General features: G+C 63.1%; 13 protein-coding genes and 1 non-coding gene across 26 annotated transcripts in view; 7 read left to right on the top strand and 7 right to left on the bottom strand.

Annotated features, from left to right (window-relative positions):
* Positions 1 to 7,665, bottom strand: part of NADSYN1 (NAD synthetase 1) — a 25,364-nt gene extending 17,699 nt beyond the window's left edge. Inside the window, exons 1-6 of the mRNA XM_060177268.1 lie at positions 7,516 to 7,665; positions 5,981 to 6,041; positions 3,531 to 3,647; positions 3,398 to 3,451; positions 3,093 to 3,182; positions 791 to 842 (exon numbers count right to left, since the gene is read on the bottom strand). Coding sequence (XP_060033251.1) covers positions 791 to 842; positions 3,093 to 3,182; positions 3,398 to 3,451; positions 3,531 to 3,647; positions 5,981 to 6,041; positions 7,516 to 7,600 — 459 coding nt within the window. The 5' untranslated portion in view covers positions 7,601 to 7,665. The remainder of the gene's footprint in view (positions 1 to 790; positions 843 to 3,092; positions 3,183 to 3,397; positions 3,452 to 3,530; positions 3,648 to 5,980; positions 6,042 to 7,515) is intronic.
* Positions 7,666 to 13,232: 5,567 nt separating this feature from the next.
* Positions 13,233 to 14,211, bottom strand: LOC132533938 (keratin-associated protein 5-2-like). Its single transcript, XM_060177317.1, has one exon. It carries the CDS (start codon positions 14,145 to 14,147, stop codon positions 13,431 to 13,433), a length of 717 nt encoding a protein of 238 aa, XP_060033300.1. The 5' UTR covers positions 14,148 to 14,211; the 3' UTR covers positions 13,233 to 13,430.
* Positions 14,212 to 21,635: 7,424 nt separating this feature from the next.
* Positions 21,636 to 22,731, bottom strand: LOC132533939 (keratin-associated protein 5-4-like). Its single transcript, XM_060177319.1, has one exon. It carries the CDS (start codon positions 22,662 to 22,664, stop codon positions 21,960 to 21,962), a length of 705 nt encoding a protein of 234 aa, XP_060033302.1. The 5' UTR covers positions 22,665 to 22,731; the 3' UTR covers positions 21,636 to 21,959.
* Positions 22,732 to 25,686: 2,955 nt separating this feature from the next.
* Positions 25,687 to 33,937, top strand: LOC132533937 (keratin-associated protein 5-5-like). Of its 2 annotated transcripts, none has more exons than XM_060177303.1 (2): positions 25,687 to 25,779; positions 32,757 to 33,937. In XM_060177303.1, the coding sequence occupies exons 1-2, from the start codon at positions 25,734 to 25,736 to the stop codon at positions 33,560 to 33,562; spliced, it is 852 nt and encodes a 283-aa protein (XP_060033286.1). In that variant the 5' UTR covers positions 25,687 to 25,733; the 3' UTR covers positions 33,563 to 33,937. The 2 variants fall into 2 exon arrangements, with proteins under 2 accessions (XP_060033286.1, XP_060033287.1); XM_060177304.1 differs by having other exon boundaries at positions 25,719 to 25,807; positions 32,737 to 33,937.
* A 5,190-nt stretch (positions 33,938 to 39,127) lies between these two features.
* LOC132533969 (keratin-associated protein 10-4-like) lies at positions 39,128 to 47,354 on the bottom strand. The gene is made up of 4 exons (XM_060177352.1): positions 47,037 to 47,354; positions 46,531 to 46,820; positions 40,704 to 40,795; positions 39,128 to 40,511 (listed from the first exon to the last, which is right to left on the bottom strand). Exons 1-4 carry the CDS (start codon positions 47,294 to 47,296, stop codon positions 39,612 to 39,614), a joined length of 1,542 nt encoding a protein of 513 aa, XP_060033335.1. The 5' UTR covers positions 47,297 to 47,354; the 3' UTR covers positions 39,128 to 39,611.
* Positions 47,355 to 64,934: 17,580 nt separating this feature from the next.
* On the bottom strand, positions 64,935 to 66,184 carry LOC132533942 (keratin-associated protein 5-2-like). Its single transcript, XM_060177324.1, has one exon. It carries the CDS (start codon positions 66,144 to 66,146, stop codon positions 65,454 to 65,456), a length of 693 nt encoding a protein of 230 aa, XP_060033307.1. The 5' UTR covers positions 66,147 to 66,184; the 3' UTR covers positions 64,935 to 65,453.
* Positions 66,185 to 72,120: 5,936 nt separating this feature from the next.
* Positions 72,121 to 73,136, top strand: LOC132533940 (keratin-associated protein 5-4-like). The gene has a single exon (XM_060177320.1). The coding sequence runs from the start codon at positions 72,136 to 72,138 to the stop codon at positions 72,835 to 72,837; it is 702 nt and encodes a 233-aa protein (XP_060033303.1). The 5' UTR covers positions 72,121 to 72,135; the 3' UTR covers positions 72,838 to 73,136.
* A 4,709-nt stretch (positions 73,137 to 77,845) lies between these two features.
* Positions 77,846 to 94,254, top strand: DUSP8 (dual specificity phosphatase 8). 3 transcript variants are annotated; one of them, XM_060177277.1, is made up of 7 exons: positions 77,846 to 77,945; positions 85,734 to 85,998; positions 87,783 to 87,921; positions 89,223 to 89,389; positions 89,632 to 89,791; positions 90,282 to 90,405; positions 91,676 to 94,254. In XM_060177277.1, exons 2-7 carry the CDS (start codon positions 85,810 to 85,812, stop codon positions 92,607 to 92,609), a joined length of 1,713 nt encoding a protein of 570 aa, XP_060033260.1. In that variant the 5' UTR covers positions 77,846 to 77,945; positions 85,734 to 85,809; the 3' UTR covers positions 92,610 to 94,254. The 3 variants fall into 3 exon arrangements, with proteins under 3 accessions (XP_060033260.1, XP_060033257.1, XP_060033259.1); XM_060177274.1 differs by having other exon boundaries at positions 85,734 to 86,040; XM_060177276.1 differs by lacking the exon at positions 77,846 to 77,945 and having other exon boundaries at positions 85,117 to 86,040.
* A 6,016-nt stretch (positions 94,255 to 100,270) lies between these two features.
* Positions 100,271 to 101,629, top strand: LOC132533968 (uncharacterized). Its single transcript, XM_060177351.1, has one exon. The coding sequence runs from the start codon at positions 100,271 to 100,273 to the stop codon at positions 101,627 to 101,629; it is 1,359 nt and encodes a 452-aa protein (XP_060033334.1).
* Positions 101,552 to 115,194, top strand: MOB2 (MOB kinase activator 2). Its single transcript, XM_007538820.3, has 5 exons — positions 101,552 to 101,679; positions 113,451 to 113,611; positions 113,703 to 113,796; positions 114,051 to 114,175; positions 114,555 to 115,194. The coding sequence occupies exons 1-5, from the start codon at positions 101,663 to 101,665 to the stop codon at positions 114,821 to 114,823; spliced, it is 666 nt and encodes a 221-aa protein (XP_007538882.2). The 5' UTR covers positions 101,552 to 101,662; the 3' UTR covers positions 114,824 to 115,194.
* A 2,066-nt stretch (positions 115,195 to 117,260) lies between these two features.
* BRSK2 (BR serine/threonine kinase 2) lies at positions 117,261 to 160,236 on the bottom strand. 10 transcript variants are annotated; one of them, XR_009545696.1, is made up of 22 exons: positions 159,977 to 160,218; positions 141,615 to 141,709; positions 141,369 to 141,454; positions 139,798 to 139,938; positions 139,112 to 139,228; positions 134,810 to 134,843; positions 134,650 to 134,718; positions 134,094 to 134,240; positions 132,615 to 132,646; positions 132,318 to 132,482; positions 131,609 to 131,706; positions 131,392 to 131,542; positions 128,748 to 128,813; positions 127,585 to 127,645; positions 126,759 to 126,966; positions 122,858 to 122,906; positions 121,897 to 122,020; positions 121,237 to 121,417; positions 121,068 to 121,157; positions 120,895 to 120,989; positions 118,752 to 118,799; positions 117,261 to 117,697 (listed from the first exon to the last, which is right to left on the bottom strand). XR_009545696.1 is itself a non-coding variant. In XM_060177262.1 (21 exons), exons 1-21 carry the CDS (start codon positions 160,068 to 160,070, stop codon positions 117,678 to 117,680), a joined length of 2,076 nt encoding a protein of 691 aa, XP_060033245.1. In that variant the 5' UTR covers positions 160,071 to 160,217; the 3' UTR covers positions 117,261 to 117,677. The 10 variants fall into 10 exon arrangements, 7 of the variants coding, with proteins under 7 accessions (XP_060033245.1, XP_060033241.1, XP_060033242.1 ...); XR_009545697.1 differs by lacking the exon at positions 117,261 to 117,697 and adding an exon at positions 118,004 to 118,036; XR_009545698.1 differs by lacking the exon at positions 128,748 to 128,813 and having other exon boundaries at positions 159,977 to 160,221.
* Positions 160,237 to 177,179: 16,943 nt separating this feature from the next.
* Positions 177,180 to 181,393, top strand: TOLLIP (toll interacting protein). Its single transcript, XM_060177305.1, has 6 exons — positions 177,180 to 177,336; positions 179,156 to 179,308; positions 179,402 to 179,584; positions 179,690 to 179,842; positions 180,281 to 180,371; positions 181,075 to 181,393. The coding sequence occupies exons 1-6, from the start codon at positions 177,304 to 177,306 to the stop codon at positions 181,284 to 181,286; spliced, it is 825 nt and encodes a 274-aa protein (XP_060033288.1). The 5' UTR covers positions 177,180 to 177,303; the 3' UTR covers positions 181,287 to 181,393.
* An 829-nt stretch (positions 181,394 to 182,222) lies between these two features.
* LOC103127947 (mucin-5B) lies at positions 182,223 to 211,283 on the bottom strand. Its single transcript, XM_060177350.1, has 49 exons — positions 211,181 to 211,283; positions 209,982 to 210,041; positions 209,332 to 209,382; positions 208,937 to 209,198; positions 208,709 to 208,823; positions 208,536 to 208,626; positions 205,652 to 205,758; positions 205,323 to 205,524; positions 204,910 to 205,035; positions 204,583 to 204,700; positions 204,133 to 204,271; positions 203,931 to 204,041; positions 202,242 to 202,311; positions 201,885 to 202,022; positions 201,626 to 201,790; positions 201,443 to 201,537; positions 200,824 to 200,950; positions 199,866 to 200,121; positions 199,533 to 199,585; positions 199,340 to 199,440; positions 198,778 to 198,929; positions 198,416 to 198,554; positions 197,704 to 197,817; positions 196,575 to 196,754; positions 195,427 to 195,666; positions 194,717 to 194,873; positions 194,210 to 194,338; positions 193,972 to 194,116; positions 193,814 to 193,857; positions 193,537 to 193,734; positions 188,088 to 193,430; positions 187,704 to 187,927; positions 187,436 to 187,607; positions 186,427 to 186,680; positions 186,129 to 186,315; positions 185,854 to 186,049; positions 185,465 to 185,643; positions 185,328 to 185,397; positions 185,128 to 185,228; positions 184,664 to 184,695; positions 184,364 to 184,544; positions 183,992 to 184,096; positions 183,875 to 183,912; positions 183,506 to 183,619; positions 183,342 to 183,428; positions 183,133 to 183,255; positions 182,959 to 183,007; positions 182,715 to 182,823; positions 182,223 to 182,538 (listed from the first exon to the last, which is right to left on the bottom strand). The coding sequence occupies exons 1-49, from the start codon at positions 211,245 to 211,247 to the stop codon at positions 182,340 to 182,342; spliced, it is 11,715 nt and encodes a 3,904-aa protein (XP_060033333.1). The 5' UTR covers positions 211,248 to 211,283; the 3' UTR covers positions 182,223 to 182,339.
* Positions 211,284 to 217,075: 5,792 nt separating this feature from the next.
* Positions 217,076 to 217,137, top strand: LOC132534146 (U7 small nuclear RNA). The gene has a single exon (XR_009545821.1). It is a non-coding gene; the product is annotated as a U7 small nuclear RNA (small nuclear RNA).
* The last annotated feature ends 363 nt before the right edge of the window (positions 217,138 to 217,500 follow it).

Below are 217,500 nucleotides of genomic sequence, written 5' to 3'. Positions count from 1 at the left end.
CTTGGCCCTGAGCCTGCCGCGCTCTGAAGCCTTCCCTCTGCGCCCCGCTGCCAGGCCCCGGTGGCAGGGAGCGGGGATCCGTCCCAGAGCCACGGCCCTAATCAGGAGAGAGGGAGCTCCCAGCCGCGGCTGAGGCTGCACCGCTGTGCCCTCCCAGGGTGGGGTGACCTCCACACAGGGGGGCTGAGGCTCCCCTCCCCGGAGCAAAGGGCCCTCCTCCCCTCCCGGCCTCCTCCCCTCCCAACCTCCTCCTCCTCCTCGAAGCCCAAGCTCCAGTGGCCTCAGTTCAGGGCTGCTGTCTCCCACAATCCACCTGGAGGCCAGGCTTCCAGCCAGGCATGTGAGTGAGGGCCCCCAACCTGTGTGTCACATTGGAGGACGGGGGTGGTCAGACCCGAGGAGCCGGCCCTCGCTCCTGTGGTGGCCGGGGAGCCCTTTGCAGCCAGGACGGCCTCCCTGGGGGCCCCGGGAGAGGGCCTGCACCCCCAACCCCGAGGCAGGCCTGGACAGGGCTCAGAGCGGCAGGGAGGGGCTCAGGAGCGCAGGGGCTGCCGTCAGCAGGGCGTCTGTCTGTCCCGGTGTGCAAAGGCCCCTCAGCTTCAGTCCTGTCCTCGTCCCCATCCTCACCCCCAGGGCCCCGTCCCCAGCACCCCTGCACCCAGCGGGCCAGGCAGGGCCCTTCAACCTGCAGATTCTCTGACGCCACGGCCTCGGCCACCGCAGACACAGAATCCCCCCACCGTGACCTGGGCCGTGAGGGTGGGCTGGTGGTGCTGTGTGCCCCACGCACCTGCTGGGTGAGGGCCTGGATCATCCGCGGGAGGAAGTAGTCCTCCGTCTGCCTGGAAAAGGGAGGCGGGGTGGGGTCGGCAGAGCAGCTCGCCTGGGCGGTGTGGGCTGTGCCAACACGATGCCAGGCTCAGCTCGGCTTCAGGGCTGGCGCCTCTTTCGCACCCTCTGATCCTTGTCTCTCTCTTAAATATATATTTTAAATATTTATTATTTATTTATTCCCTTTTGTTGCCCTTGTTGTTTTATTGTTATAGTTATTATTGTCGTCGTTGTTGGCTAGGACAGAGAGAAATGGAGAGAGGAAGGGAAGACAGAGAGGAGGAGAGAAAGACAGACACCTGCAGACCTGCTTCACTGCCTGTGAAGCGACTCCCCTGCAGGTGAGGAGCCGGGGGCTCGAACCAGGATCTTTATGTCAGTCCTTGCGCCTTGTGCCACCTGCGCTTAACCTGCTGTGCTACTGCCCCACTCCCAGTTTTTATTATTTTTTTTAATTTTATTTATTTTATTATTTTTAGAGAGATGCAGAGAGAGAGAGAGAGAAACACCAGAGCACTGCTCAGCTCTGGCTTATGATGGTGCGGGGATTGAACCTGGGATTTTGGAGCCTCAGGCATGAGAGTCTGTCTGCATAACCATTATGCTGTGTCCCCTGCCCTGTTATAGTTACTATTGTTGTCATCATTGTTGGATAGGACAGAGAGACATGGAGAGAGGAGGGGAAGACAGAGGGGGGAGAGAAAGACAGACACCTGCAGACCTGCTTCACCGCCTGTGAAGCGACTCCCCTGCAGGTGGGGAGCCGGGGGCTCGAACTGGGATCCTTACGCCGGTCCTTGCGTTTTGCACCATGTGTGCTTAACCCGCTGCGATACAGCCTGACTCCCAATATTTTTTATTATCTTTATATATTTATTGGATAGGACAGAGAGAAGTTGAGGGGGGAGGGGGAGATAGAGAGGGAGAGAGACAGAGAGACACCTGCAGACCTGCTTCACCACTCATGAAGCTTCCCCCTGCAGGTGGGGACTGCAGCTTGAACCCGGGTCCTTTCACATTGTAGCATGTGCCCTCAACCAGGTGCACCATCTCCTGGCCCCTCTGCCTCTGTCTAAACACACACACACACGCACACACACACACACGCGCGCGCGCACACACACACACACACAAACACAGAGACACACAGAGACACCGACACACACACAGAGACACAGACACACACACAGACACAGACACTCAGACACACACACAGAGACACAGACACACAGACACACACACAGAGACACACACAGACACAGACACACACACACAGACACAGACACACAGAGACACAGACACACACACACACACACAGAGACACACCGACACACACAGACACACGCAGACACACACGCACCAGGCCTTGGACTGGTGTGAAAGGGGTGAGGAGATAGCATGACAGTTTGGCAAAAGGACTTTCATGCTTGAGATTCTACCATCCCAGGTTCAGTTCCCCGCGCCACCAGAAGCCAGAGCAGAGCTCCAGCAAACAAAACATAAAATATAAAATATATATTAAAAAGGCAGGGAGGGGGGAGAGAGAGGAGAGGGAGGGCAGAAGGAAGAACGGACAGGTGCTGGGGCAGCCCTGCGTAGACAGAGCTGCCGGTGTCTGGGTCAGGGCGGTGCCCGCATGCAGCTAGGCGCTCCCGCCCCGCCCCGCCTCACCCTGCCCCGCCCCGCCTCACCCTGCCCCGCCCCGCCTCACCCTGCCCCGCCCCACCCCGTCCCGCCTCACCCTGCCCTGCCCCATCCTGCCCCGCCCCACCCCGTCCCGCCTCACCCTGCCCTGCCCAACCCCCCATCCTGCCCCGCCCCGCCCTGCCTCACCCTGCCCTGCCCCACCCCGCCCCGCTCCGCCTCACCCCGCCCCGCCCCATCCTGCTCTGTCCCACCCCGTCCTGCCTCACCCTGCCCAACCCCCCCATCCTGCCCCACCCCCCCACCCTGCCCCGCCCCGCCCCGTCCTGCCCCGCCCCGCCCCATCCTGCCCCGCCCCGCCCCATCCTGCCCTGCCCCGCCTCACCCTGCCCTGACCCGCCCAACCCCCATCCTGCCCCGCCCCACCTCACCCTGCCCTGCCCAACCCCCCATCCTGCCCCGCCCCGTCTTACCCCGCCCCGTCTCAACCCGCCCCACCCCTCCCTGCCCCTTCCTGCCCCACTCTGGCCCGCCCCGCCCCGTCCCGTCCCGCCCCGTCCCGCCCCGCCCCCCCCCCCGCCCCGTCCCGCCCTCCCTGGGGCTCCGCGGGGACTCACCGGCTGCGGGCCCAGGGCGTGAACCAGCGCAGCTCCTGGTAGTTGCCCTCGTTGGCCAGGGCCATCTTGGGCCTGATGAGCAGGATCTTCCTGCGGGCGAGCGGGGACAGCTGTGTGACCGGCCACGCGCAGGGGTGGGGCCGGGGGCTGAGGGCAGGGGCTCGCCCAGACGTCTGGGGACCCTGCAGCCGCCTGCCCGCCTCCCCGTGGCCCGAAGGACCCAGCGTCCAGGACGGCAGGGCCCAGAGAGCCGTCGCCGCCACCTGCCGCCCGCCAGGCCTCACCCCCGCCTGGGCCCAGCCTACCTGTTGAGGAAGATGACCCTGCAGTTGTAGCGGACATTCCTGTGCATGACGGGCCTGCAGAGACAGGCGCCACGTGTGAGGAGCACGGTGGCGCTGCTGCTGCCCGGTGCGCCCCTGCCCGGCCCGCACTCACATGCCCACATCGCACACGATGTCCTGGGTGGCCGGGGCCTCCAGCAGGGCCGCCAGCACCTGCAGCGAGTGCAGGAGGGTGTCGGGCTCGTAGAAATGGTCCCAGCAGCCGTAACCGCTGTGAGGGAGGGACGGGCAGGTGAGCCCCGGCCGGGCCGCCGGCCAGAGGGGTGCGAGAGTGCAGGGGTGCGGCCCAGCCGGGGCGTCGTCTCCTGCCCCTCAGGTGCCCGCGCCCTGCAGCCCAGGCAGGACACCAGAAGTGGCACGGTGTGCCCTGGGGCGAGGCCCTCAGAAGCCACCTTTAGATGTACTCTCTCCTATCACGAGGATGAAACTGGAGGGAGAATGCATCTTCTATGAGAGGATGGGATGGAGGGGGAGAGGCCGGGTGCCGCAGCACCGCTCAGCTCTGGTACCAGATGGTGCTGGGGTTGAACCTGCAGCCTCGGGGGCCTCAGACCAGCAAGCTGGTGCTCTGTCTCCCCTGTTTCTTCTCTCCTATCCAAAGAAGTGTTGTTTCTGGGGTTGGGTGGCGCACCTGGTTGAGCACACGCTTTACAGGACACAAGAACCAGGGTTCAAACCCCCAGTCCCCACCTGCAGTGGGGAAGCTTCCCAAGTGGTGAAGCAGGTCTGCAGGTGTCTCTCTGTCTCTCTCCTCTCTCTTCAACTTTATTTTTTCAAATTTTATTTACTTATTTTCCCTTTTGTTGCCCTTGTTGTCTTTTTATTGTTGTAGTTATTATTGTTGATGTCGTCGTTGTTGGATAGGACAGAGAGAAATGGAGAGAGGAGGGGAAGGAAGACAGAGAGGAGGAGAGAAAGACAGACACCTGCAGACCTGCTTCACCGCCTGTGAAGCGACTCCCCTGCAGGTGGGGAGCCAGGGGCTCGAACCGGGATCCTTCCATCGGTCCTTGCGCTTCGCGCCACCTGCGCTTAACCCGCTGCGCTACCGCCCGACTCCCCTCTCTTAAACTTTATTATCTTTACTTATTGGATAGAGACAGTCAGAAATTGAGAGGGGAGAGGGTGGTAGAGGGAGAGAGACAGAGAGACACCTGCTACCCTGCTTCACCACTCACATAGCTCTGTTCCTGCAGGTGGGGACCGGGGGCTCGAACCCAGATCCTTGTGCCCTGTAACATGTGTGCTCAACCAGGTGTGCCACCACCTGGCCCCTGTCTCTTTCCCTCTCTATCTCCCCCTCCCCTCTCAATTTCTCTGTCTCTATCCAATAATAAATAAATAAAGTATCAAAAAAAGGTTTTTCTCCTATCAAAAGCCTCTTAGCCTTTGACTGGACCGAAGCCATGGTGATGGGCTCGCAGCAGAGCGGCCACAATGGTTCAGCGGATAAAGCACTGGGCCCTCGAGCACGAGGTCACACGTGTGATGTCCGACCACAGTGCCACAGCTCCGGGTCTCTCCCTCCACCGTTCCCTCGCTCTTACTGCTGAGTTAATCACTCTGTAAGGAAGAAACGCAGCCGGGAGTAGGGGCGAGATGTCAGGCCAGGCAACGCGCCCAGCCTCCCCGAAGGCCCCGCTGGCGTGGGCCGGGTGCTGGCCCAAGAAAGGTCTGTGCTCATCCTCATCCTCACCCCCAGGACCTGGCACAGTTCAGGGAAGGCCCTCAGAGGCGGCCCACCAGACCAAGGCCAGAGTCCTTAAGGAGACAGAAGTGGGCGGGGGTAGGTAGCATAACGGTTATGCAAACAGACTCTCATGTCTGAGGCTCCTCAAGCCCCAGGCTCAATGCCCTGCACCACCATAAGCCAGAGCTGAACAGTGCTCTACTAAAAGAAGACAGAAGAGGGACCGACCACTCAGGAAGACGGATGGAAGTGGGGACTAGAAGGACACGAGCACAAGACAAGGACATGGCAGGTGCGGGAGGAGGCCGGCAGGACCCCGGCACCACCCCCGGGCCTTCAGAGGAAGCAGGCCATTTGGGACCTCCGACTTCCATGCGGGGACAGAAGCCCAGCGCGTGGCGCTCTGTGTGAGATGTGCCGGGGAGCGGCGGCGGGGAGGCAGCTCACGGTGAAGCACCCCCCTCACAAGCATGACCCCCCCGTGTGGCCCCAGCACTGCACAGAAACCAGCTGGCAGGTCCTCCGGGTTCTCTTTCAACTCGAAAAAATGTTTTACGTAGACACGTTTTAAGTCTTAAACAAACGAGGAGCTGAGCAGGGGCAGGGACACTAGGTGGTGGCCCCGGGTTCTGGTGGTCCCCTAGATGGGCACGTCTGTGGCCAGAGCCCCCAACCCTGGCAGGGCAGGGCAGGGAGGGGAAAGGTAGGGAGGAGCAGGGCAGGGCAGGGAGGGGAGGGGAGGGGCAGGGCAGGGAGGGGAGGGGCAGGGCAGGGCAGGGAGGGGAAAGGTAGGGAGGGGTGGGGCAGGGAGGGGTGGGGCAGGGAGGGGTGGGGCAGGACGGGCTTGTTCTCACCATATCTCCAGCTCTGGCCCAAGCCTGTATCTTGCTCCTTTCTGCTTGGCGATTTCAATACCTGCGTGAGCAGAGGGAGAGGGTGGGGGTCCCAGAGCCTGCGGCGTGGCCAGAGAAGGAGGTGGGAGCCGGGCACACACTCTGCAAGCGTGAGGACCCAGGCTCGGCCCTGCTTCCCACCAGCAGGGAGAAGCTTCACAGGCAGGGCTGCAGGCATCTCTCTCTCTCTCTCTCTCTTTATGCCCCTTTCCTCTCAATTTCTCTCTGTCCTATCTAATAAAGAAAGGAAACAAGTGGCCGCCAGGAGCGATGGGTGGGTGGATTCGTAGCTCTGGTGCCCAACCCCAGGGATAAATAGCCCCGATGGCAACAACAAAAAAGTGTAGTAAGGGGGTCGGGCAGTAGCGCAGCGGGTTGAGCGCAGGTGGCGCAAAGCACAAGGGGTTCAAGCCCCGGCTCCCCACCTGCAGGGGAGTCGCTTCACAGGCGGTGAAGCAGGTCTGCGGGTGTCTGTCTTTCTCTCCCCCTCTCCATTTGTCTCTGTCCTATCCAACAACGACAGTAATGACAGCAGTAACAACTACAACAAGCACAACAAGGGCAACAAAATGGGAAAAAGAGCCTCCAGGAGCAGTGGATGCGTAGTGCAGGCACCGAGCCCCGCAGTAATCCTGGAGGCAAAAAACAAAAACAAAACTGTAGTAAAAATCAGTCAATCAGCACCCACAAACCGGCACGGAGCGGTTCCGGGCCTGCTCCAGTCTGCAGGCTGCACCTTGCTCACCGGTGGGGGTGGGAGTGACCCCTGGCCCCGCAGAGGCATGGAGGCAGGGTGGGGCCGGCAGCCAGGGGACTCTGGGCATGGACCCTGCACCCAGCTTTTGCTCTGAGGAGGTGGTGCACAAGGAAGGGGAGGCGGGTCGGCGGGGCTGACGGGTCACTCACCCGGGTCCTGCTCTGGGCACCCAGACAAGCTGGGGCCTCCCTCTGCAGCCCACACCCGGGGACAGCCTGCAGCCGCGAGGCGCCCAGTGTCCACTCCCCGGGCTGGCAGGCTCACCCTTTCTCCCGGTATGCACCCACTGCGTGCACCCACCGAATGCACCCACCCGAATGCACCCACCCGCATGCACCCACTGCGTGCACCCACCCGAATGCACCAACCCGCATGCACCCACAGCGTGCACCCACCGAATGCACCCACCCGCATGCACCCACCGCATGCACCCACTGCATGCACCCACCCCCGTGCACCCACCCACACACTGCGGCTCCAGAGACCATGCTGGAGGGCGCTGCATCTCTTCCTGCCAAGGCCACCCGGGGGTGGGGGCAACAGTAGAGGGCTGGCCCCTCCTCCCCGTCCTCCGCAGCCCCGCCTTCCCTCACCCCTGCACGCACGTGTCCAAGCACCGTGACCCCTCCGCCCCTGCACGGGGCCCTGGACCCGAGTCACTTCCGCGATCCCACTGTCCCCAACCCAGCGCCCCCGCACCCCGGCCCGGCCCGGCCCCCGCCCGGGCCCCCACTCTCACTCCTCAGAATCCTCTGAAGATTGCCCTCGAAGTCCAGGGCCCACTGGTTGAGCGCGCAAGTGGCCACGGTCACCTTGCGGCCCATCCCGCCGTTGTCGCCCGAGGAGCTCGCAGAGACCTGGGTGCAGGCGGGGCTGACGTTGGCCCCGCCCCCGGGCCGGGCCCGCGCGCTGATTGGACCTCAACTTGTACTCCCGGCCACGCCCACCCACGTGGACACGCCCACCCCACCTACACCCGCCCCTTCCCGCGGCTCCGAGCGTCGGGTCGCGCCTGCGCAGCACGGAGACCCGCCCAGTTGCCCTCAGGACCACGCCCCCTGTGGCTCCGCCCTCTCGGTGGCCCCGCCCCCTGGTTCCTGCCCGCGCTTGCGCACCAGGAAGCCTGGCCCCGGGTGTCACCTGCCCCACCCCGACCTCTGGCCTCTGACCCTTGCGGTGCAAGCGTGGCGGGCTCGCCTGCTTCTGTCACCGCGACCTGGGACCACGAGCTGCACCTGCGCAGCTCCTGCAGCCGCTCCCCCTGCAGATCGGGCTCCCGCACGCAGCGCCCGCTGCCCCGGGGGTGGCGCCCTCCGCCCGTGGGCTCTGCGCTGCCCACCTGCACGCGGCGTCCCCGTCTCTCCTCCCCATAGGCGGTTCCGAGTTGTCCTGCTCGCTCTTCATTTGCCTGGCTTTGTTTCAAACTTTCTTTTTAATATGTCCTATCATTATTTATTTATTGGACAGAGACCGCCAGAAACCGAGGGGGGGAGATGGAAAGGGAGAGGCAGAGAGACCTGCAGCCCTGCTTCACCTCTCGCAAAGCTTTGCCCTGCAGGTGGGGACCAGGGGCTTGAACCCGGGACCGTGTGCATTGAGTGTCCGGCTCAGCCAGGTGCGCCCTGCAGGTGGGCACCAGGGGCTTGAACCCGGGGCCGTGCGCGCTGAGTGCCTGCGCTCAGCCAGGTGCGCCCTGCAGGTGGGGGCCAGGGGATTGAACCCGGGACCGTGTGCATTGAGTGCCTGCGCTCAGCCAGGTGCGCCCTGCAGGTGGGGGCCAGGGGCTTGAACCCGGGACCGTGTGCATTGAGTGTCCGGCTCAGCCAGGTGCGCCCTGCAGGTGGGGGCCAGGGGCTTGAACCCGGGGCCGTGCGCGCTGAGTGCCTGCGCTTAGCCAGGTGCGCCCTGCAGGTGGGGGCCAGGGGCTTGAACCCGGGACCGTGTGCATTGAGTGCCTGCGCTCAGCCAGGTGCGCCCTGCAGGTGGGGGCCAGGGGCTTGAACCCGGGACCGTGTGCATTGAGTGCCTGCGCTCAGCCAGGTGCACCCTGCAGGTGGGGGCCAGGGGATTGAACCCGGGACCGTGCGCGCTGAGTGCCTGCGCTCAGCCAGGTGCGCCCTGCAGGTGGGGGCCAGGGGATTGAACCCGGGGCCGTGTGCGCTGAGTGCCTGCGCTCAGCCAGGTGTGCCCTGCAGGTGGGGGCCAGGGGATTAAACCCGGGACCGTGTGCATTGAGTGCCTGTGCTCAGCCAGGTGCGCCCTGCAGGTGGGGGCCAGGGGATTGAACCAGGGACCGTGTGCATTGAGTGCCTGCGCTCAGCCAGGTGTGCCCTGCAGGTGGGGGCCAGGGGCTTGAACCCGGGACCGTGCACGCTGAGTGCCTGCGCTCAGCCAGGTGTGCCCTGCAGGTGGGGGCCAGGGGATTGAACCAGGGACCGTGTGCATTGAGTGTCCGGCTCAGCCAGGTGTGCCCTGCAGGTGGGGGCCAGGGGATTGAACCAGGGACCGTGTGCATTGAGTGCCTGCGCTCAGCCAGGTGCGCCCTGCAGGTGGGGGCCAGGGGATTGAACCCGGGGCCGTGCGCGCTGAGTGCCTGCGCTCAGCCAGGTGCGCCCTGCAGGTGGGGGCCAGGGGATTGAACCCGGGGCCGTGCGCGCTGAGTGCCTGCGCTCAGCCAGGTGTGCCCTGCAGGTGGGGGCCAGGGGATTGAACCAGGGACCGTGTGCATTGAGTGCCTGCGCTCAGCCAGGTGCGCCCTGCAGGTGGGGGCCAGGGGCTTGAACCCGGGACCGTGCACGCTGAGTGCCTGTGCTCAGCCAGGTGCGCCCTGCAGGTGGGGGCCAGGGGCTTGAACCCGGGGCCGTGCGCGCTGAGTGCCTGCGCTCAGCCAGGTGCGCCCTGCAGGTGGGGGCCAGGGGATTAAACCCGGGACCGTGTGCATTGAGTGCCTGTGCTCAGCCAGGTGCGCCCTGCAGGTGGGGGCCAGGGGATTGAACCAGGGACCGTGTGCATTGAGTGCCTGCGCTCAGCCAGGTGTGCCCTGCAGGTGGGGGCCAGGGGCTTGAACCCGGGACCGTGCACGCTGAGTGCCTGCGCTCAGCCAGGTGCGCCCTGCAGGTGGGGGCCAGGGGCTTGAACCCGGGGCCGTGCGCGCTGAGTGCCTGCGCTCAGCCAGGTGCGCCCTGCAGGTGGGGGCCAGGGGATTGAACCCGGGGCCGTGCGCGCTGAGTGCCTGCGCTCAGCCAGGTGCGCCCTGCAGGTGGGGGCCAGGGGCTTGAACCCCGGGGCCGTGCGCATTGAGTGCCTGCGCTCAGCCAGGTGCGCCCTGCAGGTGGGGGCCAGGGGATTAAACCCGGGACCGTGTGTATTGAGTGCCTGCGCTCAGCCAGGTGCGCCCTGCAGGTGGGGACCAGGGGATTGAACCAGGGACCGTGTGCATTGAGTGCCTGCGCTCAGCCAGGTGCGCCCTGCAGGTGGGGGCCAGGGGCTTGAACCCGGGACCGTGCACGCTGAGTGCCTGCGCTCAGCCAGGTGCGCCCTGCAGGTGGGGGCCAGGGGCTTGAACCCGGGGCCGTGCGCGCTGAGTGCCTGCGCTCAGCCAGGTGTGCCCTGCAGGTGGGGGCCAGGGGATTAAACCCGGGACCGTGTGCATTGAGTGCCTGTGCTCAGCCAGGTGCGCCCTGCAGGTGGGGGCCAGGGGATTGAACCAGGGACCGTGTGCATTGAGTGCCTGCGCTCAGCCAGGTGCGCCCTGCAGGTGGGGGCCAGGGGCTTGAACCCGGGACCGTGCACGCTGAGTGCCTGCGCTCAGCCAGGTGCGCCCTGCAGGTGGGGGCCAGGGGCTTGAACCCGGGGCCGTGCGCGCTGAGTGCCTGCGCTCAGCCAGGTGCGCCCTGCAGGTGGGGGCCAGGGGATTAAACCCGGGACCGTGTGTATTGAGTGCCTGCGCTCAGCCAGGTGCGCCCTGCAGGTGGGGACCAGGGGATTGAACCAGGGACCGTGTGCATTGAGTGCCTGCGCTCAGCCAGGTGTGCCCTGCAGGTGGGGGCCAGGGGCTTGAACCCGGGACCGTGTGCATTGAGTGTCCGGCTCAGCCAGGTGCGCCCTGCAGGTGGGGACCAGGGGCTTGAACCCTGGACCATGTGCATTGAGTGCCCACGCTCAGCCAGGTGCGCCCTGCAGGTGGAGGCCAGGGGATTGAACCCGGGACCGTGTGCATTGAGTGCCTGTGCTCAGCCAGGTGCGCCACCTGCGGCCCCTCATTTTCCACCTGTGGCTGCGACTGCGCTTGAAACTCAGGTTGAAGGCTCCACGCTGGGCCCTCAGCTCCCTACGTTGTCACAGGAAGCCCCACCATGACCGTCACTACTGGCTTGCCCGAGCTTTGCCTTTCTTTTCTCCCCCTCCTTATTGGGGGCATTAATGGTTCACAGTCGGCAGGAGGACACAGTAGTCGATCCATGTGTCACATTTCCCAGTTTCCCCATCACACTCTAACCCCCCCTCCCGGGTCCTCGTCTGCCATCCTGTCTGGGACCTGGACCCACCGCCTGCTCCAGAGTCCTTTACTTTGGTGCAGTCCACCACCCCGTGCTATTCCCACTTAGCTATGGCCACTAGAAAGAAATGCTCCCCCCCCCATGGCTGACACTATGGCCCATTTACATAATCACTGTTTTGCCTGAAAGGTTCCCCACCCATTCCTTTTTTTTTTTAAATTTATTTCTTTATTGGGGAATTAATGTTTTACATTCAACAGTAAACACAATAGTTTGTACCTGCATAACATCCCCCAGTTTCCCATCTAACAGTACAGCCCCACTAGGTCATTCATCGTCCTTCACGGACCTGTATGCTCCCCATCCATTCCTTTCATCTATCTTCTTTCTACCTCCGGAACTGCCCTGACAGTTAAAACGCCAGCCACTGCTGCTCCGGAAGCTTTCTACCTTCCCACTCTTTGTATTCTCCACCCCCTTTCCCGGCATCTCCTTCCTGACTTGCCTCTTCTGGGTTCACCCTATAAAGCCCACTTCTGTTTCTGGTTTCGCTCTCTTCCTCGCCCTGACCTAGAGGAGCCCGGCAGTTTGTATCCTTATTTGTTTTCTTCAATTTCTTTTCCTAAATTAGTGATTTAAAAATGATTAGCAACATTGTAGGATAAGAGGGTACAGTTCCATGTAATTCCCACCACCAGAGGTCCCTCTCCCCTCCCTCCACTGGGAGCGCCTCTATTTTCACCTTCTGGAAGTGTGGACCCAGATTCTTCACAGGGAGCAGGCATGCAGAGGTCACACAGGCCTCTGTGCTAAGTAGGAGTAGGTCTGGACCCTGGGTCACACTGGTGGGGTCTAGAGTTAACGGTGTTGATACACTTTTCCCGTATCTGGGAGCTACTCTGCCCTGACCCGGCTCTCTAGTCCTAGTCCCAACTCTGACACCGTCTCCCCAGACAAGACCTTTAGCCCACCTGCATTTGCGCTGTCAGGCTCAGGCAGAAACTACTAAAGTCATAGGCCACGTGGAACATACCTAAAATAGACTTCTTAACTTCTGCTCTATTCCCACCTTTGGGTTCCTGTTTTTTAAACAATTTGTCCTGCTTCTTACTGCTTTTCAGCCACAAAATGCAGACACTACCAGGAATCCATTCTGACTTCCCTGGGCAGACGCCCTCACCCCATGTGTCCTGGAGCCTCCCCTCCCCAGAGCCCTGCCCCACTAGGGACAGACAGACACAGGCTGGGGGTGTGGGTCCACCTGCCAACACCCATGGCCAGCGGAGAAGCAATTACAGAAGCCAGAACTCGACCTTCTGCTCCCCAGTAAGAATTTTGGTCCATGCTGCCAGAGGGATAAAGAATATTAATTTATTTAAATGAGAAATGAGAGAGGAGGGAGGGAGAGACGGAAAAAGAGAGACACACAGAGAGATGAGACAGAGGGAGAGAGAGAGAGAGGCAGGCCACGGCACAGCTCAGCTCTGGCTTATGGCGGTGCTGGAGATTGAACCAGGGACCTCAGAGGAAAGGCAGGAAACCTTGCTGCTGGCTGCCCAGCCCTCACAAGTGGAAATGGTTCATCTTCTAAGTGTGAGGGGTGGAAGACAGACACAAGCTATGTTAGAACCCCCCTCCCAGCAGGGCAAGGAGCAGGACGTGGGCTCAGCAGACAAGCTCACAGCTTAGGGACCCACAGCCATAGGCTCCTGACCCGGCCCCAGCGCCCCCTTAGCTGTGACGGTGAGCGAGGTCACTGCAGAGACTGTGATGCAGGACAGGGCTCCGGCCTTGAAGGGGAGAATCCCCTTCCCCGTGGACCCCTGTGTCCTGTCTGCGGAGACGGGCAGCTCAGGTCTGCATCAGGACACAGGCCGGGAGGACCCCCTGCCCCCAGCATGCTCTGCTGGCTTCTGCTGCGGCCCCGTCCTCTGCACAGAAGTCAAACATCTGGATGCTGGTGAAAGCTTAGGACATTTATTTATTTATTTATTTATTTAGTAACAGGACAGAGAGAAACTAGCGCACAAGATGGAGACAGATACACAGGTGAACGGAGAGATGGAGGGATGATGCCTAGATAAGGAGAGGCAGCTACAGCCCGGATTCACCACTCAGGAAACATCCCCTGAGAGCTGACGGGGCTGAACAAGGCTCAGATCTTGCACTGGCAGCACACGGGGACGCAGCAGGGTTGGCAGCAGCTGGACTCACAGCAGCAGGGCTGGCAGCAGCTGGACTGACAGCAGCAGGGCTTACAGCAGCTGGACTCACAGCAGCAGGGCTTACAGCAGCTGGACTGACAGCAGCAGGGCTTACAGCAGCTGGACTGACAGCTGCAGGGATGACAGCAGCTGGACTGACAGCAGCAGGGCTTACAGCAGCTGGACTGACAGCTGCAGGGATGACAGCAGCTGGACTGACAGCAGCAGGGCTTACAGCAGCTGGACTGACAGCAGCCACAAGAGCCACAGCCCCCCTTGCAGCCCCCACAGGAGCCCTTGCATCCCCCCTTGCAACCCCCACAGGACCCACAGGACCCACAGGAGCCCTTGCAGCCCCCACAGGACCCACAGGATCCACAGGAGCCCTTGCAGCCCCCACAGGACCCACAGGAGCCCTTGCAGCCCCCCTTGCAGCCCCCACAGGACCCACAGGAGCCCCCGCAGGACCCACAGGACCCACAGGAGCCCTTGCAGCCCCCCTTGCAGCCCCCACAGGAGCCCTTGCAGCCCCCCTTGCAGCCCCCACAGCTGGAGCCACACCTGGAGCAGGAGCAGGCTGGCACACAGCAGCACACGGGCACACAGCAGCTGGAGCCACAGCCCCCACAGCTGGAGCCACAGCCTCCGGAACAGCCAGAGCAGCTCATGGTCGTGGTGGGTTGAGGTGAGGAGGTGAGAGGAGCAGGTGAGAGGGCGGTGGGTGTGGAGCTGGGGGTCGGGCGGGGCCTCTATATACCTGGCAGGGCAGCCGGGCACGTGCCCGCTTCCTGCTTCCTCTAATTCTGTCCCTTCAGGTGCCTCCGCTTTTTCTGGATCCCAAGCACGTGCTGGCTGCCCTCAAGGCTGCTTCCTGCTGCATTTTCCCGGCAGATGGGTGACTCCTAGTGACATCCTGTGTGTCCTGGGGCCTCTGTGAAATCTGCCCCTGATTCTCTGCAGTTTCTGCATTAAAAGGTTCTATCAACTTCAACTGTTTCGAGATTGAAAGGAAACCAAACCAAAAATAATCAGAGGAGTCGCCTTCCTGCAGAAGGCTTCTGCCTGGCAAAGGAAACGCCTCCATATGGAAGACCCCCAGTGATGGAGGAGAGGCCATGGGGGACAAGCTCCGTAGCTCCTGCCTCCCGGCTCTGGCTTACGGTGGCTCTGGGCGTTGAAACCGAGACTCGGAGCCTGGGGATGTGCTTGTGCGATCAACCTGCCCCACATCAGAGATGGGTTAGAGCCCGTGAGACCCGACACAGAACTGAACAGGCACCACGGGCTGGGCGGTAGGCGGTGGGCGGTGGGCGGTGGGCAGAGGCTCTGGCAGTGTCCTCCTCCAGCCGGAACAAGCTGGCCGGCCCTGTGGGTGCTTGTCTCCCATCCCTTGTGCAGACAAGGTGCACCCGCTGCCTGGGGTGGGGGAGTCCCTGGGTCAGGGTTGGGGGTGCTGGGCGACCATGTGGGACCCATGTGGGAAGGGCAGCTGCCTTGCCCAGCGGTGTGGCCGGGCCTCAGAGAAGGACCGTGTGGCACAAGGGGCCAGAGCTGTCACTCGCTGTCTGCAAGGCACAGGGGCTTAGACTCCAGGGGGCACAGCGGAGCCCCTGGCCACAGGTGGGAGAGCAGGTGTATTGACGGGGCTGGGCCTGGCCACACTTGGGCAGAGGGACGGGCACTCTCTGTGGTGTCCCCAGCCTCCCAGAGGAGTGATTGCTGGCCTGTGGTGCTATTCTCTCTTTTATTAGTGATTTAATATTGATTTACAAAATTAGGGTGTTGGGTGGTAGCACGGTGGGTTAAGCGCACGTGGCGCAAAGCACAAGGACCGGCTTAAGGATCCCAGCTGGAGCCCCCGGCTCCCCACCTGCAGGGGAGTCACTTCATAGGCGGTGAAGCAGGTCTGCAGGTGTCTGTCTTTCTCTCCCCCTCTCTGTCTTCCCCTCCTCCCTCCATTTCTCTCTGTCCTATCCAACAACAACAACAGCAATGACAACAATAGTAATAACAACAACAACAACAAGGGCAACAAATGGGAAAAATGGCCTCCAGGAGCAGTGGATTTGGAGTGCAGGCACCGAGCCCCAGCAATAATCTTGGGGGCAAAAATAAGTAGATAGATAGATAGATAGATAGATAGATAGATATAACGAGTTAACCTCACACCATTCCCACCACCAGGGTTCTGTGTCCCCAGTCCCTCTGTTGGAAGCTACAGCAGTTCTCTCACGGTCACAGATATGGGTTGACTGCTATTTCTACAACTGTCTGCCTATATTTCTATATAATTCCCCCCTTTTAGGTCCCATCTTCTCTTCCTCTCTAGGTCACCCCTACACCTGTTACTACTTCCAAATGTCCCTCCCTCTTCCCTCTTCTCTCTCCGGGTCCTGATGGAGTTGGAGCTCAGAGCCCTCTGGGCATCTTCCCCTGACATGTCTCCCCCTCTGGGAGTCTGGACCCAAATTCTTTTTTTTTCTTTTTATTAACAAAACCATAGGATAGGAGGGGTACAACTCCACACAATTCCCACCGCCCAATCTCCATATCCCACCCCCTCCCCCGATAGCTTTCCCATTCTCTATCCCTCTGGGAGCATGGACCCAGGGTCATTGTGGGATGCAGAAGGTAGACGGTCTGGCTTCTGTAATTGCTTCCCCGCTGAACATGGGCGTTGACTGGTCGGATGGACCCAAATTCTTTCTGGGGAGCAGAAGGTGGGAGTTCTGGCTTCTGTCTCTGCTTCTCCACTGGACATGGGTGTTGGCAGGTGGACCCACACCCCCAGCCTGTGTCTGTCTGTCCCTAGTGGGGCAGGGCTCTGGGGAGGGGAGGGTCTAGGACACACGGGTGAGGGCGTCTGCCCAGGGGAGTCAGGCTGGTGTCATGGTAGCATCTGCAGCTTGGTGGCTGAAAGGTGGTAGATATAAAGCAGGACAAACTGTTTAATAAACAGGAACCCAAAGGTAGGAACAGAGCAGATGAAACGAGGGGTCTTCATGTGGGGAGAATCTGGGAGGTCTATTTTAGGTCTGTTCCAAGGGGCTCATGACTTTAGTAGTTTTTTGCCTGAGTCTGACAGCTCACATGCAGGTGGACTAAAGTCTTGTCTGGGGAGATGGTGTCGGAGTTGGGACTAGGACTAGAGAGCTGGGTCAGGGCAGAGAGTAGCTCCCAGACATTAACTCTTCACCCCTTTGACCTGACCCTGGGCCCATATATATTCACGTTTAGCACAGGAGCCTTTGTGACTTGAGTCCCTGTCGGTCAGAGCTCACAGTTCATGAGCATGGCTCCAGCAGGTTTCCTGTCATGAAATCAATAACGGCATTTATTATAACTGCAATTAAAGTAATCACCACTGAATATACATCCATTATTGAACCCATCAATTTTTTGTGTTAAAATGATCGTTAACTATTGACTTCAAGCACATTTTGTGTTGGAAGAAGAAGGTGTGTTGTAACATACAGTTGTGACTACAACTGATGTTTGAAACGTATTTAACTGGTTCACTTATGGGAAGAGAGACAGGAGAGACACTGAGCTGCTCAGCACCCTCAGCTGCCCCTGCCGTCTCCGTGCTCCTGTGTCTGTGGGGCTGGGCTTGAACCCGGGTCAGGAGCTCAGTGAGACCGCACGTCCTCAGGGGAGACCCACCCAGCCTGGGAAACCCTGGGTGCCCGCTAGCTCTGAGGCCTGGGCAGCCTGCAGGGACGGCTGGGAGGGGCATCTCATGGACGGTGGGCCCTGCTCCTTCTGAGCCCCAGGCCGGCAGGGTGGGGGCGCCACCGTCTGATGCTCCACAGGAGAGGGCGCGAGGGGATGTGGCAGCGTGGCTCCTCTGCCTCTTTACCGGCCCCGAAGGTGGTTTCCTGCCCACGTGTCCTCGGGAAATGTGGCTTGGCCCGGTGGCTATCCCACGGAAGAGTGTGGTTCTAGAAACGTCCCTGGCCTTCCCCACTCAGCAGTCTCCCCCCACGGCTCAGGGAAGCGGAGCCCAATCTCTGGAGATGCGGAAACTGCTCTTCAGTGTCTGCGCAGCACGCTATCAAGCCGCACTGCAAGGTGCATGATGGCAGCTTGTAACGTGCCGAACGCAGACACGGCCACGCAGAGGGGCAGGCCTGCCCGCGCTGTCCCAGCCCACCGCCCTCACGGGCCACGGCTCCTCTCCATCAGCTCAGACCCAGGCGTAGCTGAGTGACACGTGACTGACCTCCAGTCATGACCTTTGTTCTCAGGCACCTTGTGCTGCTGTCGGCAAAGCCGTCACTGGCGCCCGGTTGCCCCGAGAGACCCTGATGGTGGCCTGGTGGCTTTGCTACTTCCTTGTTCACAGAGACCCTGTCGGTAAACAGAAACTGCATGGCCCTCTCCCCAGGTGGACACCTCTGGCCTCTTCTCTGGCATAGCGGCCGGCACCATGTAAGACGCAAGACGCAAGTGGAGAGTCCCACCTCCTCCACCCTGACCTCAGAGGGAGCCGTCCCGGCCCTGATGCTGGGCACATGTCACCCTGCTGGGGGACACTCTTCAAAAAGGGACTCGGCCCCTCCTCACCCACCCTGCCATGAGGGGGCTGAGCCTTAGTCCCCGGCGCTGAGCCCGCACCCTCCCCGGCCACGAGTCACAGTTCTGGACCCGGGGCCGCAAGGCTCCCTTTCACGTCCTGCAGGAAGTGCCCGGGACACGGCGTCTCTTCCCCTCTCCTCTCTGGGATTCGCCCGGCACCTGCATGGGGGAGACAGTCCTTCCAGGACGCTGGGGGCAAAGGCTGCAGGCAGCTGGCCAGAGGACAGAGAGCACCCACCACACCCCAGGGGCCATTGGCCAGTGCGGAGCCCTTTGTCCTGCTGGGACACCCCTCCATCCACTACCCTTCTTCTGCATGTCATCTGCCCACCCAGCACTTACTCATCATCCCTCAACCCACCCACTCACCACCCCTTCACCTGTCCGCCACCCGTCATCCATCCATCATCCACCATCCGTCCATCCATCCATCCATCCATCCATTTATCCCCTGATCACCCATCAACCCATCATCTATGCATCCATCCTTCCATCATCCTTCACTGCCAATTCATCCATCCACCCATCCATCGTCCATCTATGCATCCATCCATCCACTATCAATTCATCCATCCACCTGTCTTCCATCCACCATCCATCCATCCATCCATCCTCCATTCATCATCAACCCATCCATCCACTATCAATTCCTCCATCCACCTGTCCTCCATCCAACATCCACCCATCCATACACTATCAATTCATCCACCCACCATCCATCCATTTACCCCTTGATCATTCATTAACCCATAACCCATCCATCCATCTGCACTTCTTCATTTCTACACTCATGTCTTCTTTTTTTATATACTTTTTCTTGTCTTTATTTATTTGATAGAGACAGAAATCAAGGAGGAAAGGGAGATAGAGAGGGAGAGAGACAGAGACACCTGCAGCCCTGCTTCACTACTCACAAAGCTTTCACCTTTCAGATGGGGACCGAGGGCTTGAACCCAAGCCCTTGCACATTGTAATGTGCGCTCAACCAGGTGCACCACCGCCCAGGCCCTTACACTCATGTCTTCATTAGCTAATTCCATTCAGCTGTGCTCATGAAACACCCATCCATCCATCCATCCGTCTTCAGTATATCATCTACCTATTTACCCATCATCCATCCATCCATCCATCCATCCATCCATCCATCCCAAGCATTAATGATAATCCACCCACCCATCCACCCACCCATCCATCATCCATCGGCCATCCATTGTGGGACTATGTGAGAGCTTGGTAGAGCTTAGGGAAGCTCCCCCCATCCTTGGATGGAGGTCTGGAAAAACACCCCACTTGTTAGCCTCTCTCCTGATAGAGATGAGCCAAGAGGGAAAAGTCTCCCAGACTCAGTTTCTCCTTGTTAGTCTCTCAAGCTCACAGAAAGCCTACAGGCCTCTCACACTCAGTTTCCCCTGCTAGCAGGCCACATGGCTGCCTGCTTTAAGTTCACACATCCGCTTCACCTTTTGATGACAAAGGAGAACACACCCTATCACACACTCCTAACACCAGGCAGTGAAAGGCCCCCCAAATCTTATTTCCTGGTGCCCTTTGATGTCCTTAATTTACATCAATCCTTGTTCTTCCTTCTCTATCTCACCTTACTGGTTTAACCAGTAAGTGATCATCCCACTTCCGGTTATCTTGTCCATCTCCAAAAATCTCTCCCTTTACTCTGTCTGAACTGGAAGACGCTTTGAAGACGGTTAAACCGGGAACAGCTGCTGGCTATGATAACATCACCCCAGAACTCATTCTTAACCTGGGCCCGGCGGCAAAGAAGTGGCTTGCTTCATTCCTGTCCCACATCTTGGAATCTGAGTCTATGCCCAAAGTTTGGTGTCGTGCGAAGATTATAGCGGTTTTAAAACCAAAGAAAGACCCAACACTGGCCGCCAGCTGTAAACCAATTTCTCTCCTCTCTGTGTGTTACAAACTCCTTGAGAGACTGCTTCTGTCACGTATTTCTCATCTTACAGAGAAATTCCTATCACCCGCCAAGGCTGGTTTCCACCCAGGAAGATCTACCTGCGAACAACCCCTGGCCCTCTCAACTTACATTGAAAATGGATTCCAGAAGAATTTAAAGACGGGTGCTATCTTTGTTGATCTCACAGCAGCCTATGACACGGTCTGGCATCGTGGTCTCCTAGTCAAGATCTCAAGATGCCTGCCCCCATGGGTGGCCAACACTATATCGTTTCTTCTCCAAAACAGAAGATTCCGGGTACATCTGGGTGACAAGTCTAGCAGATGGAGACTTGTCTCAAGTGGCCTCCCCCAGGGCTCTGTTCTGGCTCCTACGCTATTTAATATTTACATCAATGACCTCCCAGAAACTTCTTCAAGGAAGTTCATCTACGCCGATGACATCTGCTGTGCAACTCAGGCATCCAAGTTCGACATCCTCGAGGAAACACTCACGAAAGTCATGTCTCTGATATCTGATGACTGTAAAAAATGGCGACTAATCCCTAGCACTGCAAAAACGGTATCATCTGTTTTCCATCTACACCATGCCTCGGCCTCGCGTGAGCTTAACGTGCAGCTTGACGATACGAGAATCCGGCATGAAGCCCAGCCAGTCTATCTTGGCGTTACTCTCGATCGCACCCTGTCATTTCACGAACATCTCATAAAAACTGCAGCAAAGGTGGGCGCGAGGAATAACATCATTGCAAGACTGGCCAGCTCCTCATGGGGCGCGAGCGATTCCACACTACGATCATCATCTCTGGCATTATGCTATTCCTCTGCAGAATACTGTGCCCCAGGATGGTTCCGTAGCCCCCATGTCCACTCGGTTGATTCCAAATTATATTCCTCCATGAGGATAATTTCTGGAACCATCCGTTCCACCCCGGTTCCATGGCTGCCAGTTCTTAGCAACATCGCCCCACCAGATATTCGTCGGGATGCGGCATCAACTAAGTTCATTTCCCACGTCTACGCTCGACCGGACCTGCCAATATACGCGGATATCTTTGCCCACCCTGTCCAACGCTTGACGTCTCGTCACCCAATCTGGTCCCCTACGCCTACACTGAACTTCTCTGTTCCAGACTCTTGGAAACAGAGCTGGCAGTCAGCTGAGGTAAAGAACAAACACCTCATCACAGACCCCTGCAAGCGTCAACCCGGCTTTGACCTAGCACGTTATGATTGGGCCCTCCTCCATCGCTATACAACAGGCCATGGCCAGTGCGCCGCTATGCTCCATCGCTGGGGAGCCAGAGATGACCCGAACTGCCCCTGCGGCTACAGACAGACTATGATCCACATAGTCAATGACTGCCACCTCTCCGGATTCAAAGGAGGTCTCGAAACTTTACATCAGGCTCAACCTGACGCTGTTGACTGGCTACGGAAGAAGGGCAAACGCTAGAAGAAAAGGTTTAACCCCTATGCTTCTCTCAAATGCCTTTGGATAATTAAATGCCTGTATTTTGTTCCTTGTTTAACTTTCTATATTAACCCAAACCCACCTTCCAATAAATGAGTGTTTGTACCAGAATACTCCCCGAGTCCTCTTTTCAGTTTGCTGATGAGACAGAGCTGGAAGGAAAGTCGGACACACAGGATGAGAGTGGAGAATTTATTTTGTACCCAGATGCTCCTGGGACCTACACATTTGGTTCTAATCACACAGGTGGCCTGCGACACCTGACTGCTCAGCACAAAGCTCCTTGGGGGGGTGGGCAGTGAAGGCAGCAGCTCTGAAAAGCAGCAGGGCTGAGGGGTACAGGAGGGGCCAGGCCTAGTGCCAGTCTTTTGGGTGGCAAGGGTGGGGGGAGAATGCCACCCAGGGGTTGGGGGAAGGGCTCCACAGGATACTCAGCCCTGGAGAGGAGCTAGAGAAGGTGTCAACATCATACCAACCAGGAGGAGTTCACATCTTCAGAAGCTCAGATCTTGCACTGGCAGCAAACAGGGACACAGCAGCTGGACTGACAGCAGCAGGGCTTACAGCAGCTGGACTGACAGCAGCAGGGCTTACAGCAGCTGGACTGACAGCAGCAGGGCTTACAGCAGCTGGACTCACAGCAGCAGGGCTTACAGCAGCTGGACTGACAGCAGCAGGGCTGACAGCAGCTGGACTGACAGCAGCAGGGTTTACAGCAGCTGGACTGACAGCTGCAGGGCTTACAGCAGCTGGACTGACAGCTGCAGGGCTTACAGCAGCTGGACTGACAGCTGCAGGGCTGACAGCAGCTGGACTGACAGCAGCCACAAGAGCCACAGCCCCCCTTGCAGCCCCCACAGGACCCACAGGACCCACAGGAGCCCTTGCAGCCCCCCTTGCAGCCCCCACAGGACCCACAGGAGCCCTTGCAGCCCCCCTTGCAACCCCCACAGGACCCACAGGACCCACAGGAGCCCTTGCAGCCCCCCTTGCAGCCCCCACAGGACCCACAGGAGCCCTTGCAGCCCCCGTTGCAGCCCCCACAGGACCCACAGGAGCCCTTGCAGCCCCCCTTGCAGCCCCCACAGCTGGAGCCACAGCTGGAGCAGGAGCAGGCTGGCACACAGCAGCACACGGGCACACAGCAGCTGGAGCCACAGCCCCCACAGCTGGAGCCACAGCCTCCGGAACAGCCAGAGCAGCTCATGGTCGTGGTGGGTTGAGGTGAGGAGGTGAGAGGAGCAGGTGAGAGGGCGGTGGGTGTGGAGCTGGGGGGCGGGCGGGGCCTCTATATACCTGGCAGGGCAGCCGGGCTCACTTCCCTGTTGCTATTTCTGTTGTATCCTAAGGGAAGTCTTCTGTGTCACCTCCAGTCACCTGGTCCCACCTTCAGCACCCGTGCTCTGTCCTGCAGCAGTGCTCCCCACTGAGCCCCCTGAGGGGGAGTCCTGTGCCCGCTGACCCCGCACACTGACGAGACTTTAGTGCCAGCGCACGTGCTGTCCACGTCTCCAGGGTGGCACCAGCTGCTGTGTCTCCTCAGAGCCAGATGCTCCTTGGCTTTGGTCCTCTCCCCCAAGATGGTGTCGCCGGTCCAGTGGTTGTGATGTCTGTCTGGTGACTTCCCCGCACCTTGGGCACCTGAGGACCCTGGTACCTGACCCTCAGCACGCCCAGGCGTATCTCCAAGACACTGCATGGAGCACACAGGTCCCTCTGACCCCTGGGGATACCTGGGCCAGTCCCCACCTGGCGGCCATGACAGTGGCCACATGAGTGAGTCTCCCAGCCCCCAGCCTCACTCCACGGGGAGGAATTGCGGTGGGCTTTGGCTGTCACTGCGCCCCCAGGTGGACAGGCTTCTCGTCCATTAAGGAAGACACTTAGGAATGGAGTCCATGGGGCATACAGAAGATTTTATTTATTTACTTATTTTGCCTCCAGGGTTATTGCTGGAGCTCTGTGCCTGCACTACGAATCCACCACTCCTGGAGGCCATTTTCCCCAATTTTTGTTGCCCTTGTTGTTATTGCTGTTTTCATGTTGTTGGGTAGGAGAGACATGGAGAGAGGAGGGGAAGATAGAGGAGTGAAAGACAGACACCTGCAGACCTGCTTCACCACCTGTGAAGGGACTCCTCTGTAGGTGGGGAGCCTGGGGCTAGAACTGGGATCCTTATGCCGGTCCTTACACCAGTCTTTACACTTTGCGCCACGTGTGCTTAACCTGGTGTGCTACGGCCCAGCTGGGCAGTGTGCACCTGGCGGAGCGCTCACATTCCAGGGCTCAAGGACCCGGGTTTGAGCCCCTGGTCCCCACCTGCAGGGGGAACTTCACAAGTGGTGAGGCAGGGCTGCCAGTGGTGTTGTTCTATCTCTCTCCTTTATTTCCTCCTTTCCTTTCGATTTCTCTCTGTCTCTGTCCAGGAGCAAATAAATAAAACATTTTTTTAAAAGATTAAAAAGGGGGCAGCCTGCCACCCCACACATGGGAGGGTCTGGAGGCCCACATGTGACCCCAGTGCTCCAGCCTGCATCCCCTCACCGACCAGGGGTCCTTTTTATAAAGAAGTCACAAAACAAAGAAAAAGAACAGCCCAGTAAGAAGTGGGCAGAAGATGTAAATAGACGGTTCTCCAAAGAAGAGAGACGCACGGCCCACAAACGTGTAGAAATGCTCCATCCCCTCATCACCCGAGAACGCGGATTAAACCACGCTGTACTCTACCCCACACCTGCGAGAACGGGCTCCATCAGTAAGACGAGAGAAGGTCAGCGTCGGAGAGGATGTTGAGAGAGAGGAGCTCCCCCACCCTGCTGGAGGGGTGCAGACCGGGGCAGCCACTCTGGAGAACAGCCTGGAGAGTCCTTCAACAGACGCAGACGGAAATGCCACGGGCTCAGCAATCCCACCGCCAGGCACCTACCCAGAAGCTGGAGGAACACGGACAGGGAGGGACTCGGTGCCCAGGTCCATAGCGGCACATGGCAAAGACCTGCGAGCAGCCAGAGCGCCCCTGCAGATGACTGCACACCGAGCCGTGGGACACCCAGTCAGCGGAGTGCTACTCAGCAGTAAGAAGGGAGGACACCGTGTCCTTTGGGAGAAAGTGACGGAGGTGGAGAAGGGGAAGCAAGGCAGGAGGGAAGGGCAGCTGCAGAGAGGCTTCACTCATGCGGAATACGGAGAAGCGAAGCGGACATACAAATATGAAAGATAGACAAAATATCAACCCGTCCCCGAATGTGAGAGAGCCAAAGTGTCTATCTATGGGGGTGGGGTGCGGCACAGACCTTTGGTGACAGGAGTGGTAGAATAAAAATATTGATGAAAATCGATATAAAAATAAAATTTATCAAGCCCTCGGCTCCCCACCTGCAGGGGAGTCGCTTCCCAGGCGGTGAAGCAGGTCTGCAGGTGTCTGTCTTTCTCTCCCCCTCTCTGGCTTCCCCTCCTCTCTCCATGTCTCTCTGTCCTGCCCAACAACGATGACAGCAATAACAACCACAATAATAACTACAACAATAAAACAACAAGGGCAACAAAAGGGAATAAATAAAAATAAATAAATAAAAATTAAAAAGAAAGAGAGAAATCAGAAAGAAAGAAAGAGACAGAGAGAGAGAGAGAGAGAGACAGTCACCCAACAACTCTGAACTACTGACAAGCACAGTCCCCAGCAGTGTGGGAGGCTGGGAGAGTCTCACTCCCTGAGCAGCGTTGGAGGCCTGGCGAGGAGCCCCACGCCCAGCCCCAGCAGAGCACAAGGCCAGGCCCCGAGGCTAGGAGAGTAGGCCCTGGGAGTGGGGCAGGCAGACCCTCAGGCTGGGCATCTGGAGTGTGGGGTTCGAGCCTTCACTGCGTTCTGTGCCCAGCTGAGTGCAGAACAGGGCTGAACATGGTCGCTGGCCAGGCTGCCCCACTCTTCCCCGAAGAGAACACTGCATCGCCTCTGAGAGGAAGGTTGTGGGTGTGGGGCCAGGATGGAAGTCTGGGGTGGCAGAAGAGGCCCCACACTCAGTGAGGCCCCCTGGGTGCAGCCAACCAGAATCTCAGGTCCAGAGGGCACCGCTGGAGGAGGGAGCACAGGTCCTGAAGGTGGGACCAGGTGACTGGAGGTGACACAGGACTTCCCTTAGGATACAACAGAAATAGCAACAGGGAAGTGAGCCCGGCTGCCCTGCCAGGTATATAGAGGCCCCGCCCGCCCCCCAGCTCCACACCCACCGCCCTCTCACCTGCTCCTCTCACCTCCTCACCTCAACCCACCACGACCATGAGCTGCTCTGGCTGTTCCGGAGGCTGTGGCTCCAGCTGTGGGGGCTGTGGCTCCAGCTGCTGTGTGCCCGTGTGCTGCTGTGTGCCAGCCTGCTCCTGCTCCAGCTGTGGCTCCAGCTGTGGGGGCTGCAAGGGGGGCTGCAAGGGCTCCTGCGGGTCCTGTGGGTCCTGTGGGGGCTCCTGTGGGTCCTGTGGGGGCTGCAAGGGCTCCTGTGGGTCCTGTGGGGGATCCTGTGGGGGCTGCAAGGGCTCCTGTGGGTCCTGTGGGGGCTGCAAGGGGGGATGTAAGGGCTCCTGTGGGTCCTGTGGGTCTTGTGGGGGATCCTGTGGGGGCTGCAAGGGCTCCTGTGGGTCCTGTGGGTCCTGTGGGGGATCCTGTGGGGGCTGTAAGCGCTCCTGTGGCTCTTGTGGCTGCTGTCAGTCCAGCTGCTGTCAGCCCTGCTGCTGTCAGTCCAGCTGCTGTAAGCCCTGCAGCTGTCAGTCCAGCTGCTGTAAGCCCTGCAGTTGTCAGTCCAGCTGCTGTAAGCCCTGCTGCTGTGAGTCCAGCTGCTGTAAACCCTGCTGCTGTCAGTCCAGCTGCTGTAAGCCCTGCAGCTGTCAGTCCAGCTGCTGTAAGCCCTGCTGCTGTGAGTCCAGCTGCTGTAAGCCCTGCTGCTGTCAGTCCAGCTGCTGTAAGCCCTGCTGCTGTGAGTCCAGCTGCTGTCAGCCCTGCTGCTGTCAGTCCAGCTGCTGTAAGCCCTGCTGCGTCCCCGTGTGCTGCCAGTGCAAGATCTGAGCCTTGTTCAGCCCCGTCAGCTCTCAGGGGATGTTTCCTGAGTGGTGAATCCGGGCTGTAGCTGCCTCTCCTTATCTAGGCATCATCCCTCCATCTCTCCGTTCACCTGTGTATCTGTCTCCATCTTGTGCGCTAGTTTCTCTCTGTCCTGTTACTAAATAAATAAATAAATAAATAAATGTCCTAAGCTTTCACCAGCATCCAGATGTTTGACTTCTGTGCAGAGGACGGGGCCGCAGCAGAAGCCAGCAGAGCATGCTCGGGGCAGGGGGTTCTCCCGGCCTGTGTCCTGATGCAGACCTGAGCTGCCCGTCTCCGCAGACAGGACACAGGGGTCCACGGGGAAGGGGATTCTCCCCTTCAAGGCCGGAGCCCTGTCCTGCAGCACAGTCTCTGCAGTGACCTCGCTCACCGTCACAGCTAAGGGGGCGCCGGGGTCAGGAGCCTGTGGCTGTGGGTCCCTAAGCTGTGAGCTTGTCTGCTGAGCCCACGTCCTGCTCCGTGCCCTGCTGGGAGGTGGGGTTCTAAGATAGCTTGTGTCTGTCTTCCACCCCTCACACTTAGAAGATGAACCATTTCCACTTGTGAGGGCTGGGCAGCCAGCAGCAAGGTTTCCTGCCTTTCCTCTGAGGTCCCTGGTTCAATCCCCAGCACCGCCATAAGCCAGAGCTAAGCTGTGCCGTGGCCTGCCTCTCTCTCTCTCTCTCCCTCTGTCTCATCTCTCTGTGTGTCTCTCTTTTTCCATCTCTCCCTCCCTCCTCTCTCATTTCTCATCAAAAATTAATTAATATTCTTTATCCCCCGGCATGGACCAGAATTCTTTCTGGGGAGCAGAAGGTGGGAGTTCTGGCTTCTGTCATTGCTTCTCCGCTGGCCATGGGCATGGGTGTTGGCAGATGGATCCACACCCCCAGCCTGTGTCTGTCTGTCCCTAGTGGGGCAGAGCTCTGGGGAGGGGAGGCTCCAGGACACATGGGGTGAGGGCGTCTGCCCAGGGAAGTCAGGATGGCGTCCTGGCAGCATCTGCAGCCTGGTGGCTGAAAGGCAGTAAGATATACAGAAGGACAAATTGTTTAATGATCAGGATCCTAGAGGCAAGAACATAGCAGGTGAGAAATGGGGTCTTTGTGTGGGAAGAATCTGGCAAGTCTATTTTAGGTGTTGTCCAAGGAGACAGTGATTCACTAGTTTCTGCCTGAGCCTGATAGCTCACATGCAGGTGGGCTAAAGGTCTTGTCTGGGGAGACGGTGTCAGAGTTGGGACTAGGACTAGAGAGCCGGGTCAGGGCAGAGTAGCTCCCAGATACGGGAAAAGTGTATCAACACCGTTAACTCTAGACCCCACCAGTGTGACCCAGGGTCCAGACCTACTCCTACTTAGCACAGAGGCCTGTGTGACCTCTGCATCCCTGCTCCCTGTGAAGAATCTGGGTCCACACTCCCAGAAGGTGAAAATAGGGGCGCTCCCAGTGGAGGGAGGGGAGAGGGACCTCTGGTGGTGGGAATTATATGGAACTCTACCCTCTTATCCTACAATGTTGCTAATCATTGTTAAATCACTAATTTAGGGAAAAAATTGAAGAAAACAAATAAGGATAAAACAGAGCTCCATCAAAAGAATATAATTTTCAAAGCCTGTGTGAGCGCTGCAGGTGCCACAGGACCGGCTCCTCACAGGCTGGCTGCAGGGTGGGCCCGGGGAGCAGCGGCCGGTCAGACGCACAGCAGCCCAGCCCCGCAGTCAGGACGGGAGCCGAGCCGAGCTGCGCGGCACAGGGAGGACTGGAGGCTGCAGGTGGACTGGCCCCATCCAGAATGTGGGCAGAGGCTGAATGATCAGAGGACATCCATGTACTTCATGTGCTGACAACAATTAGAATATTCAACTAAAATCAAAATGACTGAGCTTCCAAATCACACACCTAGAAAAATAAACCACGTAAGGTACACCAAGACTATCAAGTTGGGGCCGGCTGGTGGCGCACCTGTTCCCATACAAGGACCCTGGTTCGAGCCCCCATCCCCCCACCTATAGGGGAAAGTCTACAAGTGGTGAAGCAGGGCTGCAGGCGCCCCTCTCTCCCTTTCTCTTGACTTTTGGCTGTTTCTATCCAATAAATAAATGCAATAAATAACTATAATTAAACTATGAAGTTCTAAAATTATTAGTAGAGCCCACTCCATCAAGGTATTTTATCCTTTTCAGTATATATGCATTCAGGTTTGTTCATAATTTTTCCCTTTTTAATCATACATGATTTTTTTGTTGTTTTTTCACCAGGATTATCACTGGGGCCTGCTGCAAGCACTAGGAATCCACTGTGCCTGGCAGCCTGTTATCTTTTTCTTTTTAATTTTTTTCCCACTCAACAGTAAATACAATAGTTTCTTATATTTAAGGTTTTATTTATTTATTTATTTATTGGAGAATTAATGTTTTACATTAGACAGTAAATACAATAGTTTGTACATGCATAACATTCCCAGTTTTCCAAATAACAATACAACCCCCACTAGGTCCTCTGTCATCCTTCATGGACCTGTATTCTCCCCACCCACCCACCCCAGAGTCTTTTACTTTGATGCAATACGCCAATTCCAGTTCAGGTTCTCCTTGTGTTTGCTCTTCTGATCTTGTTTTTCAACTTCTGCCTGAAAGTGAGATCATCCCATATTCATCCTTCTGTTTCTGACTTCTTTCACTTAACATAATTTTTTCAAGGTCCATCCAAGATCGGCTGAAAACAGTGAAGTCACCATTTTTTGTAGCTGAGTAGTATTCCATTGTGTATCTAGACCACAACTTGCTCAGCCACTCATCTGTTGTTGGACACCTGGGCTGCTTCCAGGTTTTGGCTATTACAGATTGTGCTGCCAAGAACATAGGTGTACACAGATCTTTTTGGATGGGTGTGTTGGGTTCCTTCGGATCTACCCCAGGAGAGGAATTGCAGGGCCACAGGGTGGGTCCATTTCTAGCCTTCTGAGAGTCTCCAGACTGCTCTCCACAGAGGTTGGACCCACTGACATTCCCACCGGCAGTGCAGGACCCCCCACCCTCTCCAGCATTTGCTGCTGTTATCTTTTCTGATGTGTGACATCCTCACAGGAGTGAAGGGGTCTCTCGTTGTTGTCTTTATTTGCATTTCTCTGACAGTCAGAGACTCGGAGCAACTTTTCTCCTTTATTTTTTCTTTATTTTTAAAAAATTTTTATTAATATTTATTTATGTATTCTCTTTTATTGCCCTCGTTTCATTGTTGTAGTTATTATTGTGGTTGTTACTGATGTCGTCATTGTTGGACAGGACAGAGAGAAATGGAGAGAGGAGGGGAAGATAGAGAGCGGGAGAGAAAGACAGACACCTGCAGACCTGCTTCACCGCCTGTGAAGCGACTCCCCTGCAGGTGGGGAGCCAGGGGCTCGAACCGGGATCCTTAGGCTGGTCCTTGTGCTTTGTGCCACCTGCGCTTAACCCTCTGCGCCACCGCCCGACTGCCCTTCTTTTTTCTTTCTATTTGATTTGATAGGACAGAGAGAAATTAAGGTAGGGAAGCTGACAGAGAGAGGCAGAGACACCGCAGAGCTGCTTCACCACTCACGATGCTTCCCCTCTGCTGATGGAGAGCAAGGCTGTGAGCCCCAGTCCTTTCACATGGTAGCATGTGTGCTCAACCAGGTGCACCTCCACCCAGCCCCCAGAGAGACAGGTGGGGTCCCGAGACTCCCCCTCTTGTGACTTTCACAGTGGGCTCAGGGAGGCTGAGGGGGGCCGGGAAGGGGGGTGTGCCGCGGCCATTGTCCCCAGCTGCTCACGCCTGGCCTGTGAGCCCAGCAGACAGGACCAGGGATTCAGAGCAGGTGTGGACAGCACAGTGGCCGGCTCCCTCCAGCAACAGGGAGCTCTGTCCTTCCCCCTGAGAACCTGTCCCTTCGGAGGCCCTGACAGCGGCCAGGTGGGTAAGCCCTGCGGACACTGGCTGACAGGCAGCGCCGACTCAGGCCGGGGTGGGCTGGACGTCAACCCGCAGCCCATGGGGACAGCCGCAGCGGGGGCTGGGAGCCAGGCGCTCAGCAGATCAGCAGGGCGGACTCCCTGCCTGTGGCAGACAGGCGTGTCCTCAGCTCCAAGGAGGAGAAAGACACAGAGAAGGTGGCAGCTAATAGTGGAAATGAAAGGGACAGAGCAAACACAGGGTCACAGAGGCCGGTCTGAACCCACGCCGTGCGCGTCCTGAAGACATGCTGCCAACAGACCAGTCAACCAATTCAAGTAAATGAATAAACAGTCAAGAAGCAAGGAGACGGCACAGGGTCTGCAGAGACTCTCCTGCCTGAGGCCCCGAGGTCCCAGGTTCAATCCCCAGCACCACCAGCAGCCAGAGCTGAGCAGGGCTCTGGTAAAGTTAATTTATTTATTTATTTATACCCTGGGCTAGGGAGACAGTATAATGATTACACAAAGTAACTCTCCTGCCTAGGGATCTGAGGTCCCAGGTTCAATCCCCAGCACCACCACCAGCCAGAGCTGAGCAGGGCTCTGGTAAAAAATAATAATAGGGGAGCCAGGTGGTGGCGCAGCAGGTTAAGCGCACGTGGAGCAAAGCCCAAGGACCGGCGTAAGGATCCCGGTTCGAGCCCCCAGCTCCCCACTTGCAGGGGAGTCACTTCACAAGCAGTGAAGCAGGTCTGCAGGTGTCTGTCTTTCTCTCCCCCTCTCTGTCTTCCCCTCCTCTCTCCATGTCTCTCTGTCCTACCCAACAACAATGACCGCAATAACAACAATAATAATAACTACAACAATGAAACAACAAGGGCAACAAAAGGGAGAAAATAGCCTCTGGGAGCAGTGGAATCTTAGTGCAGGCACCGAGCCCCAGCAATAACCCTGGAGGCCAAAGAAAATAGCAGTCGTAGTAGTATAAAAGAGAAAGAAAGGACAGTGCAGGACTCCTGAGCCGGGTTCTACGGTGGCCCCAGTGTGGTGTCTGCGTACGAAGACCCCGTTGGGGCCGAGAGGGAGCTGGCACTACGGTTCCACCAGAAGACTTTCTTGTTGTGACCCCGAAGGCCCCAGGTTCAATCCCCCAACCCCAGCATAAGACAGGTCTCAGTTGTGGGGAGAGCAAACAAGTCAACAGCCCAGTCTCCTGAGAGCAGGAGGCTACTCGTGGCTCCTCTCCGCTTCTCCTCTGGCTCAGAGCCTCCGACCCCTTCTCTGCTGGCGCTGCTCTGTCAGCAGGAGAATCGCTCACAGACTCCGCTGAGGCTTCGGCAGAAAGACCCAGTTCAGAGGCAAATGTTGACAGGACCCATTTTACAAACCTGACCTGCTGCCAAGAAGCATCTCCTCAAAATCAGGATAGAGAAGATTGAAAGAAAGAACGAACGAACGAGAAAAACTAGTCAGCATGAGGGGCCAGACGGTGGCTCACCTGGTTGAGCTCACAAGTTACAGTGGGCAGCGACCCGGGTTCAAGCCCCCGGTCCCCACTCGCAGGGGGGAAGCTTCCCGAGTGGTGAAGCAGGGCTGCGGGTGTCTCTCTGTCTCTCTCCCTCTCTGTCTCCCCCTTCCCTCTTGATATCTGGCTGTCTCTATGCAATAAATAAAGATAATAAAAAATAACAAAGAAAGGAAATAGACGATGAAGTCAGAGACTGGGTAGCAGAGAGGTCCTGAACAGGACAGGGAGCGCGGGAGACCGGAAGCCCCTCGGCCAGGAGACCTGTGCGTGGAGCGGCCGCTGCCAGAGGCCACGCGGGACAGAGAAGGCGTCCGAGCCCCGTGGCAGCCGCTGGCCGGCTTCCCAGGGCACGTGCGTCAGGGGCCCACAGGACACTGAGGAGCCCTCGGGGCAGAGGAGAGGGGGGCAGGCACCGCGGAGGGGGTCTGAGTGGACACGTGGTGGGTCCCCGCCCCGGGGACACCTTTCCAGTGCGGGAAGTCAGGGCCGCAGGTGTGAGACAGGGGGGTGGGCAGGAGTTTCTAATTAGAGAGTCCTCAAAAGGGAGAGCCACATTTAGAGGCCGACAGAGTGGCTCTTCCCTCAGCCAGGGGGCATGAGGAAACAGAGGCACAAACACCTGCCAGGGGAAGCAGGAAGCGGGCACGTGCCCGGCTGCCCTGCCAGGTATATAGAGGCCCCGCCCGCCCCCCCAGCTCCACACCCACCGCCCTCTCACCTGCTCCTCTCACCTCCTCACCTCAACCCACCACGACCATGAGCTGCTCTGGCTGTTCCGGAGGCTGTGGCTCCAGCTGTGGGGGCTGTGGCTCCAGCTGCTGTGTGCCCGTGTGCTGCTGTGTGCCAGCCTGCTCCTGCTCCAGCTGTGGCTCCAGCTGTGGGGGCTGCAAGGGGGGCTGCAAGGGCTCCTGTGGGTCCTGTGGGGGCTGCAAGGGGGGCTGCAAGGGCTCCTGTGGATCCTGTGGGGGCTGCAAGGGGGGCTGCAAGGGCTCCTGTGGGTCATGTGGGGGCTGCAAGAGCTCCTGTGGGTCCTGTGGGGGCTGCAAGGGGGGCTGCAAGGGCTCCTGTGGGTCCTGTGGGGGCTGCAAGGGGGGCTGCAAGGGGAGCTGTGGATCCTGTGGGGGCTGCAAGGGGGGCTGCAAGGGCTCCTGTGGGTCCTGTGGGGGCTGCAAGGGCGGCTGTGGCTCTTGTGGCTGCTGTCAGTCCAGCTGCTGCCAGCCCTGCTGCTGTCAGTCCAGCTGCTGTCAGCCCTGCTGCTGTCAGTCCAGCTGCTGTAAGCCCTGCTGCTGTGAGTCCAGCTGCTGTAAGCCCTGCTGCTGTCAGTCCAGCTGCTGTAAGCCCTGCTGCTGTCAGTCCAGCTGCTGTAAGCCCTGCTGCTGTCAGTCCAGCTGCTGTAAGCCCTGCTGCTGTGAGTCCAGCTGCTGTAAGCCCTGCTGCTGTGAGTCCAGCTGCTGTAAGCCCTGCTGCTGTCAGTCCAGCTGCTGTAAGCTCTGCTGCTGTCAGTCCAGCTGCTGTAAGCCCTGCTATTGTGAGTCCAGCTGCTGCCAGCCCTGCTGCGTCCCCGTGTGCTGCCAGTGCAAGATCTGAGTTGGAGCCCTGCCTCTATCTGCCCAGCCACCCTGTTCCCTGTGCATAGTGGTGACTCGTCCCCCTTTGTGTCCCTCCTCTAGGCAGTTATGTGGAGCAGTTTCAGCCAGGAGTCTTCGCAGGCACAGACAAAAGATTCCTGCTGGCCTCCCCCAGGTCACTCCTGAATCTTGTCACCATTCCGGTTTCCGGCCCTGACCTGATGTCCCACAGGCCCCTGCGAGGTGGATAGATAGCCATTGCTGGTTAGTCCCACGTCTCCAGCCTGCTTCCCCGACACCCCTGCCCCCACCTGTCTGTCCACACTGGGTTCTGACTCCAGTCCCCCCAGCCACCCAGACATTGCGGAAGTAAATAAATAGCCCACACACCACATGCCATGTCTGACTCTTTCTCTCTGACACTTCAGAACCTGGAGCCCTGAGCTCCCAGACGGGCTGCCCGTGACGCCGTATTCCCACCACATGGGTCCACGCGACCCACCCCACCTAGAGAGCAGCTCCCACACCTGCAGGTGTGATGTCAGCCACTTGGATAACCGCTTGAGGGGGGATCTGTCTTGGGTGACCCCTTGGGGACTCCTGCCTCCTCCGAGTGCAGCGCTGGCCCCAGCTGACAGACAGGACACACTGCCACCGGCAAACTTTCCATCTTAAAAATGAATATTCTTGGCCGGGGGTAGACAGCATAATGGCTCTGCAGAGACTCTCATGCCTGAGGCTCCAAAGTCCCAGGTTCAACACCCCCACACCACCATAAGCCAGAGCTGAGCAGGACTCTGGTAGTAATAATAACGATTTTCTGAAGCTGGGGAGGCAGCTCAGTGGTTCTGCAAAGGCTTCTGCCTGAGGCTCTGAGGTCCCAGGTTCAAATCCAGCTCCACCATCAGCCAGAACTCAGCAGGCCTCTGGGGAAAATAACAATGATAATTATTATTACTATGATTATTGTTATTATGATGATTATGTTGGGGAAACAGTATGATGGTTCTTCAAAAGACTCTCCTTCCTGAGGCTCTGAAGTCCCAGGTTCAGTCCCCAGCACCACCATCAGCCAGAGCTCATCAGGGCTCTGGATAAAATGATAATAGTAGTAATAATAATAAAGAAGAAGAAGAAGAAGAAGGAAGAAGAGAAACAGCATGTTGGTTTTGCAAAAAACTCCTGCTTGAGGTTCTGAGGTCCCGGGTTCAAGTCCCAGCACAGCCATCAGGCAGAGCTGATCAGTGCTCTGGGTAAAATTCGTAGTAATAACAGTAGTAGCAATAGTGGTGGTGTTGGTGGTGGTGGTGGTGATGATGACGGTAGTAGTAATAGTAATAATAATCATCATCCTAATGAGGTTGGGGTTGTAGCATGATGGTTTTGCAAAAAGACTCTCCTGCCTGAAGCTATCAGGTCATGGGCTCAACTCCCAGCACCACCATCAGCCAGAGCTCAGCAAGGCTCTGGGTAAAATGATAACAGTAATAATAATAAGAAGGAGGAGAAGGAGGAGAAGAAACAGCATGCTGGTTCTGCAAACGGACTCTCCTGCCTGAGGCTCTGAGGTCCCAGGTTCAATTCCCAGCACCACCAGCAGGCAGAGCTGAGCAGGGCTCTGGAGAAAAATATAATAATGTCCGGGTCCAGGAAAGGGCTCACCCAAGAGCACCAGGACCCAGGCATGGGCCCCACACGGGAGCACCGTGCACAGCACGAGGGTGGAGAGGGGCTGTGATGTCTCTGCTTCTCTCTTCACCCCTCTATCTGAAATTGAAAAGAAAAAAGTTCCTCTCTGAGCAGTGGGACTGCACATGTGTGAGGTCCAGTGCAGCCCCAAAGCACATCAGTGAAAACCCACAAAGCTGTCGTGAGAAAACCAGCTGTGGACAGGCTCCCTTACACGTAGACAGACCGCGCACACGGGTGGGCGGGTGTCGGCGGGAGGTGGGGACAGGGCTTCAGCTCCCCGCTGTGGACTCATCACACTCGGGGTATGAGGGGTGCAGGGCTTGGAGTACCTAGCTAACAGTACTGTCGTGCTTTTGCACAGAGAGCCTCCCACCTCCCCAGCCCAATTTCCATTTATTTTTTCAAAGAGAAAGGAGAAAGAGGGGGAAACAGGGAGGGAAGGAATGAGGAAGGGAGGGATGGAGGGAGGGAAGGAGACATCACAGCACTGCCCCTCCAATCACGGAGCTCCCCCCGGTGTCATGCATGGTGCTGCCATGTGGTGCTGGGGCTTGGTCCAGGGCCCATTCTCTCTCCACTCTATGGAGTGATTGGTGATTCCACTCTATGGAGTGACACGGACAGAGAGAGGGAGAGGAGAGACAGGACAGCTCCACCACCCACTGGTCACTCCTGTGGGACTGGGTGCAGTGGACCTGGGTTCGAGGAGTCCCGGAAGCAGGGAGCTGGTGTGGAGGGGAGGGGCAGGGGGAGGCTTCTGTGGGGCCTGAGGGAGGAAGCTGAGGTGGGGGGCAGACACAGCCCCTCTGAGTATTAGCAGAAAGAGAAATAAAACTAGGGGTTGGGTGGTGGCAATGCACCCTGTCAAGCAGACATATCACCAGGCACAAGGACCCAGGTTCAAGCCTCCACTCTCCATCCTCAGGGGGAAGCTTCATGAGCAGTGAGCAAGTCTGCAGGTGTGTCCTCTCTCTGCCTCTCTCTCTTCTCTCTCCTCCTCCTCCCCTCTCAATTTCTCTCAGCCCTGTCCAAAAAAATTGAAAATAAATAAATAAGGAAGGAAGAAATGCCCCCTGGGAATGGTAGATTTGCAGTGCTGGCAATGAGCCCCAGAGATAACCCTGGTAGCAATAAAAAAGAAATAAAGAAATTAAGAAAGGAAGGAAGGGCAAGTCGGGAAGTAGTGCAATGGGTTAAGTGCACGTGGTGCAAAGTGCAAGGACCGGGCATAAGAATCCTGGTTCGAGCCCCTGGCTCCCTACCTGCAGGGGAGTCACTTCACAGGCGGTGAAGCAGGTCTGCAGGTGTCTGTCTTTCTCTCCCCCTCTCTGTCTTCCCCTCCTCTCTCCATTTCTCTCTGTCCTGTCTTGCCCCTGCCAGCGGGGCGGTGAACAGGGGCTAGGAACCCATGAAACCTGGAATGAAAGGGACAGGAGACACAAGAAATGACAGCAAGACAGGACTCTGATCAAGCTGCAAAATTTTATTGTGTTCACAGGCATTTTAAGGCTTTGGGGAAGGGGAAGGCAGAGATCGCGGTGGAGGGTCCCTTGCAACTATTTCTGTTAAACTATAACTATATGGTATGTCACTATAACTATATGGTATGTCACTTAGTTTCTGGCAAACATCCTTCCTACGGGAATTAGAAACTTATCTCGAGGGCTTCTGTTGTTTCAAGGCTTAGCTTCTATCAAGCAGAGAAATGGCTCCTGGCACTGTCTAACAATGACGACATCAATAACAACAAGAACTACAACAACAATAAAAACAACAAGGGCGGGTGGCGAGGTGGGGAGAATACAGGTCCAAGAAGGTTGACAGAGGACCTAGTGGGCGTTGTATTGTTATATGGAAAAGTGGGAAATGTTCTGCATGTACACACTATTATATTTACCGTTAAATGTAAAACATTAATTGCCCAATAAAGAAATTAAAAAAAAACACAAGGGCAACAAAGAGAAAATAAATATAAACACATTTAAAAAGAAAAGGAAGGAAGGAAGGGATAGAGAGAAAGAGATAGAAAGGAAAAAAAAAGTAAAACTAGCCCCAAATTATTAAATGGGGGAGGGAATGTCATGTCTCTTCAATAAATGGTGCTGGGAAAACTGGGTTGAAACATGCAGGAGAATGAAACTGAACCACTTCATCTCACCAGACACACAAGTCAACTCCAAATGGATCGAGGACCTGGAGGTTGGACCAGAAACTATCAAATACTTAGAGGAAAATATTGGCGGAACACTTTCCCATCTACACCTCAAGGGCATCTTTGATGACAGAAAACCTAATTGCAAGGAGACTAAATCAAAACAGATCAATGGGACGACATCACAGTGAAAAGCTTCTGCACAGCCAAAGAAACCATCACACCAACAAAGAGACCCCTCACAGAATGGGAGAAGATCTTCACGTGCCAGACACCAGACAAGAGACTGGTCACCAGAACGTCAAGAGAGGTTACAGAGAAAAGGACAGGATGCAGACGGGGCAGCCCCTGTGGAGACTGTGTGGCGGTCCCCACACAAATAAACACGGAATCACTTTGTGACCCAGCAACCCCACTCTGAGGCATCTACCCCGTGGACATAAAAACACCGACTCAAAGGGACACGAGCAGCCCTGTGCTCACAGCTGTGTTATCCACAACATCTAGAGAGTGGACGCAGCCTCGACGCCCATCCGCAGAGGACTGGGTAGAGAATCTACGGGACATAGACTCCATGGAGTACCACTCTGCCATCAAAAAGAGGAGATTGTATTCTTTGGATGGGAAGTGGATGGAGCTGGAGGTGAGGATGCTTAGTGAAGTCTGAGAGGAAAGAGAGCTGCCAGATGGTGTCACTGATACGTGGAATCAGAGATCTGATTCACATGGAGTTGACAAAACAAACAAAAACAGAGGCAGGCGGACTGTAAGACTTGTAAGAACTCTGGTGGTGACCTTTGGGAGGGTGCGGACACAGGGCTCTGTGGTGGCTGTGGTGTGGGAGTAGACACTGAAATCTTACAGTCTTGTAACAAACTATTAGTCACAAATGAAAACTGAAATAAATAAATATTATCAGAAGGGTGGCGTGACCAAGCACTCCCATGGTGAGGGGTGGTCCAGAGACCCCAAGGCCCCAGCTGGGAGCGGCCCTGTCCTCACGCCTCACGTGCCCTTGGCCAAGCCCAAGCTGGAGCCAGTGGGAGCGGGTGGGCAGAGCAGGCTCAGCGGGGTCCCGGCGGGGTCCCGGCGGCAGGGAGGCCGTGTTCTGGTGACGGCAATGAGAGCAGACAAAGACTACATGTGGAGGCTTGTGCAGTGAGATGGTTTTATTGACAGGAAAGTTTTGCACAGAGCTCAGCTTGGAGCAGAGCTGGGGGAGGTGGGCTCAAGTGTGGGCAGGGCAGGGCAGGGCAGGGCAGGGTGGGGCAGGGCAGATGCAGGGCAGGGCGGGACGGGACAGGGCGGGGCAGGGCAGGGGCAGGGCGGATTCAGGGCAGGGCAGGGCAGGGGCGGGGCGGCACGGGGCGGGGTAAATGCAGGGCAGGGCAGGGGTGGGGCAGGGCAGTGCAGGGCAGGGCAGATTCAGGGCAGGGCAGATTCAGGGCAGTGCAGATTCAGGGCAGGGCAGATTCAGGGCAGGGCAGTGCAGGGCAGGGCAGATTCAGGGCAGTGCAGGGCAGGGCAGATTCAGGGCAGATTCAGGGCAGTGCAGATTCAGGGCAGGGCAGGGCAGGGCAGGGCAGATTCAGGGCAGGGCAGGGCAGATTCAGGGCAGGGCAGATTCAGGGCAGGGCAGATTCAGGGCAGGGCAGGGCAGATTCAGGGCAGGGCAGGGCAGATTCAGGGCAGTGCAGATTCAGGGCAGGGCAGATTCAGGGCAGGGCAGATTCAGGGCAGGGCAGGGCAGATTCAGGGCAGGGCAGGGCAGGGCAGATTCAGGGCAGTGCAGGGCAGGGCAGATTCAGGGCAGTGCAGGGCAGGGCAGATTCAGGGCAGGGCAGATTCAGGGCAGGGCAGGGGTGGGGCAGGGCAGGGCAGGGCAGAGCAGGGCAGGGCAGGGCGCCTTCTGAGCCCAGCAGAAACCAGCTCACCCTCAAGGCCACCGTGGACGCAGACAGGGGCCAGGCCCGCACTCGGCAGAGACAGGCCCTCAGAGCCACAGGCCAGCTGTGCTCGTTCATCTGAGGACTGTGGGGCACTGGGCGGCATCATGGGTAACCATCTCAGAGCCTCAGGTAGGAGGGTGGCACACAGCTGAGCTGTGTGTCCTGGACACTGTGAGACAAAAGGGGACAGGAAGACAGGAAACCGGAAGAGGCAAGAGGAGCAGGGCAGACTGGCACAGGGTGCAGCTGGGAGAGCTGACGGGGCTGAACAAGGCTCAGATCTTGCACTGGCAGCACACGGGGACGCAGCAGGGCTTACAGCAGCTGGACTCACAGCAGCAGGGCTGGCAGCAGCTGGACTGACAGCAGCAGGGCTTACAACAGCTGGACTGACAGCAGCAGGGCTTACAGCAGCTGGACTGACAGCAGCAGGGCTTACAGCAGCTGGACTCACAGCAGCAGGGCTTACAGCAGCTGGACTCACAGCTGCAGGGCTTACAGCAGCTGGACTCACAGCAGCAGGGCTGGCAGCAGCTGGACTGACAGCAGCAGGGCTTACAGCAGCTGGACTCACAGCAGCAGGGCTTACAGCAGCTGGACTCACAACAGCCACAAGAGCTACAGCCCCCCTTGCAGCCCCCACAGGACCCACAGGAGCCCTTGCAGCCCCCCTTGCAGCCCCCACAGGACCCACAGGAGCTCTTGCAGCCCCCATATGACCCACAGGAGCCCTTGCAGCCCCCCTTGCAGCCCCCACAGGATCCACAGGAGCCCTTGCAGCCCCCCTTGCAGCCCCCACAGGACCCACAGGAGCCCTTGCAGCCCCCCTTGCAGCCCCCACAGCTGGAGCCACAGCTGGAGCAGGAGCAGGCTGGCACACAGCAGCACACGGGCACACAGCAGCTGGAGCCACAGCCCCCACAGCTGGAGCCACAGCCTCCGGAACAGCCAGAGCAGCTCATGGTCGTGGTGGGTTGAGGTGAGGAGGTGAGAGGAGCAGGTGAGAGGGCGGTGGGTGTGGAGCTGGGGGGGCGGGCGGGGCCTCTATATACCTGGCAGGGCAGCCGGGCACGTGCCCGCTTCCTGCTTCCCCTGGCAGGTGTTTGTGCCTCTGTTTCCTCATGCCCCCTGGCTGAGGGAAGAGCCACTCTGTCGGCCTCTAAATGTGGCTCTCCCTTTTGAGGACTCTCTAATTAGAAACTCCTGCCCACCCCCCTGTCTCACACCTGCGGCCCTGACTTCCCGCACTGGAAAGGTGTCCCCGGGGCGGGGACCCACCACGTGTCCACTCAGACCCCCTCCGCGGTGCCTGCCCCCCTCTCCTCTGCCCCGAGGGCTCCTCAGTGTCCTGTGGGCCCCTGACGCACGTGCCCTGGGAAGCCGGCCAGCGGCTGCCACGGGGCTCGGACGCCTTCTCTGTCCCGCGTGGCCTCTGGCAGCGGCCGCTCCACGCACAGGTCTCCTGGCCGAGGGGCTTCCGGTCTCCCGCGCTCCCTGTCCTGTTCAGGACCTCTCTGCTACCCAGTCTCTGACTTCATCGTCTATTTCCTTTCTTTGTTATTTTTTATTATCTTTATTTATTGCATAGAGACAGCCAGATATCAAGAGGGAAGGGGGAGACAGAGAGGGAGAGAGACAGAGAGACACCCGCAGCCCTGCTTCACCACTCGGGAAGCTTCCCCCCTGCGAGTGGGGACCGGGGGCTTGAACCCGGGTCGCTGCCCACTGTAACTTGTGAGCTCAACCAGGTGAGCCACCGTCTGGCCCCTCATGCTGACTAGTTTTTCTCGTTCGTTCGTTCTTTCTTTCAATCTTCTCTATCCTGATTTTGAGGAGATGCTTCTTGGCAGCAGGTCAGGTTTGTAAAATGGGTCCTGTCAACATTTGCCTCTGAACTGGGTCTTTCTGCCGAAGCCTCAGCGGAGTCTGTGAGCGATTCTCCTGCTGACAGAGCAGCGCCAGCAGAGAAGGGGTCGGAGGCTCTGAGCCAGAGGAGAAGCGGAGAGGAGCCACGAGTAGCCTCCTGCTCTCAGGAGACTGGGCTGTTGACTTGTTTGCTCTCCCCACAACTGAGACCTGTCTTATGCTGGGGTTGGGGGATTGAACCTGGGGCCTTCGGGGTCACAACAAGAAAGTCTTCTGGTGGAACCGTAGTGCCAGCTCCCTCTCGGCCCCAACGGGGTCTTCGTACGCAGACACCACACTGGGGCCACCGTAGAACCCGGCTCAGGAGTCCTGCACTGTCCTTTCTTTCTCTTTTATACTACTACGACTACTATTTTCTTTGGCCTCCAGGGTTATTGCTGGGGCTCGGTGCCTGCACTAAGATTCCACTGCTCCCAGAGGCTATTTTCTCCCTTTTGTTGCCCTTGTTGTTTCATTGTTGTAGTTATTATTATTGTTGTTATTGCGGTCATTGTTGTTGGGTAGGACAGAGAGACATGGAGAGAGGAGGGGAAGACAGAGAGGGGGAGAGAAAGACAGACACCTGCAGACCTGCTTCACTGCTTGTGAAGTGACTCCCCTGCAAGTGGGGAGCTGGGGGCTCGAACCGGGATCCTTACGCCGGTCCTTGGGCTTTGCTCCACGTGCGCTTAACCTGCTGCGCCACCACCTGGCTCCCCTATTATTATTTTTTACCAGAGCCCTGCTCAGCTCTGGCTGGTGGTGGTGCTGGGGATTGAACCTGGGACCTCAGATCCCTAGGCAGGAGAGTTACTTTGTGTAATCATTATACTGTCTCCCTAGCCCAGGGTATAAATAAATAAATAAATTAACTTTACCAGAGCCCTGCTCAGCTCTGGCTGCTGGTGGTGCTGGGGATTGAACCTGGGACCTCGGGGCCTCAGGCAGGAGAGTCTCTGCAGACCCTGTGCCGTCTCCTTGCTTCTTGACTGTTTATTCATTTACTTGAATTGGTTGACTGGTCTGTTGGCAGCATGTCTTCAGGACGCGCACGGCGTGGGTTCAGACCGGCCTCTGTGACCCTGTGTTTGCTCTGTCCCTTTCATTTCCACTATTAGCTGCCACCTTCTCTGTGTCTTTCTCCTCCTTGGAGCTGAGGACACGCCTGTCTGCCACAGGCAGGGAGTCCGCCCTGCTGATCTGCTGAGCGCCTGGCTCCCAGCCCCCGCTGCGGCTGTCCCCATGGGCTGCGGGTTGACGTCCAGCCCACCCCGGCCTGAGTCGGCGCTGCCTGTCAGCCAGTGTCCGCAGGGCTTACCCACCTGGCCGCTGTCAGGGCCTCCGAAGGGACAGGTTCTCAGGGGGAAGGACAGAGCTCCCTGTTGCTGGAGGGAGCCGGCCACTGTGCTGTCCACACCTGCTCTGAATCCCTGGTCCTGTCTGCTGGGCTCACAGGCCAGGCGTGAGCAGCTGGGGACAATGGCCGCGGCACACCCCCCTTCCCGGCCCCCCTCAGCCTCCCTGAGCCCACTGTGAAAGTCACAAGAGGGGGAGTCTCGGGACCCCACCTGTCTCTCTGGGGGCTGGGTGGAGGTGCACCTGGTTGAGCACACATGCTACCATGTGAAAGGACTGGGGCTCACAGCCTTGCTCTCCATCAGCAGAGGGGAAGCATCGTGAGTGGTGAAGCAGCTCTGCGGTGTCTCTGCCTCTCTCTGTCAGCTTCCCTACCTTAATTTCTCTCTGTCCTATCAAATCAAATAGAAAGAAAAAAGAAGGGCAGTCGGGCGGTGGCGCAGCGGGTTAAGCGCAGGTGGCACAAAGCACAAGGACCAGCCTAAGGATCCCGGTTCGAGCCCCTGGCTCCCCACCTGCAGGGGAGTCGCTTCACAGGCGGTGAAGCAGGTCTGCAGGTGTCTGTCTTTCTCTCCCGCTCTCTATCTTCCCCTCCTCTCTCCATTTCTCTCTGTCCTGTCCAACAATGACGACATCAGTAACAACCACAATAATAACTACAACAATGAAACGAGGGCAATAAAAGAGAATACATAAATAAATATTAATAAAAATTTTTTAAAAATAAAGAAAAAATAAAGGAGAAAAGTTGCTCCGAGTCTCTGACTGTCAGAGAAATGCAAATAAAGACAACAACGAGAGACCCCTTCACTCCTGTGAGGATGTCACACATCAGAAAAGATAACAGCAGCAAATGCTGGAGAGGGTGGGGGGTCCTGCACTGCCGGTGGGAATGTCAGTGGGTCCAACCTCTGTGGAGAGCAGTCTGGAGACTCTCAGAAGGCTAGAAATGGACCCACCCTGTGGCCCTGCAATTCCTCTCCTGGGGTAGATCCGAAGGAACCCAACACACCCATCCAAAAAGATCTGTGTACACCTATGTTCTTGGCAGCACAATCTGTAATAGCCAAAACCTGGAAGCAGCCCAGGTGTCCAACAACAGATGAGTGGCTGAGCAAGTTGTGGTCTAGATACACAATGGAATACTACTCAGCTACAAAAAATGGTGACTTCACTGTTTTCAGCCGATCTTGGATGGACCTTGAAAAAATTATGTTAAGTGAAAGAAGTCAGAAACAGAAGGATGAATATGGGATGATCTCACTTTCAGGCAGAAGTTGAAAAACAAGATCAGAAGAGCAAACACAAGGAGAACCTGAACTGGAATTGGCGTATTGCATCAAAGTAAAAGACTCTGGGGTGGGTGGGTGGGGAGAATACAGGTCCATGAAGGATGACAGAGGACCTAGTGGGGGTTGTATTGTTATTTGGAAAACTGGGAATGTTATGCATGTACAAACTATTGTATTTACTGTCTAATGTAAAACATTAATTCTCCAATAAATAAATAAATAAATAAAACCTTAAATATAAGAAACTATTGTATTTACTGTTGAGTGGGAAAAAAATTAAAAAGAAAAAGATAACAGGCTGCCAGGCACAGTGGATTCCTAGTGCTTGCAGCAGGCCCCAGTGATAATCCTGGTGAAAAAACAACAAAAAAATCATGTATGATTAAAAAGGGAAAAATTATGAACAAACCTGAATGCATATATACTGAAAAGGATAAAATACCTTGATGGAGTGGGCTCTACTAATAATTTTAGAACTTCATAGTTTAATTATAGTTATTTATTGCATTTATTTATTGGATAGAAACAGCCAAAAGTCAAGAGAAAGGGAGAGAGGGGCGCCTGCAGCCCTGCTTCACCACTTGTAGACTTTCCCCTATAGGTGGGGGGATGGGGGCTCGAACCAGGGTCCTTGTGTGGGAACAGGTGCGCCACCAGCCGGCCCCAACTTGATAGTCTTGGTGTACCTTACGTGGTTTATTTTTCTAGGTGTGTGATTTGGAAGCTCAGTCATTTTGATTTTAGTTGAATATTCTAATTGTTGTCAGCACATGAAGTACATGGATGTCCTCTGATCATTCAGCCTCTGCCCACATTCTGGATGGGGCCAGTCCACCTGCAGCCTCCAGTCCTCCCTGTGCCGCGCAGCTCGGCTCGGCTCCCGTCCTGACTGCGGGGCTGGGCTGCTGTGCGTCTGACCGGCCGCTGCTCCCCGGGCCCACCCTGCAGCCAGCCTGTGAGGAGCCGGTCCTGTGGCACCTGCAGCGCTCACACAGGCTTTGAAAATTATATTCTTTTGATGGAGCTCTGTTTTATCCTTATTTGTTTTCTTCAATTTTTTCCCTAAATTAGTGATTTAACAATGATTAGCAACATTGTAGGATAAGAGGGTAGAGTTCCATATAATTCCCACCACCAGAGGTCCCTCTCCCCTCCCTCCACTGGGAGCGCCCCTATTTTCACCTTCTGGGAGTGTGGACCCAGATTCTTCACAGGGAGCAGGGATGCAGAGGTCACACAGGCCTCTGTGCTAAGTAGGAGTAGGTCTGGACCCTGGGTCACACTGGTGGGGTCTAGAGTTAACGGTGTTGATACACTTTTCCCGTATCTGGGAGCTACTCTGCCCTGACCCGGCTCTCTAGTCCTAGTCCCAACTCTGACACCGTCTCCCCAGACAAGACCTTTAGCCCACCTGCATGTGAGCTATCAGGCTCAGGCAGAAACTAGTGAATCACTGTCTCCTTGGACAACACCTAAAATAGACTTGCCAGATTCTTCCCACACAAAGACCCCATTTCTCACCTGCTATGTTCTTGCCTCTAGGATCCTGATCATTAAACAATTTGTCCTTCTGTATATCTTACTGCCTTTCAGCCACCAGGCTGCAGATGCTGCCAGGACGCCATCCTGACTTCCCTGGGCAGACGCCCTCACCCCATGTGTCCTGGAGCCTCCCCTCCCCAGAGCTCTGCCCCACTAGGGACAGACAGACACAGGCTGGGGGTGTGGATCCATCTGCCAACACCCATGCCCATGGCCAGCGGAGAAGCAATGACAGAAGCCAGAACTCCCACCTTCTGCTCCCCAGAAAGAATTCTGGTCCATGCCGGGGGATAAAGAATATTAATTAATTTTTGATGAGAAATGAGAGAGGAGGGAGGGAGAGATGGAAAAAGAGAGACACACAGAGAGATGAGACAGAGGGAGAGAGAGAGAGAGAGGCAGGCCACGGCACAGCTTAGCTCTGGCTTATGGCGGTGCTGGGGATTGAACCAGGGACCTCAGAGGAAAGGCAGGAAACCTTGCTGCTGGCTGCCCAGCCCTCACAAGTGGAAATGGTTCATCTTCTAAGTGTGAGGGGTGGAAGACAGACACAAGCTATCTTAGAACCCCACCTCCCAGCAGGGCACGGAGCAGGACGTGGGCTCAGCAGACAAGCTCACAGCTTAGGGACCCACAGCCACAGGCTCCTGACCCCGGCGCCCCCTTAGCTGTGACGGTGAGCGAGGTCACTGCAGAGACTGTGCTGCAGGACAGGGCTCCGGCCTTGAAGGGGAGAATCCCCTTCCCCGTGGACCCCTGTGTCCTGTCTGCGGAGACGGGCAGCTCAGGTCTGCATCAGGACACAGGCCGGGAGAACCCCCTGCCCCGAGCATGCTCTGCTGGCTTCTGCTGCGGCCCCGTCCTCTGCACAGAAGTCAAACATCTGGATGCTGGTGAAAGCTTAGGACATTTATTTATTTATTTATTTATTTAGTAACAGGACAGAGAGAAACTAGCGCACAAGATGGAGACAGATACACAGGTGAACGGAGAGATGGAGGGATGATGCCTAGATAAGGAGAGGCAGCTACAGCCCGGATTCACCACTCAGGAAACATCCCCTGAGAGCTGACGGGGCTGAACAAGGCTCAGATCTTGCACTGGCAGCACACGGGGACGCAGCAGGGCTTACAGCAGCTGGACTCACAGCAGCAGGGCTGACAGCAGCTGGACTGACAGCAGCAGGGCTTACAGCAGCTGGACTGACAGCAGCAGGGCTTACAGCAGCTGGACTCACAGCAGCAGGGCTTACAGCAGCTGGACTGACAGCTGCAGGGCTTACAGCAGCTGGACTGACAGCAGCAGGGTTTACAGCAGCTGGACTCACAGCAGCAGGGCTTACAGCAGCTGGACTGACAACTGCAGGGCTTACAGCAGCTGGACTGACAGCTGCAGGGCTTACAGCAGCTGGACTGACAGCAGCAGGGCTGACAGCAGCTGGACTGACAGCAGCCACAAGAGCCACAGGAGCGCTTACAGCCCCCACAGGATCCCCCACAGGACCCACAGGACCCACAGGAGCCCTTGCAGCCCCCACAGGATCCCCCACAAGACCCACAGGACCCACAGGAGCCCTTACATCCCCCCTTGCAGCCCCCACAGGACCCACAGGAGCCCTTGCAGCCCCCACAGGATCCCCCACAGGACCCACAGGAGCCCTTGCAGCCCCCACAGGACCCACAGGAGCCCCCACAGGACCCACAGGACCCGCAGGAGCCCTTGCAGCCCCCCTTGCAGCCCCCACAGCTGGAGCCACAGCTGGAGCAGGAGCAGGCTGGCACACAGCAGCACACGGGCACACAGCAGCTGGAGCCACAGCCCCCACAGCTGGAGCCACAGCCTCCGGAACAGCCAGAGCAGCTCATGGTCGTGGTGGGTTGAGGTGAGGAGGTGAGAGGAGCAGGTGAGAGGGCGGTGGGTGTGGAGCTGGGGGGCGGGCGGGGCCTCTATATACCTGGCAGGGCAGCCGGGCTCACTTCCCTGTTGCTATTTCTGTTGTATCCTAAGGGAAGTCCTGTGTCACCTCCAGTCACCTGGTCCCACCTTCAGGACCTGTGCTCCCTCCTCCAGCGGTGCCCTCTGGACCTGAGATTCTGGTTGGCTGCACCCAGGGGGCCTCACTGAGTGTGGGGCCTCTTCTGCCACCCCAGACTTCCATCCTGGCCCCACACCCACAACCTTCCTCTCAGAGGCGATGCAGTGTTCTCTTCGGGGAAGAGTGGGGCAGCCTGGCCAGCGACCATGTTCAGCCCTGTTCTGCACTCAGCTGGGCACAGAACGCAGTGAAGGCTCGAACCCCACACTCCAGATGCCCAGCCTGAGGGTCTGCCTGCCCCACTCCCAGGGCCTACTCTCCTAGCCTCGGGGCCTGGCCTTGTGCTCTGCTGGGGCTGGGCGTGGGGCTCCTCGCCAGGCCTCCAACGCTGCTCAGGGAGTGAGACTCTCCCAGCCTCCCACACTGCTGGGGACTGTGCTTGTCAGTAGTTCAGAGTTGTTGGGTGACTGTCTCTCTCTCTCTCTCTCTCTGTCTCTTTCTTTCTTTCTGATTTCTCTCTTTCTTTTTAATTTTTATTTATTTATTTTTATTTATTCCCTTTTGTTGCCCTTGTTGTTTTATTGTTGTAGTTATTATTGTGGTTGTTATTGCTGTCATCGTTGTTGGGCAGGACAGAGAGACATGGAGAGAGGAGGGGAAGCCAGAGAGGGGGAGAGAAAGACAGACACCTGCAGACCTGCTTCACCGCCTGGGAAGCGACTCCCCTGCAGGTGGGGAGCCGAGGGCTTGATAAATTTTATTTTTATATCGATTTTCATCAATATTTTTATTCTACCACTCCTGTCACCAAAGGTCTGTGCCGCACCCCACCCCCATAGATAGACACTTTGGCTCTCTCACATTCGGGGACGGGTTGATATTTTGTCTATCTTTCATATTTGTATGTCCGCTTCGCTTCTCCGTATTCCGCATGAGTGAAGCCTCTCTGCAGCTGCCCTTCCCTCCTGCCTTGCTTCCCCTTCTCCACCTCCGTCACTTTCTCCCAAAGGACACGGTGTCCTCCCTTCTTACTGCTGAGTAGCACTCCGCTGACTGGGTGTCCCACGGCTCGGTGTGCAGTCATCTGCAGGGGCGCTCTGGCTGCTCGCAGGTCTTTGCCATGTGCCGCTATGGACCTGGGCACCGAGTCCCTCCCTGTCCGTGTTCCTCCAGCTTCTGGGTAGGTGCCTGGCGGTGGGATTGCTGAGCCCGTGGCATTTCCGTCTGCGTCTGTTGAAGGACTCTCCAGGCTGTTCTCCAGAGTGGCTGTCCCGGTCTGCACCCCTCCAGCAGGGTGGGGGAGCTCCTCTCTCTCAACATCCTCTCCGACGCTGACCTTCTCTCGTCTTACTGATGGAGCCCGTTCTCGCAGGTGTGGGGTAGAGTACAGCGTGGTTTAATCCGCGTTCTCGGGTGATGAGGGGATGGAGCATTTCTACACGTTTGTGGGCCGTGCGTCTCTCTTCTTTGGAGAACCGTCTATTTACATCTTCTGCCCACTTCTTACTGGGCTGTTCTTTTTCTTTGTTTTGTGACTTCTTTATAAAAAGGACCCCTGGTCGGTGAGGGGATGCAGGCTGGAGCACTGGGGTCACATGTGGGCCTCCAGACCCTCCCATGTGTGGGGTGGCAGGCTGCCCCCTTTTTAATCTTTTAAAAAAATGTTTTATTTATTTGCTCCTGGACAGAGACAGAGAGAAATCGAAAGGAAAGGAGGAAATAAAGGAGAGAGATAGAACAACACCACTGGCAGCCCTGCCTCACCACTTGTGAAGTTCCCCCTGCAGGTGGGGACCAGGGGCTCAAACCCGGGTCCTTGAGCCCTGGAATGTGAGCGCTCCGCCAGGTGCACACTGCCCAGCTGGGCCGTAGCACACCAGGTTAAGCACACGTGGCGCAAAGTGTAAAGACTGGTGTAAGGACCGGCATAAGGATCCCAGTTCTAGCCCCAGGCTCCCCACCTACAGAGGAGTCCCTTCACAGGTGGTGAAGCAGGTCTGCAGGTGTCTGTCTTTCACTCCTCTATCTTCCCCTCCTCTCTCCATGTCTCTCCTACCCAACAACATGAAAACAGCAATAACAACAAGGGCAACAAAAATTGGGGAAAATGGCCTCCAGGAGTGGTGGATTCGTAGTGCAGGCACAGAGCTCCAGCAATAACCCTGGAGGCAAAATAAGTAAATAAATAAAATCTTCTGTATGCCCCATGGACTCCATTCCTAAGTGTCTTCCTTAATGGACGAGAAGCCTGTCCACCTGGGGGCGCAGTGACAGCCAAAGCCCACCGCAATTCCTCCCCGTGGAGTGAGGCTGGGGGCTGGGAGACTCACTCATGTGGCCACTGTCATGGCCGCCAGGTGGGGACTGGCCCAGGTATCCCCAGGGGTCAGAGGGACCTGTGTGCTCCATGCAGTGTCTTGGAGATACGCCTGGGCGTGCTGAGGGTCAGGTACCAGGGTCCTCAGGTGCCCAAGGTGCGGGGAAGTCACCAGACAGACATCACAACCACTGGACCGGCGACACCATCTTGGGGGAGAGGACCAAAGCCAAGGAGCATCTGGCTCTGAGGAGACACAGCAGCTGGTGCCACCCTGGAGACGTGGACAGCACGTGCGCTGGCACTAAAGTCTCGTCAGTGTGCGGGGTCAGCGGGCACAGGACTCCCCCTCAGGGGGCTCAGTGGGGAGCACTGCTGCAGGACAGAGCACGGGTGCTGAAGGTGGGACCAGGTGACTGGAGGTGACACAGAAGACTTCCCTTAGGATACAACAGAAATAGCAACAGGGAAGTGAGCCCGGCTGCCCTGCCAGGTATATAGAGGCCCCGCCCGCCCCCCAGCTCCACACCCACCGCCCTCTCACCTGCTCCTCTCACCTCCTCACCTCAACCCACCACGACCATGAGCTGCTCTGGCTGTTCCGGAGGCTGTGGCTCCAGCTGTGGGGGCTGTGGCTCCAGCTGCTGTGTGCCCGTGTGCTGCTGTGTGCCAGCCTGCTCCTGCTCCAGCTGTGGCTCCAGCTGTGGGGGCTGCAAGGGGGGCTGCAAGGGCTCCTGTGGGTCCTGTGGGGGCTGCAACGGGGGCTGCAAGGGCTCCTGTGGGTCCTGTGGGGGCTGCAAGGGGGGCTGCAAGGGCTCCTGTGGGTCCTGTGGGTCCTGTGGGGGTTGCAAGGGGGGCTGCAAGGGCTCCTGTGGGTCCTGTGGGGGCTGCAAGGGGGGCTGCAAGGGCTCCTGTGGGTCCTGTGGGTCCTGTGGGGGCTGCAAGGGGGGCTGTGGCTCTTGTGGCTGCTGTCAGTCCAGCTGCTGTCAGCCCTGCAGCTGTCAGTCCAGCTGCTGTAAGCCCTGCAGCTGTCAGTCCAGCTGCTGTAAGCCCTGCAGCTGTCAGTCCAGCTGCTGTAAACCCTGCTGCTGTCAGTCCAGCTGCTGTCAGCCCTGCTGCTGTCAGTCCAGCTGCTGTAAGCCCTGCTGCTGTGAGTCCAGCTGCTGTAAGCCCTGCTGCTGTCAGTCCAGCTGCTGTAAGCCCTGCTGCTGTCAGTCCAGCTGCTGTAAGCCCTGCTGCTGTCAGTCCAGCTGCTGTGTCCCTGTTTGCTGCCAGTGCAAGATCTGAGCTTCTGAAGATGTGAACTCCTCCTGGTTGGTATGATGTTGACACCTTCTCTAGCTCCTCTCCAGGGCTGAGTATCCTGTGGAGCCCTTCCCCCAACCCCTGGGTGGCATTCTCCCCCCACCCTTGCCACCCAAAAGACTGGCACTAGGCCTGGCCCCTCCTGTACCCCTCAGCCCTGCTGCTTTTCAGAGCTGCTGCCTTCACTGCCCACCCCCCCAAGGAGCTTTGTGCTGAGCAGTCAGGTGTCGCAGGCCACCTGTGTGATTAGAACCAAATGTGTAGGTCCCAGGAGCATCTGGGTACAAAATAAATTCTCCACTCTCATCCTGTGTGTCCGACTTTCCTTCCAGCTCTGTCTCATCAGCAAACTGAAAAGAGGACTCGGGGAGTATTCTGGTACAAACACTCATTTATTGGAAGGTGGGTTTGGGTTAATATAGAAAGTTAAACAAGGAACAAAATACAGGCATTTAATTATCCAAAGGCATTTGAGAGAAGCATAGGGGTTAAACCTTTTCTTCTAGCGTTTGCCCTTCTTCCGTAGCCAGTCAACAGCGTCAGGTTGAGCCTGATGTAAAGTTTCGAGACCTCCTTTGAATCCGGAGAGGTGGCAGTCATTGACTATGTGGATCATAGTCTGTCTGTAGCCGCAGGGGCAGTTCGGGTCATCTCTGGCTCCCCAGCGATGGAGCATAGCGGCGCACTGGCCATGGCCTGTTGTATAGCGATGGAGGAGGGCCCAATCATAACGTGCTAGGTCAAAGCCGGGTTGACGCTTGCAGGGGTCTGTGATGAGGTGTTTGTTCTTTACCTCAGCTGACTGCCAGCTCTGTTTCCAAGAGTCTGGAACAGAGAAGTTCAGTGTAGGCGTAGGGGACCAGATTGGGTGACGAGACGTCAAGCGTTGGACAGGGTGGGCAAAGATATCCGCGTATATTGGCAGGTCCAGTCAAGCGTAGACGTGGGAAATGAACTTAGTTGATGCCGCATCCCGACGAATATCTGGTGGGGCGATGTTGCTAAGAACTGGCAGCCATGGAACCGGGGTGGAACGGATGGTTCCAGAAATTATCCTCATGGAGGAATATAATTTGGAATCAACCGAGTGGACATGGGGGCTACGGAACCATCCTGGGGCACAGTATTCTGCAGAGGAATAGCATAATGCCAGAGATGATGATCGTAGTGTGGAATCGCTCGCGCCCCATGAGGAGCTGGCCAGTCTTGCAATGATGTTATTCCTCGCGCCCACCTTTGCTGCAGTTTTTATGAGATGTTCGTGAAATGACAGGGTGCGATCGAGAGTAACGCCAAGATAGACTGGCTGGGCTTCATGCCGGATTCTCGTATCGTCAAGCTGCACGTTAAGCTCACGCGAGGCCGAGGCATGGTGTAGATGGAAAACAGATGATACCGTTTTTGCAGTGCTAGGGATTAGTCGCCATTTTTTACAGTCATCAGATATCAGAGACATGACTTTCGTGAGTGTTTCCTCGAGGATGTCGAACTTGGATGCCTGAGTTGCACAGCAGATGTCATCGGCGTAGATGAACTTCCTTGAAGAAGTTTCTGGGAGGTCATTGATGTAAATATTAAATAGCGTAGGAGCCAGAACAGAGCCCTGGGGGAGGCCACTTGAGACAAGTCTCCATCTGCTAGACTTGTCACCCAGATGTACCCGGAATCTTCTGTTTTGGAGAAGAAACGATATAGTGTTGGCCACCCATGGGGGCAGGCATCTTGAGATCTTGACTAGGAGACCACGATGCCAGACCGTGTCATAGGCTGCTGTGAGATCAACAAAGATAGCACCCGTCTTTAAATTCTTCTGGAATCCATTTTCAATGTAAGTTGAGAGGGCCAGGGGTTGTTCGCAGGTAGATCTTCCTGGGTGGAAACCAGCCTTGGCGGGTGATAGGAATTTCTCTGTAAGATGAGAAATACGTGACAGAAGCAGTCTCTCAAGGAGTTTGTAACACACAGAGAGGAGAGAAATTGGTTTACAGCTGGCGGCCAGTGTTGGGTCTTTCTTTGGTTTTAAAACTGCTATAATCTTCGCACGACACCAAACTTTGGGCATAGACTCAGATTCCAAGATGTGGGACAGGAATGAAGCAAGCCACTTCTTTGCCGCCGGGCCCAGGTTAAGAATGAGTTCTGGGGTGATGTTATCATAGCCAGCAGCTGTTCCCGGTTTAACCGTCTTCAAAGCGTCTTCCAGTTCAGACAGAGTAAAGGGAGAGATTTTTGGAGATGGACAAGATAACCGGAAGTGGGATGATCACTTACTGGTTAAACCAGTAAGGTGAGATAGAGAAGGAAGAACAAGGATTGATGTAAATTAAGGACATCAAAGGGCACCAGGAAATAAGATTTGGGGGGCCTTTCACTGCCTGGTGTTAGGAGTGTGTGATAGGGTGTGTTCTCCTTTGTCATCAAAAGGTGAAGCGGATGTGTGAACTTAAAGCAGGCAGCCATGTGGCCTGCTAGCAGGGGAAACTGAGTGTGAGAGGCCTGTAGGCTTTCTGTGAGCTTGAGAGACTAACAAGGAGAAACTGAGTCTGGGAGACTTTTCCCTCTTGGCTCATCTCTATCAGGAGAGAGGCTAACAAGTGGGGTGTTTTTCCAGACCTCCATCCAAGGATGGGGGGAGCTTCCCTAAGCTCTACCAAGCTCTCACATAGTCCCACAATGGATGGCCGATGGATGATGGATGGGTGGGTGGATGGGTGGGTGGATTATCATTAATGCTTGGGATGGATGGATGGATGGATGGATGGATGGATGGATGATGGGTAAATAGGTAGATGATATACTGAAGACGGATGGATGGATGGATGGGTGTTTCATGAGCACAGCTGAATGGAATTAGCTAATGAAGACATGAGTGTAAGGGCCTGGGCGGTGGTGCACCTGGTTGAGCGCACATTACAATGTGCAAGGGCTTGGGTTCAAGCCCTCGGTCCCCATCTGAAAGGTGAAAGCTTTGTGAGTAGTGAAGCAGGGCTGCAGGTGTCTCTGTCTCTCTCCCTCTCTATCTCCCTTTCCTCCTTGATTTCTGTCTCTATCAAATAAATAAAGACAAGAAAAAGTATATAAAAAAAGAAGACATGAGTGTAGAAATGAAGAAGTACAGATGGATGGATGGGTTATGGGTTAATGAATGATCAAGGGGTAAATGGATGGATGGTGGGTGGATGAATTGATAGTGTATGGATGGGTGGATGTTGGATGGAGGACAGGTGGATGGAGGAATTGATAGTGGATGGATGGGTTGATGATGAATGGAGGATGGATGGATGGATGGATGGTGGATGGAAGACAGGTGGATGGATGAATTGATAGTGGATGGATGGATGCATAGATGGACGATGGATGGGTGGATGGATGAATTGGCAGTGAAGGATGATGGAAGGATGGATGCATAGATGATGGGTTGATGGGTGATCAGGGGATAAATGGATGGATGGATGGATGGATGGACGGATGGTGGATGATGGATGGATGACGGGTGGCGGACAGGTGAAGGGGTGGTGAGTGGGTGGGTTGAGGGATGATGAGTAAGTGCTGGGTGGGCAGATGACATGCAGAAGAAGGGTAGTGGATGGAGGGGTGTCCCAGCAGGACAAAGGGCTCCGCACTGGCCAATGGCCCCTGGGGTGTGGTGGGTGCTCTCTGTCCTCTGGCCAGCTGCCTGCAGCCTTTGCCCCCAGCGTCCTGGAAGGACTGTCTCCCCCATGCAGGTGCCGGGCGAATCCCAGAGAGGAGAGGGGAAGAGACGCCGTGTCCCGGGCACTTCCTGCAGGACGTGAAAGGGAGCCTTGCGGCCCCGGGTCCAGAACTGTGACTCGTGGCCGGGGAGGGTGCGGGCTCAGCGCCGGGGACTAAGGCTCAGCCCCCTCATGGCAGGGTGGGTGAGGAGGGGCCGAGTCCCTTTTTGAAGAGTGTCCCCCAGCAGGGTGACATGTGCCCAGCATCAGGGCCGGGACGGCTCCCTCTGAGGTCAGGGTGGAGGAGGTGGGACTCTCCACTTGCGTCTTGCGTCTTACATGGTGCCGGCCGCTATGCCAGAGAAGAGGCCAGAGGTGTCCACCTGGGGAGAGGGCCATGCAGTTTCTGTTTACCGACAGGGTCTCTGTGAACAAGGAAGTAGCAAAGCCACCAGGCCACCATCAGGGTCTCTCGGGGCAACCGGGCGCCAGTGACGGCTTTGCCGACAGCAGCACAAGGTGCCTGAGAACAAAGGTCATGACTGGAGGTCAGTCACGTGTCACTCAGCTACGCCTGGGTCTGAGCTGATGGAGAGGAGCCGTGGCCCGTGAGGGCGGTGGGCTGGGACAGCGCGGGCAGGCCTGCCCCTCTGCGTGGCCGTGTCTGCGTTCGGCACGTTACAAGCTGCCATCATGCACCTTGCAGTGCGGCTTGATAGCGTGCTGCGCAGACACTGAAGAGCAGTTTCCGCATCTCCAGAGATTGGGCTCCGCTTCCCTGAGCCGTGGGGGGAGACTGCTGAGTGGGGAAGGCCAGGGACGTTTCTAGAACCACACTCTTCCGTGGGATAGCCACCGGGCCAAGCCACATTTCCCGAGGACACGTGGGCAGGAAACCACCTTCGGGGCCGGTAAAGAGGCAGAGGAGCCACGCTGCCACATCCCCTCGCGCCCTCTCCTGTGGAGCATCAGACGGTGGCGCCCCCACCCTGCCGGCCTGGGGCTCAGAAGGAGCAGGGCCCACCGTCCATGAGATGCCCCTCCCAGCCGTCCCTGCAGGCTGCCCAGGCCTCAGAGCTAGCGGGCACCCAGGGTTTCCCAGGCTGGGTGGGTCTCCCCTGAGGACGTGCGGTCTCACTGAGCTCCTGACCCGGGTTCAAGCCCAGCCCCACAGACACAGGAGCACGGAGACGGCAGGGGCAGCTGAGGGTGCTGAGCAGCTCAGTGTCTCTCCTGTCTCTCTTCCCATAAGTGAACCAGTTAAATACGTTTCAAACATCAGTTGTAGTCACAACTGTATGTTACAACACACCTTCTTCTTCCAACACAAAATGTGCTTGAAGTCAATAGTTAACGATCATTTTAACACAAAAAATTGATGGGTTCAATAATGGATGTATATTCAGTGGTGATTACTTTAATTGCAGTTATAATAAATGCCGTTATTGATTTCATGACAGGAAACCTGCTGGAGCCATGCTCATGAACTGTGAGCTCTGACCGACAGGGACTCAAGTCACAAAGGCTCCTGTGCTAAACGTGAATATATATGGGCCCAGGGTCAGGTCAAAGGGGTGAAGAGTTAATGTCTGGGAGCTACTCTCTGCCCTGACCCAGCTCTCTAGTCCTAGTCCCAACTCCGACACCATCTCCCCAGACAAGACTTTAGTCCACCTGCATGTGAGCTGTCAGACTCAGGCAAAAAACTACTAAAGTCATGAGCCCCTTGGAACAGACCTAAAATAGACCTCCCAGATTCTCCCCACATGAAGACCCCTCGTTTCATCTGCTCTGTTCCTACCTTTGGGTTCCTGTTTATTAAACAGTTTGTCCTGCTTTATATCTACCACCTTTCAGCCACCAAGCTGCAGATGCTACCATGACACCAGCCTGACTCCCCTGGGCAGACGCCCTCACCCGTGTGTCCTAGACCCTCCCCTCCCCAGAGCCCTGCCCCACTAGGGACAGACAGACACAGGCTGGGGGTGTGGGTCCACCTGCCAACACCCATGTCCAGTGGAGAAGCAGTGACAGAAGCCAGAACTCCCACCTTCTGCTCCCCAGAAAGAATTTGGGTCCATCCGACCAGTCAACGCCCATGTTCAGCGGGGAAGCAATTACAGAAGCCAGACCTTCTACCTTCTGCATCCCACAATGACCCTGGGTCCATGCTCCCAGAGGGATAGAGAATGGGAAAGCTATCGGGGGAGGGGGTGGGATACGGAGATTGGGCGGTGGGAATTGTGTGGAGTTGTACCCCTCCTATCCTATGGTTTTGTTAATAAAAAGAAAAAAAAAGAATTTGGGTCCAGACTCCCAGAGGGGGAGACATGTCAGGGGAAGATGCCCAGAGGGCTCTGAGCTCCAACTCCATCAGGACCCGGAGAGAGAAGAGGGAAGAGGGAGGGACATTTGGAAGTAGTAACAGGTGTAGGGGTGACCTAGAGAGGAAGAGAAGATGGGACCTAAAAGGGGGGAATTATATAGAAATATAGGCAGACAGTTGTAGAAATAGCAGTCAACCCATATCTGTGACCGTGAGAGAACTGCTGTAGCTTCCAACAGAGGGACTGGGGACACAGAACCCTGGTGGTGGGAATGGTGTGAGGTTAACTCGTTATATCTATCTATCTATCTATCTATCTATCATCTATCTATCTATCTATCTATCTACTTATTTTTGCCCCCAAGATTATTGCTGGGGCTCGGTGCCTGCACTCCAAATCCACTGCTCCTGGAGGCCATTTTTCCCATTTGTTGCCCTTGTTGTTGTTGTTGTTATTACTATTGTTGTCATTGCTGTTGTTGTTGTTGGATAGGACAGAGAGAAATGGAGGGAGGAGGGGAAGACAGAGAAGGGGAGAGAAAGACAGACACCTGCAGACCTGCTTCACCGCCTATGAAGTGACTCCCCTGCAGGTGGGGAGCCGGGGGCTCCAGCTGGGATCCTTAAGCCGGTCCTTGTGCTTTGCGCCACGTGCGCTTAACCCACCGTGCTACCACCCAACACCCTAATTTTGTAAATCAATATTAAATCACTAATAAAAGAGAGAATAGCACCACAGGCCAGCAGTCACTCCTCTGGGAGGCTGGGGACACCACAGAGAGTGCCCGTCCCTCTGCCCAAGTGTGGCCAGGCCCAGCCCCGTCAATACACCTGCTCTCCCACCTGTGGCCAGGGGCTCTGCTGTGCCCCCTGGAGTCTAAGCCCCTGTGCCTTGCAGACAGCGAGTGACAGCTCTGGCCCCTTGTGCCACACGGTCCTTCTCTGAGGCCCGGCCACACCGCTGGGCAAGGCAGCTGCCCTTCCCACATGGGTCCCACATGGTCGCCCAGCACCCCCAACCCTGACCCAGGGACTCCCCCACCCCAGGCAGCGGGTGCACCTTGTCTGCACAAGGGATGGGAGACAAGCACCCACAGGGCCGGCCAGCTTGTTCCGGCTGGAGGAGGACACTGCCAGAGCCTCTGCCTACCGCCCACCGCCTACCGCCCAGCCCGTGGTGCCTGTTCAGTTCTGTGTCGGGTCTCACGGGCTCTAACCCATCTCTGATGTGGGGCAGGTTGATCGCACAAGCACATCCCCAGGCTCCGAGTCTCGGTTTCAACGCCCAGAGCCACCGTAAGCCAGAGCCGGGAGGCAGGAGCTACGGAGCTTGTCCCCCATGGCCTCTCCTCCATCACTGGGGGTCTTCCATATGGAGGCGTTTCCTTTGCCAGGCAGAAGCCTTCTGCAGGAAGGCGACTCCTCTGATTATTTTTGGTTTTGTTTCCTTTCAATCTCGAAACAGTTGAAGTTGATAGAACCTTTTAATGCAGAAACTGCAGAGAATCAGGGGCAGATTTCACAGAGGCCCCAGGACACACAGGATGTCACTAGGAGTCACCCGTCTGCCGGGAAAATGCAGCAGGAAGCAGCCTTGAGGGCAGCCAGCACGTGCTTGGGATCCAGAAAAAGCGGAGGCACCTGAAGGGACAGAATTAGAGGAAGCAGGAAGCGGGCACGTGCCCGGCTGCCCTGCCAGGTATATAGAGGCCCCGCCCGCCCCCCAGCTCCACACCCACCGCCCTCTCACCTGCTCCTCTCACCTCCTCACCTCAACCCACCACGACCATGAGCTGCTCTGGCTGTTCCGGAGGCTGTGGCTCCAGCTGTGGGGGCTGTGGCTCCAGCTGCTGTGTGCCCGTGTGCTGCTGTGTGCCAGCCTGCTCCTGCTCCAGCTGTGGCTCCAGCTGTGGGGGCTGCAAGGGGGGCTGCAAGGGCTCCTGCGGGTCCTGTGGGGGCTGCAAGGGCTCCTGTGGGTCCTGTGGGGGCTGCAAGGGGGGCTGCAAGGGCTCCTGTGGGTCCTGTGGGGGATCCTGTGGGGGCTGCAAGGGCTCCTGTGGGTCCTGTGGGTCCTGTGGGTCCTGCGGGGGCTCCTGTGGGTCCTGTGGGGGCTGCAAGGGGGGCTGCAAGGGCTCCTGTGGGTCCTGTGGGGGCTGCAAGGGCTCCTGTGGATCCTGTGGGTCCTGTGGGGGCTGCAAGGGCTCCTGTGGGTCCTGTGGGTCCTGTGGGGGTTGCAAGGGGGGATGCAAGGGCTCCTGTGGGGGCTGCAAGGGGGGCTGTGGCTCTTGTGGCTGCTGTCAGTCCAGCTGCTGTAAGCCCTGCTGCTGTCAGTCCAGCTGCTGTCATCCCTGCAGCTGTCAGTCCAGCTGCTGTAAGCCCTGCTGCTGTCAGTCCAGCTGCTGTCAGCCCTGCTGCTGTCAGTCCAGCTGCTGTAAGCCCTGCTGCTGTCAGTCCAGCTGCTGTAAGCCCTGCTGCTGTGAGTCCAGCTGCTGTAAGCCCTGCTGCTGTGAGTCCAGCTGCTGCCAGCCCTGCTGCTGTGAGTCCAGCTGCTGCCAACCCTGCTGCGTCCCCGTGTGCTGTCAGTGCAAGATCTGAGCCTGTCTTGTGCCCCCCAGTGCCTGTGTCCACACCCACAGCTGCAGGAGCCCTGACTTTCCCCCTCCCCCACCTGGATCTCCACCTGCAGGTGTGGACAGACTCCCCCCTCTGTCCTGTCCTTGGAGTCATGCTCCCCCTCCTGCCATGCACGCCACTGGTGCCGCTGCTCCTCGCCTGGCCCAGGCTCCTCAAAGGGGCTCCCTCCAGAATTCACCTTCTCTCCTGCCCCTCTATTCTGTGACTCCTCAGACATGAGGACTCAAGTTCAAACACTGTGCCAGAGTGATGCTCTGCTTCTCTCTCCCCTCTCCCCTCCCTCAGAAATAAACAAACCTTAGGAAAAAAAAAAAAAAAACACCCAACGCAGTCAATACCCTGGCTCTCGCTCGTCTGTGGGGTGTGGGTGGGTGTCACTCTGGCCGGCTCCGGGCACAGCACCTGGAGGCCAGAGGTCAGAGTCCGGTGTCCTGTGTCTGGGGAATATGGGTGAATTTGCCCTCTCCAGCTTCCAGCCTCAGGTGGCTCCTGTGCTCTCGAGGGCACCCCGGGAGGGTGGGCACACGGCTCTTCCTCTTACTCTGTGTCTGCTGAGACGCCCTCGTCAGTCCAGCTCACCCTGCCCCGCCCCAGACCCTTCACGGAGCTGCATCTGCAAGGCACACCCCTGTGCGGCGGACAGTCACAGGCCCTGTGTCAGGCAGGAACAGACCCTTAGATCCTGAGCCCCAGTTCCACTCAGGACAACAGGAGACTCGCTGGTTTTTGGTTTTTTTTCCTTTTTTTTTTTCTCTGTTTTTCTTACCTGTTTGCTCTATGAAAAGAGTTTTGAGGGATCCCCAGAGAAATAATGGGAATAAGGTGGCACCTTCTGTGAATAAGAGAGAATCAGAGGCCAGGTGGTGGCTCACCGATCACACATGTTGCAGTGCTCAAGGACCCAGGTTCGAGTCCCCACCTGCAGGGGGACAGCTTTGTGAGTGGTGAAGCAGGGCTGCAGGTGTCTCTCTGCCTCTCTCCCTCTCTATCACCTTCTTTCCTCTTGATTTCTGGCGGTCTCTATCCAATGAATAAAGACAAAAACAATTAGAAAGAGAGAACCTTTCTGGCCACACCCTCGGCCCCGTGGGTCTATGCTGGCTGCATCCCCCTGTCTGTCCGCACTTGTTGGAAATAACGTCTGTGCCTGGCTCGAGTTCTCAGCGGCTCTGGTACCGGGCTGGCATTTTGCTGTATTGATGCCACGTTACCCTTTGACTCGACGCTCGCCAGTGTGACGGACAAGACTGTGCACAGCGGGACAAGAGGAAGCCAGCAAGTGGGGACGGACACAGGCCAAGCAGGCATTCCTGCGGCCTTCCCCGCTCTGCCTCCGCGTGCTGCTGGCCCAGCCTTGCCCAGCCCACCCCGCCTGCCCTTCCACCTGGCCCTTGGCCCTCTGACACTCACTGAATCCACGGAGTCTTGCGACTCTTCCAAAAAGAATGGTTATCTTGTAATTTTTTTTTTAACCAGAGCCCAGCTCAGCTCCAGTTTACAGTGGTGCTGGGGATAGAACCTGGGACTTTGGAGCCTCAGGCATGAGAGTCTCTTTGCATAACCATTATGCTGTCTACTCACTGGTAATTTCGTAAATCAACATCAACCAGGTAGAACTCTTAAAGGGGCCTCAGCAGACTCTGGCTGTCAAAGCGGGTGAGTCCTGTGCCTGCATTCACCTCAGGTGCCAAGTGGGCTGTGGCCTGGAGTCCTGGGGTCTGGAGCGTTGACCCTCGACACCTGCGAGTGTGTGAGGAGTGCAGACCCTTGCTGGCCATGCAGAGTCGGGAGGAGGGCTGCTCAGACCCGTGGCCGGCTTGAGCCCAGTGTGCTGAAACCCCTTTCCTGGACATCTCCCCGCTGAGTGCTGTCGCTTCATTGAGGGGTGGGGAAAGGGGTCTTTTGAGGTTCAGAAGCAGAGCACTGTTCTTGTAGGAGGTACCAGGTGCAAGTCCTGCGCTCTGGCCCTGAGCCGTCTCCCCGCCTCTGTTACCTGCTGAGCTCTCTCTCGGTGACACTCCTGCTCCGCTGGACCTTGGGGACTCAGCCCGGACCGCTCCAGGCCATCTCAGCATTTCTCTGTGCCGATTCAGAGGCCGGGACAGGGTGGCCCAGGGCAGCAGGCCGGCTGACTCACTCCCCAGACACCAGGCCTAGGGAAGCCCCCAGGCTGCCTCCCCACAGATCTGGGGGGTCTGCTCTCCCTCCGCCGGCTCAGAGGCTGGGGGCTGCGTGGCATCCCCTCCAGTGTTTTTCCTTGCCTGTCTGCGACGAGATGCAGGCACCCGGGACCCAGTCAGCACCCGTGTGTGCCCTTCCCTCTCCCTGGTTCCACAGCCCAGCCTCCTCTGCTCAGACCCCTTTCCAAGGTGACCGACGGTCCCTGGCTATGTGGACATGTCGGTGGACGTCTTGTGGGGTTTGTCTGTCCCTCCCATACCACTCAGCACCACCAGGGGGTGCTCTGTGGGATGCGGCTGGCTCCCCAGGCTGGTACCGGGTGTCCAGTGACACCTCCCAGTTGGGGTGGGCACAGGAGGTGGACGAGCTTCAAGGGAAAGAGGTGAGAGCTCACAGCCCCCCACACACCTCCATGGACAGGCGGCAGCGGCCAGAGGCTGTTCAGGACAACACTCCTGAGCCACGACCCTGCCAGCTTCCTCACTTCGGCAGGAAGGCCCCTGGGCCCACGGTCCAGCCGGCAGGTGTGGGCATGGGTGTGGGCTGTGGCCCACCGGGGAAGCTTCTACTTGGGACCCCCTCCCTGTGGGCGCCAGGGGGAACTGCTCAGCCAGGCTGCAAACGTGTGCGTGCTGATTCAGGCAGTAAATCCAGAGGGGGCCCATGTTCCGCGGGGAAGCAATGACAGAAGCCAGACCTCCCACCTTCTGCATCCCACAATGACCCTGGGTCCATGCTCCCAGAGGGATAAAGAATAGGAAAGCTGTCAGGGGAGGGGATGGGATACGGAGTTCTGGTGGTGGGAACTGTGTGGCATTGTACCCCTTTTATCCTATGTTTTTGTCAGTGTTTCCTTTTTAAAATATTTTTTATGTTTTTTATTTATTTATTCATTCATTTATTCCCTTTTGTTGCCCTTGTTGTTTTACTGTTGTTGTTGTTGTTGTTGTTGTTGTTATCGTTGTTGGATAGGACAGAGAGAAATGGAGAGAGGAGGGGAAGACAGAGAGGGGGAGAGAAAGACAGACACCTGCAGACCTGCTTCACCGCCTGTGAAGTGACTCCCCTGCAGGTGGGGAGCCGGGGGCTTGAACCGGGATCCTTCTGCCGGTCCTTGTGCTTTGCGCCACCTGCGCTTAACCCGCTGCACTACCGCCCAATTCCCAAGTGTTTCCTTTTTATAAATAAAAAGCTTTTAAATAAAATAAAATAAATCCACAAGTAGTTGATGACTGATGGATAGACAGACAGATTGATGGATAGACAGACAGAGTTAAAAAGTAGTTGCAGGTTGGAGAGACAGCACAGTGGTTCTACAAAAGATTTTCATTCCTGAGGCTCTGAGGTCCAAGGTTCTATCCCCAGCACCACCAGCAGCCAGAGCTCAGCAGGACTGTGGGGGGAAATAACAACGATAATGATAGCAGTAATAGGAGTAAATCTAATAGGACAAGAGAGACAGCTTCAAGACTCTGCAAACGACTTTCATGCCTGAGGCCCCACTCCCCCACCACACACGCATCTGCCGCCCTGCTGTGGTTCATGGGCTGTTGTCTTCTTAGCCTTCTGTCAAGTGAAGTTTATCATCTAAACATAAACATAGCTTTGTCTGCTCTGCGTCGCCGTGGCCTGGCCCAGCGCGCCGAGGGAGGCTTTGGTGTCTGCCTCTGTCTCGACCTACATGCTGTGTCCATTAAGTCAGAGAAATGTTCACTTGCCGTGGCGTGGAGTGAGAAGCAGAGCGCCAGCCTCTGACCTGTCCCTCACAAAGTCTCCACAGAGGTTCCTCCCTTCCTCCCTCCCTCCCTTCCTCCCTCCCTCCCTTCCTCCCTCCCTCCCTTCCTTCCCTCCACAGAGATTCCTCCCTTCCTCCCTCCCTCCCTTTCTCCCTCCCTTCCTCCCTCCCTCCCTTCCTCCCTCCCTTCCTCCCTCCCTCCCTTCCTCCCTCCCTCCCTTCCTCCCTCCCTCCCTTCCTCCCTTCCACCCTTCCTTCCCTCCTTTTTTTTTCTTTACTGGGGGATGAATAGTTTACAGCTGACAGTAAACACAGTTGTGGATCCATGGGTCACATTTCTCAGTTTTCCACATAACCCCCACCTAGGTCCTCCTGTGCATCTTGTTCCAGGACTCGAACCCTCCCCTCCAAGTCCTTGCCTTTGGTGCAATACACCAACTCCAGTCCAAGTTGGTGTTTCCCCTTTGTGCTTCCCCCTTCTGTTCTGATTTCTCCACTTCTGTCCATGAGAGATCATCCTATCCTCATCCTTCTCTTTCTGGCTGATCTCACGTCACAGGATTGCTTCAAGCTCCATCCAAGATGAGCTGAAGAAGTGACTTCACCATTCTTCACAGCTGAATAGTATTAATTGTGTATCTAGACCAGTTTTCTCAGCCACTCATCTGTTGTTGAATGCCCAGGCTGCTGCCAGGTCTGGGCTCTTAACCAGGTGCACACAGATCTCTTTGGATGGGTGTTCTGCAGAGATTTCAAAGCCTTTGTGTGCTGACCCCAAGGTTCTCATGGCCCCTCTGGGGCATGGAGTCCAGCTCTTAGAGCTACCTGCCCTGCGGCCAAGGCACTGCCTGGACTCAGTACAACTGCCTGGTCTCACTGGCTTCTTAGGAAAATGATCATATGCCCTGGAAGCTCAGTTCTGGGCTGGTCCCCACTGCCCAGTGGCTTTTCATGCTCCGAGTGGAGGGAGACCCTGCCGGGCCAAAGATGACTGAACATGCCACTGTGAAGCTTCACTTAGCAGGGAATACTCTTCTCAGAGAGGTAGAGACAGAGAGAGATGGAAGGACACAGACCATACAGTGTCCCCAGATATGCTGTGTGGCCCATGGAGGGAGGACCTTGAACCTGGGGCCCTTCCTGGTCCAGGGATGTCTGGGCTCCCAACACTAAGGGTGACTCTGAGAGCATGCAGAGGTGAAGGCCTGCGAGTGCCACCCTGCCCTGTTTCCCCTGTGCTCAGACCCTCTTGAGACCCCCAGCAGGTGGAGCCTCCTTCCCTCCCTGCAGCAATGCCCACAGGTGCCCGGCCGGGCTGCTGGAGGGGCAGAGCACCCAGGCGGGGGCAGCAGGCAGCTGACCAGACACTGACCAGACTCTAGGAAGACTCATTGACACAGACTGTGGGTGGGTAGGGTTTTTTATTAGGGAGTCACAAGGGGTCCCAGCACTGGGCCTGGGGGTAGCTGGGAACTGGCCATGGGGTGACACAGGCTGGCCAGCTCTCTTGGCAACCGGCACACAGTATCCTTAGGCTCAGGGTCTCTTCCATCTGGCGGTATCCCGGGGGCAGGAAAGAGGGTGAGTTCTGGAGGGAGCCCCTTTGAGGAGCCTGGGCCAGGCCCAGGAGCAGCGGCACCAGTGGCGTGCAGGGCAGGAGGGGGAGCATGACTCCAAGGACAGGACAGAGGGGGAGTCTGTCCACACCTGCAGGTGGAGATCCAGGGGGGACGGGGGAACGTCAGGGCTCCTGAAGCTGTGGGTGTGGACACAGGCACTGGGGGGCACAAGACAGGCTCAGATCTTGCACTGACAGCACACGGGGACGCAGCAGGGTTGGCAGCAGCTGGACTGACAGCAGCAGGGCTTACAGCAGCTGGACTCACAGCAGCAGGGCTTACAGCAGCTGGACTGACAGCAGCAGGGCTTACAGCAGCTGGACTGACAGCAGCAGGGCTTACAGCAGCTGGACTGACAGCAGCAGGGCTTACAGCAGCTGGACTGACAGCAGCAGGGCTTACAGCAGCTGGACTCACAGCTGCAGGGCTTACAGCAGCTGGACTCACAGCAGCAGGGCTTACAGCAGCTGGACTCACAGCAGCAGGGCTTACAGCAGCTGGACTGACAGCAACCACAAGAGCTACAGCCCCCCTTGCAGCCCCCACAGGATCCACAGGAGCCCTTGCAGCCCCCACAGGACCCACAGGGCCCACAGGAGCCCTTGCAGCCCCCCTTGCAGCCCCCACAGGACCCACAGGAGCCCTTGCAGCCCCCACAGGACCCACAGGGCCCACAGGAGCCCTTGCAGCCCCCCTTGCAGCCCCCACAGGACCCACAGGAGCCCTTGCAGCCCCCCTTGCAGCCCCCACAGCTGGAGCCACAGCTGGAGCAGGAGCAGGCTGGCACACAGCAGCACACGGGCACACAGCAGCTGGAGCCACAGCCCCCACAGTTGGAGCCACAGCCTCCGGAACAGCCAGAGCAGCTCATGGTCGTGGTGGGTTGAGGTGAGGAGGTGAGAGGAGCAGGTGAGAGGGCGGTGGGTGTGGAGCTGGGGGGCGGGCGGGGCCTCTATATACCTGGCAGGGCAGCGGGGCGCGTGCCCACTGCCATGTGATGTCTCTATTGGCCCCAGCTTCCTTCTTCACTTCCTCTTGCTGTCGGGAGGAGAGCAACCACTCGCTTTGCTCTGTCAGCTTTCTCCTCGCTGTGGACGTCCCTGTACAGTCGTCCGGGCCTCAGGTCTGTCTGCCTTTGTTTCCTGTTCCCAGGGCCGTGTCACCTGCTCTGTGTTGACACAGGTGACTGGATGACACCATCCACCTGGACTCCCAGCTCCTCAGCCCTGGCAGCTTCCTGGCAGTGTTACGTTCACGTTCTGATCAGGTTTTGTGTTATTATTATTATTTATTATTCTTTGTTGCCATGGTCCGTGGTGTAGTGTGAGAAGATGACTCAGAATCCAGAGGGATCCCACCAAGGTATGTTCACATGCCTCCTCCCTCCCTTCCTTCTTTTCTTTTTAATATTTTTATTAACTTTATTTATTTTTTGGATAGAGACAGCCAGAAATCAAAAGGGAAGGGAATGGTAGAGAGGGAGAGAGACAGACACCTGCAGCCCTGCTTCACCACTTGCAAAGCTTTCCCCCGGCAGGTGGGAACTGGGGGCTCGAACCCGGGTCCTTGCGCATCGTAACACGTGCGCTCCACCAGGTGCGCCAGCACCGGCCCCTCTTTCTCTTTATTGGGGGATTAATGGTTTCTAGTTGACAGTAAACACAGTAGTTGGTCCATGGGTCACACTTCTCAGTTTCCCACATGATCTCTGAGCCCCACCTGGGTCCTCCCGTGCGTCTTGTTCCAGGACTCGAACCCTCCCCTCCAAGTCCTTGACTCCGGTGCAACACATCAGCTCCAGTCCGAGCCCTGCTTTGTTTGCCCTTCTGATCTTGCTTCTCCACTTCCGTCCATGTGAGATCCTTCTCTTTCTGGCTGATCTCACTTCACAGGAGTCCTTCAAGCTTCGTCCAAGAGGAGGGGAAGAAGGTGACTTCATCCTTCTTCACAGCTGAGTAGCATTCCATCGTGCATACAGACCACAGCTTGCTCAGCCACTCAGCTGTTGTTGGACACCTGGGCTGCTTCCAGGTTGTGGCTGTTACACATGGAGCTGCTGTGAACACAGGTGCACACAGATCTTTCTGGATGGGTGTGTTGGGTTCCTTAGGATCTGTCCCCAGGAGGGGAATTGCAGGGTCACAGGGCAGGTCCACTTCCAGACTTCTGAGAGTCTCCAGGCTGCTCTCCACAGGGGCTGGACCCGCTGACATTCCCACCAGCAGTGCAGGAGGATTTTTTTTTGTCCCCACAGCCTCTCCAGCATCTGTTGCTGACACCTTTTCTGATGCCTGACATTCTCACAGGGGTGAAGTGGTATCTCACTGTTGTCTTTGTTTGCAGTGTTCACACGTTCAAAATCCTAGTTTTAAAAAGGCTTTTCAAGGACAGAGAACAGGGAAGAGAAGCAACAGTCTTCTAGTGGCGAGCGGTGAGTAGGGCCCTGCACGTCCCAGGTCTGATCTCAGCATCCTGAGCCTCAGTGCTCAGCAAGTCCCCGCTCCCTCCCAGGTCAGGAGTTACCCAGTGGTTGCCTGCATTTGCGGGCAATATGGGAGGCTGTTACCCCATGTCGCTGTTTGAAGAGACACAGATAATTCACTGAGCACACACATTTTAGGTCTTGGGTTTGTTTGTCAAGCCTGATGTTTCCAGATCTCCTGTCTAGATGGTCTTCCCCAAGTATCCCTCGCTCTTTTGTTGTTGTTTAAGCAATGAAAAAACATTCGGGTTATGTCTGCTGGGTTGATTCTGGCAAAAGAGGACAGGTGATATTTGTTGTAGGATTGTGAGCTTGGATTCATTCTTATTTACTACGGGAAAAAGACAGAGAGAAATCAGAAGAAGGGGGAGATGGAGAGGGAGAGAGACAGAGAGACCCCTGCAGCCCTGCTTCACCTCTCATGAAGCTTCCCCCCTGCAGATGGGGACTGGGGGCTTGAACCCGGGTCCTTGTGCGCTGTAGTGTGTGCACTGACCAGGTGCGCCACAGTGTGTGGTTTCCTTGTTGGCATCTTGTTGCTGTCATGTGAGAACGCCAGCTAATGACGCTGACTCCAAGGGACCTACGTTCCCATGTTCATAGTGGCTTTCTTCACAAGAGCAAAAACCTGAAAACAATCGAAATGGCCTTCGACAGATGACGGGATACAAAGTTACGAAATGTATATGCAGTGGAGTATTATTCAACAAGAAAAAAGATGATATTGTGTCCTTGGGGATAAAGTGGATGGAACTGCAGGGCCAGGCAGTATCACACCTGGTTAGCGCTCACATCACAGTGCTCAAGGACCTGGGTTCAAGCCCCCAGTCCCTACCTGCAGGGGGAAAGCTTTACAAGGTGGTGAAGCAGGGCTGCAGGGGTCTCTCTGTCTCTCTCCCTCTCTATCTTCCCCTCCCCTCAATATTTCTTTTTTTTGCCACCAAGGTTATTGCTGGGGCTCGGTGCCTGCGCTAAGAATCCACTGCTCCTGAAGGCCGCCCTTTTGATTTTTGTTGCCCTTGTTGTTTATCATTGTTGTTGTTATTGTTGTTGTTGCTGTTACTGTTGGATAGGGCAGAGAGAAATGGAGAGAGGAGGGGAAGACAGACGGGGGAGAGACAGACAGACACCTGCAGACCTGCTTCACCGCCTGGGAAGCGACTCCCCTGCAGATGGGGAGCCGGGGGCTCGAACCGGGATCCTTATGCCGGTCCCTGCGCTTTGCGCCACCTGCGTTTAACCCGCTGCACTACCGCCCGGCTCCCTCCCCTCTCAATTTCTTTCTATCTCTACCCAATAATAACCAACTAACTAGCTAAATAAATAAATGTGAAATGTGGATAGACCCGGAGAAGATGATGCTTAATGAAGCAAGTATGGAGGTGAGGGACAACTGCAGGACGGCTTCAGTCACCTGAATGTGAAAACAGTCACCTCTGGGAAGACCAAGAAAATTCTATATATAATCATAGGTAATCATACAGAGGCACACCCTCCCAGGCATTTCATTGACGCGCTGTCTGTGAGCCCAGATGCTGATGTCCGGCCCGCAGGTGAGAGGGCAGCAGGGCTGCGGAGGCAGCTCACGGAGGGGGCGCCTGCCTGGCCTCTCCCATGGCTCAGGGTCTGGGGTCAGGGCAGCAGACACAGCTCTGCTCTCAGGTGGGTAGGCAGCAAGGAGCCTGGGCGCACCCCACCCAGTGGACAGACGGTGCCAGTGGTGACCAACAGGAAGGAAAACAAGACAGGAGCTGTGTTTCTCTGTGGCGGGAGGGCTGCGTGGTGGAGCCGGGGCGGGGGTGTCTCCATGGCATCGTCACACTGTGTGCCTTTGTCCAGACCTGTGGAGGGGGCGGTGTATGCTGACCCAGTTGGCTGACTGGACTCTGGTTGGGGTGACATGCTGTGAGCTCACAAGCAGTGACCAGAGTCCCCACAGTGGTGGGTGTGATGTGGGGGTGTTGCGGGGGGTTTGTGGCCAGGGCCAGACGTCCAGGGGAAGCTCTACCCTGTCTCCCCATTTTTCTGTGAACCCCAGTGGCTCTGACTATAGAAATAACATACCAGATCAGATCAGTGGGGTTTACAGTTAACAATATTTATACATTTTCCCCGTATTTGGGAGCTACTCTCTTCCCTGATCCAACTTTCCAGTCCTTTTCCCAACTATGACACCATCCCCCCAGACAACAGCTTAGGTCACCTGCATACTGGATGTCAGGCTCAGGCAAAAACTGGTGAAGTCATGGGCCCCTTGGAATAGACCTAAAATAGACCTACCAGCTTTTTCCAAAACGGAAACCCCAAATCTCCACCCACAATATTCCTGCCTTTAGGTTCGTGATTAGTCAACAATTTGCTCTGCTTTCTATCGTAACTCTTTTCAGCCACCAGGTTCCAGATGCTACTATGACACCAACCTGACTTCCCTGGACAGGCAACCCCACCCATGTGTCCTGGAGCCCCGCTTCCCCAGAGCCCTGCCCCACTAGGGAAAGAGAGAGACAGGCTGGGAGTATGGATCCACCTGCCAACACCCATGTTCATCGGGAAGCAATTCCAGAAGCCAGACCTCCCACCTTCTGCATCCCACAGTGACCCGGGTCCATGCTCCCAGAGGGATAAAGAATAGGGAAGTTGGGGAGTTGGGTGGTAGTGCAGCGGGTTCGGAAGGACCAGCACCCAGAATGCCTGCCCCCAGAAAGGGCAGCAGTGACCGAGGCCGCAGACAGTGTCAGGGGGTCTGTGGGGGAGGGAGCGGGACTGAGGTGCCCCCACCCCAGGATACAGAATGAAGGAGGAGGGAGGGACAACAGGCAAACAGAGAGGAAGAGACAGTCCCGGACAGCGAGTGGGCCTGTGGGCCGGTCAGAGTCAGAACCAACGACTCCGGCATCTTGGGAGGCCCCGGGCGCATTTTATAAGAAGCCCAGGGCACAGCTGGTAGAGCGCACACGTTGCCATGTGTGAGGACCTGGGTTCAAGGCCTGGTCTATGGAGCAGTGCAGCAGGTCTCTCTACCACACCCATATCTCACCATCTACTGGGCAGGGGCTGGGCAGCGGTGCATCTGTGAAGCACATGGTACTAAAGCTCAAGGACGCCAGCGAGGATCTGGGCCCAAGCCCCCTGCTCCCCACCTGCAGGGGAGAAGCTTCACTAGTGGTGAAGCAGGGCTGCAGGTGTCTCTCGGTCTCTCTCCCTCTCCATCTCCCCTCACCTCTCAATTTCTCTCTGTTCTATCCAAAAAGAAAGAAAGAAAGAAAGAAAGAAAGAAAGAAAGAAAGAAAGAAAGGAAGAAAGAAAGAAAAAAAAGGCTGTCAGGAGCAGTGCAGGTACTGAGCTTCAGCGATAACCCTGGAGGGGAAAAAGAAAAAAAAGAAATAGACAAAGGCCACAAGGAATAGTGGGGTCACTTATCCCTACACCCCAACAGTAATTCTGGTGGTTGAAAAAAAAAAGTCAGGAACCTGTGTGTTCCAGCCTGCCTGGCAGCTGAGCTGCAGAGAGTGACAGAAATACAAGGAGAGGAGCTGAAGGTGGAACACCCAGTGGGGCGCACACCTGGCTCTCGAGTTGGGCCCTGGCACCACATGGGAGAAGCATGAAGGCTGGCAAGCCCCATGGACCGCGGAGCTCTTCCTCTGCCTCTGTCTCTCCCTTGCTCCTCTCTCCTGTTCTCTAAATAAAATAAAATATTATTTTTAAAGATTATATTCTTTTAAGATTTTATCTATTTATTAATCAGAAAGATAGGAGGAGAGAGAAAAGAAAGAACCACACATCACTCTGGCACATGTGCTGCCGGGGATCAAACTCAGGACCTCATGCTTGAGAGTCCAAAGCCCTATCACTGCGCCACCTCCCAGACCACAGATAAATACATTTATATTATTAATTTAAATTTATAATATATATTTATATTATTACACTGCTCAGCTCTGGTTGATGCTGGTGTGGGGATGGAAACTGGGACTTTGGAGCCTCAGGTATGAGAGACTTACTGCAGAAGTATGATGCTGTCTCCCCTGCCCACAAATCAGATCCGACAGAGACAGCAAAGGTGAGAAGAGATCTCATGCCTTGACAATTCCAGAGAAGCTGAAAATCCTGGAAGTGGGATTAATATTGACAAGAAAATGGGAAGAGTTCGAACTTAGAAAGAGGAAGGGGGATGTCAGACTTCCAGAGGTGAAGTGAGGAGCAGGGGCACCAACGCCACCACTCTCGCCCTCGGTGGGTGGGTGGAGGACGCAGCACAAACAGGAAGCAGGAAGCTGCCCTGCCAGGTATATAGAGGCCCCGCCCGCCCCCCAGCTCCACACCCACCGCCCTCTCACCTGCTCCTCTCACCTCCTCACCTCAACCCACCACGACCATGAGCTGCTCTGGCTGTTCCAGAGGCTGTGGCTCCAGCTGTGGGGGCTGTGGCTCCAGCTGCTGTGTGCCCGTGTGCTGCTGTGTGCCAGCCTGCTCCTGCTCCAGCTGTGGCTCCAGCTGTGGGGGCTGCAAGGGGGGCTGCAAGGGCTCCTGTGGGTCCTGTGGGGGCTGCAAGGGGGGCTGCAAGGGCTCCTGTGGGTCCTGTGGGGGCTGCAAGGGCTCCTGTGGGTCCTGTGGGTCCTGTGGGGGCTGCAAAGGAAGCTGTAGCTCTTGTGGCTGCTGTCAGTCCAGCTGCTGTAAGCCCTGCAGCTGTCAGTCCAGCTGCTGTAAGCCCTGCTGCTGTCAGTCCAGCTGCTGTAAGCCCTGCTGCTGTCAGTCCAGCTGCTGTCAGCCCTGCTGCTGTGAGTCCAGCTGCTGTAAGCCCTGCAGCTGTCAGTCCAGCTGCTGTAAGCCCTGCAGCTGTCAGTCCAGCTGCTGTAAGCCCTGCTGCTGTCAGTCCAGCTGCTGTAAGCCCTGCTGCTGTCAGTCCAGCTGCTGTCAGCCCTGCTGCTGTCAGTCCAGCTGCTGTAAGCCCTGCAGCTGTCAGTCCAGCTGCTGTCAGCCCTGCTGCTGTCAGTCCAGCTGCTGTAAGCCCTGCTGCTGTCAGTCCAGCTGCTGCCAGCCCTGCTGCGTCCCCGTGTGCTGCCAGTGCAAGATCTGAGCTGGGACCCAGCGCTGTTGTCTGGTGACACCTGCTCTCTGCTCATTCCCAGCACCTGCCCCTCTGTGCATGTGTCCCCTGAGGCTCCTGAAGCTTTTTCCTCTAAGCCCCTTCCTGCCTACCTGCCTGCCCACCTGCCCACCCTCCTGCTTTCCTCCCTCCCTCATCCTTCCTTCCTCTCCCCCTGCTCCCTCCACCCCTCCCTCACGCCCTGTTCAGAGTGCCTGAGATGTCCCCAGGGCAGTGTCCCATGTCCCCTAGAAGCTGCATGGCCCAGGGCTTCATCCCTCCCATGTGGGCAGGTGCCAGGGACGGTGGGGGAGAGACAGGGACCTGGCCACCCCTCCTCCCAGCCTACCCTGGACAGACTCCTAGTTAGAATGCGGGTGGCAGCCCGGTGCCACAGGGGCTCAGCCCCCAGGTCAGGGGGCTCCTGTGGGGAGTCTGAGGGGACATGGATGCCCCGTGCTGCCAACCTCTGGCTGGGCCACCTAGGGACAGGGAAGGCTTCAGGAGCAGTGGAGCAGGACTGCGGCTTCTCTCCACCAACCCTCCTCCCCTCCCTCTCCCCTCCCTTCCCCTCTACACTTTCCTTCTCCCTCTGCCTCCCCTCCCCTACTCCTCCCCCTCCCCCTCAGTACACCTCCACCTTCCACTCTGCCTCCCCCTTCCTCTCCCCCTCCTCTCCCACTCTCCCTCCTCCCCCTCCTCCTCATCCCTTTCCCTCCCCCTCTCCCTCCCCCTCTCCCTCTTTTCCTCTCTCTCCTTCTCTTCTCCCCCTCCCTCCTCCCCCTTTCCCTCCCCCCCTCTCCCAATTACCCCCCCCCCGTCTGCTCCTCCCTCTCCCTCTCCCTCTCCCTCTCAGTTTTTCTCTGTTTGAAAGAAAGAGAAGAAAAAAAGGCATTAGGAGCAGTGGGTTCATTGTGCAGGCACTAAACCCCAGCTATAAGCCTGGTGGTAAGATAAATAAATAAATAAATAAATAAATATCCCTTTTGTTCCCTTTACTGGGGGGTCATGGTTTGCAGTGCCCTTTTATAACAAAGCTCTGGGGGGGGGGTCCAGGGTGAGCACCCAGACATCACCACGGGCAAGTGTGGCACAGGGCTCCCGACTAGAAGGCCCTGTGGCAGAGGGACCCGGGGTCAGGCCCTGGGAACTGAGGGGAGAGGCCTCCGCGGTGAGGTTGAAAGAGACAATGTGTGAGACACAGTGGTCCTGGTGTGAACTGTTAAAGTCTCACTCTGAGGGGCAGACAGCACAGCGGTTCCACAAAGAGACTCTGCTCCAAAAGTCCCAGGTTCAATCCCCAGCACCACCATCAGCCAGAGCTGAGCAGGGCTTGGGGGCGGGGGGGGGGGGACATTAAATTTAAATTAAATTGGCTGATTGATTGATTGACTTTGACCAGAGCACTGTTCAGCTCTGGCTGATGGTGGTACAGGGGATTGAACCTGGGACTTTGGAGTCTCAGGCATGAGACTCTATTTGCATAACCATTATGCTATCTACCCTCACCCAAGTTAAATTTAATTAAGTCTTACCCTCAAGGCCAAGAGACAGCTCAGCAAGTGATGGGCATGCCTTGCCCTCTTGAAGTGTCTCGGGTTTGAGCCCGGGGGGGGGGGGCGGGGACACCATGGCTGGTGGAGGGGTGCTGGGCCGTCTCTCCGTCTCACTCTCTGTCTCCCGGTGTTTGAAAGAGTAAAACAACCGGGCCAGGGAGGCCCTCAGCTCACACGGGAACCACAGGAGATGTTAAAATGCCTCCCCCATAAGAAACAGCGAGGAGACCGGAGAGCCGCTGGCCGGAAGGGACCCAGCAGCGAGTCAGCCCAGAGACGCCCCCAAGCCCCTGGCTGCGGCCCAGCCACAGGACCCCTGACCAGCCTGCTGCCCCCTGTGCTCCAGTCAGGACCCTCCCCACAGCTTCCCCAGAACATTCTTTGCTTCATTTTTGTCCTCACTGGGACCTCACGTCTCTGGCTCAATTTCTTCATTTATCTGTTTTATTTATCTTATTGTCACCAGGGTGACAGCACAGTAACTCCATCATTCCTGGTGGCCATTTTCTCCCTTCCTCTAGTGTGCAGGACAGAGAGAAGTGAGAGGGGAGACAGAGAGGGAGAGAGACACAGAGACACCTGTAGCTCTCTTTGCCACTTGTGAACCTTCCTCCCTGCAGGTGAGGAGCCGGGGGCTGGAATGCGGGCCCTTGTGCTTGGCAGCATGTGCGCTCTACTGGGTGCACCACCACCCAGCACCCTCTGAGTGGACGCTTTTGTTTTTGTGTTTTTTTGTTTTTAACCAGAGCACTGTTCAGCTCTGGCTTATGGTGGTGCGGACTGAACCTGGGACTTTGGAGCCTCAGGCTGAGTCTATTTGCACAACCATTATGCTGTCTACCCTCCGCCCTGACTTTTTAAGACAGAAGCTGGGGGAGGGGACAGCAGCTACAGCACCAGAGCCCCTCAGTGCCAGGGGCCCGGACGCAGCTTGGAGGGCACTCCTGGCGAAGCAGGAACCCCACCCCTCAGGCCAGGAGCCCCTCCTGTCCCCACTTGTCCCCACCTGGGCCCACAGCCCCTTCCCCAGCCAGACACCCCACCCCACCCCCTGCTCCCTGCTCCCAGGTGAGCACGCCCCTCTCCAGGGGCAAGAAGCCCTGAGGCCTTCTGGGACAGAGCAGCAGGAAGCCGCATCCAGGAGCCCCTCTGTGGGCCTGCCACTGGCCCCCTAAACCCCTCAGGGAGGCCCTGGCGACAGCTTCCACACGGGCGTAGGCAGAGCCGGGGCAAAGGGCAGCACTGCCTCTGCCTCCCCCACCCCTGCCACCAGCGCCCAGGCCCATGGCTGTGCTTGGGGTCTCTGCTTAGAAGTCTGATCCTGAGTCCCTTTTAGAAGGGGGTGCAGGCCAGGCAGGGAGCACCCAGTTGAACACACGTTACCATGCTCAGCCCCCCCCCCACACCAGATTCAAGCCCCAGTCCCCACCTGCAGGGGTGAAGCTTCACAAGCAGTGAAGCAGGGCTGGAGGTCTCTCTCCCTCTCTCTCTCTCTTTCTGTCTCTTCCTCCTCTCTCAATTTCTCTCTGTCTCTACTCAATAAATTAAAAGGGGGGCAGTGGGTAGATAGCATAACAGTTATGCAAGATTCTCTCGTGCCTGAGGCTCGCAAGCCCCAGGTTCAATGTCCCACACCACCATCAGCCAGAGCTGATCAGTGCTCTGGTAGAGGGAGAGAGGGAGACAAAGAGAGAGAGAGAGAGAGAAGAGACAGAGGGCAAAGAAACGGCTCACCTGCTGGGTGCCTCCTGGCCACATACACAGGTAGATGTAAGCCCAGGCAACACATGGGAGATGCCACAGTACCTGAGGAGGCTCTCTCTCCCTCTGTCTCTCTATCTCTCCATGTGTGTCTACCCGAATGAAACAGACAGACAAGGGGCAGTGAAATCGTGCATGTGCAAGGCCCTGATCTCAAGAAAGAAAAGAACAGAAAGGAAAGTCAGAGAAGTTCGGTGGTTTTTTGGTGACCAGAAATATGTGTAGAAATGTAACTCGCCCCAATGGGAGAAAGAAAGTCTATTTTAGCAAACGGTGTGGGATGAACTGGACAATCACATGCAGAAAAATGAAGATAAGCCTCCTGAACACCGTGCGCCAAAATTAACTCAACATGGGCCAAAGATCTGGGAGTCAGACCTGAAACCAGAAACCACAGAGAAGCCGCTGGTGGGCCATGCCGGGACCCCCACATTAAGGACACAGGACTCCGCGTCATGTGCAAGGGAGACAGACAAAAACCAGCACGTGGGACTGCACCAGACTGAGAAGCTGCTCACATCAAAGCAAAGACTCCCGGGATAAGCAGGAAAGCAGCGCACTACACTTCAGACAAGCAGTTTCTACGGAACATCTATAAAGACCCCAGACAGGGCAGGGTAGATAGCACAATGGTTATGCAGAGACTCACAGGCCTGAGGCTCCAAAGTCACTGTCCCCAGCAGCAGGAGGGGACCCTGCTCCCTCCCGCCCCCATTAATGCCCATGAACACCTCAGGGTGTGTCACAGGCTGGGGTCCCCAGGCCCCAGGGCCTGCAGGGGCAGGTGACAGCGGTGCTGCATCCTCTCCGCGAGGGTCCCGCCCCCAGCGCCGCCTGTCACCTGCAGCGACGACCCCCCTCCAGCCCAGCCCCGCCAGGTGACCCCCATGCTGGTGGCCGCTGGCGGGCGGGACTGGGGGGTGTGGGGGTGAGGAGGGCGGCTCGCTGGCCTGGGTGGGGGTGGGGGCGGTCTCTGGCAGTGCCAGGGCGATGTCCCCGGCCAGGCTGGGGGTCCGGAGCTGCGCGTGGCGCGCCCCCCAGCGGGGCCCCCGGATGCGCCGCCCCTGGCCGCCCGCGTGGCCTCGGACCCGCGCACGCCCCCCACCCCCCGCAGGCGGAGCCCGGGCCGCACCCGGTAAGCGGAGACGCGGTCGCGCCGCACCCCGAGAACAAAGGGGGGGGGTCTTTGTTCCAGCGCCGGCCCTCGGAGGGTAGGGGGCAGACCTGCGACCCGGGACACCGGACCCCGAACCCGAACCCCAGACCCCGGACCTCGCACCTTGGACCCCGAACCCCGGGCCCCAGTCTCTGTACCCAGGATCCAGGACCCCAGACCCCGGATTCCGGACCCCGAGGCCGAGCCCGGCGTGTGCCCAGGCTGCCCGGTCCCCAAAGTGGAGCGTCCCGGGCTGGAGGGGTCCCCCTCGGGACTCGCGGCGCCTTTAAGAGCCGGCCCCAGGGTGCGGGGCGCAGGGCGCCCCCCCCCCGCACCCGGAGCCGGCTACGCTGACGTCACCTGCCCCCGAGCCGCGCGCGCTGATTGGCTGCAGGTGACGTCAGGGCCTTTTTCCCGGCATGACCTCATCCCCGCGCCCCGCCCCCGCCCCGGCCTGTCACCGCGGCCGCGCTGTCCCCGCGCCCCCCCCCACCCGGAGGTGCGCCCTGAGCGCGTGCCCGCCGCCCGCCGCGCGCGCCCCCGCCCCGCCCCGGCTGCGGGCCCCCTGCGGGCCCAGGGGCGGCGATTCGAGCGCGGGGTCCCCGGAGCGCCCCCAGCCCAGCCAGGTGAGTGGGGGTGGGTGCCGGCCCGGGGCCCCGGCCCTGGGCCTAGCACGGAGGGAGTCCTGGAGGAGGCGGCGGGACGGGGCCGCTGTGACCGCACGCCGGCGGGCAGGGGCGACACGGCGGACCGAAGCCCCCCACACACACCCATCGCCTCGCGGGCCCGGAGACCCCGGCCTCTCCGCCCCCTTCCTCCCGGCAATGGGGGGTGACGGCCGGGTGGGCGCGGCCTGGGACCTGCGGGGGCTGCGGCGACTTGCGGGGCTGCGGGGGCTGCGGGGGTGCGGGGGACCTGCGGGGATGCGACGCTGCGGGGATTGCGGGGCTGCGGGGATGTGGGGGACCTGCGGGAATGCGACGCTGCGGGGATTGCGGGGCTGCGGGGGTGCGGGGGACCTGCGGGAATGCGGGGCTGCGGGGATTGCGGGGCTGTGGGGGCTGCGGGGCTGCGGGGATGTGGGGGACCTGCGGGAATGCGGGGCTGCGGGGGCTGCGGGGATGCGGGGGACCTGCGGGGATGCGGGGGACCTGCGGGGATGCGGGGGACCTGCGGGAATGCGACGCTGCGGGAATCGGGGCTACGGGGGCTGCGGGGATGCGGGGGACCTGCGGGGATGCGAGGCTGCGGAGATTGTGGGGCTGCGGGGCTGCAGCGGCTGCGAGGGACCTGCGGGGATGCGGGGGACCTGAGGGAATGCGGGGCTGCAGCGGCTGCGAGGGACCTGCGGGGATGCGGGGGACCTGAGGGAATGCGGGGCTGCGGGGCTGCAAGGGACCTGCGGGAATGCGAGGCTGCGGAGATTGCAGGGATGCGGGGGGGATGCGGGCCCAGGCCTGCCCGACAGAATGGTGGCCGCCGCGCCCGCAGATGCAGGGCTGGACCCTGGCAGGGAGCTGGGGCCGCCAACACCCCCAAGTCCCCTTACCCCCCCTCCGTCCCCCTCAACCCCAACTGACCCCCCATCCACTGACTGCCCCCCTCATCCCCTGCCCCCTGCCCCTGCCCCCACCAGGCACCAGAGAGGGGACCCTCCAAAGAGGCAGTGGGCACTGGGGGAGGGGTTGGCACTGCCAGGGGGGGCTCAGTCCACCTCCTTCACCAGCCCACATGCTGCCCACCGGGTGACAGCTGACAGCATGACGACCACTCCCTTGCTTCTGGGAGAATCTCCTGGGCTGGAGGGAGGGGGGAGTGTGGTCTGCATTGGAGACAGGAATGGGGCCTGCCAGAGGCACTGCCAGGTGGGGGTCACGCCGGCAGGGGACTGTGGCCCAGCAGCCGACCACCACCCCCCCTCTGTCCCCTGCACCAGCTGTGAGCACCCAGACACGGGCAGTCGTGTGAGCAGGTCCTTGGGGACCACCTGTGCCGCCTGGTGGCGGCGGCTCTGTGCCCCACACCCCCAGTGAGTCCAGGATTGGGGGTCTGTCCCTCAACTTAAGATGATCAGATGCTGAGCTGCCTTCCCGCCCCCGCCTGAGGACCTGAGCCCAGGAGTCCTGACTGCATACAGGGGCCAAGGGGCAGGAGGCAGAGGACAGGGGGCAAGGGGCAGAGGGCAAGGGGCAGGAGGGCAGGAGGCAGGGGGACAGGGCCAGGGAGCAAAGACCAGGTGCTGGGGCTGCCCCCAGGGGGAGGGCACTGGGGCAGGGTGTGGGCAGTGGGGCCCTGGGCCCTGTGCTGGACCGAGGAGTGTGTGGATCCGAGTCCAGGACTGGGGGCCGGCCAGCAGAGAGAAGGCCCTGAGATCATGTGTGTGCATAGCCTGTGCTGTGAGTTATTTCTGGGGCGAGGTGAAAGGGTGCTGGGGGAGGGGTGAAGGGTGCTGGAGGAGGGGTGAAGGGTCCTGGGGGAGGGGTGAAGGGTGCTGGGGCAGGGGTGAAAGGTTACTGGGGGAGGGTTGAAAATGTGCTGGAGGAGGGGTGAAGGGGTACTGGGGGAGGGGTGAAAATGTGCTGGAGGAGGGGTGAAGGGGTGCTGGAGGAGGAGTGAAGGGTCCTGGGGGAGGGATGAAGGGTTACTGGGAGAGGGGTGAATGGGTGCTGGGGGAGGGGTGAAGTGTGCTTGGGTGGTGGTAAGGGGTGCTACAGGAGGGGTGAAAATGTGCTGGGGAAGGGGTGATGGGGTGCTGGTGGAGGGGTGAAGGGTCTTGGGGAGAGGAGAAAGGGTGCTGGGAGAGTTGTGAAGGGTTGCTGGGGATTGAGTGAAGGGGTTCCAGGGGAGGTATGAAGGGGTGCTAGATAGCAGACAAGGACCTGGGGTGCAGGCAGGGACCTGGGGTGCAGGCAGGGATCAGGGTGCAGTCAGGATCTGGGGTGCAGGCGGGATCTGTGGTGCAGGCAGGATCTGGGGATGCTGGCAGGGATCTGGGGTGCAGGCAGGGATCTGGGGTGCAAGCAGGATCTGGGGTGCAGGCAGGGATCTTGGGTGCAGGTAGGACCTGGGGTGCAGGCAGGATCTGGGGTGCAAGCAGGGATCTAGGGTGCAGGCAGGGACCTGGGTTGCAATCAGGATCGGAGTGCAGGCTGGGATCTGAGGTGCAGACAGGATCTGGGGTGCAGTCAGGATCTGAGGTGCACGCAGGATCTGGGGTGCAGGCAGGGATCTTGGGTGCAGGTAGGATCTGGGGTGCAGGCAGGATCTGGGGTGCAAACAGGGACCTGCGGTGGGGTGCAGGCAGGATCTGGGGTGCAAGCAGGGATCTGGGGTGCAGTCAGGATCTGGGGTAAAGGCAGGGATCTGGGGTGCAGTCAGGATCGCGGTGCAGGCTGGGATCTGAGGTGCAGGCAGGATCTGGGGTGCAGGCAGGATCTGGGGTGCAGGCAGAGATCTTGGGGGCAGGCAGGGATCTGGGGTGCAGGCAGGATCTGGGGTGCAGGCAGGGATCTGTCTATCTGGCTGGGATCTGGGGTTCGACAGGAGCAGCTGTGCAGGGAGGGAACTGGGGTTAGGCAGGAGCAGCTGTGCAGGGAGAGACCTGGGGTTAGGCAGGAGCAGCTGTGCAGGGAGAGACCTGGGTTTAGGCAGGAGCAGCTGTGCAGGGAGAGACCTGGGTTTAGGCAGGAGCAGCTGTGCAGGGAGAGACCTGGGGTTAGGCAGGAGCAGCTGTGCAGGGAGGGACCTGGGGTTAGGCAGGAGCAGCTGTGCAGGGAGGGACCTGGGGTTAGGCAGGAGCAGCTGTGCAGGGAGGGACCTGGGTTTAGGCAGGAGCAGCTTTGCAGGGAGAGCCCTGTGGTTAGGCAGGAGCAGCTGTGCAGGGAGAGCCCTGGGGTTAGGCAGGAGCAGCTGTGCAGGGAGAGACCTGGGTTTAGGCAGGAGCAGCTGTGCAGGGAGGGACCTGGGTTTAGGCAGGAGCAGCTGTGCAGGGAGGGACCTGGGTTTAGGCAGGAGCAGCTGTGCAGGGAGGGACCTGGGTTTAGGCAGGAGCAGCTGTGCAGGGAGGGACCTGGGGTTAGGCAGGAGCAGCTGTGCAGGGAGGGACCTGGGTTTAGGCAGGAGCAGCTGTGCAGGGAGAGACCTGGGGTTTAGGCAGGAGCAGCTGTGCAGGGAGGGACCTGGGGTTAGGCAGGAGCAGCTGTGCAGGGAGAGACCTGGGGTTAGGCAGGAGCAGCTGTGCAGGGGGAGACCTGGGGTTTAGGCAGGAGCAGCTGTGCAGGGAGAGACCTGGGGTTAGGCAGGAGCAGCTGTGCAGGGAGGGACCTGGGGTTAGGCAGGAGCAGCTGTGCAGGGAGGGACCTGGGGTTAGGCAGGAGCAGCTGTGCAGGGAGGGACCTGGGTTTAGGCAGGAGCAGCTTTGCAGGGAGAGCCCTGTGGTTAGGCAGGAGCAGCTGTGCAGGGAGAGCCCTGGGGTTAGGCAGGAGCAGCTGTGCAGGGAGAGACCTGGGTTTAGGCAGGAGCAGCTGTGCAGGGAGGGACCTGGGTTTAGGCAGGAGCAGCTGTGCAGGGAGGGACCTGGGTTTAGGCAGGAGCAGCTGTGCAGGGAGGGACCTGGGTTTAGGCAGGAGCAGCTGTGCAGGGAGAGACCTGGGGTTAGGCAGGAGCAGCTGTGCAGGGAGGGACCTGGGTTTAGGCAGGAGCAGCTGTGCAGGGAGGGACCTGGGGTTAGGCAGGAGCAGCTGTGCAGGGAGGGACCTGGGTTTAGGCAGGAGCAGCTGTGCAGGGAGAGACCTGGGGTTTAGGCAGGAGCAGCTGTGCAGGGAGGGACCTGGGGTTAGGCAGGAGCAGCTGTGCAGGGAGGGACCTGGGGTTAGGCAGGAACAGCTGTGCAGGGAGAGACCTGGGGTTAGGCAGGAGCAGCTTTGCAGGGAGAGACCTGGGGTTTAGGCAGGAGCAGCTGTGCAGGGAGAGACCTGGGGTTTAGGCAGGAGCAGCTGTGCAGGGAGGGACCTGGGGTTAGGCAGGAGCAGCTGTGCAAGGAGAGACCTGGGGTTAGGCAGGAGCAGCTGTGCAGGGAGAGACCTGGGGTTTAGGCAGGAGCAGCTGTGCAGGGAGAGACCTGGGTTTAGGCAGGAGCAGCTGTGCAGGGAGAGACCTGGGGTTAGGCAGGAGCAGCTGTGCAGGGAGAGCCCTGTGGTTAGGCAGGAGCAGCTGTGCAGGGAGAGCCCTGGGGTTAGGCAGGAGCAGCTGTGCAGGGAGAGACCTGGGGTTAGGCAGGAGCAGCTGTGCAGGGAGGGACCTGGGTTTAGGCAGGAGCAGCTGTGCAGGGAGAGCCCTGGGTTTAGGCAGGAGCAGCTGTGCAGGGAGAGACCTGGGTTTAGGCAGGAGCAGCTGTGCAGGGAGAGCCCTGGGGTTAGGCAGGAGCAGCTGTGCAGGGAGAGACCTGGGGTTTAGGCAGGAGCAGCTGTGCAGGGAGAGACCTGGGGTTAGGCAGGAGCAGCTGTGCAGGGAGAGACCTGGGGTTTAGGCAGGAGCAGCTGTGCAGGGAGAGACCTGGGGTTTAGGCAGGAGCAGCTGTGCAGGGAGAGACCTGGGGTTTAGGCAGGAGCAGCTGTGCAGGGAGAGCCCTGGGGTTAGGCAGGAGCAGCTGTGCAGGGAGAGACCTGGGTTTAGGCAGGAGCAGCTGTGCAGGGAGAGCCCTGGGGTTAGGCAGGAGCAGCTGTGCAGGGAGAGACCTGGGGTTAGGCAGGAGCAGCTGTGCAGGGAGAGACCTGGGGTTAGGCAGGAGCAGCTGTGCAGGGAGAGACCTGGGGTTAGGCAGGAGCAGCTGTGCAGGGAGAGACCTGGGGTTAGGCAGGAGCAGCTGTGCAGGGAGAGACCTGGGGTTTAGGCAGGAGCAGCTGTGCAGGGAGAGACCTGGGGTTAGGCAGGAGCAGCTGTGCAGGGAGAGACCTGGGGTTAGGCAGGAGCAGCTGTGCAGGGAGGGACCTGGGGTTAGGCAGGAGCAGCTGTGCAGGGAGGGACCTGGGGTTAGGCAGGAGCAGCTGTGCAGGGAGGGACCTGGGGTTAGGCAGGAGCAGCTGTGCAGGGAGGGACCTGGGGTTAGGCAGGAGCAGCTGTGCAGGGAGGGACCTGGGGTTAGGCAGGAGCAGCTGTGCAGGGAGGGACCTGGGGTTAGGCAGGAGCAGCTGTGCAGGGAGAGACCTGGGGTTAGGCAGGAGCAGCTGTGCAGGGAGGGACCTGGGGTTAGGCAGGAGCAGCTTTGCATGGAGGGATCTTGATGAGGACAAGGTGCATTTGTGGAGTCACTGGCTTTGCAGCAGCTCAGTGGTTGCCTGGTGTCTACACTGTTGCCATGGTGACCATGGAGGTGTTACCTTGCTAATGAGTCCCACTGGGCAGCACCTCCTTGGCTGGGGTGGTTTATGGGTGAGCCAGAAGGCTCCCGGCAGGGAGGCAGGTACAGTGCCAGGGAGTCCCCCTGCCAGTCCCCGAGGCCTGGCTTGCTGCCCAGCCGCCCCTCATGCAGTCCTCCTCCAGCTTCTGTCTGGGTCATGGTCCCCGGGGGCAGGACACGCATCAGGGCTGTAGAGTGGGGCCTCTCCTGCCAACTGCCCCACACTGCCCTTCCAGTTACATCTGTGGTTTCCCTCAGGTGATCTCCCACCCCCCAACCTGAGGACCCTGGGTTCAGACACATGCACCCCACCTCCATGCAACCCACCTGTTCTTGCCTCTGGTCTCAAGTCCAGGGTCTGGGGGCTCCGCCCAGCCGTGGTCACTGTGGGAATGAGCCAGAGGCAGGTCTGAGGTCAGGATGAGTTTACGGACACCAGAGAGGGGCGTCCTGGGAGGCACCCTCAGCAGAAGGGCCTGCTCAGCAGGCAGGAGCCCCCTTGGCAGAGAGTTGTGAGGTCTTTCAGCAGGTGCATTCTGTTGGACATCCTTGGTGTGGCCAACTGAAGGTGGGGACAGCTGCTCTGGACGCCCCCCCCCACGCCAGTGGGGCATCTCTGGTTGGATCCTGATACTGCCACACACTCACCTCACACCTGACACCCAGGAGCTGGGGGTGGGCATGGGGGCTGGGGCACCTGTCCTGTCCCCACTGCTCTCTTTATTGGGGGCTGGCTGGGGATCTGCTGTGGGAACCTGGGCCACCACATAGTGTAAGAAAAAGCTGCTGTGTCTGAGAGGCCCCTCATCTGCCCAGTGACCTTGGGGTAACCTTGGGGTGAGCAGAGGGCATGTGAGCTGGACACAGGAAAATAGTGGAGGGGGTCTAAAAACTGGGCTGTGAGCGGGGCCAGGGGCTTGTCCTCTTCCTGGCCATGCTCCAGCCCTCAGACACCCCTCCCCCAGGGCCCTTGGGGCCCCTGCAATGATCAGGCAGCCAGAGAGGCCGAGACCAGGGCCCCAGCTTCGCCTTCACCTTGGCTGCCCCAGGGTCACCCTGGGCCCCAGGCTGCTCTGTGCTTCAAGGACCCTGCCACCCTGGCCGCCCGCCTGCTCACCTGCGTGCCAGGGAGACCCTCCCTGCCCTGCCCTGAGTCTGCAGAACTGGGACAGTCACCCTGCCACTCCTGAGCCCTCTCCTCAACTTCCAGGAGTCTGTGACCTGGTGGTGGCTGCCCTGGCCACTCAGCTGGCCACAGGGGACAGATGATCGGCTTAGCAGTGGGGGTTAGGGATTGAGGGCAGGTCAGCTGAGAAGACAAGCAAGTGGGCAGACAGGTGTGGGGGGTCAGCATGGGGGGATGGAAGCAGCGGAGGTGAGGGTTCTGGAGTGAGACAGGGTGTCTGGGGCTCAGACCAGGAGCCCCCTGACTTCTGCATCTTGCAGCCTTCCTTGCCCAGCCCTGCTGTGAGGTGTGCTGGTGACCAGGATGGTGACTGTCCTTTGTCTGGGGCAGGGGGAAGGGGATTCTGCTCACACACTGGGGTGTCAGGCTTTAGTGAACCCTGAGGGACCCGGATTCTCCCGGAGAAGTGGGTCAGGCTCTGACCTGGCCTGAAGAGATCTGCCTTGGCCCTGCCTAGGGTTTGCCGCTTACCCCTGGGGGCCTCAGTGACCTCTGAGGTTTCCGCCTCTGACCCCTGGGACCCCCAGTGACCTCTAAGGTTCCCCCTCTGACCCCTGGGGCCCACAATGACCTCTGAGGTTCCCCTCTGACCCCTGGGGCCCCCAGTGACCTTTGAGGTTCCCCTCTGACCCCTGGGGCCCCCAATGACCTCTGAGGTTCCCCCTCTGACCCCTGGGGCCCCCAATGACCTCTGAGGTTCCCGCTGACTCCTGCACACAGGCTGACCTCTGAGTGTCCTGCTATCTTTATGTACCTCACTGGTCTCTGGGTTCCCCTGGCCCCTGCGCTTTTGCCGCCCCCAGGCCCTCGCTGACCCCGACTCTCCTGCAGGTTTGGCGCCATGACGCCCCTCCCAGCGCTCTAGACCACAGGCTGGCGGCCGGCAGGGCGCACTCTCCCACCCGCCATGGCTGGGGACCGGCTGCCCCGGAAGGTGATGGACGCCCGCAAGCTGGCCAGCCTGCTGCGAGGCGGCCCCGGGGGCCCACTGGTCATCGACAGCCGCTCCTTCGTGGAGTACAACAGGGGCCACGTGCTCAGCTCCGTCAACATCTGCTGCTCCAAGCTGGTGAAGCGCAGGCTGCGACAAGGCAAGGTGACCATCGCCGAGCTCATCCAGCCGGCCGCCAGCACCCAGGTACCGTCCCGCCCGGCCCTGACCCGCTCCCGACTCCGCCCGACGTGACCCACACCATAACCCAGCTAGTCTGCGGCCTGGCCCCGCCCCGTGAGGCTGGCCCCGCCCCCGCCCTCGACTGGCCATCACCTTAACCCAGTTACAGGCTGCAGCCTGGCCACGCCCACTGAATCTGGCCCCGCCCCCGAGTCGCCCACGCCATAACCCAATTACAGGCTGCAGCCTGGCCCCGCCCCGTGAGGCTGGCCCCGCCCCCGCCCTCGACTGGCCATCACCTTAACCCAGTTACAGGCTGCAGCCTAGCCCCGCCCCCTGAGGCTGGCCCCGCCCCCGAGTCGCCCACGCCATAACCCAATTATACAGGCTGCAGCCCGCCCCCGCCCCAGACACTAGCCCCGCCCTGCTTAGCCTACCCCCCCACCCCCCACCCCCACACAAACACTTCACCCTAAGCTTCAGCCCAGTGCGGGCCCCAGCCTGGCCCCTCGCCTAACGTGATCCTAACCCAAGTGTACCCCCAGCCTGGCCTCACCCTGAGCCTGGTCTTCGCTTGTCCTTGACCCCAACCCTGACCCTGACCCTAATCCTAGCCCCAACCACACCCAGATACCTGCCCTTCTGACCCCACCCCCAGTGTCCAGTTCTGCCCGTGTCCTGCCCACACCCCAATCCAGGGTCTCATCCTGCCCCTCCATAGGGCTGCCCTTCTGGCCCTCCGACTCCCGGGGTCTTCAGGGGCTCCTTTACCTCAAACCCAAACTCCCTCCTGGGGTCAGAGGGTCTGGAGCCCATTCCCTCCTCTCTTTACTATAGGAGGCACAGGGACACCCCTCTCCTGCTGACCCTCCCCCCTAGGAGGAACCCTCCTCCCTCCTCCAGGTCTCTGACCTGGAACCCCCCTCCCTCCCCTACACACAGGGGCCTGGGCTGGTGGGACTGGGGAAGGGGGGAGGTCGGGCCAGGCCACACACAGGGGCTCCCCAGCACCCACTCCTGGGAGAGCAGGGAGGGGCCCTCAGAGCTCACACAGGGTCTGTGCTTCCTCCCAGCTCTGCCCCCTCCCCTGGAGTCTCCAGTGTCGCGGGATGTCCTGAGGACAATCCCCCCAAAGCTATCAGGGACAACCATGTCCACCCACTGGGAGCACCAGTCCAGCTGGGGGGGAAGCTGCCAGTGATGGGGAGAGGGAGGGAAGTGTCCCTGGGAGGAGCTCCAGAATGGGGGTCTCTATCACCACATGCCCCCCCGCCCCCACCCACACACACACACAGGCGCAGGGAGGGGAGGCCCCTCCACAGCCCCGAGCTCCCTCAGCCCGAGGCGGGAATGAGTGATTAATCTCCAGGCTCAGCCGCGCGTCCCATTGGCTGCCGGTGACATCACCGCTGGCTGCGCCTCAGCTGGCTTGGGGCTGAGTGCTGGGGGGCAGGGCTCTGAATTCAGGGAGCCCTTGAATCTGGACCCCAGTGAGGAGCTGGGGGGCACCTCCTCTCAGTTTCCTTGTCACTGGGGGAGAGGGAAGGAGAGCCAAAGCCAGAGGCACCCCGTCTTTAGATACCCCCAAATAGGGCTTTCCTCCGGAGCCCCACCCCCTTCCCCACCACCTGTCCCCTGCCTGTGGGCACACATGCCTCCCTGTCACCGCCAGGGCAGGGCCACGTGGGCATAGGACTGCCGGGCAGTGGGGGGCTCGGCACCCCTCCTTCCGGACCCCCTGACCTGCACCCACCACCCGCCCACAGGTGGAGGCCACGGCCCTGCAGGACGTGGTGGTGTATGACCAGAGCACGTGGGACGCCAGCGTGCTGGCCGCCGACAGCTTCCTCTCCATCCTGCTCAGCAGGCTGGACACCTGCTTCCACAATGTGGCCATCCTCACCGGTGAGCGGGCCCACGGTCCACCCAGCATGCGCACGCAGGGGCCACGGGACACGCACGTAGGGAGGTTCCTTCCTGAGACCCCCAAGGTTGGAGCATCCCGTGTGCCTTAGGGAAGAAGCGCTCTCAGCCCGGGCCAAACTCTGGGTGCCACAGCCAAGCAGGGGACTCCTGCCCTGTCAGGTGGCTGGCCACATGGTGACCCATAGGGGACCCTGCAGGCCTCCCCCGCTCCCCAACACAGCCCTAAAGCCTGCAGGCAGGGAACAGCCCCCCCCCCCAAGCCTCATGCAGAGCCTGTCCTGGGAGGGACCCTGACTGTGGGCTGTGGACCTTGCTGGGTGACCCATCTCTTCTACACCTGCCCACACACCTGCCTCCCAGGGGCTGCTGGGGCAGGCTTCCTGGAGGAGGGAGCCCCCCCCAGCTGCCGCACGTACAAGGTGCATGCTGTCTGTGCACACGGGCAGGGTGCCATCCAGTCCGTGTGGCCAGATGCAGCGTGGTGTGTGAAGCTCTGTGACAAGTCTGTGTGCCTGCTCTGAGTCTTAGCATGTCTGTGTGTGTGGTTGCATGTATGTACGTGTGAATGCACACATGCACTATGTAGGGGGCATCAGCGTGTGTGAGAATGGTCTGTGTGTGTCCGAGTGCCCACGGGTGCCACATGACAAACAGGGTGGGGAAACTGAGGCAGGAGGCAAGACAGTCTCAGTCTAGGGGTACTGACGTGGAGATGTACTAGGGAGCTCCTGTAGATGCCCAGGCTGGTGAGGGGGGCTCACACCCCACCCATGGGCATACCATCCCCTCTGGGAAGCAAGTCCCAGCACCGTGACCCCTGCCCTGTCCAGCTTCTGCACTGCTGTGTCCTCTGGTGCTGTACTGGGCTGGGCGTGCCTGGGCCCTGCGGGCTGTGCCAATTCCAGAGGGTGATGTCATACAGTGGGGGGTAGGAGGGGGCTGTGCCTCCCGGGCCTGGCACCCCTGCCCTGGCCTGAGGTCTGGCCAGCAGGCAGCAGGAAGGCTGAGCCCTAGCTGTGGCTGTGGACCTCTGCGTGGGGCCAGGGAGGGCCTGACCCGCCTTTTCCCTGCCCCTGGAGCCCTTTCTGGGCCACCTCACCCCCCCCCCCCCCCCCCCGTGGATGGGAGTCCTGGGCCAGCCCCTAATTAGCGCGGGAGGAATGTGGGCGTCACCACCTGGGGGTCAGGCACGTGCCCTGGGCTGGCCAGAACGCCCGCGTCCCCAGCTGGCAGCGTGCCGTCTGTCCACCACCTCCCTCCTGACCGCCACCCGTCTGCAGGCGGCTTTGCCACCTTCTCCTCCTGCTTCCCTGGCCTGTGTGAGGGCAAGCCGGCCGCCCTGCTGCCCATGAGCCTGTCTCAGCCCTGCCTGCCGGTGCCCAGCGTGGGCCTCACCCGCATCCTGCCACATCTCTACCTGGGCTCGCAGAAAGATGTCTTGAACGAGGTGGGCACTGGCAGCAGCTCCAGGACCCCAGGGCCCCAGAAGGGCAGGGGAGGGTGGTGGCGAAGCAGCTGGGCATCCATGTGCCACCTTGCCCATGTCACTAGACAGCTGGTGCTGAGAGCCACATGCTCAAGAATGGAGGCGCCCCGCAGCCCTGAGGTATCCGGGCGCACAGGTCCCAGCCCCCAGCCCCCTGCCCCCAGCCCCCAGCCAGACCTCTCCAGCCTGCACCTCCCCCACAGGACCTGATGACCCAGAACGGGATCAGCTACGTGCTCAACGCCAGCAGCTCCTGCCCCAAGCCTGACTTCATCTGTGAGAGTCGCTTCCTGCGCATCCCCATAAACGACAGCTACTGCGAGCGGCTGTTGCCCTGGTTGGACAAGTCCATCGAGTTCATCGGTGGGGCCCTGGGGCTGGGGGAGCATGGGCGGCCTGAGGATGTGGGCCTCTGTCCATCGAGTCCATCGGTGGGGCCCTGGGGGCCGGGGGAGCATGGGCGGCCTGAGGATGTGGGCCTCTGTCCATCGAGTCCATCGGTGGGGCCCTGGGGGCCGGGGGAGCATGGGCGGCCTGAGGATGTGGGCCTCTGTCCATCGAGTCCATCGGTGGGGCCCTGGGGGCTGGGGGAGCATGGGCGGCCTGAGGATGTGGGCCTCTGTCCTGGGGAGTCCATTGGTGGGGCTCAGGGGTCCTGGGGGCAGGTGGGAGGCACCGGGGCCCCAGGAGGAGGAGAGGTGGGGAGCATCAGATGCTGGGGGCCACTGTGGTGCTGGGAGGGGAAGTAGGGGCACCATGGCTCGAGGGCCAGACTCAGCATGGAAGGAGCTAGCACTCGCCCCCCCACCCCGCCCCGCCCCGCCCTCACCTGGCCCCCACTCGCCTCCTGCAGATAAAGCCAAGCTGTCCAGCTGTCAAGTTATCGTCCACTGTCTGGCAGGCATCTCCCGCTCGGCCACCATAGCCATCGCCTACATCATGAAGACCATGGACATGTCCTCCGAGGACGCCTACAGGTAGGATGGCCTGAGCAGGGTGCCACCTCCCCCTCTGCCCCACCCCATCTTTGCTCACCTTGGCTGGGAGAGGGGGCAGGGAGGGTCCGGTGCCTGCAGCCCAGCTCAGCCCTGGGCAGGCAGGGGTCCTGGCAGGAGCAGGGCCAGGCAGGGGTGGGGGTGGGGGCAGGGCAGAGGTTGGGGAAGGGAGCGGTGGGCAGGGCCTGGAAGGGTGGGGCAGGAAGCGGCCTTGTGGGGGCAGGTGGGGGGCCAGTAGAGGAGCTGTGGACAGACCAGATGGGGTGTGGGAATGGAGTGCTGGCTGGCCCTGCATGGTTGGTGGACAGGACCAGTGGAGCTGTAAGCCCGGCGGGAGTTGGTGGGCGGGGCCGGGCTGGAGTTGTGGGCGGAACCAGACAGTGGAGTTGGTGGGCGGGGCCAGGCTGCTGTTGTGGGCGGGACTGAGCCTGGGTTGATGGGCGGGGCCAGGTAGTGGAGTTGGGCGGGGCCAGGCTGGTGTTGACTGGGCCAGGTAGTGGAGTCGGTGGGCGGGGCCGGGCTGGAGTTATGGGCGGGGCAGAACGCGTTGTGGGCAGGGCCACACAGTGGGCGGGACCGAGCCTGGGTTGGTGGGCGGGGCCAGGTAGCGGAGTTGGTGGGCGGGGCCGGGCTGGAGTTGTGGGCGGAACCAGACAGTGGAGTTGGTGGGCGGGGCCAGGCTGCTGTTGTGGGCGGGACTGAGCCTGGGTTGATGGGCGGGGCCAGGTAGTGGAGTTGGGCGGGGCCAGGCTGGTGTTGACTGGGCCAGGTAGTGGAGTCGGTGGGCGGGGCCGGGCTGGAGTTATGGGCGGGGCAGAACGCGTTGTGGGCAGGGCCACACAGTGGGCGGGACTGAGCCTGGGTTGGCGGGCGGGGCCAGGTAGTGGAGTTGGTGGGCGGGGCCAGGTAGTGGAGTCGGTGGGCGGGGCCGGGCTGGAGTTATGGGCGGGGCAGAACGCGTTGTGGGCAGGGCCACACAGTGGGCGGGACCGAGCCTGGGTTGGTGGGCGGGGCCAGGTAGCGGAGTTGGTGGGCGGGGTCGAGCTGGTGTTGTGGGCGGGGCCAGACAGTGCTGTTGGTGGGGTGGACGGGCCTGGATTTGTGGGCGGGGCCAGACAGTGGGCGGGACCGAGCCCGGTTGGTGGGCGGGGCCAGACTGGGGTGCAGGGAGAGGCCGGGCAGGGGTGCGGGCGGGGCGACCAGGGCGAGGAGCGGCGGGCAGGACCCCCATCCCACCAACTGCCCCCCCCAGGTTCGTGAAGGACCGGCGCCCGTCCATCTCGCCCAACTTCAACTTTCTGGGCCAGCTGCTTGAGTACGAGCGCAGCCTGCAGCTGCTGGCCGCCCCCGGGGCCCCCGCGCCCCTGCCCGGCCCCGCCGCGCCCCCGCCACCCACCGCCCCCGGGGCCGCCCCTCACCCGCCCGCCGCCGAGCCCCCGGGCCCGGGCACCTGCGCGCTGCAGCGGGGCCTGCGCGGCCTGCACCTGTCGGCCGAGCGTCTGCAGGACGCCAACCGCCTCAAGCGCTCCTTCTCGCTGGACATCCGGTCAGCCTACGCGCCCAGCCGGCGGACCGCGCCCCCCGCAGCCCCCGCGCCCGCCGACGCCCCCAAGCTGGTCCGGCTGGACGGCCCGGCGGGCGGCGCACTCGGCCTGCCCTCACCCGGCGCCCCCGGCCCCGACGGCGCGCCCGACCCGCCGCGCCCACGGCCGCGCCGTCGGCCCCGGCCCCCGGTGCCCGGCCCGGGCCTGGACTGCGGCGACGGTCCCCGGCAGACTCCGCGCCACGGGCTCTCGGCCCACTCGGCGCCCTCGCCGCCCGGGCCCGGCCAGCCCCCCGCGCCCGCTGGCTGGGCCCCGCTGGACTCGCCGGGCACGCCATCCCCGGACGGGCCCTGGAGCCGGAGCCCCGAGGGCGCGCAGAGCCCGGGCTGGGCCGTGTGCGGGGAGCCGGGCCCCGAGGGCCCCTGGAGCCGCAGCCGGAGCCCCGAGGGCGCGCAGAGCCCGGGCTGGGCCGTGTGCGGGGAGCCCGGCCCCGACCCGCTCCAGGTGCAGCGGCGCCGCTGTCAGATGCAGTTCGAGGAGGGCAGGGCCGAGGCCCAGGCCCGGGGGCGCAGCGACGCTCTGGGCGCCCTGGGCGCGCAGCCCAGCTTTCCCGGCAGCGTGGAGGTCATCCAGGTGTCCTGACCCGGCCGCAGGGAGGCCTTGGGCTGCTGGCTCGCCGCCCTGCCCTCGGCCGGTCTAGACCGAGACACGTTTCGAAGCAATATGAGGCCACCTGCAGCCTGAGCAGCGAACACTGCTGAGGGCCCTTGAGGCCGCAGGCTGCCCTGCACTTTTACATAAGAAAAAGGGGAAAAAGGAAAAGGAAAAAAAAAACAAAAAACACAAAACTTTGCCACAAACTGAGCCGCAGACCCACCTGCCCTTCTTCGCTCTGTCCTCACCCTCTGCCTCACCCTCTGCCTCACCCCTTTCCTCTGTTTTTCCGGTACCTGCACCACTGGGAGCTGGGCTAGAGCCATTTGGGCTCTGCCAGCCACCACAAGGCGCCCCATGTCTCTCTAGGCAGGGAAGGTCTTGATTAGGAGGCCCCGGGGGGGGGGGTCTTGATTAGGAGGCCCCGGTCTTGATTAGGAGGCCCCTGCAGGAACCCCCAAGCCGGCCCGAGCGAGCCCCTGGCCCATTCCGGATTCAGCGGGGCACAGCGTCTCCCCTCCACTGCGTCTCCGTCTCCGGGGTTTCCTGCTGAGTGGGGGCCCCAGGAAGGAAGACAGCTGGCCTGAGCGGTGTGGGCAGGGGGATCCCTGCAGGGGTGTGTGTGTGTGTGTGAGGGGAGGGGCCCAGGTGCTGATGCGGGAGGCCCCGAAGGGGCAGGGAGGCTGTTCAGGAGCCGTCTAGAGCAGCTAAGGACCCCCCAGGCCGGCACGTCGAGCACGGCTGTCCTTCCCCACAGGGCTCACGGCAGACAGGGAGCTTAGGCCTCCTGCCTCCCTCCCCCAGTCTGCTGGAGGCAACATGTCTGCCCTCTGCCCCTTCCAGCCCAGGTGGCTTGGTTTGGGGGACTCAGAGAAAGCCCCTCCCCCAGAGGGAGGACCAGAGCTTTTACAGGCAGGATCCCAGGTCCCCGAGTTGAGGAGTGGGGGCCCCAGGCTGGCGGGGGGACCTGCCCCCTCCACCCATGTTTCTTCTGTTTCCTTTTGATCTCAGCTCTGTCCCTGTCACGCCCTTCTGCACAAGTCCTGTCCCCACCCACCCCTCCTGTCCCTGAGAACATAAGCTATCATTGTTGTACTTGCAATCCCTGGAGTAGAAGCCTGAGTATTTATTATTATTGGTTAATTATTATTATTATTATTATTATTAATGATTATGTAAATTTGCCTCCTGTCTGTCTGTTGTATTAGATTGCTACGGGACCCGGCGTGTGGAGGGTGCACGGGTCCCCTCTTCCACGCCCCCTACCCCATGCTGTCCAGGAGACAGTGGTCTGGGGCCGCTGGTTGGGCCCCAAACTCTGGAGGCAGGTCCCGGTCCGCCCCCCACCCCCAGGCTCGGAGTCAGTAAGCTGTGGTGGTCCTCCATGCTGGGGGCCACGCCTGAGCCCTCCTACCGGGCCCGTCTGCAGGCCCTCCTGCCAAGCCCGTACCCGGTGAGGGGGTTCCCCCAGACTGGACTGACCCCTTTTTTCTGGGAAGTCCAGCAGAGGAGACACCCAGCTCCTGTCCTGTCTCTCGGGCCTGGGCCTCAGGCCCCCTCATGGCCACGGCGCCAGCCCCCCTCTTTTGTATCTGGAAGCAATGTGTTGTAATAAATCCCCCACAGACGTTTTCTCCTGCCTCTGTGCCTCATTCTTCAGGCTGCGGTGGGGGTTGGTGAGGCTTGGGGGGGGTCAGTCCTAGGAAGCCACTGGCCCTGACTCACTGCCCCAAAGAGGGGCCCTGGGACACAGGGACACGGCTGTGGCCGTGTGCATGTCCATGTGCCCCAGGTGCAGAAGCGAAAAGACAGACCACTTAGAACCCCCCGCAGGAAGAGCCAGGGCGACCCCTCTCTGACCCACCTGGGGCCCAGTCCCCCGGGAGAGACCCCAAGCTCACAGCGGAACTCCCGTCTGTCCTCAAGCCTGAGTGCATGTGAGTGCACGTGGGTAAGCGCAAACCAGAGCGCGGGGTTCATGTGCGTATGTGTCTGTGCACGCATGCGTGTGTGTGTGTGTGTGTGTGTGTGTGTGTGTGTGTGTGTGTGACTGAGTGCACACGCTGCCCACCTAGTAGCTTGTCATCCCCACAGCCAGGTGTAAAACCCTCTTTTCTCCAGCCAGCCCACCACATCCCCCGCAGCCCCCACAGCCCACATTAGCTCCCACAACTCCCTTCAGCCCCTCAACCCTCCACCTACCCTCAGCCCCCACGGCTCCCTCAGCTCCCACAGCCCCCTCAGACCCCCCAGCCCCCCATAGCCTCCCACAGCCCCCCTCAGCCCCCCGTAGCCCCCCCACACTCCCCAGTCTCCCCAGCCCCTCTCAGCCCCCCTCAGCCCTCAGGCCCCAGGGCTGGTTTGCTCATCCTGGGGACCTTGCCCAAACTCTGCCAGTGATGCTGGCTGGAGGTATGTGTGAGCGTGTGAGCGTGTGAGTGTGTGTGAGTGTGCATGTGAGTGTGCGTGAGTGTGTGTGTGTGTGTGTGTGTGTGTGTGCATGTGAGTGTGTGTGAGTGTGTGTGCATGAGTGTGCGTGAGTGTGTGTGTGCGCATGTGAGTGTGCGTATGTGTGAGTGTGTGTGTGCATGAGTGTGCATGTGTGTGTGCATGTGAGTGTGCATGTGTGTGTGCATGAGTGTGCGTGAGTGTGTGTGTGCGCATGTGAGTGTGCGCATGTGTGAGTGTGTGTGTGCATGAGTGTGCATGTGAGTGTGCGTGTGTGTGTGTGTGTGCATGAGTGTGCATGTGTGTGTGCGTGAGTGTGTGAGCATGTGAGTGTGTGTGAGTGTGTGTGAGAGCATGTGAGTGTGTGTGAGTGTGTGTGAGAGCATGTGAGTGTGTGTGAGTGTATATGTGTGTGAGTGTGTGAGCATGAGTGTGAGTGTGAGTGAGAGTGTGTGTGTGACTATGTGTGAGTGAGTGAGTCTGTGAGTGTGTGTGTGACTGTGAGTACGTGAGTGTGTATGCGTGTGTGTGTGTGTGTCAGGGCCCCGGGGGAGGAGGGAGCCAGGGTGGCAGGCCAGGTGGCCGGCCGGAGGAGGCAGACTACAGCCCAGCTACAGTGTCTATTTTTAGCCAGAACATCTATTTCTGGCTCTGGCTGCAGTCGGAGGGGCTGGAGGAGCCGGTGGTTGTCTGGTGGCTGGGTGGGGCGGCCTGGGGTGTCAATCAGGCGCCCACAGCCCACCTGCCCCACTGGCCACTGCATCCAACCCCGCCAGACACTCCAGGACCTTGGGCCCTTCCCACGGGAGCCCTGCAGAGTTTCCCACCCCCACCCGCAGCCCCCAAGGCCCCCACTGGCGGCAGCAAGAGGGGCACCACTCTGCCGCTTCTGTGTTTGTTTTTATTTTATGAGAGAGAGAGAGAGAAAGACTGGAGCCAGCGCAGGCTTCTGAGGAGCCCAGGATCAAACCCAGGGCCTCCCCCCCACCCCAGCTCGAGGGGGGAGGCAACTAGGCCCTGGCTTCCCACCGGCATCCCGGGTGTCTGGGCTTCCCAGGGCCACTTGAAACTAGCGAATGTCACCGGCCAGAAAGGCCACGTACGTAGCTAGGACCCCCAGGGCTGGGTGGGGGCATGCATGGGTGCCCGGTTGCTATCTCGCCATGGACACTGAGCACCCACAGCACACTGAGGTATGGGCGGCTGTGTAGACAGACAGATGGGGGCTGCAGGGCTGAAAACAGCTGGCTGGCCAGACAGATAAGCAGTGGGGGCAGGGAGGGTGGCCAGGAGGAGGGCCAGGTGGACAGAGGTTGGAATGAACGGGTGGGAGAGTGTGTAGTGGGCAGCTGGAAGTATGGGTGAATGGGTGGGTGAATGGATGGATGGGTGTGAAAGGGATGATGGTGGAGGGTGGGCGGACAGTGGATGGATAGTGACCTCAGAGGAGTGTTCTCTGGATTGACAGACAGGTGGACAGAGGTGGCCAGGGATGGCTAGTGGAGACACAGAGAGGCTGGCAGACAGGTGTGTGGGCAGGAGGGAGGTGAGGAGGGAGGTTGTGGGGCCGGCAAGAAGCTGGGTGAGGAGTGGCCCTGTCGCCCCCGCACGCACACCCCCCCACTCAGAGGCCCCGGGCAAGGCAGCCGGCCAGAGCAGATTTCCTAAGAGAGGGCCCCAGGCCCCAGGCCCAGCCACACTGACAGGTGTGGAAAGCCCCCAGAGGAGACAGAAGGAGCGTCTGGGACCCTGACCCCCTGCCCTCTGTCTGGGGTCCCTCACAGCTCAGCCCAGCGTCCACAGATGGGTGCTCTCACGGTGGCAGGAGGAGGCACCAGGCTCTGAGGGCCCTACACTCGAGACTAGGGGGGTGGGTGGGCACAGCTCTACAAGACAGGTGAGCTGGTCTTTCTGCAGGAAACATCCTCTCCATACATCGAGCGGCCCTGCCACGGGGCGCAGGGGAGCCTAGGGAGGTGCTCTGTGCAGAAGACAGTGCCAGGGCCTCTGGGCGGGGGGCCAGGGGTCTCCAGACAAGGCTGGGTGTGGAGACTATGAAGCAAGGTTCCCACTGAGCAAGGACTTGCCTCTGTACTTTCAAATACCCCTTCCTGCAGAGCAGAAGGCGGCTGGGGGGGTTCCATGAGAGTGGGGGTGGGGAGAAGCCCCTACGTGGGCAGGGTCTCTGTTCTGGGACACAAGGAGGCCAGGGAGCCGGTCCCAGATTTGCACACAGACCATGAAACAGGACGCTGCAGGCCTTGGTAGGAGAGCCACCCCATTCCCGGTGGGGGGATAGGGGAAGCCCGTGTTCTCTCTCTTCCCAGGAACCCAGGCCTGCTGGCTCACACATCTGGCACACCCAGGCCCTGCAGGGAGGGGCCCAGCTGGTGGCATCGCTGGTAGGAAGGCCCAGCTCACACAGTACTCAAGGGTCGGGGAGGGGAGAGGGGGCTGCCCTGGAACAGGTCAGGAGCAGAAAGAAGGGCCCAACTCCTGCTATCAGATGAGAACAGAGCCCCCTGCCAGGGGCTCCCAGCCCGTAAGGTGTGGCACCCCAAGATACCTTGAGGGGGGCGCTCAGCTCTCTGCCAGCCTGGCTGGGGGTGGGCACAGGGTGTGGGCACCACCAGACTCCTCCTGCCCTGCTGGCCCTCCTCCCTGACAAGCCCCTGGGACCCCTACCTGGGTGGGGCTCCCCACTAGGAGGAAAGCCCTGGGTCCCCGTGTGTCACCCCAACAGGAGCTCCAGGACGGGCAGGGTTTGGCAGGAGGACGCTCGGCCTGACCTCCCGGGGTGGATGGCCCCCAGACCTGCCGGGGACCTTGGACTCAGCCCCACCGGATAGACGATGATGTCACCCCAGAGCTCTCTGGCTGGGGTGAGGCCTGGGCACCGGGAAGTGTGCCCACACCCGCTCCTGAGGGCGCCCGTGGGTCACCTGACTGGCAGACAGCGCCGTCCACAGTGGGACTCAGAAGCTCCTCCCTTGCAGGCCTCTCCAGGGCCTCAGCCCCCCACATCCCAACACCACCCTGCACCCGAGGCCCTGGTGGGGAGCAGGCAGGGTGTGAAGAACACCTGCCCACCCAGGTGGGTGGGCACCAGGGGGTAAGGGCGGCAGCCTGGGCACCGTGCCTGCTTGGTCCCCCTGCGTCGCCATTGGGCAGTCCAAGCCTTGCGGCCGTTTCTGGATCCCGGCCCCCCGCAGGCAGCCTCTGCCACCCACTGGCTCCACCCCCCCCCCCCCCCCCCCCGCACCCAGTGGCCACGCCTGAGCCCCAGGGACACTCGCTCATCAGCGCCCAGCCGCCCCTGCAGTTGGATTCCTTGTCTGACCTTTAGACCCAGAAATGCCAGGCAGTCTCCCCACCATGGCCAGCACGGTGCCCAGTGCCCACTGCTCCTCGCAGGCCTGGCTCCCTGCAGCCCCCGCCCTCAGCCCTACTCACATACCTCCCTGCTCAGGGTGAGCATGGGAGGCAGACAGTTCAAGCCCTGGCAGGTGCAGACTCCACAGCCTCCGGCTCTGAGCCCAGCACCTTCCACACCTGAAAGGCGGGGACAGCAGGTGCCTGTGGACAGCTGGCAGGAAGGGACAGGGAGGGGCTTCCTGAGCCCCAGGGACACTCTGTATGTCGGGACAGGAAGCCGCCCGACAAACTCCCCTCACGTCAGCCTGCCGCACTGTCGCCTGGGCACCCAGAGGGAAAGGAGAAAGACTGTGGGGACACGGGCTCCCCGAGGCCACGCCTGGCCCCAGCATGGAGTGTGCCCATGAGAGCTGGAGGTGGCCAGCACGCACTTGCAGGCACACGCCATGCCCGACACCCGGCTTCCCTCAGAGGGGACGTTAGATGGGGCGGTCACATGCCCGTCCTGGTGGGTCACCTGGGCCCATGGGTGGTGCAGGGAGGGCAGTGACCTGCAGCCTGGGTAGTGGACACAGGGGTCCCCAGAGGTTCGGCCCCACCCCGAGACTCCCATGGCACAAGAAGTCACAGCAAGTGATGTGGCGGCTGGTGTGAGTCATTCGGTCAGGACCAGAAGGAGCGAGGGTCCCACGGCCGGGGCACGGGCAGGGCCGCCAAGGACCATGCGGGCAGCATACCCAGGAGGGGTGGGCACCCCTCTCCCAGGGCTGACTCCTCTCTACATTGCTCCCTGGGAAGGGAGACCTGCTGAGGTCCCCAGCCACCCCAACCTGGGCCGCCTGCAGGAATGACCCCGGGAAGGCTACAGGCACTGTTGACAGAGCAGTCCTGTCAGGGGTCAGTGGCCCCAGCTCGGTGGCCGGGGCTGCCGTGGCCCCCACCTCGCCCAGGGAGCCCTCAGTCACCCTGGGGGGGCAGCCCCTCAGCCAGGGGCAGGGCTCCCTGCAGGCTGGGCCCCACACCAGCCTCTGCTCCCACCCAGGAGGCCGTGGGACACAAGGGGCTTTGGGCAGGGGCCAGGCAACTGTGGGCAGACAGGCGCTCAGGCCCCATCCCAGGGTGGTGAGCCCCCACGAGAAGGCCCTGCGGCCCACAGGGAGCCCCCACGGGAGACCCCGACCTGAGAAGACCCCGACCCACAGGGAGCCCCCACGAGAAGGCCCTGCGTCCCACAGGGAGCCCCCAGGAGAAGACCCCGACCCACAGGGAAACCCCACGAGAAGGCCATGCGTCACACAGGGAGCCCCCAGGAGAAGACCCCGACCCACAGGGAGCCCCCACGGGAGACCCCGACCCACAGGGAGCCCCCACGGGAGACCCCGACCCACAGGGAGCCCCCACGGGAGACCCCGACGCACAGGGAAACCCCATGAGAAGACCCCGAACCACAGGGAGCCCCCATGAGAAGACCCCGACCCACAGGGAGCCCCCAGGAGAAGACCCCGACCCACAGGGAGCCCCCACGGGAGACCCCGACCCACAGGGAGCCCCCACGGGAGACCCCGACCCACAGGGAAACCCCATGAGAAGACCCCGAACCACAGGGAGCCCCCATGAGAAGACCCCGACCCACAGGGAGCCCCCAGGAGAAGACCCCGACCCACAGGGAGCCCCCACGGGAGACCCCGACCCACAGGGAGCCCCCACGGGAGACCCCGACCCACAAGGAGCCCCCACGGGAGACCCCGACCCACAGGGAGCCCCCACGGGAGACCCCGACCCACAGGGAAACCCCATGAGAAGACCCCGAACCACAGGGAGCCCCCATGAGAAGACCCCGACCCACAGGGAAACCCCACGAGAAGGCCATGCGTCCCACAGGGAGCCCCCAGGAGAAGACCCCGACCCACAGGGAGCCCCCACGGGAGACCCCGACCCACAGGGAGCCCCCAGGAGAAGACCCCGACCCACAGGGAGCCCCCAGGAGAAGACCCCGACCCACAGGGAGCCCCCACGGGAGACCCCGACCCACAGGGAAACCCCATGAGAAGACCCCGACCCACAGGGAGCCCCCACGGGAGACCCCGACCCACAAGGAGCCCCCACGGGAGACCCCGACCCACAAGGAGCCCCCACGGGAGACCCCGACCCACAGGGAGCCCTCAAGGGAAGACCCCGACCCACAGGGAGCCCCCAGGAGAAGACCCAGACCCACAGGGAGCCCCCAGGAGAAGACCCCGACCCACAGGGAGCCCCACGAGAAGACCCCGACCCACAGGGAGCCCCCACGGGAGACCCCGACCCACAAGGAGCCCCCACGGGAGACCCCGACCCACAGGGAGCCCTCAAGGGAAGACCCCGACCCACAGGGGGCCTCCGAGAGAAGACCCCGACCCACAGGGAGCCCCCAGGAGAAGACCCCGACCCACAGGGAGCCCCCAGGAGAAGACCCCGACCCACAGGGAGCCCCACGAGAAGACCCCGACCCACAGGGAGCCCCCACGGGAGACCCCGACCCACAAGGAGCCCCCACGGGAGACCCCGACCCACAGGGAGCCCTCAAGGGAAGACCCCGACCCACAGGGGGCCTCCGAGAGAAGACCCCGACCCACAGGGAAACCCCACGGGAGACCCCGACCCACAGGGAAACCCCACGGGAGACCCCGACCCACAGGGAGCCCCACGGGAAGACCCCGACCCACGCGGCCCGGGGACCCCGGGCGGGCTGCCAGGAGGAGGCAGCTGGCAGGGCGGAGGGGCTGCTTCCTGTGCCCTCAGGGCCCCAGGCCCCTCGGCGCGGGGTCGGGGGTCGGCGAGGGGACACTGTGGGACAGCTCGGCGGGACAGCGACATCGGAGGCCCCTGTGCGGGTCCCGGCCGACAGGACGGCGGGGACGGAGCCGGGGCGGCGGCGGGCTCAGGCCGGTGCGGGCGGGGACGGGGGCAGCGGGGCTCCGGGGACGGACGGGCACCCGGGGCACAGGCACCGCGGACGCGGGGACGCGGCGGCACAGCCCGAGACCGCCCGACTACGGTTCCCGGCGTGCACTGCGCGGCGAGCCCCGCCCAGCCCCGCGGCCGGACTACATTTCCCGGCGTGCACGGCGCGACGCGCGACGCCACTTCCGTCCGCGAGCGTGTGGGAGCGAGCGGCCGAGTGTTTACTTCCGGCCGCCGCGGGCTGAGGGCCGAGCGGGAGGCGGCGGGCCCGCGCAGCCATGGACTGGCTCATGGGGTGAGTGGGCCGGGCCGGGCCGGGCCGGGGCAGGACGGGGGCGGCCGAGTCGGGCCGGGGGCCGCGGGGCGGCTCGGAGGCGACGGGCTTCCGGGAGCGAGTGGGAGCCGGGGCGGGGGGTCGGGTGCGGACCCGGTGCGAGAGGCGGGGACCCGCCGGGGACCGGGACGCGGCGCGCAGAAGCGGGAAGCCGAGGAGGCTCTGCCAACGCCGGCGCCCTCGGGCCGGGCATCCGCCGCCCTGCGACCCCTGACCTGACCCCGAGCTGCCCCATGACCTGACCCCGAGCTGCCCCCTGCACTCCGACCCCTGACCTGACCCCGTGCTGACCCCTGCACGCCGACCCCTGATCTGACCCCGGGCTGCCCCTGCACTCCGACCCCTGACCTGACCCCGAGCTGCCCCCTGCACTCCGACCCCTGATCTGACCCCCGTACTACCCCCAGTCCCTCTGTCCCCATGCTGCCCTCAGTCCCTCTGTCCCCATGCTGCCCCCAGTCCCTCTGTCCCCATGCTGCCCTCAGTCCCTCTGTCCCCATGCTGCCCCCAGTCCCTCTGTCCCCATGCTGCCCCCAGTCCCTCTGTCCCCATGCTGCCCCCAGTCCCTCTGTCCCCATGCTGCCCCCAGTCCCTCTGTCCCCATGCTGCCCTCAGTCCCTCTGTCCCCATGCTGCCCCCAGTCCCTCTGTCCCCATGCTGCCCCCAGTCCCTCTGTCCCCATGCTGCCCTCAGTCCCTCTGTCCCCATGCTGCCCCCAGTCCCTCTGTCCCCATGCTGCCCTCAGTCCCTCTGTCCCCATGCTGCCCTCAGTCCCTCTGTCCCCATGCTGCCCTCAGTCCCTCTGTCCCCATGCTGCCCTCAGTCCCTCTGTCCCCATGCTGCCCTCAGTCCCTCTGTCCCCATGCTGCCCCCAGTCCCTCTGTCCCCATGCTGCCCTCAGTCCCTCTGTCCCCATGCTGCCCTCAGTCCCTCTGTCCCCATGCTGCCCTCAGTCCCTCTGTCCCCATGCTGCCCCCAGTCCCTCTGTCCCCATGCTGCCCTCAGTCCCTCTGTCCCCATGCTGCCCCCAGTCCCTCTGTCCCCATGCTGCCCTCAGTCCCTCTGTCCCCATGCCGCCCCCAGTCCCTCTGTCCCCATGCTGCCCTCAGTCCTCTGTCCCCATGCTGCCCCCAGTCCCTCTGTCCCCATGCTGCCCTCAGTCCCTCTGTCCCCATGCTGCCCTCAGTCCCTCTGTCCCCATGCTGCCCCCAGTCCCTCTGTCCCCATGCTGCCCTCAGTCCTCTGTCCCCATGCTGCCCCCAGTCCCTCTGTCCCCATGCTGCCCTCAGTCCTCTGTCCCCATGCTGCCCCCAGTCCCTCTGTCCCCATGCTGCCCTCAGTCCCTCTGTCCCCATGCTGCCCCCAGTCCCTCTGTCCCCATGCTGCCCCCAGTCCCTCTGTCCCCATGCTGCCCTCAGTCCCTCTGTCCCCATGCTGCCCTCAGTCCTCTGTCCCCATGCTGCCCTCAGTCCCTCTGTCCCCATGCTGCCCTCAGTCCTCTGTCCCCATGCTGCCCCCAGTCCCTCTGTCCCCATGCTGCCCCCAGTCCCTCTGTCCCCATGCTGCCCTCAGTCCTCTGTCCCCATGCTGCCCCCAGTCCCTCTGTCCCCATGCTGCCCTCAGTCCCTCTGTCCCCATGCTGCCCTCAGTCCCTCTGTCCCCATGCTGCCCTCAGTCCTCTGTCCCCATGCTGCCCCCAGTCCCTCTGTCCCCATGCTGCCCCCAGTCCCTCTGTCCCCATGCTGCCCTCAGTCCTCTGTCCCCATGCTGCCCCCAGTCCCTCTGTCCCCATGCTGCCCTCAGTCCCTCTGTCCCCATGCTGCCCTCAGTCCCTCTGTCCCCATGCTGCCCCCAGTCCCTCTGTCCCCATGCTGCCCCCAGTCCCTCTGTCCCCATGCTGCCCTCAGTCCTCTGTCCCCATGCTGCCCCCAGTCCCTCTGTCCCCATGCTGCCCTCAGTCCCTCTGTCCCCATGCTGCCCTCAGTCCCTCTGTCCCCATGCTGCCCCCTGCCCCTCTGTCCCCATGCCGCCCCCAGCCCCTCATCCCCTACTGTCCAGCCCCTGTGTCCCTGACTGTGCCCGTTTGCGTGTGTAGAGGGTGAGTGAGGGCGGCCGTGCGGGGCCCCGTAGACCGCGTAGTGTCAGCTCTGGCCTTTGGGTCAGCGGGGTTTTCCGGTGTGCGGGTCAGACCCTCCACGTCCCGGCTCCTGGGCGTCACCCTGCTTCCCGGGCGGCTGGTGGCTAGGCCCCACGACTCGAGCTGTGGGCCCCCCAGACCCCCGGCCTCAGGCTGCCTGTTGCGCCCGTGCGGGGCAGTGAGGGGCATGGGGCCTGAGAGGGCGTCTGTCTGGGATTGTCGGCCGAATGGCCCAATGTTGACGGCCACTTAGCAGAGGGCGTCCCGAGCCCAACCTCCTGAGACGGTGCCGGCCCAGCCCGGCCCAAAGGACCGCTCGGACTCTGCTCCGGACTCCGCCCGGGCGCGGCTCTGGCCGTGGGGACCCCGGTGCCCCAGTTGATGGTTTCAGCTGCGGTTTCCAGGCCTGATCAGCCGCGTGAGGTGCTGAGCCCGGGTGGACGGCAGCCTCCGATCCGCGGCGGTGGAGACGCTCGATCGGCCCGGTGTCTCTGTCCCCGGCTGGGTACTGGCCGTCCTGGTGTCCCGGAAGGCCCTGCGGGACTGAGTGAGTCCCCACCGCCCGCCGTCACCGTCACCGTCACCGTCACGGTCACTGAGGGAGCAGGCCCTGCAGGAAGCCCCGGCCGCCAGGCAGCCATGTGTCCTGACTCGCCCCACGTCTCCGCGGGGACTCTGGGCACCGGGCGCCACCCGGCTCTCCCCCTCTGCTGGCCTCTCAGCCCTGGCCGGCGCCGGGCAGGTGCGGTCCGGAACTCTGGCCCTCGGGTGACACGTGCCGGGGATGCGCAGGGACGCCAGGACCCCTGCCCCCAGGACCGTCGGGTTGGTGGCCTCCCTGGCTCCCTCAGCAGCTTCTAGGGGGTGGCTGCACGGATCCCCCCAGCGGCAGTCCAAACCTCGCTGCCGCCTCCTCCGTGCAGCCACCCAGTCCCTGTCCCCTCGCCAGGCACTCCTCCTGGGCCCAGCCGTGAGCGTGAGCGGCGGCGCTGCGAGGGGCCTTCTGGGGCAGAGCTCCCACTCCCCTGGTCTGGGCAGGAGGGGTGAGTCCAGGCCCGGCATCCGGGGTTCCCCGCCCTCCCCCACTCTGCTCTGGGTGGTGGCTCCTGGGACCCTGTCACAAGGGCACCCGACCCGGCTTCCCTTCTGCTGGCACTCCCTGACCGGCGGTGGCCCCGGAATGCGGATGCCCGCCCCCCGGGCCCCTCGTGGGCCGTGAGGGAAGCACCGAGCTTGCGCCCAGCCCTGCCCCGTCCGGGCCCTTGCGTTCTGCTCCGATTGTTTGCTTTCCTCCCTGACTCCACACGCCCCGGGAGCTGCCTGGGAACAGGGAAGTGGGAACAGTGGGAGCGGCGGCGGCCGCCTTTCCTGTGGGCGTCCTCGCCGGGTGGGGGTGGCGGCGGAGGCACTGGCTGGCAGGGGCGGGTCTGGCGGTGCGGTGAGCCTGTCCTCTGGGCGTCTGGCCCCGGGAGCAGACGCTGCCTCCCCTCACACCCCGGGGGCTCTGGGCCGGGGTGCGTGACCGAGGCCACAGGCACAGCCCGGCCCACTGTGCGCGGGCACCAGGCGTGGCTCCAGGAAGCAGCTGGTGGAGCGGGTCCCGTGTGCACACTCTGTGCGCATGTCCCTGCGGCCACTGGCTCCAGGGTTCGAGCCGTGCTGAGTTACTGTGGTTGAGACGCCCCCGCCCCGGCTGCTGAGGGCCAGACCCGGGCTGTGGGGGTGGGGCCCTGGTGCTGGCACCGGCGTTTAGCCCATGAGCGCGTCTGGGAGGCCTGGGGGTGAGCAGGGGCCGGGCTCTACAGGGGCTCAGACGCGTCTGAGAGCAGCGCGGAGCTGTGTGCGGGTGGAGCGGGCTTGGGGCAGCGGGGGAGGAGAAACCGGCAACCGTGTTCACAGTGACCGGACTCACTAGCCAGGCCTTGGGCACCACAGTGTGTGTGCAGTGGAATACTATTCAGCCCTCAAAAAGAAGGGGGTTCTGTCTCGTGGACCCAGCAGGACCTCGTAGGCATTATGCCCACCGACGTGAGCCGGGGAAGTCGGTCGGCCCCCTAGGGACACCCAGGAGCCACATGGGCGAGCTTGCAGGGGTGCGGAGTGCAGCGGGGAGAGGAGGGGTGGGGCAGAGGCTCAGGCAAGAGCTCGGCTGCTCACCCCAGCTGTGCTCTTGGGTTCCTGCCGCCTGGGGTTCCGCCTGGGGTTCCGCACGGTCCCCCGAACCTCCTGACCCCAGGAGCAGAGCCTCCAAGCCCGGTCCTGGGACGGTCCCCAACTGAGCAAGGGCCTGGTGACCCAAAGGGCCGGAGAGCCACCCTGCAGCCCTCCCCTGCCTTCACCTCTGCCCTGGGGGCAGGGCCGTCCTGGGGGGGGGGGCACGGGCAGGGGAGGGACCTCCCTCTGAATGGCCACAGGAGAGTGATTTTAGCTGTGGGATAAAAGCCCGTCTCCCTCCATCCTCCATCCTTCAGCCGAGTCAGCGGGCAGGGGTGGGGCGGGGCCCTGGAAGCTGGGGGGCCTCCTGCATGGCGATGGGGGCGTCATGGGGCATCTTCGCCCCTGGCCCGGGAGAGCGGAGGGGCCGCACAGCCCTGCCCCGCGCCCACTGTGCTCCTCCCTCCCCCGGTGCCCGGTGCTGGGCCAGGAGGCTCAGTCCTGGGGCTGGGGCCCACGTCACCTGGAGTCTCTCCGCACCTCCACAGGTGACGCCCCGTCACTTCACCCCTGCCTGAAGCTGCCGGTCACGCCCCCACGTGCATTCCGCGGCCAAGGGTCAGGGTCCCAGGACCCCGCACCTCACTCTGGGCCCTGGGGGGGAGGTCGGCGCGGGGCCCCGGCCCCCCATCACAGCCCCCCTGCCCCTCCGTGCCTGCGCCGGGCGTCTCCCGTCCCGGGCTCCGTGGGTGGGGCCTCCTCCCAGTCCCGGGGCTCCCCACGCCCCCAGCTGTCTGGGCGCCGTGTCCATGCCCCCCGCCCACCCGCCTCTGCTCTGCCACCTGGTCTCATCGCCCACGTGCGGGAAGGGCGGAGGCCTCCGTCCGTCACCAAGGTGCAGGGAGGACTCAAGGCCGGGTGGCCCCGGGGCCCCGGATGGCCCGTCTTCAGCAGGGGTGGGGTGGGAGGCCAGGGCCTCCAAGCTCTCTGGGCAGCAGCCTGGCAGAGAGGCCGGGGAGCGGTGCCGCCTCTGCTCCAGATCCAAGCCGGTGCCCGCTGGGCTGAGTCCTTCCTCCAGGTGCCTGCTTGGGGGGGCGGGGCAGGGGGGCCCCCGTGGGCCAGTGGTCCAGGACTGCTCACCGGCACAGGCGTCCTGCTGCTCCAACCCTGGAGAGTTTGCCCTCTCTGGGGAGCTGGCCTGGCTCTGAGACCGGTGACTCCCCCCCCCTGAGTCTGAGGACCCCTCCCATCCTGACTCAGGACCCGCTCCCACCCCCCTGCCCGGACTCTTGAGGACCCCCCACCCCGTGACTCTAAGGACCCCCCACCCCCTGACTCTGAGGACCCCCACCCCATCCTGACTCAGGACCCCCCATCCCCCCACTCTGAGGACCCCCTGCCCCCTGACTCTGAGGACCCCCACCCCATCTTGACTCAGGACCCCATCTCCCCATTCTGAGGACCCCCTGTGTTGTTAAAATTCGGAGGCTCTAGCCGGCCGGTTTGCTTCACGGGCGGGTAACAGAGACGCAGAGACAACGGCTGGGCAGGGCAGCTGTATTTCTTTATTCAGGACCAACGATTCATAGACTAAGACAAACTAATCACCAAACAGGACTCGGCTGTCTCTTTGCGGAGGCGCAAGCACTCCCTCTTACTCTGGAACTCAGGAACCCAGGAACTCTGCCCTCTGGAACTCTCGTACTGGGGAACCCTCTGAAACTCTCCCACTGTGGAACTCTCTCTTACTCTGTAACCCTGAAACTCTCCAACTCTGGAACCCTCTGGCCCTCTCTCTCTTCCTCTCCAACTCTGGAACCCTCTGGCCCTCTCTCTCTTCCTCTCCAACTCAGGAACTCAGCAACTCTGGCGGGGTTCCTCCGGGGCGGGGCCAAGCGGGCCGCGAAGTTTAACTGGACTGATCTAATTCTCTCGGTGGGGGAGAACTAGAACCCAATGTAAAGCATACAACACCCCTGCCCCCAGACTCTGAGGACCCCCACCCCATCTTGACTCAGGACCCCCATCTCCCCACTCTGAGGACCCCCACCCCATCCTGACTCAGGACCCCCATCCCCCCACTCTGAGGACCCCCTGCCCGACTCTGAGGACCCCCACCCCATCTTGACTCAGGACCCCCATCCCCCCACTCTGAGGACCCCCTACCCCTGACTCTGAGGACCCCCACCCCATCTTGACTCAGGACCCGCTCCCTCCCCCCACTCTGAGGACCCCCACCCCATCCTGACTCAGGACCCCCCATCCCCCCACTCTGAGGACCCCCCATCCCCTGACTCTGAGGACCCCCCACCCCGTGACTCTGAGGACCCCCCACCCCATCTTGACTCAGGACCCCCATCCCCCCACTCTGAGGACCCCCACCCCATCTTGACTCAGGACCCCCATCCCCCCACTCTGAGGACCCCCTGACTCTGAGGACCCCCCATCCCCTGACTCTGAGGACCCCCCCATCCCCTGACTCTGAGGACCCCCCCACCCCATGACTCTGAGGACCCCCCACCCCATCTTGACTCAGGACCCCCATCCCCCCACTCTGAGGACCCCCACCCCATCTTGACTCAGGACCTGCTCCCTCCCCCACTCTGAGGACCGTCTCAGCTCTCCCGCCCTGGCTCCGGGATCCCATTCAAGGCGCCGTCCTCTGGGTGGCCGACCCCTCCCCAGGCCCGCGGCTGCCGACCCTCTGCGGCATGCCACCCCTCAGCCTCAGGACAGCAGGGCCGGGGGGCTTCCGCAGCCAGGACATGTGACCAGACCAGGCGCTGGCCGACCCCCCACTCCGCGCCGGGTGGCGGCCCAGACCTCACGAGAGGCCGGCAGTGGGCACTGTGGCCGCGCAGGAGCGGCCGGTGCCAGGGAGCAGGCGGCCGGGCACCCCACGCGGCCTTGCCCGCGGCCCCGAGGCCGGGCGCACTTCTGCGGGGACAGGGCCCTTGTCTGAGCCAGGGTGCGGGAACGCCTGCCTGCCGCGCCCGCCCTCCCCCCCCCGTCCGCCAGTGCCCCGCGGCCCTCCCCTTGGAGAGAAACGTCCACGGGCCGGAGGTGGGAGATCCTGGCGGCCTGGGGGGCTGGGGCTGGGGGCCGCCTCCTAGGTCCCGCCGGTCGGGCGCCCGGTCTGCGGGTTCTGCTGCGGCCGCCAGGTGGCGTCCTTCCCGCTGGAGAAGCAGGGCTGCTCTCTGGAGCCCTGGAGCGGCCTGGCCCCTGCCTGCGGGCCCCGGCACAGCGCCCCCTCCGGGAAGCCCTCGGGCCTGAGCCCCAGGTCGGCGGCGCTCCCACTCTGGGTCCAGCTGCGGCCGAGAGCTGTTAGTGGCTCCTGCAGGTGGCTCTTCAGGGCAGGGCCTTCGCCCGCGCGTCCTGGAATATTCTGCCAGTCCCCTTTGGCCTCCCGCGGCGCCTTGCCCTCTGCTGCTGATGGGGGGCTGCCTTCGCCCTTTGCTGTGACCGGGACTCGCTTCTGTGGGGACGCACCTCGCACGGCTGCGGGCTCGAACCCGGGGCCGAGCTGACCTAGGGCTCCCCGCTTTCTGGCCGTCTGTGGGCTCAGGGTCCGGGCGGACCGGGGAGTGAGGGTGGGGCCCAGATTCCGTGTGACGCCCGTGCTCAAGCTTCTGAGAGCCGGGCATGGCGGGAGGTGGGCAGGTCCCCTTCGCAGGCAGCCCCCCGGAATCCAGAGCAGGGGCCGCGGCGGCCGGCTCTCCTCACCGTCCCCCCCGCCTGCCCCGTCCGGAGAATCCTGGGCTCGCGGGGCGGGTCCCTCTCCCGGTGCCCCTCGGGGCGGGGCAGCTCCGGGGTTCGGGGTTCCGGAGACCGGGGGCCCAGACGGTGCTCCCCCCGCTCCCCGCTGACCGCGGCCTGCAGAGGGCCTGGGGCCTCGATGCCGGTGCCTGAGGAAGGGCCGGGGGTCCGGGGAGGCCCCTCCCTGGGCGCAGCCTCCTCCTGAGGACCGAGCAGCGGGCGGCATGCTGGAGGGGCGGGCGGGACAGGGGGCGCTGGCACCGGAAGCCCTGCTGACCCCGCCCCGCAGGGACAGGGCATCGGTCATTCGAAAAGGAGCTTCGGCAGCAGGCACGCCAAGGCGGCATGAGGCGGCATCCCCGAGCTGCCGACCCGCCTCTCCCCGCCCCTTCCTCCAGGTGGCCACCAGCCTAGCACCTGTCACTCCCCCCTCTGTGGCCGCGGCTCCCTTAGGCCTAGAAGGTGGGAGAGATGGACAGAGAGACGGACAGACTTTGGGCCCTTCTGCCCATCCAGGCAGATCCCAGTCCGTCCGTGGGGGGCCACAGGCCACGGGACCTGACCGTCTTCTGCGTGTGGCGGGCGTCGGCGGCGTGCCCAAGGCTCCTCCCTGGCCTCCCCCTGCGGACACTTGACCTCTCCCCGCCGCCTGCCCAGCCCCTGCCCTGCGGATGCCGCTCGGCCGCTGCTCTCACCCCAGTCCTCCTGCGTCCTTCGACTTCTCTGACCAGAGACTCTGAAAGGCACACTCAGCCCTCAGCACACCCACCTCAGCACACCTAGCCCTCAGCACACAAATCTGCTCAGTCTACTCACACCTGCCCACGCACACCTGTACACTCACACCTGCCCACGCACACATGTACACACCTGTACCCACTCACCTGCCCACACACACCTGTACACACCCACACCTGCCCACACACACCTGTACATGCTCACACCTGTATACTCACACCTTCCCACACACACTTGTACACACACCTGCCCACGCACACCTGTACACTCACCTGCCCACGCACTCCTGTACACTCACACCTGTGCGCACACCTGTACACACCTGTACCCACTCACCTGCCCACACACACCTGTACACACCCACACCTGCCTACACACACCTGTACCTGCTCACACCTGTACACACACCTGTACCCGCTCACACCTGTACCCACTCACACCTGCCCACACACACCTGTACACACACCTGCCCACACACACCTGTACCCACTCACACCTGTACACACACCTGCCCACACACCTGTACACACGCACACCTGTACTCACACCTGCCCACACGCCTGCGCACACACCTGCCCTCACACTCCCCTCTTCTCACACACTGGGCAGGGCCGGCCGGCTGTGCTGTGAGGACGGAGGCCTCCTGCCTGTCCCTCTGCCTGAGCGGGTCCTGGCAGCCGTGCTGACCTGCCCTTGGTGGCTGCAGTGTTGTCACTGCACAGCCAGGGTGGACCTGAGTGGGCGACAAGGCCACCGGGGCAGGTGGGCACAGGGTCCTGACAAGCCGGGCTGGCTGAGGGGCACAGCCAGGCGCCACCGTGCCGAGGGCCGAGCGAGGACTTGTCCACGGGCACCCCAGGGTCGCCACACCTGGGGGGCGTCATGGGGTGCCTTGGTCCCCACGCCTGAAGGGTCATGTGGCCCTGTGCCACCTGGGGGTGTGCAGTGAGGGCCGGGCCCCTGGGCTGCACTTCCAGGCCCCGGGGGCATCCCCGAGGCGCTGAGGACTCACAGCAGGGCCCGGGTCCATCCCCAGCTCCTGGCCGAGCCTCGTGCGTGGAGCCAGGTGGCCGGTGGTCCCTGAGGTGAGGGTCGGTGACTGGACAAAGGCTCTGTCCCCGGGGCTGCGGGCGGGGTCTCAGCCGACCCCTTGCAGGGCCTCCAGGGAGCCTGGGGTGTGGGGACGGCCTCTGGCCCAGTGCAGCCAGACCCGGAGGTCACGGGTGTGGGGCGCCGCTGTCTCCCAGGCCTGTGCGGGGAGGGGGCTTGCCCTCTGCCCCCCGTGGCCCCAGCAGTGAGGTGATACAGCTGCCTGAGTCCAGGCATTTGGGGAGCCCATGGGGTGGGTGTCCTGAGGTGGCGGGTGCTGTCCTCCGGGGAGCCCTGCAGGTGCGGTGCTGCCCTTGGGAGCAATGAGAGGAGCTCAGGGACGGGTCCCAGAGGCCAGCTCCGTGTGTGTGTGTGTGTGTGTGTGTGTGTGTGTGTGTGTGTGTGCGCGCGCGCGCGCGCGCGCGCGCGCGTGTGAGCACGTGTGTGTTGGGGTGGGGGGAGGAGCTGCTCTGAACGCGGGAGAGCCTGGTGGGGACTGCCCTCTTTCCCCAGCTGGGTAGGAGGCCAGTGGGCACAGCCCAGTGTCCTGGATGCCCACCGGGCCTCTCAGAACTGGGGACATGCAAGTGGCCCTCTGCCCAGAGAGACAGGCTGACTGGCAGAGGACGCCCATCCTCCAGAGGCAGTTCAGGGTCCTGCAGGCCACAGCCCCATCTGCTGCCCCCCTGCCTACAGAGACAGTGACTAGCCGGACCTGAGGCTGTGGGGCCCCTGGGCACAGGGGACCCTCGGAGTCTGTGGGGCTGAGCGGCTGAGCATCAGGCACTTGGAGAGGGCCAGGCGGGGAGTGACCAGCTGCACATCTGGCTCCCAGACTCGGGCAGAGCCCCCTGACAGCCCCGCCCCTCTGTGGACAGGAGTCTCTGTGCCAGCCCAGATCCCATAAGACGCCTGTGGCAGGGTCAGAGTGGGTCAGGGTACCCCTCCACTGCCCTGAGGCGCAGCTCACGGCGTCTTGTAAGGCAGAGACGGAGTGACAGAAGCACTCCTGAGAGTCCTCACCCAGCCCTGCGCCCTGGCAGGACAGGCCTGCTGCTCCCCAGGGTGTGGCCCTGTGGGCTGGCCTCCCTATGCTGCCCCGAGGCCTGTAACCCTACTGGGCAGAGCTGCGGGGGCTGCCAGAGGGAGCGGTGGCCCACAGGCCCTTGGACCTCGCTTCTGGAGAGAGACCACAGTGGCCTTGGTAGGCCTTGGGGCTATCGCCTCAGCTCACAGGAGCCCCTAGACTCCCGAACTCTCCTGAGGGTCCCAGGCCCAAATAGATGGCACATGGCTTCAGACTTGGGCTGGGTTGTGCCCACTCTCTGCAGCCCCTGGCACAGTGCCCACTGTCCACACCCCAGCCTGGACCCTTCCCGGCCTGCCCACAGGTGGTACCTACTCCCTGCAGCCCCCTGGCAGAGTGCCCCTGTCCACACCCCAGCCCAGCCTGGACCGTCCCCGGCCGGCCCACAGCACTGCAGAGCTGTTCCCGGGTGGTGGCTCCTGGTGTCAGAATCTGCAGGGCTGAGTTCACGCATGGGTGTGTGTCTGTCTTGCCCCTCAAGTCCGTTCTCCCCGGATCAGAGGCCAGCGAGACGTGGCTGTCCAGGCGACTATGCACCGGCTCACGCCCGCTCCAAGCCCAAGGAGTGCCAGCGTGGGGACACGGTCGAGTGGATGTGGTGCCATCTGGGGACTCTGCCTGGGGCAGACTGGCCAGCTCAGCCACATTTGGGCCTGCGGCCACCGGCCCCTCATGAGACGGCTTGTGGGCTCGGGGCCCTGGCTATGCTGGAGCGAGGATGGGGTGTGGGAACCCCTCGTCCTGGGCACCAAGTGTCTCACCACCCTGCAGGAAGTCCAAGGCCAAGCCCAACGGGAAGAAGCCGGCGGCCGAGGAGAAGAAGGTATACCTGGAGCCCGAGTACACCGAGTCCAGGATCACCGACTTCCAGTTCAAGGAGCTGGTGGCACTGCCGCGGGAGATCGACCTCAACGAGTGGCTGGCCAGCAACAGTGAGTGGGGGCGGGCGGGCCGCAGAGGGTCACAGGCCCGGGCGCCGCGGCGGGTCCAGGTGCCGGACAGTCACGCCCGCCTTCCCCTCAGCCACGACGTTCTTCCACCACGTCAACCTGCAGTACAGCACCATCTCTGAGTTCTGCACCGGGGAGGCGTGCCAGACCATGGCCGTGTGTAACACGTGAGTGCCCGCGACTCCAGCAGACCGGACGGGGGAGGCGGGCACCTGAGGGCCGGTCGCCCCGGGCCCGGGGGCGTCCGGGGCTCGTGGAGTCCGGGGTCTCTGCGCTGCCCCGTGGGGACAGCCGGGCTGGCCGGTCCCAGCTGGCTTGCTGGCAGACACGGCGGGGGGGGGGGCACAGACTGGAGCCCTGGCCGGAGGCACAAGGCCCCGGGTCCGTGCGTCCCCCACCGTGACCCGCCCTGCGCCCACAGACAGTACTACTGGCACGATGAGCGGGGCAAGAAGGTCAAGTGCACGGCGCCGCAGTACGTGGACTTCGTGATGAGCTCCGTGCAGAAGCTGGTGACGGACGAGGACGTGTTCCCCACCAAGTACGGTAGGTCGGGGCATCGCGGCCCGGTCCTGCTGGCCGAGGAGGCCAGGTGGCCGCGTGAGCAGTGACAGAGGCCGCCAGGGCCACTGGGAGGCGGGCTGGCTCCTGGGTCGGGCCCGGGGTCGACGGGGGACACCTAGGGGCGCTGCGGGAGCTTCTGGGCAGGGGGCCCTGGGGCGCTCAGGCCTCTCCCTCTGGCGGCTCTGCCCTCGGGGCACCTCCCTGCTTGGCGCTGGTGACTGGGTGCCAGACTGGGTGCCGCGGCCCGGGCGCAGTGACTCCCCGCCTAGGGGACGCAGCCGGGTGCCGGACGCCGCCTCCTAGTTGTGGGGCCCCGTGGGTGCTGTCCCCCGGCCACGGGCACTGACGGGCACCCCCGCAGGCCGCAACTTCCCCAGCTCCTTCGAGTCCCTGGTGAAGCGCATCTGCCGCCTGCTGTTCCACGTGCTGGCGCACATCTACTGGGCCCACTTCAAGGAGACGCTGGCGCTGGAGCTGCACCCGCACCTCAACACGCTCTACGCCCACTTCATCCTCTTCGCGCGTGAGTTCCACCTGCTGGACCCCAAAGAGACCGCGGTCATGGACGACCTCACGGAGGTGCTGTGCGGGGGGCCCGCGGGCGCACAGAACCACGTGAAGGAGAGGTGAGCGCCGACGGGCGAGCTCATGTGCCGCGGCGGCCTGGTGCTCGGGGTCGGCAGGGGGCCCGGAGAGCGGCCGGGAGCTTTGGACTGCGGGCCGCCCGCCCCCGGTGCCCTGGACATCCAGCGGCAGGGACGCGCTTGCTGGGTTGTCGGGACGCGGCCGGTGGAGACGCTGCCGCCTCTCTGCCCTTCTTGGGCTCTGCTGAACTGCGGCTGGGGGTGAGGCGGGCCGCCCCGGGGCCCGGCTGCTGCCCCCACCCCCGGAACGGGTCCGGACGCTCCAGGTTCAGATCTGGTGGCCCTGCGTGGTGGAACGCAGGGACATCGCTTGCTCAGCTCACCTGCTCGGCCGTAATAAACAGAATTCTCTCAGGACCGTGTGTGGCCAGCGTCTTGGGGGCTGTGCGGGCGGGTGCCGGGCCTCGGGCAGTAGGAGCCTGACCACGGCCTGATGAGCGATCTCTGGCCGGTGCCGCCCCCACCAGCTGGGGCCGAGGCCCAGGGTCTGGCTGTGCCCCGGGCTCCTCCAAGGCTGGCGGGGGTCCCCTGCAGGTGGGAGGGAGCAGCCTGGGGGCCTGTGGTCTACACCGGGGATCCACAGATCCAGCTGGGCGGCATCCTGCTTGGCAGAGGCTCTGGGGTGTTGCTGGGCTGGCCACGCCCCAGCTCCCTGGACAGTGGGAGCCTGCCCCCCTCCCCCAGCTCCCTGTTTCCACGGCTGTGGCCCTGGCCTGTCTCTGGCACAGCCACTGCAGACAGCTGGACCGGTGTCCACTCTGCGTCACCTCCCACACCAGCCGGCCCCCCGAGAGCACCGGGCAACCCCAGGATGGAGCAGAGGGGCTGCCTCCCACTCTCCCCTGAATAGGCTGGGCGTCCTGCCCTGCAAAGTGAAGGGAGCAGCCAGGAGGTGGCATGTCAGGGGCACACTTCAGGGCACCAGGACCTGGGTTCCAGTACCAGCCAGCACACGGGGCCCCCAGGATCCACACGGAGAGGAAGCTGTACTGTCCTCTGGGGTGCCGCAGAGGGACAGATCCAGAAGTGACCTTCCTCTAGCCTAGGGCCTCGCCTGAGCGATAGTCTGAGACCTGCCGCCCCCAGCCAGCTGCTGCAAATGCCCCCCTCAGCTGAGGGGAGTGGACAGCCGAGTCCGTGATGACCATGGCGCTGCCCCCGGCCCAGCTTGGGCAGAGCACACCCACAGGCCCAGCCCGGGACCCAGGCTGCTGGCCGACCAGCAGGGACTGTCCGAGGGCAGGTAGGCGGCGGGTGCACCTGGCATGCTGCCCCACGAGGCGTGCTGGCGGCTACGGGCAAACTCGGGCCAAGGGTGGGCTGGCTACTGCCCAGCCTCCTGTCCTGGGGTGGCCCGTCCCCGGGTGCCCAGTCCCCGGGTGCCCAAGCCCAGGCCAGCCGAATGGCAGGGTGGGGCCTCCTTCCCGAGAGCCGGCCTCCAGGCACAAGGTTGTGGTGCGGGCACCCTTCAGGTAGCTCTGGCCGTGATCCCTAGGGTTGGGTTGTCCTCTTCCGCCCAAGGTGGCACGTCTGTTCCTGCAGCCCCACCCCTGCCCGCCGGCCCATCTGCAGGAGACACGTGTGGAGTCTGGACTGAAGAAGTTTATTGTTCCGGAACTAAAGTCGCTCAGTTATCTGACAGGGTACATGGGGGGAGGGCTGGTCCAGTCGGGGCTGCCGGCGTGCGACCCGGGCACAGCACGGGGGCTAGTGAGAGGTATTGCTTGTGGGGCCCCACGGAGTGGCCCCTCCCGCCCGCCACGGCCCGGCGTCCTGTGTCCTGTGGGAGCACCCAGCCACGGGGGCCGGCGGAATGAGTGGGGAGTCTGCCGACAGGCCGAAGCGAGCAGACTCTTACAGCAAAGGCATGCGGTCAGGCTGCAGCCGGCCCGGGCCCGCACCCCACCCAGGGCACGGGTCCCCACCGCCCGGCACCCGCGCCGGTTTGCTTTGATTCTTTTGTCAATTTTTTTTCAATTTTTTTGTCATTTTCATTAAAAAAAAAAAAAAAAAAAACCTGCAATGCCAATGTAGGTGGGGGCCGGCCTGGGACCTCCTGCCCTCCCTGGGCCACTCTGGGCCACAGAGCAGAGCTGGCAGAGCTTTCTGCGCTGTTCTGTAAATAAATGTGTGTGTGTGTGTGCACGTGTGTGTGTGTGTATGCGGGTGTGTGTGCGGGTGTGTACGCGTGTGTGCGCGTGTGTGCGTGTATGTGTGCATACGTGTGTGTATGCATGTGTGTATGCGGGTGTGTGTGCGGGTGTGTACGTGTGTGTGTATGTGTGCGTGTGCGTACGTGTGTGTGCGTATGCGTGCTCGCGTAGAAGTGACCAAGAGCAAGGAACTCAAACACCAAACTAGCTGGGCCCCCGCACCCCCCCCACGCCCTTTCCAAAAACAACCAAGAAAAAAGTTTATAAAAATATCTTGCAGGAATTCTTTTAAGTTTACAGTAGCTCGTCGCCTTGCCGCCCCCACCTGCCACCGTGCCCCAGAGCCCCCCGCCGAGGACGCACGGACGGACGGACGGATGGATGGATGGCAGCGGAGCCCGCTGCTGCCCTTCCCTGAACAGAGAAGTGAAGAAACTCAATAAGTTAAACGGCAAATAAATAACACTGATGTGGGCGCCCGCAGAGTCCGCGGTGCCCGGCGGTGTGGGGCGGGCGGGCGGGCCGCGGGGAGGGGCGGGCAGCGCCGGTCCACAGCTGCTTCGCCGCATCCCCGGACGGGGCTGGCTTCCTGGAGGGGTCCCCGGGCATGCGGGCGGGGGGCGTCCACACAGCTGCCGTCCAGCGCCGGGTCCGCAGAGCCCAGAGGCGCCTCGTGGAGGGGCCGTGTTAACTTTTCGGGGCAGTTCCTGGTGTCAGAGCGGAAACAGTGGTGGTGTCAGACACGGCAGGGCAGAGACGGCAAGAGGGAGAGAGAGTGGGCACGGGCGGCCTGCAGGAGCCGGCCCCCGGTGCCCCCTCTCCCTCCTCCCCGGCTTCGCCACGGTCACGGTCCGAGGGCTGGGCGGGCCGCGGGGAGGGGCTATGTGGCTAAGGCTGCCCAGGGCGGGCGGCGGCTGGCCCTGTCTCAGTCGGGTGCTCGGCGTCCCCTGCAGGGCGGGCGGCGGCCACGGAGTCGCCCAGCGGACCGTGGGCACTCCGCCTGGCGGGCGTGCTGGGGGCCGGGGCCGCCTGCCCGTTCTTCTCGTCTGAAAAAAGTTGTTTAATTACGTCAAAGAAGTTACTCAATGGGCTGCCTGGGTACACAGAACAGAAGACAAAAGGAAAAAAGGGGAGAGAAAGAGGGAGGGAGGGAGGGAGAGAAAGAAGTAATGAACGGAGGAGGCCTGGAGGAGGGAGCCCAGAGAGAGGTGAGTGAGGGCTGAGATGGGAGTGGGCAGGCGGCAGCCAGCGGCCAGCGGGAGGGCGGGCAGAGGGCACTGAGGCCAGGCGCCCCCACGGCCAGGCAGCCCGACTCCGGAGTGCTCACTCGGCACAGCGGCCGCCCCAGGGTGGCCACGGCCCCTCTGGCACCCAGCTAGCCCCGGCCACACGGCGGCGTGGACACAGCAGCAGACAGACAGATGGACGATGGGTGGCCAGGCATGGAGTGCTTGCGTGGGGAGCTGGGGGCAGGCAGCCGGTGCGGCCCGGGGACGGGCGCGTGGGCAGGAATGGTGGCGCCCCGGGGCCTGCGCTCCCCGCTGGGAGCCTGGGGCCTCTCCCTGAAGGTGCAGTGCCCAGGGGCACGTGGACAGGACCCCCGGGACCCCGGCCAGAGCCGCGCTGGGGCCCCGCTGGCCCTCGCCCCGCCCCGTGGGCCTCGGGCCCGCAGGCCAGCAGCTGGGGAGGGACGTCCTGGGGCTGAGCAGCGGTGGCAGGTGGGGTGCCAGGCGGGGCCCCGTGAGCGGGAGGGGTTCTTACCACATTTGGAAAGCCTCCCCGTCATCATCTCCATACAGTTAGTGGTGTCTGGAGCACAGAACCAAGAAAGGGGAGACATGAGAATGGCGGCCCAGAACCTCGGGCAGGGCCGGGGCCTGCGGGGCTGGGGGGGCACCGGGCCTGGGCCTGAGGACGGGGCGAGCCAGGGCCAGGCCAGAGCAGGAAAGGGGCAGCTGGTGGGCGGTGGGCCGTGGGCCCCAGGGGCTGGAGCTGAGTGAACCCTGACAGCCCGGCAGAGGCCGCGCAGGGGCCTAGGCGCAGGGGTGCGGCTCTGCTAGTGCGAGTCCCGGGCTGGACCGTGGTGGGCGGGGCCACACTGTAGGCGGAGCTTCTGGTACCTGCTGTGCAGCTCCGGAAATGGCTACAGCTGATGGGAGAGGGGTGGGGCCCGGGGCTGAGTGGGCGGAGCTGCGGGGGTGGTGGGTGGGGCTACTGGGGATGGTGGGTGGGGCTCAGTGCTGTGGGCGGGGCTACTGGGGATGGTGGGTGGTGCTGCTTGGAGTGGCCGGTGGGGTCAGGAGTGGGTGGTGGTGTGGGCGTGTTCGGGGGGGGGGGGGGGGAGGGGGGTTGGTGGGCGGGAATCCAGAAACAGGTGTTAGCCGGGCCTCTGGGGAGTGGGTGGGGCTGTCTGCCTGGTGGGCAGTGCCATCTGCCTGGTGGGCGGGGCTCCACTGAGTGGGTGGGGCTCTGGTGTGGCTGCCTTCTTGTGGGCGGGGCTCTTGCGAGTGGGTGGGACTGCCTTCTTGTGGGCGGGACTCCAGCGAGTGGGCGGGGCTGCCTTCTGTGGGTGGGGCTCCAACGAGTGGGCGGGGCTGCCTTCTGTGGGCGGGGCTCCAGCGAGTGGGCGGGGCTGCCTTCTGTGGGCGGGGCTCGTGAGGCTGTGCAGCAGGGCCTCTCTGGCAGTGCTACACATCACATCAGCCAAGCAGGGCTGGAGCGCAGCCCCAGGCCAAGCCCCTGCTCCTGGTCCCTGGATGCCTGGCCTCCCTCACCTGCTCTGTGCGGGAAGCTTGGAGCACAGCTGTGCTGGCGTCCCTGTGGCTGCCTCTGCTCCCCCACCCACACTGGCAACCCTTTCTGGTAGAGTCTGGCCGGGCTGGGGGGTGGGAGGACGCCAGGGGCCTCCATGGGCCTGAGCTGGGTGAGGGTGTCCTCAGACCCCCTCTGGCCGGGCACCACCAGGTGGCACCGGGGGTGGCACACATTTCTTGCAGACAGTCAAGCCTGCCTTCCCACAGTGCCTCTGGGACCAAGTGTGCAGCTCCAGGTGGGGAGCCGGGCATGGGGGGTGCACAGGGGACCCCGCAGCTCCTGGAGGAGAGGGGGTGCACCCAGGGTCTCCAGGAGGGACGTGGGGGTGAGTGCAGGGGTAACTGGGCCAGAGCCAGGGCCTTTGGGGGGCAGGACAGGGTCCCCACAGACAGAACCACAGTGGCCCCAGGAGCTGCGTCCACATGCAGGGCAGAGGGCTGCCAGTCGGGCATCCGGCTGCTGCGTCTCCCCAGCTTCGGGCTCCCTGCCAGCACCACCCTGCCTGACCAACAGCCTTGAAGGCCGGGGCTGGAGCTGCCCCCCCGCCCGCCTGCCCCACGCCAGCCTCTGGGCCATGGTACAGCGGTGAGGTGCCAAGTACAGTGTGTGAGACAGGCGATGAAATGAGCACGGGGAAACCCCACACAGAAGCACAGAACGTGACCCCAGAAGACTGGGACAGGGCCCAGCGCGGGGGCTGGGAGGCCGCTGGCCAGACCCCCGGCTCCAGGGCTCTGCCTGGCTACACACTCCACGGTGCCCGCCCACCGCCGGCACGTCCACGCCCAGGGCCTCCGGGCCCAGGCTGCCCCTCAGACAAGCCCCCCAGGCCCCGCGGAAGCTCCCCCACTTCACGGGCCCTGAGGCCGGACAGCCGTGCGCGGCAGGAGGGTGGCTGGGAGCGCCTGACCACGGCCGCCTCGAGGCTCACGGGGATCCCCGAGAAGGGCCGGGCTCCCAGCCTGACCTCAGCCGGTGCCGACTGCCTGTGTCCAGCTGCGTAGCTGGGTGCCGGCCAGGGCCGGGGCTGCCTGCTGTCTGAGGCCCTGCCGGAGCCCCTCCCGCCCGGCGGCGGGGCCGGACACCTTACCTGCCCGAGTCACAGGCTACTCTCGTAGCTGGTGGCCACCTTCTGGCCCTTAAGCCCAGCACCCCAGCTTAGTCCTGGCGCTGGCGGGGGGGGTTCTATGTGGACAAGAGGCACCTTTCAGTGCTGCGCTGGGCCCTACCTCCCGGAGCAGCGCGAGGCCGAGCCCGGCTCACCTGACAGGTGCGGGGCGGCCGGCGGGTCGTGGGAGCTGAGCAGCTGCGCCTGGATGGTCTCCACCACCCTCTTGAAGCGGCGGCTGGGGCCTGGGGGAGAGGGGTGCTCAGCTGACGGTGGAGGCCACTGCGGCGCCCACACCACCTCCGGCAGGGCCGCCGTCCTCACCCGACAACAGCGTGAAGGTGACGGAGTAGATGCCGTTCTCCTTCTGCGCCTGTGTGCCCTCCGTGTAGGTGATGTCCACCTGGAACTTGACCGGCTTCTGGAACACGGCCGGGCCGCCCGGTGCCTTGTACTCTGCGCGGAAGCTCGTCTGCGAGATGACGCTGTGGCCCAGGCTGGGGATCTGCAAGCAGGATGCAGTGAGACGGACCTCTACCCGAACGGGGCCGGCCGGCGGGGACCCTGAGCGGACCCCCACCCCGGCCGACCGGCGCGGACCCTGAGCTGGACCCCCACCCGGGCCGGCCGGCGGGGACCCTGAGTGGACCCCCACCCCACCTGGGCCGACCAGCGGGGACCCTGAGCGGACCCCCACCCCACCCGGGCCGGCCGGCGGGGACCCTGAGCTGGACCCCCACCCCACCCGGGCCGACCGGCGGGGACCCTGAGTGGACCCCCACCCCCACCCCACCCGGGCCGGCCGGCGGAGACCCTGAGCGGACCCCCACCCCACTGACCGGCCAGCGGGGACCCTGAGTGGACCCCCACCCCACCCGGGCTGGCCAGCGGGGAGCCTGAGCTGGACCCCCACCCTCCACCCCAGGCTGGCAGGGCCTGGGGGGAAACGGGGGGAGGGGTTGAGGGGCACCAGGGGCGGCTCACCGACAGGAAGGCATGCACGATGTCAGCCTTGATGGAGCTCAGAGGCTTGTCCCTCATCACCAGGAAGATCTGCTCCTCCTTCTCCAGGTTGATGAAGTTCCCAAACCATGACTTCTTGGCCAGCCTGGGGGCGGGGGCCTGATCAGGGACGCCCCCACCGGACACCAGCCAGGCCCTGATACAGCGTCTCCTGCCGCCTGCCCCCCCATGTCCGCCCACTGCCCACAGGCCACTGTGCGCATACAGTGGGGCAGCTGTGCCCCTGCCCCTCCGCAGTGGTCACCCTGCCACCGGGGTCATTGACGACTGGCCCCCAGACTTAAGGACAGGCCCATGGCCCATTGCCCCCACCCCTGAGCTGGGCTGGCCGCCAGCATCAAGGAGAAAGCCCACCGGTCCTGGGCGGGTCCCGGCTCTGGTCAGTGCTGGTGGCGATGCCCTCTGCACACCGCTGGGCTGGGTGGTGGGTGACAGCCTGGAGGGGCCCTCCCCGCTCCCAGAGCTGGAGCCCCTCCCGTCCCCACGAGTGTGGGGCACCACCAGCAGCCACGGAGACCCTCTTGGTCCTCCCTCCGTGAGATCCGCTGACCTCCGGTGGTCCAAACAGACCCGAGGTGCCAACATCCCCCACCCGCCAACCAGGGCCCTGGCGTGCGGTGCCAGTGCCAAGGGTGCCTGGTCTGGCACAGGGCAGCTCTGGCCCAGCACTGGGCTCTGCCACCTCCGATCTCTTGGCACAAAAGAGCGACTGCAAGCCGGGTCCCGCACACACGGCTGAGAGGAGGCCACAGGCCGCACAGGCGCTGCAGGGAGGAGCCTCGTCTACCACTGGCCGAAGCCCCCGGGGGCAGCAGCGTGACCTGGGGGGACCCTGCCTCTGAGGCCTGGGCCCCACCTGCCTCTCCTTCATGGATGTGTGACCCCCCCACCCTGAGCCAGCCCCCCACCCAACGTCACTTACTCTGGAGATGACTCTGGGGTCAGGTTGGACATTTCCTCAGGCGTGGGAACTGTTCACAGTGGGAAGAAGGCAGGGTGACTGCCTGACTCTTCCCTGCGACTCCCCTGCCCGCCCCCGGGGGCCTTCAGGGCCCCACCCAACCCAATCCCCAGACATCGGTCGGCGGCCGGCTGCCGCAGGAGCAGTCCCCAGTTCTGCTGCTCAAGCCGGAACTCAACAGCCCAGTCCAGGGCCTGAGGGACAGACCTCCACGGCCAGGGGCTGCTGGCCAGGGCTGCTGCCCACTTCTGCCTGGACCCCACGGCCTCCTGGGGTGGGGGGGCAGGCATAGGGCTTCAGGGAGAATTGATGGAGACCCCCTGATTTCTTTCCATTTGTTTTTAAACTTAAAAAAAATCTTTATTATTACTGGACAGAGACACAGAGAAATTGAGAGAGGAGGGGAAACAGAGAGGGAGAGAGACAGAGAGACGCCTGCAGCCCTGCTTCACCGCTCGGGAAGCTTCCCTCCTGCAGGTGGGGACCGGGGGCTTGAGCCTGGGTCCTGGCACACTGTGATGTGAGCGTTCAGCCAGGTGCGCCACCTGCCCCCCCATTTCTTTTTAATATATTTTATTTATTGGATATAGAGACCGAAATTGAGAGGGGAGAGAGAGAGAGAGACACTCGCAGCCCTGTGTCACCGCTCGTGACAATTCTCCCTGCAGGTGGGGACTAGGGGCTTGAACCCCGGTCCTTGTGCGCTGTAATGTGTGCATTCAAGTGGGCGCACCACCACCTGGTCCCGAGACCCTTGACTTCTGACCGCCTGTCTCTCGGTGTTGCTGTGATAACTGTGACTTACTGACACACGGTGAATTCAGTGTTTTCTCCATTACTGTGAAGCCCACAGACAGCAAGAGGGCCAAGCAGCAGCACACCCGGTCAAGTGCACAGAATGCAAGCTCAAAGAACCGCACAAGGACCCGGTTCGGGCCCCCGCCCCCCACCTGCAGTGAGGACACTTCACAGGCGGTGAAGCAGGGCTGCAGGCATCTGTCTTTCTCCCTTTCTGCTTATTCCTCCCTTCTCAATTTCCTGCTGTCCTATCAAATAAAAAAATGGAAAGAGGGGAGTCGGGTGGTAGCGCAGTGGGTTAAGCGCACGTGGCACAAAGCGCAAGGACCGGCGTAAGGATCCCGGTTCGAGCCCCCGGCTCCCCACCTGCAGGGGAGTCACTTCCCAGGCGGTGAAGCAGGTCTGCAGGTGTCTGTCTTTCTCTCCCCTGTCCCCATCTTCCCCTCCTCTCTCCATCTCTCTGTCCTAGCCAACAACGACGACACCAATAACAACAACAATAAAACAACAAGGGCAACAAAAGGGAATAAATAAAATAAATATTAAAAAAAGAGAAAAGTTTAAAAAAAATAGAAAAGAAAAAAGGGGCCGGGTGGTGGTTCGCCTGGTTGAGCGCACATGTTACAGTGCGAAAGGACCCGGGTTCAAGCCCTCAGTTCCCACCTGCAGGGGGAAGGCTTTGCCAGTGGTGAAGCAGGGCTGCAGGTGTCTATGAAATAAATAAAGATAATAAAAAAATTTTAATAAAATAAACTTTGTTAAGAAAGAATCCCACCACTGCACCAAAAAAATGAATGAAAGAAAGAGAGATAGGAAGAGAAACTGGCTACCGGGAGCGGTGGGTTGCCGGCACCAAGCCCCAGTGACTGGCCCAAAGGCAGGCTGACTCCGGCAGACTCTCCTGTTCTCCTCTGGCTACGAATCCTGCTCTTTGCCAGGACTCGGGTGGAATCTGAAGCAAAGGGGCAGTTTGGGCCAACAGCCCCAAAGGCAAAGGCCTCGAGCTGCATGGATGACACTTTGCCGCCCTCAGGGGCCATGGATGCTCGGTGAGGACAGACAAGCACCTGAGCTGTGGCCAGAGGTGACGTGGCAGAGCCCGGGGGTCTGACGTAACTGTGACCTGTGCCCCTGTATCGGGGCTCTGACGCCATGCCGACGTCCGACCGGGACCGCTCACCTAGCACAGCCCCCCGCGGCAGGCAGGGGTGTCCTGTCCTGCCTCCTGGCCTTTTTGTTTTTTCTTTTTTAATATTTACTTATTTATTTATTTATTCCCTTTTGCCACCCTTGGTGTTTTATTGAAGTTATTGTTGTGGCTATTGATGTTATTGTTGGATAGGACAGAAAGAAATGGAGAGAAAGACAGACACCTGCAGACCTGCTTCACCGCCTGGGAAGCGACCCCCCTGCAGGTGGGGAGCCGGGGGCTCGAACCGGGGTCCTTACGCCGGTCCCTGCGCTTTGTGCCGCCTGCGCTGAACCCGCTGCGCCACTGCCCGGCTCCCTATTTGTTTTTTCTTTGGTTTATTGGATAGAAACAGAGACACCAAGGTTGGGGGTTGAGAGGGAGAGATGAATGAATGAATGTGAAAATAAGAAAAGTCTACTTATATCTAAGACTGCAGAAGAACTTTAGTGGTTACATACAAGGGTGAGGGCAGGGACACTGACCTTAGGTGATGGGACTCGTGAGAGAGAAAAAAGGACATATAGGGAGTCGGGCGGTAGCACACTGAGTTAAGTGCAGGTGGCACAAAGCACAGGGACCGGCATAAGGATCCCGGTTCAAGCCCCCGGCTCCCCACCTGCAGGGGAGTCGCTTCCCGGGCGATGAAGCAGGTCTGCAGGTGTCTGTCTTTCTCTCCCCCTCTCTGTCTTCCCCTCCTCTCTCCACTTCTCTCTGTCCTATCCAACAATGCCAACAACAATAATAACTACAGCAATAAAACAACAAGGGCAACAAAAGGGAATAAATAAATATTTTAAAAAGGACATATAGTGATATTAACCACAATATTCTTCAGTGTTGATTATATTCTAGCAGCGATCTTTGTCACTTACATTTTTTATTATCTTTACTTTTTTATTGGATAGAGACAGCCAGAAATTGAGAGGGAAGGGGGAGATAGAGAGGGAGAGAGACAGGGAGACACCTGCAGCCCTGCTTCACTGCTTCTGAAGCTTTCTCTCTGCAGGTGGGGACCAGGGGTTTGAACCCAGGTCCTTGTGCATGGTGACATGTGCGCTCAGCCAGGGGCACCACCACCCAGCTCCTCTGGTTTTGCTTTTTTATTATTATTTCAAGAGTATCTTTTACTCATAGATTTTATGTTTCAAAAGTCACTTCTAAGGGGGCGGATGGCAGTGCCCCTGGCTGAGCGCACATGTCACCATGCACAAGGACCTGGGTTCAAACCCCTGGTCCCCACCTGCAGAGAGAAAGCTTCAGAAGCAGTGAAGCAGGGCTGTCGCTTCGCTTCCCCTTCCCTCTCGATTTCCCTCTGTCCTACTGAATTGAAGTTAAACGAGAACAGAGTTGAATGCAGCATCTTCCTCTGTAGAGACTGTGGGAACCTGGCTTGGTGCTGTAGTCGTGACATTGGGGACAGGCAAACGCCGATGTCGGCTTTCAGCTGCTGCCGCTTTGCTACTGAGGTGGCGTCACAGCACTACGGGGTCTAGGTGTGCAGCTTCCGGAAGTCATACCTGTCTGTGTCACACTAAGGCCCCCCCAAAGCCTGGTCCTGTCATTGGCCTTTAGTGAGCTCTGCCTCCAGCGTCACGGGGGACACCTGGACCAGGAGTGAGTGACCTCTTGTCAGCTTGGCGTGCCAGAAAGAGACAGAGAGACACCTGCAGCCCTGCTCCACCCTCGTGACGTTTCCCCTCTGCAGGTGGGGACGGGGCCTGAACTCAGGTCCCTGCGAACCGTAACGTGCGCTCGGCCAGGTGCGCCCCCACCTGGCACCCCCCTGCAGACCTCATTTCACCGCCAAGGGAACCACCCGCCTCTGCAAGGCCCCGCCCCAGCCACCTCCCAGCACCCGGCCTGGGCACCCACCTTGCAGTTTCCGGCGGTGGAAGCGGGGCGACCCCAGGAAGCTGTTCTTGATGGAGTTGAGCCGCGTCCTCCAGGGCACACCCCCCACGCTGGGGCTGGACGGCGGCGTGGGGTTGGGTGTGCCGGCGGGGCTGTCCTTTGGCGTGTGCACGGGTGTCCCCTTGGGGGTGGGGAGGGGACTGCCCCTTGGAGAGGGGTGGGGGGTCACCTGTATGGTGGGCACAGATTTGGGGCCAGGGTCAGCGCCAGCCAGTGGGGTGGGCGGGGGGCCCCCGGGGGGTCCAGGGGGTCCGGGGGGTCCGGGGGCCCGGGCCCGGGCGGCGGGGAGTGGGTGGGACTTGGCGGCCTGCAGAGGCTTGTTGGTCAGCTTGGCCTTGCTCGGCAAGGTCTGGGTCCTGGGGTGGGGCCACGGGGTGGAGAGGGCCGGCGGGACGAGTCTGAGCCGAGAGGCGTTCCCACCAGCTGTGGGCTCCACGGGGGCGGCCTGGGGGCCAGCCGTGCAGGGGGGCTCGGGAGGCAGGGGCGGGAGGACGAACTTTCTAATGGGCTGGGGTCCACCAGAGCCAAGCGCCACAGGCGCACATGCACACACACCGGATGGGGTGGGGGTTGGGGTCAGGACAGGGAGGGCAGAGGGTGCAGGCGGGATGGGGGCGTGGGGGGCAGGCGGGACGGGGGGGCAGGCGGGATGGGGGTGTGGGGGGCAGGCAGGATGGGGCAGGCCGCAGAAGAAAATGACAAGCAGAACAAAACGTGCAGTTAGCCACGGCAGCACCAGCTGGGAGCAACGGGCCCTCCCTCCAGGGCTGGGGGCTGGGGCACTCACCCGGGGGCTGCTGAGCGGGCTGGTGGACAGGCCGGAGGAGGCGCCACTGATGGACCTAGACCTGGGGAAGGCGGCGTGGTCAGCCCAGGGCTGCGGGCTCAGCTCCTCCCGGGGCCCCTGGGGAGGCCGGAGACGGGCCCCCGCGCACCAGCTGCACTGCAGAGCCCTGCGCCCCGCCCCCGTGGTCACCGCGGCCTCTCCACTCCCTGCCAGCAGTGTCGGGCTGGGGGGAGGCTCACGGAACCCAGCCCCATGCTGGGCCCACGCATCACACCCAGCTGCTGCCCAAGGGGGGAGGGCTCTCGGACCCAGGGCCGTGTGGTCCCAGGCTGCCCCTCGGTCCCAGTGCCTCACCCACAGCAAAGGGTCAGTAGCTGGCACTGGTCAGTGTCCGCCCAGCCTACAACTAAGCACACTAGGCGGGGCCTGGGCCATGACAGACACCGAGGGACGAGGCCTGTCCCCTGCATGCCGGCCACCAGCACACTGGGCACCTCCAGGCAGGCCATCTTCCTCCCCACACGCGCCCAGCCTCTGCCTTCCTAAGGAGGCAGACTGAGGACCGAGGCCTGACCATGTCTACAGTGGTCAGTTCACACATTCAGCCCCTGGGCCGTCTCCACACAGTGGCGCCACCCTGCCCGTATCAGCTCAGGCGGTGCCCACCCGCCCCGGCCCTCGGCCAGGATGTCACCCAGAGCAGGCTCGGCCCAAGGCTCGGACAGTGGGCCCCGCTGGTGACCCAGGAGCCACAGCCACGAGGACAGGTGCCAGGAGCATGGGACAGCAGAGGAGAAGGGGCGGAGGGCGGTGGCCGCGTCCAAGCCCGGTCACCAGGCGGCCGAGACTAACTACAGCTTGGGGGGGGGGGAGGTAAACAGGGCCAGGATGTGGGCGCAGGAGGCCGAGCCCCACCCAGCGCAGAGACAGGCCTGTGGTGGGCAGGGGCTAGGGGAGGCTGGGACTGGCTGGAGCAGCCGTGACCATCTGGAGAGTGGATTTGGGACATCAGCACCCACCAAAGGTGGGGGTGTTCCCGGGGCCTCCAGCCGCTGCAGCCATGTGGATGTCCCCCTGACCCTGCCATCCCTGGGGGAGGACAGAGCCTCCCAGCCCTGCCACCCAGCCCGGGGTGGGGGCGGGCGGGGTGGGCGGGTGTGTACCTGTCGTCTTTGCTGAATTGGGGGTGGGCTTCAGCGATATCCAGGCTTTTACTGAACAACGCTTTACTACAGCGGGAACAAAGCGAGAGAACACAGTTACCCACGGCGCCTCGGACCGCAAGAGACCTGTCAAGGCCTGGCCAGGCTGCGGGGAAAACGGCCCTCCCAGCACCCCACCTGCAGCTCCTTGGGGGGCAGGGGTGCAGGCTACAGGGAGGGAGGGAGGGGCTGGGCTGGCCGGAGATGAGGGCAGCAGCTGGGGCCGTGTGTCCCAAGCAGGGTGGGATTGCAGGCAGGGGCGGTGCGGAGGGGCTCACCCCTGCTCCCCACCCCGGCGAGGCCCGCAGGATCTGTGTCTCAGCAGCAGAACGTGCAGGCCAGGGTGCCAGGACCGGGCCAGGCTGGCTGGGTCTCCAGTTGGAAGCCAAGGAGGCCAAGTCCCCTCCCTGCTGATTCTCCAGATGTGACCCCCTTGTTCCCCCACTTTACCCTTGGGAGGCCCAGCCAACTGGGTCACGGAGGCAGCCCCAGAAGAGCCCCACCGGCAGGGGGACACTGGACCTCACCCCAAAAGCCCACAATGCATCAGACGCCCCCGGCACTTAAGGGACACAGAGCCCAGACCTGGGTGCACTGAAGCCCCATGGGGTACTGCCTCCTTCCTCAGGACGAAAGAATGGCCAGTAATCCCCCCCCCCCCCGCCAACTCTCCACAGGGGACCCAGACACAGACCCAAGCTAGTGGGGCCAGGCCTGGTGGATCTGACCCTCCCAGCCCAGTCCAGTCCTTGCCCACGGAGCAGAGCCCAGCCCAGCCGAGCTGCCCACGGAGCCGCCAGCACAGCCCTGCACCACTGGGCTCTACGAGGCTGCGTCTAGTCCTGTTCATCCCAGGCCAGCAAAGCAGTGCTGAGTCCAGCCTCAGCTAGTTTATGCAGCCCAGCCCAGCCCAGTGCAGCGCACACAGCCCAGTGCAGCGCACACAGCCCAGTGCACACAGCCCAGTGCAGCGCACACAGCCCAGTGCAGTGCCACCCAGCCCAGTGCACACAGCCCAGTGCAGTGCCACCCAGCCGAGGGCACACAGCCCAGTGCAGTGCCACCCAGCTGAGGGCACACAGCCCAGTCCAACGCAGTGCAGCCCAGCCCAGTGCACACAGTTCAGTGCAGTGTGACCCAGCCCAGCAGTGCACACAGTTCAGTCCAGTACAGCCCAGCCCAGCGCACACAGTCCAGTGCAGTGCCACCCAGCCCAGCACACACAGTCCAATCTAGCCCAGCCCAGTCCTGACCAAGCCAGCCCAGTGCCGTCCAGACCTGTCCAGACCAGTTCATACAGCTCAGCTCAGCCTCCCTGGCACAGCCTGTCTGGTGCATGTCTGTCCCTGTAGCTCAGCCCAGCCCCGCCCAGCCTAGTGGCCCTGCCCAGGGCAGCCCAAGGCATCCCCGCAGCCATCCTGGCTCAGGAGGCAACTCGATCAGCCAGCGAGTCCAGTCCAAGCCAGTCAGTCCAGTCCACTTGAGTTCAGCCCCGCAGTGCTGACCAGGTCAGTCTGGCCTGTCCAGCTGAGCTCAGTGTAGCCCTGCCGGTCCAGCCCATTCGGACTCCGTTGACCCAGTCCAGCTAATCCAGTCCAACCTAATTTAGCACAGTCCAGCCCCGCCAGTTCAGCACTTGCAACCATTACAGAACCCGCCCCCATGCCCGCAGAGCCCCGCCCGGGGAAGCCACGCCCCCACAGCCCGCCCCCGCGAAGACACACCCAGTGCGCCACACCCCAGCAGAGCCCCGCCCCGAGACTGCCTGGCCACGCCCCCAGAGCCCTGCCCCAGCAGAGCCCCGCCCAGAGCCTGCCTGGCCACGCCCCCACAGAGCCCTGCCCCAGCAGAGCCCCGCCCAGAGCCTTCTGGCCACGCCCCCACAGAGCCATGCCCCAGCGGAGCCCCGCCCAGAGCCTGCCTGGCCACGCCCCCACAGAGCCATGCCCCAGCAGAGCCCCGCCCAGAGCCTGCCTGGCCACGCCCCCACAGAGCCATGCCCCAGCAGAGCCCCGCCCAGAGCCTGTCTGGCCACGCCCCCACAGAGCCCTGCCCCAGCAGAGCCCCGCCCAGAGCCTGTCTGGCCACGCCCCCACAGAGCCATGCCCCAGCGGAGCCCCGCCCAGAGCCTGTCTGGCCACGCCCCCACAGAGCCATGCCCCAGCGGAGCCCCGCCCAGAGCCTGCCTGGCCACGCCCCCACAGAGCCATGCCCCAGCAGAGCCCCGCCCAGAGCCTGCCTGGCCACGCCCCCACAGAGCCCCACCCCGAGCCTGCCTGGCCACGCCCCCACAGAGCCATGCCCCAGCAGAGCCCCGCCCAGAGCCTGCCTGGCCACGCCCCCACAGAGCCCCACCCCGAGCCTGCCTGGCCACGCCCCACAGAGCCATGCCCCAGCAGAGCCCCGCCCAGAGCCTGTCTGGCCACGCCCACAGAACCACACCCCGACACACTGGACACGCCCAAGACTGACGAACCACGCCTCCAGAGCCATGTCCGAGGCCCGCCCCTGCCTGGCCACGCCCACAGAGCCCCGCCCTGTCTGGCCACGCCCCGCGGAGCCACGCCCCCGGCAGAGCGCGGGAGGCCAGGGCCCCATCACGCACCTCTGGCCATGCTGGGCCATCTCGATGGCGCGCCGCGCGGGTACCGGGGAGCCGCCGTCCGTCACGCTCAGCACCTCCATGGACTTGCGCTCCGGCCGCCTCTTCCCGTGCCGGTTCAGCATGGGGGAGTCCACTCGCTTCCGGGGAGGGTCTGCGCAAGACCGGGGTCAGGGGGAGTGGGAGCTCGGGGGTGCGGGGCGGGGCCGGGCTCCCCTACCTATCTCATTCCGGGGAGGCAGGTCCTCGTCCTCGTGGCTGGGGTACCGCTCCTTCCGGTCCAGCAGCAGGAAGTAGATCATCTTCTCTTGGTTCTCCCTGGGGAAAAGGGCGAGTCCCGGGGGCGCTGCAGCAGCCCATCCCCTGCCCGCAAGCACCCGAGGGCAGCAGGCCCTGCACCCACACCCAGGACAGAAACCACTGCACCCACACCCAGGACAGCAGCCCCTGCACCCACACCCAGGGCAGCAGGCCCTGCACCCACACCCAGGACAGCAGGCCCTGCACCCACACCCAGGACAGCAGGCCCTGCACCCACACCCAGGACAGCAGGCCCTGCACCCACACCCAGGGCAGCAGCCCCTGCACCCACACCCAGGACAGAAACCACTGCACCCACACCCAGGGCAGCAGCCCCTGCACCCACACCCAGGGCAGCAGGCCCTGCACCCACACCCAGGGCAGCAGGCCCAGCACCCACACCCAGGGCAGCAGCCCCTGCACCCACACCCAGGGCAGCAGCCCCTGCACCCACACCCAGGACAGCAGGCCCTGCACCCACACCCAGGACAGCAGGCCCTGCACCCACACCCAGGACAGCAGGCCCTGCACCCACACCCAGGACAGCAGGCCCTGCACCCACGCCCAGGACGCCCCACGCACTCCTCTGACTGTAGCCCCTGCACCCACGCCCAGGACGCCCCACGCACTCCTCTGACAGCAGGTCCTGTAACAGCTTGTTACGGTCTCGGAAACAGCCAAGGGAGTGCATGCTGTCCAGGACGTCGGGGTCCAGGTCCTCCAGGCTGGGCAGCGAGCGCAACTGCACCTTGCGTGGGACGGGCTGCTCGGGCTCGGGCTCGTTCTTGCCCCCGCTGCGGACAATGGCGCGGTCAGCCGGGCCCGCCGCCCTGCTCCCCATGGGGCCTGTCTGCAGGCGGGGCGGTGTCACCCCTCTGGGCCGCAGGACAGGGCGGCCAGGCGTTGGTGGGAGGGTGGGTACTCACATGTACCAAGTGTGTTTCTGAATGTGCTCTAGCTGGAGAACAAGAGAGACATCAGTTAGTGCCAGCCTGTGGCGAGGCGAGTCAGCGTGGAGATGGGAGCCTGGGGGACAGGCGTGCAGGTGGGGCGTGGGGGGTGTGGGGCACACGCAAGAGGATGGAATCGGGGACTAAAGCAGGTGAGGGCTACACTCCTGTGGCCTCCAGCTGGCCTGGTCCCGCTCGCCCTCGCCAGGAGAAAGGGGTCCAGAGGAGGTCGGGTCGGGGGCTGCAGGGCACAGCTGGTGTAAAACTCAATGGGGGGCTGGGGACGGGCCGGACCCTCTCCCAAGCTGACAGGTGTACGCCCAGGCCTTCCAGGACCGCCCCCCACGCCCTGGGGACCTAGCAGCCAAGACAGCCTGGTCCCAGGGGGCATTCCTTCTGACCGTGGGCCCCACCCACCATGAGACACACCAGGCTACAGACAGCCCACCCACCCTGGGGACACACGGACACACATGCGCACACACGTGCACATGGTCACATCTGCTCTCTGCACGTGCACATGGTTGCCTGAACACACACAGGGCCCTGCTCAGCCTTCCCTGGTCAGCAGAGGGTGCTGGAGGGCTGGGCCTGCAGGGCACTGAGGGGGTTTGGGGCTGGGGCGGGCCTGGGGGCTAGGGAATGAAGGAGACTGAGAGGTTTAGGGCTGGGGGCTCTGGGGACTAGAGCCTGGGGGCCCTAGGGACTGGGGGTCCTGGGGGCTGGAGCTTGGGGGCCCTGGCGGTCCTGAAGGCTCAGGATGCAAGGACTGTGGGCTGGAGCAGGGAGCCCTGGGGACTGGAGCCGGGGATCCTGGGGACTGGGGGTCCTGGAGCGTGGGGACTGGGGGTCCTGGAGCGTGGGGACTGGGGGTCCTGGGGACTGGGGGTCCTGGGGACTGGGGGTCCTGGGGACTGGGGGTCCTGGGGACTGGGAGTCCTGGGGACTGGGGACTGGGAGTCCTGGGTCCTGGGGACTGGGAGTCCTGGGGACTGGGGGTCCTGGGGACTGGGAGTCCTGGGGACTGGGGACTGGGGGTCCTGGGGACTGGGGGTCCTGGGGACTGGGAGTCCTGGGTCCTGGGGACTGGGGGTCCTGGGGACTGGGGGTCCTGGAGCATGGGGACTGGGGGTCCTGGGGACTGGGGGTCCTGGGGACTGGGGGGTCCTGGGGACTGGGGGTCCTGGAGCATGGGGACTGGGGGTCCTGGAGCATGGGGACTGGGGGTCCTGGGGGTCCTGGGGACTGGGGGTCCTGGAGCATGGGGATTGGGGGTCCTGGGGACTGGGGGTCCTGGAGCCTGGGGGTCCTGGGGACTGGGGGTCCTGGAGCCTGGAGGTCCTGGGGACTGGGGGTCCTGAGGTCTCAGGATGCAGGGGCTGGGCGCTGGAGCCCCGGGGGCTTGGGAGCTGGCGGCAGGGGCTCTGGGCCTGGTCTCAGGTCTGAGGCACCCACCGTGAGGCGCCTGGTGGCGTCCACTTCGATCATGCCACGCAGCAGGCTCTGGCAGTCGGGCGGGATGAAGTGCGGCATGTGGAACACGCCCCGCTTCACCTTCTCCAGCAGCTGCCGCAGGTTGTCATCGTCGAAGGGCAGCGCCCCCTGGCGGCGGGAGCGGTCAGCGTGGGGCGGGCGGGGCGGCCAGCGGGGGGTGGTCAGCGGGGGCGGTCAGCGCGGGGGCGGCCAGCGGGGGGTGGTCAGCGGGGGGGGGGGGGCGGTCAGCGAGGGGGCGGTCAGCGGGGGCGGTCAGCGAGGGGGCGGTCAGCGGGGGGGGGGTGGTCAGCGGGGGGTGGTCAGCGGGGGGCGGTCAGCGCGGGGGCGGCCAGCGGGGGGGTGGTCAGCGGGGGCGGTCAGCGGGGGGTGGTCAGCGGGGGGGGGGCGGTCAGCGGGTGGGCGGTCAGTGGGGGGCGGTCAAGAGGGGGCCCCTGGGGGGACGGTGGGGAGGGGCAAGGGGACTCGGGCCCAAGTTGGGGCAGGGGGCCGCGGGGCGTCAGCAGGGCGGGGCGCTCACCACCAGCAAGGCGAACAGGATGACCCCGCAGCTCCACACGTCCGCCTTGCGGCCGTCGTACTTCTCCCCCTGGACAGGACAGGACAGGCCAGGACAGGCGTCGGGGGGCGTCCGGAGGGAGGGGGGGGCTGGGTGGATGCGGGGCTGGGGGCGTACTCACCCGGATGACCTCGGGACAGGCGTAGTGGGGGGAGCTGTGGAGGGAAATGAGATAGGGGCCTTCAGCCCGGCCCTCGCACCCGGGCCCAGAGCCCAGAGCCCACTCTGTCCACACTCAGCACCCAGGGCCGGGGTCCCAGACCCTCACCCCTCCTCTGTGCCCAGGCCCTCACCCCTCCTCTGTGCCACAGACCCACACCCCTCCTCTGTGCCCCAGGGCCTCACCCCTCCTCTGTGCCCCAGACCCACACCCCTCCTCTGTGCCCCAGACCCTCACCCCGCCTCTGTGCCCCAGACCCTCACCCATCCTCTGTGCCCAGGCCCTCACCCCTCCTCTGTGCCCCAGGCCCTCACCCCTCCTCTGTGCCTCAGGCCCTCACCCCTCCTCTGTGCCCCAGGGCCTCACCCCTCCTCTGTGCCCCAGACCCACACCCCTCCTCTGTGCCCCAGACCCTCACCCCTCCTCTGTGCCCCAGACCCTCACCCCTCCTCTGTGCCCAGGCCCTCACCCCTCCTCTGTGCCTCAGGCCCTCACCCCTCCTCTGTGCCCCAGACCCACACCCCTCCTCTGTGCCCCAGACCCTCACCCCTCCTTTGTGCCACAGACCCACACCCCTCCTCTGTGCCCAGGCCCTCACCCCTCCTCTGTGCCCCAGAACCTCACCCCTCCTCTGTGCCCCAGGCCCTCACCCCTCCTCTGTGCCCCATGCCCCGGTAACCCCTCTGCGCCCCAGACCCTCACCCCTCCTCTGTGCCCAGGCCCTCACCCCTCCTCTGTGCCCCAGGCCCTCACCCCTCCTCTGTGCCCCAGGCCCTCACCCCTCCTCTGTGCCCAGGCCCTCACCCCTCCTCTGTGCCCCAGAACCTCACCCCTCCTCTGTGCCCCAGGCCCTCACCCCTCCTCTGTGCCCCATGCCCCGGTAACCCCTCTGCGCCCCAGACCCTCACCCCTCCTCTGTGCCCAGGCCCTCACCCCTCCTCTGTGCCCCAGGCCCTCACCCCTCCTCTGTGCCCCAGGCCCTCACCCCTCCTCTGTGCCCCATGCCCCGGTAACCCCTCTGCGCCCCAGACCCTCACCCCTCCTCTGTGCCCAGGCCCTCACCCCTCCTCTGTGCCCCAGGCCTTCACCCCTCCTCTGTGCCCCAGGCCCTCACCCGTCCTCTGTGCCCCAGGCCCTCACCCCTCCTCTGTGCCCAGGCCCTCACCCCTCCTCTGTGCCCAGGCCCTCACCCCTCCTCTGTGCCCAGGCCCTCACCCCTCCTCTGTGCCCCAGACCCTCACCCCTCCTCTGTGCCCCAGACCCTCACCCCTCCTCTGTGCCCCAGGCCCTCACCCCTCCTCTGTGCCCCATGCCCCGGTAACCCCTCTGCGCCCCAGACCCTCACCCCTCCTCTGTGCCCAGGCCCTCACCCCTCCTCTGTGCCCAGGCCCTCACCCCTCCTCTGTGCCCCAGGCCCCGGTAACCCCTCTGCGCCCCAGACCCTCACCCCTCCTCTGTGCCCAGGCCCTCACCCCTCCTCTGTGCCCCAGGCCCTCACCCCTCCTCTGTGCCCCAGGCCCTCACCCCTCCTCTGTGCCCAGGCCCTCACCCCTCCTCTGTGCCCCAGACCCTCACCCCTCCTCTGTGCCCCAGACCCTCACCCCTCCTCTGTGCCCCAGACCCTCACCCCTCCTCTGTGCCCAGGCCCTCACCCCTCCTCTGTGGCCCAGGCCCTCACCCCTCCTCTGTGCCCCAGGCCCTCACCCCTCCTCTGTGCCCCAGACCCTCACCCCACCTCTGTGCCCAGGCCCTCACCCCTCATCTGTGCCCCAGACCCTCACCCCTCCTCTGTGCCCAGGCCCTCACCCCTCCTCTGTGCCCCAGGCCCTCACCCCTCCTCTGTGCCCCAGACCCACACCCCTCCTCTGTGCCCCAGACCCTCACCCCTCCTCTGTGCCCAGGCCCTCACCCCTCCTCTGTGCCCCAGGCCCTCACCCCTCCTCTGTGCCCAGGCCCTCACCCCTCCTCTGTGCCCCAGACCCTCACCCCTCCTCTGTGCCCAGGCCCTCACCCCTCCTCTGTGCCCAGGCCCTCACCCCTCCTCTGTGCCCAGGCCTTCACCCCTCCTCTGTGCCCCAGACCCTCACCCCTCCTCTGTGCCCCAGACCCTCACCCCTCCTCTGTGCCCAGGCCCTCACCCCTCCTCTGTGCCCCAGACCCTCACCCCTCCTCTGTGCCCAGGCCTTCACCCCTCCTCTGTGCCCCAGACCCTCACCCCTCCTCTGTGCCCCAGACCCTCACCCCTCCTCTGTGCCCCAGACCCTCACCCCTCCTCTGTGCCCAGGCCTTCACCCCTCCTCTGTGCCCCAGACCCTCACCCCTCCTCTTTGCCCCAGACCCTCACCCCTCCTCTGTGCCCAGGCCCTCACCCCTCCTCTGTGCCCCAGACCCTCAACCCTCCTCTGTGCCCCAGACCCTCACCCCTCTTCTGTGCCCCAGACCCTCACCCCTCCTCTGTGCCCAGGCCCTCACCCCTCCTCTGTGCCCCAGACCCTCACCCCTCCTCTGTGCCCCAGACCCTCACCCCTCCTCTGTGCCCAGGCCCTCACCCCTCCTCTGTGCCCCAGACCCTCACCCCTCCTCTGTGACCCAGACCCTCACCCCTCTCCTCTGTGCCCCAGACCCACACCCCTCCTCTGTGCCCCAGACCCTCACCCCTCCTCTGTGCCCAGGCCTTCACCCCTCCTCTGTGCCCCAGGCCCTCACCCCTCCTCTGTGCCAAGGCCCTCACCCCTCCTCTGTGCCCCAGGCCCTCACCCCTCCTCTGTGCCCCATGCCCCTGTAACCCCTCTGCGCCCCAGACCCTCACCCCTCCTCTGTGCCCAGGCCCTCACCCCTCCTCTGTGCCCCAGGCCCTCACCCCTCCTCTGTGCCCAGGCCCTCACCCCTCCTCTGTGCCCCAGGCCCTCACCCCTCCTCTGTGCCCAGGCCCTCACCCCTCCTCTGTGCCCAGACCCTCACCCCTCCTCTGTGCCCCAGGCCCTCACCCCTCCTCTGTGCCCAGGCCCTCACCCCTCCTCTGTGCCCCAGGCCCTCACCCCTCCTCTGTGCCCCAGACCCTCACCCCTCCTCTGTGCCCCAGGCCCTCACCCCTTCTCTGTGCCCAGGCCCTCACCCCTCCTCTGTGACCCAGGCCCTCACCCCTCCTCTGTGCCCCATGCCCCGGTAACCCCTCTGCGCCCCAGACCCTCACCCCTCCTCTGTGCCCAGGCCCTCACCCCTCCTCTGTGCCCCAGGCCCTCACCCCTCCTCTGTGCCCCAGGCCCTCACCCCTCCTCTGTGCCCCATGCCCCGGTAACCCCTCTGCGCCCCAGACCCTCACCCCTCCTCTGTGCCCAGGCCCTCACCCCTCCTCTGTGCCCCAGGCCCTCACCCCTCCTCTGTGCCCAGGCCCTCACCCCTCCTCTGTGCCCCAGGCCCTCACCCCTCCTCTGTGCCCCAGGCCCTCACCCCTCCTCTGTGCCCAGGCCCTCACCCCTCCTCTGTGCCCAGGCCCTCACCCCTCCTCTGTGCCCCATGCCCCGGTAACCCCTCTGCGCCCCAGACCCTCACCCCTCCTATGTGCCCAGGCCCTCACCCCTCCTCTGTGCCCCAGGCCCTCACCCCTCCTCTGTGCCCCAGGCCCCGGTAACCCCTCTGCGCCCCAGACCCTCACCCCTCCTCTGTGCCCAGGCCCTCACCCCTCCTCTGTGCCCCAGACCCTCACCCCTCCTCTGTGCCCAGGCCCTCACCCCTCCTCTGTGCCCCAGGCCCTCACCCCTCCTCTGTGCCCCAGGCCCCGGTAACCCCTCTGTGCCCCAGGCCCTCACCCCTCCTCTGTGCCCCAGGCCCCGGTAACCCCTCTGCGCCCCAGACCCTCACCCCTCCTCTGTGCCCAGGCCCTCACCCCTCCTCTGTGCGCAGGCCCTCACCCCTCCTCTGTGCCCCAGGCCCCGGTAACCCCTCTGCGCCCCAGACCCTCACCCCTCCTCTGTGCCCAGGCCCTCACCCCTCCTCTGTGCCCCAGACCCTCACCCCTCCTCTGTGCCCAGACCCTCACCCCTCCTCTGTGCCCAGGCCCTCACCCCTCCTCTGTGCCCCAGACCCTCACCCCTCCTCTGTGCCCAGGCCCTCACCCCTCCTCTGTGCCCAGGCCCTCACCCCTCCTCTGTGCCCAGGCCCTCACCCCTCCTCTGTGCCCCAGGCCCCGGTAACCCCTCTGCGCCCCACACCGGAGCCCGCAGTGCGTGCCCCCCTCCTCTAGGCGCTGCGAGCGGGACTCACCCACAGCTGGTCTCCAGGAGGCTGTCCCCCACCTGCAGGGAGGCCATGCCGAAGTCCGCCACCCGGATGTTGTTCTTCTCGTCCAGGAGCAGGTTCTCGGGCTTCAGGTCCCGGTGGCTGGAGGGAGGGCGGTGGGGTGACCCAGGTGCCCCTGGCTCAGGAGACGGCGCGTATGCGGGGGAAGCCCCGGGCCACATGGGCCGTGCTCCAGCCCGTCCTGCGCCCCACATGGAGGCGTCCGGGCGCTGCACCTGCACAGAGCTCCCTGCTGTCCAGGGGGCCAAGCAGCAGGCTCCATTCACTCCTGGGCAGGAGTTGGGGGTTAGAATGGGGGGAGCCGGGGGGAGGGGACCTGGGGGTCCTGTGGTGTGGGGGCAGGGTGGTGGGCCCTGGGGGTCTGTGGTGTGGGGACAGGGTGGTGGGCCCTGGGGGGCCTGTGGTGTGGGGGCAGAGTGGTGGGCTCTGGGGGCCTGAGGTGTGGGGGCAGAGTGGTGGGCCCTGGGGGCCTGTGGCATGGGGACAGGGTGGTGGGCTCTGGGGGTCTGTGGCGTGGGGACAGGGTGGTGGGCCCTGGGGGCCTGTGGCGTGGGGACAAGCTGGTGGGCCCTGGGGATCTGTGGTGCGGGGGCAGGGTGGTGGGCCCTGGGGGCCTGTGGCGTGGGGCGGGAGACCTGCAGGAGACGCACCATATGGAGTGGCTGTGGCAGAAGTCCAGCGCAGAGATGATCTGTCGGAAAAACTTGCGGGCCTCTTTGGGGGTCAGCCTCCCCTTCTTCACCAGGTAGTCAAACAGCTCCCCCCCTGACACGTGTTCTAGCACCAGGTACCTGGGGGGCCAGCCGCATCAGGGGCGCAGCACCCTTCCTATGTGGGCACCCCTAGCCAGCCCACTCTGGGCACCCCAAGTATAGTATGTCTACCATAGCCACCCCCAGCTCACCCTGGACACTCCCAGGCCCACCCTGCCCACCACGGACACCCCAGGCCCACCCTGCCCACCACGGACACCCCAGGCCCACCCTGCCCACCACGGACACCCCAGGCCCACCCTGCCCACCACGGACACCCCAGGCCCACCCTGCCCACCACGGACACCCCAGGCCCACCCTGCCCACCACGGACACCCCAGGCCCACCCTGCCCACCACGGACACCCCAGGCCCACCCTGCCCACCACGGACACCCCAGGCCCACCCTGCCCACCACGGACACCCCAGGCCCACCCTGCCCACCACGGACACCCCAGGCCCACCCTGCCCACCAAGGACACCCCAGGCCCACCCTGCCCACCACGGATACCCCAGGCCCAGCATGCCCACCACGGACACCCCAGGCCCACCCTGCCCACCACGGACACCCCAGGCCCACCCTGCCCACCACGGACACCCCAGGCCCACCCTGCCCACCACGGACACCCCAGGCCCACCCTGCCCACCACGGACACCCCAGGCCCACCCGGTCCACCACGGACACCCCAGGCCCACCCTGCCCACCACGGACACCCCAGGCCCACCCTGCCCACCACGGACACCCCAGGCCCAGCCTGCCCACCACGGACACCCCAGGCCCAGCCTGCCCACCATGGACACCCCAGGCCCAGCCTGCCCACCATGGACACCCCAGGCGTGGGGGCTGCACAGCTGGGAGCAATGTGTGGATGGAGGCAGCAGGGGCCCAGGAGCCAGGGACCCCCATGCCACAGCTGCCAAGAGCCAGGCGCCCTCCATGCCAAAGCCCCCAGGAGCCAGGGACCCTCCCTGCCAAAGCCCCCCAGGAGCCAGGGACCCTCCATGCCAAAGCCCCCAGGAGCCAGGGACCCTCCATGCCAAAGCCCTCAGGAGCCAGGGACCCTCCCTGCCAAAGCCTAGGCCTCCCAGCTTACCCCCCCTCCTCCCAATCTTACCCGCTCAACCCCCCACTCCCCAGCTTACCTCCCCAGACCCTCCCAGAACAACCCCCCAACTCAGCTCACAACCCCCAGCTCGCCCCCTCCCCCAGTTCACCCACCCCCTCAGGTCCCTGACTTACTGTCCCCCTCACGCCCCCTTGGCTCACCACCCGCCCTCAGTTCCTTGGCTCACCCCTTCATCCCCCTGCTCACACCACCCCCACCCTGCTCATACACACCCCCCGGCTCACACCCCCCCATCACCCCCCCCCCGCTGATCCCCCCGGGGTCACCACCCCCACACACCCCCTGCTCACACTCCCCCTCCCGCTCACCCCCCCCCCGGCTGACCCCCCCAGCAAATACCTACAAATATTTTTTGTTTTCGTAGACGTCATGCAGCTTCAGGACATGGGGGTGTTCGATGAGCTTGAGGATGGCGATCTCCCGCTCCACCTGTGCGTGGGGGCCAGTGAGGGCTCGGCACCCTGCGCCCCTGCGCCTGCCCTCCCTGCACCCTGCGCCCCTGCACCCGCCCTCCCCCACAGCCCCCAGTGAGGGCTCGGCACCCTGCGCCCCTGAGCCCTGCGCCTGCCCGCCCCCACAGCCCCCGAACCTTCATGAGCACAGACTCGCTGAGCTTCTCCCTGTTGACGATCTTGATGGCCACCTTCTGACACGTGACGCAGTGGATCCCCAGCTTCACCAGGCCTGGGGGCGGGGGGGGGCGGGGGGGGGGGGCGGGGGTCAAACCCAGGGCCAGCACCACCCTCCCCTGGACGCCTCCCCAAGGCCGGCTCCCCCTGCTCTGGCCCGGGGCTCGTGTCTCCCCAGTGTGGTGCCCAGATCTGGGACCTGGGACCCAGAGTCCCCCCAGGGCCCGGCACGGCCCTGTCCAGTGTGCCACCTCCCCTCTCCTGCCCTGAGACCCCGGGTCACCTGCGTTTGGGTCATACGCCTGCCGACCGCAGACACAAGCCGGGCCCCTGGTCACTCGCTCTCCCTGGGGACCCGGACTGGCAGGGACGGCCAGGGCCCTGCTCCCTCTGCAAGGCTGATGCCACGCCTGGTGCCCGCAGGCCTTGCCGCGGGATGCCCTGCTGAGCCAGAGGGCTCCTGGGGGCCGCAGACTCAGCACACGCCCGCTGGCCGCCCTCACACCCCGCACCCCCCCAGCTCCTGGGAGGCCTGTGCCCCCACCCTGCACCCCTGCCCTGAGAGTATCACAGCTGCCCCCTGCCCCTGCCCCTGCCCCTGCCCCTGCCCGGGAGGAAGCGAGGCTGCTGCAGGGGGGCGGCGGGGCGTCCGAATTCAGACAGACGGACAGACAGCACCTGACGGGGCTCCAGCCTCCACAGACCACAGGCTCCGGTAGACCAGCAAGCACAGGCACACGGGACACCCGCACTTGTGCACACCCACACACACGCCTGACACATGGCACGCCGCACACATGTGTCAACCCACACATGCGTGGCACACCATAGCGCACATAGTGTGCTCACGCTCGCTATGCACCTTGCTGTGTACGGCAGGCGTGCACGCACCCCACACCCCCAGACACACACAGGGCATGGCCGGCATGCATGCACAGACCCGCCTGGCACCCGAGATGCTGTCACTTGCTGTCACACACAGAGGTGGGTGAGCGTGTCCTTGGGAACAGAAGACGCGCCTGGCCCTGCTCTCCCCCGGGGACCAGGATGACCACAGCCAGTGGGGGCACCCACACCCCCAGCCCGGGGCCCTGAGGGGCAGCGGGGCGGCTCGGCACCCGGCTGGAGGCGCCCCTCCAATGTGAGGCCCCGAGGAGGCCCCAGGGGTGTCCCCGGCCCCCCAGTTCCAAGGCGGCTGGGCGCAGGAGCAGGGGTGGGGGCACTCCGATCACCCGCCTGCTTATTTTCCAATTGTGGCTCCTTCCTAATTACAGCCTTCACAGCAGCCGTGTCAGGCGGGAAAGCCGAGGGTGTCACAGATAATTGGGGGAAGGCGGCCGCCCAGGCCTAGGCAGGCGCCCAAGGGGTTGGGTCACCACACCCACGCCGGGCCCAGCTCGCCCGGGTGTCCTCTGAAGGCACAGCAAGCAGTGGGGCCCTGGGCCGATGGGGCCGCCCCGCCCATGGGTGCCCCCTACTCCAGGCTGAGGGCACAGACTGAGCACACGCAGCGCTGCGCCTGGAACCAGCCACACCTGACACCCAACAGCAGCTCTGCACCAGGCCCCAGAGGCTCAGGGTGCCAGCTGCAAGGAAGGGTGCATCTGTGCACTCCAAGCCCGTGTGCTCTGAGGGCAGGGTGCTCTGAGGGCTGTGGTGCTCTGAGGACTGTGGTGCCCTGAGGACTGTGGTGCCCTGAGGGAACTGGATGCGCGGGAGGATGGTGGAGCAGGTGCAGGGAGCTGCTGGCCCCCTGGGGAGGGGGCACTGACACGGCAGCCGGGCCCCAAAGCACATGAGCACCTGTGTGTGTGTAGCAGACACACCTGGACACGCATGCTCACACCTCCACACGCCGCAGCACACGCAGCTATGCATACAAGCACGTGGACGCGGACACACAGCAGCACAGGCTCACACCTGAGCACACAGGCTCACACCTGCACACGCCTGCTCACACCTGAGCACACAGGCTCACACCTGCACACGCCTGCTCGCATCTTCACACGCTGGAGCACACAGGCTCACACCTGCTCATCTCTGCACACACCTGAGCACACCTGTATGCTCCAGGTACAGTGCTCCAACCCCCAGTCACCCTGTCTGTCCCTCTATGGCCAAGGGTGTCCTTGGCCTCTGGCGCAGCTCGAGATCCCCTTCTGCTGTGGCAACCTCCCCACCACAGGCACCGGCACTTCAGCAAGCCAGGCAGACAGCCTGGAGGAGTCAGGGCAGAGGCACTGGCTCTCACTGTCACCTGGGCATCGTTGGCCTTGGTGCAGATGGGACGGCGCTGGGTGAGTGTGGGGCTGCCCTAGAGGGCTGGGGAGAGTGGGGACCCCCAGCCTGTGTCCCACCAGCGCCCCCCCCAGCAGGGCTCACTCACGGCCCTGGGCCTGGGCGGCCCCCTCATTGCCTCTGGGTCGGAGGAGAAGGCCACCCCTGCCCCCCAGGAGACCTGTCCTGGCAGGAGATGGCTGCCCTCAGTGCCCTTGTCAGGGAAGAAACTCATGGCCTCATCTCGTAAGTCTGGTGCCCTCCCAGGCTGAGAGTCCTGGTGAATTTCATTAATTTTATTTATTTATTTTAATTTATTTACTTTACCTTTTTGTTGTCCTTGTTGTCTAACATTGTTGTGGTTATTGATGTTGGAGAGGACAGAGAGAAATGGAGAGGAGGGGAAGACCAGAGAGGGGGAGAGAAAGACAGACACCTGCAGACCTGCTTCACCGCCTGGGAAGCGACTCCCCTGCAGGTGGGGGGCCGGGGGCTCGAACCGGGATGCTTTGCGCCACGTGTGCTCAACCCGCTGCGCTACTGCCCGACTCCCATTAATTTCTATTTTTTAAAATAGCTTTATTTAGAGGCTGGGCAGTGGCACCCAGTCACCATGTGTGAGGACCCAGGTTCAAGTCCCCACCTTCCGGGGGTTGGGGGAAGATGCTTCACGAGTGGTAACACCTGTCTGCAGACGTCTCCGTTTCCTTCTCTATCCACAGCAATTTCTCTCTGCCCTATCGACTCATTTAAGAAAATGAAAGGAAGAAGGAAGGGAGGGAGGGAGGGAGGGAGGGAGGGAGGGAGGAAGGAAGGGGAGAGAGGGAGTGAGAGAAAGAGAGGAGTGGCTGTCAGCAGCACTGGATTCCTAGTGCTGGCACCAAGCCCCAGCAAAAACCTGGTGGCAATTTTTATGGAAAAGCTCTATTTACTGGGGAAGAGACCTATCACTCAGGCACATGCAAGCAGGGGGTCGAGCCGGGGACCTCCGGCTCAAGAGTCCAGAGCTGTCTCCCGTGGCAGCTTCCAGGCAGCCTGACGGCGGCCCACGCAGGACAAGGCTGGATGCACAGGCCCCGCCTCCACCCGCCCAGCCATCGCCCTGGACACAGGCTGTACTGTGGGGTCCCCTGACGCCCAGCAACAGCTAGCCACCACCCGCCCCCAGGGCAGGCTCCAGGCCCCCGCACTCAGGAACAGCCTGGGGACAGATACACCGGTACAGGCCAAGGGACCCCAAGAATGGCCCAACACCCAGTGCCCCCCGGTGCAGAGGGGGCTGGAGAAGCCATCCACACCACGGCACCTCCCAGGGGACCCTGAGGCTGGTGAGGTCTGCAGTGACCCAAGGGTGCTCAGTCCCTGCTCACTGGGTCGGGGAAGCCCAGCACGCTGACCCCTTACTCCTTTGTCATAGCCATGGGCTTAGGGCATCGAGCACTGAGCAGAGACCCTGCCCAGGAGCCAGCGGCCAGCTCGGGTGGGGCAGCGGGTGGGGCCACCCGGTTGCTTCAGCACTGTGGACAGATGCCCACAGATGCACTCCTGGCCAGGGGTTGCCCCACCCTGAGGAACAGAGAGCCCCCACGCCCATCAGCGGGTCAGTGGGTCCCCCTCCTCTCCATCCTAGGCCTCCTGTGTCCTCCCTTTTCGCAGCCCCAGGCAAGGAGGCAGCCCTTCCCCAGCCCTTGCTCCCCACCCCCATGCCCCAGCTCGCCCCGGGGACCCCTCCGTGTTCTGACTAGAGAAAAGGTTCGGCCTTTTTGAAGCTAAGAGACATCAAGTGCGCTGCCCCTATTACTGCCCCCAACCTGGCTTCCCGCCTCCAGGCTCCCACACACACCCAGGCCAGAGCAGCCCTGCCCGGCCTCCCTGCGTGTGCCAGCGCCCTCCCGCCCCATCTTGGGGTGCAGTTCTGCAGCGAGGTAGCCAGCGTCAGCGTCAGCACGAGTGCACCCACGTTTCCGGCTGGGGTGTGCCGCCAGCTGCAGTGACACCCCCTCAGGGACGGCTGGTAGACCAGGAGGGGATCCGGGGCAGGGCAGGGTGGGGTGGGAGGCGGCACTGTCAGGTGGCCCTCCCTAACGCCCCCCAGCCACCCCTGGCCTCAGCCTGGGCAGGGTTGGGGCGTCTCTGGGGAGACGCCGATCACACTCCCCAAAGCAGCCGCTCAGGTTAGATTAACTCAGCCTCAGGCCTCAAACGTTCACTCTATAGCCACTGGGCCACCCCCCACTGTACCCCCCAACTCTGAGGATTAGGGAACAGGCCCTGCCCACCCGGCTCCAGGCTCCAGGCTCCCGGGCTGCCCGGCGCATCTCAGCTCCATTATGTAACCGTGACTATTCCGGTACCCAGGCTCTTCCGATGTCTGCTGTCTGCCCAGCACACCGGCACACGGCACCGGGCGTCCAATCAGCCCACCGTCCTGGCAGCCCAGCTCCTTATGTAAGTGTGGCTGGTGCCCAGGCTGCCAAGGTCGGCCATTGGCCTGCAGCTCACAGACAAGGGCAGCAGAACCCAGGGCCCAGAGGAGAGGTCTGCCAGAAACCCTCCTGGGCCCCCAGGCTCCACACGCCCCCTGACACCCCCAGGCCTTGGGCCCCACACCCTCCCCACTGCCAGGCCCCCCAGGCCATCGACACCCCCATGCCCTAGACCCTGTGCCCCCTCACCTCCCATGCCCCGTGCACCACCAGGCCCGCAGTCCCCCCCACACCTTCTGTGTCCCCAGGGCCCCCACATCCCAGGTCCCCTGATGACCCCAGGCCCTGAGCCCCCATCACCCTCATGCCCACTGCATCCCCAGGACCACCAGGCTCCCATGCTCCCGTGCCCTGCGGCCCCTTCAGCCAGGCCCCTCCCTGCCCCTCCGGCCCCCTAGCATGCCCCTTGAGTCCCACAGTGGAGGCCCACAGGACAAGAGGGCCCACACCCGCTGGACCCCTGGACATCAGGCGCCAGACCCTGAAAAAGGCACCCAGGGGCCCGGCACAAGTCACATCTGCAGCCATGGGGACCAGACCCTTCCTGGACAGCCCCTCGAAGGTGCTCCAATAAGGGTGTGGAGGGGAAGAGCTGACAGAGAGGGTCCCGGGACACTGGACCAGCCACGTAGCAGGCGGGGGGCAGGACAGCCCCAGCCCCAGCACGATCCCGGCCAAACACGCCAACCTCCAGCTTTGAAAAGGGAGCCAGGCCTTCTGGTCTCCAGGGGGCCCCAGAGGGAATGGGCATTTCAGCCCCCACCCAAACCTCCCAGCAGGGCCTGAGCAAAGAGGACCCACAAAAGCGGGAGGAGTTCCAGCCCCAGACTCCCGGAAGGGGAGCAGTGCACAGCCAGGCCCTGCACCACCCATCACCCTGCCCTGCCCACTGCCGGGACATCAGAAGTAGAGGCTGCAGGTGCGGACGGCTGGCACACGGCCCGGGACCCACCAGGGCCAGAGGCACCAAGTCCGGGGGGAGTGCGTGGGAATGGGCCCCACCAGAGCAGACCAAGGTCCCCAGGCTGCCCAGCCCCCAGGACTCAGGGATATGGCCCCAGGGGGCTCCCTGGCGTTGGCATCACCCACCCATTCACTCACCCATTCACTCATTCATTCATTCACATATTCTCTAGGCTTGTAGGGCTGGGCAAAGCGCTGAAGTGGGCTGTCAGTTGGCACAGAGCCCCCTGAAAGAGCCCCTTGGGCTGCCCACGGGGAGTGGTCCCCAGGTAGAGCAGTGGGCAGCCAGGACAGCCTCTCTGCCCCCGAGCGCAGGAACGGGACAGGGAAGGAGACATGAGCCCAGCGGACCCTGGGCACGAGAGTCTTTTGCAGAAGCACCCTGAACCCTCCCTGGGCCTAGACACACGTGTCTAAAGGAGCGAGGCGGGGAGCTTCCTGGCTGCCCACCGCCGACAGGCAGACAGAGAAGGGCAGGGTCCACAGGGGCTGGGACAGGACCCGGGGGTGAGGGGACAGGCCTCCCGCAATAATGGAGTCACCCCTTGAGCCAGGCTCCGAACGGAACGGGGAGGGAAGAGACAGCTCCTCCCAGCGCCCAAGCATCTCTGCCCAAGCATCTCTCGTGTGGTTCCAGGGTGCCCATGACACTCCGGCCCAGATCGAGGGCGCCAGTCGAGGCCCTGGGGCCCTGCACCCTCAGGGAGTGGCTTTGGGGTGCATCTGCGTACTTTGCTTGTCTGCTCACGCAGCCCCTAGCGCCACCTCCCAGTCTGCACCACGCTAGGAGAGAGGGGCCATGGCACCGGGGTGGGTGGGGCGGGCAGGACCCTGGGATGCAGAGCCAGACCTTAGCGATGGGGGCGGGAGGGAGGGCGGCCCCAGGCAAGGGAGCTCTCCACACTCCACCACGCAGCAGCACCGTACACTCACTGCCTCCCGGCTTCAGGCGGCCTTCTCAGCCCCACAGAGGCAGGAGACACCGCCCCGGGGTCCAACCTCAGGAGCCTAGCAAGGAGTCAGTCTGTGGCCCGGAACACAGCAAGGAGGATTCTGGGCAGGAAGTCACTGTGACAGAGGACCTGGGGAGGGACGGGCGAGCCTGGCAGGATGTGTCATTCACAGTCCAGAGCTGCCCAAGGATGCCAAGAGCTGAGGGCTGAGAGGCATTGGGGTGGCCACCACTGGGCCACCCTACTGGGGGTGGGGACAGGCCGGCTCCCTGGGGGCTCCTGCAGGGCCTGGTCTGAGCAGGGGTCGCCCAGGCCAGGCACAGGGAGCCGGACCCGACCTGCAGGCAGTGGCTCCACACTCTCCCCTTTGTCACACACTGCACCCTGGGGTGTGGGGAGGTAGAGGACAGGGGCACGGGAGGCGCTGGGAGGGGTTGCCCCAGATGCTCTCTCTCCAAACTCCCATCCGCACAAAGCCCTCCCCCTCCCCCTCCTGTCTACCGCCATCTGTTGCCATGGCAATGGGAGCAGACCGGCCAAGCTGGCCGCCCCACCCCCTCCCTCCTGCCCCTTCTGGGGGGTCCCACTCACACGGCTGCCAGTCCAGAGGGTCCCAGTAGCATCCCAGTGGCGTGGGGGGGGGTCGTCCTACACCCACAGTCCAGAAGGCAGACACCCTAATCTTGCCCCACCTAGCTCAGAGAGGCCACACCCACGGGTCCCCTGCACCTCCCTAGGGCTGTGTCTCCTCTGTGTTGAGCCCCCTCCCCAACAGCCAGAGGGTGGTCTGTAACTGAACCACCAGGACAGTGAGCACCCCGCCAGCCCCCACCTCCTGCTCAGTGCCTGCTGTACCCCGCCAGCCCCCCACCTCCTGGTCAGTGCCTGCTGTACCCCGCCAGCCCCCACCTCCTGGTCAGTGCCTGCTGCACCCCGCCAGCCCCCCACCTCCTGCTCAGTGCCTGCTGTACCCCACCAGCCCCCCACCTCCTGGTCAGTGCCTGCTGCACCCCGCCAGCCCCCCACCTCCTGCTCAGTGCCTGCTGCACCCCGCCAGCCCCCCACCTCCTGCTCAGTGCCTGCTGTACCCCGCCAGCCCCCACCTCCTGCTCAGTGCCTGCTGTACCCCGCCAGCCCCCCACCTCCTGGTCAGTGCCTGCTGTACCCCGCCAACCCCCACCTCCTGGTCAGTGCCTGCTGTACCCCGCCAGCCCCCCACCTCCTGGTCAGTGCCTGGTGTACCCCGCCAGCCCCCCACCTCCTGGTCAGTGCCTGCTGCACCCCGCCAGACCCCCACCTCCTGCTCAGTGCCTGCTGTACCCCGCCAACCCCCACCTCCTGGTCAGTGCCTGCTGCACCCCGCCAGCCCCCCACCTCCTGCTCAGTGCCTGCTGTACCCCGCCAGCCCCCACCTCCTGGTCAGTGCCTGCTGTACCCCGCCAGCCCCCCACCTCCTGGTCAGTGCCTGCTGTACCCCGCCAGCCCCCCACCTCCTGCTCAGTGCCTGGTGTACCCCGCCAGCCCCCCACCTCCTGCTCAGTGCCTGCTGTACCCCGCCAGCCCCCCACCTCCTGCTCAGTGCCTGCTGTACCCCGCCAGCCCCCCACCTCCTGGTCAGTGCCTGCTGTACCCCGCCAACCCCCACCTCCTGGTCAGTGCCTGCTGTACCCCGCCAGCCCCCCACCTCCTGGTCAGTGCCTGCTGTACCCCGCCAGCCCCCCACCTCCTGGTCAGTGCCTGCTGTACCCCGCCAACCCCCACCTCCTGGTCAGTGCCTGCTGTACCCCGCCAGCCCCCCACCTCCTGGTCAGTGCCTGGTGTACCCCGCCAGCCCCCCACCTCCTGCTCAGTGCCTGCTGTACCCCGCCAACCCCCACCTCCTGGTCAGTGCCTGCTGCACCCCGCCAGCCCCCCACCTCTTGGTCAGTGCCTGCTGTACCCCGCCAGCCCCCCACCTCCTGGTCAGTGCCTGCTGTACCCCGCCAGCCCCCCACCTCCTGGTCAGTGCCTGCTGCACCCCGCCAGACCCCCACCTCCTGCTCAGTGCCTGCTGTACCCCGCCAACCCCCACCTCCTGGTCAGTGCCTGCTGCACCCCGCCAGCCCCCCACCTCCTGGTCAGTGCCTGCTGTACCCCGCCAGCCCCCACCTCCTGCTCAGTGCCTGCTGTACCCCGCCAGCCCCCCACCTCCTGCTCAGTGCCTGCTGTACCCCGCCAGCCCCCCACCTCCTGCTCAGCGCCTGCTGTACCCCTCCAGCCCCCCACCTCCTGCTCAGTGCCTGCTGTACCCCGCCAGCCCCCCACCTTCTGCTCAGTGCCTGCTGTACTTTGGGGCTCAGCAGTCCCTCCACTATAGCGACCCCCCATTGCTTGAAGGGTTCACGGACTCCAGGTTCAGCACTCGGGGTGGGGGAGCACGGGGGAGCAGGGACTTTGGCCACTGAGGTCCCCTCTACCCAGGAGCTGTGGTCAGAGGCCCCATGGCCCTGGACTCCCTCCAGAAGCCGCATCTCCAGAACTGCTTGGGCTGGGGTCTGGGACCTGACACTCAGGTCGGTGGGAAAGGGGCCCTCGCCCTCTCTCAGGAAGAATGGGCCTCCCACCCCGACAGGGCTGTGTGGACAGAGCTCTGACAGGTATGGGGGGCTGTCAGCACACGCAGGGAGGGGATTCCCTCCTTACCGTCACCGGCCTCCTCATCCACAGGCGTTGCCGTGGTGACAGCAAGGCAGAGGGAACGGAGCTGGGTGTGACAGTCCCCCTCCCAGTCCCCCACACCAAGCACCCACGCTTCCAGAAACTGGAGCCCCCCAGACAGGACACTCAGCACCAGGGACACGAGCCCCAACTATGGGGCCCCACTCAAGAGCCAGGGAGCCCCTGTGCAGGGAAGGGGTGACATCTGGCACAGAGAAGCCAGTGCAGGGGCCCTGCCAGTCGCCCGTGGGCACAGACAGGACCGAGGGGACCCTGGGGGCACAGGGCCTGAGAGACCACCAGCTCTGGGTATGCCCCTGAGAGCCCTCTCCCTCCCACCTGCCAGCCTCACCCCTGCGGGATGGAGCCCCATCTCGGAAGCTATAGAGAGGTTACTGGTGGCAGGTGACTGTCATAGGCCACGTCGTCCTGAAACCAGCAGCTGTGGGCAGCTCAGCTCAACAACAGGCACTAAAGGCAGGGCTGCATCCGTCAGGGTCAGCGTCGGAGCACCGGACACCTGACACGGGCACCACTATGAACATGGTTGCATCCCTGGTGGCAGGGTCCTGGCCAGCAGCTGCCCAGTCCCCAGGGTGCAGGGGTGGGGCGGTGGGCTGTAAGACAAGAGGCCAGCTGAAGTGAGGACCCTGTGCCTGGCTGGGAGGTGGAGGAAGGGCAGCAGGGGCCCCACGTGGGGGCGGGCAGCGTCTCGGGCGGCCCACCCACTCTGCACCTGCAGACCCTCCCAGCAGAGAAGGTCCCGCCCACGAGCTCCAGGGACGTGGGCCTCCCTGGGCACAAGCGGCTGGGTGCACCTGCTCCATGAACACCCACAGGGCTAAGCCCCTCCATCCGGCACCCCTGGGTGGTTGCCCGATTCCCGAGGCCCCGTGGGGCAGGCACGACCTCGGGCCAGGACTTATGTCCTTCCTAACAGGGAAAGGCCTCCCTGCAGGCAGGGGTCCCCGGGCCTCAGGCAGAGGGGCTTCCACTAAAGACCCCACCTCAGCTGCACAGGGCGGTGTGTGTGCCTGGCTACACCCAGGCCGAGCTGTGGTATCTCTGTCTCTATCTGTGTGAATGGAAAAGATGCCTGGTCATCCCAGCTCCGCAGAAATAAAAGAAAGAAGGCCCATATCAAAATCCTCACTGACTCAGGTTCCCCACCCAGCCAGGATGGGTGTGTCCCACCTCCCTGCGGCCACCAAGATGTGGCCTCCTTGCCCACGGGACAGGAAGCTGGAGTCACACTGAGACACTCCCCCATGCTGGGCTGCAGGCAGGTGCTCAGGCAGGGAAGCGGGCAGAGTCTGGGGAGGCTCTGAACAGCAGGGATGGAGCCGGGTGACAGGCCAGACAGCAGCGGGGCTCAGGACCAATGAGGGGGCACTCCTGAGCCTCCCTGGGGGCGGCCCCACCCCTGCTCTCTTCCCCTGACAGCCACTCACCCTGTCCCTGTCGGCACAGCCAGCAGGAGCGAGGACGGTGAGTGACACTCTAAACAGTCACACACTTAGACAGGGTAGAAGCTGGAGGGCCCCACCTGGCTGGGTGGCGGGCCAGGGGAGCCTGCTGCTCCCCTTAGCCAGAGGACAGGGGAACCTGTCCAACCCTCAGCTGGGCCTGGGGACAGAGCTGGCCGTCCCCTCAGCCGAGGGATAGGAGCTGGTCCCTGGGAGGCCATGTCGGGGATGTAATCACCTGTGCACTTAGGGTAATAATAGAATCAGCCAAGTAGGCAGCTTGCACGGAAGGACAGGAACACAGCCCGCCCACACCAGCCTGCCCTGCTCAGCCCAGCGGCTCCTTGGGGCGCTGGGCAGGTCTCCCCGTGACCTTCACCCTCTCCCCAGCCAGCCTCGAGTGAGCAGGACACACAGGCCAGATGGCCTGAGGGGCTCCAGGTCCCCGAGCAGCACCTTGGACAGAACCAAAGCCCCATGTCCGTCCACCCTGGGCCTCGACCTGGCCAGCAGTCAGAGGAGTCTCACCCCCTTTCTCCTCCAACATGGTCCCACCCTGGGGTGCTCCCCCCCCCCCCGCGCACTTGGGATGGGAAGTGGGCCCAGCACCGGCGCTCTGGACAGGCCGGGCTCCCTATGTCCCCCTTCCCCCCAGGAAGGCTTGTCCTGGATCCCACGCCACCGAGCCTGAGTGAGGGGCTTCACTCCCCCAGGGGTGGCACAGGAAGTCTGCAGCCTGGCCCCTGACTGACCTCGGGGATGCCCCATCTGCTGCTTCCCGATTAACGACAAATCCCTCAGGATTGGGGCTTAGGAACAGCAAACCTCCTGTCAGAGGGCTCATCTCTGCAGAGATAAGCCGGCACTCCCCATCACCACCTGTCCCTGCGGCCACCCGCCCCACACACCACCCCAGCTTCAGGGCAGACCCCCCCAGGAAGGCAGTCCCAGAGGTGGGCTGGGGGCCTGCCTCCCTGTCCTCTGGCTGCACTGAGGCCCCAGGCCCCTGGGACCCCACCCCAGGTTGAGCCCCAGGACCAAGCTGGGACTTCTCTGACCCCTAGGGTCTGGGGCGGCTGCACAGCTCTGGCCAGCACTAAGCCAAGCCCCATGGCCAGGAGGGAATCCTGGGGACACTGGGAGCCTCAGCCTCCCTGTGGGTGGGGATCCTGCAGGAGAGACTTCAGCACAGCCTGCCGGACAGCTCCCCACAGCCTTAGCCCATGGCAGGGCTCAGCAGACAGCAAGGGGGTTGGGGGGTGGGGGCATCTCCTGGAGACCAGGGCCTGGGCTGCAGGGGCAGCGCAGGCTGGGAGAGAGAGCAGGGTCCCTGGCCGGCAGCACTGCTCAGTCACAGGGGGGCCTCCGTGGGGACACCGTTTGGGGTAGGCAGAAGCCAGTAGGCGTCTGGGCGCAGTGTGTGATGCCCAGTGGGGGCCCTGCCACTTCAAGCACCCTCACACTAGTGGGGAGCCCTAACACAGACCCAGGCCCCTGTGGAGGCTGCAGGAGGGTGGGCGAGGGAGGAGGCCCCAGGGAAGGTGTGAGGCCCTCCCCCGCCCCGGCTGTAGCTCCCAGCACCCATGGGCCCCAGGGGTGCTCTGTTCCCCTCTTGTGAGCACACGAGCTCTCTCTAATCAAGAATGGGAGCTCATGTGTCCAGAGAAGAGGGCCAGAGACCCTAGGAGGGGGTCCCCAGGACAAGGGGCGGGGTGCAGAGGGGTCCCAAGGGGGTGGCTGGTAGTGACTGGGGGCTTATCTCCCCTGTCAAAGCCCCCCCCACACACACACACAGTGGAGCAGTCTCCAACTGTGTGTAGCCCTGGGATGTGCTAGGAACATTCCAGAAAGTTGGGGCCTGCTGCCCCCAGCCCCGTGACACTGTGGCCCCAAGGGTCCACAGACTGGAAGGGCAGGGATCAAAGGGTCAGGCTGGGCTGGCCTGGGTCCCAGCAGGGGCCAGTCTTCTGGGGTGACCCATCCTCAGGGCACTGAAGGGGTGCGGGGTGCGGGGGGCCTGCTGGTTCTGGGTGCTACCTGCCCAGGTGGGGAAGGGACTGAGGAGGCCCTTGGGGCTGGGGGTCTGCTCCATCTCCTATCTTTAGACATCCACCTCAGAGGGAGTAGAGACTGGACCCCATAGCCCCCGGCAGCCCCAGGCAGAGGGCACGGCAGGAGAACAGGCTGGGTCCTAGTCCTAGGCCGGCATCTGCTGGGGGCCCCCAGCCCAGGGGTCTAACAGGCCATCAGACTGACCCCCACCCACAGAGGGGCTCTCATCTCTGCAGACTTGACAGCTGCCCCCACTGTCACCTTTCAAGGGGGCCGGTCACTGAGGGGCCCCCAGCCAGCTCGGCCCCAGGGGCTACCATATTCCACAGGGACCCACATGAGAGTGTGCTGCCCTCAACAATGGCCAGACGGTGTGTGGGTGGGTGACACTCTTCCAGCCTCACCCTGCTCAGACCACAAGAAGGGGTCCCTTGGGTCCCACAGCCACCTGCCCAGCCCCAGGGTCTCCCACCATGGCCTGCAGCTGTGCTCCCCGCCCCCAGCAGAGATGGTGACCCAGGCCCTGGTTAAGTCCCCCCAAAGACCACATTCCCAGCAAGCCAGCCACCCTCCCCATCCTCCCTTCTGGCCGCCTCCTCCCAGTGACACGTCCCCAGCTCCCACCCATCACAAGGACACACAGCCCAGCGAGGCTGATCCAGGAGAAATGGCCCAGGCTGGGCCTGGGCCTGGTGAGGGGTCAGCTGCATAACAGACGGGGGTTCCCCCACAGCCTTGGCGCGAGTTCAGACCCAGTGGCAGGGAGCCCCTGGCACACTGGGAGTGGGCGTGAGGGAACCAGCCACCTCGATGTCCTGAGCTGGCAGGGGTGAGCCGTGAGCAGGCTGCCATCACCAGCTGAGGGGCTGGTCCTGGGCTGGGTTCACCCCTGCAGAGAGATCCGGTGCCTTCTGTGGGGTGGTGGTGTGACCTGGGGTGTGCTGGTAGGTTCAGACTCACCAGTGATGCCCCTGGCCCCCTCCTCGGATCAGCCCTTGCCAGGGGCCCAGCACCTCCTAGGCAGATCAGCAAGAGGCCCTCAGACAGGAAGGCCCATTCCCAGGGCAGGGCGCCCCAGTCCCTACACACAGCAGCCGGCACTGGTCCTCGGAGGCCAGAGCTGAAGGCAGGGCACAGGGCAGCGATCACAGGCGCCATGGGGAGGGTTCTCCACGCCTAGAACACTGGCTCTTCAGAGGCTGCTCTGCTGGCCACTGCCACAGACCCGGCTTTGTCCCTCAAGGTCCCCACCCGGCCACCCTACATCTGGTGCTGCGCCCTGGACAGCTGGGGTGGGCAGTGCCCTCGTGCCCCGATGGGTGGCCAGGACGTGTGGGCCAGCCACCGGGGCCACAGAGGACCAGGCTGCACGGGAGCTGGGATACACTGGGTCCCCACGCCCAGGGGACTTCCCATGGCGTCCAGGTAGCATGAGGGCCCTGGAGGTCAGGGACCCTGAAGCAGGCCAGAGAGGAGCTGAGGGCGGTGCAGCTCACGTGTGGCTGCTGACACCCCTGGCGAAGGGTCGTCCCCACGGCCCCAGCTGCTGGCCACAGCAGAGGTGCCATGTGGCCTCAGGAGAGCCGCCAGGATCCAGGGAGCAGCCCTCACCCTGCCAGACAGGGGCCGTGTTACCCAAACCCACTCCCCACATGACCATAGGATCCCCTAGCCTGTCCGGGAGGTGGCGCAGTGATAAGGCTTTGGACTCTCAGTGATAAGGATCCCCTAGCCCATGAGGGAGGGGCTGGGTCTCGAGGGTCCCACCCAGCTAGCTCAGCCTGCGGGGGTCCTGTGAGATGCCCTGGGGTTCCCCCGGGAGCCAGCTGTGCACCAGAAACCTGGACCCCCCAACCTCAGGCCTGTCTGGGACCCACTCACGAGTTTGTCCACTCACACTTCCGTCTGTCCACTCACGTTCACCTGTCCATTCACGAGTCTGTCTGTCCATCATGAGTCTGCCTGTCTGCTCATATGTCTGTCTGTCCATTCATAATCTATCTGTCCGCTCACATGTCTGACTATCCATTCATGTGTCTGTCCACTCATGAGTCTATCTGTCCATCCACACACCCATCTACCCACTCACGGGTCTGGCTGGCACCAGGGCCCACACCCAGCAGAGGACAGCAGTGGCCTCACCAGCCAACAAAGAGGTCTGCCACCCTCACTGATGATGCCAGGCTGGGGGACCCCAGGACTACGGGGCCTTGGCAGGAGAAACGCTCAGAGAAGACTTGCTCGGCCCTGGTCCCTGCTGGCACTGCCTGCTCTGGCCTGGGGGTAGGGAAGGGCACAGACAGCCTGCCCAGGGAGGATAGACACCTGGTCACCCTCAGGCGGAGCTGGGGCAGGTGAAGTCCCGGGTCCCCGGAGTCCTGAGCCATCTGACCTGCAGCCTTCACCTCTGCAGCCCAGCAGGCAGCTCTGCAGGACAGGAACCCTGGGGCCCAGCCCCACTGGGTCCTGGGAGATCCCAGAGCTGACAGATGACGGCTAGCCTGGGCACAGGGGGGCCTGCGAAGGCCTCCAGGACACAGTCCTCACTCCGTCCACTGGGCAGGCATTCTGTGCTCTCTGTAGAAATCATTCCCAAGGCCTCTGCCAGACCTGTCCCCTCCCCCCCACAGCCCCTGCACCAGGAGCCACTGCGGTCTCACCTGGGCAGCCAGCCTCTCCTGTCCAGCAAGACACACCATGGAGACCAGCAGAGCTGGGCCGTGTTCAGAGGTGAGGGAGCCCCTGGGGCCTGGGCCAGACCCCACCCCGAAACTCCTCCCTCCAGGCATGGTCCAGAAGCTGCTCACAGCCAAGCAGAGGTCACCAGGGAGAGACTGAGCCCAGCACTCACTCACAGCCAGGAGGGGTCACCGGGGAGAGACTGAGCCCAGCACTCACTCACAGCCAGGAGGGGTCACTGGGGAGGGGCTGAGCTGGTCTGACTATTGGGACCCAGCTGGCACTGCCAGGCCACCCCAACCCCTCTGGGGGCCCCCGGTGTACAGCCCCAGTCTAGCCCAGAGCTGAGCCCACCCCAGTACAGGACACAGAACATCCACTCACACCCTACCAGCACCCCCAGGTCTCGCCGCCACCCCACAGGAGCTCTCCACGGGGTGACCCCAGCCTGGGACCGGCCCCTCCAGCCGGTGATGGCAGCCTGCTCACGGCTCACCCCTGCCAGCTCAGGACATCTGGGTGGGCCGGTTCCCTCACACCCAGTCCCGGTGTGCCAGGGGCTCCCTGCCGCTGGGTCTGGACTTGAGCCAGGGCTGTGGGGGGCCCCGTCTGTGATGCAGCTGACCCCTTGCCAGGCCCGGGCCCGGCCTGGGCCACTTTCTCCTGGATCCAGGGTCCTGCTGGCAGCTCTGGTGGGGGCAGGGCTGGGTGCCCTCCTGGGGCCCCTCCCACTGCTGGGACCCTTGGGCGCCCTCCCCTCACCAAGCCTCCACAGATGAGGCAGGGACCCCGGCACGGCAGCTCACTGGACATAGCCCCAGGGCACTGCTGGGCAGGGGAGGAGGCAGTGGCAGGACACGATGCAGGCAGCTAGAGGCTGAAGAGGCACCCTCAGCAGCAGGTCACAGAGCCCTGTCACATCTGGGGCGGGGGGGTCGGCTGGTAGAGGCATGCACCCACCCCTGTCCTCTGCACCCTAGTGTCCCACTATCCCACCCCCCACCCACTGCACCACTCCCGTGGGCAGAAGTGTCACTTGGGACTTGAGTGCAAGGGGGCAACAGCTGGCCCTCTCTCCCCCAGGGCCCCTGCAGATGAGCTCCAGAAAGGGCCAGCGTGAGCTCTGAGAGAGGGCAGCCTGGACCACATCCACCATCCTCCCAGTGACCCTTCCCTGCTTCGGGGATAGACTGATACCCACGGGAAGGGCCGCAGCCCGCCAGAACGGGTGCACTGCCCCGGAAGCAGGTGTGGGCACTCCAGGACATGGGGAGAGAGCCAAAGACTGGAGGTGCCAAACCCCACCCGGCTTAGCCTCCACTCGCAGCAGCAGGCATGTGCCCATCCTGTGAGTGACCAGACGGGCCGTGAGCTCAGTCACCGGGCAGGTCCCCGCGCCACTCCCAGGTCACAGCAGCTGAACGCCACTGCTCAGTCCCATGATCCCACCGGCCGGCTGGGCTCTTCCCAGGACATTCGGGGTCTGAGCTCTGGCTGCTGCACCCCAACCCAACCCCGACAGAGCCGCCTGGGGCCAGGCTCCTATCCAGGGGCTCTTTAGTTGGGTGTGACCGGCCATCAGCCAGGAGGGCAGCCCCCCGTATGCTCCGGGCAGTGCCGCCCGCTCTGCCCAAGTTACATCCCAGCCCGTGGCCCCCTCCCCCGCCACAGCCCAGCCTGGCCCAGTTTCCTCCCCAAATCCGTCTCCATGCCACCCTGGGGGGCCCGGGGCCTAGGCTGGCATCCTTCTGAGCCTGGCTTGCAGCTGCAGGCCAAGACGGAGCCTGCCACCCTCCCCTCTGGTCCCAGGTCCGAGAGCTTCCCTGAGAGGCTGGGCATGGAACAGGCACACCGGGAGGCGAGGCCCGGGCGGGCAGAAGAAAGAAAAATGGCTGAGCGAACCTCCCACACACAAAGCGCTGTGCCGGCCAGCTCCGGCCAGCACGGGACCAGCGGGGACAGCAGGACCATGCGCCGGGACACAGGCGGGTGGGCCGGTGGCGGGTCCCAGGCCATTGGCGCTGGCATCAGGACTGTCCCTCCCCTGGGGCGCGGGCGGCCGCCGGGCAGAGCTGTCCAGCAGGGCAGGGCCGCCGTCCAGAGCGCGGACAGGCCTCGGCCGGTCTCGGGCCGGTGCCAGGAGCGGGTGGCCGTGGGCGCAGCTGCTGGGCCGCTCGCCTGCTAGCGGACGGCAGACGGCAGATGGCCGGGCCCCTCCTCCGGCACAATGGCCGGGGCGCAGCGCTGCTGCACCTGCGGCGCCCTTGGGCTGCAAGGGCTCCCCGGCCGGTGCCCCGCCGCCTGCAGCCCATTGTTCGCGCCCGAGCGCGGCGGCTGCAGCGGCGCCCCCTCCCCGGCCCCAGGCGCGGTCAGCAAGGCCTCCCGGCGGGCCGCCCGCGCAGCCCCCACCCCCCCGGCCCGCCCCACGCCCCTGGCCCCCTGCATCACCCTCCCAGCCCGCACGAGCCCCGCGGGACACCCCCGGGCCCCCCCTGCACCCCCCCAGCCCGCCCGGAGCCTCCACGGGTCCCCCTGCGCCACCCCGGAGCCCCCCAGGCCCTACCAGCCCCCCGGCCCCGCACCCCGCGCACCTGTCCGCCCCCACGGCCCGCCCGGGCCCCCGGCCCCGCACCCCGCGCACCTGTCCGCGCCCCCCAACCCGCCCGGAGCCCCCCCCGGCCCCGCACCCCGCACACCTGTCCGCGCTCCCAGCCCGCCCGGAGCCCCCCCGGCCCCGCACCCCGCGCACCTGTCTGCCCCTTGCCCAGCGTCTTCTCCAGCCGGTAAGGCCCCACATACTGCGCGTGCTGCGCCCCGCCGCCGTCCTTGCGCGTGGATGTCATCGCTCCGGCCCGGCGCCGGCGGGTGGGCCCGGGCGGGCGGCGGCAGGGAGGGGCCGCGCGGCTGTCGGTCTGTCCGTCCGTGCGCGCGGCCGGCTCGCGCGCCCCCGCCCCGCCCCGCCGCGCCCGCAGCCCGCGCGCCTGCGCCCCTCGGAGAGCACCGGCGGGGGGCCCCAGGTCCGCGCCCCCCGCTCGCCGTCCGCCGCCCGCCCGTCTGTCCGTCCGTCCGTCCGTCCGCGCCGAGCCGAGCCGAGCCGAGCCTAGCCGAGCCGAGCCGGGCCGAGCCGAGCCGGGCCGAGCCGAGCCGGGCCGAGCCGAGCCGGGCCGGGCCGCCGAATCGGGCCGAGCCGCAGCGGTCGCCCCCGACCGTAGGGCGCTCGCCATTGGCTCTCGTGCCCGTCCGTCTCCTGCCGCGCCCAATCAGAGCGCGCACACGCACGCGGCCCCGCCCCTCCCCGCCCCCAGCCGCCGGCGCGGGGCTCCGGACCCCTGGGGCCGAGCCGCGAGGAGCCGACGCTGCACTGGGGGGCGGGGCGGGGCGGGGGCTGCACCGGCTGCGAGCGCACCCCGGGCCGCGGCGGGTCCCCGGGGGTGGGGGGCCGGGGGGCGCGCCGGGCAGTCTGCGGCCCTCGGGTCGGGGTTGCAGGAGGTGAGCCCAGCTGCACCCCGCGCAGACCCCCTTTTCTGGGCCGCACTGGAGCCCCCTGCAGCCCGGCCTGCGCCCCCACCACGCCCGCAAGTCCAGGGCTCCGGCCGCAGTGCGCTGCACCCTGGCTCTGTGGGGAAGGCGTCTCTGCCTGCCGCCCTCCAGGACTGCCCCCCCCACACACACCGCCCACCCAGAGGAGCCCACTGGGAGGGTCCAGCCCCCACTAGGGGGTCACTTGCATCCCCTGCCCCCAGCTCAGGACGTCCCCTCCGGTTTCCCAAATGGGGAGGGTTTATGTTCTGGGGCCCAGGCCGTGTGCAAGGTCAGCAGGGGCCTCCAGTGCCCCCCCCCCGACCCCGCACAGGCTCCAGAAGGCTGAGCACTGCACCAGGGCCGCCCTCCTGCGTCCCCCAGGGCTGCACGGACAACCCTGGGGCAGAGGCCACTGTGGGGACATGGCGGCTGCACAGCCCCTCTGCTGGCCCGGGCCACCACGGTCTCACCACGGGCTGGTCACTCCCTCATGTCCCCGGCTGCCCGCGGCCCCGCACACACTTCTCGGGAATGCAGAGCCGGGATGGGAGTTGGGCCCTCCAGCACCACACAGCTTAGGGAGCTCGCCAAAGCTCGGCTCCGGGAGTCCCAGGGTGCTGTCCACGGTGCAGGGCCAGAGTGGCAGCCAGGGCTCCAGCGTGTGGAGGTGCAACCACTGGCCGAGCCATCTGTGCGCGCGCGCGTACACACACACACACACACACACACACACTCACACACACACACTCACACACACACACACTCACACACACACACACACTCACACACACTCACACACACACACACTCACACACTCACACACACACACACTCACACACACACTCACAGACACACACACACTCACACACACACACACTCACACACACACACACACACACTCACACACACACTCACACACACACACTCACACACACACACACACTCACACACACACACACTCACACACACACACACTCACACACACACTCACACACACACACACACTCACACACACACACACTCACACACACACACACACACACTCACACACACACACACTCACACACACACACACTCACACACACACACACTCACACACACACACTCACTCACACACACACACACACACTCACACACACACTCACACACACACACACACTCACACACACACACACACACTCACACACACACACACACTCACACACACACACACTCACACACACACACTCACACACACACACACTCACACACACACACACTCACACACACACACACTCACACACACACACACTCACACACACACACTCACTCACACACACACACACACACTCACACACACACACACACACACACACACTCACACACACACACACTCACACACACACACACACTCACACACTCACACACACACACACACTCACACACACACACACACACTCACACACACACACACACTCACACACTCACACACACACACACACTCACACACACACACACACACACACACACTCACACACACACACACACTCACACACACACTCACTCACACACACACACACTCACACACACACTCACACACACACACACACACTCACACACACACACACACACACACACACACTTCTTTTCTGAAGTGAGCTCCTGCAGGGGTTGTTGCATTTCCCGGGATCCTGCCCCTCCGTGCCTCTCCTCTCCTCCCCTCTCCTCCCCTCCCCTCTCCTCTCCTCTCCCCTCCCCTCCTCTCCTCTCCTCTCCCCTCCCCTCCTCTCCTCTCCTCTCCCCTCCCCTCCCCCCTCCCCTCCCTCTCCTCTCCTCTCCTCTCCTCTCCTCCCCTCTCCTCTCCTCTCCCCTCCTCTCCTCTCCTCTCCCCTCCCCTCCCCCCTCCCCTCCCTCTCCTCTCCTCTCCTCTCCTCTCCTCCCCTCTCCTCTCCTCTCCCCTCCTCTCCTCTCCTCTCCTCTCCTCTCCCCTCCCCTCCCCTCCTCTCCTCTCCTCTCCTCTCCCCTCCCCTCTCCTCTCCTCTCCTCTCCCCTCCCCTCTCCTCTCCTCTCCTCTCCTCTCCTGGCGGGGCCTTTGGGCCGCTGTCTCCCACCCTCCTCACCCTCCCAGCAGAGGGCTCCCTCACCCCTCTGTGGGGCCCAGACCTCCCCCCAACCCAGCTGCCCCTGCCCACTGGTGCTAAAGTGTCCCGGACGACAGGCTCTGCAGAGCCAGGGCCCCAAGCATGGCTGTGCCCACTGGCAGAGGGGCGGGCAAGGGAGAGCTGCCCGTGCCCCCTTAGCCTAGCCGGGACAGCTATGGCTTCCATATGGCTTCAGGCAAAAGCCCCCAAGCCATCGCCAGTTTCATTTGTTCCCTTTTATTTTTTAAGTGATGAAGGGGCCGGGCGGTGACCCACCCAGGAGAGCGCACACACTAACACTCACTAGGACCTGGGTTCAAGCCTTCTGCACCTGCAGGGGAGAGCCTCATGGGTGGTGGAACAGGGCTGCCAGAGGTGGGGCAGGGGGCCAGAGGGTTGACAGTTCACCCAGCAGAGTGTACAGTTCAACATGCACCAGGCCCTGGGTTCAAATCCCCTCAGCACCTGTACAGTGACGCAGTGTGGCATGCCTCTCTCCCTATCTCTCCATCTTAGAAAAAAGAAGTGTGTGTGTGTGTGGGGGGCAAACAACAGTGCAGCAGGGCTCAGTCTCTCTCTCTCTCTCTCCCTTCGCCTCCAGGGTTGTCACTGAGGCTCAGTGCCGGCACCACTAACCCACAGCTCCTGGCAGCCTTTTTTCCCATTTTACTGGATAAGACAGAGAGAGACTGAGAGAGGAGGGGAAGATAGCGAGGGAGAGAGAGAGAGAGAGAGACCTGCAGACCTGCTTCACCGCTTATGAAGCTTCCCCCTTGCAGGTTGGGAGCCGTGGGCTCAAATCTGCATCCTTGAGTGAGTCCTTGTGAAAAAAAAAATTAAAGTAATTAACAAGCTGATTAGTCTAAAATTTATAAAGACCAGGTCTGATTGCTGCCCCACCACACACCAGAACTGAGCAGTGTTCTGGTCCCTTCACCCACATTAAATAAACAAATAAATACATTTTTTAAAGGAAATTTCAAGAAATTGGTAAGAACAGCAGACCAAGAAAAGCAAGCAAGTCCAAGAAGACCGTCACCTGTCCTGGTCCACGGGCGCTGTCATAAAGAGGGCGGTGGCTGAAAGCGGGCCGCTGGAGCAGAAACAGAGCCCACAGACGGGGCCGGTTTCCACACAGATGTGAGGCTCAACCGATGGAGGGCATGTGGTCTTTGTGACTGGGGGAGTGAGAGAACCCCTCGACCCAGGACGGGGGTGGGCTATGGACAGCGGAGCAGCCTGATGGTCTCTCTCCCTCTCTCTCTCTCTCTCTCTCTCTCTCTCTCCCCCTCTCTCTCTGTGTGTTTCTGCATGTCTCTCCATCTGAAATTAAAGGACTGAATGAAGTCACACTGTGCAGGCCCCAGCACCACAAAGAAATCAAACGTTGGCCAGGCGTCTCTCCACCAGTGACCGGCACTAACACTGGTGGGTGGGGGTGCGAGTGCTGCGGGGCATGGGGGGGGGGGCTCGGTGCAGGGAAGGACCCTTCCAGTGGATTGAATCCCAGGCAGCAGATCCGCCACAGTGCTGCTCTGGGATCCACTCCTCCCTCCCTCCCCCAGTAAATATTTCTTATTTATTTATTTATTTATTTCCCCAGAGCCCTGCTCAGCTCTGGCTTATGGTGTGGCAGGGGCTTGAATCTGGGGCTTTGGAGCCTCAGGCATCAGAGTCTCTTTGCAGAACTATGACCTGGCCATAAACACCTTTCAAAAGAAAGAACAAAGCTCCTGGAAGAAAGAAACACGGGAAGTGTCTTCGTGTCTGCGGGGTGAGCGAGGATTTCTGATGCGAAAAAAGGCACAATCTGTGCATTAAAAAAAAGAAAAGGAAAAACTTGAATCAGACCTCACCACAGTTTTAGAAGCTTGTTTTCCCAAAGCCCTGAAAAGACCAGGAAAGGGCAGAGACAGCACAGGAGTTCTGCAAAAGTCTCCTACCTGAGGGCCCAGGTTCATTCCCCAGCACCACCAGCAGCCAGAGCTCAGCAGGGCTCTAGGAGAAGTAAGTAAAGAGAGGGAGAAAGGAAGAAAGGAAAAAAAAAAAAAATCCTACAAGTCAGGAGAAAATATTTGAAAAAGTTATCTCTGATTTTTAAATTGTTTTAGGCTTTATAGAAAACAGGAAACCTTGATCTAAAATCAGGACTAGGACTAGGGGAGGGGAGACAGCATAGTAGCTCTGCAAAAGACTTCCACGCCTGAGAAGCTGAGGTCCCAGGTTCAGTCCCCAGCATCACCATGAGCCAGAGCTGAGCAGGGCTCTGCTCTGTCCCTCTCTTTCCCACTCTCTCTGTATCTTTCTCAGTGTATCTGTCTCATTATGCACATACATATACATATACACATTAATTAAACTGGGCTAAATGAGCTGAGGAGATAGCATCCTAGTTCTGCAGAAGACTTTCCTGCCTGAGCCTCTAGCGTCTCAGGTTCAATCCCCAGCTCCACCATCAGCCAGAGCTGATCAGGGCTCTGGTCTTTGTCTCTCTACCTTTTTCTGTATCTTTCTCATATTGTGGGAGTTGGACAGTAGTGCAGTGGTTAAGTGCACGTGGCGCGAAGCGCAAGGACCGGCCTAAGGATCCCAGTTCGAGCCCCCGGCTCCCCATCTGCAGGGGAGTCATTTCACAGGCGGTGAAGCAGGTCTGCAGGTGTCCGTCTTTCTTTCTCCCCTCTGTCTTCCCCTCCTCTCTCCATTTCTCTCTGTCCTATCCAACAACGATGACATCAATAACAGCAACAATAATAACTACAACAATAAAACAATAAGGACAACAAAAGGGAATAAATAAATATTAAAAATAAAAATAAAACATAGTTTTTAAAAAATCTTTATTTATTTATTGGATAAAGACAGCCGGAACTTGAGAGGGAAGGGGCAATAGAGAAGGCGGGAGACAGAGAGACCCCTGCAGCCCTGCTTCACCAAAGCAAAGCTTTCACCATGCAAGTGGGGACCAGTGGCTTGAACCCGGGTCCTTGGGCATTTCAATATGGGCACTCAACCAGGTGTGCCACTGCCCAGCCCCAATAAAACATAGTTTAAAAACAACTGGGCTGGGGCCGGGTAGTGGTGCACCTGCTTGAACGCACATGTTACAGGACTCAAGGACTCGGGTTCAAGTCTCCGGTCCCCACCTGCAAGGGTTCTTCTTCTAGCATTTGCCCTTCTTCCGTAGCCAGTCAACAGCGTCAGGTTGAGCCTGATGTCAAGTTTCGAGACCTCCTTTGAATCTGGAGAGGTGGCAGTCGTTGACTATGTGGGTCATCGTCTGTCTGGAGCCGCAGGGGCAGTTCGGGTCGTCTCTGGCTCCCCAGCGATGGAACATAGCGGCGCACCGGCCATGGCCTGTTCGATAGCGATGGAGGAGGGCCCGATCATAACGTGCTAGGTCAAAGCCGGGTTGACGCTTGCAGGGGTCTGTGATGAGGTGTTTGTTCTTGACCTCAGCTGACTGCCAGCTCTGTTTCCAAGAGTCTGGAACAGAGAAGTTCAGTGTAGGCGTAGGGGACCAGATTGGATGACGAGACGTCAAGCGTTGGACAGGGTGGGCGAAGATCTCCGCGTATATTGGCAGGTCCGGTCGAGCGTAGATGTGGGAAATGAACTTAGATGATGTCGCATCCCGACGAATATCTGGCGGGGTGATGTTGCTAAGAACTGGCAGCCATGGAACCGGGGTGGAACAGATGGTTCCAGAAATGATTCTCATGCTCCTGCACTGCTGGTGGGAATGTCAATTGGTCCAACCTCTGTGGAGAACAGTCTGGAGAACTCTCAGAAGGCTAGAAATGGACCTACCCTATGACCCTGCAATTCCCCTCCTGGGGATATATCCTAAGGAACCCAACACATCCATCCAAAAAGATCTGTGTACACATATGTTCTTGGCAGCACAATTTGTAATAGCCAAAACCTGGAAGCAACCCAGGTGTCCAACAGCAGATGAGTGGCTGAGCAAGTTGTGGTCTAGATACACAATGGAATACTACTCAGCTGTAAAAAATGGTGACTTCACCATTTTCAGCCGATCTTGGATGGACCTTGAAAAAATCATGTTGAGTGAAATAAGTCAGAAACAGAAGGATGAATACGGGATGATCTCACTCTCAGGCCGAAGTTGAAAAACAAGATTAGAAAAGAAAACACAAGTCGAACCTGAAATGGAATTGGAGTATTACACCAAAGTAAAAGACTCTGGGGTGGGTGGGTGGGGAGAATACAGGTCCATGAAAAATGATGAATGAAATAGTGGGGGTTGTATTGTTAAATGGGAATCTGGGGAATGTTATGCATGTAAAAAAAAAAAAAAAAAGAAGTAGAAACGCAAAGCAGAAATTGACTGAGTTTGGAGTATGGCACCAAAGTAAGAAAGCAGAAGTACACTAGAGTTTGCAGTGAGTACCTCCCTAACACTTCCTCTCCACTTTTCCAAGCTTTTGGTCCATGATTGCTCAACAATTTGTTTGGCTTTGTATGTTAACTCTCTTTTCAGTCACCAGGTTCCAGATCCCATCATGATGCCGGCCAGACTTCCCTGGATTGAAGACCCCACCAATGTGTCCTGGAGCTCAGCTTCCCCAGAGACCCACCCTACTAGGGAAAGAGAGAGGCAGACTGGGAGTATGGACCGACCAGTCAACGCCCATGTTCAGCGGGGAAGCAATTACAGAAGCCAGACCTTCTGCCTTCTGCGACCCTCAATGACCCTGGGTCCATGCTCCCAGAGGGATAGAGAATGGGAAAGCTATCGGGGGAGGGGGTGGGATATGGAGATTGGGCGGTGGGAGTTGTGTGGAGTTGTACCCCTCCTACCCTATGGTTTTGTTAATTAATCCTTTCTTAAATAAAAAATAAATAAATAAATAAATAATAGGAAAAAAAAAAAGAAATGATTCTCATGGAGGAATATAATTTGGAATCGACCAAGTGGACATGGGGGCTACGGAACCATACTGGGACACAGTATTCTGCAGTGGAATAGCATAATGCCAGAGATGATGATCGTAGTGTGGAAGCGCTCACGCCCCATGTGGAGCTGGCCAGTCTTGCAATGATGTGATTCCTCGCGCCCACCTTTGCTGCAGTTTTTATGAGATGTTCGTGAAATGACAGAGTGCGATCGAGAGTAACGCCAAGATAGACTGGCTGGGCTTCATGCCGGATTCTCGTATCGCCAAGCTGCACATTAAGCTCACGCGACGCCGAGGCATGGTGTAGATGGAAAACAGATGATACCGTTTTTGCAGTGCTAGGGATTAGTCGCCATTTTTTACAGTCATCAGATATCAGAGACATGTCTTTCGTGAGTGTTTCCTCGAGGATGTCGAACTTGGATGCCTGAGTTGCACAGCAGATGTCATCGGCGTAGATGAACTTCCTTGAAGAAGTTTCTGGGAGGTCACTGATGTAACTATTAAATAGCGTAAGAGCCAGAACAGAGCCCTGGGGGAGGCCACTTGAGACGAGTCTCCATCTGCTAGACTTGTCACCCAGATGCACCCAGAATCTTCTGTTTTGGAGAAGAAACGATATAGTGTTGGCCACCCATGGAGGCAGGCATCTTACCTGCAAAGGTAAGGCTTTGCAACTGGTGAAGCAGGGCTGCAGGTGTCTCTCTCTCCCTCTCTATCACCCCCTTCCCCCTCGATTTCCGGCCATCTGTATCCAATAGATAAATAAATAAATAAAATAATTTAAAAAACCAAAGAACTGGGCTAAACTCCTGAAACTATTTCTGGGGCCAGCAGAGTGTGTCAGGGGAGCATATGCACGCTGAGTCCGGTCTGAGCCCAGCACCACACCAGACACGGCGCTGCTGGGGAAGCGTCGCAGTGGCGGAGTGGTGCGTGGTGTCCTGCTCCTCTCTGTCTCTCCCCGTGCGCCTCCCTGTCCCGCATGTCGTCATGTATGTATCTGTGAGACACTGATACCAGAGTTTTGTCTAAAGACTACTTCTGGGGGCCAGACAGCGGTGCACCCAGTTACGCCCACATAACTCTGTGTGAGAACACGCGCCAGAACCCGGGTTCGAGCCTCTGGCACCCCACCTGCAGGGGGGACGCTTCACAAGTGGAGAAGCAGGTCTGCAGGTGTCTCTGTCTCTCTTCCTCTCTGTCTCCCCTCCTCTCTCAATTTCTCTCTGTCCTGTCCAATAAAGTGGAACAATATCCGCCAGGAGCAGTGGATTCATAGTGCCGGCACCGAGCCCCAGCGTCTGTCAGCGGCGCTGGCTGTACCGCCAGAGGGCTCTGGGCACCCGCCTAGCCGTCGTCCTGAGGCTGCTCCTCTGCCTTAAGTTTGGCTTTGTGTCGGGAGCCCATTTCTGAGAACCAAGTTCCTCCATCCTGTGCTCAGCCTGGTCGCCCCCCGGCGGGGTCCTCAGACACCCTGGGATTGTGGGGGGGATAGTTATCTCATGTGGCCTGGCAGACGGGCCTATGTCACTGCTTCCAGGTGCCCCGACATCGGCCCCCGCCCCCACTCCACCACGTACAAGCTGGCCTGCCCACCAAGTGCCACACAGGTGCCCCCAGATTTGTGTTTCCCAGACAGAGAAACACCTGAAACCTTGCTGCGTCACTCGTGGAGCTTCTCCCCTGGGACCATGGTCTCAAACCTGGGTCCTTGCCCATGGCAATGTGCACTTTCAGCTGGGCGCACCTCCACCACCCAGGTCTCATTTTAACTATTTCCAAGGGCAAAGTCTCACTGGGCACCCCCAGCAGGACAGGTGGGGGGCTGGGCATCTGGACCAGTGGGGGGACCCAGCCTGAAACACCAAGAGGTTCCTGAAGGCTGGCTGGGGCGGGGGTGCACTTGGAGGCTGTCCCCAGGGACTCCCACCTGGGACGTTTGCATGGGGAGGCCCTCAGCAGGTGTTTCCGAGGGGGCGTGGTCAGTCCGGCCTCCCAGGCCTGGGGGAGGGAGGCCATAGCCCGGCAGGACCCAGAGGGACAGAGGCAGAACCTCAGCAGCACAGGTGACGTGGGGCTGGTCTTTGTGAGCTGACAGCCAGGAGACAGCCATCTCGCTGAGCCCTCACTCAAACCCTGGGGAGAGAGGGGGAGCCCAGACACCAGGAGGGGCTGCCCAGAGTTGGGGGGTCCTCTGCGGCGTCTCTCCAGAACATTGGAATGGTGCCTCCTCCCGGGGAGAAGCACCCCCCAACACACACACACAGGTGGGGGCCTGCCCAGCTCTGTCCTGGGGGCCACGTGTCGGGGCCCGGGCTGGCCGAGGGCCCTGCAGCAGCTGGTGTCCGTCCATCACGCATGGCCATCCTGGGTGCATGGACACAGTTCACAGGGATGGTGACCCCATGGGGGGCAGGACCCCAGCCGGAAGCAGGGTGCAGAGCAGGGCGGGGGACCAGCCCTCAGCAGCCAGTGAGGCAGGAGGAAGATGCCCCACACTGACAGAAATGGTCAGGGTCACAGCGAGTGGGGGCATGGGTTACAGACCCCTGTGGGGAGGGGCTAGAGACTGAGAGAGTCTCTCCCTGTGGAGAGACATGAAACACCGGTCTCCAGGAGGAAGCCTGGAAGGAGAGGGACAGAGACATGAAGAGGTAAAGCCAGAAAGAGACATGGGGACATTGGCCCTGGGAAGGGAGACACAGAGACAGAGATAGAGACAGTCAGAGACATGGAGAGACAAACACAAAAGTAGAGACAGAAAGAGTCAAGAGAGACAGAGAGAGAGACGTGGGAGACACTGACCTTAGGGAAAGAAAGACAGAGATAAGAGGTACAGAGACAGTGAGAAAGGCAGAGAGACAGAAGGGACAGAGAGACACATAGGCACAAGCCCTAAGGAGAGACTCTGGGAGGAGAGGGGCGGAGAGAGACAGAGGCCAGAGACAGAGAGGAAAGAAATGAGAGGGATGGAGAGACAGAGAGAGAGAGAGACAGAGAGAGAGAGAGACACCGGGGGCCAGGGGCCGTCCAGCAGGAAGGTCCAGCCTGCAGGACACAGGGCAGGGAGCAGAGATGCGGCTGCCCCGGCCTCCTCTCTGTCACCTCCTCCCCAGGTCGCTGTGCTGTGGTGGCTGGCCACATCCCCGGGAGCCACCAGAGGGCAGTTGAGACTCTGGCCTGGCAGGAGGCTCCAGCAGGAAGTGGCCAAAACCTCTGTCCTTCCTGTCTTCGGCCTTCTGAACTGGGGGGTGAGGGGGGCGCCCCTCCCAGGGGGAGCAGAGTGCAGGGCAGGCTGGCAGCCAGGGGCCTGCTGTCCAGGCCTCTAGAGACACCTTGGGGTACCCCTGCACCCACGGCCAGCTCGGAGCTGCCAGACAGAGGAAGCTGGTCCTTTGTCTGGAGAAAGAGACAGGCGTTCCTAGTGGACCCCTGCCCCTCCGGAACAGGGCTGATATGTGCAAGGCCCCAGGACTGAGGCTCTCGGCCCCCTCAGTGCTCCTTTCCCGGTTCCTCCCAGGCCCGGGTTAGGGGCGCCGTGTGAGTGCTTGCAGGACGTGTGGGGGGGACTCGGTGACACCCCTCTCCCTGTGGGCCTCTCCACCCAACCACCACCCACTCGGGCCATTGTGCTCTGGGCACTCCTCGGAGAGCAAGGGTCCTGGTCTCCCTGATGTCACAGCAAGTGGCACCACAGCTTAGTCGCTCAGGCCAACACTCAGTCAGCCCCCTCAAGGGACCCCAGCAAGAGGCCAGAGCCCTGTGTCCTGGGTGGTGGATCACAAGGAAGAGTGCACACACTGCAGTGCACAAGGACCCGGGTTCGAGCCCCTGTATTCTACCCACAGAGGGGAGGCTTCAGGAGTAGTGAAGCAGGGCTGCAGGTGTCTCCCATGCCTCTCCCTGTCCCCCTCCCCTCTCAGTTTCTCTGTCCCGTCAAATAAAATAGAACAGGAAGTGACCCCCAAGAGCAGTGCATTCGTGGTGTGAGCACCGGGCCCCAGCCGGAAGCCTGGAGGCCAGAGAAAGGCTGTGGGTGGTGGTGGGTCTGTCCTGGTCACTGAGGCCTGGAGAGAAGCAAACAAAGCCCTGGGCCTCTGAGGCCGACTGGCCCCCGGGCCTCTGGGAGGCCTTGCAGGGCTGTCTGGTGTCTGGGCTGTGAGGTCGCCACGCCCTCAGGCCTCAGCCGGACGTGCCCCAGTCGGCCTCGCCAGCCAGACCTCCCCCTGCAGCGCGGGGTCTCCCCGGTGACAGCACGGTGCGGCGGCCTCCCAAGCCTCTCCTCAGCTTTGACTTTGGAGAGGATGCGGGGAGGAGAGACACCACAGCCACGCCGGCCGTCCTGCACCAGGCCTTGCACAGTGCTTGTCCCCTGTGCCGCCTCGCCATTGAGTCTGAGGACTTGTCGACCCTGTCTGCACACACGTCCTTTCTCAGATATGTGACTCGTGGGTATTTGCTCTTACTCTCCAGTTCATCTTGTTTTCTTAAAAATACTTTATTGATTGGTTGGATAGAGACAGAGAGAAATCCAGAGCGGAGAGAGACACAGGGGAGGGGAGAGACAGAGAGACATCTGCAGCCCTGCTTCACTACTTGTGAAGCTTCCCCCCTGCAGGTGAGGACCGGGGGTTCAAACCCAGGGCAAGGAGCCCATGGACCATAGGCGCTCTGCCAGGCGTGTCACCAGCTTTCCCCTGATCCTTTAGTTTTCTTAGTGGTACCTTTTAATATTTATTTATTTCTGCCAGGGCTTCACTCAGACTTTTTTCTTCTTTAAAAGATTCACTGGGAGTCGGGCGGCAGCGCGGCGGGTTGAGCACACGTGGCACAAAGCGCAAGGACCAGTGTGAGGATCCCGGTTCGAGCCTCCAGCTCCCCACCTGCAGGAGAGTCACTTCACAGGCGGTGAAGCAGGTCTGCAGGTGTCTGTCTTTCTCTCCCCCTCTCTGTCTTCCCTCCTCTCTCCATTTCTCTCTGTCCTGTCCAACAACGGCGACATCAAAAATACCTACAACAATAAAACAGGGGCAACAAAAGGGAATGAATAAATGAATAAAGAAAATCTAAAAAAAAAAAACCATACCATAAAAAGAAGATTCATTTATTTGGGGGCTGGGAGGTGGTGCACCTGCTTGAGCGCACAGAGTATTAAGTGCAAGGACCTGCCCAAGGATCTGGGTTTGACTTTTTAAAAATATTTATTTATTCCCTTTTGTTGCCCTTGTTTTTATCATTGTTGTTACTGATGCCATTGTTGTGCCATGTGTGCTTAACCCGCTGCTCTACCGCCGACTCCCAGGATCGGGGTCTGAGCCCCCGCTCTCCACCCGCAGCTGGGACGCTTCACAAGCAGCAAAGCAGGGCTGCAGGTGTTCACCTTTTCCCTCCCTCTCTATCTCCCTCTCCTCTCTCAACTTCTCTCCGCCTTATCATCTAATAAATGGGGGGTGGGGGTGGGGAACGGCCTCCAAGAGCAGAGGGTTCATAGTGCCAGTACCGAGCCCCCGTGATAACCGGGAAGCAAAAAATAAAAAAGATTTCTTTCTGAGAGAGACACACCATCATTCTGGCACACAGGACGCTGGAAATCAAATCATGGCCTTATGCCTGAGAGACCAGTGCTTTACCCACTGTGCCGCCGCCAGGCTGCCGATATCAGCACCTACCAGGCGGCAGGGCCTCCTCCCCCGTCTGAGTACCCCCCCTGTCTGCAGTACCCCCGTCTGTAGTACCCCCGTCTGCAGTACCCCCCAGTCAGCAGTACCCCCCAGTCAGCAGTACCCCCCCAGTCAGCAGTACCCCCCCAGTCAGCAGTACCCCCCAGTATGCAGTACCCCACCCGTCTGCAGTACCCCCCATCTGAGTACCCCCCCTGGTCTGCAGTACCCCCCTGTCTGAGTACCCCCCGTCTGCAGTACCCCCCGTCTGCAGTACCCCCTGTCTGCAGTACCCTTCTGTCTTCAGTACCCCCACCCGTCTGCAGTACCCCCCATCTGAATACCCCCCTTGTCTGCAGTACCCCCCCTGTCTGAGTACCCCCCTGGTCTGCAGTACTCCCGTCTGAGTACCCTCCCCCCCGTCTGCAGTACCCCCCATCTGAGTACCCCCCCATCTGCAGTACCCTCCCCCCCATCTGCAGTACCCCCCATCTGAGTACCCTCCCCCCGTCTGCAGTACCCCCCAGACTGCAGGTGCTCTGCCACCCTGCCCTGAGTGGGTGACACCCAGACTCCCCACATCCCAGGGCACTGCACCCCCCCAGCTGGCCTCACAGCTCTGGGTGCCTCTAAACGGGGATAATGAGGATGCCAACTTCTGTGACACAAACAACTGGGCCACAAACAGCTTGCAGCCGCTCCCCTGTGCCTGGCCAGGGCGCCAGAAAGCAGCCTCCTGGGGGTGCTGGGCGGTACTTGAAGCAGCAGCCTGCTCCTGCCTCCACCCCCACTGCCCTGTCCCTGTCCCTGTCCCTGTCCCCGGCCAGTGTGCCTCAGCCACGCGCAGCAGACACCCCCGTCCCCGTGACTTATTGTCATTACGACCCAGAGATCCACCCAGGGCGCTCGGAGACCCAGGCTGGGCTCAGGGGACGCCAGGCTGCCAGTGCTGCCAGTCAGCGGGGCCCAGCGGTGAATCTGGAGCAGCTGAGGAGCGAGTGAGACAACATGAGGTGATGCAAACAGGCGCTCCCGCCTGAAGCTCCAAGGGCCCAGGTTCAGTCCCCAGCACCACCAACAGCCAGGGCTGAGCAGGCCTCTGGTAAAGAAATAACAATAACAACAAGATAAAAATTTAATAAATAAAAAATAAAAACCCTCTTCTGTCTGCACCGCCGGCACTGCCTGTCTGAGTCGCGGTCCTGTCCGCGTCACCGCCCCGGGAGTGGCTGTGGCTCCCTTCCCTCCCACAAAGGCCACACTCCACCGGCTGCAGAGGGCGGACGCTGGGCCCTGGCAGCTCTGCTCCATCTGTCCAGGTCCCTTTGTCCTCTCTCAGCCAGGAGCCGCCCCTTCCCGTCCCGTCCCGTCCCGTCCCGTCCCGTCCCCTGCCCTCCTTTCCTTCCCCGAGTGCCTTCTGGAAAGCCTTCCAGGGGTGTCTGCGCGCCATCTGTCTCACCGGGACCCTGACCGGGACGGTAATCGCCACACATGTGGCCTCAGGACGCAGACCCCAGCCCGCACGCCATCTGCCGCCCCCCGGCCGCCCACTCTGGAGTGTCCCGGGGAGGGGCTGCCCTGGGTGCCGGCAGGAGTGTGGGAGTCCCTCTGTCCTAGGAGGGACAGCGGGCTGGGGCGAGAGGGGCCGAGGGCAGAGCCGAGTGAGGCTTAGGGTCCCAGAACCAGCCCGACACTGCCCGCCCGCGCCAGGTGACGCTGGCTCTCTCAGGCTTTGTCACCGAGGGAAAGGACAGCGCCAGGACCCTAAGCACATGCGGTGTGGGCCGGACTCAGCCTCCATCCACCGCGCCACCTGCAAGGCCACAAGCAAACCATTAAAAAGCTAGAGGACGGGCTGACAGCATAATGGCTCTGCAAAGAGACTCTCTGCCTGAGGCTGCCAAGTCCCAGGTTCAGTCCCCTGCACCGCCATCAGCCAGAGCTGAGCAGGGCTCCGGGAAAATAAGCAAGTAAACAGATAAATATAAAACTTAGAGCCTTTACTGGTGCCTGTCCTGTCAGCCGCAGCAGGGAGAGACGTCATTTGTTGAGTGACCAGAGTGAGTCCGCCCTGTCTGGGCTCAGAAACCCCTCACCTTGGTTTTGGGGCACATGGGGGGTGGGCTCTGTCGCCGCCCTGCCCCCCGGAGAAACCCCTCCCCTGGATGCTGACCCCAGGAGGACCCCTCCCCTGGACACTGACCCCAGGAGGACAAACTCCCCTGGACGCTGACCCCAGGAGGACCCCTCCCCTGGACGCTGACCCCCACACTGACCCAAGGAGGACCCCTCCCCTGAATGCTGACCCCAGGAGGACCCCTCCCCTGGACGCTGACCCCAGGAGGACCCCTCCCCTGGACGCTGACCCCAGGAGGACCCCTCCCCTGGACACTGACCCCAGGAGGACAAACTCCCCTGGATGCTGACCCCAGGAGGACCCCTCCCCTGGATGCTGACCCCAGGAGGACCCCTCCCCTGGACGCTGACCCCAGGAGGACCCCTCCCCTGGACTCTGACCCCAGGAGGACCCCTCCCCTGGACGCTGACCCCAGGAGGACCCCTCCCCTGGACGCTGACCCCAGGAGGACCCCTCCCCTGGACTCTGACCCCAGGAGGACCCCTCCCCTGGACGCTGACCCCAGGAGGACCCCTCCCCTGGACGCTGACCCCAGGAGGACCCCTCCCCTGGATGCTGACCCCAGGAGGACCCCTCCCCTGGACGCTGACCCCAGGAGGACCCCTCCCCTGGACACTGACCCCAGGAGGACAAACTCCCCTGGATGCTGACCCCAGGAGGACCCCTCCCCTGGATGCTGACCCCAGGAGGACCCCTCCCCTGGACGCTGACCCCAGGAGGACCCCTCCCCTGGACTCTGACCCCAGGAGGACCCCTCCCCTGGACGCTGACCCCAGGAGGACCCCTCCCCTGGACGCTGACCCCAGGAGGACCCCTCCCCTGGATGCTGACCCCAGGAGGACCCCTCCCCTGGACGCTGACCCCAGGAGGACCCCTCCCCTGGACACTGACCCCAGGAGGACCCCTCCCCTGGACACTGACCCCAGGAGGACAAACTCCCCTGGATGCTGACCCCAGGAGGACCCCTCCCCTGGATGCTGACCCCAGGAGGACCCCTCCCCTGGACGCTGACCCCAGGAGGACCCCTCCCCTGGACTCTGACCCCAGGAGGACCCCTCCCCTGGACGCTGACCCCAGGAGGACCCCTCCCCTGGACGCTGACCCCAGGAGGACAAACTCCCCTGGATGCTGACCCCAGGAGGACCCCTCCCCTGGACGCTGACCCCAGGAGGACCCCTCCCCTGGACGCTGACCCCAGGAGGACCCCTCCCCTGGACGCTGACCCCAGGAGGACCCCTCCCCTGGACGCTGACCCCAGGAGGACCCCTCCCCTGGACGCTGACCCCAGGAGGACCCCTCCCCTGGACACTGAACCCCTCACTAAGTCCCAGGTGCCCAACATTGACCCTCACCCCCGACCCCTGACCTCTGCCCCAGGTACCCAGCGCTGACACCGCCCCGTCCCCGGCATTCGCGCCCCTTCATCCAACCCTCTGTCCGCCCGCGGGTGGGCGTGGCCTCCAGGCGGGGGCGGAGCCCAAGCGCCCAGTCACAGAGCATGCGCAAACGGCGCGCCCGGGAGCCATTTCACGGGCCGGCGTAGAGGAGCGAGTGCGCAGGCGCCCGCGGGGCGTGCCGGATGTGTGCGCGGCGCCGGAAGGGGCGGGGCCTGTATGCGCCTGCGCAGTGGGCGGCCCCGGCAGACCGTCAGCTGACTGGGCGGCCTCGCGGGACAACTGTCGGCGTCGCGTCTCCGCGGCAGCTCCGGCTCCGCCATGGCGACCACCGTCAGCACGCAGCGCGGCCCGGTGAGCGGGGCGGCGCGGGGCCTGGGGGGTCCGGACGGGGCGTCCGTGTCGAGATAGGGCCGCCGGGAGGCCCGGGGTGAGGGGACGCTGACGGGGAGCCGGGGACGCGGGCGGCGGGACGCGGGGGCGGCGGGCGGGGACGCTGACGGGGACCCGGGGACGCGGGCGGCGGGACGCGGGGCGGGGCGGTCGTGCCCCGAGCGCGGTGCTGTCAGCAGCGTTGCCCGGCGCCCCGCGGCCGGTCTGAGTGGGTGCGGCACCGCCGGCTGCTCCTGTCCGCGCTCGTGCTCGGTGCTCGTGCTGGGTGCTCGTGCTGGGTGCTCGTGCTGGGTGCTGGGTGCTCGTGCTGGGTGCTCGTGCTGGGTGCTCGTGCTGGGTGCTCGTGCTGGGTGCTGGGTGCTCGTGCTGGGTGCTCGTGCTGGGTGCTCGTGCTGGGTGCTGGGTGCTCGTGCTGGGTGCTCGTGCTGGGTGCTCGTGCTGGGTGCTCGTGCTGGGTGCTGGGTGCTCGTGCTGGGTGCTCGTGCTGGGTGCTCGTGCTGGGTGCTCGTGCTGGGTGCTGGGTGCTCGTGCTGGGTGCTCGTGCTGGGTGCTCGTGCTGGGTGCTGGGTGCTCGTGCTGGGTGCTGGGTGCTGGGTGCTCGTGCTGGGTGCTCGTGCTGGTGCTGGGTGCTCGTGCTGGGTGCTCGTGCTGGTGCTGGGTGCTCGGTGCTCGTGCTGGTGCTGGGTGCTCGTGCTGGTGCTGGGTGCTCGTGCTGGGTGCTCGTGCTGGTGCTGGGTGCTCGGTGCTCGTGCTGGTGCTGGGTGCTCGTGCTGGGTGCTCGGTGCTCGTGCTGGGTGCTGGGTGCTCGGTGCTCGTGCTGGGTGCTCGTGCTCGTGCTGGGTGCTCGTGCTCGTGCTGGGTGCTCCTGCTCGGTGCTCGTGCTGGGTGCTGGGTGCTCGTGCTGGGTGCTCGGTGCTGGGTGCTGGGTGCTCGGTGCTCGTGCTGGGTGCTGGGTGCTCGTGCTGGGTGCTCGTGCTCGTGCTGGGTGCTCGTGCTCGTGCTGGGTGCTCCTGCTCGGTGCTGGGTGCTGGGTGCTCGTGCTGGTACTGGGTGCTCGGTGCTGGGTGCTCCGTGCTGGGTGTTCGTGCTGGTGCTCGGTGCTGGGTGCCCGTGCTGGGTGCTCGGTGCTGGGTGCTCGGTGCTGGGTGCTTGGTGCTGGGTGCTCGGTGCTCGTGCTGGGTGCTTGATGCTCGGTGCTGGTCCCGGATGCTCGGTGCTGGGTGCTCGGTGCTGGGTGCTCGGTGCTGGTCCCGGATGCTCGTGCTCGATGCTCGTGCTGGTCCTGGGTGCTCGTGCTGGGTGCTGGTGCTCGGTGCCGCCCCTCAGTAGCGAGAGCAGGAGAGACGCCCCCTCCCAGGCGCGGGGTCGCACCGTCGGAGCTCCGGGGCTTCACGGTCGCGGGGACACCGGCGCGCAGCCGCTTCCCGCCCCGGGCCCCGCCCAGCCCCCTCTCGGCCCCGCCCCCTCTAATCCCCGCCCCCAGCCCCGCCCGCCCCTCTAAGGCCCGCCCCGCCCGCTCAGCCCCGCCCCCAGCCCCGCCCCTCTAAGGCCCGCCCCGCCCGCTCAGCCCCGCCCCCTCTAATCCCCGCCCGCCCCTCTAAGGCCCGCCCCGCCCGCTCAGCCCCGCCCCTCTAAGGCCCGCCCCGCCCGCTCAGCCCCGCCCCCTCTAATCCCCGCCCCAGCCCCGCCCCCTCTAAGGCCCGCCCCGCCCGCTCAGCGCCCCCCCCCCCCCCCCCCCCCCCCCCGCCCCGCCCGCCCTCAGCCCCCCCTGCCCGCCCAGGTGCTGGTCGGCGAGCTCCCGCAGGACTTTCTCCGCATCGCGCCCGCGCAGCAGCCGCAGCAGCAGGCCCAGCAGGACGCGCAGGCGGCTCGGCAGCTGCAGGGCGGAGGCCCGCCGGGCACCGTGGGCCGGCTCAGCATCACCGTGGTGCAGGTGCGGTGCGGGTGCGGCCAGGGGAGGGAGGGGGCGGGGCGGGGCGGGGCCTCGGCCGTCAGTGTCCCCGCGGCCTCACCCCGCCCGCCGCAGGCCAAGCTGGCGAAGAACTACGGCATGACGCGCATGGACCCCTACTGCCGCCTGCGCCTGGGCTACGCCGTGTACGAGACGCCCACCGCGCACAACGGCGCCCGCAACCCGCGCTGGAACAAGGTCATCCAGTGCACCGTGCCGCCCGGCGTGGACTCCTTCTACCTGGAGATCTTCGACGAGGTGCGACGCGGGGCGGGGCGGGGCGGGGCGGGGCGGCGGGCGGGGCGGGGCGGGGCGGCGGGCGGGGCGGGCGAGCGCGAGCGCCAGCGGGGCCCCTGTCCGCAGCGGGCCTTCTCCATGGACGACCGCATCGCCTGGACGCACGTGGCCATCCCCGAGTCCCTGCGGCAGGGCAAGGTGGAGGACGCGTGGTACAGCCTGAGCGGCAGGCAGGGCGACGACAAGGAGGGCATGATCAACCTGGTGCTGTCCTACACGGTGAGCGGGAGGGCATGGTCGACCTGGTGCTGTCCTACACGGTGAGCGGGAGGGCATGGTCAACCTGGTGCTGTCCTACACGGTGAGCGGGAGGGCATGGTCGACCTGGTGCTGTCCTACACGGTGAGCGGGAGGGCATGGTCAACCTGGTGCTGTCCTACACGGTGAGCGGGAGGGCATGGTCGACCTGGTGCTGTCCTACACGGTGAGCGGGAGGGCATGGTCAACCTGGTGCTGTCCTACACGGTGAGCGGGAGGGCATGGTCGACCTGGTGCTGTCCTACACGGTGAGCGGGAGGGCATGGTCAACCTGGTGCTGTCCTACACGGTGAGCGGGAGGGCATGGTCAACCTGGTGCTGTCCTACACGGTGAGCGGGGCGGCGGGCCGGGAGAAGCGCCTCCTCTCACCTGGGGTCGGCCTCCTGTGTGTGTTCCAGTCGCTGCCTGCCGCCATGATGATGCCGCCCCAGCCTGTGGTGCTGATGCCCACCGTGTACCAGCAGGGCGTCGGCTACGTGCCCATCCCAGGTATGGGCCCCGGGGCTCTGGAGGGCGCAGGACCAGCCGCACAGGCTCTCTGGAGGACGGCCCTCTCCGCCCCCTTCTCTGCCCTGCCACCTCGCCTCTCCTGTCCCAGGGCCGAGCGGAGTGGAGGGGCCCCGTGCGGCCCTCTGCCTGGCCTGGGTGCCGCGGTGCTGGGTCTGTGGGCGCTGCTGGGGCAGTCTGGCTGGGCCACCCAGCACTCTGAAGGGCCCCCGTGGGGTGCTGGCGTGTCTGCAGGGTGCTGGGGACCTGTTGCCAGGCCTGGCTGTGGGCCTGCGCTCCTGGCCCTTGGGCTGGTGACCACTGGCCGCCTCCCCGGCCCCCCGAGCACAGCCCCAGCCTGTCAGCGGTCTGGTCAGAGCGGTGCTCCCGTCTGCCCTGCTTGGGATTCTCGTTCCTCGTGGCGTGGGTGTGTGGCAGCCTGCCGCCTCCCGTCCTGTTCTGTGCACTTCGCTCAGAGCCATGGCCGGGAGCCCCCGGGGGGAGAAGACTGCACGGCCGCCCCGCCGGTCACGGGAGTGTCCGTCCGGCTGCACGCTGTCCACAGGCACGGTCAGGGCGTGGCCGGTGCAGGGCTCTGGGCTGCCGTGCCGGGCCCAGGCGGGCTCTGGGGGAGCTGTCGGAACTCCCTGCCCGCGTGGCGGGGCCAGTGGGGGGCTCCCCTCAACTCCTCCCGCCCCTCCCGCAGGGATGCCCCCCGTCTGCGGCCCGGGCATGGTGCCTATGGCCGTGCCCCCCACCGCAAGCGGCCCGCCCCGCAGCCAGGAGGAGGACCTGAAGGCGCTCCAGGACGTGTTCCCCGGCATGGACCGCGAGGTGATCCGCTCCGTGCTGGAGGCGCAGCGGGGGGACCGCGACGCCGCCCTCAACTCCCTGCTGCAGATGGCCGAGGAGTCCTAGAGCCGCCCGGGGTCGGGGTGCGTGTGGGTCTCTGCGCCGGGGCGGGGAAGGTGGCGCAGAGAGCGGGCCCCTGCCCCCAGCACGCCCTCCCCACCCGCCCCCCCACCCCCGCCTGCCCGGGGACCCGGCTCAGCACTGGCCGAGCCACGAGGGCACGGCACATCCGCTGTCACGGCTTCGGGCAGGCGCTGGACCTCCGGCCAAGGACTGGTCTCCCCTTGTCCTCTGCAAGTCCCGGGAGGGGCCTCGCCCGCAGACCCGCCGCGTGGGTGGCGCGGTGGCCTTGGGCACTCGGGGGCCGCTTTAGTCTTTCCTGCTGTTTACTGCCGGCTCTGGAATGTTCTCCGAGAGGGGCTGCTCCCCAGAGTCTGACGGGGAGGACAGAGGCACTCGGTGTCTGTATGGAGGAGCAGGTGCGTCCTCTACTATTGATGTCACTAGACCTGATGTCCAGTCAGGGCCAGAGCCTGCACTGCGGCCGTATGGACCAGGGGCAGGCGGGTGGCACCCGGTGAAGCCAGAATGCAAGCAGTCTCGCGGGAGCGACACACTTTATAAATGGCGCAGACCTTGAGCGCTGTCCGTGTCACTGTGTGGGGGGGGTCACGTTGGGGCCAAGTGTTTCCCGAGACAGAGGCCCTTGTGGGGTCCCCTGACACCACGCGGCCCGGAGCCAGTGCCTCCGCCATCCTCCCAGCACCCGGGCCCAAGCACTCGCTGGGCCCAGATGGGCCGCCGGGGCGGGGGTCCCCGGGAGGAAGGTGGCTGACGGCCGTGGGTCTTCACCCTCCCGCCTGGCTCCGACGTCAGCCCGAGGTCACGCGCAGCCTCCCTGCTGGTCCCCATCCCACCCAGGCAATCCTGCACCGGCGCCCTTGTGACCATGCCCGCCGACGGCTGGGACGCAGTGGACAGAGACACCGAGGGTGGGAGGTCTCAGGATGGTGAACATTTATTATGGCCCTAGGGCCAGAGCAGCCTTGCGGCAGGACGGGGGGGGGGGGGGCGTCCTCGGGGGCCTCGGGAGGGGCGCAGGCTGTGGGCAGAGCAGCCCTACAGCAGGGCCGGGGAGCCGTCCTCGGGGGTCTCGGGAGGTGCGCAGGCCTGCGCACAGCCGCACGCGTCCACATGGGTGTAGGTGTGCCGCACGGCCGTCCCGTTGGAGCACTGCAGAGTCACCTCCTCCTGGTGGGCCCGCAGCTCCCGGCAGCAGGTGCAGTGGTGCTGCAGGGCGCCGGCTTCCACGGAGTACCTGCGGCAGGCTCCTTAGCACCTGGCCCGGCACCCTCTCCGCCCACCCCGCCTTCCCGGCCCCCACACTCCGCCCAGTGCTCTCCTCCAAGAGGCTGGCCCGGACCCCAGACCCACGCCAAGGCTGCCCGAGGGGAGCTGACGTGCCCCCAGCGGGACTGGGTGGCGCCCACTCACTTGGACAGGCCGGGACAGGAGCCCTCACAGAAGGGGACGCTGACGGCAGCCTCGGCGACACAGTCCCCATCCCGGAGCACCGCGGTGTGGGCGTGCACCTGGCAGGAGTCTGGGCAGAGCACGGTTGGTGGCCGTGGCCCAGGCCTCCCTCCTCAGCCGCTCCCCATCTCCCCCTTCCCCTTCTGATGCCTCTGGGCCCCAGGGGGCAGGGAGCAGGGAGCGGGCGGGACACGCCTCGACTTACCTTCCTCTTCCTGGCAGGAGTAGCAGCAGCCCGTCTTCTTGAGGGTGCCCTGTGGGAGGGGAGGAGGAAGGGCTGAGTGGGGCTCGGGTGGGGTGCACCCTCCCAGGGGCCTGGGCCAGGTGGGTGGGGCCCCTCCCCGGGGTGCAGGGCTGGGAGGGAGGCCAGGCCACGCACCCTGCAGCTGGCCACGTCTGGGCAGGGTGAGGGCCTGGGGGTCAGCACGGGGACCTCCTTATCAGCCTCACACAGGTACTGGGTGCAGTTGTCCACCAGGCTGTTGACCCAGGTCTCGTTGGGCTGAAAGGGAAGGGGCGTGGCTGAGGCTGCCCTGGCACCCACGGCGGAGGGGAGCCCCCTTCTCCGGGCAGGTAGAAGCCCCCTACCTGGACCACCGCGCCCTCGGGCGTGAGGCAGGCCACGGGCACACACTCCCCACAGCAGGTCCCGGCCACCGGCGAGTGCCTATAGCCCTGGGGAAATGGGGTTCACTTGCCGCGCCCCTGCCAGCTGTGCCCGCCCCGCCCCCAGTGGAGCCCCGGCCAGCTACCTGGGGACAAGTGGTGTTGCAGGCGACCGCTTCACAGCTCACGCTCGGTGGCTGGCCATCCGGGGCTAGGCAGGTACAGGTGTGGCAGGGCGTGGCGGGAACAGTGGCGCCCACCTGCGGACCAGGCCGGGGCGTCAGGGCCAGAACGGGGGGTGGGGTGGTGGTCCAGCCTGGAGCAGTCCCACCAGACTCTGGGGCCCCCAGCCCCGTCTCTAAAGAGCATAGACCCTTCCGCTCACCTGTTCTTGCACCAGAGAGGCAGACAGGGCAGACCCTGCCCCGGCCCCCCAGCCCCTGGCCCACTGCCCCCCAGCACCGCCGGACCCCCAGACTCAGCCTCCCTGCTCCCTGTGGCCGCTGGGCTCTTACCCCATAGTAGGAGCCGTTGTGTTCGCACAGCTTCGGGCCTGGAAAGACGGAAGATGGGGTGCTGAGTGACCACCAGGCAGCAGGGACCCCCCGCCCCACATGCCCCTCCGCACTCACGGCACTCAAAGGTGGGGCAGCAGTCTCCTTCCTCCTGCGTGTGTGTCAGATCCTCCCCGGGCCCGCACGTGGGGGGCCTCTGGGGGCAGGTGGTGGCATTGCAGACTGCAGGGGAGGGCCAGTCAGGGCGGCCTACCTAGCTGAGCTCTCCCCGGCCCACCTTCCGCAGGCTGTGGGGGCCCCTCGAGATGTTTCCTGTCCCCCAGCTCTGCCCTGCCTCGCCCTGCACTGACTGGTAGACTCAGCCTTGGTGGGGGGAGGACACGGGAGGTGCCCACCCAGCTGCCCCACCAGAGGTCCAGACTGTGCCCACCTACAGGCTGTGACTGCCTGCTGTCCCTTTCTGCCCATAGGCCCCAGCCCAGGGCTCACCACACAGTGTCTCTGGGCAGCAGGGGTCATCCGCCCGGGGTCGGGACTTGGGCACGAAGCCGGTGCGCCCACACTCCAGGGGCCTGTCTGGAGCCGGGCACCGCACAGGCTGGCACCGCACGGTCACTGAGCCCTCGTCACATTCACAGGCCTGGCAGTTGCTGACCCAGCGCTCGCCCGGCTGGAAGACAGGTGGCTCAGCCCCTGGCCTGCCCGCCCAGCCCCCGTGGGGCCGTGGGCCACGGGCACACGCAGCACCACCCGCCACCCACCCAGCCAGGGACCGGGCTGAGCACTCACGGACTTGGCATCCCCGTCTGGCCCCACACAGGCTGAAAAAGAGAAGGGCTCATGGGGCAGGTCCTCGCAGGCCTGGCCACCCCACCCCAGCTGTGGCCACAGCCTTCCTGTGTGATAGGGGTTTCGGGACCTGGGAGGGGTAGGGGGGCTCCCTGCGGCAGGGCTGGGCTGGGCTGGGCTGGGCTGCAGCCGTAGGCACAGGTGCCCGGGCCGGGTGGGGACAGGCCAGTGCAGGCTGGGAGGACTGGGCAGGCTCAGAGCAGGGACCAGCCTCTGCTCCAGGGGTCTTGGGGGTCTGGGCGGGGACTAGTCTGCCCGGGGTCTCGGGGGTCTGAGTGGAGATGGGCCTCCTACCCTGGGGGCAGAGTCTCTCTGCCCTGGTGGGGTGGGGTCTGGGTGGGGGTCTGGATGGAGACAAGCCTGTGCCCTGGTGGGTGTGGTCCGAGGGATCGGGAGTCACTCACAGCACTGCCGCACACAGGCGTCCCCCTGCGCCTGTAGCAGGACCTGCCCAGGGGGGCAGTAGCAGCCTTCCGTCTGCACCGTGCTCACGGGGGTCTGGGTCCTGCGTGGGGGAGCACAGGCTTGGTGGGTCGCAGGGAGAGGGCCCAGAGATGGGGTCTCCCTGCCGCCGGCCCTCCCTGGGTGCCCGCCTGCCCCTCACCTGGCGTCACAGGACTCGGGCTGCACAGGGCCGCACGGCCGGTACTCCATTCCCAGAGGGCAGGCGTGGTCTGGGGGCACAGAAGGGGTCAGGCGGGCCCCGGAGATCTCCTCCCCCACCCGCGGCCCCCGACTTACCGCACAGCCCGGAGGTGGCGTTGCGCCAGTCCAGGCACAGCCCACGGCCCCGGCACTCGGCCGCGTAGGCCTCCAGGCTCTGGCAGGGCAGGACGTGCGGGCCGGGCAGGCAGGCGTCGCTGACACAGGCCTGGAAGAAGGGGTCTGCAGGGATGAGGTCCCAGCAGGCAGCGAAGACCCTGGGGGCGTAGGGGCAGGGTCAGGACCCGGCAGGTGGGGGGCGGGGTGGGGGTCTTGACTAGCAGGGGAGGAGGTGGTCAGGACTGACTGGGAGGGTATGGGGAGCAGGGGACAGGACTGACAGGGAGCGGGCATCAGGCCTGGCACGAGACCGGGGTCGGGTCCAGCAGGGGGAGGGGGTCAGGCAGAGTGGCCCCCCAGGCACTCACTGGTCGAGCAGTAGCTGGCAGAGGGGTGGCGGCGGGCACGGGCTGGCCGAGGGCCCGGGGGGTGGGGGGCTGGGCTGCACCCCGCAATCCTCACTGCCGTCGGGCACCAGCCAGGACTTAGCCATGTCCTGGCATGTGGGCGCCATGGTGCCATCTGGCTGACGGCAGTCATCTGCCCGGCTGTTGGTACAGGTGCCTGGGGACAGAGGACCGGTGACCGCCAGCCCCCTCCCCCACCTCCACCTGCCCACGGGGCCTGCCCGCTGCCCACTCACCACACTGGCCCTCTGTGTTGTGGCTGAAGTTGGCATAGGGCAGCTGGATCTGGAAGCCGTGGCCATTGAAGGTGACGTGCAGGCCAATGGCCGGGATGTCCACTCCCACGGTGCCGGAGGGCGAGGCCCACGCCATCACGCCGCTCCTGCTGGAGCCCAGGCTCACCCGCTTCTGGTCGAACAGGACCTGGGGGCACGGGGCTTCACAGGGTGTCGCGCCCGCCCTCGCGAGACCCCCGCCCCCCGCCATCCGCCCTCAGGCCACGGCTCCGCCCCGCCTGCCTTGCCCCGCACGCACCAGGCCTTCCTCCTGCCCGTCGGGCCCGGTGCTTGTGGTGAGGACCGCGTGGGTGGACAGGTACTGGATGCTGAGGGCCCGGGGGCAGCTGTGGGCCGTGGGCACCATACAGAAGCGACCATGCAGCAGGATGGTGAGGTTGCCCAGCCGTGGCCTGATCTCCCGCACCAGCACGTAGGTGCATTTGTCCAGGAACGAGTAGGCCGTCCCATCGAAGGTGCTGAAGTGAGTGTCACCCCAGCCGCTGCAGGAGCCTGGGGACGCGGGCGTCACCACCAGCCCAGGGGACACACTGTCCCAGAGCCCAGCCCAGTTCACAGGCCAGGGTCTGAGCTGACCCCTCCCTGGCCCAGGGTCCCAGCTCTCCTGTCCCCTCCCTGGCCCAGGGTCTAAGCTCAGGCTTACCCCTCCGTGGCCCAGGGTCCCAGCTCTCCTGTCCCCTCCCTGGCCCAGGGTCCCAGCTCTCCTGTCCCCTCCCTGGCCCAGGGTCCCAGCTCTCCTGTCCCCTCCGTGGCCCAGGGTCCCAGCTCTCCTGTCCCCTCCGTGGCCCAGGGTCCCAGCTCTCCTGTCTCCTCCCTGGCCCAGGGTCCCAGCTCTCCTGTCCCCTCCCTGGCCCAGGGTCCCAGCTCTCCTGTCCCCTCCCTGGCCCAGGGTCCCAGCTCTCCTGTCCCCTCCGTGGCCCAGGGTCCCAGCTCTCCTGTCCCCTCCGTGGCCCAGGGTCCCAGCTCTCCTGTCCCCTCCGTGGCCCAGGGTCCCAGCTCTCCTGTCTCCTCCCTGGCCCAGGGTCCCAGCTCTCCTGTCCCCTCCGTGGCCCAGGGTCCCAGCTCTCCTGTCCCCTCCGTGGCCCAGGGTCCCAGCTCTCCTGTCCCCTCCGTGGCCCAGGGTCCCAGCTCTCCTGTCTCCTCCCTGGCCCAGGGTCCCAGCTCTCCTGTCCCCTCCCTGGCCCAGGGTCCCAGCTCTCCTGTCCCCTCCCTGGCCCAGGGTCTGAGCTGACCCAACCCGCACTCACACTCGCACTCATAGTGGAAGTCACAGGGCTGTTCCGACGGCCACACTTTGATGGGCTGGCGGCCACTGGCACAGGTGACCGGGGTCACGGGCTCGGGCTCCTGCAGGACCACGTGGTTGTGACCCTCACAGCGAGCCACCGTGCAGTCCTCCAGCGTCCAGGTCTCGTTCACCTGTGGGGGTGGCACAGTGGACTCAGGGGCTGGTGGCCATCACCCGGGCACCCAGGGCTAGCAGCATGGGGGGCGGTGCTGGTCAGGGGGAGGCACCTGGCGTGGGGGCACGGTCAGGTCGCAACCGGGTGCTGGCGAAGGCGGGGGCGTGGAGGCCGAGGGCAGGGGCGTGGAGGCGGAGGGCGGGGGCGTGGAGGCCGAGGGCAGGGGGGGCTGCGAGGTGGGGCAGGCGCCCTGGAAACGGTCGAGTTCACAGTGCTGGTTGCAGACGGCATAGAAGCGGCAGCCGGCCTTGTCTGTCCTGTTATAGACGATGTCCCCTACGGGGAGACACGGGAACATGCTCGGGTGGGGGACACAGCCCAGGGCCTCCTCACGGGGCCAGGGGAGGCGGACACAGGCTCCGAGGGAGATGGCAGGAGGCTTTGGGGACAGCAGGCCCGAGGGTGGGGTGGGCGCCGGGAGGTGGGGCGTACTCACCGGGCAAGAAGAGCTGCCCAAACGCCTGGCAGAAGCAGGGGGTGCTGGGCCCCGGGCTGTGGAGTGTGGTGCTGGCCGGGGTGCTGGCCGGCGCGGGGCTGCCGCAGTGGCTACGGTCGTCACAGCACAGCAGACGCAGGCTGTAGTTGTGGCAGTAGGGCCGCGGGCCCGGCTGGTCGCGGTTCCGGCATAGCAGCCCCAGCCCCAGGCTGCACTCCACCACTTGGTCCAGCGCCGCCAGCGGCACATCCGGCTTCAGCTCCGAGCGGCACTCGATGGCCAGCGGCTGCTCGCAGAATTCGTGGCCGGCCGCACGGAGGGCCACCAGGGTCTCCAAGTCCCCCCCATTGAGGCCGGGCTGGGGGTAGTCCTGGTCAAGCCATTCAGTCCACATGCAGCGTGGGGTGCAGGCCCCCCCAGATGTGCTGGACAGGAAGGGGCTGGTGGGGCCACTGGACAGAGCTGGTGGGGAGGTCGCCGGGGGGACCGTGGGCAGAGTTCCCTGAGAGGCGGAGGGACTGTAGACAGTGGCCCCAGAGCTGGAGGGTCCTGCCTCAGAGGTGGGGACGGTGACCCTCTGGGTGGCCCCAGAGCTGGAGGGTCCTGCCTCAGAGGTGGGGACGGTGACCCTCTGGGTGGTGACAGGGCTGGAGGGTCCTGCCTCAGAGGTGGGGACGGTGACTCTCTGGGTGGCGACAGGGCTGGAGGGTCCTGCCTCAGAGGTGGGGACGGTGACCCTCTGGGTGGTGACAGGGCTGGAGGGTCCTGCCTCAGAGGTGGGGACGGTGACCCTCTGGGTGGTGACAGGGCTGGATGGTCCTCCCTCAGAGGTGGGGACGGTGACCCTCTGGGTGGTGACAGGGCTGGAGGGTCCTGCCTCAGAGGTGGGGACGGTGACCCTCTGGGTGGTGACAGGGCTGGAGGGTCCTGCCTCAGAGGTGGGGACGGTGACCCTCTGGGTGGCCCCAGAGCTGGAGGGTCCTGCCTCAGAGGTGGGGATGGTGACCCTCTGGGTGGCCCCAGAGCTGGAGGGTCCTGCCTCAGAGGTGGGGATGGTGACCCTCTGGGTGGTGACAGGGCTGGAGGGTCCTGCCTCAGAGGTGGGGACGGTGACCCCAGGTGCCGTGTGTGTCTGAGTGGTGGCTGTGGTTTTGAGCCGGGCCACTTCAGATGACCACGGCTTGGTGCTGGTCTGGCTGGTGGCTGTCATGGCGGCACCAGTACTAGGGACCTTGGGGCTGGGTGGTGTGGGGGCCCAGGTGGAGGTGTGTGGAGCTGATGGGGAGCCAGGGCGGGTACTGGGGCTGGTGGCCGGGGTGCCGGGGCAGTGGCGGTCGCAGCAGTACACGCGGATCTCGTAGTTCAGACACACCCGGAAGCGGCCGGCCTGCTCACGGTTCAGGCACACCAGGCCCTCCTCCAGCCGGCACGTCACCACCTGGCCCAGCCGCTGGGGCGGCACCAGTGGCCAGGCCTGTGCCCGGCACTCCAAGGCCTCAGGGTGCTCACACACCACCCCGCCCGCCGCTCGGATCCTGGAGTACGTCTCGAATTCGCCCCCCGACTCCCCGGGCACTGGGAAGCTCTGGTCCAGCCAGTCCGTCCAGTAGCAGCGGGGCTGGCAGGCCGTGGGGCTTCCTGGCGTCTGCTCGGGGCTGAGGCTCGGGGTCCCGGGGGTGCTCTCCAGCTTAGCGGTTGTTGGGAACCTGGGCCTGGCTATGCTTGTGGGGCTGCCGGGCTGTGGCCCAGTCGGTGCCCCTGTCCAGGGCTCTGGTGGCTCTGTGCTGGGGCCTCTCATGGCCGTGCTCTGTCCTGGCCCTGGCGTGGTGCTGGCCATGCTCTGTCCTGGCGCCGGCGTGGTGGCAGTGCTGTGACCTGGCACGGGCTTGGTGCTGGCCATGCTCTGTCCTGGCCCCGGCGTGCTGGCAGTGCTATGACCTGGCACAGGCTTGGTGCTGGCCGTGCTGTGTCTTGGCACTGGTGTGGCACCCGTGCTGTGACTTGGCACGGGCTTGGTGCTGGCTGTGCTGTGTCCTGGCCCCGGCGTGGTGGCTGTGGTGTGTCCTGGCACAGGCTTGGTGCTGGCTGTGCTCTGTCCTGGCCCTGGCGTGCTGGCTGTGCTCTGTCCTGGCATTGGCATGGTGGCAGTGCTGTGTCCTGGCACAGGCTTGGTGTTGGCCGTGCTCTGTCCTGGCCCCGGCATGGTGGCAGTGCTGTGACCTGGCATGGGCTTGGTCCTGGCTGTGCTGTGTCCTGGCCCCAGCGTGGTGGCAGTGCTATGACCTGGCACAGGCTTGGTGCTGGCCGTGCTCTGTCCTGGCCCCAGCGTGGTGGCAGTGCTATGACCTGGCACAGGCTTGGTGCTGGCCGTGCTCTGTCCTGGCCCCAGCGTGGTGGCAGTGCTGTGTCCTGGCACGGGCTTGGTGCTGGCCGTGCTCTGTCCTGGCCCCAGTGTGGTGGCAGTGCTGTGTCCTGGCACGGGCTTGGTGCTGGCCGTGCTCTGTCCTGGCCCCAGCGTGGTGGCAGTGCTGTGACCTGGCACAGGCTTGGTGCTGGCCATGCTCTGTCCTGGCCCCGGTGTGCTGGCTGTGCTGTGTCCTGGCACGGGCTTGGTGCTGGCCGTGCTCCGTCCTGGCATTGGTGTGGTGGCAGTGCTGTGTCCTGGCACGGACTTGGTGCTGGCCATGCTCTGTCCTGGCATTGGCGTGGTGGCAGTGCTGTGTCCTGGCATGGGCTTGGTGCTGGCTGTGCTGTGTCCTGGCCCCAGCGTGGTGGCAGTGCCATGACCTGGCACAGGCTTGGTGCTGGCCGTGCTCTGTCCTGGCCCCGGCGTGGTGGCAGTGCTGTGTCCTGGCACAGGCTTGGTGCTGGCTGTGCTGTGTCCTGGCCCCAGCGTGCTGGCTGTGCTGTGTCCTGGCACAGGCTTGGTGCTGGCCGTGCTGTGTCCTGGCCCCGGCGTGGTGGCTGTGGTGTGTCCTGGCACAGGCTTGGTGCTGGCCGTGCTCTGTCCTGGCCCTGGCGTGCTGGCTGTGCTCTGTCTTGGCATTGGCGTGGTAGCAGTGCTGTGTCCTGGCACAGGCTTGGTGCTGGCCGTGCTGTGTCCCGGCCCCGGCGTGGTGGCAGTGCTGTGTCCCAGTACTGGCGTGGTGGCAGTGCTGTGACCTGGCACGGGCTTGGTGCTGGCTGTGCTGTGTTCTGGCACTGGTGTGGCACCCGTGCTGTGACCTGGCACGGGCTTGGTGCTGGCCGTGCTGTGTCCTGGCACTGGTGTGGCACCTGTGCTGTGACTTGGCACGGGCTTGGTGCTGGCTGTGCTGTGTCCTGGCCCCGGCGTGGTGGCTGTGGTGTGTCCTGGCACAGGCTTGGTGCTGGCCGTGCTCTGTCCTGGCCCTGGTGTGCTGGCTGTGCTCTGTCTTGGCATTGGCATGGTAGCAGTGCTGTGTCCTGGCACAGGCTTGGTGCTGGCCGTGCTGTGTCCCGGCCCCGGCGTGGTGGCGGTGTTGTGTCCCAGTACTGGCATGGTGGCAGTGCTGTGACCTGGCACGGGCTTGGTGCTGGCTGTGCTGTGTTCTGGCACTGGTGTGGCACCCGTGCTGTGACCTGGCACAGGCTCTGTGCTGGCCGTGCTCTGTCCCGGCCCCGGCGTGCTGGGGCAGTGGCGCGTGTCGTCACAGCAGAACACCCGGATGTTGTAGTTGAAGCACATGCGGAAACGGCCGAGCTGGTCCTCGTTGCGACACACCAAGCCCGTCTGCAGGCTGCAGCTGACATTCTGGCCTACCTGGTCGATGCTCACCTCCGGGTAGTTCTCCGCACGGCACTCGACCTTCTGCGGCTCTGCGCACAGCCGGCCACCGGCCGCCCTGATGTTCTCGTAGGTTTCCATGTCCCCGCCTGTCACGCCTGAGATGGGGAAGTCCACGTCAAACCACTCGGTCCACTCACATCGGGGCTGGCAGGCGGTGGTGCTCTGGATGCTGGTGGCCGTGGTGCTGGTTCTGCCCTGCTGGGCCCCTGTGGCTGGGCGCGATGTGGAGACCCGCACAGTCAGCACATTGGGGCCGGGCTGGGAGCTGTGACTGGGGTGCATGGATGTCACGGTGACTGCAGGGGAAGGGGTGTGGGCCAGGGTGGACGCAGGGCTCGGGGTCGTGCTCAGGAGCAGAGGGGCCGTCGTGGTGCTCCCGGGCCGGGCCCTGGTCACCGCCGGGCTGCTCCCTGGCCGCGTCCCTGGCTCTGTGGCTGGGGACTTGGGGGTGGTGGCGGGAGCGCTGCTGCCGACCGTGCTGGTTCCGAGGGAGGTGCCACTGCCGGTTGTGGCCAAGGTGGCACCACTGCTGGGCCTGGTGCTGGTGGCGACCACGGCCGAGCTGGCTGTGCTGCTGGGCGAGGCAGTGGCCGTGGCCGTGGTGGTGGCCGTGGCGGGCGGCCGGCAGTGGCTGTCGCCGCAGCACAGCACTCGGATCTTGTAGTTGTAGCACATCTTGAAGCGGCCCGGCTGCTCCTGGTTCTTACACACCAGCCCGAGGTCGGGGTGACAGTGCACACGCTGGCCTAGCTGCTCGGGCGGCAGCTTCGGGAAGTTCTCCGCGCGGCACTCTATGTCCTGGGGTTGCGCACATATGCTCCTGCCCGCGGCCCGGATCTTGTCGTAGGTCTCAAAGTCCCCGCCGGCCTCCTCCGACTTGGGGTAGTCCTCATCGAACCACTCCGTCCACTCACAGCGTGGCCGACAGCTGGTGGCTGCGGGCACCGTGGAGGCGCTGGGCACGGAAGGCCCAGGGGTGGTGGGCAGGGGTTTGGTGGTGGTGGGTGCCAGAGGCCTGGTGGTGGTGGGTGCCAGGGGCCCTGTGGTGGCGGTGGGCAGGGGCCCAGGGGTGGTGGGTGCCAGGGGCCCAGGGGTGCTGGGCAGGTGCACCGTGGTGGCGGTGGGCAGGGGCCCAGGGGTGCGGGGCTCTGGGGACTCGGTGGCGGTGGGCAGGGGCCAGGCAGTGCTGCCCGGGGCCGGGGAGGGGGCACAGGGCTGGAGCTCACAGCACAGCACCCGCACCTCATAGTCGTGGCAGGGTGAGGGGCTCTGCTCGAGGTTGAAACACATCAGCCCCAGCTCGGGACTGCACTGCACCTTCTGGCCCAGCTCCTCCAGGCTGGTTTCTGGCAGCTGCCGAGCCCGGCACTGCACGTCCACGGGCGCCTCACACACCAGGAGGCTGCTCTCCCTCAGGCTCTCCAGTGTCTCAAAGTCACCGCCTCCCGGGCCTGGCTCTGGCTGGCCGCTACTCACCCAGGGGGACCACTGGCAGTGCTGCCTCACGCACACAGTGGAGGGCAGGGGCGTCCGGCCTGGGGACAGGGGCGTCAGAGTGACCGGATGCCCCTCGGCCCGGGTGGCCCCGGCCATGCGGGGTCTGCACAGAGAGAACCCAGCCCCACTCGGGCCCCGGCTCACCTGTGGTGGGCACTGGGGTGGCCGTGGAGGTGAAGGTGAAAGGCGTGGAGGTCGGGACCCGGGGGCAGTCTGTTGTCCTGCGCACGATGGTGCCGTTGTCCCCACAGATGGCCACCAGGCAGGCACCCAGCCCATCCGTGGTGTTGTAGATGACATCCCCGTATCCGTAGGTCTGGCCCTCGTAGACGCAGGTGCAAGCTGTGGGCCACGGGCCTGGGTCAGAGACCCCGCTGCCCCAGCCAGCCGCCCTGCCTGCCCGCCCGCCCGCCTGCCTTACCCTCGAGGCTGTGGGTGCACTGGAGGCCAGCCAGGGTGCAGTCACTGTGGGGGGAACAAGACTTTCAGGCCCAGTACAGCATGGCCTCCCCCCTCGCATCCAGTCCTGGCCCTGTGTCCACTGCCCGTCCCCCAGCCCACCCTGAACCCCCTGCCCACCAGTGTTGGCAGTTCTCTGGGGTGGGGACCCTGCTCCCGATGTCATAGTAATTCCCGTCCTGGTCATAGCAGCCGCACTGAGCTACACACTTCATCTGGTCCTCACTGAAGAATGGCTCACTGGGCGGGCACCTTGGGTAGCACCCTAGGGTGGGGGCACAGAGCACTCAGGGCTGGGGTGACCCCCCCCCCCCGCCCGCCCAAGCTCCCATCCTGTGGCAGCCCTGGGCACCCTCACCTTCCAGACCCGGCAGGTCGTGCAGGCAGTGGCCGCTGGGGTTCCGGCAGGTCCTGAGGCAGGGCGCCCCGCAGGGCTGGTAGTGCCACTCACACTGGCCTTCGGGGTTGTAGTAGTCGCAGAACAGGGCTGTGGGGAGGGACAGGCGGGGTCCGTGGGGCTGTCTGCAGCGGCCCCTACCTTTGCTTTCTCAGGCCCAAACAGGCACCTGCCCACCCCAGCTATCTTGCTGAGGGCTGCCTGACACTCTCGGGCCAGGAAGGGGCGTGCACACCTCCGTCCCACGAGGAAGAGTCACTTGATCCACGCGGTGGGTGTGGCGCAGCCCTGCCCATCCGACATGCGTGCTCCAGCCTCCTGCCTCACTAGCTGCGCCCCCAAACCCAGGAGAGCACCAGCCCGCGAGCTACTGCTTGTCAGCACCCTGGACAGCGCCATCAGCACCCTGGACAGCGCCATCAGCATCCTGGACAGCGCCATCAGCATCCCAGCCCCTGCCCCACTCACGGCAGATGTCCGGAGTCCTCCAGGACACACAGACGCCAGCGTCACGGCAGGCCTGGGCATAGGCAGCCACCGCCGTGCAGAAGCACTCACAGTCCCCGCCCGAGTCACAGGCACATGCGTCGCTCACACAGGCCTCGTAGTAGGGCGTCGGCTCCACCTGGGGGGGGGGCTTCAGTCAGGGATCCCCACCCGGGCTCCTGGACGGCTCCCTGTCCTCTGGTCTCGGGGACCTGGGTCGGCTTCCCACAGCTCCCAAGTGCTGACCAGCAAATCTGACGTCATGGGCACCCCAGCCCCTGGACCTGCTGCCCCTCCCAGACCCCCAACCTTGCCGCAGCCCCTGGACCTGCTGCCCCTCAGCCACCAGCCCCTGGACCGGCTGCCCCTCCAGACCCCCAAACCTTCCCCCAACCCCTAGACTTGCTGCCCCTCAAACCCCCAGCACTGCCCCCAGCCCCTGGACCTACAGCCCCTCCCAGACCCCCAACCTTTCCCCCAACCCTGGACCTGCAGGGCCCCCAGCCTTGCCCCCCACCCCTCCCAGTCCCCCACCTTCCCCCCAACCTCTGGACCTGCTGCCCCTCAACCCCCCCAAATTTTCCCCCAACCCCTGGACACGCAGCCCCTCAGTCCCCAGCCCCCCGGCCCCCTTGGACCTGCCCCCCAGACCCCCGGCCCCCTTGGACCTCCCAGCCCCCCTCCCGGCCTACGTGGGCGCGGCAGGCTGCGAAGGGTGCACCGTTGATGATGCTGCACTGGCGCTGTGCCCAGGCCTTGCGGTAGGGGTTGGCGCTGCAGGGGTCCCTGGGGGCTGGGGCGTCGGGGCAGGTCGGCGAAAACTTCCAGCTGTTGCCGAACTCCCGCGCGCTGCCCGCCACCGACTGGCTCCGCGTGGTGAAGTCGTTGAGCCCGTTGTCGTCAAAGTTCCCGCACAGCCCGCAGACCCGGCCCTGCAGAGACAGAGACAGAGACAGTCAGAGACACAGGCAGCCAGAGACAGAGGCAGAGGCAGGGTCAGAGACAAAGTCAGTCAGAGACAGAGAAAATCAGAGACAGAGACAGGCAGAGACAGAGAGACAGAGGCAGAAGTAGAGACAGAAACAGGCAGAGACAGAGAGAGGCAGAAGTGGAGACAGAAACAGACAGAGAGAGAGAGAGGCAGAAGTGGAGACAGAAACAGGCAGAGACAGAGAGACAGAGGCAGAAGTGGAGACAGAAACAGGCAGAGACAGAGAGACAGAGGCAGAACTGGAGACAGAAACAGGCAGAGACAGAGAGACAGAGGCAGAAGTGGAGACAGAAACAGGCAGAGACAGAGAGACAGAGGCAGAAGTGGAGACAGAAACAGACAGAGAGACAGAGGCAGAAGTGGAGACAGAAACAGACAGAGAGACAGAGGCAGAAGTGGAGACAGAAACAGGCAGAGACAGTCAGAGAGAGACAGAGGCAGAAGTGGAGACAGAAACAGGCAGTCAGTCAGATGGGGCCGGGGGTCAGTCCACACGACTGCCCAGTAGACAGAGACAGAGGCAGGCAGCCCCCACACCTACTCCTACAGGCAGAGATGTGGTGGGGGGGCAGGCCACAGATGGCAGCGAGCCTGGCCGTGAACACAGGGCTTGCCTGCCCCAGGGAAGCCAGTGTCTGCAGGAGGGCGGCAGGTGGGCAAGCAGGCGAGGCTGTGACAGGTGGGGTGCAGGCAGACTCCCGTCCCGTGGACCCTCAGTGGGGTCAGAGAACAGCCCTGGCCGGACACTAGGACTCGGACCCCGTGCGCGCTAGCCCCGCGCCCCCACCCCCGCACCGAGGCTGCACGCCCTGTTCCTGCGGCTCTGAGGCTCTGGGTCCAGGGACTCACCTTGTAGTCCTGGCTTAGCCAGATGAAGACACTGGTCTTGTGGTCCCAGGCCACGACCAGCCCGCCGGGCGTCTCCACCACCAGGTAGATGCCCATATAGCGGAGCTGGTAGGGGGGCTGGGCACCAGGGCCTCGCTGCACCACCTTCTGGGTGCCCTCCTGCAGGATCAGCTCGTAGCTCTGCGGGGGCATGAGGGGTGGGGGCTCAGGGGTCGCACAGTGAGGCTGGGGGCCATGGGGGCTGGGGGTCCAGGGGCCTCCACAGTGACACTGGGGGCCATGGGTGGTGTGGGCTTAGGGGCCTGCCTCCACAGTGACACTGGGGGCCATGGGTGGTGTGGGCTCAGGGGTTCGCACAGTGACACTGGGGGCCATGGAGGGTGGGGGTCCGGGGGCCTCCACAATGACACTGGGGGCCATGGGGAGGTGTGCGGATTTAGGGGCCCCTACAGTGGGCTAGGGGCCACCGGCGGGTGTGAGGGCTTGGGGCCATGCATTGAGGTCAGGGACCATGGGGAAGGTGGGTGGGGGGGTCTCAAGGACTCCACGCAGTGAGGCCGGGTTCCACCAGGGCCGGGGTGGGGGTGGAACTCAGGGGCTCACGAGGTTGAGGGCCAGCCGTGGCCAGTGTCAGCCGGGGCCATGGGGGCTCCCGGTCACCACAGCACTGAGGCCAGGTGGCGACTGCATGTGGCAGGCTGGGGTCCTCACTGGGTGAGGCCTCGCTGCCCCTCCCCAGCATGCCACCCTGACTCAGGCTGACCCCTCCCACCCGCCCCAGATCCTGCAGTCTCCCAGAGAACGCCGACACCCCCTGCGGGAAGGGCGCCCTGGGTGTGGGGATCTGAATGGCGGCCCCCAAAGATGCCCTGGCCCCAAGAATGTGGCCTCCTGGGATGCAGGGAAGGGCCTGGAACAGACCGGGCTGGGGAGGCTGCTTCCATGGAAGAGAAGGCACGAGCGGCGTGTGACGGGATGCGGAGGCCGAGGGAGGCTCACAGGCGCTGGGAGTCCTGCCCTGAGCCCAGACCGTGCTCGTGTGACAGCGGCCGTTCAAGGCCAGGCTGTGACCCCAGGCCAGGGCTCCAGCGGGGCTGGGCGGGTAGTGGTCGGGCCTGGGACCCCTCACCTCCAGGAAGAGCTTGATGGCCTTGGAGCAGGTGGCCCCTGTGGTCCCACAGGGGACATTCTCAGTGACCACTCGAAAGGTCCCCTTGGAGGTGCTGCTGTTACCGCAGTGGTCCTGGGGTGCAAGAGGCCAGAGGCTGGTCACTGCCACAGCCCCCCGGAAGCAGGGGGATCATATCTGGGGACCTGCATTCAGAGATCTTATCCTTGGGGGCTTGTACTTGGGGTCTTACTCCTGGGGGGAATTTGTATCTGGGGGTCTTACTCTGGATGGAGCTTGTTACCTGGGGGGTCTTACTCCTGAGGGGTGGGGCTTATCTTTGGGGTGGGGCTTGCACTTAGGGGGACAGTCTACCTGTGTGTGGGAACGTGTATTCAGGAAGCCATCACATCTCAAAGGGCTTGTTCTTGGGGAATCCCATACCTGGGGCAAGGGGCTCACACCTGGACCAGTGGGTGTGGGGCAGGTAACGGGTTCATGTCTGGGGGGAGGCTCATACCAGGGAAGGCCACACCTGGTGGGGGCATGCATCTAGGGAGCTCTCCTGGGGAGCCACTGGGGGTCCCCCTGGGGGTCAGTCTTAGAGGAGGGACTGGCCTCAGACGGGGGCAGGTTCCAGGAGGGGGCTGGTCCCAGGGGGCCTGACATGGGGGGGATGCTGGCCCGAGCGGCTGGTCCTGGGGGCAGGACCTGTGCCCTGGGTGGGCCCTACCTGGGCCAACGTGTACTCGCAGCTGCCCTCAAAGCTGTAGCGCGTGCCATCGAAGGTGATGACGTGGCTGTCCCCGTAGGCCACGCATGTGCCCAGGCAGGGCTGGTGGGAACACTCCCACCTGCGTTTCCTGCACGTGCTGTGGGGATGGTGGGGTGTCTGGTCACACACCCGGGGTGCAGGCGAGGACCCGGCCCCAGAGAGGCTCGCGGGGACCCTCCCACTACCAGGGCGCGGTGAAGACTGGGCCAGGAGCCTCCCACGGTCACGGGCCTTCCCGACCCCCACTCTGGGTGCACTCCCGGAAGCCGGTGGACAGTGGGCCGCGCTTGGGGGCTTCCTGCCCCTCACACCACACCCACCAGGTGTTGCAGTCCACTCTGATGGTGTCCCCCGGCCTGTAGGTGGCCTCGTTGTGCACACAGGGACAGTCCTCCTCCGCCACGCAGCCCCCACTCCCATCGGACACCAGCCCCGGGGGGCACACGCAGCCTGACACACAGTGGGGGCTGAACTGAGGGTGGAGAGGGGCAGTGAGGCCTGACGGGCACTCACAAGCACCTCCATGCCCCCCGCCCATTCACACCTCAGCCCTGCCCCTTCCCCTCACACCCCGTCCTGAGCCCCCTGCCCCTCACACCCCGTCCTGTGTCCCCTGCCCCCTGCCTCCTCACACCCTGTCCTGTGCCCCCTGCCTCCTCACACCCCATCCTGTGTCCCCTGCCCCCTGCCCCTCACACCCCGTCCTGAGCCCCCTGCCCCCTGCCCCTCACACCCTGTCCTGTGCCCCCTGCCTCCTCACACCCCGTCCTGTGTCCCCTGCCCCCTGCCTCTCACACCCCGTCCTGAGCCCCCTGCCCCTCACACCCCATCCTGAGCCCCTTGCCTACCACCCCACCCCATCCCCTCACCCCAGTCACTCACACATTTCACGTCCAGTGAGTGGCAGCTCCGGAGACACTCTGCCCCGGGGGTGCCGGCCGAGGTGTTGCTACAGTCCAGGTACACCATGGGGGCCACGCAGCCTGTGGGGGCACACGGGGACCCTGCTGTGTGGACCCTGGCCCGGGCGCCCTGCCGTGCTGTGGCGGTCGTGGAGGGGCCCCGGGGAGCGTACCTGTGCTCTGCTGGAAGTCCCCCAGACAGCTCAGCTTCCCCTGGGCACACGAGCTGGACGGGGGACAGAGACCGTGGACAGTGATGGGCTACACCCCACAGCCCCCCAGAGCTGCAGAGGCGTGGGCAGGGCCTGTCAGAGGCCCAGGGTCCGAGGGCTGTGGGCTGTGGGCGAGCCACGGTGGATGGTGGCCCAGACTGGGCACTGCCCTCTGGGGCCCACCCGCCACGCCCCCTCCCCCTGGGACCGGTGTGCTGACACCGCCGGCCGGGTCTCTCTTGACGAGCCCCTTGGGCGTGAACTGGGGGGGCCCTGCGGGGCGGGAGGCCTCACCACACAGCGTCACCGTCATGAGCTGCCTCGCCGGGGGCCAGCATGGAGCCATGGAAGTAGCAGGGACAGGCCTCTGGCGGCACGCAGGCGCCCTCGGCATCCAGGAAGCGGCCCTCGGGGCAGGTGCAGCCGTCCACAGGCACGAAGGCCACGTCACAGGTGGCGTCGGCCTGGCCCAGAGCGCGGCAGGTGGGCGGGCAGCCGTCCACCACGTAGGTGTAGTTCTGGGACTTGGGGCAGTTGCTCATGTACCTGGCTGCGGCGGGCAGGCACTCAGCGTGGTGATTCCAGGCTGCCCGCTGCCCTCTGCCCTCTGCCTGGCCTGCCTCTGTCCCCCACCCCAAGTGCCAGCTTCCCTTTCTAGACCCCCGACCCCCCCAGCACTGCATGGAGGGCATTCATCACACACACACCTGCCAGGGCCCCCTACCTGCCAACCCTCAGCCCCGTTCACTACACTCACACCTCCCACTCCATCCAGCCTCTCACCGCACATGCAAGTCCCCCACCCCGAGCCTCTCACCGCACATGCCGGCCCGCCAGCCCCCAGCCCCAGCCCTCACCGCACACGCCGGCCCGCCAGCCCCCAGCCCCAGCCCCCACCGCACACGCCGGCCCGCCAGCCCCCAGCCCCAGCCCTCACCGCACACGCCGGCCCACCAGCCCTCAGCCCCAGCCCTCACCGCACACGCCGGCCCGCCAGCCCCCAGCCCCAGCCCCCACCGCACACGCCGGCCCGCCACCCCAGCCCCCAGCCCCAGCCCTCACTGCACACACCAGCCCCCAGCCCCAGCCCCCACCACACACGCCGGCCCGCCAGCCCCCAGCCCCAGCCCTCACCGCACACGCCGGCCCGCCAGCCCCCAGCCCCAGCCCCCACCACACATGCCGGCCCGCCAGCCCAGCCCCAGCCCTCACCGCACACGCCGGCCCGCCAGCCCCCAGCCCCAGCCCTCACCGCACACGCCGGCCCGCCAGCCCTGCAGCAGCACGCCGCGAGAGGCGCAGGCCCTCACGTAGGAGGACAGGGCAGCACACAGACAGTCTTCCGTCTTCTCACAGTTGCACGTGTCGAACATGCAGTTCTGGGGTGGGGTTGGGGGTTAGGGTGGCATCGCCCCACAGTGGGGTCCTGGCTGCAGGAAGGATCCCACCCCCACTCCTGGCCCGACAGCCTGCCGCCCACTGGACCCAGGCCAGTCTGGGTGCTGCCCTGCCCTGCCCTGCCCTCGGGGCTCACCCACTAGGTGGGGGGGGATGAGGGACTGGGGGAAGGAGTGAGTGACTGGGTGACTGAGCGGGTGGGTGGGTGACTACAGGAGTGGACGGATGAGGGACTGGAACATGTGACTGGGCATTTGTTCCTGTTGGAGGGATGGAGGGAGAGAGGGAGCCGGTGAGCAAGAGCAGGATGAGTGTGTGGAGGCAGTGACTGGGTGACTGAACTGGTGGGTTAACAGACAAGTGAGAGGGGCCATCCCCAGGGTCCCCCAGTCTCACTGAGAGGGGCCGTCCCCAGGGCCCCCCTCGGGTTCACCAACTGGGGGCATCCCTGGGGTCCAGCCCCCCCTGCTCACCGAGTGGAAGGGCGCGGGGTTGACGGTCGCGTGGCAGGGCGCGAAGGCCCCGGTGGGGTCCGTGAGCCGGGAGCACCAGTGTCTCGCGTAGTTCTCTGTGAGGGCGGGCGGGGTGTGTGTGTGTGAGGGGCCCGGCCTCCCTCGCCAACCAGCCTGCTCCCCCCGCAGGGCCCCTCGGGGTACCGTTCTCCACGCTGAGGGCGCAGGGGTCCTCGTAGCTGTTCCGCACGTTGGGGCAGTTGGCCTGGGCCTTCCAGGTGTTGGCGAAGGCGGCCGCCGTGCCCTCCACCACGCCGCTCAGCGCCCGGAAGTCGTCCGCCTGATTCTGGTTGAAGTTCCCGCACAGGCCTGCGGGCGGAGGGTCAGCGGCCAGTCCCGCCCCCCGCCGCCCACCCCCCCCCCCCGTCCCCCTACACGGCTTGTTCCCGCCACGCCCGCTCACCGCACATCTGGCCACGGAGGGCGGGCTCCAGCCGCAGGGAGACCTGCATGAGAGGCACCACCTGCACGGCCACCTGCAGCCCCAGGCCCGTGTGCATCAGGACGAAGAACGAGGAGGGTCTGAAGATGGTGACGTTGGCTGCGGGGGAGGGACGGTCAGCCTCTGGACTCCCAGAGCTCGCCCGCCACAGGGGCACGATACCCGCCCTGTTCCCAGAAGCCAGTGAGGGCGGTGGGGCCCGCAGCACGGGGGACGGGACCCTCCGTGTCCAGCAGAGGGGGCTGGGGAGGGGGACTGGGCTGGGGCCGGACTGGGTTCTGGCGTGCAGGGCTGGGGCAGGGGCGGGGCAGGACACACCTGCTGAGACGGGCAGCTGGGTGTAGATGGAGTTTATAAACACCGCCCCGTTGGCTTGGATCTGGATGTTCTGTGGATGGGACAGAGTGGGTTTTGGGGGAGTTGGCTGGTTCCCTGTCCCTGAGTCTGCCCTTGTCCTTTGTCTGCCCACCCTGTCCCTGTCTCCTTTCTGTCCCCTCTGTCCCTGTTGCCCTGTCCATAGGTCTTTCTTCTGTGTCTCTCCCTGCCCCTTAGTCTCCTGCCCCCTCAGCCTCTGCTCAGTTGTCTCCCTCCCTGTGTCTGTCTCCAGTCCCCCATGGTCACCATAGTCATCTGTCCAGCCCTGCTGTCACCCTCCTGTCCCTGTCCTCCTCATCTGCAGCCTGCCACTCTGTCTCTCCCCCACCTGTCCCCTGTCCCTCTGTCTCCCTGCCCCCACCTGTCCCCTGTCCCCCTCTATCTCCCTGCCACCACCTGTCCCTGTCCCTCTGTCTCCCTGCCCCCACCTGTCCCTTCCCTGTCCCCCTCTGTCTCCCTGCCCCCACCTGTCCCCTGTTCCCCTCTGTCTCCCTGTCCCCTGTCCCTCTGTCTCCCTGCCCCCACCTGTCCCCTGTCCACCTCTATCTCCCTGCCACCACCTGTCCCTGTCCCTCTGTCTCCCTGCCCCCACGTGTCCCCTGTCCCCCTCTGTCTCCCTGCCACCACCTGTCCCTGTCCCCTGTCTCCCTGCCCCCACCTGTCCCGTGTTCCCCTCTGTCTCCCTGTCCCCACCTGTCCCCTGTCCCTCTGTCTCCCTGCCCCCACCTGTCCACCTCTATCTCCCTGCCACCACCTGTCCCTGTCCCTCTGTCTCCCTGCCCCCACCTGTCCCCTGTCCCCCTCTGTCTCCCTGCCCCCACCTGTCCCCTGTTCCCTCTGTCTCCCTGCCCCCACCTGTCCCTGTCCCTCTGTCTCCCTGCCCCCACCTGTCCCCTGTTCCCCTCTGTCTCCCTGTCCCCACCTGTCCCCTGTCCCCCTCTGTCTCCCTGTCCCCACCTGTCCCCTGTCCCTCTGTCTCCCTGCCCCCACCTGTCCCCCTCTATCTCCCTGCCACCACCTGTCCCTGTCCCCTCTGTCTCCCTGCCCCCACCTGTCCCCCTCTATCTCCCTGCCACCACCTGTCCCTGTCCCCTCTGTCTCCCTGCCCCCACCTGTCCCCCTCTGTCTCCCTGCCCCCACCAGTCCCCTGTCCCCCTCTGTCTCCCTGCCACCACCTGTCCCTTGTCCCCTCTGTCTCCCTGCCCCCACCTGTCCCCTGTCCCCTCTGTCTCCCTGTCCCCACCTGTCCTCTGTCCCCTCTGCCTCCCTGCCCCCACCTGTCCCTGTCCCTCTGTCTCCCTGCCCCCACCTGTCCCTCTGTCTCCCTGCCCCCACCTGTCCCCTGTCCCCCTCTGTCTCCCTGCCCCCACCTGTCCCCTGTCCCCCTCTATCTCCCTGCCACCACCTGTCCCTGTCCCTCTGTCTCCCTGCCACCACCTGTCCCGTCCCCCTCTGTCTCCCTGCCCCCACCTGTCCCCTGTCCCCTCTGTCTCCCTGCCCCCACCTGTCCCCTGTCCCCTCTGTCTCCCTGCCCCCACCTGTCCCCGTCCCCCTGTGTCTCCCTGCCCCCACCTGTCCCCATCCCCCTGTATCTCTCTGTCTGTCTCTCATCCCCATGTGGCCCGGCCTCACCATATCCCCGCCGTCCAGGCTCAGCGTCACGCTCTTCAGGCAGGTCTCGGTGTCCGTCAGCCCGCACCTGCGCAGCTCGGCCAGCACGGAGAAGCCGCCATGCTCACACAGCTGCGGGCAGAGCATGGTGAGGGTGGCGGGCAACCCCATGGTCACCCCCACCGGCTGGCAGACCCTGCGGGGGCACCCGAGGTGGGCGCACCTTGGACAGGATATAGGTGCAGTCCCCATGCAGGTCATACAGCTTCTCGTCGTAGGTGGACATGTGGGAGCCACCGTCCAGGGAGCAGGTGCCCGGGCAGGGCCTCTCCTGGCACTGCCAGCGTCCCCCCGAGCACGTGCTGGCAGCAGAGGGTGAGTTCAGGGCCGCGTTGTGCTGCCAGGTCTGCTGCCCGCTGCCCCCAGCACCCTGCAGCACCCCCAGCACCCTGCAGCACCCCATCTCCCCAGCGCCCTGCAGCACCCCATCTCCCCAGCGCCCTGCAGCACCCCATCTCCCCATGCCCTGCAGCACCCCATCTCCCCAGCACCCTGCAGCACCCCATCTCCCCAGCGCCCTGCAGCACCCCATCTCCCCAGCACCCTGCAGCACCCCATCTCCCCAGCACCCTGCAGCACCCCATCTCCCCAGCACCCTGCTACCCCAGGCTACCAGGAGCTGCAGCTGGTGGAGAAGGAGGCGCCCGGCTGGAAGACGAGGCCGCCGTGGCTGCAGGGACAGTGCTCCAGGGGCACGCAACCTGCATGCCCAATGTCATCCAGCACCATTCCTGGGGGTCAGCAGGGGGCAGTGGGGGTCATCAGGGGGGCAGTGTGGGTCAGCAGGGGGGTCAGCATGGGGCAGTGGGGGTCATCAAGGGGTCAGCAGGGGGGCTGTGGGGGTCATCAGGGGGTCAGCATGGGGCCGTGGGTCAGCAGGGGGCAGTGGGGTCAGTAGGGTTGGCAGGGGTTGGGGAGTGCCAGTAGGCCAAACACCTGCCTGGGGGGCAGAAGCATCCGGCCACGCAGTGGTCCTCACAGAGCTGAGCGCGCTCAGGGTTCGAGCAGGTGTCGGCGCAGGGGGACCCACACTCATGGTGCTGCATTCCGGTGGGGCACTGGGCAGCTGGGGGTGGGCAGGGGTGTCAGGGCCACTGCAAGGCCGGGGCGGGGCTGGGGGGCCCTGGGCTGTGGGGGCAGGTGGGAGCCAGAGAGCTGGGCAGAGCCTGAGGGGCGGGGTTGGGACTGGAGCTCTGAGGTCTTGGTCGAGGGGGTGGGCTCCAGGGCCTCCTGCCACACACAGCCAGGGGTCAGACCCCCCTACCCGGCCGCCCACGGAGGTCAGACATCCCAGTCCCGGCCGCCCACGGAGGTCAGACACCCCAGTCCCAGGTCCCCTGCACAGTGACTCACGGCAGAGGTGGGGGCCCCGCCAGTCCCTGGGCTGCCCGCCGGCATGGGCGCACTGGCGCGCATACTCGGAGAAGGTGGCGCAGGGGCAGTCTGGGCAGCGGCACAGGTCCTGGGCGCAGGCGTCCACATAGGCCGTGGGGTCCACCAGCTCCGTGCACTGGCTGAAGGCGGGGCCCAGCAGCGTCCCGAGACACAGGTCCTCCTGGAGGGGCTGCACTGCATCTCTGCCCTCGTTGGCACCCCCGCCCCGCCTCTCCCCCAGAACTTGCTGCCCCAGGAGTCACCCAGACAACCCCCCCCCCGTGGAGGGGCTGGCCCCAGAGCGGTACCCCACGGCTGCAGTTGGTGGTCGGCTCGGGCAGGGGGTCCTGGCACTGCTCAGTGGGCCCATCCAGTTTCTGTAGGTTCCCGAACTGCAGGGGTGTCAGCTTGGCATCTGGGGAGGCAGGGGGCACTGAGAGTATGGGGCAGTGGGGACACTGAGAGTCAGGGACAGTGGGGGCACTGAGAGGCAGGGCAGTGGGGACACTGAGAGGCAGGACAGTGGGGACACTGAGAGGCAGGGGCAGTGGGGACACTGAGAGGCAGGGGCAGTGGGGACACTGAGAGGCAGGGCAGTGGGGACACTGAGAGGCAGGGGCAGTGGGGACACTGAGAGGCAGGGACAGTGGGGACACTGAGAGTCAGGGGCAGTGGGGACACTGAGAGGCAGGGCAGTGGGGACACTGAGAGGCAGGGCAGTGGGGACACTGAGAGGCAGGACAGTGGGGACACTGAGAGGCAGGGGCAGTGGGGACACTGAGAGGCAGGGGCAGTGGGGACACTGAGAGGCAGGGGCAGTGGGGACGCTGAGAGGCAGGGGCAGTGGGGACGCTGAGAGTCAGGGGTAGTGGGGACACTGAGAGGCAGGGCAGTGGGGACACTGAGAGTCAGGGGCAGTGGGGACACTGAGAGGCAGGACAGTGGGGACACTGAGAGACAGGACAGTGGGGACACTGAGAGTCAGGGGCAGTGGGGACACTGAGAGGCAGGGGCAGTGGGGACACTGAGAGGCAGCGCAGTGGGGACGCTGAGAGGCAGGGCAGTGGGGACGCTGAGAGGCAGGGCAGTGGGGACGCTGAGAGGCAGGGGCAGTGGGGACACTGAGAGGCAGGGCAGTGGGGACACTGAGAGGCAGGGCAGTGGGGACACTGAGAGGCAGGGCAGTGGAGACACTGAGAGGCAGGACAGTGGGGACACTGAGAGTCAGGGGCAGTGGGGACACTGAGAGGCAGGGGCAGTGGGGACACTGAGAGGCAGCGCAGTGGGGACACTGAGAGGCAGGGGCAGTGGGGACACTGAGAGGCAGGGGCAGTGGGGACACTGAGAGGCAGGGCAGTGGGGACACTGAGAGTCAGGGACAGTGGGGACACTGAGAGGCAGGGCAGTGGGGACACTGAGAGGCAGGGCAGTGGGGACACTGAGAGGCAGGACAGTGGGGACACTGAGAGTCAGGGGCAGTGGGGACACTGAGAGGCAGGGGCAGTGGGGACACTGAGAGGCAGGACAGTGGGGACACTGAGAGGCAGGGGCAGTGGGGACACTGAGAGGCAGGGGCAGTGGGGACACTGAGAGGCAGGGGCAGTGGGGACACTGAGAGGCAGGGGCAGTGGGGACACTGAGAGTCAGGGGTAGTGGGGACACTGAGAGGCAGGGCAGTGGGGACACTGAGAGGCAGGACAGTGGGGACACTGAGAGTCAGGGGCAGTGGGGACACTGAGAGTCAGGGGCAGTGGGGACACTGAGAGGCAGGGGCAGTGGGGACACTGAGAGGCAGCGCAGTGGGGACGCTGAGAGGCAGGGCAGTGGGGACGCTGAGAGGCAGGGCAGTGGGGACGCTGAGAGGCAGGGGCAGTGGGGACACTGAGAGGCAGGGGCAGTGGGGACACTGAGAGGCAGCGCAGTGGGGACACTGAGAGGCAGGGGCAGTGGGGACACTGAGAGGCAGCGCAGTGGGGACACTGAGAGGCAGGGCAGTGGGGACACTGAGAGTCAGGGACAGTGGGGACACTGAGAGGCAGGGCAGTGGGGACACTGAGAGGCAGGACAGTGGGGACACTGAGAGTCAGGGGCAGTGGGGACACTGAGAGGCAGGGGCAGTGGGGACACTGAGAGGCAGGACAGTGGGGACACTGAGAGGCAGGGGCAGTGGGGACACTGAGAGGCAGGGGCAGTGGGGACACTGAGAGGCAGGGGCAGTGGGGACACTGAGAGGCAGGGGCAGTGGGGACACTGAGAGTCAGGGGTAGTGGGGACACTGAGAGGCAGGGCAGTGGGGACACTGAGAGGCAGGGCAGTGGGGACACTGAGAGGCAGGGCAGTGGGGACACTGAGAGGCAGGACAGTGGGGACACTGAGAGTCAGGGGCAGTGGGGACACTGAGAGTCAGGGGTAGTGGGGACACTGAGAGGCAGGGCAGTGGGGACACTGAGAGGCAGGGCAGTGGGGACACTGAGAGGCAGGACAGTGGGGACACTGAGAGTCAGGGGCAGTGGGGACACTGAGAGTCAGGGGCAGTGGGGACACAGAGGCAGGACAGTGGGGACACTGAGAGGCAGCGCAGTGGGGACGCTGAGAGGCAGGGCAGTGGGGACGCTGAGAGGCAGGGCAGTGGGGACGCTGAGAGGCAGGGGCAGTGGGGACACTGAGAGTCAGGGGCAGTGGGGACACTGAGAGGCAGCGCAGTGGGGACACTGAGAGGCAGGGGCAGTGGGGACGCTGAGAGGCAGGGCAGTGGGGACACTGAGAGGCAGGGCAGTGGGGACACTGAGAGGCAGGACAGTGGGGACACTGAGAGTCAGGGGCAGTGGGGACACTGAGAGGCAGCGCAGTGGGGACACTGAGAGGCAGGGGCAGTGGGGACACTGAGAGGCAGCGCAGTGGGGACACTGAGAGGCAGGGGCAGTGGGGACACTGAGAGGCAGGGGCAGTGGGGACACTGAGAGGCAGGGGCAGTGGGGACACTGAGAGGCAGGGGTAGTGGGGACACTGAGAGGCAGGGCAGTGGGGACACTGAGAGGCAGGGGCAGTGGGGACACTGAGAGGCAGGGGCAGTGGGCCTGGTGCTGCTGGCTGAATGGACTTCTTCCTGCTTGCTTCCTGCTTCTTCCCAGCTGCCCGGTGCCCCCAGTGTGCCCACACGCCCACCCCCATGCCTCCAGCTGCCGCTCTCACTGTGGGTGAAGAACTCGTTGAAGTCAGGAAGCCCATTGAAGTCCCCACACAGCCCGCAGGTCTGGTTGGCGTACTTGGGGTCCAGCTCCAGCTGCGGCGGAGAGAGGTGGGGAGTGGGGTCAGCCTTGGGCAGGGCAGGGCAGGGCAGGGACGGGACCCGGCGGGCGGCTCACCAGGGCACTGTCGGCTCCGTTCCACATGAAGGTCAGGACCAGCCGCACGGTGACCTTGATGTAGTCACTGCTCCGCTCCACCAGGAGGCCGGCTCGGCTGTAGGGCAGCTCCTCTCTGCCCCCGGATGGACAGATGGACGGACGGATGGACGGGCAGTCAGCCTCCAGCCGCCTCCCTGCGCCCACCGCCCCACCCTGCCCCGGTGGCCTTGCTCTCCGCCCGCTCACCGCTGCCCGTCCACCAGCACGGAGCCGTTGGCCAGCTCGAGCACCAGCCCCTGCACGTGCAGCACCACACGGGACAGGGGGGAGGCGGCGGCTGCCCCCGCGCGCCGGACCTGCAGGTTGAAGTCCTCGTAGGCGGCCCCGCAGTGCGCCGACAGCACGTAGTTGCAGAGCCCGGGGAAGCGGAAGATGGCGCCGTCGAAGGTCTTGTAGTGGAAGTCGCCCCACGTGCTGCACACCCGCCCGTTGTGCGCGGGGTTCAGGGCTGCGGGCAGGGGGTTGGTGACGCCAGGCGCTCCCCTGACCCCCGGTACCCACAGGCCTCTTGGGACTCCACACCCCCTACAGGGTTTCCCCGAGACCCTGCCCCCCAGCCCTGCCTATGGGCGTCCACTCACGGCTCACGGAGGGGAAGACCAGGAGGGGCGGAACAAAGGCCAGCTGCTGGGCTGTGGGATGCGGGCAGGTCACCCCCTGTCCGAGATCCCTGTCTTCCCTCCCCCCAGCCCCTGCCCGCTTCCCGGAAAAAGGACCTGCCTGTGTGCACACGCATGTCACGCGTGTCATCATGTGCACGCATGTGGATTAATGTATGGTATGCATGTGCCAAGGTGAATGTGCAGGAGCATACAGGCCTGTGCGTCATGTCACGTGTGTGAGTGCGTGTTGCCTGTGTGCATGATGCACGTGTGCTGCCTGTATGTGCGCCGTGTGCATGTGTGTTGTGTGTGTCCTGTGATGCTTATATGTGTGCCGTGTGCATGTGTGTTGCATGTGTTCTGTGTTGCTTGTGTGTGTGCCGTGTGCATGTGTGTTGTGTGTGTTCTGTGTTGCTTGTGTGTGTGCCGTGTGCATGTGTGTTGCATGTGCAAGTTGCCTGTTGTGCGTGTGCCCTTGTGAGGGTGTGCTGGCCGCTGTGCTCTGCACCCTGTTCTCTGAGGCTTCTCCCTGCCCCGCTGTCACCCCTGGGCAGGTGGTCCCCAGGAGGCTCTGTGGCACAGCCCCCACCCCGTCCCGCCTGCCCACAGCCCTCAGCCGCCACACGTACCAACAGGCACCTGCTGCTGTGAGTCCTGGGCCGCCCAGCTGGCCGCGGCACCCTGGAGGGCTGTGGGGGAGGGGCGTGAGGGGTGGCAGCCTTCCCAGCCGTGGGCCCCCGCCGGCCACCTGGACAGGCCTCCCACCCCAGGGTGCCGGAAGCAGCTCTACTCAGTGGCCCCGCACTGACCCTGCCACCTGGTCCCAGCACAGCCCTTGAGGCCGGGCAGGCGCTGGACCGGGGACGTGGGGAGAGGCCCAAGCACGGCCAGAGGACAAAGGGCAGCTTTGTGGGGGACACGCCGGGAGGCTCGTGTGGTGCCCGAGTGAAACCCGACACGGTGCCAGCACTGTCCCATCACGGAGGGAATCTGGACGTCACGCTGTGGCCACCGCCTCCCCCCAGGGTGACTGGACACCTTGGTCCCCAGAGGTCAGGTGGCCCTGGGCTCCTGTCCCTGCTTGCCGGGTGGGAGCCCTCGCTCCACACTTAGCCCTGTGGGCACAGGAGGGGCGGGTAGCCAGGTGGACAGGTGGGCAGCTGATTGGATGCACAAGTGGCCAGGTGGCCCAGTGGGCAGGTGGCGGGCAGGTCCTCCTTGGCAGCCCCAAGCCTCCTGGGTCACTGAAGCCACAAGACTGGCCCAGAACCACCTTCACCCCCAACCTCAGATGATGCAGCCCCCAGAGGTCAGCGCTTCCTCCCCCAGCTCCAACCAACCCCACCTGACGTGGGGGCTTGGGGTGCCCAGTCCAGACAGATCCAGACCCATCACTCAGGCCCCCTTCTGGGGGCACTGCTCTCAGCAGGGGGCTCCAGGCCCACAGGACACTGCAGCGAGGGGCACGAGAGCCCCAGCTTGGGGCCACCCTCTCCCACCCTGACAGTTTCTGCAGACGAGGGGGGACTCCAAGGGGGGGTTTCTGGGGTCCCCGTGACAGGGAGGTCCTCCCCAGGCTCACACACTCTGACCACACTGTGGGCGATTCCAGGGGTCCAGGAGAACCCCCAGCCCAGCTGCGGCTGGGGAGACCCAGAGTGGCTGGGGAGATCGTCTGGGGAGACGTCCAGTCCCTTTGTCCCAGAGCGGCTGGGGAGACCATCCAGTCCCTTTGTCCAGCCTGTCTCCAACTTAAGACCCGTGGTGGCTGGGGCCCAGGCCCCCTGCCCGGCATCCCCCATGCTGACCCTGCTGGGCAGGACCTTACCTGCGACTCTGAACAGCAGGGCCACCAGGAGGCAGACCAGTGCCCGGCCCCCACACCCAGCGCCCATCCTGGGGCGTGCAGGTGGCAGGAGGCGGAGGGCAGTGCCGGCTGCATCGGGTCCCCACTTATGTAGCCAGAGGCTTGGCCCTGAGCCCGGCCCCAGCTCCTGGCTCCCACGTGGGGGCCCTGCCCTCTCACCCCCACCTGTTTGCCCTCGGGGAGGGGCAAGGCAGGAGGAAGAATTTGCCCAACCCCCAGAGACGCAAGAGCCCCCCCCCCCAGTTCTGAGAATCAGCAGGGTGGGGTCTCTGTGCTGGAGGGTGGTGCCGGCAGGACCGACTAAGACACCCCCTCCAGCGCTGTGACGGGTTCTGGGGGTCACGGTCACCTTGGACTGAGGGAGGTTGCTACACAGCCCGGCCACTGCCTCTGGGTGGGGAAATATGGAGGCCTGAGCTCTAAACCTGTCCCTGTCCCTGGGGTCCTGAGTGCTAACCCCTGTCCCTGCCCCTGTCCCTGGGGCTCTGAGTGCTAACCCCTGTCCCTTCCCCTGTCCCTGCCCCTGTCCCTGGGGCCTGAGTGCTAGCCCCTGTCCCTGCCCCTGTCCCTGGGGCCTGAGTGCTAGCCCCTGTCCCTTCCCCTGTCCCTGCCCCTGTCCCTGGGGCCTGAGTGCTAGCCCCTGTCCCTGCCCCTGTCCCTGGGGCCCTGAGTGCTAGCCCCTGTCCCTGGGGCCTGAGTGCTAACCCCTGTCCCTTCCCCTGTCCCTGGGGCCTGAGTGCTAGCCCCTGTCCCTTCCCCTGTCCCTGCCCCTGTCCCTGGGGCCTGAGTGCTAGCCCCTGTCCCTGCCCCTGTCCCTGGGGCCCTGAGTGCTAGCCCCTGTCCCTGGGGCCTGAGTGCTAACCCCTGTCCCTTCCCCTGTCCCTGGGCCCTGAGTGCTAGCCCCTGTCCCTGCCCCTGTCCCTGGGGCCTGAGTGCTAGCCCCTGTCCCTGGGCCCTGAGTGCTAGCCCCTGTCCCTGCCCCTGTCCCTGCCCCTGTCCCTGGGGCCTGAGTGCTAGCCCCTGTCCCTTCCCCTGTCGCTGGGGTCTGAGTGCTAGCCCCTGTCCCTGGGGCCCTGAGTGCTAGCCCCTGTCCCTTCCCCTGTCCCTGCCCCTGTCCCTGGGGCCCCGAGTGCTAGCCCCTGTCCCTGCCCCTGTCCCTTCCCCTGTCCCTGGGGCCTGAGTACTAGCCCCTGTCCCTGCCCCTGTCCCTGGGGCCTGAGTGCTAGCCCCTGTCCCTGGGGCCCTGAGTGCTAGCCCCTGTCCCTGCCCCTGTCCCTGGGGCCTGAGTGTTAGCCCCTGTCCCTGCCCCTGTCCCTGGGGCCTGAGTGCTAGCCCCTGTCCCTGGGGCCCTGAGTGCTAGCCCCTGTCCCTGCCCCTGTCCCTGGGGCCTGAGTGTTAGCCCCTGTCCCTGCCCCTGTCCCTGGGGCCTGAGTGCTAGCCCCTGTCCCTGGGGCCCTGAGTGCTAGCCCCTGTCCCTGCCCCTGTCCCTGGGGCCTGAGTGCTAGCCCCTGTCCCTGCCCCTGTCCCTGCCCCTGTCCCTGGGGCCTGAGTGCTAGCCCCTGTCCCTGGGGCCCTGAGTGCTAGCCCCTGTCCCTGCCCCTGTCCCTGGGGCCTGAGTGCTAGCCCCTGTCCCTGCCCCTGTCCCTTCCCCTGTCCCTGGGGCCTGAGTACTAGCCCCTGTCCCTGCCCCTGTCCCTGCCCCTGTCCCTGGGGCCTGAGTGCTAGCCCCTGTCCCTGGGGCCCTGAGTGCTAGCCCCTGTCCCTGCCCCTGTCCCTGGGGCCTGAGTGCTAGCCCCTGTCCCTGCCCCTGTCCCTGCCCCTGTCCCTGGGGCCTGAGTGCTAGCCCCTGTCCCTGGGGCCCTGAGTGCTAGCCCCTGTCCCTGCCCCTGTCCCTGGGGCCTGAGTGCTAGCCCCTGTCCCTGCCCCTGTCCCTTCCCCTGTCCCTGGGGCCTGAGTACTAGCCCCTGTCCCTGCCCCTGTCCCTGCCCCTGTCCCTGGGGCCTGAGTGCTAGCCCCTGTCCCTGGGGCCCTGAGTGCTAGCCCCTGTCCCTGCCCCTGTCCCTTCCCCTGTCCCTGGGGCCTGAGTGCTAGCCCCTGTCCTGCCCTGTCCCTGCCCCTGTCCCTGGGGCCTGAGTGCTAACCCCTGTCCCTTCCCCTGTCCCTGGGCCCTGAGTGCTAGCCCCTGTCCCTGCCCCTGTCCCTTCCCCTGTCCCTGGGCCCTGAGCATTAGCCCATGTCTCTGGGTGCTACCCCTGTCCCTGCCCCATCCCTGTCCCTGTCCCTGGGGGCCTGGTTGCAAGGTGTGGAGAGGGCTGAGTTCTAAGCGGGGGCACTGCCCAATGTTTGCCTGTTGGGAGAAGCTCAGACCCGAACTTCTGGGGCAAAGGAGACTTTGGGGAAGTTCTGGAGGCAGCAGTGGCCCCGTCTGTGCTGCTGGCCCCTCGGCTTGGGCCCTGGAGTCTGGAGGGCAGAGGGAAGCACCTGGGCTGATTCCAGACCCGGGGTGGGGGTGAGGGGTGGGGTCTGCAGGCGGGTCCTGGCTGAGGAGGCGGACTCTGAGGCTCTGAGGCTCAGCCCCCCATCCTTGCGGGGCCTGCGTCTCAGAGTGTCCAGAGCTCTCATTCAGGGAAGCTTCATGGGCCCACAGCCCCCCAGCCAGGACCCCAGCTGAGGCTGTGCAGGCCGTCCCCCCCCCCCCCGAGAGTGTTCAGTGAGGCCACAGAGTCTGAGCCCCTCAGGTGATGATGGCCAGTGACCAGCTTCCCCCCACCCAGAAGGATGGAGAGGGGTCTGCAAGCCCCACCAGAGCCCCTCTCCCTCCCTGGGGATCAGCTATTCAAGTCCAGGTGCCTCACCCACCCAAGGGTGCTGCTCAGAGGCCGGCCGTGGGCTACGGAAGCAGCAGGCACCCCGGGGGACATCTGGCGCCCGCCTGTCCTGAGGGCCAGGGTCGCACGTTGAGACATCCCGGATGCAGCCCGGGGCCCAGCCTGTTTGCTCAGTGGTTTACCTCTTCACAGTTGAGGGCACTGGAAACAGAAGATTCAGGAAGGAAGGGCCCCCGCCTGCCAGGAAGGAGGGCCTGGCCGGCCGCCTCCTGGGGCTCCAGGACGGACCTTGCCAGGAACCTGTCCTGCCCTGGGCGGACCCTGTCCATCAGGAGCCCAGGGCCAAGGCCAGGGGCCAAGGAACGGCCAAGGCCGGGCCAGGGAACACGGAAGGTGGGCATGACCGTGACCCCACCCAGAGAAAGACCTGACACTCAGAGACAAGTACGCCCCAAGACAAAGACCCCGCCTCCAGCCAGAGATGAGTGCACCCCAAGACAAAGACCCCCATTGCTCAGCCAGTGGCAGGGCCCCTGTACCCCTCCCCGCCCCTGCCCACCTTTCCCCTCCCCCTCTGGGCTCCAGGCTCCTTGATGGTGCCTCCCTGTGCCCCTCCTCTGGAGCACAGGAGACCCAGGAAGGCCAGAGGCCCCCTCCCAGCCCTGCGTGGCCTTGCTTCTGCAGGTGCAGCTGTGAGGCCCGTTTGTTTACGTGCTGCCAGGCTTTGGGGTTGCTTCCATTGTCAGCTGTGACCCAGGCTGTCCCACATCTCCCCGAACAAGTCTCTAGGTCAGGGATCGGAAAGATAGCTCAGGGGGTTGAATGCATGCCTTGCTTTGCATGCAACCCCGGTTCAAGTCCTAGTGCCACCCAGCAGGCTCTATGGCACTGGAGGAGGCTCCGTGCTGTGTGTCCCCTCTCTGAAGGAAAACCAGACAGTAAGTCCAACAGCGGTGAAGTCACGAGACCTGGGGTCTGTTTGAAAAGAAGGCTCTGGTTGTAGCACTTGGCTAACTTTTGGTTGAGCTTTGTCTGCCTGTGTGCAGCCCCGTTACCCTCCTACTGTGGTTGTCCGCCATCAGGCTGCCCTTGTGCGTGGCGTGGGGAGGACCGGTAGCTCTGGGCTTTGCCTGTCAAAGCCCCTGTGGGGAACGCGGAACCTTCAGGGGGAGCGAGTGTCCCGAAGTCTGGTTAATTTTAAAGTTCATCAAAAAAAAATGTTTAAAGAAGCAAACCTTGCAGTCCGGGAGGTAGTGTAGTAGATAAAGCACCGGGCTCTCAAGCACGAGGGCCTGAGCTCAGTCCCCGGCAGCACATGTGCCAGTGATGGATGTCTAGTTCTTTCTCCTCCTATAGTTCTCATTAGTCAATTTTCAAAAAGGAAAGAAGAGAAGGAGGAAAGAAAGAAATCTCTCTGCAGCCTTTTCCCAGGCACTGATCTCCTTCCTGAACCTGTGGTGGCATGGCGGAGGCCCCTCCCTGTGGCCCACCCCCCTGTGCCCAGGGCCTCTGGGCTGCGGGGCGCTGGTTCATAGTGGTGCGGGGGACTCAACCTGGGCGTTTCTCTGTTTTAATGATAACCTCCGCGTCTGTAACTTGGCTCTTAGCCTCCCCATGCCGAGCCTCAGGAGTCTCAGAAGGCCTCCTCGAGGACGTGGAGCCGGTGTTTGAAGAGCTGAAGAAGACGAGGGCGGAGGGCAGCACAGTGAGAACCCGGGCACGGGGCAGAGATGCAGACTCACGCAACAGAAGCAGAGTCACAGGGTGACTGAGGGCAGATTCCAGGCTGGGGCGGGCTTGGGCACAGTGGTCCCCCGGCCACCGCTCTCCACCTCCACCCGACCCCAACGGGGAGTGAGCAGGCCGCGCCCGCCCTTTGCGGCTGGGGACACCTCACGCTCGGAGCCCGGCCGCGCTCAGCCCTCACCCCAAGGCGCAGACCCGGGCGTGCGGCTGTCAGCGTCACGGCCGGCTAGGCAGGAACCCGGTAGCTGCTGTGGTCCTGACTTGATTCATCTCGAGGATTTCCTCACTTTCTCTTTGACTCTTTGGCTGTTCGGGAGTGCGATGCTTAGTTCCTTGAATCTGGATTTCAGTATTCCTTCTGTTGCTGGTCTGTAACCTCATCCCTCCAGGGAGGGATATTTTGTGAATTTAAAGCCTCTTATTGGGGGCACTGGTGGTGGTGCGCGTGGTTGAGTGAGTACACATGTTGCCACGTGCGAGGGTCCCCAGTTTCAAGTCCCCAGTCCCCACGTGCAGAGGGGAAGCTTCACAAGTGGTGAAGCAGGGCTGCAGGTGTCTTTCTCCCTCTATCTCTGTTTCACCCTCCCCTCTTCGTCTCCCCTCCTCTCTGTCTGTCTGTCTGTCTGTCTGTCTCTGTGCTTCTTTTCTTTTCTCTTTTTGCCTCCATGGTCATTGATGGGGCTCGGTGCCTACACTAGGAATCCACTACTCCTGAGGCCGTTTTTTTTCCCCATTTTGCTGACATCCTTGTTGGATAGGACAGAGAGACATGGAGAGAGGAGGGCAAGACAGAGAGAGAGGGGGAGAAAGACAGACACCTGCAGACCTGCTTCACCGCTCGTGAAGCGACTCCCCTGCAGGTGGGGAGCCGGGGGCTCGAACCAGGATCCTTACGCCGGTCCTTGCGCTTTGCACCACCTGCACTTAACCTGCTGTGCTACCACCTAGCACCACCTCTACCTGTTTCCATCCACTAAATAAAATTATTTTAAATTATAATTTAATAATTAGGAGGAGAACACACAGTTCGCACTCCAGATTTGTTCAAATCTTCTCAAGAGAAGTGGCAATTGTGCTGCTTTTACCTGCAGGTGTGTGTCTGCCACGCAAACCCACCGTTCCCTTTCTGACCTTCTGTCTGGCTTTCTGTCTGTTCTTGAAGGGATGGTCTTGAAATTTCCCACGGTTGAATCTGATTGTAAAATGACAGTCTTCCTTCAGTTTAACCCGTCTTTGCTTAATATATTGGTGGGCTGTGATGTTTCATATAAAAATGGTTTGCTAGTGTTACAGCTCTTTTAGAACTTGTCTAGTAGGTCTTCTGGTTTCTACCGGAAGACCCCCCCCCCAAAATTGTTTGCTTTTAATATTTATTTATTTATTTCCTTTTTTGTTGCCCTTATTTTTTTTATTATTGTTGTAGTTATTGTTGTCGTTATTGATGTCTTCGTTGTTGGATAGGGCAGAGAGAAATGGAGAGAGGAGGGGAAGATGGGGGGGACAGACACCTGCAGACCTGCTTCACCGCCTGTGAAGCGACTCCCCTGCAGGTGGGGAGCTGGGGGCTCGAACCGGCATCCTCACACCGGTCCTTGTGCTTGACGCCACGTGCGCTACCAAAATTGTTTCCTTTTCTCTGTTTTGTGTTTGAGTGAAATGTCGTCGGTAACCCGTACCATTGTCACATAAATTTTGCCAGTTGCCATG

Source organism: Erinaceus europaeus, chromosome 17, assembly GCF_950295315.1.
Source record: "Erinaceus europaeus chromosome 17, mEriEur2.1, whole genome shotgun sequence".
NCBI classification, from domain to species: domain Eukaryota; kingdom Metazoa; phylum Chordata; class Mammalia; order Eulipotyphla; family Erinaceidae; genus Erinaceus; species Erinaceus europaeus.
This window is presented reverse-complemented; position numbering and strand designations above follow the sequence as displayed.

What these genes read in the sequence shown, in the direction of transcription:
- LOC132533938 (XM_060177317.1), bottom strand. Translation starts at nt 14,147, where the DNA reads ATGAGCTGCTCTGGCTGTTCCGGAGGCTGTGGCTCCAGCTGTGGGGGC.
- LOC132533939 (XM_060177319.1), bottom strand. Translation starts at nt 22,664, where the DNA reads ATGAGCTGCTCTGGCTGTTCCGGAGGCTGTGGCTCCAGCTGTGGGGGC.
- LOC132533937 (XM_060177304.1), top strand. Translation starts at nt 25,734, where the DNA reads ATGAGCTGCTCTGGCTGTTCCGGAGGCTGTGGCTCCAGCTGTGGGGGC. An exon ending in TCCAGCTGCTGTGTGCCCGT is followed by an intron (nt 25,808 to 32,736) that starts GTGCTGCTGTGT and finishes CACGACCATGAG; the next exon opens with CTGCTCTGGCTGTTCCGGAG.
- LOC132533969 (XM_060177352.1), bottom strand. Translation starts at nt 47,296, where the DNA reads ATGAGCTGCTCTGGCTGTTCCGGAGGCTGTGGCTCCAGCTGTGGGGGC. An exon ending in CGTCCCCGTGTGCTGCCAGT is followed by an intron (nt 40,796 to 46,530) that starts GCAAGATCTGAG and finishes CTCGGCCAGGAG; the next exon opens with ACCTGTGCGTGGAGCGGCCG. An exon ending in TGGCCGGCTTCCCAGGGCAC is followed by an intron (nt 40,512 to 40,703) that starts GTGCGTCAGGGG and finishes AGTCCTCAAAAG; the next exon opens with GGAGAGCCACATTTAGAGGC.
- LOC132533942 (XM_060177324.1), bottom strand. Translation starts at nt 66,146, where the DNA reads ATGAGCTGCTCTGGCTGTTCCGGAGGCTGTGGCTCCAACTGTGGGGGC.
- LOC132533940 (XM_060177320.1), top strand. Translation starts at nt 72,136, where the DNA reads ATGAGCTGCTCTGGCTGTTCCAGAGGCTGTGGCTCCAGCTGTGGGGGC.
- DUSP8 (XM_060177274.1), top strand. Translation starts at nt 85,810, where the DNA reads ATGGCTGGGGACCGGCTGCCCCGGAAGGTGATGGACGCCCGCAAGCTG. An exon ending in AGCCGGCCGCCAGCACCCAG is followed by an intron (nt 86,041 to 87,782) that starts GTACCGTCCCGC and finishes ACCCGCCCACAG; the next exon opens with GTGGAGGCCACGGCCCTGCA. An exon ending in CAAGTCCATCGAGTTCATCG is followed by an intron (nt 89,792 to 90,281) that starts GTGGGGCCCTGG and finishes CGCCTCCTGCAG; the next exon opens with ATAAAGCCAAGCTGTCCAGC.
- LOC132533968 (XM_060177351.1), top strand. Translation starts at nt 100,271, where the DNA reads ATGAGAAGACCCCGACCCACAGGGAAACCCCACGAGAAGGCCATGCGT.
- MOB2 (XM_007538820.3), top strand. An exon ending in CGAGTGGCTGGCCAGCAACA is followed by an intron (nt 113,612 to 113,702) that starts GTGAGTGGGGGC and finishes CCTTCCCCTCAG; the next exon opens with CCACGACGTTCTTCCACCAC. An exon ending in CGTGTTCCCCACCAAGTACG is followed by an intron (nt 114,176 to 114,554) that starts GTAGGTCGGGGC and finishes GCACCCCCGCAG; the next exon opens with GCCGCAACTTCCCCAGCTCC.
- BRSK2 (XM_060177258.1), bottom strand. Translation starts at nt 160,070, where the DNA reads ATGACATCCACGCGCAAGGACGGCGGCGGGGCGCAGCACGCGCAGTAT. An exon ending in GCCTCCCCGGAATGAGATAG is followed by an intron (nt 131,543 to 131,608) that starts GTAGGGGAGCCC and finishes GGTCTTGCGCAG; the next exon opens with ACCCTCCCCGGAAGCGAGTG. An exon ending in GCCCGCTCAGCAGCCCCCGG is followed by an intron (nt 126,967 to 127,584) that starts GTGAGTGCCCCA and finishes CCCACCATACAG; the next exon opens with GTGACCCCCCACCCCTCTCC.
- TOLLIP (XM_060177305.1), top strand. Translation starts at nt 177,304, where the DNA reads ATGGCGACCACCGTCAGCACGCAGCGCGGCCCG. An exon ending in TCAGCATCACCGTGGTGCAG is followed by an intron (nt 179,309 to 179,401) that starts GTGCGGTGCGGG and finishes CGCCCGCCGCAG; the next exon opens with GCCAAGCTGGCGAAGAACTA. An exon ending in CGGCTACGTGCCCATCCCAG is followed by an intron (nt 180,372 to 181,074) that starts GTATGGGCCCCG and finishes CCCCTCCCGCAG; the next exon opens with GGATGCCCCCCGTCTGCGGC.
- LOC103127947 (XM_060177350.1), bottom strand. Translation starts at nt 211,247, where the DNA reads ATGGGCGCTGGGTGTGGGGGCCGGGCACTGGTCTGCCTCCTGGTGGCC. An exon ending in CCACCAACTGCAGCCGTGGG is followed by an intron (nt 205,525 to 205,651) that starts GTACCGCTCTGG and finishes CAGCCCCTCCAG; the next exon opens with GAGGACCTGTGTCTCGGGAC. An exon ending in GTGCACCCACAGCCTCGAGG is followed by an intron (nt 193,735 to 193,813) that starts GTAAGGCAGGCG and finishes CGTGGCCCACAG; the next exon opens with CTTGCACCTGCGTCTACGAG.